The sequence below is a fragment of the Leptodactylus fuscus genome, unplaced genomic scaffold, assembly GCF_031893055.1.
Source record: "Leptodactylus fuscus isolate aLepFus1 unplaced genomic scaffold, aLepFus1.hap2 HAP2_SCAFFOLD_61, whole genome shotgun sequence".
Classification (NCBI taxonomy): Eukaryota; Metazoa; Chordata; class Amphibia; order Anura; family Leptodactylidae; genus Leptodactylus; species Leptodactylus fuscus.
This window is the reverse complement of record NW_027440642.1, coordinates 168,832-407,495: the sequence shown is the minus strand read 5'-3', so window position 1 is coordinate 407,495 and position 238,664 is coordinate 168,832. Positions and strand designations below refer to the sequence as shown.

Sequence of the window (238,664 nt, the reverse complement as noted above, 5' to 3'; positions counted from 1 at the left end):
ATGAGGAGTATACAGGGGGGTATATAATACAGTATGAGGAGTATACAGGGGGGTATATAATACAGTATGAGGAGTATACAGGGGGGTATATAATACAGTATGAGGAGTATACAGGGGGGTATATAATACAGTATGAGGAGTGTACAGGGGGGTATATAATACAGTATGAGGAGTGTACAGGGGGGTATACAATACAGTATGAGGAGTATACAGGGGGCTATACAATACAGTATGAGGAGTATACAGGGGGGTATATAATACAGTATGAGGAGTATACAGGGGGCTATACAATACAGTATGAGGAGTATACAGGGGGTATATAATACAGTATGAGGAGTATACAGGGGGGTATATAATACAGTATGAGGAGTATACAGGGGGGTATATAATACAGTATGAGGAGTATACAGGGGGTATATAATACAGTATGAGGAGTATACAGGGGGATATATAATACAGTATGAGGTGTATACAGGGGGGTATATAATACAGTATGAGGAGTATACAGGGGGGTATATAATACAGTATGAGGAGTATACAGGGGATATATAATACAGTATGAGGAGTATACAGGGGGGGGTGAAGACTTTTGCACGTCACTTGTCAGATGTGTATTGGATTACTATTGTGAGAACTTTCCGGCATTTTCCTTCCACTTCACAATTATTTGATACTTTGTATTATCACCAAAAATCTCAAGAAAATACATAGAATTTTGTGGCCGGTGGAGGGTTGTGAAGAGTTTCATTCACAAGCAGGAAGCTTTGGTACGATTGCGCTGGCCGCTCTGCGATGTTCCTTTGGACTTCCTACCAGTCTGATGTTCCGTCTGCAACTCCAGAGCCGGTTGTGAGCTTGAGAACAAACTACCCCTTTGAGAACTATCTCAAAGGGCGCTTAAGGGTTAATGTGGTGCCAGGGATTCAGGTCTAAGCAATAGGTCACATTAATGGCACAATCACTAATCCTTGTGTGCAGTGCAGCAGCCGGCCACTAGAGGGAGATGTTAGCACAATGAGATCCGATCCTCTCCAGACCTGCAAAGTCTCATTCCCTGTACAGGAGACCTGACCTTGTGGCCTGAGATGCTGCAATAGAATCCCATACCCATCCCCCTCCACCACCCCAACCCCCTTTTTTGCTGTGGTAACACCAAATGTTTTATTCTTTGGTAATGCTAATAAAGCACATTTGTATCTTTTTTTGTATAATAAATATTTCTATAGTGCCAACAGCAGCTGTACAATGTGTAGAGTTCAAGTACAGACAGAAGAGACATTACAAAGAATATGGTGATTGTCAGCAGCTCACTATCACCTCCAACTAACACAGGAACATTTCCCTGCGGACAGAAAAGGTGCAAAACCTGCCCTCACATACTGACCCCTGACAGGATAGAGATCCCAAACTCTGATGGACACTACAAGATCCCGGGACCTTCACCTGCAGCCACCTAATGTAGTGTATTTGATATTGTGTACTAAGTGTCCTGGGGCCTGTATGTAGGTGAGACCGGACAGTCACTGAGGAGGAACTCACACAGACATACGATTAGAGAACAGAGACTGGACCTTCCTGTGACAAAACACTTCTGTAATGAAAGTCATAACATGACCCAAGATATGAAGATCCTGCTACTAAGAGGAAACCTCAGAAACAAAAAAGATCGCCAGATTTGTCCATCGCAACACCACCAACATGGCCTGCAGGGCAGAGCTAGGCAGACTCCCCCTATGGCTCACCATACAGAAGAGGGCGCTAGCTTTCCAGGCACACACCCAGGGGAGCAAGCCTGACTCCTACCACCACCAAGCATGGCTAAGCCACCTGAGCAAACCAGACATTCAACAACCAAACAGCAGCCAACCACCAAACCAAAAACTCCAACAGATGATAACCAAGGCCGAAATAAAGGCGACCACAGAGGCAAACAGAGAGCGGTACATTGAAGAATGGAGAAACCAAATAAATAACTCCAAGAAACTCACCAATGTGTACCAATCCCTACAAAGGGACTACACCATGGCCACCTACCTGGAGAGAATACGCCACCCCAAGCACAGACAGACCCTGAGCCGGTACAGACTGAGCGCCCACAACCTAGAGATAGAGACGGGGCGATACAGGCAGACGTACAAGCCACGGGAGAAGAGACTGTGCCAGCACTGTGACCAGGGGGTCCTAGAAGACCAGACCCACTTCCTGCTACACTGCACCAAATACTCAGCTGTGAGGGCCGTCTACTACCAAAGACTCTCTGCCCACATCCCAGACTGGGAGAAGAGGAAACTCTACATCCTACTGGGAGAAGAAGAGGCCACTGTGGAGATCGCTGCCCAATACGTGTCCAGCTGTCACCAAACAGGAGGAAGATGAGACTCCATGGACTGTTATATTTATCCCAATACACCCGCCCCACCCACCCCCACCCCCACCTCCACCTCCCCATATAGCAGTCACCAACGAAGAGGAAGATGAGACTCCACGGACTGTTATATTTATCCCAACACACCCACCCCCACCCCCCCATATAGCGGTCACCAACGAAGAGGAAGATGAGACTCCACGGACTGTTATATTTATCCCAACACACCCACCCCACCTCCCCATATAGCAGTCACCAATGAAGAGGAAGATGAGACTCCATGGACTGTTATATTTATCCCAATACACCCGCCCCACCCCCAACCCCCCATATAGCGGTCACCAACGAAGAGGAAGATGAGACTCCATGGACTGTTATAACCCAAACCGCCCCCCCCCCCACACACCACCCACTTTACTAGCTTTGGCAATGCCAAATACCTATTCGGACGTGCCAATAAAGCTTTTTGATTTGATTTGATTTGATTAAACTCATGATGACCTTTGACTCTTTCCAGATGGGGCGAAACCAGGCCCAGGGTTTTATGGCGTTTTACAAGTAGACACCACCTGACTGATCAAAGGATCCATAAACCCAGAGAACCTTCCTGTGAACTGATAGATGTTTTTCTGAACGGTTTATTTGCATGTTCTGCTTTCCCTCCATTTTGCATCTAACACTCTATTCCTGTATACATGTGTCTGCCTTCAGATATTGTGTTATACCGCCTGATGAAGGGATCGTTATAGCATCCCGATAGCTCCCAATTTGTCATCTTTTTTTAAGTTAGCCATTAGTAAAGGTATCAACTACTGAAGACTTCTCTCAAAAAAATTTTTCATATCCACTGGCTAACACGGTGCACAGACCTTTATCCTTACAAAGAAATAGTCACTTCACACACTGGGACTGAGGCCCCTGCTCATAAGAGCTTACAATCTATGAGGTAGCAGGGGGTGATATAGGGGGTAGCAGGGGGTGATATAGGAGGTAGCAGGGGGTGATATAGGAGGGAGCAGGGGGGTGATATAGGGGGTAGCAGGGGGTGATATAGGAGGTAGCAGGGGGTGATATAGGAGGTAGTAGGGGGTGATATAGGAGGGAGCAGGGGGTGATATAGGAGGTAGCAGGGGGGTGATATAGGGGGTAGCAGGGGGTGATATAGGAGGTAGCAGGGGGTGATATAGGAGGTAGCAGGGGGTGATATAGGAGGGAGCAGGGGGGTGATATAGGGGGTAGCAGGGGGTGATATAGGAGGGAGCAGGGGGGTGATATAGGGGGTAGCAGGGGGTGATATAGGAGGTAGCAGGGGGTGATATAGGAGGTAGTAGGGGGTGATATAGGAGGGAGCAGGGGGTGATATAGGAGGTAGCAGGGGGTGATATAGGAGGTAGCAGGGAGGGGATATAGGAGGGAGCAGGGGGTGATATAGGAGGTAGCAGGGGGGGATATAGGAGGTAGCAGGGGGGGGATATAGGAGGTAGCAGGGGGTGATATAGGAGGGAGCAGGGGGGTGATATAGGGGGTAGCAGGGGGTGATATAGGAGGGAGCAGGGGGTGGTATAGGGGGTAGCAGGGGGTGATATAGGAGGGAGCAGGGGGGGATATAGGAGGTGGCGGGGGGTGATATAGGAGGTAGCGGGGGGTGATATAGGAGGTGGCGGGGGGTGATATAGGAGGTAGCAGGGGGTGATATAGGAGGTAGCAGGGGGGTGATATAGGAGGGGGGTGATATAGGGGGTAGCAGGGGGGTGGTATAGGAGGTAGCAGGGGGGTGATATAGGAGGTAGCAGGGGGGTGATATAGGTGGGGGGTGATATAGGAGGGAGCAGGGGGTGATATAGGGGGTAGCAGGGGGTGATATAGGGGGTAGCAGGGGGGTGATAGAGGAGGTAGCAGGGGGGTGATATAGGAGGTAGCAGGGGGTGATATAGGAGGTAACGGGGTGATATAGGAGGTAGCAGGGGGGTGATATAGGAGGTAGTGGGGGGTGATATAGGAGGTAGCGGGGGGTGATATAGGAGGTAGCGGGGGGTGATATAGGAGGTAGCGGGGGGTGGTATAGGAGGTAGCAGGGGGGTGATATAGGAGGTAGCAGGGGGTGATTTAGGGGGTAGCGGGGGGTGATATAGGAGGTAGCAGGGGGGTGATATAGGGGGTAGCAGGGGGGTGATATAGGAGGTAGCAGGGGGGTGATATAGGGGGTAGCAGGGGGGTGATATAGGAGGGGGGTGATATAGGAGGTAGCAGGGGGGGTGGTATAGGAGGTAGCAGGGGGGTGATATAGGAGGTAGCAGGGGGTGATTTAGGGGGTAGCAGGGGGTGATATAGGAGGTGGCGGGGGGTGACATAGGAGGTAGCAGGGGGTGATATAGGGGGTAGCAGGGGGTGATATAGGGGGTAGCAGGGGGTGATATAGGAGGTAGCAGGGGGTGATATAGGAGGTAGCAGGGGGGTGATATAGGAGGTAGCAGGGGGTGATATAGGAGGTAGCAGGGGGTGATATAGGAGGTAGCAGGGGGTGATATAGGAGGTAGCAGGGGGTGATATAGGAGTTAGCAGGGGGTGATATAGGAGGTAGCAGGGGGGTGATATAGGAGGGAGCAGGGGGTGATATAGGAGGGAGCAGGGGGTGATATAGGAGGTAGCAGGGGGTGATATAGGGGGTAGCAGGGGGTGATATAGGGGGTAGCAGGGGGGTGATATAGGAGGTAGCAGGGGGGTGATATAGGAGGTAGCGGGGGGTGATATAGGAGGTATCGTTGCTTATACAAAGGTCCAGCCATTTCTCTGGTATAGGTGACTTCCATTACACATATATAAAGCTGTAGGAGCCGTCACCAGTCGTGTCCTGTATGTGCAGATGGCTTATAACGTTACAGTCCGATATGACATCACATCCTGTGGGGTAATGAGGGAGGGTTAGATTTAGAGAAGGGGTTACATTAGGACATGTGATCGGCCGGTCTGATGCATCTTTAGTTTGCACTTGGAGCTGTAGAGATTGGGAGTTACTCTGATTGTCTGGGGTAGAGCATTCCAGAGAAGTGGTGCAGCTCGGGAGAAGTCTTGTATACGAGCGGGGGAGGTTCTGATAATAGAGGCTGATAGTCTGAGGTCAGTGAGTGAGCGGAGGATGTGTGATAATTTGAGGGAGGAGATGTAGGGAGGTGCAGCATTATGGAGAGCCTTGTGGGGGAGGGGGAGAAGGTTGTATTGTATTCTGTACTGAATAGGCAGCCAATGTAGTGACCGGCACAGTGGTCAAGGCGAGAATGAATCAGAGAGACAATAAGTGTCTGTAATCTATCTCTGGTAAGGAAAGGGCGGATTCTGGAGATGGTTTTGAGGTAGATGTGACATGAGCGTGCGAGGGATTCAATATGAGGGGTGAAGGAAAGGTCTGCGTCACACACAACCCCGAGGCAGCGGGCCTGCCCTAAATTCTTTGCTGTTACTACAAACACTGGAATTTCCACATATAATATCGCAACATAAAGTCTGCAGTGTATATGCCCCGTGTGAACATATAGCCTAACCATAGATGTGTTGGATGCCTGGGATTCATTCATAAAATGGCGTTAGGGTGACTTTTGGGCCTTTATTGTACTGATCAGTGGGAATCCCAGTAGTCGGACCTCTAGCGATCTGACACTTGTGGACTCCTATGGATAGGGGATAAGAGTCTGTAATGGCACAAGCCCTATAAATCTTCTAGTGTTGCATCTTAAAGCATTTGTAGAATCAGACAAGACTAGCGCTAGCGCCACACTACTGCAATGGTCGGGTGTGGTACTGCAACAAGCTAAGCTGAAAACACAAGAATGGTGTTTTTGCAGGAAAGCATTTATGTTCCTGTAATCCGGTACAAACATTCACATCACAGATATCACTGACCACAGATGACTTCATAATGCAGTAACTCAGTCTATCACGCTCTACGACAGGAGTGGACAGAACTACCATCATCTACATGGACAAGCTCTCCCAATACCGACCTTCTGTAGACTCCTCTCATGTGACTATTTAGCATATGATCAGTTCTGCACATTCCTCCTCTCATGTGACTATTTAGCATATGATCAGTTCTGCAGACTCCTCTTCTCATGTAACTATTTAGCATATGATCAGTTCTGCACATTCCTCCTCTCATGTAACTATTTAGCATATGATCAGTTCTGCAGATTCCTCCTCTCATGTAACTATTTAGCATATGATCAGTTCTGCAGATTCCTCTCATGTAACTATTTAGCATATGATCAGTTCTGCAGATTCCTCTCATGTAACTATTTAGCATATGATCAGTTCTGCAGATTCCTCCTCTCATGTAACTATTTAGCATATGATCAGTTCTGCAGATTCTTCTCATGTAACTATTTAGCATATGATCAGTTCTGCAGATTCCTCTCATGTAACTATTTAGCATATGATCAGTTCTGCAGATTCCTCCTCTCATGTAACTATTTAGCATATGATCAGTTCTGCAGATTCCTCCTCTCATGTAACTATTTAGCATATGATCAGTTCTGCAGATTCCTCTCATGTAACTATTTAGCATATGATCAGTTCTGCAGACTCCTCCTCTCATGTAACTATTTAGCATATGATCAGTTCTGCAGATTCCTCCTCTCATGTAACTATTTAGCATATGATCAGTTCTGCAGATTCCTCCTCTCATGTAACTATTTAGCATATGATCAGTTCTGCAGATTCCTCCTCTCATGTCAAATCAAATCAAATCAAAAATGCTTTATTGGCACGTCCGAATAGGTATTTGGCATTGCCAAAGCTAGTAAAGTGGGTGGGTGGGGGGGGTATGGGGGGGGGGGGGGTTCGGTTATAACAGTCCATGGAGTCTCATCTTCCTCTTGTTTGGTGACAGCTGGACACGTATTGGGCAGCGATCTCCACAGTGGCCTCTTCTTCTCCCAGTAGGATGTAGAGTTTCCTCTTCTCGTCTGCAGATCTGAAGTCTGGGATGTGGGCAGAGAGTCTTTGGTAGTAGACGGCCCTCACAGCTGAGTATTTGGTGCAGTGTAGCAGGAAGTGGGTCTGGTCTTCTAGGGCCCCCTGGTCACAGTGCTGGCACAGTCTCTTCTCCCGTGGCTTGTACGTCTGCCTGTATCGCCCCGTCTCTATCTCTAGGTTGTGGGCGCTCAGTCTGTATCGGCTCAGGGTCTGTCTGTGCTTGGGGTGGCGTATTCTCTCCAGGTAGGTGGCCATGGTGTAGTCCCTTTGTAGGGATTGGTACACGGTGAGTTTCTTGGAGTTATTTATTTCGTTTCTCCATTCTTCAATGTACCGCTCTCTGTTTGCCTCTGTGGTCGCCTTTATTTCGTCCTTGGTTATCATCTGTTGGTGTTTTTGGTTTGGTGGTTGGCTGCTGTTTGGTTGTTGAGTGTCTGGTTTGCTCAGGTGGCTTAGCCATGCTTGGTGGTGGTAGGAGTCGCTCCCCTGGATGTGTGCCTGGAAAGCTAGTGCCCTCTTCTGTATGGTGAGCCATAGGGGGAGTCTGCCTAGCTCTGCCCTGCAGGCTATGTTGGTGGTGTTGCGATGGACATGTAGCAGGTATTTGCAGAACTCCAGGTGGAAGTTCTCTGTTGGGCTGGAATCCCACTTTGACTGGTCTGGGTAGGTGGCTGGGCCCCAAACCTCACTGCCATAGAGAAGGATCGGGGAGATGACTGCGTCAAATATCTTCAGCCAGACCCTCATCGGTGGTTTGAGGTGGTACAGTTGTCTTCTGATGGCGTAGAAGGTTCTGCAGGCTTTTGCTTTCAGGGTTTCTATTGCTGCTTTGAAGCTTCCTGATTGGCTGAGCTCCAGCCCCAGGTAGGTGTAGCTGTTGGTTTTCTCCAGTGTGGAGCCGTTCAGTGTGAATTGTGAGGTGGTGGAGGCTTTATTGTGGCCCTTCTTCTGGAATACCATGATTTTGGTCTTCTTCTGGTTGATGGGTGTACTATTTAGCATATGATCAGTTCTGCAGACTCCTCTCATGTAACTATTTAGCATATGATCAGTTCTGCAGATTCCTCCTCTCATGTAACTATTTAGCATATGATCAGTTCTGCAGATTCCTCCTCTCATGTAACTATTTAGCATATGATCAGTTCTGCAGACTCCTCTCATGTAACTATTTAGCATATGATCAGTTCTGCAGATTCCTCCTCTCATGTAACTATTTAGCATATGATCAGTTCTGCAGACTCCTCTCATGTAACTATTTAGCATATGATCAGTTCTGCAGATTCCTCTCATGTAACTATTTAGCATATGATCAGTTCTGCAGATTCCTCTCATGTAACTATTTAGCATATGATCAGTTCTGCAGATTCCTCCTCTCATGTAACTATTTAGCATATGATCAGTTCTGCAGACTCCTCCTCTCATGTAACTATTTAGCATATGATCAGTTCTGCAGATTCCTCCTCTCATGTAACTATTTAGCATATGATCAGTTCTGCAGATTCCTCCTCTCATGTAACTATTTAGCATATGATCAGTTCTGCAGATTCCTCCTCTCATGTAACTATTTAGCATATGATCAGTTCTGCAGATTCCTCTCATGTAACTATTTAGCATATGATCAGTTCTGCAGACTCCTCTCATGTAACTATTTAGCATATGATCAGTTCTGCAGATTCCTCCTCTCATGTAACTATTTAGCATATGATCAGTTCTGCAGATTCCTCCTCTCATGTAACTATTTAGCATATGATCAGTTCTGCAGATTCCTCCTCTCATGTAACTATTTAGCATATGATCAGTTCTGCAGATTCCTCCTCTCATGTAACTATTTAGCATATGATCAGTTCTGCAGATTCCTCCTCTCATGTAACTATTTAGCATATGATCAGTTCTGCAGACTCCTCTCATGTAACTATTTAGCATATGATCAGTTCTGCAGATTCATCTCATGTAACTATTTAGCATATGATCAGTTCTGCAGATTCCTCCTCTCATGTAACTATTTAGCATATGATCAGTTCTGCAGACTCCTCCTCTCATGTAACTATTTAGCATATGATCAGTTCTGCAGACTCCTCCTCTCATGTAACTATTTAGCATATGATCAGTTCTGCAGATTCCTCCTCTCATGTAACTATTTAGCATATGATCAGTTCTGCAGACTCCTCTCATGTAACTATTTAGCATATGATCAGTTCTGCAGACTCCTCCTCTCATGTAACTATTTAGCGTATGATCAGTTCTGCAGACTCCTCTCATGTAACTATTTAGCATATGATCAGTTCTGCAGATTCCTCCTCTCATGTAACTATTTAGCATATGATCAGTTCTGCACATTCCTCCTCTCATGTAACTATTTAGCATATGATCAGTTCTGCAGACTCCTCTCATGTAACTATTTAGCATATGATCAGTTCTGCAGATTCCTCATGTAACTATTTAGCATATGATCAGTTCTGCAGATTCCTCTCATGTAACTATTTAGCATATGATCAGTTCTGCAGATTCTTCTCATGTAACTATTTAGCATATGATCAGTTCTGCAGATTCCTCTCATGTAACTATTTAGCCTATGATCAGTTCTGCAGACTCCTCCTCTCATGTAACTATTGAGCATATGATCAGTTCTGCAGATTCCTCTCATGTAACTATTTAGCATATGATCAGTTCTGCAGATTCCTCCTCTCATGTAACCATTTAGCATATGATCAGTTCTGCAGATTCCTCCTCTCATGTAACTATTTAGCATATGATCAGTTCTGCAGATTCCTCCTCTCATGTAACTATTTAGCATATGATCAGTTCTGCAGATTCCTCTCATGTAACTATTTAGCATATGATCAGTTCTGCAGACTCCTCTCATGTAACTATTTAGCATATGATCAGTTCTGCAGATTCCTCCTCTCATGTAACTATTTAGCATATGATCAGTTCTGCAGATTCCTCCTCTCAGCAGGGGGCGCATGTCTGGGGGCATCTAACACCCCAAAGCCCCTCTATTACCCCACTATCACAGCCTAACAACTACACACTATACACACTCACTACAACCTCTATCACAGTGGGGGGAAATACCTGGAAACCTTCTTTACTCCCCAAATGGAGGGACACAAACCCCAATGTAAGCTCAACAAACATTACTGAGCCCCCCTTTATATCACGTTGCCCATGACAACCACAGATGGAATAGACAATGGGAAATCCTCCAGTCCCCCCCTGAGCTGTCATTGTGGATGTGTGTGATGTGTATATATGTATATGTGTGTGTGATGTGTATATATGTATGTATATGTGTGTGTGTACTGTATATGTGTGTGTGTGATGTGGGGAGACCTTCCAAAATTCACTTTTATGGCCCTTACCATGAGCCCGTACAAATGACGTTCCCGGCCCTTAAGCTGAGCTCCAGCAGAGATTGGGGCCCCTCAGGTGACTTCAGCCTCTACCTGCAGAGATTTGTTGGCCCTTTGGGTGAGTTGAGCCTTTAAAAAGCAGTGTTTTTGGCCCTTGGCGGGAGTAGACACTCTAACCTGCAGAGTTGGGGGTATGAGGGTGGATTGACACTGTAACCTGCAGAGTTGGGTGTATCAGGGTGGATTGACACTCTAACCAGCAGAGTTGGAGGTATCAGGGTGGATTGACACTCTAACCTGCAGAGTTGGGTGTATCAGGGTGGATTGACACTGTAACCTGCAGAGTTGGGTGTATCAGGGTGGATTGACACTCTAACCAGCAGAGTTGGAGGTATCAGGGTGGATTGACACTCTAACCTGCAGAGTTGGGTGTATCAGGGTGGATTGACACTGTAACCTGCAGAGTTGGGTGTATCAGGGTGGATTGACACTGTAACCTGCAGAGTTGGGTGTATCAGGGTGGATTGACACTCTAACCTGCAGAGTTGGAGGTATCAGGGTGGATTGACACTCTAACCTGCAGAGTTGGGTGTATCAGGGTGGATTGACACTCTAACCAGCAGAGTTGGGTGTATCAGGGTGGATTGACACTCTAACCTGCAGAGTTGGGTGTATCAGGGTGGATTGACACTGTAACCAGCAGAGTTGGGTGTATCAGGGTGGATTGACACTCTAACCAGCAGAGTTGGGGGTATCAGGGTGGATTGACCCTCTAACCAGCAGAGTTGGGGGTATCAGGGTGGATTGACACTCTAACCAGCAGAGTTGGGGGTATCAGGGTGCATTGACACTCTAACCAGCAGAGTTGGGGGTATCAGGGTGGATTGACACTCTAACCAGCAGAGTTGGAGGTATCAGGGTGGATTGACACTCTAACCTGCAGAGTTGGAGGTATCAGGGTGGATTGACCCTCTAACCAGCAGAGTTGGGGGTATCAGGGTGGATTGATCCTAGTAGGATCAGAATTGTGCAGCGCTGATGGAGGAGGAGTATGAGGAGGAGGAGGAGGAGGAATTGGAGAGGGTGAGCACACACATGCAACTTCATGTCGGGGTGCTGACACTGGTGGACATGTATATGATGGGTCTATCCAGTGGCTGTTCATTTTTATGAGCGTCAGCCGGTCAGCACTGTCAGCTGACAGCCGGCTTAGCTTATCCGTAATTATGCCACCGGCAGCGCTGAAGACCCTTTCAGAAAGCACGCTGGCAGCAGGAATGGACCTCCAATGCGTACAGCGCAACTTCCAGCCACAAATCCAACTTGGAGACCCAATAAGTACAGGCCGCAGAGGGATCGGAGAGGACAGGGCTGGTGTCGGCCAGGTAATCCCGCAACATGCGCCTATACTTATCCCTCCTGGTGACACTAGGCCCCTCAGTGGCGGTACTTTGGCGAGTGGGTGCCATTAACGTGTCCCAGACCTTGGAGAGTGTGCCCCTGCCGGGTGTGGACCGGAGGACAGTTTGTGGCCTGTTGGAGGAACTCTCCTGTGTGCCGCCAATGAGAGTTGATGGAAACCTCTCCATCATATTCTGCACCAGTTGCTTGTGGCAATCACTCATGTGACTGGCCCTCTCCTCTACCGGAATAAAACTATAAACAAAATTTTTATACCGGGGGTCGAGGATTGCAAAAATCCAGTAGTCGTTGCTCTCCAGGATTTTGGCAATGCGTTTGTCAGTTGCAAAGCACTCCAACATGTATTCAGCCATGTGTGCCAGAGAGTTATTTGGCGTCACTTGGCTGCCCCCACCGGAATGCTCACTCTCCATTTCCTCCTCTTCCTCTTCCTCCATTTCGCCCCAACCGCGCTGCAGCAATGGGACGCAATGAATTTCCCCGCTACCCTCCTGTGTGACAATGAGATCTGCCACTTCGTCCTCCTCCTCCTCCCTCAATGTACGCCGTGAAGCAGACAGGAGTGTGCCATGAATAACCTGCTGGGATGGTTCTGCTCCTATCCCAGACTCCTCAGCGTCCGATGCGTTATCCCTGATGGCGATGAGGGATTCTCGCATCACACACAGGAGCGGGATTGTGACACTCACGATTGCATCATCACAACTGACCCTCATGGTTGACTCCTCAAAGACAAGCAAGATCTCGCATAAGTCTGCCATCCATGGCCACTCATGGTGCAGAAACTGCGGAAGCTGTCTCTGAGGAACCCTTGGGTTTTGGAGATGGTTCTCCATCAAGGGTCTCTGCTGCTCACACACTCTACTCAACATGTAGTACGTCGAGTGCAGGTTTTCCTAAATCATCCCAGCTATATGTTTATCCAGATTCCGCTTGAAGATTTCCATTGGGCGCTCCATCAATGGAAATCTTCAAGCGGAATCTGGATAAACATATAGCTAGGATGATTTAGGACAACCTGCACTCGCAGGGGGTTGGACCCGATGGCCCTTGAGGTCCCTTCCAACTCTACCATAAGAAATAAGAAATGAGTTCCAGCGTGTGGGGACGTCGCACATCAGCCGGTGTTCTGGCAGATGGAGGCATTGCTGGAGGCCTCGGAGGCTAGCAGCGACCACTGTGGACTTGCGAAAGTGAGCGCACAAGCGCCGCACTTTCACCAGTAGCTCGGCTACATTGGGGTATGTTTTCAAAAACCGTTGCACCACTAAATTGAACACGTGCCAGGCATGGAATGTGTCGGAGGTTGGCAAGCTCCAGAGCCGCTACCAGGTTGCGGCCATTATCACACACGACCATGCCTGGGCCCAGGTGCAGCGGCGAAAGCCATGTTGCCGTCTCATCAAGGAGGGCATCCCTCACCTCTGAGGCAGTGTGCTGTCTGTCCCCCAAGTTTATGAGCTTCAGCACGGCCTGCTGACGTCTCCCCACACCAGTGCTGTAGTGTTTCCAGCTGGTAGCTGGGGTCGATGTGATGGCGGAAGAGGTGGAGGGTGGTGGTTCAGAGCCCCTGCCAGGAATGTTGGGCGGGGAAATGAGGTAGACCACCCCAGATTGTGACCTGGTCCCAGCCTCAACTACATTCACCCAGTGTGCCATCAGTGAAATGTAGCGTCCCTGTCCGCATGCACTTGGCCACACATCGGTGGTCAGGTGGACCTTTGTGCAAATCGCGGAACTGAGGGCCCGCTGGATGTTGCGTGACATGTGCTGGTGCAAGGCGGGGACGGCACACTGGGAGAAGTAGTGACGGCTTGGGACGGCATAGCGAGGTGCCACACTTGCCATCAGGTCACGGAAGGCCTGAGTTTGGAGACGTGTGCGTTTAAGGCTTGTGCATGGGGGTGGGTAGCGCTGTATTTTTGCCTAAGCTCAAAAGTCTGGGAGATGGTGGGTTGTTTTGAGGAGGCGCATGATGGTTAGGGAGAAGGAGGTAAGGCAGGAGAAGGAGCTGAGGGAGGGAAAGGGGAGGATGAGGGAGAAGTCTCCAAAGTGGTGGAGGAAGATGTGGAGGGTTCCTGACTGCTGGTCTGGACTGCAGCGCCAGCACTGGCAACAGTGGGAGAGGCAGTGGCAGCAACACTGGACGACGATTGTCCTGCGTTTACTCTCTGCCACTGAGCCCAGTGCTTGCCTTCCAAATGACGGCGCATGGCAGTGGTTGTGAGGTTGCTCTTTTCAGAGCCCCTACTCAGTTTGCAGTTGCAGAGTGTGCAAACAGCACTATATTTGTCCGCAGCACATAACATAAAAAAATTCCACACCACCGAAGACCGTGGCCTTGATGTGGGAGTTTTTCTAGGCTGGCTACAAGAGGGAACATATTGGGCGCTGCTGGCTGTGGCCTGGCTTCGGTGAACCAGCTGTCCTCTTCCTCTGGACATGCCTCTGCCTCTAGCCACCCTCTTTGGTGCTGCACTTCCCTCCACATCTCCACTTCTCTCCCCGCTTGACATCCGCCCTGTCCAGGTCGGGTCAGTGGCCTCATCGTCCACCACCTCCTCTTCCAAATCCTCTGACGGCTCCTCCTCCTCCTCTTGCGCACCGATGACGGCAACAGGCTGCCCTGATAACTGTGTCTCGTCATCGTCATCACTGAGGGACGATTGCTGGTCAACAACAACAACAACCGGAGATAACGGATGCTCCAGTGTTTGTGCATCAGGGAAGTCATCTGTTACCTCTGGTGATTCAGGACGTGGTGGGACAGAGAGAGGGACAGTGAATGGAGCTGAAAACAGCTCCTGGGAGGTGGGAAAGGTAGGATTAGGTTGCTGGGAAGATTGGGCATGTTGTGAGGAAGGAGGAGCAGACTGTTGAATAGGAGGAGGAGCTGAGGTAGAGGCTGACGGGCTGGTGGAGAATGTGCTGGAAGCATTGTCCGCCAGCCATTGTAACACTTCTTCCTGGTGCTCGGGCTTACTTAGGTTTGCACCCTGCAGCCTACTCAATGTGGTCATCAAGCCGGGGACTGTGGGGAAGCGTAATGCTTGCTGCCGCAGAGCTGTAGGCGCAGTAGACGCTGTTGGTTGAGCGCAGCCTTGCTCCACATCTGCACTTCTACGCCCCTGTCCTTGTCCCCTTGCGCTAGCCTTGCGCATTTTGGATGTTTACTAATTCTCTTTTTTATGGTCTATACACCACAAAGAAAAGCTGTTTGACAGGTGTATCAGCAACAAGTAACTGCTGGGGATGCCTGCTATTTGGTGTGTGGACACCCCCCCCCAAAAAAAAAAGTTTGACAGTATATAGCAAGAACTCTATACTCCTCTCCCTTTAGTATATAGCAGTTGTTCTTCAGTTTTTCCCTGCCTACTACAAGCTAATCGCTATCTAGCCCTCTACAGATATGTCTCTCTCCCTATTTCTGACCGCAAAAATGGCGAATATGCCAGCGGCCGTTCTTATAAATGGGAGGTCACATGTTTTCGGCGCAGTTATTGGTGCAAAAAAAGCGCCAGGGAAGGTGGGAGGGGACACAAATTTTTACTGTGTATGCGGCCTGGTATTCGATTGGAATCGAATACTTCAAACGGCCTGATATTTGATCGAATAGCTACTCGATCGAACGGTGTTTGCTCATCTCTACTGACTGCCATTAGGTACTGAGATGAGATCCTCAGACTCTTGTGAGACCATATGCTGGTGTGGGGGCCCGGGGTTCCTCCTAATGCAGGACAATGCCAGACCTCATGTGGCCGGAGTGTGTCAGCAGTTCCTACAAGATGAAGGCATTGAAGCCAGGGCCGCCGATAGGGCAGTACTACTGGTACTGGCGTCAGGGGCCCGGCCAAATTGAAAAATGGGGGGGGCCCGGTTTTGGCCCGCCACCGTGTGCCGGCTCCCTGGCGCCCGTAGCAGTCATTGTGTATGTCCTATTTCAACTCAGATCTGCATCCAGAGGACGCAGATCTGAGTTGAAGACATACGCAGCTGAAGCAAGGAGCTGACGCAGGTCAGCTTCTCGCTTCGCCACTGCGCGCCTCTCTCCCTGACACATATGCAGCTGAAGCGAGGAGCTGACATGTGTCAGCTCCTCGCTTCGCAGCCGCCGCCGCTGCTACTGACTTGTAGACGCGATGTGATCACATTGCGTCTAAAAGCCAGTAGCCGGCGGCAGCGGTGAAGCGAGGAGCTGACACAGGTCAGCTCCTCGCTTCAGCCATCGCGTCTACAAGCCAGTAGCCGGCGGCGAAGCGAGGAGCTGACACAGGTGCGCAGAGAGCTGCGAGGGAACGAAGGAGAAGGTAAGTCAGTCAGTGTAATGTGGAATGTGAAACTGGGGGCAGAGAGAGGACGGCATGACACTGGGGGCAGAGATGGAGAGGACATGAATATGGGGGCAGAGATGGAGAGGACGACATGACAATGGGGGCAGAGATGGAGGGGACATGAATATGGGGGCAGAGATGGAGAGGACGACATGACAATGGGGGCAGAGATGGAGGGACATGAATATGGGGCAGAGATGGAGGGGACATGAATATGGGGGCAGAGATGGAGAGGACGACATGACACTGGGGGCAGAGATGGAGAGGACATGAATATGGGGGCAGAGATGGAGAGGACATGAATATGGGGGCAGAGATGGAGAGGACGACATGACAATGGGGGCAGAGATGGAGAGGACGACATGACAATGGGGGCAGAGATGGAGGGACATGAATATGGGGGCAGAGATGGAGAGGACATGAATATGGGGGCAGAGATGGAGAGGACGGCATGACAATGGGGGCAGAGATGGAGGGGACATGAATATGGGGGCAGAGATGGAGAGGACGACATGACAATGGGGGCAGAGATGGAGGGACATGAATATGGGGCAGAGATGGAGGGGACATGAATATGGGGGCAGAGATGGAGAGGACGGCATGACAATGGGGGCAGAGATGGAGGGGACATGAATATGGGGGCAGAGATGGAGGGGACATGAATATGGGGGCAGAGATGGAGGGGACATGAATATGGGGGCAGAGATGGAGAGGACGACATGACAATGGGGGCAGAGATGGAGGGGACATGAATATGGGGGCAGAGATGGAGAGGACGACATGACAATGGGGGCAGAGATGGAGGGACATGAATATGGGGCAGAGATGGAGGGGACATGAATATGGGGGCAGAGATGGAGAGGACGGCATGACAATGGGGGCAGAGATGGAGGGGACATGAATATGGGGGCAGAGATGGAGGGGACATGAATATGGGGCAGAGATGGAGGGGACATGAATATGGGGGCAGAGATGGAGAGGACGGCATGACAATGGGGGCAGAGATGGAGGGGACATGAATATGGGGGCAGAGATGGAGGGGACATGAATATGGGGGCAGAGATGGAGGGGACATGAATATGGGGGCAGAGATGGAGGGGACATGAATATGGGGGCAGAGATGGAGGGGACATGAATATGGGGGCAGAGATGGAGGGGACATGAATATGGGGACAGAGATGGAGGGGACATGAATATGGGGGCAGAGATGGAGGGCATGAATCTTGGGGTAGAGATGGAGGGGACATGAAACTGGGGGCAGAGATGGAGGGGGGGAACATGAAACTGGGGGCAGAAATGGATGGGCGGACATGAATCTGGGGGCAGAGATTGGGTGGGAGACATGAAACTGGGTGCAGATGAAGGGTGTATATGAAGCTGGGGGAGAGATAGAGGGGAGAAATATAATGTACGGGTGACTGTAGGAGGATTATACTGTGTGCGGGCACATGAAAAATTAATGAGAATGGGTGGAGTCAACATGACGGTAGGTGGGGCTAAATTTGCCACGGCTAAGTTTTTAGCTGGAGAACTACAAATCACACAAAACCTCCAAAGGTATGTGTGCTTTGTATTAATAATGATGTAAGCGGCTATGCTACTAGCATAGCAGCCTGTTTGGGGGTGGGACTTTCACTTTAAAGGAGTGTTCACATTGCGTTTTTGGCCTCCCTTGCCGGGATACGTTGGTAACCAGTCACAATCAGCTCCCCACTTATCCCTGCACGGAGAACTTCAGGCCCCCCCTTTTTTTTTAATGGCCACTTCTTCGTACAGGGATAAGTTGACTCTGACTGATTACCAACGTATCCCGGCAAGGGAGGCCAAAAACGCAATGTGAATAAGCCCTGAGGATTTATTAGGAGGCTCTTATAGATGGTGTTGGCTCTCTATAGGCGCGGTCACACGGAGCAGATTATACCTGCAAATAGAATCTGATGAAGCCTTGTAATGCTGCTAAATAAAGGGAAATGTAATACAGAATTGGTGTGATGCAAAATAAGGTAGTTTTAAAATGGCGGCAGCCGGGGGGGGGGGGGGGGGCAGACACTTAGGCTGTATGGGGCCCCAAAATTCCTGATGGCGGCCCTGATTGAAGCTACAGTGTTGGCCAAAAGTATTGGCACCCCTGCAATTCTGTCAGATAATCCTCGTGCTCTTCCAGATAATGATTGCAATCACAAATTCTTTGGTATTATCTTCATTTAATTTGTCTTCAATGGAAAACCACAAAAAGAATTGTCAAAAAGCCAATTGGATATAATTCCACAGCAAACATAAAAAAGAGGGTGGACAAAAGTATTGGCACTGTTTGAAAAATCATGTGATGCTTCTAATATGTGTAATTAACAGCACCTGTTACTTACCTTAGGCACCTAACAGGTGGTGGCAATAACTAAATCACACTTGCAGCCAGTTGAAATGGATTAAAGTTGACTCCACCTGTGTCCTTGTGTGACCACATTGAGCATGGAGAAAAGAAAGAAGACCAAAGAACTGTCTGAGGACTTGAGAAGCAAAATTGTGAGGAAGCCTGAGCAATCTCAAGGCTACAAGTCCATCTGCAAAGCCCTGAATGTTCCTGTGTCTACTGTGCGCAGTGTCAGTAAGAAGTGTAAAGCCCATGGCCCTGTGGCTAACCTCCCTAGATGTGGACGCAAAAGAAACATTGACGAGAGATTTCACCGCAAGATTGTGCGGATGGCGGATAAAGAACCGCGACTAACATCCAAACAAGTCCAAGCTGCCCTGCAGTCCGAGGGTACAACAGTGTCACCCCGTACTATCCAGCGTCAGCGTCTGAATGAGAAGGGACTGTATGGTAGGAGACCCAGGAAGACCCCACTTCTTACCCACAGACAGAAGCCAGGCTGGAGTTTGCCAAAACTTACCTAAGAAAGCCAAAACCGTTCTGGAAGAATGTTCTCTGGTCAGAGGAGACAAAAGTAGGAGAAGGCCTCAACATAGAGATTACAGGGAAAAGAGAAGAAGACGCCCCCTACAGTCAGACATGGCGGAGGTCCCTGATGGTTTGGGGTTGCTTTGCTGACTCTGGCACTGGACTGCTTGACCGTGTGCATGGCATTATGAAGTCTGAAGACGACCAACACATTGTGCAGCATCATGTAGGGCCCAGTGTGAGAAAGCGGGGTCTCCCCTCTCAGAGGTCAGGGCTCTTCCAGCAGGACAAGGACCCAAAACACACTTCAGGTCAGCACTAGAAAATGGTGGTGAGAGAAAGCCCTGGAGACTTGTAAAGTGGCAGCAATGAGTCCAGCCCTGAATCCCATAGAGCACCTGTGGGGGAGGGGGAGAGATCTCTTGGTGGCAGTTTGGAGAAGGCCCCTGTCACGGAGCAAAGGTATACGTCTTCCTCCGGATGGTCTTTTGAATCAACACGGACGCAAGAGGTCGGGAGACAACAGCAATTTATTGTAATCCACAAAGTTAGTAGCCGGCGGCGGTCACATCAACCGTAATAACAATAAGTCCACAGAAGTCACAATCCAATGATAACTTTGGTTCCTTGGTCCTGTAACTATATCCTGGCTCTCTGCAGAGCTGTGCACAGGCCGGCTAACACATACTAACTCCAGCTACATCTATATACTAAACTGTTACTTCCTATATCTGTGGGTGGGAAGGGCTGAGTCACAGATCCTTCCCCCCTCACCTATACCAAGGAGAGCAGACTCCCTGTCTACTATGGACAATGCACCATCCAACATCTTCTTGGAGACACTGATCAGATTATCTCCACCCATTGTCCTCACTGGTCCTCACTAGTTAGAGGTATTTGCATACAATGTGCTAACACACTAGACCCTAATCAGCCAACTACACACTGATGTTTACAACAGGTTAGAGAATACATTCCACATGAAATATATATTACACATGGCCTATAGTATAGACTCTAACCATCCCGTGACAACCCCTCCCCCTCTCAAAACATGTGCATGACACAATTGGCCTACACAGGTAAATTGGGGAATGCACATCAGTCTCTATAGCTCATATGTCCTCCTGCCGGGATAACCCATCTGCGTTCTGGTGTTGGTTCCCTCGGCGGTACTGAATGGTAAAGTTGTAGGTTTGAAGGGCTGGCATCTGGCAGAAAATCCGGTCGATCCATGTTGGCGTCTCTCTGAGCTTGGCTTCGGGTCACTGCTCCCACAAAGTGGCACTGTAGATTTCCAACATCGTTGCCTAACAGAACATCGGCCGGCAGCCCGCTCATCACACCAATTGTGCATCGTTTTGGTCCATAACCATAGTCGAGTTCCACGGTAGCTTTAGGAATACGTCTTTGAGTACCCCCTGCCAACTTGATAGAAATGCCAGGGCCCTCCTCTAGGGCCTCGGGTCGCACAACTCGGGGGTCCGCTACCGTTAGGAAAGCTCCCGAGTCCCGGAATCCAACAACTGTTCGGCCATCCAGTAGGACCTCCTGCAAGTGCTTCCTCTGAAGGTTTGCGGGATGTGTGGCGGAAGGCTGAATCCCATAGACCCCTGGAGGTGGAACAGATGGGTCATTCATGGAGTCATCTGGAAATGGGGCCAAACTTTCTGTCCTAGGGGTGGTTCCCAGGTAGTGAATAGGCCGGGATGCCACGGTGGCCCGTGCCCCCATGTTAGCAGGGCAACTAGCTTGCAAATGTCCAGGCCGCCCGCACCCAAAACATCTGCGCTCTAGCATTCTTCCAGTGGGTCGTTGTCTAGGGACAGGGTTGTTCATAGCTGGAGGCCGATGGGCTGGGGCAGGGGTAGAGGGGGAATTGTAATCCTGAGGCCGGACACGAAAGGTGGGTGGCTGGCTGAAGGGTGTCTGGCGGACTGTGGTAGTTTTCCGCTCCTCTGCAAACAACCTCTTCCACTGCGGCTTGATGGTCAGGCCCTCATCTGCAAGAGAAGCAGCTTGCTCCACTGTGGCTGGGTTCCGTTCCAGCACCCACTCACGGATCTCAGCGGGGCACTGGGAAAAGAACTGTTCCTTAAGTATGACTTGGAGGATCTTATCGACTGTGACAGCCTCCTCTCCTTCTAGCCAGCGCTTGCATGCTTGCTTCAACTTGTGGGCAAACATGTGGAAGGAGCTTCCCCCATTGTAAGACAAAGAGCGGAACTGAACTCGGTAGGTCTCTGGAGTGACTGCATAATACTTCTGCACCGCTCTTTTAATGGCCTCATAGTCCCGCTGATCACTAGGGTCCATGGCTCTGAGAGCTTCCGCAGCCCCATCTCGTAGGTGCCCCACCAGATACCGGACCCAATCCTTCTCTGGGACTTCCATCAGGTGGCACTGGTGTTCGAAGTCCTGAAAATATCCATCAACATCCCCAGCCGCTTCATCAAAGGTCTTGAAGTGTTTCTGGGAGACATATGGTGGTTCTCTCACTGTTGGGCTGGGGGTCGGCGTTTGATTATAATTCCTCTTAGTTATCTCAGCCATTCGCCTTTCATGCGCCATTCTTTCCTTTTCATGCGCCATTCTCTGTTCCTCCTTCTCCGTTTCCTGAGCCCTCTGTAACGCTCTACTCCTTTGCTCTGCAGTTGCTTCTAGCCCCAGCACTGCCAATTCCTCCTCATACAAAACAACCCATCTGCTCTTTTGGGTCTGTACCTGCCACTCCCGTATCTCTCCAGTCTCCTGGGGGCAGCCCTCCTCATGGTCGCTTTGCAGGGTCATCTCCTCCAGTGCCTCGATCAGTTGCTCTTTCGTTCTTCCCTGGTAACTCAGGTTTAGTTCCCGGGCCCTTACTTGTAGACTTGCCATAGTCCAGTTCCTGTATTCTGAGGTTGTGGCTCCATTAATCGCTGAGCTGCTGTAGTCCATCTCGCTGTCCGCTGTTGATCCCACTGCTGCCAACCAGTTGTCACGGAGCAAAGGTATACGTCTTCCTCCGGATGGTCTTTTGAATCAACACGGACGCAAGAGGTCGGGAGACAACAGCAATTTATTGTAATCCACAAAGTTAGTAGCCGGCGGCGGTCACATCAACCGTAATAACAATAAGTCCACAGAAGTCACAATCCAATGATAACTTTGGTTCCTTGGTCCTGTAACTATATCCTGGCTCTCTGCAGAGCTGTGCACAGGCCGGCTAACACATACTAACTCCAGCTACATCTATATACTAAACTGTTACTTCCTATATCTGTGGGTGGGAAGGGCTGAGTCACAGATCCTTCCCCCCTCACCTATACCAAGGAGAGCAGACTCCCTGTCTACTATGGACAATGCACCATCCAACATCTTCTTGGAGACACTGATCAGATTATCTCCACCCATTGTCCTCACTGGTCCTCACTAGTTAGAGGTATTTGCATACAATGTGCTAACACACTAGACCCTAATCAGCCAACTACACACTGATGTTTACAACAGGTTAGAGAATACATTCCACATGAAATATATATTACACATGGCCTATAGTATAGACTCTAACCATCCCGTGACAGCCCCCTTCACATCTCAGGGGGGACCGCGAGCAGTTTGCCAAAGAAGAATGGTCTAAGATTCCAGCAGAGCCTTGTAAGAAACTCATTGCTGGTTAGCGGAAGCGGTTGTGCGCAGTTATTGTGTCTAAAGGTTGTGCTACCAAGTATTAGGCTGAGGGCGCCAATATTTCTGTCCGCACCAGTTCTGGAGTTTTGTGTAAAATGATCAATGATGTGACTTTTTTTTCATTCTCTTTTGTATTTTTTCATTGCAAGCAAAATAAATGAAGATATTACCAAAGAGTTTGTGCTTGTAATCATTATCTGGGGGACACCGAGGATTATCTGACAGGACTGCAGGGGGCGATACTTATACTGTATATACCCTGTGTCACTTATATACTATATAAGAGTCTGTGCTGTGTAATCATTATCTGGGGACAGCGAGGATTATCTGACAGGACTGCAGGGGGCGATACTTATACTGTATATACCCTGTGTCACTTATATACTATATAAGAGTTTGTGCTGTGTAATCATTATCTGGGGGACACCGGGGATTATCTGACAGGACTGCAGGGGGCGATACTTATACTGTATATACCCTGTGTCACTTATATACTATAGAAGAGTCTGTGCTGTGTAATCATTATCTGGGGGACAGCGAGGATTATCTGACAGGACTGCAGGGGGCGATACTTATACTGTATATACCCTGTGTCACTTATATACTATATAAGAGTATGTGCTGTGTAATCATTATCTGGGGGACACCGGGGATTATCTGACAGGACTGCAGGGGGCGATACTTATACTGTATATACCCTGTGTCACTGATATACTATATAAGAGTCTGTGCTGTGTAATCATTATCTGGGGACAGCGAGGATTATCTGACAGGACTGCAGGGGGCGATACTTATATTGTATATACCCTGTGTCACTTATATACTATATAAGAGTTTGTGCTGTGTAATCATTATCTGGGGGACACCGAGGATTATCTGACAGGACTGCAGGGGGCGATACTTATACTGTATATACCCTGTGTCACTTATATACTATATAAGAGTTTGTGCTGTGTAATCATTATCTGGGGACACCGAGGATTATCTTACAGAATTGCAGAGGGCGATACTTATACTGTATATACCCTGTGTCACTTATATACTATATAAGAGTCTGTGCTGTGTAATCATTATCTGGGGACAGCGAGGATTATCTGACAGGACTGCAGGGGGTGATACTTATACTGTATATACCCTGTGTCACTTATATACTATATAAGAGTCTGTGCTGTGTAATCATTATCTGGGGACAGCGAGGATTATCTGACAGGACTGCAGAGGGGCGATACTTATACTGTATATACCCTGTGTCACTTATATACTATAGAAGAGTCTGTGCTGTGTAATCATTATCTGGGGGACAGCGAGGATTATCTGACAGGACTGCAGGGGGCGATACTTATACTGTATATACCCTGTGTCACTTATATACTATATAAGAGTATGTGCTGTGTAATCATTATCTGGGGGACACCGGGGATTATCTGACAGGACTGCAGGGGGCGATACTTATACTGTATATACCCTGTGTCACTGATATACTATATAAGAGTCTGTGCTGTGTAATCATTATCTGGGGACAGCGAGGATTATCTGACAGGACTGCAGGGGGCGATACTTATATTGTATATACCCTGTGTCACTTATATACTATATAAGAGTTTGTGCTGTGTAATCATTATCTGGGGGACACCGAGGATTATCTGACAGGACTGCAGGGGGCGATACTTATACTGTATATACCCTGTGTCACTTATATACTATATAAGAGTTTGTGCTGTGTAATCATTATCTGGGGACACCGAGGATTATCTTACAGAATTGCAGAGGGCGATACTTATACTGTATATACCCTGTGTCACTTATATACTATATAAGAGTCTGTGCTGTGTAATCATTATCTGGGGACAGCGAGGATTATCTGACAGGACTGCAGGGGGCGATACTTATACTGTATATACCCTGTGTCACTTATATACTATATAAGAGTTTGTGCTGTGTAATCATTATCTGGGGGACAGTGAGGATTATCTGACAGGACTGCAGGGGGCGATACTTATACTGTATATACCCTGTGTCACTTATATACTATATAAGAGTCTGTGCTGTGTAATCATTATCTGGGGGACAGTGAGGATTATCTGACAGGACTGCAGGGGGTGATACTTATACTGTATATACCCTGTGTCACTTATATACTATATAAGAGTCTGTGCTGTGTAATCATTATCTGGGGGACACTGAGGATTATCTGACAGGACTGCAGGGAGCGATACTTATACTGTATATACCCTGTGTCACTTATATACTATATAAGAGTTTGTGCTGTGTAATCATTATCTGGGGACAGCGAGGATTATCTGACAGGACTGCAGGGGGGCGATACTTATACTGTATATACCCTGTGTCACTTATATACTATATAAGAGTCTGTGCTGTATAATCATTATCTGGGGGACAGTGAGGATTATCTGACAGGACTGCAGGGGGCGATACTTATACTGTATATACCCTGTGTCACTTATATACTATATAAGAGTCTGTGCTGTGTAATCATTATCTGGGGACAGCGAGGATTATCTGACAGGACTGCAGGGGGGCGATACTTATACTGTATATACCCTGTGTCACTTATATACTATATAAGAGTCTGTGCTGTGTAATCATTATCTGGGGACAGCGAGGATTATCTGACAGGACTGCAGGGGGCAATACTTATACTGTATATACCCTGTGTCACTTATATACTATATAAGAGTCTGTGCTGTGTAATCATTATCTGGGGGGACAGCGAGGATTATCTGACAGGACTGCAGGGGGCGATACTTATACTGTATATACCCTGTGTAACTTATATACTATATAAGAGTCTGTGCTGTGTAATCATTATCTGGGGGGGACAGCGAGGATTATCTGACAGGACTGCAGGGGGCGATACTTATACTGTATATACCCTGTGTCACTTATATACTAAATAAGAGTCTGTGCTGTGTAATCATTATCTGGGGACAGCTAGGATTATCTGACAGGACTGCAGAGGGGCGATACTTATACTGTATATACCCTGTGTCACTTATATACTATATAAGAGTCTGTGCTGTGTAATCATTATCTGGGGACAGGGAGGATTATCTGACAGGACTGCAGGGGGCGATACTTATACTGTATATACCCTGTGTCACTTATATACTATATAAGAGTCTGTGCTGTGTAATCATTATCTGGGGACAGGGAGGATTATCTGACAGGACTGCAGGGGGCGATACTTATACTGTATATACCCTGTGTCACTTATATACTATATAAGAGTCTGTGCTGTGTAATCATTATCTGGGGACAGGGAGGATTATCTGACAGGACTGCAGGGAGCGATACTTATACTGTATATACCCTGTGTCACTTATATACTATATAAGAGTTTGTGCTGTGTAATCATTATCTGGGGGACAGCGAGGATTATCTGACAGGACTGCAGGGGGTGATACTTATACTGTATATACCCTGTGTCACTTATATACTATATAAGAGTCTGTGCTGTGTAATCATTATCTGGGGACACCGAGGATTATCTGACAGGACTGCAGGGGGTGATACTTATACTGTATATACCCTGTGTCACTTATATACTATATAAGAGTCTGTGCTGTGTAATCATTATCTGGGGACAGCGAGGATTATCTGACAGGACTGCAGGGGGCGATACTTATACTGTATATACCCTGTGTCACTTATATACTATATAAGAGTCTGTGCTCTGTAATCATTATCTGGGGACAGCTAGGATTATCTGACAGGACTGCAGAGGGGCGATACTTATACTGTATATACCCTGTGTCACTTATATACTATATAAGAGTCTGTGCTGTGTAATCATTATCTGGGGGACAGCGAGGATTATCTGACAGGACTGCAGGGGGTGATACTTATACTGTATATACCCTGTGTCACTTATATACTATATAAGAGTCTGTGCTGTGTAATCATTATCTGGGGATAGCGTGGATTATCTAACAGGACTGCAGGGGGTGATACTTATACTGTATATACCCTGTGTCACTTATATACTATATAAGAGTCTGTGCTGTGTAATCATTATCTGGGGACAGCGAGGATTATCTGACAGGACTTCGGGGGGCAATACTTATACTGTATATACCCTGTGTCACTTATATACTATATAAGAGTCTGTGCTGTGTAATCATTATCTGGGGGACAGCGAGGATTATCTGACAGGACTGTGGGGGGGCGATACTTATACTGTATATACCCTGTGTCACTTATATACTATATAAGAGTCTGTGCTGTGTAATCATTATCTGGGGGGGACAGCGAGGATTATCTGACAGGACTGCAGGGGGCGATACTTATACTGTATATACCCTGTGTCACTTATATACTATATAAGAGTCTGTGCTGTGTAATCATTATCTGGGGACACCGAGGATTATCTGACAGGACTGCAGGGGGCGATACTTATACTGTATATACCCTGTGTCACTTATATACTATATAAGAGTCTGTGCTGTGTAATCATTATCTGGGGACAGCGAGGATTATCTGACAGGACTGCAGGGGGTGATACTTATACTGTATATACCCTGTGTCACTTATATACTATATAAGAGTCTGTGCTGTGTAATCATTATCTGGGGACAGCGAGGATTATCTGACAGGACTGCAGGGGGCGATACTTATACTGTATATACCCTGTGTCACTTATATACTATATAAGAGTCTGTGCTGTGTAATCATTATCTGGGGGACACTGAGGATTATCTGACAGGACTGCAGAGGGGCGATACTTATACTGTATATACCCTATGTCACTTATATACTATATAAGAGTCTGTGCTGTGTAATCATTATCTGGAGACAGCGAGGATTATCTGACAGGACTGCAGGGGGCGATACTTATACTGTATATACCCTGTGTCACTTATATACTATATAAGAGTTTGTGCTGTGTAATCATTATCTGGGGGACTGCAGGGGGCAATACTTATACTGTATATACCCTGTGTCACTTATATACTATATAAGAGTCTGTGCTGTGTAATCATTATCTGGGGACAGGGAGGATTATCTGACAGGACTGCAGGGGGCAATACTTATACTGTATATACCCTGTGTCACTTATATACTATATAAGAGTCTGTGCTGTGTAATCATTATCTGGGGACACCGAGGATTATCTGACAGGACTGCAGGGGGCGATACTTATACTGTATATACCCTGTGTCACTTATATACTATATAAGAGTCTGTGCTGTGTAATCATTATCTGGGGGACAGCGAGGATTATCTGACAGGACTGCAGGGGGTGATACTTATACTGTATATACCCTGTGTCACTTATATACTATATAAGAGTCTGTGCTGTGTAATCATTATCTGGGGACAGCGAGGATTATCTGACAGGACTGCAGGGGGCGATACTTATACTGTATATACCCTGTGTCACTTATATACTATATAAGAGTCTGTGCTGTGTAATCATTATCTGGGGATAGCGAGGATTATCTGACAGGACTTCGGGGGGTGATACTTATACTGCATACACCCTGTGTCACTTATATACTATATAAGAGTCTGTGCTGTGTAATCATTATCTGGGGACAGCGAGGATTATCTGACAGGACTTCGGGGGGCAATACTTATACTGTATATACCCTGTGTCACTTGTATACTATATAAGAGTCTGTGCTGTGTAATCATTATCTGGGGGACAGCGAGGATTATCTGACAGGACTGTGGGGGGGCGATACTTATACTGTATATACCCTGTGTCACTTATATACTATATAAGAGTCTGTGCTGTGTAATCATTATCTGGGGGGGACAGCGAGGATTATCTGACAGGACTGCAGGGGGCGATACTTATACTGTATATACCTGTGTCACTTATATACTATATAAGAGTCTGTGCTGTGTAATCATTATCTGGGGACACCGAGGATTATCTGACAGGACTGCAGGGGGTGATACTTATACTGTATATACCCTGTGTCACTTATATACTATATAAGAGTCTGTGCTGTGTAATCATTATCTGGGGACAGCGAGGATTATCTGACAGGACTGCAGGGGGCGATACTTATACTGTATATACCCTGTGTCACTTATATACTATATAAGAGTCTGTGCTGTGTAATCATTATCTGGGGGACACCGAGGATTATCTGACAGGACTGCAGGGGGCGATACTTATACTGTATATACCCTGTGTCACTTATATACTATATAAGAGTTTGTGCTGTGTAATCATTATCTGGGGGACAGCGAGGATTATCTGACAGGACTGCAGGGGGCGATACTTATACTGTATATACCTGTGTCACTTATATACTATATAAGAGTCTGTGCTGTGTAATCATTATCTGGGGACAGGGAGGATTATCTGACAGGACTGCAGGGGGCAATACTTATACTGTATATACCCTGTGTCACTTATATACTATATAAGAGTCTGTGCTGTGTAATCATTATCTGGGGGGGACAGCGAGGATTATCTGACAGGACTGCAGGGGGCGATACTTATACTGTATATACCCTGTGTCACTTATATACTATATAAGAGTCTGTGCTGTGTAATCATTATCTGGGGACACCGAGGATTATCTGACAGGACTGCAGGGGGTGATACTTATACTGTATATACCCTGTGTCACTTATATACTATATAAGAGTTTGTGCTGTGTAATCATTATCTGGGGGACAGCGAGGATTATCTGACAGGACTGCAGGGGGCGATACTTATACTGTATCACTTATATACTATATAAGAGTCTGTGCTGTGTAATCATTAGCTGGAAGCAGCGAGGATTATCTGACAGGACTGCAGGGGGCGATACTTATACTGTATATACCCTGTGTCACTTATATACTATATAAGAGTCTGTGCTCTGTAATCATTATCTGGGGACAGCTAGGATTATCTGACAGGACTGCAGAGGGGCGATACTTATACTGTATATACCCTGTGTCACTTATATACTATATAAGAGTCTGTGCTGTGTAATCATTATCTGGGGGACAGCGAGGATTATCTGACAGGACTGCAGGGGGTGATACTTATACTGTATATACCATGTGTCACTTATATACTATATAAGAGTCTGTGCTGTGTAATCATTATCTGGGGATAGCGAGGATTATCTGACAGGACTTCGGGGGGTGATACTTATACTGTATATACCCTGTGTCACTTATATACTATATAAGAGTCTGTGCTGTGTAATCATTATCTGGGGACAGCGAGGATTATCTGACAGGACTTCGGGGGGCAATACTTATACTGTATATACCCTGTGTCACTTATATACTATATAAGAGTCTGTGCTGTGTAATCATTATCTGGGGGACAGCGAGGATTATCTGACAGGACTGTGGGGGGGCGATACTTATACTGTATATACCCTGTGTCACTTATATACTATATAAGAGTCTGTGCTGTGTAATCATTATCTGGGGGGGACAGCGAAGATTATCTGACAGGACTGCAGGGGGCGATACTTATACTGTATATACCCTGTGTCACTTATATACTATATAAGAGTCTGTGCTGTGTAATCATTATCTGGGGACAGGGAGGATTATCTGACAGGACTGCAGGGGGCGATACTTATACTGTATATACCCTGTGTCACTTATATACTATATAAGAGTCTGTGCTGTGTAATCATTATCTGGGGACACCGAGGATTATCTGACAGGACTGCAGGGGGTGATACTTATACTGTATATACCCTGTGTCACTTATATACTATATAAGAGTTTGTGCTGTGTAATCATTATCTGGGGGACAGCGAGGATTATCTGACAGGACTGCAGGGGGTGATACTTATACTGTATATACCCTGTGTCACTTATATACTATATAAGAGTCTGTGCTGTGTAATCATTATCTGGGGACAGCGAGGATTATCTGACAGGACTGCAGGGGGCGATACTTATACTGTATATACCCTGTGTCACTTATATACTATATAAGAGTCTGTGCTGTGTAATCATTATCTGGGGGACAGCGAGGATTATCTGAAAGAACTGCAGGGGGGCCAATACTTTTGACCAACACTGTATGGACTGGCCGCCCGTTCCCCGGACCTGAATCCGATGGAGCACATCTGGGACATCATGTCTCGCTCCATCCACAGACTGTCCTGGAGTTGTCAGATGCTTTAGTCCAGGTCTGGGAGGAGATCCCTCAGGAGACCATCCACAACCTCATCAGGAGCTTGGCCAGGTGTTGTAGGGAGGTCGTACAGGCCCGTGGAGACCACACACATAACTCATAGGAAATATACTCGGCACTGGTAACAAAGGGTTAACACAGCTCATCACATGGGCCACATATACACAGAGACAGCGGATACGTGACAAGTCTTTATTCCGAGCATATATACTAGCAGTATATACTCCTTGTAGGGTAAGACGTCTACATGTCAGCTCATTGTACCACTGTATATACCTCAAGCAGAAATCTTTGGTGATCTTCAGACATGACAGAGGAATCTTCTGACCTGCAGCTTCTGCTCCTTAAAAATAAAGAAATCCAATGTTATCCCGGCTCTTCCTTCTGGCGTCTCCAAGAGAAAACAAGAACAGGCAATAACCAGGTGTAATAATCTGCAGCTGATGACATGTTATATTCCAGTTATGGCTGCTTAAAGAGGCCCCCTCCCCCATTTATCCCGTATACACAAGACAAGGAATAAGTGTCTGCTCATCAGCAATATGGAGAACGCGAGACTCGAGGACATCGACCACATTCACTTCTATGAGATTGTCAGACGTCGTCACCAAAACTAGCTGTGGGGAACGGCTCAGGTAGATGCCTGTAGCAGTGCAGGAAACAGGGTCACGGACACTGGATCACACACAGGTTCAGGCTTTGTTCACATGTAACCGCTCAGGTAGATGCCTGTAGCAGTGCAGGAAACAGGGGCACGGACACTGGATCACACACAGGTTCAGGCTTTATTCACATGTAACCGCTCAGGTAGATGCTTGTAGCAGTGCAGGAAACAGGGTCACGGACACTGGATCACACACAGGTTCAGGCTTTGTTCACATGTAACCGCTCAGGTAGATGCCTGTAGCAGTGCAGGAAACAGGGACACGGACACTGGATCTCACACAGGTTCAGGCTTTATTCACATGTAACCGCTCAGGTAGATGCCTGTAGCAGTGCAGGAAACTGGGTCACGGACACTGGATCACACACAGGTTCAGGCTTTATTCACATGTAACCGCTCAGGTAGATGCCTGTAGCAGTGCAGGAAACAGGGTCACGGACACTGGATCACACACAGGTTCAGGCTTTATTCACATGTAACCGCTCAGGTAGATGCCTGTAGCAGTGCAGGAAACAGGGTCACGGACACTGGATCACACACAGGTTCAGGCTTTGTTCACATGTAACCGCTCAGGTAGATGCCTGTAGCAGTGCAGGAAACAGGGTCACGGACACTGGATCACACACAGGTTCAGGCTTTGTTCACATGTAACCGCTCAGGTAGATGCCTGTAGCAGTGCAGGAAACAGGGTCACGGACACTGGATCACACACAGGTTCAGGCTTTGTTCACATGTAACCGCTCAGGTAGATGCCTGTAGCAGTGCAGGAAACAGGGATACGGACACTGGATCTCACACAGGTTCAGGCTTTATTCACATGTAACCGCTCAGGTAGATGCCTGTAGCAGTGCAGGAAACAGGGTCATGGACACTGGATCTCACACAGGTTCAGGCTTTATTCACATGTAACCGCTCAGGTAGATGCCTGTAGCAGTGCAGGAAACAGGGTCACGGACACTGGATCACACACAGGTTCAGGCTTTGTTCACATGTAACCGCTCAGGTAGATGCCTGTAGCAGTGCAGGAAACAGGGTCACGGACACTGGATCTCACACAGGTTCAGGCTTTATTCACATGTAACCGCTCAGGTAGATGCCTGTAGCAGTGCAGGAAACAGGGACACGGACACTGGATCACACACAGGTTCAGGCTTTATTCACATGTAACCGCTCAGGTAGATGCCTGTAGCAGTGCAGGAAACAGGGACACGGACACTGGATCACACACAGGTTCAGGCTTTATTCACATGTAACCGCTCAGGTAGATGCCTGTAGCAGTGCAGGAAACAGGGACACGGACACTGGATCTCACACAGGTTCAGGCTTTATTCACATGTAACCGCTCAGGTAGATGCCTGTAGCAGTGCAGGAAACAGGGTCACGGACACTGGATCTCACACAGGTTCAGGCTTTATTCACATGTAACCGCTCAGGTAGATGCCTGTAGCAGTGCAGGAAACAGGGGCACGGACACTGGATCACACACAGGTTCAGGCTTTGTTCACATGTAACCGCTCAGGTAGATGCCTGTAGCAGTGCAGGAAACAGGGTCACGGACACTGGATCACACACAGGTTCAGTCTTTATTCACATGTAGCCGCTCAGGTAGATGCCTGTAGCAGTGCAGGAAACAGGGTCACGGACACTGGATCACACACAGGTTCAGGCTTTATTCACATGTAGCCGCTCAGGTAGATGCCTGTAGCAGTGCAGGAAACAGGGTCACGGACACTGGATCACACACAGGTTCAGGCTTTATTCACATGTAACCGCTCAGGTAGATGCCTGTAGCAGTGCAGGAAACAGGGTCACGGACACTGGATCACACACAGGTTCAGGCTTTGTTCACATGTAACCGCTCAGGTAGATGCCTGTAGCAGTGCAGGAAACAGGGTCACGGACACTGGATCACACACAGGTTCAGGCTTTGTTCACATGTAACCGCTCAGGTAGATGCCTGTAGCAGTGCAGGAAACAGGGTCACGGACACTGGATCACACACAGGTTCAGGCTTTATTCACATGTAACCGCTCAGGTAGATGCCTGTAGCAGTGCAGGAAACAGGGATACGGACACTGGATCTCACACAGGTTCAGGCTTTATTCACATGTAACCGCTCAGGTAGATGCCTGTAGCAGTGCAGGAAACAGGGTCACGGACACTGGATCACACACAGGTTCAGGCTTTATTCACATGTAACCGCTCAGGTAGATGCCTGTAGCAGTGCAGGAAACAGGGTCACGGACACTGGATCACACACAGGTTCAGGCTTTATTCACATGTAACCGCTCAGGTAGATGCCTGTAGCAGTGCAGGAAACAGGGACACGGACACTGGATCACACACAGGTTCAGGCTTTATTCACATGTAACCGCTCAGGTAGATGCCTGTAGCAGTGCAGGAAACAGGGACACGGACACTGGATCACACACAGGTTCAGGCTTTATTCACATGTAACCGCTCAGGTAGATGCCTGTAGCAGTGCAGGAAACAGGGTCACGGACACTGGATCACACACAGGTTCAGGCTTTATTCACATGTAACCGCTCAGGTAGATGCCTGTAGCAGTGCAGGAAACAGGGGCATGGACACTGGATCACACACAGGTTCAGGCTTTATTCACATGTAACCGCTCAGGTAGATGCCTGTAGCAGTGCAGGAAACAGGGGCACGGACACTGGATCTCACACAGGTTCAGGCTTTGTTCACATGTAACCGCTCAGGTAGATGCCTGTAGCAGTGCAGGAAACAGGGTCACGGACACTGGATCACACACAGGTTCAGGCTTTGTTCACATGTAACCGCTCAGGTAGATGCTTGTAGCAGTGCAGGAAACAGGGTCACGGACACTGGATCACACACAGGTTCAGGCTTTATTCACATGTAACCGCTCAGGTAGATGCCTGTAGCAGTGCAGGAAACAGGGTCACGGACACTGGATCACACACAGGTTCAGGCTTTATTCACATGTAACCGCTCAGGTAGATGCCTGTAGCAGTGCAGGAAACAGGGACACGGACACTGGATCACACACAGGTTCAGGCTTTATTCACATGTAACCGCTCAGGTAGATGCCTGTAGCAGTGCAGGAAACAGGGACACGGACACTGGATCTCACACAGGTTCAGGCTTTATTCACATGTAACCGCTCAGGTAGATGCCTGTAGCAGTGCAGGAAACAGGGGCACGGACACTGGATCACACACAGGTTCAGGCTTTATTCACATGTAACCGCTCAGGTAGATGCTTGTAGCAGTGCAGGAAACAGGGACACGGACACTGGATCACACACAGGTTCAGGCTTTATTCACATGTAACCGCTCAGGTAGATGCCTGTAGCAGTGCAGGAAACAGGGACACGGACACTGGATCTCACACAGGTTCAGGCTTTATTCACATGTAACCGCTCAGGTAGATGCCTGTAGCAGTGCAGGAAACAGGGTCACGGACACTGGATCACACACAGGTTCAGGCTTTATTCACATGTAACCGCTCAGGTAGATGCCTGTAGCAGTGCAGGAAACAGGGACACGGACACTGGATCACACACAGGTTCAGGCTTTATTCACATGTAACCGCTCAGGTAGATGCCTGTAGCAGTGCAGGAAACAGGGTCACGGACACTGGATCACACACAGGTTCAGGCTTTGTTCACATGTAACCGCTCAGGTAGATGCCTGTAGCAGTGCAGGAAACAGGGTCACGGACACTGGATCACACACAGGTTCAGGCTTTGTTCACATGTAACCGCTCAGGTAGATGCCTGTAGCAGTGCAGGAAACAGGGATACGGACACTGGATCACACACAGGTTCAGGCTTTGTTCACATGTAACCGCTCAGGTAGATGCCTGTAGCAGTGCAGGAAACAGGGACACGGACACTGGATCACACACAGGTTCAGGCTTTATTCACATGTAACCGCTCAGGTAGATGCCTGTAGCAGTGCAGGAAACAGGGTCACGGACACTGGATCACACACAGGTTCAGGCTTTATTCACATGTAACCGCTCAGGTAGATGCCTGTAGCAGTGCAGGAAACAGGGTCACGGACACTGGATCACACACAGGTTCAGGCTTTGTTCACATGTAACGGCTCAGGTAGATGCCTGTAGCAGTGCAGGAAACAGGGACACGGACACTGGATCACACACAGGTTCAGGCTTTGTTCACATGTAGCGCATACACTGCTTTGGCAAAGCCACAGGATAAACAAAACAAAACCCTTCTCGGCTGAGAAACTAAATTAACCTTAAGGAAACTTGTCCCTGACTATACAGGAGACTGGCTACCAGTCTCCCACCTTGGCAACAACAACGGGTGGCACAGTGCCTGCTCTGTAGGTCCGGTCTGGACAGGTCAGCTCTGTGTGGTGCCGCACTCCTAGTCCTCACACACAGACTATTATCAGGCCTGGATTACACAGCGGACCTCCCTGGTGTGAACCTTTACCAAACACCCTTTAGCTGCCTGGCTGGGACATACCTGTCTTCTCAGACCACACCCTTCACTCTCTCACATACCCCTCCCCCCCTCAATTCTGACCCCTTGGGCGAACTCCAGCCACCAAACAATAAGTTCGGGACAAGGCATCCCGGCTCTGTGCTCCACTGTGAACCTAAAGTTCTGTAGTGACAAGAACCACCTAGTCACCCTGGTATTCTTGGCCTTGGTCCTGCTCATACAAGCGAGGGATGAGGGGTTGGTCACTAAACAGAACTGCCTCCCAAGCAGATAGTACCTCAGGGCCTCTAATGCCCATTTTATGGCCGGACACTCCTTCTCCACTATACTGTAGATCTTTTCTGCTGGCGTGAGTTTTCTACTCAGGTAGGTGACCGGATGTTCTTCTCCATTCACCTCCTGAGACAGGACAGCTACCAGCCCTACATCTGACCATCTGGACCACAAACTCTCTCCTAAAGTTGGGCGTAATGAGGACAGGACATCCACACAAGGCCACCTTTATTGCCTGAAAAGCACTTTGGGCCTGGTCATTCCACTGCACCATAACAGACTTCTTACCCTTTAGAAGGTCCATCAGGGGAGCAAATACTGTGGCAAAGTTGGGTATAAATCGCCTGTAGTACCCAACAATGCCCAGAAATGACCTAACTTGTTTGGTGCTCAGAGGTCGAGGCCATTCCCAGATAGCGTTGACCTGGGGTTTGATTATACCACAGCCGATCACATACCCCAAATAGCGTGTCTCCTCCATCCCCAAAGCATACATTTTGGGGTTGGCAGTCAGGCCGGCTGCTCTCAGAGAATCCACTACCACTTGTACCACTTGGACAAATGACTCTCCCAGTCATTGCTGAAAATGATGATGTCATCCAGATATGCTGAGGCGTATTTTCTATGGGGTTTCAACACTATGTCCATTAGCCGTTGGAATGTAGCTGGGGCCCCAAGGAGCCCGAACGGTAACACGACATAGTGAAAGAGTCCCTCAGGGGTGATAAAGGCAGTCTTTTCTTTGGCGCTGTCAGGGGTACCTGCCAATATCCCTTAGTGAGATCAAGCGTGGAGAAGTACCGTACCCCTCCCAGCCTCTCAATAAGTTTGTCTACCCGAGGCATGGGGTAGGCGTCAAACTTAGAAACCTTGTTCAAACTTAGAAACAAAGTCCTTAAGGGCATTTAATTCAGGTCCTGATAATGGGTATATAGTCCCAAAAGGTATGGGCGCTCCAGGAAGCAATTCTATCGGGCAGTCGTAAGGGCGGTGAGGTGGTAGTTTGTCAGCTTCCTGGTTATCACAAACATCCATCAAATCCGCATATATTGTTGGTAACTGATGCTGTTCCTGGTCTTGAGCAGAGACTGGAATCGTTGGTTCGGGTTGGTCTTTTACCTCATTGTCTTTTGGGGGAAATCTCAGCTCCTTAGTTCCCCAATCGATGGAAGGATTCCGTGCCTGTAACCAAGGTAGGCCTAAGATGACTGGAAAGTGTGGAGAAGAAATGAGTAGAAATGAGAGAGTTTCACGATGCTGAGGTTCTATGTGAATCTCCAAAGATACAGTCTCCTGGTCTACAGGTCCCGAACTCGGGAGACCCGTCCACAGTCTCCATCACAATAGGTGAATGTCTCTTAGACGAGCGTATTCCATGTTTCTGGGGGAAACCAAAGTCCATGAAATTTCTGCTAGCCCCGGAATCTACCATAGCTGATGTAGAGATCCACACGGAGTTGATTAGTAGTTTAAGAGGGACAAAGTAATGTGAATCCTTGTTCTCCTTTTTAACCTGAGAGGTCACTGATGATATATAATGGACACTTTCTCCAGCTGATTGTTCCCCCTCTGAAGCTGAAGATTCCTCATTGGATGCATCAGGATCCATTACAGCGGCCACTGTTCTCCGGGGGCGATTCGCAGAGCGGCTTATGCAATTTATAAGGAAATCTCCCGACTTTCCACAGTATAAACACAGATTTTCTTTGAACCTATGTTCTCTTTGCTCGGCACTCTCCCGTTTCTGAATTGCATCAATCTGCATCGATTCCGGTTGGGATTCTCGGGACTGCTGGTCAGATGATTTTTTATAACCCAGTGGTGATGTGGTAGTATATTGACTGGTCGTGCGGTTTGCATAACCCCATTTCTCTTGTCGACGTTCTGTCAGACGAGTATCAATCTGAATGCAGTGATCAATAAATTCAGAAAAGACCGAAGGAGCTTTTGCTCGCGCTAATTCGTCTTTAATATTGCTGGAAAGTCCACTCTTGAAAAGTGCTAGCCTTGCGGAGTCAATTCCAGCTAGTGTCCACCATCCATCTCCGGAATTCCATGGCATAATCCGCAACAGAACGTCTGCCTTGCCGCAACGTTAATATGGTGGTCTCTGCTGTAACCATTCGGTTGGGGTCATCAAACATCCCTTTCATGGCGTCCATGAAGTCTTTGTAGTCATTCAGGCAGACGTCATCGGTTTCGATTAGCGGATTTGCCCAGGCAATAGCTTTGTGTGGTAACAGCATAATGACGCACAGCGCTCTTGATCTCTCAGTTGGATACTGGTTAGAATGCGCATCAGAGTACAGATTGCACTGGTGTACGAATCCTCTGAATTTATCCCGGTCACCATTGAATCTAAATGGCGGCAATCTCGGGGATGGAGCAGAGGTGGGAATCAGGCTTTGTGCATCCAGCTGTGCAATACGTCCTGTGACCGTATTCATGGATGTCTGTAATTCCTGCAGAGCTCGGCCTTGCATAGAGATTTTACTAGTGGTCACTTGATCAAAAGATTCCTATTGGTGCTTCATATCTTGGACCTCCGCATACATTGCGCCCAAGGCGGCTTCGACCTTTTTGAAGCGGACCTCCCAAGCTTCTTTCCCAACGGACTCCATTGTAGGTGTTGGAGCTGGGACTGGAACAGCAATGCAACGGACAGGGGAGCTGGGACTGGAACAGCAATGCAACGGACAGGGGAGCTGGGACTGGAACAGCAATGCAACGGACAGGGGAGCTGGGACTGGAACAGAAATGCAACGGACAGGGGAGATGGGACTGGAACAGCAATGCAACGGACAGAGGAGCTGGGACTGGAACAGCAATGCAACGGACAGGGGAGCTGGGACTGGAACAGCAATGCAACGGACAGGGGAGCTGGGACTGGAACAGCAATGCAACGGACAGGGGAGCTGGGACTGGAACAGAAATGCAACGGACAGGGGAGCTGGGACTGGAACAGAAATGCAACGGACAGGGGAGCTGGGACTGGAACAGAAATGCAACGGACAGGGGAGCTGGGACTGGAACAGAAATGCAACGGACAGGGGAGCTGGGACTGGAACAGCAATGCAACGGACAGGGGAGCTGGGACTGGAACAGCAATGCAACGGACAGGGGAGCTGGGACTGGAACAGCAATGCAACGGACAGGGGAGCTGGGACTGGAACAGCAATGCAACGGACAGGGGAGCTGGGACTGGAACAGCAATGCAACGGACAGGGGAGCTGGGACTGGAACAGAAATGCAACGGACAGGGGAGATGGGACTGGAACAGCAATGCAACGGACAGAGGAGCTGGGACTGGAACAGAAATGCAACGGACAGGGGAGCTGGGACTGGAACAGAAATGCAACGGACAGGGGAGCTGGGTCTGGAACAGCAATGCAACGGACAGGGGAGCTGGGACTGGAACAGCAATGCAACGGACAGGGGAGCTGGGACTGGAACAGCAATGCAACGGACAGGGGAGCTGGGACTGGAACAGCAATGCAACGGACAGGGGAGCTGGGACTGGAACAGCAATGCAACGGACAGGGGAGCTGGGACTGGAACAGCAATGCAACGGACAGGGGAGCTGGGACTGGAACAGCAATGCAACGGACAGGGGAGCTGGGACTGGAACAGCAATGCAACGGACAGGGGAGCTGGGACTGGAACAGCAATGCAACGGACAGGGGAGCTGGGACTGGAACAGCAATGCAACGGACAGGGGAGCTGGGACTGGAACAGAAATGCAACGGACAGGGGAGCTGGGACTGGAACAGCAATGCAACGGACAGGGGAGCTGGGACTGGAACAGCAATGCAACGGACAGGGGAGCTGGGACTGGAACAGAAATGCAACGGACAGGGGAGCTGGGACTGGAACAGAAATGCAACGGACAGGGGAGCTGGGACTGGAACAGCAATGCAATGGACAGGGGAGCTGGGACTGGAACAGCAATGCAACGGACAGGGGAGCTGGGACTGGAACAGCAATGCAACGGACAGGGGAGCTGGGACTGGAACAGCAATGCAACGGACAGGGGAGCTGGGACTGGAACAGCAATGCAACGGACAGGGGAGCTGGGACTGGAACAGCAATGCAACGGACAGGGGAGCTGGGACTGGAACAGAAATGCAACGGACAGGGGAGCTGGGACTGGAACAGAAATGCAACGGACAGGGGAGCTGGGACTGGAACAGCAATGCAATGGACAGGGGAGCTGAAGCTTCTTTGCAGTATTTTAACCCCTTCCCTGCCCTTTGTTCATTTTGACATCTGGACTACAAAACCCCTTAATGGGGAACAAATAAAAAATACATAAGTAAGGAAAGAAAGAAAACGCTATAAATCCTTCTGTAGAGACGAAGACACAACTGAAACGTGTATCTAAGGACCACGTGTGCAATAAATAATAATAAAAAGTCTGTAGAAAGAAAGATGCCAATATTTGCTAACAGAGGAAGAAGGAGAGGGAGAGGGCCAGTCACCATCCCCCTACCTCGTGTCACCATCCCCCTACCTCATGTCACCATCCCCTACCTCGTGTCACCATCCCCGTACCTCGTGTCACCATCCCCGTACCGCATATCACCATCCCCCTACCTCGTGTCACCATCCCCCTACCTCGTGTCGCCATCCCCCTACCTCGTGTCACCATCCCCCTACCTCATGTCACCATCCCCTTACCTCATGTCACCATCCCCCTACCTCATGTCACCATCCCCGTACCTCATGTCACCATCCCCGTACCTCATGTCACCATCCCCTTACCTCATGTCACCATCCCCCTACCTCATGTCACCATCCCCGTACCTCATGTCACCATCCCCCAACCTCATGTCACCATCCCCCAACCTCATGTCACCATCCCCGTACCTCATGTCGCCATCCCCCTACCTCATGTCGCCATCCCCCTACCTCATGTCACCATCCCCCTACCTCATGTCACCATCCCCCAACCTCATGTCACCATCCCCGTACCTCATGTCGCCATCCCCCTACCTCATGTCGCCATCCCCCTACCTCATGTCACCATCCCCTTACCTCATGTCACCATCCCCTTACCTCATGTCACCATCCCCCTACCTCATGTCACCATCCCCGTACCTCATGTCACCATCCCCCAACCTCATGTCACCATCCCCGTACCTCATGTCGCCATCCCCCTACCTCATGTCGCCATCCCCCTACCTCATGTCACCATCCCCTTACCTCATGTCACCATCCCCTTACCTCATGTCACCATCCCCCTACCTCATGTCACCATCCCCCTACCTCATGTCACCATCCCCCTACCTCATGTCACCATCCCCCAACCTCATGTCACCATCCCCGTACCTCATGTCGCCATCCCCCTACCTCATGTCACCATCCCCGTACCTCATGTCACCATCCCCCTACCTCATGTCACCATCCCCTTACCTCATGTCGCCATCCCCCTACCTCATGTCACCATCCCCGTACCTCATGTCACCATCCCCCTACCTCATGTCGCCATCCCCCTACCTCATGTCACCATCCCCCTACCTCATGTCACCATCCCCGTACCTCATGTCACCATCCCCCTACCTCATGTCGCCATCCCCCTACCTCATGTCACCATCCCCCTACCTCATGTCACCATCCCCCTACCTCATGTCACCATCCCCGTACCTCATGTCACCATCCCCCTACCTCATGTCACCATCCCCGTACCTCATGTCACCATCCCCCTACCTCATGTCACCATCCCCCTACCTCATGTCACCATCCCCCTACCTCATGTCACCATCCCCGTACCTCATGTCACCATCCCCGTACCTCATGTCACCATCCCCGTACCTCATGTCACCATCCCCCTACCTCATGTCACCATCCCCGTACCTCATGTCACCATCCCCGTACCTCATGTCGCCATCCCCCTACCTCATGTCGCCATCCCCGTACCTCATGTCACCATCCCCGTATGTCATGTGACCGTCGCCGGTTCCACTCATTCACTGAAGGTTAGATATAAACAAGGCTCTGGTTTTCCAAGTAGGCAGAAAGTGTAAGAGGTTCCCACCCACTTGGAGAATTAGAGATAGTTGACACATAATCCACTGTAACGTTTGAGCGCAGCGAGAATCACGTATGGCGAGAAGGATTGTGAGTTTGGTGGCAGGTCACAACTATACATGGCCTTTAGATGTCAGGACGCTTACATGTGAGGACAGAGGATTATTCTGCAGTACTCGATGCTCGGCCTCCGTACGCGGGCACCTACCTTATGTGCCAGTCTACACCTCGCTAATCCGCATGGCCATTGCTGGCTTTCATTTCTCTGTAAGGCTCCAAAGTTACATGAACTGAATCCAATAGCCATCGCCTCTCGGCCTCCGTCACCTCCCAGTGCAGGGTCATCTCCTGAAATACTGAGCTGTAGGACACCTGAGAACAGAGAGCACAACATACAGAACGGCTTCAGCTCCCAGATACAGGCCAGCGGCCACAGAGGAGGGTCAATGGATGCAGAGAGGGGTCAGTGGCCACAGAGGAGGGTCAGTGGCCACAGAGAAGGGTCAGCGGCCACAGAGAAGGGTCAATGGATGCAGAGAAGGGTCAATGGATGCAGAGAAGGGTCAATGGATGCAGAGAAGGGTCAGCGGCCGCAGAGAAGGGTCAATGGATGCAGAGAGGGGTCAGCGGCCACAGAGGAGGGTCAGTGGATGCAGAGAGGGGTCAGTGGCCACAGAGGAGGGTCAATGGATGCAGAGAAGGGTCAGCGGCCACAGAGGAGGGTCAATGGATGCAGAGAGGGGTCAGTGGCCACAGAGGAGGGTCAATGGATGCAGAGAAGGGTCAGCGGCCACAGAGGAGGGTCAATGGATGCAGAGAGGGGTCAGTGGCCACAGAGGAGGGTCAATGGATGCAGAGAAGGGTCAGCGGCCACAGAGGAGGGTCAATGGATGCAGAGAGGGGTCAGTGGCCACAGAGGAGGGTCAGTGGCCACAGAGAAGGGTCAGCGGCCACAGAGGAGGGTCAATGGATGCAGAGAAGGGTCAATGGATGCAGAGAAGGGTCAATGGATGCAGAGAAGGGTCAGCGGCCGCAGAGAAGGGTCAATGGATGCAGAGAGGGGTCAGTGGCCACAGAGGAGGGTCAATGGATGCAGAGAAGGGTCAGCGGCCACAGAGGAGGGTCAATGGATGCAGAGAGGGGTCAGTGGCCACAGAGGAGGGTCAGTGGCCACAGAGAAGGGTCAGCGGCCACAGAGGAGGGTCAATGGATGCAGAGAAGGGTCAATGGATGCAGAGAAGGGTCAATGGATGCAGAGAAGGGTCAGCGGCCGCAGAGAAGGGTCAGCGGCCACAGAGGAGGGTCAATGGATGCAGAGAAGGGTCAGCGGCCGCAGAGAAGGGTCAGCGGCCACAGAGGAGGGTCAATGGATGCAGAGAGGGGTCAGTGGCCACAGAGGAGGGTCAATGGATGCAGAGAGGGGTCAGCGGCCACAGAGGAGGGTCAATGGATGCAGAGAAGGGTCAGCGGCCACAGAGGAGGGTCAATGGATGCAGAGAGGGGTCAGCGGCCACAGAGGAGGGTCAATGGATGCAGAGAAGGGTCAGTGGCCACAGAGGAGGGTCAGCGGCCACAGAGGAGGGTCAATGGATGCAGAGAGGGGTCAGTGGCCACAGAGAAGGGTCACTGGCCACAGAGAAGGGTCACTGGCCACAGAGAAAGGTCAGCAGGCAGAGAAGGGTCAATGGATGCAGAGAAGGGTCAATGGATGCAGAGAGGGGTCAGTGGCCGCAGAGAGGGGTCAGTGGCCACAGAGAAGGGTCACTGGCCACAGAGAAAGGTCAGCAGGCAGAGAAGGGTCAGCAGGCAGGGAAGGGTCAGCGGGCACAGAAGGGTCAGCAGGCACAGAAGGGTCAGCGGGCACAGAAGCGTCAGCGACCGCAGAGAAGGGTCAGCGGGCACAGAAGGATCAGCGGGCACAGAAGGGTCAGGGGGCAGAGAAGGGTCAGCAGGCAGATAAGGGTAAGAAGGATCAGCGGGCAGAGAAGAGTTAGCGGGCACAGAAGGGTCAGCGGCCGCAGAGAAGCACTCACCTCCTTAAAGTGCAATCTGTTAAATAACCGCACACTTGTAATGTTATCTTGTCCGATTTTAGCCTGAAATGTGGAGACTCCCAGGGTTGTGGCACCTACATTTAGGGCGGAAACAAGAGCTGAGCTCCTATAGGTTCAGTTGTATCAGGTGACAAAATCGCAGCAAGTACAGCACTCACCATAATACAGCATGAGCCGCACCGCCTCCTCCCCAAACCCTCGACCTCGGGACATAGGCTCTGCAATACCAGACAGGAGATATCACTACAAGTATTAGAATGCAATGCGACTCGCAACACAGACAACCAGCAAGCCATATGTAGCCATCAGTCTGATCTCGGCAGAACAGCAAAGGTTGCAATGAATAGAATGCATTGGTGTGCAGGGCGCTGAGAGGGAGACCTCCGACCCCCTGTTTGGGTTTTCTCACTTTTATATATGGATTAGAATGGGTTAAAAAAAAATAAAAAAATCAGCATATTCCCCTCAGCGATCCCCTCCTGACTGGCCACTGGTCCTGTCTGACATACTGGTGACTACTGAACCACATAGAGAAACATATATAGAGCCTATAGGGCTAAGTGAGGCTACATAAGGGCCGAGCATGGACAGGGAGTGTTGTCATGAGGACAGGAATAAGAAAGCTGCTCAGGGACTTCTACAATCACATGTGGCCACTTCATCTGCAGCAGACCCTCTCCCCACCTTCTGGGAGTCCGATGTGCAGGTCACACTACAGAACAGATCAATCTGAACAGGCTCCAGTCATGATGTGTCCTATTTGGCGGTGCAGATTGATGAGCGCAGCGCCCGTGTCTGGCAGTGACATTTATTAAGGCCGCGCGGAGCCAATTTGGGAGGACTGGCAGCAGTCGAGACACGAGGACGGGGTGAATGGATGTGGTGCGTGCGGCGTACTATAGTGACTAGGAGGGGAGGGATCAGTATCCGGCCATAGGACTCTCCTCAATATGGTCTGTAACGCTGGACAGACGGTACAAGGACACCCATCAGGTAATGGCCAGTGGCCACTTCATCATCTGTCAGGCCGTGCACTGCAGCTAAGGTCAGATTCACACTATTTTATTCCGTTGTTCTGATCTGTCACAGGATCACTAATAGAATGACGGCGCACCCTCTCCTCACACCCGCCACCACGTCTCTGTGCCACGACCCCTACCAGCAGCTGATCTGGTGGCCCCCTCCCCAATCTGATATAGAGGACCTATTCTAAGAAATGTTCAGCCACTTTGTAATTCAGGAAAAGATCTTCAAGTTCTTAGAATCAGATTTCGCTTAAGTGCAATTCCAATTTTTAACAACTTTGTATAAATATTTTTTTTAAACTCGTTTTATTGAAAAGTGAGAAACAGAGCAAATAATACATTGGAAAAGAATGGAATGGAAGCACAAATCAGACAGACAGAAAAATTACACACAAACAGAGAGAAGCCACAACATCATCATCGCCCCCCGCCCATCGCCCGCACAGTTCAGAGCAGAATATTACAAGTCATACCGACAAAATGAAGCAGTATCATGACAGGGGGAGCCGTGAATCCAACCAGCACCAGCCACCCCTTACGGAGTGAAGGCATCAATAGCCGAGCGCATTGAAGGGGCAGAATATTGGGTCATGGGGGGAGTCACACCAAGCTCCCCAAACTTAAGAAAACTTCTGGGGGCAACCTCTCCCTTTATATATAATCTGATTAAATGGAAGAACCGCATTAACCAGCTTCCGCCACTGGGAAACGGACGGAGGTCTGGGAGCCATCCACCGCAACGTTCTCCAGCCAGGACTCGAACTCCAAGATCCAGAACAAGGTACTTCACAATATGTCTATCAATAGTCCAAGTCAGATGACGACTTAGATGCAGAGCGGGATTCAAAGCCCTTTATTAACAGAACGAGTAAACCCGATTATACAGATCGCCAGGAAGACTACTACCATTCTGCTTACTACAAACGCACAGAGAACGCACATCAATGCAAGACCGGCTACAACAACTGCCCCACAGAACAGAAGATCCAAAATACTTCCCAACTTAGAGAGACACCCTTCGCTTCTGAAAGGTACTACACAGATTGGACTAAACCAGAGACATCCACCAGGTATGACCACACCACCAGCTGGTTCTAATGCTGTTCCAGCCACCATGGACTTTGCCAGGTTCCTTGCTCAACGTGAGTTGGTCACCAAGGGACTTGTAAAGTTCACTGCTCGTGCTGAAAACTACAGAGCCTGGCGAGCTTCTTTCCAAAACGCCACCAGAGACATAGGTCTATCATGTAGTGAGGAACTGGATCTCCTGGTAAAGTGGTTGGGAAACGAAACTACAGAACATGCAAAGATAATCCGAGATATCAATATATATCGCCCAGATGTCGGACTCAAAATGGCCTGGGATAGGCTCAACGAGTGCTACGGCTCACCCGAGGTCATAGAAAGTGCCTTATACAAAAGAATCGAGGACTTTCCTAAGATAGCTAACAGAGACTATCCAAAGCTTAGAGAGTTAAGTGACTTAAGTTATCGGAGTTGCGTGTAGCAAAGGCAGGAGGAGATTTGGTGGGATTGACATTTCTTGATACTGCCAGAGGTGTTAACCCCATAGTTCAGAAGCTCCCGTATAATATACAAGAGAAGTGGGTTATACATGGTTCTCACTATAAACAGGTTCACAAAGTGCCATTTCCCCCATTTAATGTATTTGTAGATTTTGTCTCTGAACAAGCAAAAATCAGAAATGATCCAAGCTTTGATTTCATGTTGTCATGTGGTACCACCCATGTTAGTAAACCTCGTAGAGCATTGGTAGAAGTGCACAAAACTAACGTTTCCTCCACAGGTTCAGTCCGCCAAGAGTCTAGCCCACGTCTAGACATGGACCCAAGCAAACAGTGTCCCTTACACAAGAAGCCATATTCCCTACTTAAGTGTAGAACCTTCAGGGAAAAGTCACTGGAGGACCGGAAAGCCTTCCTTAAGGAGAACAACATCTGCTTCAAATGCTGCTCTTCAACTTCACATTTCGCTAGAGACTGCGAGGTCCATCCTAAGTGTTCCGAATGTGACAGCTCAGAACATAACTCAGCTCTACACCCTGGACCACCACAGCGGACTGTTCCCCAAACCCAAGAGCATAGCGGGGAGTCGAAAGGACGTTAATACAGACACTCCAGCAGTCACTTCTAAATGTACAGAGGCATGTGGAGGCCTCAGAGGAGGCAGGTCCTGCTCTAAAATCTCTCTAGTGAGAATCTACCCAGCAAGTGACCGGAACAAGGCCATCAAAGTGTACGCAATTCTGGATGATCAAAGTAATAGGTCGTTAGCCAAGTCTGCCTTCTTTGATAGCTTTAATATTGAAGGACCCAGTGCACCCTACTCTCTGAAAACATGTGCCGGTATGGTACAGACGGCTGGAAGGAGAGCAAGAGACTACGTAGTAGAGTCCATAGATGGTAAGGTGTGTCTGCCACTGCCAACTATACTGGAATGCAACCAAATTCCAGACAATAGACCCGAGATACCCAACCCTGAAGCAGCGGTGCATCAACCTCATCTGAAGCATATTGCACACCAGATTCCGAACCTTGATCCAGAGGCTCAGATAGTCTTGCTCCTTGGTAGAGAAATTCTGCAAGTCCACAAGGTTAGACAACAGGTCAACGGTCCCCACAACACTCCTTATGCCCAGAGACTGGACCTAGGATGGGTCATCGTAGGGCAGGTCTGTTTGGGAGGTCTACACAAACCCACAACAGCCAACATCATGCTTACCAATACACCCGAATGTGGACGTCCATCTCTCCTCCAACCATGCGAAAATCACTTCTTCATGAAGGAACTGCCACATAGCACTTCACCACCAGATATCATGTGTAGTCCTGCCTGTGATGACTGCATGTGGGACAGCAATCAAGATCACTTAGGGTGCACAGTTTTTTGCAAGACAAGAAAAGACGATCATATAGCAAAGTCATTTGAAGATAAACTGTTCCTTGATATAATGGATAATGGAATGGAGCAAGATGAATTCAAAGAGTTGGATTGCGCCCCTACCATTCAATCCTCAGAGGCAACGCTTACCGGACAATAGAGGACAAGCGTACAAACGATTCGTCTCCCTCAGGCACAGACTACGAAGCAAGCCAGAGATGAGAGATCATTTATTTACCTTCATGGAAAAGATATTCCAGAATGGTCACACAGAGTTAGCACCTACTCTTCTAGACTCTGAGGAACGCTGGTACCTGCCCATGTTCGGGGTCTATCACCCAAAGAAGCCTGGTAAGACCAGAGTGGTGTTTGATTCGAGCGCCAAATACAAAGGTGTCTCATTGAACGACGTCCTGCTGTCAGGCCCGGATCTGAACAAGCTCATAGGAGTACTCCTACGCTTTCACCAAGATGCCGTTGCATTTACAGCCGACATCCAACATATGTTCCATTGTTTTCTTGTCAAGAAAGAACATAGGAATTTTTTGAGATTCTTGTGGTTCGAGGATAACGACCTGTCTAAAGACATTACAGAATATCGGATGAAGGTACACATCTTCGGTAATAGCCCTTCTCCTGCTGTCGCCATCTATGGGCTGAGACGCGCAGCTCAAGAAGTCGAGGCAGATGTCAGACTCTTCGTAGAAAAGGATTTCTATGTGGACAATTGTTTGAAATCTATGCCCACAGTTGAGTCCGCGATTAGTCTTCTAAAGAGAGCCAAAGAAACGCTCGCTCTATCTAACCTGAGGTTACACAAAGTCGCTTCTAACAGAAAGTGATGGAAGCCTTTCCTTCTCAGGACCGTTCAAATGATTTAGAAGATTTGGATCTAGGTGTTGATTCCCTTCCTATGCAACGAAGCCTCAGCCTACTCTGGGACATTAAAGATGACACCTGTACCTTCCAGTTTGGTGAAGACGAGAAGCCCTTCACACGCAGAGGAGTGCTATCGACTATAAGCAGTCTATACGACCCACTGGGTTTTGCAGCTCCAGTAATCATCGAAGGCAAAGCAATGTTAAGAGACTTCACCAAAGAGGTGACGGACTGGGACACTCCTCTCCCCATACAGGAAAAAGCCAACTGGTTGGCCTGGAGGAATTCCCAGTCAGCCTTATCAAATCTTCACATTGGACGCTCCTATGTTCCAGAATCAACTGTCAAGGTTGTGAAACAAACCTTTTGTGTTTTTTCTGAGGCATCAGTCAAGGCGATTGCTGCCGTCGCCTATTTGAAGACAATAGACACTAGCGGACAATGTCATGTGCTGACGCCGCTCCATGAACACAAGATACCACGTCTGGAACTTTGTGCCGCTGTGTTAGCAGTAGAGTTGGCTGAATTGATCAGAGATGAATCTGGAGATTAAAGAAGCCGAGTTCTATACTGACAGCAAGATAGTTCTAGGATACATCTATAATGACGCTAGACGCTTCTACGTGTACGTCCACAACAGAGTGCTAAGGATCAGAAGGTCTACCTCTCCCGAACAATGGCAGTATGTGCCTACACATTTCACCCCAGCAGATCTAGCAAACAGATCCGTTGCTGCCAATCGTCTCAAAGACACGATGTGGTTTACTGGACCTACGTTCTTGTATAGACCAAAGCCCAGCACGACAAGAACCACCATGTTTGAGCTCGTAGACCCCCATGCTGATGTTGAGTTATGCCCTCAGGTATCTGTACTGAACACAGAGACTGTAGACTGCCAGCAAGGATCCCATCACTTCAGTAAGTTCTCTACTTGGAGATTCCTTACCCTTGCCATCACCTGTCTGATTCACTTTGCTTGGTCATACAAGACTACCTCATTGGCTAAAGAGAAACTCTACACAGGCTGGCACCATCGTAAACGTGTTACACAGCTCTTGATCTGGAGCGGCCTAAGAATGTAATTGTCCAAGTAGTACAAAGTCTTTCCAACGCCTTCTGAGTGGAAAAAGGAATACATTCCTACCCTACAACCTAGGAGAAAGTAGCTAACTGGCGAGTCTAACCTCCAGCCTGGCGATGTGGCGTTAATGACAGATTGTCAGATACACCGTAATGAGTGGCCCCTTGATCTCATCACCAAGACATTCAAGAGTAAAGATGGAATTATACGTAAGGTAGAGGTTAAAAGTCGGAAACAGGGTGAGACCAAATTGTTCTTGAGACCAGTGGGAGAACTTGTTCCTTTGTTTTCATCTAACGAACCTAGTAGTGACGTCGACCGACGTCAAGCGGGGAGTGTTCTGCCCTCATAGGCCAATTTATATTGTATGGTAACAGCACCATCTACTGGTCATTCACTGTAACCTCCTTCTCAGCTCCAGCCCTAGGCATTATGGGTAGTGCCCGGGTTTTTTCTACTTCCTTCCTCTTCAGCCACCATTTTACATCATCTCCCAGAATGAGGAGGTCACACTCTGCCATCTGCACCATGTGTTTGCTATCTCAAGCCTGTTTCAAGCATAGTCGGTAAGAGAGTTATACTTATGTCACTATGCCTTGTTTTACTGTGTGCTGATGCATTACATAGTTCTGTTCATAGTCTGTATTACTACCTCATGTTATACATACTTGAGATTATATATATATGCACTGTACAGATTGTACAGTGCATACATATATATATATATATATATATTGTGCCATCATTTCTTTCTATAGTTTCACCTTTCCTGTCTTTCCCATCAACTTCCAATAAAGAGGTTTATCACGTCACAAGCCTTTTTCTTAAGAAGACAGGGGGTTTAGCTACATGTCTATTACACACCTCAGTCACGTGTATGAGGACAGTATAACTTCCATGGCTCGGGGCAGGGATGTAGAGGGGTCAGCCATGAACAGGAGGAGGTCGTCGGCATAAAGCACGGTCCTCTCCTCCCGGGCGCCTACAGATACACCTTTACAAACAGGATCCTGCTGGTGAAGCCCTGGGGAACTATACAAAATGGAGATCCAAGTAATAAAACGGTCCCCAAACCCATACCTGCGTAGGGACTGCAAAAGGACAGGCCATTGGACTGAGTCGAACGCCTTAGCCGCATCCGAGGCCACTGCCCAATCCTCCAAAGAGACCGAGCCATTCTGGGTCACCACCTGGACACGCCTGAGGTTGTCAGATGTAATTTGCCTGGCATGAAACCAGTCTGGTCTGGGTGGATCAGATCTAAAACCACAGTATTAAGTCTCCTTGCCAACATCCTAGTCAGTTATTTATAATCAATATTTAATAAAGATATAGGCCTATAAGAACCACAGTGCAGTGGATCTTTATTTGGTTTGTATAAATCAATATTAACAGCAATATCTTTCATTACAGAAAAATGCTTCTTTCCCTCTCTGGTCACTCAGCAGGAATTCATTAGTGGTTTCAATGAAGGATAAGGTTACAGCAGCTGCACACAGAAGCCTATGGAGAGGGACACACACATAGACACTGCTGCTGACCCCGCTAAGTTTTCTAGGTCACCCCTGGCCTGGGTTCGAGCTTCACTGTTCATGACTCATTTATCATTTCCTCCAGAGAGACAGCATGGAGCCGGGTCTCCTCCTCGCACACGTTGTATAGCAGATTCCTCAGCCCTCTCCATAGACTTATACAGAAACCTGTAAAGCTTTTACCAGAGAATTCAGAGAGATCAGCACCGGAGAAGATGAAAAGGAGCCTGAGAAGTGGAGAAAGAGGCATTATTCTCGAATAATAATACTACTACTAAAGTGACTTTATCAGTGCTTGTACGTACAGTGCTTTCATCCATACGCCAAGACTATGGGACACCTATATTATCACATTATACGCTGCATACTGGAGACATTTCTCGTCAGATTAGTCCATGAGACTGGCCGAGGTTAGAGCATTATTCAGTCACCATAGGACGGGTTCTGCTGGTGTCACACAGTCGGCACTTGGCATCGGTGACTGGAGACTGTTATACCGCTGCTCTGCCATCCATGAAGCTCAGGACAAACCGTGATGATGCTGCTCTCTACAACCCAAGGCTGAGGACTGTATACGTATACTGTGTATATATATGCTGAGGACCATATATGTATACTGTGTATATATATATGCTGAGGACCATATACGTATACTGTGTATATATATGCTGAGGACCATATATGTATACTGTGTATATATATGCTGAGGACCATATACGTATACTGTGTATATATATGCTGAGGACCATATACGTATACTGTGTATATATATGCTGAGGACCATATATGTATACTGTGTATATATATATGCTGAGGACTGTATACGTATACTGTGTATATATATGCTGAGGACCATATACGTATACTGTGTATATATATATGCTGAGGACCATATACGTATACTGTGTATATATATATGCTGAGGACCATATACGTATACTGTGTATATATATGCTGAGGACCATATACGTATACTGTGTATATATATATGCTGAGGACCATATACGTATACTGTGTATATATATATGCTGAGGACCATATACGTATACTGTGTATATATATGCTGAGGACCATATACGTATACTGTGTATATATATGCTGAGGACCATATACGTATACTGTGTATATATATGCTGAGGACCATATACGTATACTGTGTATATATATGCTGAGGACCATATACGTATACTGTGTATATATATATATATGCTGAGGACCATATACGTATACTGTGTATATATATGCTGAGGACCATATACGTATACTGTGTATATATATATGCTGAGGACCATATACGTATACTGTGTATATATATATGCTGAGGACCATATACGTATACTGTGTATATATATATGCTGAGGACCATATACGTATACTGTGTATATATATGCTGAGGACCATATACGTATACTGTGTATATATATGCTGAGGACCATATACGTATACTGTGTATATATATGCTGAGAACCATATACATATACTGTGTATATATATGCTGAGGACCATATACGTATACTGTATATATATATAGAAGATGAATCCCTAACACCCATGGGCTACAAGGAATTCTCTGTCGCTGCCCAAAAAAGCAAGACCACCAAACATGGCCGCCACTCAGGAGGCATACTAATATGGTTCAAGGAGGAGCTCAAAGAACATGTGAAAACCATCAAACACGGTGACAACCACATGTGGATAAAAATAAGCAACTCCATCCTCAACGGCCAACACGACATCTATCTCTGTGCAGTATACATCCCCCCATCAGAGTCCACCTACCACAACCCAGACATCTATGAGGTCCTACAAAGGGAATCTGCCCAGTTCCAGTCCCAAGGCAGAGTGCTGATCTGCGGCGACCTAAACGCCAGGACTGGCACAGAGATAGACTACCTGTCCTCTGATGGAAACCTGCACATCCCGGTAGGCGAGGTCCACCACCTGGAGTCTGCACAGAGAAGAAGAAATAGCTATGACATAGTCGTCAACAAGAGCGGGAGACAACTGCTGAACCTGTGCCGGAGTCTGGGACTGTACATAATGAACGGGCGTACCAGAGGGGACACTCAGGGACGCTTCACACTAAACTCCCATGTGGGCAACAGCGTGGTGGACTATGTCATCACAGACGCAGACCCAGCAGACATAGATGCTCTCATAGTCACCCCTGAGACACACCTGTCAGACCACAATCAGATCCTGCTGTACATGAGATCCACTGACAAGCCCCTCACACAGCAGCCCCACCAGATTGGTCTCTACAACCTGCCACCATTCTTCAAATGGGCCAGTCACCGGGCCACCGAATACACCAATGCGGCTAACCGACCCGAAATCAAGGAACTGCTCACAAACTTCTATATGAGTTCCTACCAGCCAGACCAACAAGGGGTCACCCGAGCAGTGAAGGACTTCAGTAACATCCTGTACACCACGGCAGAACTAGCAGGCCTGAAACAGACAAAGCCCAAGAGACCGACTAACAAACAGTCTCACAAATGGTTTGACAGCGACTGCAAGGCTCTACGCCGTTCTCTAAGGGCAGCCTCCAACCAGAAACACAGGGACCCCAACAACAAGGAGGTGAGGGAAGCCTACAACAATCTATGCAAGCAATACAAGGGCACCCTCAGAGAGAAGAAACAGAGGGACCTCTCCCACAAAATACAGCAACTAGAGGACTCCCTCCAGGACAGCTCATTCTGGGAGACCTGGCACCACATGGGCACAAAGCCCAAGAAAAACTCTCTCCACATCCAAAATGGCAATATCTGGCTCAACTACTTCAGAGGTCTCTACAAAAACATCCCAGAAGAAGAACTAACTCCAGAACAGCAACAGATAATCACCAAACTGAGGGACATGGAGAAAGTCATCAAAGACTTCCAGAACCCTCTGGACTCACCAATCACCATAAAAGATATACAGGAAAGAATTGTCCTGCTGAAAGGCAAAAAGGCCAGTGGCCCTGACGGCATCCTACCAGAGATTATGAAATACAGCCCTCCAGCAATACACGCGGCACTGGCAAAGCTATTCACCCTCGTGCTCAATGCTGGACACTTCCCCGAAGACTGGAACAAAGGGCTCATAACCCCCATCTACAAGAATGGGGACCAATATGACCCCAACAACTACAGAGGGATCTGCGTCAGCAGCACATAGCTGGGGAAACTGTTCAACAGCATCATCAATAACAGAATCCTCACCTTCCTCACACAACACGGGGTCCTCAGCAAGAGCCAAGCAGGGTTCATGCCAAACCACCGCACCACAGACCATATCTACACCCTGCACAGCCTCATCAAGACGCACGTCCACAACACCAGAAGAGGCAAGATATTCGCCTGCTTCGTGGACTTTAAGAAGGCGTTTGATTCAGTATGGCACCCAGGGCTATGATTAAGGGACCAAGTTAGTCCCGAAACGCGTCAGCTACAGTTATACAGTTTATATTGTCCTGTCCCACTATCCTTTGTATGTTTTTTTTCTACCTTTATGGAGTGTTTGTTGTGAGTTTTTTTAAGAAAAAGTCATGAACAAAATCATTGGATTTTAAATTTACCGGACAAGTGTTGCAGATCCTTCTATTATATAAAATATATATATATTTATGTTGAGGACCATATACTTATACTGTATATATATATATGACCATAGCCACCATTCACTCCCACAATTACCTGCTATCATGATCTCTATCTCCGCTAATGAGGGGTTTTCAGGGTCCACCATGAAGAGATTGACATCTCCCACCATACACTGATCTTCTGGACATCCTCCATCCCAACGGCCGCGCTCCAGTATGATGAAGGTGCACTCTATAAAGTGACGCTGGGTTAGTTTGCGATATCTGGTTTCAGTGTAAGCATTGCCATAACCATACAGATGACCATCTAATATATATGGGGTGTCCGGACTCCTCACCGACACCAGACATCTGAAGAAACAAGGACCAGACAGTTGGATTTCTTAAGGGGATAAGCGGATTCTGATATTCTCCTCTCTCTATTAAAGGGATTGTCTATGGTTTGTCCTCAGGATGGGCCATAAGTACCTTATTGTGGGGGTGAGAACCGCGCCTGTACGGATCTGCTTCTGTCGCCCGTCCTATACGCTATATAGGGCTATATAGATGTGACTGGGGATGGGCGGAGCTCGGTGTATAGGATGCGGCTCCGTACAGATGATGTGACTGGGGATGGGCGGAGCTCGGTGTATAGGACGCGGCTCTGTACAGATGATGTGTCTGGGGATGGGCGGAGCTCGGTGTATAGGACGCGGCTCTGTACAGATGATGTGTCTGGGGATTGGCGGAGCTCGGTGTATAGGACGCGGCTCTGTACAGATGATGTGTCTGGGGATTGGCGGAGCTCGGTGTATAGGACGCGGCTCTGTACAGATGATGTGTCTGGGGATGGGCGGAGCTCGGTGTATAGGACGCGGCTCTGTACAGATGATGTGACTGGGGATGGGCGGAGCTCTGAGTATAGGACGCGGCTCTGTACAGATGATGTGACTGGGGATGGGCGGAGCTCGGTGTATAGGACGCGGCTCCGTACAGATGATGTGTCTGGGGATGGGCGGAGCTCGGTGTATAGGACGCGGCTCCGTACAGATGATGTGACTGGGGATGGGCGGAGCTCGGTGTATAGGACGCGGCTCCGTACAGATGATGTGACTGGGGATGGGCGGAGCTCGGTGTATAGGACGCGGCTCCGTACAGATGATGTGTCTGGGGATGGGTGGAGCTCGGTGTATAGGACGCGGCTCCGTACAGATGATGTGTCTGGGGATGGGCGGAGCTCGGTGTATAGGACGCGGCTCCGTACAGATGATGTGTCTGGGGATGGGCGGAGCTCGGTGTATAGGACGCGGCTCCGTACAGATGATGTGACTGGGGATGGGTGGAGCTCGGTGTATAGGACGCGGCTCCGTACAGATGATGTGTCTGGGGATGGGCGGAGCTCGGTGTATAGGACGCGGCTCTGTACAGATGATGTGACTGGGGATGGGCGGAGCTCGGTGTATAGGACGCGGCTCTGTACAGATGATGTGACTGGGGATGGGCGGAGCTCGGTGTATAGGATGCGGCTCCGTACAGATGATGTGACTGGGGATGGGCGGAGCTCGGTGTATAGGATGCGGCTCCGTACAGATGATGTGTCTGGGGATGGGCGGAGCTCGGTGTATAGGACGCGGCTCTGTACAGATGATGTGACTGGGGATGGGCGGAGCTCGGTGTATAGGACGCGGCTCTGTACAGATGATGTGACTGGGGATGGGCGGAGCTCTGAGTATAGGACGCGGCTCCGTACAGATGATGTGTCTGGGGATGGGCGGAGCTCGGTGTATAGGACGCGGCTCTGTACAGATGATGTGACTGGGGATGGGCGGAGCTCGGTGTATAGGACGTGGCTCCGTACAGATGATGTGACTGGGGATGGGTGGAGCTCGGTGTATAGGACGCGGCTCTGTACAGATGATGTGTCTGGGGATTGGCGGAGCTCGGTGTATAGGACGCGGCTCTGTACAGATGATGTGTCTGGGGATTGGCGGAGCTCGGTGAATAGGATGCGGCTCCGTACAGATGATGTGTCTGGGGATGGGTGGAGCTCGGTGTATAGGAAGCGGCTCCGTACAGATGATGTGACTGGGGATTGGCGGAGCTCGGTGTATAGGACGCGGCTCCGTACAGATGATGTGACTGGGGATTGGCGGAGCTCGGTGTATAGGACACGGCTCTGTACAGATGATGTGTCTGGGGATTGGCGGAGCTCGGTGTATAGGACGCGGCTCTGTACAGATGATGTGTCTGGGGATGGGCGGAGCTCGGTGTATAGGACGCGGCTCTGTACAGATGATGTGACTGGGGATGGGCGGAGCTCGGTGTATAGGACGCGGCTCTGTACAGATGATGTGACTGGGGATGGGCGGAGCTCGGTGTATAGGACGCGGCTCTGTACAGATGATGTGTCTGGGGATGGGCGGAGCTCGGTGTATAGGACGCGGCTCCGTACAGATGATGTGACTGGGGATGGGTGGAGCTCGGTGTATAGGAAGCGGCTCCGTACAGATGATGTGACTGGGGATGGGCGGAGCTCGGTGTATAGGACGCGGCTCCGTACAGATGATGTGTCTGGGGATGGGCGGAGCTCGGTGTATAGGACGCGGCTCCGTACAGATGATGTGTCTGGGGATGGGCGGAGCTCGGTGTATAGGACGCGGCTCCGTACAGATGATGTGTCTGGGGATGGGCGGAGCTCGGTGTATAGGACGCGGCTCCGTACAGATGATGTGTCTGGGGATGGGCGGAGCTCGGTGTATAGGACGCGGCTCCGTACAGATGATGTGACTGGGGATGGGCGGAGCTCGGTGTATAGGACGCGGCTCCGTACAGATGATGTGTCTGGGGATTGGCGGAGCTCGGTGTATAGGACGCGGCTCCGTACAGATGATGTGACTGGGGATGGGCGGAGCTCGGTGTATAGGATGCGGCTCCGTACAGATGATGTGTCTGGGGATGGGCGGAGCTCGGTGTATAGGACGCGGCTCCGTACAGATGATGTGACTGGGGATGGGTGGAGCTCGGTGTATAGGACGCGGCTCCGTACAGATGATGTGTCTGTGGATTGGCGGAGCTCGGTGTATAGGACGTGGCTCTGTACAGATGATGTGTCTGGGGATGGGCGGAGCTCGGTGTATAGGACGTGGCTCTGTACAGATGATGTGTCTGGGGATGGGCGGAGCTCGGTGTATAGGACGCGGCTCCGTACAGATGATGTGACTGGGGATGGGCGGAGCTCGGTGTATAGGACGCGGCTCTGTACAGATGATGTGACTGGGGATGGGCGGAGCTCGGTGTATAGGACGCGGCTCCGTACAGATGATGTGACTGGGGATGGGTGGAGCTCGGTGTATAGGACGCGGCTCCGTACAGATGATGTGACTGGGGATGGGCGGAGCTCGGTGTATAGGAAGCGGCTCCGTACAGATGATGTGTCTGAGGATGGGCGGAGCTCGGTGTATAGGATGCGGCTCCGTACAGATGATGTGTCTGGGGATGGGTGGAGCTCGGTGTATAGGATGCGGCTCCGTACAGATGATGTGTCTGGGGATGGGTGGAGCTCGGTGTATAGGATGCGGCTCCGTACAGATGATGTGACTGGGGATGGGTGGAGCTCGGTGTATAGGACGCGGCTCTGTACAGATGATGTGTCTGGGGATGGGCGGAGCTCGGTGTATAGGATGCGGCTCCGTACAGATGATGTGACTGGGGATGGGTGGAGCTCGGTGTATAGGACGTGGCTCCGTACAGATGATGTGTCTGGGGATTGGCGGAGCTCGGTGTATAGGACGCGGCTCCGTACAGATGATGTGACTGGGGATGGGCGGAGCTCGGTGTATAGGACGCGGCTCCGTACAGATGATGTGACTGGGGATGGGCGGAGCTCGGTGTATAGGACGCGGCTCCGTACAGATGATGTGTCTGGGGATGGGCGGAGCTCGGTGTATAGGACGCGGCTCCGTACAGATGATGTGACTGGGGATTGGCGGAGCTCGGTGTATAGGACGTGGCTCTGTACAGATGATGTGACTGGGGATGGGCGGAGCTCGGTGTATAGGACGCGGCTCCGTACAGATGATGTGACTGGGGATGGGTGGAGCTCGGTGTATAGGACGCGGCTCCGTACAGATGATGTGACTGGGGATGGGTGGAGCTCGGTGTATAGGACGCGGCTCTGTACAGATGATGTGTCTGGGGATGGGTGGAGCTCGGTGTATAGGACGCGGCTCTGTACAGATGATGTGTCTGGGGATGGGCGGAGCTCAGTGTATAGGACGCGGCTCCGTACAGATGATGTGTCTGGGGATGGGCGGAGCTCGGTGTATAGGACGCGGCTCCGTACAGATGATGTGTCTGGGGATGGGCGGAGCTCGGTGTATAGGACGCGGCTCCGTACAGATGATGTGACTGGGGATGGGCGGAGCTCGGTGTATAGGATGCGGCTCCGTACAGATGATGTGTCTGGGGATGGGCGGAGCTCGGTGTATAGGACGCGGCTCCGTACAGATGATGTGTCTGGGGATGGGCGGAGCTCGGTGTATAGGACGCGGCTCTGTACAGATGATGTGTCTGGGGATGGGCGGAGCTCGGTGTATAGGAAGCGGCTCCGTACAGATGATGTGTCTGGGGATGGGCGGAGCTCGGTGTATAGGACGTGGATCTGTACAGATGATGTGTCTGGGGATGGGCGGAGCTCGGTGTATAGGACGCGGCTCCGTACAGATGATGTGTCTGGGGATTGGCGGAGCTCGGTGTATAGGACGCGGCTCTGTACAGATGATGTGTCTGGGGATGGGTGGAGCTCGGTGTATAGGACGCGGCTCCGTACAGATGATGTGTCTGGGGATGGGCGGAGCTCGGTGTATAGGACGCGGCTCTGTACAGATGATGTGTCTGGGGATGGGCGGAGCTCAGTGTATAGGATGCGGCTCCGTACAGATGATGTGTCTGGGGATGGGCGGAGCTCTGAGTATAGGACGTGGCTCCGTACAGATGATGTGACTGGGGATGGGCGGAGCTCGGTGTATAGGACGCGGCTCCGTACAGATGATGTGTCTGGGGATGGGAGGAGCTCGGTGTATAGGACGCGGCTCTGTACAGGTGATGTGTCTGGGGATGGGTGGAGCTCGGTGTATAGGACGCGGCTCCGTACAGATGATGTGTCTGGGGATGGGCGGAGCTCGGTGTATAGGACGCGGCTCTGTACAGATGATGTGTCTGGGGATGGGCGGAGCTCGGTGTATAGGAAGCGGCTCCGTACAGATGATGTGTCTGGGGATGGGCGGAGCTCGGTGTATAGGACGTGGATCTGTACAGATGATGTGACTGGGGATGGGCGGAGCTCGGTGTATAGGACGCGGCTCTGTACAGATGATGTGTCTGGGGATGGGCGGAGCTCGGTGTATAGGAAGCGGCTCCGTACAGATGATGTGTCTGGGGATGGGCTGAGCTCGGTGTATAGGACGCGGCTCTGTACAGATGATGTGTCTGGGGATGGGTGGAGCTCGGTGTATAGGACGCGGCTCCGTACAGATGATGTGTCTGGGGATGGGCGGAGCTCGGTGTATAGGACGCGGCTCTGTACAGATGATGTGTCTGGGGATGGGCGGAGCTCAGTGTATAGGATGCGGCTCCGTACAGATGATGTGTCTGGGGATGGGCGGAGCTCTGAGTATAGGACGTGGCTCCGTACAGATGATGTGACTGGGGATGGGCGGAGCTCGGTGTATAGGACGCGGCTCCGTACAGATGATGTGTCTGGGGATGGGAGGAGCTCGGTGTATAGGACGCGGCTCTGTACAGGTGATGTGTCTGGGGATGGGTGGAGCTCGGTGTATAGGACGCGGCTCCGTACAGATGATGTGTCTGGGGATGGGCGGAGCTCGGTGTATAGGACGCGGCTCTGTACAGATGATGTGTCTGGGGATGGGCGGAGCTCGGTTGTGACTGGGGATGGGTGGAGCTCGGTGTATAGGACGCGGCTCCGTACAGATGATGTGACTGGGGATTGGCGGAGCTCGGTGTATAGGACGCGGCTCCGTACAGATGATGTGACTGGGGATTGGCGGAGCTCGGTGTATATGACGCGGCTCCGTACAGATGATGTGACTGGGGATGGGCGGAGCTCGGTGTATAGGACGTGGCTCTGTACAGATGATGTGACTGGGGATGGGCGGAGCTCGGTGTATAGGACGCGGCTCTGTACAGATGATGTGACTGGGGATGGGCGGAGCTCGGTGTATAGGACGCGGCTCCGTACAGATGATATGTCTGGGGATGGGCGGAGCTCGGTGTATAGGACGCGGCTCCGTACAGATGATGTGACTGGGGATGGGCGGAGCTCGGTGTATAGGACGCGGCTCTGTACAGATGATGTGTCTGGGGATTGGCGGAGCTCGGTGTATAGGACGCGGCTCTGTACAGATGATGTGACTGGGGATGGGCGGAGCTCGGTGTATAGGACGCGGCTCCGTACAGATGATGTGTCTGGGGATGGGCGGAGCTCGGTGTATAGGACGCGGCTCTGTACAGATGATGTGACTGGGGATGGGCGGAGCTCGGTGTATAGGACGCGGCTCCGTACAGATGATGTGTCTGGGGATTGGCGGAGCTCGGTGTATAGGACGCGGCTCCGTACAGATGATGTGTCTGGGGATTGGCGGAGCTCGGTGTATAGGACGCGGCTCCGTACAGATGATGTGTCTGGGGATGGGCGGAGCTCGGTGCATAGGACGCGGCTCCGTACAGATGATGTGTCTGGGGATGGGCGGAGCTCGGTGCATAGGAAGCGGCTCCGTACAGATGATGTGTCTGGGGATGGGTGAAGCTCGGTGCATAGGACACGGCTCTGTACAGATGATGTGACTGGGGATGGGCGGAGCTCGGTGTATAGGACGCGGCTCTGTACAGGTGATGTGTCTGGGGATGGGTGGAGCTCGGTGTATAGGACGCGGCTCCGTACAGATGATGTGTCTGGGGATGGGCGGAGCTCGGTGTATAGGACGCGGCTCTGTACAGATGATGTGTCTGGGGATTGGCGGAGCTCGGTGTATAGGACGCGGCTCCGTACAGATGATGTGTCTGGGGATGGGCGGAGCTCGGTGTATAGGACGCGGCTCTGTACAGATGATGTGTCTGGGGATTGGCGGAGCTCGGTGTATAGGACGTGGATCTGTACAGATGATGTGTCTGGGGATTGGCGGAGCTCGGTGTATAGGACGCGGCTCCGTACAGATGATGTGTCTGGGGATGGGCGGAGCTCGGTGCATAGGACGCGGCTCCGTACAGATGATGTGTCTGGGGATGGGCGGAGCTCGGTGCATAGGAAGCGGCTCCGTACAGATGATGTGTCTGGGGATGGGTGAAGCTCGGTGCATAGGACACGGCTCTGTACAGATGATGTGACTGGGGATGGGTGGAGCTCGGTGTATAGGACGCGGCTCCGTACAGATGATGTGTCTGGGGATCGGCGGAGCTCGGAGTATAGGACGCGGCTCCGTACAGATGATGTTTCTGGGGATCGGCGGAGCTCGGAGTATAGGACGCGGCTCCGTACAGATGATGTGACTGGGGATGGGTGGAGCTCGGTGTATAGGACGCGGCTCCGTACAGATGATGTGTCTGGGGATGGGCGGAGCTCGGTGTATAGGACGCGGCTCCGTACAGATGATGTGTCTGGGGATGGGCGGAGCTCGGTGTATAGGACGCGGCTCCGTACAGATGATGTGTCTGGGGATGGGCGGAGCTCGGTGTATAGGATGCGGCTCCGTACAGATGATGTGACTGGGGATGGGCGGAGCTCGGTGTATAGGATGCGGCTCTGTACAGATGATGTGTCTGGGGATGGGCGGAGCTCGGTGTATAGGACGCGGCTCCGTACAGATGATGTGTCTGGGGATGGGCGGAGCTCGGTGTATAGGACGCGGCTCCGTACAGATGATGTGTCTGGGGATGGGCGGAGCTCGGTGTATAGGACGCGGCTCCGTACAGATGATGTGTCTGGGGATGGGTGGAGCTCGGTGTATAGGACGCGGCTCCGTACAGATGACGTTTCTGGGGATGGGCGGAGCTCGGTGTATAGGATGCGGCTCCGTACAGATGATGTGACTGGGGATGGGCGGAGCTCGGTGTATAGGATGCGGCTCTGTACAGATGATGTGACTGGGGATGGGCGGAGCTCGGTGTATAGGACGCGGCTCTGTACAGATGATGTGACTGGGGATGGGCGGAGCTCGGTGTATAGGACGCGGCTCTGTACAGATGATGTGTCTGGGGATGGGCGGAGCTCGGTGTATAGGACGCGGCTCTGTACAGATGATGTGTCTGGGGATTGGCGGAGCTCGGTGTATAGGACACGGCTCTGTACAGATGATGTGACTGGGGATGGGCGGAGCTCGGTGTATAGGACGCGGCTCTGTACAGATGATGTGTCTGGGGATGGGCGGAGCTCGGTGTATAGGACGCGGCTCTGTACAGATGATGTGACTGGGGATGGGCGGAGCTCGGTGTATAGGACGCGGCTCCGTACAGATGATGTGTCTGGGGATGGGCGGAGCTCGGTGTATAGGACGCGGCTCCGTACAGATGATGTGTCTGGGAATCGGCTCTCAGCCCCCCCCCCATCTATGAAGTAACACATCGCACCCGGTGTCAGACCTGTGAGGGGTTTACAATTTAGACACGGCGTTCTCTATTCACTCTCGGCCACTATTATATGTCCAATGTGTAATAAGTGGCATCCACATAACCAACAAGAGACCGCTCATCACTCACGCCCCAAGGTCAGGGATTATATGATATGTGGGTGAGGGGTCAGCATAGGCCCCCCAATAATCACACACTCTCTCTTATCAATAATGCCCTTGTGAAGAATTTGTGGCCACAGTTGTGTTTCTTTCATATCTGTGAGGATTTTCAGCCTAGCGGTGACTCTGTCAGAGGGGGTAAGATAACACCACCCCCATTCCGGACCAGCCCCATAAATTGTATCTGAGACCCCTATCAATGGGGCAGAGTTCACATCTAGATCAGTGAGCCGTAAGGATTGTGTAACTGGGATCCACGGATCAGGTGCCGCCCCGTTCCCAGAGCACAGTTTACACTCCCCATAAAATAACAGATCCTCGCTGCACCTGACGCGTTTCTGCAGCTCATCACAGGAATATTGGATCAGTTAGTCCCGGGGATATCAGTGTGCTTTGCCCTGACGGCCATGATGTGTGACCGCAGGGAGCGTGTGCCGGGACCTCCGTATATATGGCACAAGTGCCGCTCACTCACGATGTTTCATGTGGGGGTGCGACCACTCATCGCTCCTTCTCAATGCCGGCTGTGTATAGTGGCAGCGTGCTATAGGGGCTGAGGATATAAATCTAGGTATATACACGAGTATATGTATTCCTGGAAGACATTTACCAGGAAGATTCATAGCAAGATTCAGTTTGTAAGTTGAGATTTTGGAATGAGAGAAAGGGTTTTTATAGAACAGGACAAGTATTTGCTAACTGCAAAGCCGCCGGGGTTGTCGGCCTTATTTCTTGCCCCTGCGGACTCCAGTATGTGGACAAAACCACCAGCGAGTTCTGCAGGAGGGTTAGAGGTAGAGAAGAAGCTGCCCCGGGCACAGACACAAATCACAATGGGGACCCCACAATTACACTCCAGGGGGGGACAAGGTTTTAAGGGAACCTAAAGGAGGGAACTGGAGGCAAGATAGATTGTTCTATTAGATCCTCTCTGACACTGATACAGACATAACACAGAGCCTAATATTATAGGGGAACCCTGATGGGGGATGTGATTATGTATCTAGGCTCTGTCCTAGATACTGTCTCTGTCTGTTTTTGGGGCATTGCTATCTTGAAATGGGGGATGGTGACATGTTTGGGGGGTGTTGCCTGGGTTATACTTTATGGTTTTCTGGGGGTGAATGGTCATAAAGGGATACTCTGCTCTGAAGCATTATGGGTAAGGTCTTTAAAAAGGAGAGAACATTTGTGTCCCGTATCTTTCTGGCCAACCTGTTTAACTATTGATAGTCTATTCTCAGATCTCAATATCTCATTGATGGAAGTTTAACCCCTGGGACCTCCACAGATCAGCTGCTCAACATGGCAGTGCCATTCAGTGGACTGTTCACTGCGCTTGGTATTCAGGGAAGAGGCCACAGACTCACAGCGGATTTATGAGGGTCCCATATGTCAGACCCCACCAAGATACTGATGACCTATCTTAATATCTTAAAAATAGGTCAACAAGACTTCGCTTGTGGCTATCGTGACGTACAATAAGGCGATGTAAGCGGGCGCCAGGACCTCGCACTTACTGTCGCCATCCTCTCTCCAGCTGCGTTGCATCTCATATTCCTGCTCCAGCGTCAGCGGCTCCGAGGCCGTCAGTTTCTGCAGCTCTTCTGACTTCATCCATTCATGATACCTGATTGTAGAAGAGGACACAAGAGGCGAGAAGAAGGTGGATATATGGACGGACAGCTGGGCTTCTGGTTCACAACTAACAGTTATCCCCATATTAATTCTCTTCCCACCACCATGTATTAGTATCACACTGCTAAGGTCCTAACAAATATCGAACGGTCCTGGTCATGTCCTGTAGGGGGCGCACCATGCCCCCCGCCCCTCTCCATGTCACCATGTATTAGTATCACACTGCTAAGGTCCTAACAAATATCGAACGGTTCTGGTCATGTCCTGTGGGGGGCGCACCATGCCCCCCGCCCCTCTCTCCATGTCACCATGTATTAGTATCACACTGCTAAGGTCCTAACAAATATGATTGAGCAGTTCTGGTCATGTCCTGTAGGGGGCGCACCATGCCCCCCGCCCCTCTCCATGTCACCATGTATTAGTATCACACTGCTGAGGTCCTAACAAATATGATTGAGCAGTTCTGGTCATGTCCTGTAGGGGGCGCACCATGCCCCCCGCCCCTCTCCATGTCACCATGTATTAGTATCACACTGCTAAGGACCTAACAAATATGATTGAGCAGTTCTGGTCATGTCCTGTAGGGGGCGCACCATGCCCCCCCGCCCCTCTCCATGTCACCATGTATTAGTATCACACTGCTAAGGTCCTAACAAATATGATTGAGCAGTTCTGGTCATGTCCTGTGGGGGGCGCACCATGCCCCCCGCCCCTCTCTCCATGTCACCATGTATTAGCATCACACTGCTAAGGTCCTAACAAATATGATTGAGCAGTTCTGGTCATGTCCTGTAGGGGGCGCACCATGCCCCCCCGCCCCTCTCTCCATGTCACCATGTATTAGTATCACACTGCTAAGGACCTAACAAATATGATTGAGCAGTTCTGGTCATGTCCTGTGGGGGGCGCACCATGCCCCCCGCCCCTCTCTCCATGTCACCATGTATTAGCATCACACTGCTAAGGTCCTAACAAATATGATTGAGCAGTTCTGGTCATGTCCTGTAGGGGGCGCACCATGCCCCCGCCCCTCTATCCATGTCACCATGTATTAGTATCACACTGCTAAGGTCCTAACAAATATGATTGAGCAGTTCTGGTCATGTCCTGTAGGGGGCGCACCATGCCCCCCCGCCCCTCTCTCCATGTCACCATGTATTAGTATCACACTGCTAAGGTCCTAACAAATATGATTGAGCAGTTCTGGTCATGTCCTGTGGGGGGCGCACCATGCCCCCCGCCCCTCTCCATGTCACCATGTATTAGTATCACACTGCTAAGGTCCTAACAAATATGATTGAGCAGTTCTGGTCATGTCCTGTAGGAGGCGCACCATGCCCCCCGCCCCTCTCCATGTCACCATGTATTAGTATCACACTGCTAAGGTCCTAACAAATATGATTGAGCAGTTCTGGTCATGTCCTGTAGGAGGCGCACCATGCCCCCCGCCCCTCTCCATGTCACCATGTATTAGTATCACACTGCTAAGGTCCTAACAAATATGATTGAGCAGTTCTGGTCATGTCCTGTGGGGGGCGCACCATGCCCCCCGCCCCTCTCTCCATGTCACCATGTATTAGTATCACACTGCTAAGGTCCTAACAAATATGATTGAGCAGTTCTGGTCATGTCCTGTAGGGGGCGCACCATGCCCCCCGCCCCTCTCTCCATGTCACCATGTATTAGTATCACACTGCTAAGGTCCTAACAAATATGATCGAACGGTTCTGGTCATGTCCTGTGGGGGGCGCACCATGCCCCCCGCCCCTCTCCATGTCACCATGTATTAGTATCACACTGCTAAGGTCCTAACAAATATGATTGAGCAGTTCTGGTCATGTCCTGTAGGGGGCGCACCATGCCCCCCGCCCCTCTCCATGTCACCATGTATTAGTATCACACTGCTAAGGTCCTAACAAATATGATTGAGCAGTTCTGGTCATGTCCTGTAGGGGGCGCACCATGCCCCCCGCCCCTCTCCATGTCACCATGTATTAGTATCACACTGCTAAGGTCCTAACAAATATGATTGAGCAGTTCTGGTCATGTCCTGTGGGGGGCGCACCATGCCCCCCGCCCCTCTCTCCATGTCACCATGTATTAGTATCACACTGCTAAGGTCCTAACAAATATGATTGAGCAGTTCTGGTCATGTCCTGTGGGGGGCGCACCATGCCCCCCGCCCCTCTCTCCATGTCACCATGTATTAGTATCACACTGCTAAGGTCCTAACAAATATGATTGAGCAGTTCTGGTCATGTCCTGTAGGGGGCGCACCATGCCCCCCGCCCCTCTCTCCATGTCACCATGTATTAGTATCACACTGCTAAGGTCCTAACAAATATGATTGAGCAGTTCTGGTCATGTCCTGTAGGAGGCGCACCATGCCCCCCGCCCCTCTCCATGTCACCATGTATTAGTATCACACTGCTAAGGTCCTAACAAATATGATTGAGCAGTTCTGGTCATGTCCTGTAGGGGGCGCACCATGCCCCCCGCCCCTCTCCATGTCACCATGTATTAGTATCACACTGCTAAGGTCCTAACAAATATGATTGAGCAGTTCTGGTCATGGCCTGTGGGGGGCGCACCATGCCCCCCGCCCCTCTCCATGTATTAGTATAACACTGCTAAGGTCCTAACAAATATGATTGAGCAGTTCTGGTCATGTCCTGTAGGGGGCGCACCATGCCCCCCGCCCCTCTCCATGTCACCATGTATTAGTATCACACTGCTAAGGTCCTAACAAATATGATTGAGCAGTTCTGGTCATGTCCTGTAGGGGGCGCACCATGCCCCCCGCCCCTCTCCATGTCACCATGTATTAGTATCACACTGCTAAGGTCCTAACAAATATGATTGAGCAGTTCTGGTCATGTCCTGTAGGGGGCGCACCATGCCCCCCGCCCCTCTCCATGTCACCATGTATTAGTATCACACTGCTAAGGTCCTAACAAATATGATTGAGCAGTTCTGGTCATGTCCTGTAGGGGGCGCACCATGCCCCCCCGCCCCTCTCTCCATGTCACCATGTATTAGTATCACACTGCTAAGGTCCTAACAAATATGATTGAGCAGTTCTGGTCATGTCCTGTAGGGGGCGCACCATGCCCCCCCGCCCCTCTCCATGTCACCATGTATTAGTATCACACTGCTAAGGTCCTAACAAATATGATTGAGCAGTTCTGGTCATGTCCTGTAGGGGGCGCACCATGCCCCCCGCCCCTCTCCATGTCACCATGTATTAGTATCACACTGCTAAGAACCTAACAAATATGATTGAGCAGTTCTGGTCATGTCCTGTGGGGGGCGCACCATGCCCCCCGCCCCTCTCCATGTCACCATGTATTAGTATCACACTGCTAAGGTCCTAACAAATATGATTGAGCAGTTCTGGTCATGTCCTGTAGGGGGCGCACCATGCCCCCCGCCCCTCTCCATGTCACCATGTATTAGTATCACACTGCTAAGGTCCTAACAAATATGATTGAGCAGTTCTGGTCATGTCCTGTAGGGGGCGCACCATGCCCCCCGCCCCTCTCCATGTCACCATGTATTAGTATCACACTGCTAAGGTCCTAACAAATATGATTGAGCAGTTCTGGTCATGTCCTGTAGGGGGCGCACCATGCCCCCCGCCCCTCTCCATGTCACCATGTATTAGTATCACACTGCTAAGGTCCTAACAAATATGATTGAGCAGTTCTGGTCATGTCCTGTAGGGGGCGCACCATGCCCCCCCCGCCCCTCTCCATGTCACCATGTATTAGTATCACACTGCTAAGGTCCTAACAAATATGATTGAGCAGTTCTGGTCATGTCCTGTAGGGGGCGCACCATGCCCCCCGCCCCTCTCCATGTATTAGTATAACACTGCTAAGGTCCTAACAAATATGATCGAACGGTCCTGGTCATGTCCTGTAGGGGGCGCACCATGCCCCCCGCCCCTCTCCATGTCACCATGTATTAGTATCACACTGCTAAGGTCCTAACAAATATGATTAAGCAGTTCTGGTCATGTCCTGTAGGGGGCGCACCATGCCCCCCGCCCCTCTCCATGTCACCATGTATTAGTATCACACTGCTAAGGTCCTAACAAATATGATTGAGCAGTTCTGGTCATGTCCTGTAGGGGGCGCACCATGCCCCCCGCCCCTCTCCATGTCACCATGTATTAGTAACACACTGCTAAGGTCCTAACAAATATGATTGAGCAGTTCTGGTCATGTCCTGTAGGGGGCGCACCATGCCCCCCCGCCCCTCTCCATGTCACCATGTATTAGTATCACACTGCTAAGGTCCTAACAAATATGATTGAGCAGTTCTGGTCATGTCCTGTGGGGGCGCACCATGCCCCCCGCCCCTCTCCATGTCACCATGTATTAGTATCACACTGCTAAGGTCCTAACAAATATGATTGAGCAGTTCTGGTCATGTCCTGTAGGGGGCGCACCATGCCCCCCGCCCCTCTCCATGTCACCATGTATTAGTATCACACTGCTAAGAACCTAACAAATATGATTGAGCAGTTCTGGTCATGTCCTGTGGGGGGCGCACCATGCCCCCCCGCCCCTCTCCATGTCACCATGTATTAGTATCACACTGCTAAGGTCCTAACAAATATGATTGAGCAGTTCTGGTCATGTCCTGTGGGGGGCGCACCATGCCCCCCGCCCCTCTCCATGTCACCATGTATTAGTATCACACTGCTAAGGTCCTAACAAATATGATCGAACGGTTCTGGTCATGTCCTGTAGGGGGCGCACCATGCCCCCCGCCCCTCTCCATGTCACCATGTATTAGTATCACACTGCTAAGGTCCTAACAAATATGATTGAGCAGTTCTGGTCATGTCCTGTAGGGGGCGCACCATGCCCCCCCGCCCCTCTCCATGTCACCATGTATTAGTATCACACTGCTAAGGTCCTAACAAATATGATTGAGCAGTTCTGGTCATGTCCTGTGGGGGCGCACCATGCCCCCCGCCCCTCTCCATGTCACCATGTATTAGTATCACACTGCTAAGGTCCTAACAAATATGATTGAGCAGTTCTGGTCATGTCCTGTAGGGGGCGCACCATGCCCCCCGCCCCTCTCTCCATGTCACCATGTATTAGTATCACACTGCTAAGGTCCTAACAAATATGATTGAGCAGTTCTGGTCATGTCCTGTAGGGGGCGCACCATGCCCCCCGCCCCTCTCCATGTCACCATGTATTAGTATCACACTGCTAAGGTCCTAACAAATATGATTGAGCAGTTCTGGTCATGTCCTGTGGGGGGCGCACCATGCCCCCCCGCCCCTCTCCATGTCACCATGTATTAGTATCACACTGCTAAGGTCCTAACAAATATGATTGAGCAGTTCTGGTCATGTCCTGTAGGGGGCGCACCATGCCCCCCGCCCCTCTCCATGTATTAGTATCACACTGCTAAGGTCCTAACAAATATGATTGAGCAGTTCTGGTCATGTCCTGTAGGGGGCGCACCATGCCCCCCCGCCCCTCTCCATGTCACCATGTATTAGTATCACACTGCTAAGGTCCTAACAAATATGATTGAGCAGTTCTGGTCATGTCCTGTAGGGGGCGCACCATGCCCCCCGCCCCTCTCTCCATGTCACCATGTATTAGTATCGCACTGCTAAGGTCCTAACAAATATGATTGAGCAGTTCTGGTCATGTCCTGTAGGGGGCGCACCATGCCCCCCGCCCCTCTCCATGTCACCATGTATTAGTATCACACTGCTAAGGTCCTAACAAATATGATTGAGCAGTTCTGGTCATGTCCTGTGGGGGGCGCACCATGCCCCCCGCCCCTCTCCATGTCACCATGTATTAGTATCACACTGCTAAGGTCCTAACAAATATGATTGAGCAGTTCTGGTCATGTCCTGTAGGGGGCACACCATGCCCCCCCGCCCCTCTCCATGTCACCATGTATTAGTATCACACTGCTAAGGTCCTAACAAATATGATCGAACGGTCCTGGTCATGTCCTGTAGGGGGCGCACCATGCCCCCCGCCCCTCTCCATGTCACCATGTATTAGTATAACACTGCTAAGGTCCTAACAAATATGATTGAGCAGTTCTGGTCATGTCCTGTGGGGGCGCACCATGCCCCCCCGCCCCTCTCCATGTCACCATGTATTAGTATCACACTGCTAAGGTCCTAACAAATATGATTGAGCAGTTCTGGTCATGTCCTGTAGGGGGCGCACCATGCCCCCCGCCCCTCTCCATGTCACCATGTATTAGTATCACACTGCTAAGGTCCTAACAAATATGATTGAGCAGTTCTGGTCATGTCCTGTGGGGGCGCACCATGCCCCCCCGCCCCTCTCCATGTCACCATGTATTAGTATCACACTGCTAAGGTCCTAACAAATATGATTGAGCAGTTCTGGTCATGTCCTGTAGGGGGCGCACCATGCCCCCCGCCCCTCTCTCCATGTCACCATGTATTAGTATCACACTGCTAAGGTCCTAACAAATATGATTGAGCAGTTCTGGTCATGTCCTGTAGGGGGCGCACCATGCCCCCCGCCCCTCTCCATGTATTAGTATAACACTGCTAAGGTCCTAACAAATATGATTGAGCAGTTCTGGTCATGTCCTCTAGGGGGCGCACCATGCCCCCCGCCCCTCTCCATGTCACCATGTATTAGTATCACACTGCTAAGGTCCTAACAAATATGATTGAGCAGTTCTGGTCATGTCCTGTAGGGGGCGCACCATGCCCCCCGCCCCTCTCCATGTCACCATGTATTAGTATCACACTGCTAAGGTCCTAACAAATATGATTGAGCAGTTCTGGTCATGTCCTGTAGGGGGCGCACCATGCCCCCCGCCCCTCTCCATGTCACCATGTATTAGTATCACACTGCTATTGTCCTAACAAATATGATTGAGCAGTTCTGGTCATGTCCTGTAGGGGGCGCACTATGCCCCCCGCCCCTCTCTCCATGTCACCATGTATTAGTATCACACTGCTAAGGTCCTAACAAATATGATTGAGCAGTTCTGGTCATGTCCTGTAGGGGGCGCACCATGCCCCCCGCCCCTCTCTCCATGTCACCATGTATTAGTATCACACTGCTGAGGTCCTAACAAATATGATTGAGCAGTTCTGGTCATGTCCTGTAGGGGGCGCACCATGCCCCCCGCCCCTCTCCATGTCACCATGTATTAGTATCACACTGCTAAGGTCCTAACAAATATGATTGAGCAGTTCTGGTCATGTCCTGTGGGGGGCGCACCATGCCCCCCCGCCCCTCTCCATGTCACCATGTATTAGTATCACACTGCTAAGGTCCTAACAAATATGATCGAGCAGTTCTGGTCATGTCCTGTGGGGGGCGCACCATGCCCCCTGCCCCTCTCTCCATGTCACCATGTATTAGTATCACACTGCTAAGGTCCTAACAAATATGATTGAGCAGTTCTGGTCATGTCCTGTGGGGGGCGCACCATGCCCCCCGCCCCTCTCCATGTCACCATGTATTAGTATCACACTGCTAAGGTCCTAACAAATATGATTGAGCAGTTCTGGTCATGTCCTGTAGGGGGCGCACCATGCCCCCCGCCCCTCTCCATGTCACCATGTATTAGTATCGCACTGCTAAGGTCCTAACAAATATGATTGAGCAGTTCTGGTCATGTCCTGTAGGGGGCGCACCATGCCCCCCGCCCCTCTCTCCATGTCACCATGTATTAGTATCGCACTGCTAAGGTCCTAACAAATATGATTGAGCAGTTCTGGTCATGTCCTGTAGGGGGCGCACCATGCCCCCCGCCCCTCTCCATGTCACCATGTATTAGTATCACACTGCTAAGGTCCTAACAAATATGATTGAGCAGTTCTGGTCATGTCCTGTAGGGGGCGCACCATGCCCCCCGCCCCTCTCTCCATGTCACCATGTATTAGTATCACACTGCTAAGGTCCTAACAAATATGATTGAGCAGTTCTGGTCATGTCCTGTAGGGGGCGCACCATGCCCCCCGCCCCTCTCTCCATGTCACCATGTATTAGTATCACACTGCTAAGGTCCTAACAAATATGATTGAGCAGTTCTGGTCATGTCCTGTAGGGGGCGCACCATGCCCCCCGCCCCTCTCCATGTCACCATGTATTAGTATCACACTGCTAAGGTCCTAACAAATATGATTGAGCAGTTCTGGTCATGTCCTGTAGGGGGCGCACCATGCCCCCCGCCCCTCTCTCCATGTCACCATGTATTAGTATCACACTGCTAAGGTCCTAACAAATATGATTGAGCAGTTCTGGTCATGTCCTGTGGGGGGCGCACCATGCCCCCCGCCCCTCTCCATGTCACCATGTATTAGTATCGCACTGCTAAGGTCCTAACAAATATGATTGAGCAGTTCTGGTCATGTCCTGTAGGGGGCGCACCATGCCCCCCGCCCCTCTCTCCATGTCACCATGTATTAGTATCACACTGCTAAGGTCCTAACAAATATGATCGAACGGTCCTGGTCATGTCCTGTAGGGGGCGCACCATGCTCCCCGCCCCTCTCCATGTCACCATGTATTAGTATCACACTGCTGAGGTCCTAACAAATATGATTGAGCAGTTCTGGTCATGTCCTGTGGGGGCGCACCATGCCCCCCCGCCCCTCTCCATGTCACCATGTATTAGTATCACACTGCTAAGGTCCTAACAAATATGATTGAGCAGTTCTGGTCATGTCCTGTAGGGGGCGCACCATGCCCCCCCGCCCCTCTCTCCATGTCACCATGTATTAGTATCACACTGCTAAGGTCCTAACAAATATGATTGAGCAGTTCTGGTCATGTCCTGTGGGGGCGCACCATGCCCCCCCGCCCCTCTCCATGTCACCATGTATTAGTATCACACTGCTAAGGTCCTAACAAATATGATTGAGCAGTTCTGGTCATGTCCTGTAGGGGGCGCACCATGCTCCCCGCCCCTCTCCATGTCACCATGTATTAGTATCACACTGCTAAGGTCCTAACAAATATGATTGAGCAGTTCTGGTCATGTCCTGTAGGAGGCGCACCATGCCCCCCGCCCCTCTCTCCATGTCACCATGTATTAGTATCACACTGCTGAGATCGTAACAAATATGATTGAGCAGTTCTGGTCATGTCCTGTAGGGGGCGCACCATGCCCCCCGCCCGTCTCTCCATGTCACCATGTATTAGTATCACACTGCTAAGGTCTTAACAAATATGATTGAGCAGTTCTGGTCATGTCCTGTAGGGGGCGCACCATGCCCCCCGCCCCTCTCCATGTATTAGTATAACACTGCTAAGGTCCTAACAAATATGATTGAGCAGTTCTGGTCATGTCCTGTAGGGGGCGCACCATGCCCCCCGCCCCTCTCCATGTCACCATGTATTAGTATCACACTGCTAAGGACCTAACAAATATGATTGAGCAGTTCTGGTCATGTCCTGTAGGGGGCGCACCATGCCCCCCGCCCCTCTCCATGTCACCATGTATTAGTATCACACTGCTAAGGTCCTAACAAATATGATTGAGCAGTTCTGGTCATGTCCTGTGGGGGGCGCACCATGCCCCCCGCCCCTCTCCATGTCACCATGTATTAGTATCACACTGCTAAGGTCCTAACAAATATGATTGAGCAGTTCTGGTCATGTCCTGTAGGGGGCGCACCATGCCCCCCGCCCCTCTCCATGTATTAGTATAACACTGCTAAGGTCCTAACAAATATGATTGAGCAGTTCTGGTCATGTCCTGTGGGGGCGCACCATGCCCCCCCGCCCCTCTCCATGTCACCATGTATTAGTATCACACTGCTAAGGTCCTAACAAATATGATTGAGCAGTTCTGGTCATGTCCTGTAGGGGGCGCACCATGCCCCCCGCCCCTCTCCATGTCACCATGTATTAGTATCACACTGCTATTGTCCTAACAAATATGATTGAGCAGTTCTGGTCATGTCCTGTAGGGGGCGCACCATGCCCCCCGCCCCTCTCCATGTCACCATGTATTAGTATCACACTGCTAAGGTCCTAACAAATATGATTGAGCAGTTCTGGTCATGTCCTGTAGGGGGCGCACTATGCCCCCCGCCCCTCTCTCCATGTCACCATGTATTAGTATCACACTGCTAAGGTCCTAACAAATATGATTGAGCAGTTCTGGTCATGTCCTGTAGGGGGCGCACCATGCCCCCCGCCCCTCTCCATGTCACCATGTATTAGTATCACACTGCTAAGGTCCTAACAAATATGATTGAGCAGTTCTGGTCATGTCCTGTAGGGGGCGCACCATGCCCCCCGCCCCTCTCTCCATGTCACCATGTATTAGTATCACACTGCTAAGGTCCTAACAAATATGATTGAGCAGTTCTGGTCATGTCCTGTAGGGGGCGCACCATGCCCCCCGCCCCTCTCCATGTCACCATGTATTAGTATCACACTGCTAAGGACCTAACAAATATGATTGAACGGTTCTGGTCATGTCCTGTGGGGAGCGCACCATGCCCCCCGCCCCTCTCTCCATGTCACCATGTATTAGTATCACACTGCTAAGGTCCTAACAAATATGATCGAACGGTCCTGGTCATGTCCTGTAGGGGGCGCACCATGCTCCCCGCCCCTCTCCATGTCACCATGTATTAGTATCACACTGCTGAGGTCCTAACAAATATGATTGAGCAGTTCTGGTCATGTCCTGTAGGGGGCGCACCATGCCCCCCGCCCCTCTCCATGTCACCATGTATTAGTATCACACTGCTAAGGTCCTAACAAATATGATTGAGCAGTTCTGGTCATGTCCTGTAGGGGGCACACCATGCCCCCCCGCCCCTCTCCATGTCACCATGTATTAGTATCACACTGCTAAGGTCCTAACAAATATGATCGAACGGTCCTGGTCATGTCCTGTAGGGGGCGCACCATGCCCCCCGCCCCTCTCCATGTCACCATGTATTAGTATAACACTGCTAAGGTCCTAACAAATATGATTGAGCAGTTCTGGTCATGTCCTGTGGGGGCGCACCATGCCCCCCCGCCCCTCTCCATGTCACCATGTATTAGTATCACACTGCTAAGGTCCTAACAAATATGATTGAGCAGTTCTGGTCATGTCCTGTAGGGGGCGCACCATGCCCCCCGCCCCTCTCCATGTCACCATGTATTAGTATCACACTGCTAAGGTCCTAACAAATATGATTGAGCAGTTCTGGTCATGTCCTGTGGGGGCGCACCATGCCCCCCGCCCCTCTCTCCATGTCACCATGTATTAGTATCACACTGCTAAGGTCCTAACAAATATGATTGAGCAGTTCTGGTCATGTCCTGTAGGGGGCGCACCATGCCCCCCGCCCCTCTCCATGTATTAGTATAACACTGCTAAGGTCCTAACAAATATGATTGAGCAGTTCTGGTCATGTCCTCTAGGGGGCGCACCATGCCCCCCGCCCCTCTCCATGTCACCATGTATTAGTATCACACTGCTAAGGTCCTAACAAATATGATTGAGCAGTTCTGGTCATGTCCTGTAGGGGGCGCACCATGCCCCCCGCCCCTCTCCATGTCACCATGTATTAGTATCACACTGCTAAGGTCCTAACAAATATGATTGAGCAGTTCTGGTCATGTCCTGTAGGGGGCGCACCATGCCCCCCGCCCCTCTCCATGTCACCATGTATTAGTATCACACTGCTATTGTCCTAACAAATATGATTGAGCAGTTCTGGTCATGTCCTGTAGGGGGCGCACTATGCCCCCCGCCCCTCTCTCCATGTCACCATGTATTAGTATCACACTGCTAAGGTCCTAACAAATATGATTGAGCAGTTCTGGTCATGTCCTGTAGGGGGCGCACCATGCCCCCCGCCCCTCTCTCCATGTCACCATGTATTAGTATCACACTGCTGAGGTCCTAACAAATATGATTGAGCAGTTCTGGTCATGTCCTGTAGGGGGCGCACCATGCCCCCCGCCCCTCTCTCCATGTCACCATGTATTAGTATCACACTGCTAAGGTCCTAACAAATATGATTGAGCAGTTCTGGTCATGTCCTGTAGGGGGCGCACCATGCCCCCCGCCCCTCTCCATGTCACCATGTATTAGTATCACACTGCTAAGGTCCTAACAAATATGATTGAGCAGTTCTGGTCATGTCCTGTAGGGGGCGCACCATGCCCCCCGCCCCTCTCCATGTCACCATGTATTAGTATCACACTGCTAAGGTCCTAACAAATATGATTGAGCAGTTCTGGTCATGTCCTGTGGGGGGCGCACCATGCCCCCCCGCCCCTCTCCATGTCACCATGTATTAGTATCACACTGCTAAGGTCCTAACAAATATGATCGAGCAGTTCTGGTCATGTCCTGTGGGGGGCGCACCATGCCCCCCGCCCCTCTCTCCATGTCACCATGTATTAGTATCACACTGCTAAGGTCCTAACAAATATGATTGAGCAGTTCTGGTCATGTCCTGTGGGGGGCGCACCATGCCCCCCGCCCCTCTCCATGTCACCATGTATTAGTATCACACTGCTAAGGTCCTAACAAATATGATTGAGCAGTTCTGGTCATGTCCTGTAGGGGGCGCACCATGCCCCCCGCCCCTCTCTCCATGTCACCATGTATTAGTATCGCACTGCTAAGGTCCTAACAAATATGATTGAGCAGTTCTGGTCATGTCCTGTAGGGGGCGCACCATGCCCCCCGCCCCTCTCCATGTCACCATGTATTAGTATCACACTGCTAAGGTCCTAACAAATATGATTGAGCAGTTCTGGTCATGTCCTGTAGGGGGCGCACCATGCCCCCCGCCCCTCTCTCCATGTCACCATGTATTAGTATCACACTGCTAAGGTCCTAACAAATATGATTGAGCAGTTCTGGTCATGTCCTGTAGGGGGCGCACCATGCCCCCCGCCCCTCTCTCCATGTCACCATGTATTAGTATCACACTGCTAAGGTCCTAACAAATATGATTGAGCAGTTCTGGTCATGTCCTGTAGGGGGCGCACCATGCCCCCCGCCCCTCTCCATGTCACCATGTATTAGTATCACACTGCTAAGGTCCTAACAAATATGATTGAGCAGTTCTGGTCATGTCCTGTAGGGGGCGCACCATGCCCCCCGCCCCTCTCTCCATGTCACCATGTATTAGTATCACACTGCTAAGGTCCTAACAAATATGATTGAGCAGTTCTGGTCATGTCCTGTGGGGGGCGCACCATGCCCCCCGCCCCTCTCCATGTCACCATGTATTAGTATCGCACTGCTAAGGTCCTAACAAATATGATTGAGCAGTTCTGGTCATGTCCTGTAGGGGGCGCACCATGCCCCCCGCCCCTCTCTCCATGTCACCATGTATTAGTATCACACTGCTAAGGTCCTAACAAATATGATCGAACGGTCCTGGTCATGTCCTGTAGGGGGCGCACCATGCTCCCCGCCCCTCTCCATGTCACCATGTATTAGTATCACACTGCTGAGGTCCTAACAAATATGATTGAGCAGTTCTGGTCATGTCCTGTGGGGGCGCACCATGCCCCCCGCCCCTCTCCATGTCACCATGTATTAGTATCACACTGCTAAGGTCCTAACAAATATGATTGAGCAGTTCTGGTCATGTCCTGTAGGGGGCGCACCATGCCCCCCCGCCCCTCTCTCCATGTCACCATGTATTAGTATCACACTGCTAAGGTCCTAACAAATATGATTGAGCAGTTCTGGTCATGTCCTGTGGGGGCGCACCATGCCCCCCCGCCCCTCTCCATGTCACCATGTATTAGTATCACACTGCTAAGGTCCTAACAAATATGATTGAGCAGTTCTGGTCATGTCCTGTAGGGGGCGCACCATGCTCCCCGCCCCTCTCCATGTCACCATGTATTAGTACCACACTGCTAAGGTCCTAACAAATATGATTGAGCAGTTCTGGTCATGTCCTGTGGGGGGCGCACCATGCCCCCCGCCCCTCTCCATGTCACCATGTATTAGTATCACACTGCTAAGGTCCTAACAAATATGATTGAGCAGTTCTGGTCATGTCCTGTAGGAGGCGCACCATGCCCCCCGCCCCTCTCTCCATGTCACCATGTATTAGTATCACACTGCTGAGATCGTAACAAATATGATTGAGCAGTTCTGGTCATGTCCTGTAGGGGGCGCACCATGCCCCCCGCCCGTCTCTCCATGTCACCATGTATTAGTATCACACTGCTAAGGTCTTAACAAATATGATTGAGCAGTTCTGGTCATGTCCTGTAGGGGGCGCACCATGCCCCCCGCCCCTCTCCATGTATTAGTATAACACTGCTAAGGTCCTAACAAATATGATTGAGCAGTTCTGGTCATGTCCTGTAGGGGGCGCACCATGCTCCCCGCCCCTCTCCATGTCACCATGTATTAGTATCACACTGCTAAGGACCTAACAAATATGATTGAGCAGTTCTGGTCATGTCCTGTAGGGGGCGCACCATGCCCCCCGCCCCTCTCCATGTCACCATGTATTAGTATCACACTGCTAAGGTCCTAACAAATATGATTGAGCAGTTCTGGTCATGTCCTGTGGGGGGCGCACCATGCCCCCCGCCCCTCTCCATGTCACCATGTATTAGTATCACACTGCTAAGGTCCTAACAAATATGATTGAGCAGTTCTGGTCATGTCCTGTAGGGGGCGCACCATGCCCCCCGCCCCTCTCCATGTATTAGTATAACACTGCTAAGGTCCTAACAAATATGATTGAGCAGTTCTGGTCATGTCCTGTGGGGGCGCACCATGCCCCCCCGCCCCTCTCCATGTCACCATGTATTAGTATCACACTGCTAAGGTCCTAACAAATATGATTGAGCAGTTCTGGTCATGTCCTGTAGGGGGCGCACCATGCCCCCCGCCCCTCTCCATGTCACCATGTATTAGTATCACACTGCTATTGTCCTAACAAATATGATTGAGCAGTTCTGGTCATGTCCTGTAGGGGGCGCACCATGCCCCCCGCCCCTCTCCATGTCACCATGTATTAGTATCACACTGCTAAGGTCCTAACAAATATGATTGAGCAGTTCTGGTCATGTCCTGTAGGGGGCGCACTATGCCCCCCGCCCCTCTCTCCATGTCACCATGTATTAGTATCACACTGCTAAGGTCCTAACAAATATGATTGAGCAGTTCTGGTCATGTCCTGTAGGGGGCGCACCATGCCCCCCGCCCCTCTCCATGTCACCATGTATTAGTATCACACTGCTAAGGTCCTAACAAATATGATTGAGCAGTTCTGGTCATGTCCTGTAGGGGGCGCACCATGCCCCCCGCCCCTCTCTCCATGTCACCATGTATTAGTATCACACTGCTAAGGTCCTAACAAATATGATTGAGCAGTTCTGGTCATGTCCTGTAGGGGGCGCACCATGCCCCCCGCCCCTCTCCATGTCACCATGTATTAGTATCACACTGCTAAGGACCTAACAAATATGATTGAACGGTTCTGGTCATGTCCTGTAGGGGGCGCACCATGCCCCCCGCCCCTCTCTCCATGTCACCATGTATTAGTATCACACTGCTAAGGTCCTAACAAATATGATTGAGCAGTTCTGGTCATGTCCTGTAGGGGGCGCACCATGCCCCCCGCCCCTCTCCATGTCACCATGTATTAGTATCACACTGCTGAGGTCCTAACAAATATGATTGAGCAGTTCTGGTCATGTCCTGTAGGGGGCGCACCATGCCCCCCGCCCCTCTCCATGTCACCATGTATTAGTATCACACTGCTAAGGTCCTAACAAATATGATTGAGCAGTTCTGGTCATGTCCTGTAGGGGGCGCACCATGCCCCCCGCCCCTCTCTCCATGTCACCATGTATTAGTATCACACTGCTAAGGTCCTAACAAATATGATTGAGCAGTTCTGGTCATGTCCTGTGGGGGGCGCACCATGCCCCCCGCCCCTCTCCATGTCACCATGTATTAGTATCACACTGCTAAGGTCCTAACAAATATGATTGAGCAGTTCTGGTCATGTCCTGTGGGGGGCGCACCATGCCCCCCGCCCCTCTCCATGTCACCATGTATTAGTATCACACTGCTATTGTCCTAACAAATATGATTGAGCAGTTCTGGTCATGTCCTGTAGGGGGCGCACCATGCCCCCCGCCCCTCTCCATGTCACCATGTATTAGTATCACACTGCTAAGGTCCTAACAAATATGATTGAGCAGTTCTGGTCATGTCCTGTGGGGGGCGCACCATGCCCCCCGCCCCTCTCCATGTCACCATGTATTAGTATCACACTGCTATTGTCCTAACAAATATGATTGAGCAGTTCTGGTCATGTCCTGTAGGGGGCGCACCATGCCCCCCCGCCCCTCTCTCCATGTCACCATGTATTAGTATCACACTGCTAAGGTCCTAACAAATATGATTGAGCAGTTCTGGTCATGTCCTGTAGGGGGCGCACCATGCCCCCCGCCCCTCTCCATGTCACCATGTATTAGTATCACACTGCTAAGGTCCTAACAAATATGATTGAGCAGTTCTGGTCATGTCCTGTAGGGGGCGCACCATGCCCCCCGCCCCTCTCCATGTCACCATGTATTAGTATCACACTGCTAAGGTCCTAACAAATATGATTGAGCAGTTCTGGTCATGTCCTGTAGGGGGCGCACCATGCCCCCCCGCCCCTCTCCATGTCACCATGTATTAGTATCACACTGCTAAGGTCCTAACAAATATGATTGAGCAGTTCTGGTCATGTCCTGTAGGGGGCGCACCATGCCCCCCGCCCCTCTCTCCATGTCACCATGTATTAGTATCACACTGCTAAGGTCCTAACAAATATGATTGAGCAGTTCTGGTCATGTCCTGTAGGGGGCGCACCATGCCCCCCGCCCCTCTCTCCATGTCACCATGTATTAGTATCACACTGCTAAGGTCCTAACAAATATGATTGAGCAGTTCTGGTCATGTCCTGTAGGGGGCGCACCATGCCCCCCCGCCCCTCTCTCCATGTCACCATGTATTAGCATCACACTGCTAAGGTCCTAACAAATATGATTGAGCAGTTCTGGTCATGTCCTGTAGGGGGCGCACCATGCCCCCCGCCCCTCTCCATGTCACCATGTATTAGTATCACACTGCTAAGGTCCTAACAAATATGATTGAGCAGTTCTGGTCATGTCCTGTGGGGGGCGCACCATGCCCCCCCGCCCCTCTCCATGTCACCATGTATTAGTATCACACTGCTAAGGTCCTAACAAATATGATCGAACGGTTCTGGTCATGTCCTGTGGGGGGCGCACCATGCCCCCCGCCCCTCTCTCCATGTCACCATGTATTAGTATCACACTGCTAAGGTCCTAACAAATATGAATGAGTAGTTCTGGTCATGTCCTGTGGGGGGCGCACCATGCCCCCCGCCCCTCTCCATGTCACCATGTATTAGTATCACACTGCTAAGGTCCTAACAAATATGATTAAGCAGTTCTGGTCATGTCCTGTGGGGGCGCACCATGTCCCCCGCCCGTCTCTCCATGTCACCATGTATTAGTATCACACTGCTAAGGTCCTAACAAATATGAATGAGTAGTTCTGGTCATGTCCTGTGGGGGGCGCACCATGCCCCCCGCCCCTCTCCATGTCACCATGTATTAGTATCACACTGCTAAGGTCCTAACAAATATGATTGAGCAGTTCTGGTCATGTCCTGTAGGGGGCGCACCATGCCCCCCCGCCCCTCTCCATGTCACCATGTATTAGTATCACACTGCTAAGGTCCTAACAAATATGATTGAGCAGTTCTGGTCATGTCCTGTAGGGGGCGCACCATGCCCCCCCGCCCCTCTCTCCATGTCACCATGTATTAGTATCACACTGCTAAGGTCCTAACAAATATGATTGAGCAGTTCTGGTCATGTCCTGTGGGGGCGCACCATGCCCCCCCGCCCCTCTCTCCATGTCACCATGTATTAGTATCACACTGCTAAGGTCCTAACAAATATGATTGAGCAGTTCTGGTCATGTCCTGTAGGGGGCGCACCATGCCCCCCCGCCTCTCTCCATGTCACCATGTATTAGTATTGCACTGCTGAGGTCGTAACAAATATGATTGAGCAGTTCTGGTCATGTCCTGTAGGGGGCGCACCATGCCCCCCGCCCCTCTCCATGTCACCATGTATTAGTATCACACTGCTAAGGTCCTAACAAATATGATTGAGCAGTTCTGGTCATGTCCTGTAGGGGGCGCACCATGCCCCCCCGCCCCTCTCCATGTCACCATGTATTAGTATCACACTGCTAAGGTCCTAACAAATATGATTGAGCAGTTCTGGTCATGTCCTGTAGGGGGCGCACCATGCCCCCCGCCCCTCTCCATGTATTAGTATCACACTGCTAAGGTCCTAACAAATATGATTGAGCAGTTCTGGTCATGTCCTGTGGGGGCGCACCATGCCCCCCGCCCCTCTCCATGTCACCATGTATTAGTATCACACTGCTAAGGTCCTAACAAATATGATTGAGCAGTTCTGGTCATGTCCTGTGGGGGGCGCACCATGCCCCCCCGCCCCTCTCTCCATGTCACCATGTATTAGTATCACACTGCTAAGGTCCTAACAAATATGATTGAGCAGTTCTGGTCATGTCCTGTAGGGGGCGCACCATGCCCCCCGCCCCTCTCCATGTCACCATGTATTAGTATCACACTGCTAAGGTCCTAACAAATATGATTGAGCAGTTCTGGTCATGTCCTGTGGGGGCGCACCATGCCCCCCGCCCCTCTCCATGTCACCATGTATTAGTATCACACTGCTAAGGTCCTAACAAATATGATTGAGCAGTTCTGGTCATGTCCTGTGGGGGGCGCACCATGCCCCCCCGCCCCTCTCTCCATGTCACCATGTATTAGTATCACACTGCTAAGGTCCTAACAAATATGATTGAGCAGTTCTGGTCATGTCCTGTGGGGGGCGCACCATGCCCCCCCGCCCCTCTCCATGTCACCATGTATTAGTATCACACTGCTAAGGTCCTAACAAATATGATTGAGCAGTTCTGGTCATGTCCTGTAGGGGGCGCACCATGCCCCCCGCCCCTCTCCATGTCACCATGTATTAGTATCACACTGCTAAGGTCCTAACAAATATGATTGAGCAGTTCTGGTCATGTCCTGTAGGGGGCGCACCATGCCCCCCGCCCCTCTCCATGTCACCATGTATTAGTATCACACTGCTAAGGTCCTAACAAATATGATTGAGCAGTTCTGGTCATGTCCTGTGGGGGGCGCACCATGCCCCCCCCGCCCCTCTCTCCATGTCACCATGTATTAGTATCACACTGCTAAGGTCCTAACAAATATGATTGAGCAGTTCTGGTCATGTCCTGTAGGGGGCGCACCATGCCCCCCCGCCCCTCTCCATGTCACCATGTATTAGTATCACACTGCTAAGGTCCTAACAAATATGATTGAGCAGTTCTGGTCATGTCCTGTAGGGGGCACACCATGCCCCCCGCCCCTCTCCATGTCACCATGTATTAGTATCACACTGCTAAGGTCCTAACAAATATGATTGAGCAGTTCTGGTCATGTCCTGTGGGGGGCGCACCATGCCCCCCGCCCCTCTCCATGTCACCATGTATTAGTATCACACTGCTGAGGTCCTAACAAATATGATTGAGCAGTTCTGGTCATGTCCTGTAGGGGGCGCACCATGCCCCCCGCCCCTCTCCATGTCACCATGTATTAGTATCACACTGCTAAGGTCCTAACAAATATGATTGAGCAGTTCTGGTCATGTCCTGTGGGGGCGCACCATGCCCCCCCGCCCCTCTCTCCATGTCACCATGTATTAGTATCACACTGCTAAGGTCCTAACAAATATGATTGAGCAGTTCTGGTCATGTCCTGTGGGGGCGCACCATGCCCCCCGCCCCTCTCCATGTCACCATGTATTAGTATCACACTGCTAAGGTCCTAACAAATATGATTGAGCAGTTCTGGTCATGTCCTGTAGGGGGCGCACCATGCCCCCCCCGCCCCTCTCTCCATGTCACCATGTATTAGTATCACACTGCTAAGGTCCTAACAAATATGATTGAGCAGTTCTGGTCATGTCCTGTAGGGGGCGCACCATGCCCCCCGCCCCTCTATCCATGTCACCATGTATTAGTATCACACTGCTAAGGTCCTAACAAATATGATTGAGCAGTTCTGGTCATGTCCTGTAGGGGGCGCACCATGCCCCCCGCCCCTCTCCATGTCACCATGTATTAGTATCACACTGCTGAGGTCCTAACAAATATGATTGAGCAGTTCTGGTCATGTCCTGTGGGGGGCGCACCATGCCCCCCGCCCCTCTCCATGTCACCATGTATTAGTATCACACTGCTATTGTCCTAACAAATATGATTGAGCAGTTCTGGTCATGTCCTGTGGGGGGCGCACATGCCCCCCGCCCCTCTCCATGTCACCATGTATTAGTATCACACTGCTAAGGTCCTAACAAATATGATTGAGCAGTTCTGGTCATGTCCTGAGGGGGCGCACCATGCCCCCCCGCCCCTCTCCATGTCACCATGTATTAGTATCACACTGCTAAGGTCCTAACAAATATGATTGAGCAGTTCTGGTCATGTCCTGTAGGGGGCGCACCATGCCCCCCGCCCCTCTCCATGTATTAGTATCACACTGCTAAGGTCCTAACAAATATGATTGAGCAGTTCTGGTCATGTCCTGTGGGGGCGCACCATGCCCCCCCGCCCCTCTCCATGTCACCATGTATTAGTATCACACTGCTAAGGTCCTAACAAATATGATTGAGCAGTTCTGGTCATGTCCTGTAGGGGGCGCACCATGCCCCCCGCCACTCTCCATGTCACCATGTATTAGTATCACACTGCTAAGGTCCTAACAAATATGATTGAGCAGTTCTGGTCATGTCCTGTAGGGGGCGCACCATGCCCCCCGCCCCTCTCCATGTATTAGTATAACACTGCTAAGGTCCTAACAAATATGATTGAGCAGTTCTGGTCATGTCCTGTAGGGGGCGCACCATGCCCCCCGCCCCTCTCCATGTCACCATGTATTAGTATCACACTGCTAAGGTCCTAACAAATATGATTGAGCAGTTCTGGTCATGTCCTGTAGGGGGCGCACCATGCCCCCCGCCCCTCTCCATGTCACCATGTATTAGTATCACACTGCTAAGGTCCTAACAAATATGATTGAGCAGTTCTGGTCATGTCCTGTAGGGGGCGCACCATGCCCCCCGCCCCTCTCCATGTCACCATGTATTAGTATCACACTGCTAAGGTCCTAACAAATATGATTGAGCAGTTCTGGTCATGTCCTGTAGGGGGCGCACCATGCCCCCCGCCCCTCTCTCCATGTCACCATGTATTAGTATCACACTGCTAAGGTCCTAACAAATATGATTGAGCAGTTCTGGTCATGTCCTGTGGGGGGCGCACCATGCCCCCCGCCCCTCTCTCCATGTCACCATGTATTAGTATCACACTGCTAAGGTCCTAACAAATATGATCGAGCAGTTCTGGTCATGTCCTGTGGGGGGCGCACCATGCCCCCCGCCCCTCTCCATGTCACCATGTATTAGTATCACACTGCTAAGGTCCTAACAAATATGAATGAGTAGTTCTGGTCATGTCCTGTGGGGGGCGCACCATGCCCCCCGCCCCTCTCCATGTCACCATGTATTAGTATCACACTGCTAAGGTCCTAACAAATATGATTGAGCGGTTCTGGTCATGTCCTGTAGGGGGCGCACCATGCCCCCCGCCCCTCTCTCCATGTCACCATGTATTAGTATCACACTGCTAAGGTCCTAACAAATATGATTGAGCAGTTCTGGTCATGTCCTGTAGGAGGCGCACCATGCCCCCCGCCCCTCTCCATGTCACCATGTATTAGTATCACACTGCTAAGGTCCTAACAAATATGATTGAGCAGTTCTGGTCATGTCCTGTGGGGGCGCACCATGCCCCCCCGCCCCTCTCTCCATGTCACCATGTATTAGTATCACACTGCTAAGGTCCTAACAAATATGATTGAGCAGTTCTGGTCATGTCCTGTAGGAGGCGCACCATGTCCCCCGCCCCTCTCTCCATGTCACCATGTATTAGTATCACACTGCTATTGTCCTAACAAATATGATTGAGCAGTTCTGGTCATGTCCTGTAGGGGGCGCACCATGCCCCCCCGCCCCTCTCTCCATGTCACCATGTATTAGTATCACACTGCTAAGGTCCTAACAAATATGATTGAGCAGTTCTGGTCATGTCCTGTGGGGGCGCACCATGCCCCCCCGCCCCTCTCTCCATGTCACCATGTATTAGTATCACACTGCTAAGGTCCTAACAAATATGATTGAGCAGTTCTGGTCATGTCCTGTAGGGGGCGCACCATGCCCCCCCGCCTCTCTCCATGTCACCATGTATTAGTATCGCACTGCTGAGGTCGTAACAAATATGATTGAGCAGTTCTGGTCATGTCCTGTAGGGGGCGCACCATGCCCCCCGCCCCTCTCCATGTCACCATGTATTAGTATCACACTGCTAAGGTCCTAACAAATATGATTGAGCAGTTCTGGTCATGTCCTGTGGGGGGCGCACCATGCCCCCCGCCCCTCTCCATGTATTAGTATCACACTGCTAAGGTCCTAACAAATATGATTGAGCAGTTCTGGTCATGTCCTGTAGGGGGCGCACCATGCCCCCCCGCCTCTCTCCATGTCACCATGTATTAGTATCACACTGCTAAGGTCCTAACAAATATGATTGAGCAGTTCTGGTCATGTCCTGTAGGGGGCGCACCATGCCCCCCCGCCCCTCTCTCCATGTCACCATGTATTAGTATCACACTGCTAAGGTCCTAACAAATATGATCGAACGGTCCTGGTCATGTCCTGTAGGGGGCGCACCATGCCCCCCGCCCCTCTCCATGTATTAGTATAACACTGCTAAGGTCCTAACAAATATGATTGAGCAGTTCTGGTCATGTCCTGTGGGGGCGCACCATGCCCCCCCGCCCCTCTCCATGTCACCATGTATTAGTATCACACTGCTAAGGTCCTAACAAATATGATTGAGCAGTTCTGGTCATGTCCTGTAGGGGGCGCACCATGCCCCCCGCCACTCTCCATGTCACCATGTATTAGTATCACACTGCTAAGGTCCTAACAAATATGATTGAGCAGTTCTGGTCATGTCCTGTAGGGGGCGCACCATGCCCCCCGCCCCTCTCCATGTATTAGTATAACACTGCTAAGGTCCTAACAAATATGATTGAGCAGTTCTGGTCATGTCCTGTAGGGGGCGCACCATGCCCCCCGCCCCTCTCCATGTCACCATGTATTAGTATCACACTGCTAAGGTCCTAACAAATATGATTGAGCAGTTCTGGTCATGTCCTGTAGGGGGCGCACCATGCCCCCCGCCCCTCTCCATGTCACCATGTATTAGTATCACACTGCTAAGGTCCTAACAAATATGATTGAGCAGTTCTGGTCATGTCCTGTAGGGGGCGCACCATGCCCCCCGCCCCTCTCCATGTCACCATGTATTAGTATCACACTGCTAAGGTCCTAACAAATATGATTGAGCAGTTCTGGTCATGTCCTGTAGGGGGCGCACCATGCCCCCCGCCCCTCTCTCCATGTCACCATGTATTAGTATCACACTGCTAAGGTCCTAACAAATATGATTGAGCAGTTCTGGTCATGTCCTGTGGGGGGCGCACCATGCCCCCCGCCCCTCTCTCCATGTCACCATGTATTAGTATCACACTGCTAAGGTCCTAACAAATATGATCGAGCAGTTCTGGTCATGTCCTGTGGGGGGCGCACCATGCCCCCCGCCCCTCTCCATGTCACCATGTATTAGTATCACACTGCTAAGGTCCTAACAAATATGATTGAGCGGTTCTGGTCATGTCCTGTAGGGGGCGCACCATGCCCCCCGCCCCTCTCCATGTCACCATGTATTAGTATCACACTGCTAAGGTCCTAACAAATATGATTGAGCAGTTCTGGTCATGTCCTGTGGGGGCGCACCATGCCCCCCCGCCCCTCTCTCCATGTCACCATGTATTAGTATCACACTGCTAAGGTCCTAACAAATATGATTGAGCAGTTCTGGTCATGTCCTGTAGGGGGCGCACCATGCCCCCCGCCCCTCTCCATGTCACCATGTATTAGTATCACACTGCTAAGGTCCTAACAAATATGATTGAGCAGTTCTGGTCATGTCCTGTAGGAGGCGCACCATGCCCCCCGCCCCTCTCCATGTCACCATGTATTAGTATCACACTGCTAAGGTCCTAACAAATATGATTGAGCAGTTCTGGTCATGTCCTGTGGGGGCGCACCATGCCCCCCCGCCCCTCTCTCCATGTCACCATGTATTAGTATCACACTGCTAAGGTCCTAACAAATATGATTGAGCAGTTCTGGTCATGTCCTGTAGGAGGCGCACCATGCCCCCCCGCCCCTCTCTCCATGTCACCATGTATTAGTATCACACTGCTAAGGTCCTAACAAATATGATTGAGCAGTTCTGGTCATGTCCTGTGGGGGCGCACCATGCCCCCCCGCCCCTCTCTCCATGTCACCATGTATTAGTATCACACTGCTAAGGTCCTAACAAATATGATTGAGCAGTTCTGGTCATGTCCTGTAGGGGGCGCACCATGCCCCCCCGCCTCTCTCCATGTCACCATGTATTAGTATCGCACTGCTGAGGTCGTAACAAATATGATTGAGCAGTTCTGGTCATGTCCTGTAGGGGGCGCACCATGCCCCCCGCCCCTCTCCATGTCACCATGTATTAGTATCACACTGCTAAGGTCCTAACAAATATGATTGAGCAGTTCTGGTCATGTCCTGTGGGGGGCGCACCATGCCCCCCCGCCCCTCTCTCCATGTCACCATGTATTAGTATCACACTGCTAAGGTCCTAACAAATATGATTGAGCAGTTCTGGTCATGTCCTGTGGGGGGCGCACCATGCCCCCCCGCCCCTCTCTCCATGTCACCATGTATTAGTATCACACTGCTAAGGTCCTAACAAATATGATTGAGCAGTTCTGGTCATGTCCTGTAGGGGGCGCACCATGCCCCCCCGCCCCTCTCTCCATGTCACCATGTATTAGTATCACACTGCTAAGGTCCTAACAAATATGATTGAGCAGTTCTGGTCATGTCCTGTAGGGGGCGCACCATGCCCCCCGCCCCTCTCCATGTCACCATGTATTAGTATCACACTGCTAAGGTCCTAACAAATATGATTGAGCAGTTCTGGTCATGTCCTGTAGGGGGCGCACCATGCCCCCCCGCCCCTCTCTCCATGTCACCATGTATTAGTATCACACTGCTAAGGTCCTAACAAATATGATTGAGCAGTTCTGGTCATGTCCTGTAGGGGGCGCACCATGCCCCCCCGCCCCTCTCCATGTCACCATGTATTAGTATCACACTGCTGAGGTCCTAACAAATATGATTGAGCAGTTCTGGTCATGTCCTGTGGGGGCGCACCATGCCCCCCGCCCCTCTCCATGTCACCATGTATTAGTATCACACTGCTAAGGTCCTAACAAATATGATTGAGCAGTTCTGGTCATGTCCTGTAGGGGGCGCACCATGCCCCCCCGCCCCTCTCCATGTCACCATGTATTAGTATCACACTGCTAAGGTCCTAACAAATATGATCGAACGGTTCTGGTCATGTCCTGTAGGGGGCGCACCATGCCCCCCGCCCCTCTCCATGTCACCATGTATTAGTATCACACTGCTAAGGTCCTAACAAATATGATTGAGCAGTTCTGGTCATGTCCTGTGGGGGGCGCACCATGCCCCCCGCCCCTCTCTCCATGTCACCATGTATTAGTATCACACTGCTAAGGTCCTAACAAATATGATCGAACGGTCCTGGTCATGTCCTGTGGGGGGCGCACCATGCCCCCCGTCCCTCTCTCCATGTCACCATGTATTAGTATCACACTGCTAAGGTCCTAACAAATATGATCGAACGGTCCTGGTCATGTCCTGTAGGGGGCGCACCATGCCCCCCGCCCCTCTCCATGTCACCATGTATTAGTATCACACTGCTAAGGTCCTAACAAATATGATTGAGCAGTTCTGGTCATGTCCTGTGGGGGGCGCACCATGCCCCCCGCCCCTCTCCATGTCACCATGTATTAGTATCACACTGCTAAGGTCCTAACAAATATGATTGAGCAGTTCTGGTCATGTCCTGTGGGGGGCGCACCATGCCCCCCGCCCCTCTCCATGTCACCATGTATTAGTATCACACTGCTAAGGTCCTAACAAATATGATCGAACGGTCCTGGTCATGTCCTGTAGGGGGCGCACCATGCTCCCCGCCCCTCTCCATGTCACCATGTATTAGTATCACACTGCTAAGGTCCTAACAAATATGATTGAGCAGTTCTGGTCATGTCCTGTAGGGGGCGCACCATGCCCCCCGCCCCTCTCTCCATGTCACCATGTATTAGTATCACACTGCTAAGGTCCTAACAAATATGATTGAGCAGTTCTGGTCATGTCCTGTGGGGGGCGCACCATGCCCCCCGCCCCTCTCCATGTATTAGTATAACACTGCTAAGGTCCTAACAAATATGATTGAGCAGTTCTGGTCATGTCCTGTGGGGGGCGCACCATGCCCCCCGCCCCTCTCCATGTCACCATGTATTAGTATCACACTGCTAAGGTCCTAACAAATATGATCGAACGGTTCTGGTCATGTCCTGTAGGGGGCACACCATGCCCCCCGCCCCTCTCCATGTCACCATGTATTAGTATCACACTGCTAAGGTCCTAACAAATATGATCGAACGGTCCTGGTCATGTCCTGTAGGGGGCGCACCATGCCCCCCGCCCCTCTCCATGTATTAGTATAACACTGCTAAGGTCCTAACAAATATGATTGAGCAGTTCTGGTCATGTCCTGTGGGGGGCGCACCATGCCCCCCGCCCCTCTCCATGTCACCATGTATTAGTATCACACTGCTAAGGTCCTAACAAATATGATCGAACGGTTCTGGTCATGTCCTGTGGGGGGCGCACCATGCCCCCCCGCCCCTCTCTCCATGTCACCATGTATTAGTATCACACTGCTAAGGTACTAACAAATATGATCGAACGGTTCTGGTCATGTCCTGTAGGGGGCGCACCATGCCCCCCGCCCCTCTCCATGTCACCATGTATTAGTATCACACTGCTAAGGTCCTAACAAATATGATTGAGCAGTTCTGGTCATGTCCTGTGGGGGGCGCACCATGCCCCCCCGCCCCTCTCCATGTCACCATGTATTAGTATCACACTGCTAAGGTCCTAACAAATATGATTGAGCAGTTCTGGTCATGTCCTGTGGGGGGCGCACCATGCCCCCCGCCCCTCTCTCCATGTCACCATGTATTAGTATCACACTGCTAAGGTCCTAACAAATATGATTGAGCAGTTCTGGTCATGTCCTGTAGGGGGCGCACCATGCCCCCCGCCCCTCTCCATGTCACCATGTATTAGTATCACACTGCTAAGGTCCTAACAAATATGATTGAGCAGTTCTGGTCATGTCCTGTGGGGGGCGCACCATGCCCCCACGCCCCTCTCCATGTCACCATGTATTAGTATCACACTGCTAAGGTCCTAACAAATATGATTGAGCAGTTCTGGTCATGTCCTGTGGGGGGCGCACCATGCCCCCCGCCCCTCTCTCCATGTCACCATGTATTAGTATCACACTGCTAAGGTCCTAACAAATATGATTGAGCAGTTCTGGTCATGTCCTGTAGGGGGCGCACCATGCCCCCCGCCCCTCTCCATGTCACCATGTATTAGTATCACACTGCTAAGGTCCTAACAAATATGATTGAGCAGTTCTGGTCATGTCCTGTAGGGGGCGCACCATGCCCCCCCGCCCCTCTCTCCATGTCACCATGTATTAGTATCACACTGCTAAGGTCCTAACAAATATGATTGAGCAGTTCTGGTCATGTCCTGTAGGGGGCGCACCATGCCCCCCCGCCCCTCTCCATGTCACCATGTATTAGTATCACACTGCTAAGGTCCTAACAAATATGATTGAGCAGTTCTGGTCATGTCCTGTAGGGGGCGCACCATGCCCCCCGCCCCTCTATCCATGTCACCATGTATTAGTATCACACTGCTAAGGTCCTAACAAATATGATTGAGCAGTTCTGGTCATGTCCTGTGGGGGGCGCACATGCCCCCCGCCCCTCTCCATGTCACCATGTATTAGTATCACACTGCTGAGGTCCTAACAAATATGATTGAGCAGTTCTGGTCATGTCCTGTAGGGGGCGCACCATGCCCCCCGCCCCTCTCCATGTCACCATGTATTAGTATCACACTGCTAAGGTCCTAACAAATATGATTGAGCAGTTCTGGTCATGTCCTGTAGGGGGCGCACCATGCCCCCCCGCCCCTCTCCATGTCACCATGTATTAGTATCACACTGCTAAGGTCCTAACAAATATGATTGAGCAGTTCTGGTCATGTCCTGTAGGGGGCGCACCATGCCCCCTGCCCCTCTCTCCATGTCACCATGTATTAGTATCACACTGCTAAGGTCCTAACAAATATGATTGAGCAGTTCTGGTCATGTCCTGTGGGGGGCGCACCATGCCCCCCCGCCCCTCTCTCCATGTCACCATGTATTAGTATCACACTGCTGAGGTCCTAACAAATATGATTGAGCAGTTCTGGTCATGTCCTGTGGGGGGCGCACCATGCCCCCTGCCCCTCTCTCCATGTCACCATGTATTAGTATCACACTGCTAAGGTCCTAACAAATATGATTGAGCAGTTCTGGTCATGTCCTGTAGGGGGCGCACCATGCCCCCCGCCCCTCTCCATGTCACCATGTATTAATATCACACTGCTAAGGTCCTAACAAATATGATTGAGCAGTTCTGGTCATGTCCTGTAGGGGGCGCACCATGCCCCCCGCCCCTCTCCATGTCACCATGTATTAGTATCACACTGCTAAGGACCTAACAAATATGATTGAGCAGTTCTGGTCATGTCCTGTAGGGGGCGCACCATGCCCCCCCGCCCCTCTCTCCATGTCACCATGTATTAGTATCACACTGCTAAGGTCCTAACAAATATGATTGAGCAGTTCTGGTCATGTCCTGTAGGGGGCGCACCATGCCCCCCCGCCCCTCTCCATGTCACCATGTATTAGTATCACACTGCTAAGGTCCTAACAAATATGATTGAGCAGTTCTGGTCATGTCCTGTAGGGGGCGCACCATGCCCCCCCGCCCCTCTCCATGTCACCATGTATTAGTATCACACTGCTAAGGTCCTAACAAATATGATCGAACGGTCCTGGTCATGTCCTGTAGGGGGCGCACCATGCCCCCCCGCCCCTCTCCATGTCACCATGTATTAGTATCACACTGCTAAGGTCCTAACAAATATGATTGAGCAGTTCTGGTCATGTCCTGTAGGGGGCGCACCATGCCCCCCGCCCCTCTCTCCATGTCACCATGTATTAGTATCACACTGCTAAGGTCCTAACAAATATGATTGAGCAGTTCTGGTCATGTCCTGTGGGGGGCGCACCATGCCCCCCCGCCCCTCTCTCCATGTCACCATGTATTAGTATCACACTGCTAAGGTCCTAACAAATATGATTGAGCAGTTCTGGTCATGTCCTGTAGGGGGCGCACCATGCCCCCCGCCCCTCTCCATGTCACCATGTATTAGTATCACACTGCTATTGTCCTAACAAATATGATTGAGCAGTTCTGGTCATGTCCTGTGGGGGGCGCACCATGCCCCCCCGCCCCTCTCTCCATGTCACCATGTATTAGTATCACACTGCTAAGGTCCTAACAAATATGATTGAGCAGTTCTGGTCATGTCCTGTAGGGGGCGCACCATGCCCCCCGCCCCTCTCCATGTCACCATGTATTAGTATCACACTGCTAAGGTCCTAACAAATATGATTGAGCAGTTCTGGTCATGTCCTGTAGGGGGCGCACCATGCTCCCCGCCCCTCTCCATGTCACCATGTATTAGTATCACACTGCTATTGTCCTAACAAATATGATTGAGCAGTTCTGGTCATGTCCTGTAGGGGGCGCACCATGCCCCCCCGCCCCTCTCCATGTCACCATGTATTAGTATCACACTGCTAAGGTCCTAACAAATATGATTGAGCAGTTCTGGTCATGTCCTGTAGGGGGCGCACCATGCCCCCCCGCCCCTCTCCATGTCACCATGTATTAGTATCACACTGCTAAGGTCCTAACAAATATGATTGAGCAGTTCTGGTCATGTCCTGTAGGGGGCGCACCATGCCCCCCGCCCCTCTCTCCATGTCACCATGTATTAGTATCACACTGCTAAGGTCCTAACAAATATGATTGAGCAGTTCTGGTCATGTCCTGTGGGGGGCGCACCATGCCCCCCGCCCCTCTCCATGTCACCATGTATTAGTATCACACTGCTAAGGTCCTAACAAATATGATTGAGCAGTTCTGGTCATGTCCTGTGGGGGGCGCACCATGCCCCCCCGCCCCTCTCTCCATGTCACCATGTATTAGTATCACACTGCTAAGGTCCTAACAAATATGATTGAGCAGTTCTGGTCATGTCCTGTAGGGGGCGCACCATGCCCCCCGCCCCTCTCCATGTCACCATGTATTAGTATCACACTGCTAAGGTCCTAACAAATATGATTGAGCAGTTCTGGTCATGTCCTGTAGGGGGCGCACCATGCCCCCCGCCCCTCTCTCCATGTCACCATGTATTAGTACATTAGAGCCACCTCCTTCTGCACTTTTAAGGGGCCACAATTGGATCTTTCTGACATCATTATAGCAGGATAGCGGGGGTTGTAGCTGTGTGCGCCCCCCAAAGGACATGGCTGGACCTAGAATTACGTGTAAGGGAGTCTGAAGGGTTACTGTGGGAATTCAGGTTTCTCCTTTGAAGAGGAGTCAGGAGCGGACATTCATTATATTCTCTTATAAATCTGTGTTGTCCTGTTCCTCTATAGTTCCTGCTGGGAATGGATAACTAAGCTGACTATTAGCAGATGGCGGGGTATACACTGCCCAATCCCTTCTATCTGTAACACAATGGATATACAGTGTTGGCCAAAAGTATCGCTCCCTGCAGTCCTGTCAGATAATCCTCGCTGTCCCCCAGATAATGATTACACAGCACAGACTCTTATATAGTATATAAGTGACACAGGGTATATACAGTATAAGTATCGCCCCCTGCAGTCCTGTCAGATAATCCTAGCTGTCCCCAGATAATGATTACACAGCACAAACTCTTATATAGTATATAAGTGACACAGGGTATATACAGTATAAGTATCGCCCTCTGCAGTCCTGTCAGATAATCCTCGCTGTCCCCAGATAATGATTACACAGCACAGACTCTTATATAGTATATAAGTGACACAGGGTATATACAGTATAAGTATCGCCCCCTGCAGTCCTGTCAGATAATCCTCGCTGTCCCCCAGATAATGATTACACAGCACAGACTCTTATATAGTATATAAGTGACACAGGGTATATACAGTATAAGTATCGCTCCCTGCAGTCCTGTCAGATAATCCTCGCTGTCCCCCAGATAATGATTACACAGCACAGACTCTTATATAGTATATAAGTGACACAGGGTATATACAGTATAAGTATCGCCCCCTGCAGTCCTGTCAGATAATCCTCGCTGTCCCCCAGATAATGATTACACAGCACAAACTCTTATATAGTAAATAAGTGACACAGGGTATATACAGTATAAGTATCGCCCCCTGCAGTCCTGTCAGATAATCCTCGCTGTCCCCAGATAATGATTACACAGCACAGACTCTTATATAGTATATAAGTGACACAGGGTATATACAGTATAAGTATCGCCCCCCGCAGTCCTGTCAGATAATCCTCGCTGTCCCCCAGATAATGATTACACAGCACAGACTCTTATATAGTATATAAGTGACACAGGGTATATACAGTACAAGTATCGCCCCCTGCAGTCCTGTCAGATAATCCTCGCTGTCCCCCAGATAATGATTACACAGCACAGACTCTTATATAGTATATAAGTGACACAGGGTATATACAGTATAAGTATCGCCCCCCGCAGTCCTGTCAGATAATCCTCGCTGTCCCCCAGATAATGATTACACAGCACAGACTCTTATATAGTATATAAGTGACACAGGGTATATACAGTATAAGTATCGCCCCCTGCAGTCCTGTCAGATAATCCTCGCTGTCCCCCAGATAATGATTACACAGCACAGACTCTTATATAGTATATAAGTGACACAGGGTATATACAGTATAAGTATCGCCCCCTGCAGTCCTGTCAGATAATCCTCGCTGTCCCCCAGATAATGATTACACAGCACAGACTCTTATATAGTATATAAGTGACACAGGGTATATACAGTATAAGTATCGCCCCCTGCAGTCCTGTCAGATAATCCTCACTGTCCCCCAGGTAATGATTACACAGCACAGACTCTTATATAGTATATAAGTGACACAGGGTATATACAGTATAAGTATCGCTCCCTGCAGTCCTGTCAGATAATCCTCGCTGTCCCCAGATAATGATTACACAGCACAGACTCTTATATAGTATACAGTTAGGGCCAGAAATATTTGGACAGTGACACAATTTTCGCGAGTTGGGCTCTGCATGCCACCACATTGGTTTTGAAATGAAACCTCTACAACAGAATTCAAGTGCAGATTGTAACGTTTAATTTGAAGGGTTGAACAAAAATATCTGATAGAAAATTTCTTTACAAACACTCCACATTTTAGGAGCTCAAAAGTAATTGGACAAATAAACATAACCCAAACCAAATATTTTTATTTTCAATATTTTGTTGCGAATCCTTTGGAGGCAATCACTGCCTTAAGTCTGGAACCCATGGACATCACCAAACGCTGGGTTTCCTCCTTCTTAATGCTTTGCCAGGCCTTTACAGCCGCAGCCTTCAGGTCTTGCTTGTTTGTGGGTCTTTCCGCCTTAAGGGTGCATGCACACTACGTAACGCCGGGCGTGTATGAGAGCCGTACACGCCGGCATTACGGCAGACTGCCGAACACTTCCCATTCACTTCAATGGGAGCGCTGGTAACAGCGGCGTTTACGAGCGCTCCCATTGAAGTGAATGGGAAGTGTTCGGCAGCCCTGCTGTAACGCCGGCGTGTACGGCTCTCATACACGCCCGGCGTTACGTAGTGTGCATGCACCCTAAGTCTGGATTTGAGCAAGTGAAATGCATGCTCAATTGGGGTAAGATCTGGTGAGTGACTTGGCCATTGCAGAATGTTCCACTTTTTTGCACTCATGAACTCCTGGGTAGCTTTGGCTGTATGCTTGGGGTCATTGTCCATCTGTACTATGAAGCGCCGTCCCAACAACTTGGCAGCATTTGGCTGAATCTGGGCTGAAAGTATATCCCGGTACACTTCAGAATTCATCCGGCTACTCTTGTCTGCTGTTATGTCATCAATAAACACAAGTGAGCCAGTGCCGCCATTGAAAGCCATGCATGCCCATGCCATCACGTGGCCTCCACCATGTGTTACAGAGGATGTGCTGTGCCTTGGATCATGTGCCGTTCCCTTTCTTCTCCAAACTTTTTTCTTCCCATCATTCTGGTACAGGTTGATCTTTGTCTCATCTGTCCATAAAATACTTTTCCAGAACTGAGCTGGCTTCTTGAGGTGTTTTTCTCTGGCCTGTCTATTTTTGGAATTGATGAATGGTTTGCATCTAGATGTGAACCCTTTGTATTTACTTTCATGGAGTCTTCTCTTTACTGTTGACTTAGAGACAGATACACCTACTTCACTGAGAGTGTTCTGGACTTCAGTTGATGTTGTGAACGGGTTCTTCTTGACCAAAGAAAGTATGCGGCGATCATCCACCACTGTTGTCATCCGTGGACGCCCAGGCCTTTTTGAGTTCCCAAGCTCACCAGTCAATTCCTTTTTTCTTAGAATGTACCCGACTGTTGATTTTGCTACTCCAAGCATGTCTGCTATCTCTCTGATGGATTTTTTATTTTTTTTTCAGCCTCAGGATGTTCTGCTTCACCTCAATTGAGAGTTCCTTTGACCGCATGTTGTCTGGTCACAGCAACAGCTTCCAAATGCAAAACCACACACCTGGAATCAACCCCAGACCTTTTAACTACTTCATTGATTGCAGGTTTACGAGGGAGACGCCTTCAGAGTTAATTGCAGCCCTTAGAGTCCATTGTCCAATTACTTTTGGTCCCTTGAAAAAGAGGAGGCTATGCATTACAGAGCTATGATTCCTAAACCCTTTCTCCGATTTGGATGTGGAAACTCTCATATTGCCGCTGGGAGTGTGCACTTTCAGCCCATATTATATATATAATTGTATTTCTGAACATGTTTTAGTAAACAGCTAAAATAACAAAACTTGTGTCACTGTCCAAATATTTCTGGCCCTAACTGTATAAGTGACACAGGGTATATACAGTGTAAGTATCGCCCCCTGCAGTCCTGTCAGATAATCCTCGCTGTCCCCCAGATAATGATTACACAGCACAGACTCTTATATAGTATTCCGAAGGCTTAGCGTGCCGAAACGTACGTCGGGCTGACAAACAGACACTAGGTGTTTTTGCTTTACATCACAGTGATTCTATATGGGTAAGATGGCATATTTCCTCTTGATGTAGACCTATCCTTATTGTATTATGTGTGCATTATACCTGCGGCTCTGCCTCCTTGATGACAATATGTTGTAAACATGGGTTTATCCCTGTTCCTGCTTCGGAAATACATATTATTGGTCATTTTCTGACTTTATGTGGAATTAAGGAGAGTGTTCTTTCTGCAATCAGGATATTATGACTATATACATGCTTAGTCAATACCAGGAGAGTAGTTTAGCTGCATTTGGGTAGTGTGATTATTTAATAAATTGTTTGTGGAGGTTGCATCAGGTGTAGTTCATCTTACTATATATATATACAGTCCTATGAAAAAGTTTGGGCACCCCTATTAATCTTAATCATTTTTAGTTCTAAATATTTTGGTGTTTGCTACAGCCATTTCAGTTTGATATATCTAATAACTGATGGACACAGTAATATTTCAGGATTGAAATGAGGTTTATTGTACTAACAGAAAATGTGCAATATGCATTAAACCAAAATGTGACCGGTGCAAAAATATGGGCACCTCAACAGAAAAGTGACATTAATATTTAGTAGATCCTCCTTTTGCAAAGATAACAGCCTCTAGTCGCTTCCTGTAGCTTTTAATCAGTTCCTGGATCCTGGATGAAGGGATTTTGGACCATTTCTTTCTACAAAACAATTCAAGTTCAGTTAAGTTTGATGGTCGCCGAACATGGACAGCCCGCTCTCAAATGATCTGAAAACAAAGATTGTTCAACATAGTTGTTCAGGGGAAGGATACAAAACGTTGTCTCAGAGATTTAACCTGTCAGTTTCCACTGTGAGGAACATAGTAAGGAGATGGAAGAGCACAGGGACAGTTCTTGTTAAGCCCAGAAGTGGCAGGCCAAGAAAAATATCAGAAAGGCAGAGAAGAAGAATGGTGAGAACAGTCAAGGACAATCCACAGACGCCTCCAAAGAGCTGCAGCATCATCTTGCTGCAGATGGTGTCACTGTGCATCGGTCAGCAATACAGCGCACTTTGCACAAATAGAAGCTGTATGGGAGAGTGATGAGAAAGAAGCCGTTTCTGCACGTACGCCACAAATAGAGTTGCCTGAGGTATGAAAAAGCACATTTGGACAAGGCAGCTTCATTTTGGAAGAAGGTCCTGTGGACTGATGAAACAAAGATTGAGTTGTTTGGTTATAAAAAAAAAGGCGTTATGCATGGCGTCCAAAAAGAAACAGCATTCCAAGAAAAACACATGCTACCCACTGTAAGATTTGGTGGAGGTTCCATCATGCTTTGGGGCTGTGTGGCCAATGCCGGCATCGGGAATCTTGTTAAAGTTGAGGGTCGCATGGATTCCACTCAGTATCAGCAGATTCTTGAGAATAATGTTCAAGAATCAGTGACGAAGTTGAAGTTACGCCGGGGATGGATATTTCAGCAAGACAATGATCCAAAACACCGCTCCAAATCCTCAGGCATTCATGCAGAGGAACAATTACAATGTTCTGGAATGGCCATCCCAGTCCCCAGACCTGAATATCATTGAACATCTGTGGGATGATTTGAAGCGGGCTGTCCATGCTCGGCGACCATCTAACTTAACTGAACTTGAATTGTTTGTCCAAAATACCTTCATCCAGGAACTGATTAAAAGCTACAGGAAGCGACTAGAGGCTGTTATCTTTGCAAAAGGAGGATCTACTAAATATTAATGTCACTTTTCTGTTGAGGTGCCCATACTTTTGCACCGGTCAAATTTTGGTTTAATGCATATTGCACATTTTCTGTTAGTACAATAAACCTCATTTCAATCCTGAAATATTACTGTGTCCATCAGTTATTAGATATATCAAACTGAAATGGCTGTTATAAACACCAAAATATTTAGAACTAAAAATGATTAAGATTAATAGGGGTGCCCAAACTTTTTCATAGGACTGTATATGTGCAATAGTATTTCACTAAGATTCATCTATGTGTACTGTTTTATACGGTGTTTTGCATCTGTCCAGTGTATGTGTATTTCTTTATATTGATGTATATAATTTTAACATTGTGTTAATAAAGGTATATATTTTTTATATTTGAACCTGTAGTTGGATATGTTGAGTGTCGATAACCATCTGGCCTGTTCCAGTTTTGTGTTTGTATATACAGTATAAGTATCGCCCCCTGCAGTCCTGTCAGATAATCCTCGCTGTCCCCCAGATAATGATTACACAGCACAAACTCTTATATAGTATATAAGTGACACAGGGTATATACAGTATAAGTATCGCCCCCTGCACTCCTGTCAGATAATCCTCGGTGTCCCCAGATAATGATTACACAGCACAGACTCTTCTATAGTATATAAGTGACACAGGGTATATACAGTATAAGTATCGCCCCCTGCAGTCCTGTCAGATAATCCTCGCTGTCCCCCAGATAATGATTACACAGCACAGACTCTTATATAGTATATAAGTGACACAGGGTATATACAGTATAAGTATCGCCCCCTGCAGTCCTGTCAGATAATCCTCGCTGTCCCCCAGATAATGATTACACAGCACAGACTCTTATATAGTATATAAGTGACACAGGGTATATACAGTATAAGTATCGCCCCCTGCAGTCCTGTCAGATAATCCTCGGTGTCCCCAGATAATGATTACACAGCACAAACTCTTATATAGTATATAAGTGACACAGGGTATATACAGTATAAGTATCGCCCCCTGCAGTCCTGTCAGATAATCCTCGCTGTCCCCCAGATAATGATTACACAGCACAGACTCTTCTATAGTATATCAGTGACACAGGGTATATACAGTATAAGTATCGCCCCCTGCAGTCCTGTCAGATAATCCTCGCTGTCCCCAGATAATGATTACACAGCACAGACTCTTATATAGTATATAAGTGACACAGGGTATATACAGTATAAGTATCACCCCCTGCAGTCCTGTCAGATAATCCTCGCTGTCCCCAGATAATGATTACACAGCACAGACTCTTATATAGTATATAAGTGACACAGGGTATATACACAGTATAAGTATCGCTCCCTGCAGTCCTGTCAGATAATCCCCGGTGTCCTCCAGATAATGATTACACAGCACAGACTCTTATATAGTATATACAGTCCTATGAAAAAGTTTGGGCACCCCTATTAATCTTAATCATTTTTTGTTCTAAATATTTTGGTATTTGCAGCAGCCATTTCAGTTTGATATATCTAATAACTGATGGACACAGTAATATTTCAGGATTGAAATGAGGTTTATTGTACTAACAGAAAATGTGCAATATGCATTAAACCAAAATTTGACTGGTGCAAAAGTATGGGCACCTCAACAGAAAAGTGACATTAATATTTAGTAGATCCTCCTTTTGCAAAGATAACAGCCTCTAGTCGCTTCCTGTAGCTTTTAATCAGTTCCTGGATCCTGGATAAAGGTATTTTGGACAAACAATTCAAGTTCAGTTAAGTTAGATGGTCGCCGAGCATGGACAGCCCGCTTCCAATCATCCCACAGATGTTCAATGATATTCAGGTCTGGGGACTGGGATGGCCATTCCAGAACATTGTAATTGTTCCTCTGCATGAATACCTGAGGATTTGGAGCGGTGTTTTGGATCATTGTCTTGCTGAAATATCCATCCCCGGCGTAACTTCAACTTCGTCACTGATTCCTGAACATTATTCTCAAGAATCTGCTGATACTGAGTGGAATCCATGCGACCCTCAACTTTAACAAGATTCCCGGTGCCGGCATTGGCCACACAGCCCCAAAGCATGATGGAACCTCCACCAAATTTTACAGTGGGTAGCATGTGTTTTTCTTGGAATGCTGTTTCTTTTTGGACGCCATGCATAACGCCTTTTTTTTATAACCAAACAACTCAATTTTTGTTTCCAAAATGAAGCTGCCTTGTCCAAATGTGCTTTTTCATACCTCAGGCAACTCTATTTGTGGCGTACGTGCAGAAACAGCTTCTTTCTCATCACTCTCCCATACAGCTTCTCCTTGTGCAAAGTGCGCTGTATAGTTGACCGATGCACAGTGACACCATCTGCAGCAAGATGATGCTGCAGCTCTTTGGAGGTGTCTGTGGATTGTCCTTGACTCTTCTCACCATTCTTCTTCTCTGCCTTTCTGATATTTTTCTTGGCCTGCCACTTCTGGGCTTAACAAGAACTGTCCCTGTGGTCTTCCATTTCCTTACTATGTTCCTCACAGTGGAAACTGACAGGTTAAATCTCTGAGAAAACTTTTTGTATCCTTCCCCTGAACAACTATGTTGAACAATCATTGTTTTCAGATCATTTGAGAGTTGTTTTGAGTAGCCCATGATGCCACTCTTCAGAGGAGATTCAAATAGGAGAACAACTTGCAATTGGCCACCTTAAATACCTTTTCTCATGATTGGATACACCTGGCTATGAAGTTCAAAGCTCACTAAGGTTACAAAACCAATTTTGTGCTTCAGTAAGTCAGTAAAAAGTAGTTAGGGGAATTCAAATCAATAAAATGATAAGGGTGCCCATACTTTTGCACCGGTCAAATTTTGGTTTAATGCATATTGCACATTTTCTGTTAGTACAATAAACCTCATTTCAATCCTGAAATATTACTGTGTCCATCAGTTATTAGATATATCAAACTGAAATGGCTGCTGCAAACACCAAAATATTTAGAACTAAAAATGATTAAGATTAATAGGGGTGCCCAAACTTTTTCATAGGACTGTAAGTGACACAGGGTATATACAGTATAAGTATCACCCCCTGCAGTCCTGTCAGATGATCCTCGGTGTCCCCCAGATAATGATTACACAGCACAGACTCTTATATAGTATATAAGTGACACAGGGTATATACAGTATAAGTATCGCCCCCTGCAGTCCTGTCAGATAATCCTCGCTGTCCCCAGATAATGATTACACAGCACAGACTCTTATATAGTATATAAGTGACACAGGGTATATACAGTATAAGTATCGCCCCCCGCAGTCCTGTCAGATAATCCTCGCTGTCCCCAGATAATGATTACAAGCACAAACTCTTTGGTAATATCTTCATTTATTTTGCTTGCAATAAAAAAACACAAAAGAGAATGAAAAAAAAGTCACATCATTGATCATTTTCCACAAAACTCCAGAACTGGTGCGGACAGAAGTATTGGCGCCCTCAGCCTAATACTTGGTAGCACAACCTTTAGACACAATAACTGCGCACAACCGCTTCCGCTAACCAGCAATGAGTTTCTTACAAGGCTCTGCTGGAATCTTAGACCCTTCTTCTTTGGCAAACTGCTCGCGGTCCCCCCTGAGATGTGAAGGGGGCCTTCTCCAAACTGCCCCCAAGAGATCTCTCCCCTCCCCCACAGGTGTTCTATGGGATTCAGGGCTGGACTCATTGCTGCCACTTTACAAGTCTCCAGGGCTTTCTCTCACCACCATTTTCTAGTGCTGACCTGAAGTGTGTTTTGGGTCCTTGTCCTGCTGGAAGAGCCCTGACCTCTGAGGGAGACCCAGCTTTCTCACACTGGGCCCTACATGATGCTGCACAATGTGTTGGTCGTCTTCAGACTTCATAATGCCATGCACACGGTCAAGCAGTCCAGTGCCAGAGGCAGCAAAGCAACCCCAAACCATCAGGGACCTCCGCCATGTCTGACTGTAGGGGGCGTCTTCTTCTCTTTTCCCTGTAATCTCTATGTTGAGGCCTTCTCCTACTTTTGTCTCCTCTGACCAGAGAACATTCTTCCAGAACGGTTTTGGCTTTCTCAGGTAAGTTTTGGCAAACTCCAGCCTGGCTTCTGTCTGTGGGTAAGAAGTGGGGTCTTCCTGGGTCTCCTACCATACAGTCCCTTCTCATTCAGACGCTGACGCTGGATAGTACGGGGTGACACTGTTGTACCCTCGGACTGCAGGGCAGCTTGGACTTGTTTGGATGTTAGTCGCGGTTCTTTATCCGCCATCCGCACAATCTTGCGGTGAAATCTCTGGTCAATGTTTCTTTTGCGTCCACATCTAGGGAGGTTAGCCACAGGGCCATGAGCTTTACACTTCTTGATGACACTGCGCACGGTAGACACAGGAACATTCAGGGCTTTGGAGATGGACTTGTAGCCTTGAGATTGCTCAGGCTTCCTCACAATTTTGCTTCTCAAGTCCTCAGACAGTTCTTTGGTCTTCTTTCTTTTCTCCATGCTCAATGTGGTCACACAAGGACGCAGGTGGAGTCAACTTTAATCCATTTCATCTGGCTGCAAGTGTGATTTAGTTATTGCCACCACCTGTTAGGTGCCTCAGGTAAGTAACAGGTGCTGGTAATTGCACAAATTAGGGAAGCATCACATGATTTTTCAAACAGTGCCAATACTTTTGTCCACCCTCTTTTTTATGTTTGCTGTGGAATTATATCCAATTTGGCTTTTTGACAATTCTTTTTGTGGTTTTCCACTGAAGACAAATTAAATGAAGATAATACCAAAGAATTTGTGACTACAATCATTATCTGGAAGAGCACGAGGATTATCTGACAGAACTGCAGGGGTGCCAATACTTTTGGCCAACACTGTAGACTTTGTGGTGTATGGAGGGGGGGGGGTGGGTGAGAGGACTAGCTGTACCCCGCTCCGTGTGTATGGGGGGGGGGGGGGTAGGAGGACTAGCTGTACCCCGCTCCGTGTGTATGGGAGGGGGGTAGGAGGACTAGCTGTACCCCGCTCCGTGTGTATGGAAGGGGGGGGGGGGTAGGAGGACTAGCTGTACCCCGCTCCGTGTGTGTTTGGGGGGGGGGGGGGTAGGAGGACTAGCTGTACCCCGCTCCGTGTGTATGGGGGGGGTAGGAGGACTAGCTGTACCCCGCTCCGTGTGTATGGGGGGGGGGGAGGAGGACTAGTTGTACCCCGCTCCGTGTGTATGGGGTAAATAGAAGAGAAGAAACCACACCGAGTGGATCCTCGTGTAATGCGTTCACAAAATTAGGTTAATTTAGGTTGGGACAAATGCCCCCTCACCTGAAGAAGTTCTGTGATAGCACAACACTCAAGAAGCTCATAACACCCTAATTTAAGGGTCCGGGCAGCTGCCGTAGTCGTCACTCAGACGTAGAAGCGCAGAGAAGAAAATGGACCAGCCCCCTTGTAGGTTTCGGCCAAAAAGGAAACAACGCTCACCCGATATAAATAATAATAGGTACTTCTTTATTGACACACAATGCGTTTCAGGCTAAACAGCCCTTTCTCAAGTGTATACATTTCAGCTTTATGGCCCCATGAGGTCACCTATAGACTTCTGTCCCCTTATAGCTGAGCAGTGACGGCTCCCTGTGTGATTACAGAAGACTTGGAGAATGTCCTCAGGCTGTCGACTACACGGCAGCGACAGCTATAAGGGGACAGAAGTCTATAGGTGACCTCATGGGGCCATAAAGCTGAAATGTATACACTTGAGAAAGGGCTGTTTAGCCTGAAACGCGTTGTGTGTCAATAAAGAAGTACCTATTATTATTTATATCGGGTGAGCGTTGTTTCCTTCTTGGCCGAAACCTACAAGGGGGCTGGTCCATTTTCTTCTCTCCGTGTGTATGGGGGGGGGTGTAGGAGGACTAGCTGTACCCCGCTCCGTGTGTATGGGGGGGGGGGGGGTAGGAGGACTAGCTGTACCCCGCTCCGTGTGTATGGGGGGTAGGAGGACTAGCTGTACCCCGCTCCCTGTGTATGGGGTGTAGGAGGACTAGCTGTACCCCGCTCTGTGTGTATGGGGGGGTAGGAGGACTAGCTGTACCCCGCTCAGGGTGTATGGGGGGGTAGGAGGACTAGCTGTACCCCGCTCCGTGTGTATGGGGGGTAGGAGGACTAGCTGTAACCCGCTCAGGGTGTATGGGGGGGTAGGAGGACTAGCTGTACCCCACTCCCTGTGTATGGGGGGGTAGGAAGACTAGCTGTACCCCGCTCCGTGTGTATGGGGGGGTAGGAGGACTAGCTGTACCCCGCTCCCTGTGTATGGGGGGGTAGGAGGACTAGCTGTACCCCGCTCCCTGTGTATGGGGGGGTAGGAGGACTAGCTGTACCCCGCTCAGGGTGTATGGGGGGGTAGGAGGACTAGCTGTACCCCGCTCCCTGTGTATGGGGGGGTAGGAGGACTAGCTGTACCCCGCTCCCTGTGTATGGGGGGGTAGGAGGACTAGCTGTACCCCGCTCCCTGTGTATGGGGGGGGTAGGAAGACTAGCTGTACCCCGCTCCGTGTGTATGGGGGGTAGGAGGACTAGCTGTACCCCGCTCCCTGTGTATGGGGGGGTAGGAGGACTAGCTGTACCCCGCTCCCTGTGTATGGGGGGGTAGGAGGACTAGCTGTACCCCGCTCCTTGTGTATGGGGGGGTAGGAGGACTAGCTGTACCCCGCTCCGTGTGTATGGGGGGTAGGAGGACTAGCTGTACCCCCGCTCCCTGTGTATGGGGGGGTAGGAGGACTAGCTGTACCCCGCTCCCTGTGTATGGGGGGGGGGGGGGTAGGAGGACTAGCTGTACCCCGCTCCAGGTGTATGGGGGGTAGGAGGACTAGCTGTACCCCGCTCAGGGTGTATGGGGGGTAGGAAGACTAGCTGTACCCCGCTCCGTGTGTATGGGGGGTAGGAGGACTAGCTGTACCCCGCTCAGGGTGTATGGGGGGGTAGGAAGACTAGCTGTACCCCGCTCCGTGTGTATGGGGGGTAGGAGGACTAGCTGTACCCCGCTCAGGGTGTATGGGGGGGTAGGAGGACTAGCTGTACCCCGCTCCCTGTGTATGGGGGGGGGGGGGGGGGGGTGGGAGGACTAGCTGTACCCCGCTCCAGGTGTATGGGGGGAGGGGGTAGGAGGACTAGCTGTACCCCGCTCCGTGTGTATGGGGGGGGGGGGGTAGGAGAACTAGCTGTACCCCGCTCCGTGTGTATAGGGGGTAGAAGGACTAGCTGTACCCCGCTCAGGGTGTATGGGGGGTAGGAGGACTAGCTGTACCCCGCTCCCTGTGTATGGGGGGGTAGGAGGACTAGCTGTACCCCGCTCAGGGTGTATGGGGGGTAGGAGGACTAGCTGTACCCCGCTCTGGGTGTATGGGGGGGTAGGAGGACTAGCTGTACCCCGCTCCGTGTGTATGGGGGGGGGGGGGGGGTAGGAGGACTAGCTGTACCCCGCTCCGTGTGTATGGGGGGTAGGAGGACTAGCTGTATCCCGCTCCGTGTGTATAGGGGGTAGGAGGACTAGCTGTACCCCGCTCCGTGTGTATGGGGGGGTAGGAGGACTAGCTGTACCCCGCTCAGGGTGTATGGGGGGATAGGAGGACTAGCTGTACCCCGCTCAGGGTGTATGGGGGGATAGGAGGACTAGCTGTACCCCGCTCCGTGTGTATGGGGGGTAGGAGGACTAGCTGTACCCCGCTCCGTGTGTATGGGGGGGTAGGAGGACTAGCTGTACCCCGCTCCCTGTGTATGGGGGGGGGGGGGTGGGAGGACTAGCTGTACCCCGCTCCAGGTGTATGGGGGGGGGGGGGGGTAGGAGGACTAGCTGTACCCCGCTCCGTGTGTATGGGGGGTAGGAGGACTAGCTGTACCCCGCTCAGGGTGTATGGGGGGTAGGAAGACTAGCTGTACCCCGCTCCGTGTGTATGGGGGGTAGGAGGACTAGCTGTACCCCGCTCAGGGTGTATGGGGGGGTAGGAGGACTAGCTGTACCCCGCTCCCTGTGTATGGGGGTGGGGGGGGGTGGGAGGACTAGCTGTACCCCGCTCCAGGTGTATGGGGGGAGGGGGTAGGAGGACTAGCTGTACCCCGCTCCGTGTGTATGGGGGGGGGGGGGTAGGAGAACTAGCTGTACCCCGCTCCGTGTGTATAGGGGGTAGAAGGACTAGCTGTACCCCGCTCAGGGTGTATGGGGGGTAGGAGGACTAGCTGTACCCCGCTCCCTGTGTATGGGGGGGTAGGAGGACTAGCTGTACCCCGCTCAGGGTGTATGGGGGGTAGGAGGACTAGCTGTACCCCGCTCCCTGTGTATGGGGGGGTAGGAGGACTAGCTGTACCCCGCTCCGTGTGTATGGGGGGGGGGGGGTAGGAGGACTAGCTGTACCCCGCTCCGTGTGTATGGGGGGTAGGAGGACTAGCTGTATCCCGCTCCGTGTGTATAGGGGGTAGGAGGACTAGCTGTACCCCGCTCCGTGTGTATGGGGGGTAGGAGGACTAGCTGTACCCCGCTCAGGATGTATGGGGGGATAGGAGGACTAGCTGTACCCCGCTCAGGGTGTATGGGGGGATAGGAGGACTAGCTGTACCCCGCTCCGTGTGTATGGGGGGTAGGAGGACTAAGCATGTACCCCGCTCCGTGTGTATGGGGGGGTAGGAGGACTAGCTGTACCCCGCTCCCTGTGTATGGGGGGGGGGGGGGTGGGAGGACTAGCTGTACCCCGCTCCAGGTGTATGGGGGGGGGGGGGGTAGGAGGACTAGCTGTACCCCGCTCCGTGTGTATGGGGGGGGGGGGTAGGAGGACTAGCTGTACCCCGCTCCGTGTGTATAGGGGGTAGAAGGACTAGCTGTACCCCGCTCAGGGTGTATGGGGGGTAGGAGGACTAGCTGTACCCCGCTCCCTGTGTATGGGGGGGTAGGAGGACTAGCTGTATCCCGCTCCCTGTGTATGGGGGGGTAGGAGGACTAGCTGTACCCCGCTCCCTGTGTATGGGGGGGTAGGAGGACTAGCTGTACCCCGCTCAGGGTGTATGGGGGGTAGGAGGACTAGCTGTACCCCGCTCCCTGTGTATGGGGGGGTAGGAGGACTAGCTGTACCCCGCTCCCTGTGTATGGGGGGGTAGGAGGACTAGCTGTACCCCGCTCCCTGTGTATGGGGGGGTAGGAGGACTAGCTGTACCCCGCTCCGTGTGTATGGGGGGGGGGGGGGTAGGAGGACTAGCTGTACCCCGCTCCGTGTGTATGGGGGGTAGGAGGACTAGCTGTATCCCGCTCCGTGTGTATAGGGGGTAGGAGGACTAGCTGTACCCCGCTCCGTGTGTATGGGGGGTAGGAGGACTAGCTGTACCCCGCTCAGGGTGTATGGGGGGGTAGGAGGACTAGCTGTACCCCGCTCAGGGTGTATGGGGGGATAGGAGGACTAGCTGTACCCCGCTCAGGGTGTATGGGGGGATAGGAGGACTAGCTGTACCCCGCTCCGTGTGTATGGGGGGTAGGAGGACTAGCTGTACCCCGCTCCGTGTGTATGGGGGGGTAGGAGGACTAGCTGTACCCCGCTCCCTGTGTATGAAGGGGTAGGAGGACTAGCTGTACCCCGCTCAGGGTGTATGGGGGGATAGGAGGACTAGCTGTACCCCGCTCCCTGTGTATGGGGGGGTAGGAGGACTAGCTGTACCCCGCTCCGTGTGTATGGGGGGGTAGGAGGACTAGCTGTACCCCGCTCCCTGTGTATGGGGGGGTAGGAGGACTAGCTGTACCCCGCTCCCTGTGTATGGGGGGGTAGGAGGACTAGCTGTACCCCGCTCTGGGTGTATGGGGGGGTAGGAGGACTAGCTGTACCCCGCTCCCTGTGTATGGGGGGTAGGAGGACTAGCTGTACCCCGCTCCCTGTGTATGGGGGGGTAGGAGGACTAGCTGTACCCCGCTCAGGGTGTATGGGGGGGTAGGAGGACTAGCTGTACCCCGCTCTGGGTGTATGGGGGGTAGGAGGACTAGCTGTACCCCGCTCAGGGTGTATGGGGGGGTAGGAGGACTAGCTGTACCCCGCTCAGGGTGTATGGGGGGTAGGAGAACTAGCTGTACCCCGCTCCGTGTGTATGGGGGGTAGGAGGACTAGCTGTACCCCGCTCCCTGTGTATGGGGGGGTAGGAGGACTAGCTGTACCCCGCTCAGGGTGTATGGGGGGGTAGGAGGACTAGCTGTACCCCGCTCCGTGTGTATGGGGGGTAGGAGGACTAGCTGTACCCCGCTCCGTGTGTATGGGGGGTAGGAGGACTAGCTGTACCCCTCTCAGGGTGTATGGGGGGGGTAGGAGGACTAGCTGTACCCCGCTCCCTGTGTATGGGGGGGTAGGAGGACTAGCTGTACCCCTCTCAGGGTGTATGGGGGGGGTAGGAGGACTAGCTGTACCCCGCTCTGGGTGTATGGGGGGGGGGGTAGGAGGACTAGCTGTACCCCGCTCCCTGTGTATGGGGGGGGTAGGAGGTCTAGCTGTACCCCGCTCCCTGTGTATGGGGGGTAGGAGGACTAGCTGTACCCCGCTCCGTGTGTATGGGGGGTAGGAGGACTAGCTGTACCCCGCTCCCTGTGTATGGGGGGGTAGGAGGACTAGCTGTACCCCGCTCCCTGTGTATGGGGGGGTAGGAGGTCTAGCTGTACCCCGCTCCCTGTGTATGGGGGGTAGGAGGACTAGCTGTACCCCGCTCCCTGTGTATGGGGGGTAGGAGGACTAGCTGTACCCCACTCCGTGTGTATGGGGGGTAGGAGGACTAGCTGTACCCCGCTCCCTGTGTATGGGGGGGGGTAGGAGGACTAGCTGTACCCCGCTCCGTGTGTATAGGGGGGTAGGAGGACTAGCTGTACCCCGCTCAGGGTGTATGGGGGGGGTAGGAGGACTAGCTGTACCCCGCTCCGGGTGTATGGGGGGGTAGGAGGACTAGCTGTACCCCGCTCCGGGTGTATGGGGGGTAGGAGGACTAGCTGTACCCCGCTCCGTGTGTATGGGGGGGTAGGAGGACTAGCTGTACCCCGCTCCGGGTGTATGGGGGGTAGGAGGACTAGCTGTACCCCGCTCCCTGTGTATGGGGGGGTAGGAGGACTAGCTGTACCCCGCTCCCTGTGTATGGGGGGGTAGGAGGTCTAGCTGTACCCCGCTCCCTGTGTATGGGGGGTAGGAGGACTAGCTGTACCCCGCTCCCTGTGTATGGGGGGTAGGAGGACTAGCTGTACCCCACTCCGTGTGTATGGGGGGTAGGAGGACTAGCTGTACCCCGCTCCCTGTGTATGGGGGGGGGTAGGAGGACTAGCTGTACCACGCTCCGTGTGTATAGGGGGGTAGGAGGACTAGCTGTACCCCGCTCAGGGTGTATGGGGGGGTAGGAGGACTAGCTGTACCCCGCTCCGGGTGTATGGGGGGGTAGGAGGACTAGCTGTACCCCGCTCCGGGTGTATGGGGGGTAGGAGGACTAGCTGTACCCTGCTCCGTGTGTATGGGGGGGTAGGAGGACTAGCTGTACCCCGCTCCCTGTGTATGGGGGGGTAGGAGGACTAGCTGTACCCCGCTCCGGGTGTATGGGGGGGTAGGAGGACTAGCTGTACCCCGCTCTGGGTGTATGGGGGGTAGGAGGACTAGCTGTACCCCGCTCTGGGTGTATGGGGGGGGGGGGTAGGAGGACTAGCTGTACCCCGCTCCGGGTGTATGGGGGGTAGGAGGACTAGCTGTACCCCGCTCCCTGTGTATGGGGGGGTAGGAGGACTAGCTGTACCCCGCTCCCTGTGTATGGGGGGGTAGGAGGACTAGCTGTACCCCGCTCCGTGTGTATGGGGGGGTAGGAGGACTAGCTGTACCCCGCTCCCTGTGTATGGGGGGATAGGAGGACTAGCTGTACCCCGCTCAGGGTGTATGGGGGGGTAGGAGGACTAGCTGTACCCCGCTCTGGGTGTATGGGGGGTAGGAGGACTAGCTGTACCCCGCTCTGGGTGTATGGGGGGGGGGGTAGGAGGACTAGCTGTACCCCGCTCCCTGTGTATGGGGGGGGTAGGAGGACTAGCTGTACCCCGCTCCGTGTGTATGGGGGGGTAGGAGGACTAGCTGTACCCCGCTCAGGGTGTATGGGGGGGGTAGGAGGACTAGCTGTACCCCGCTCCCTGTGTATGGGGGGTAGGAGGACTAGCTGTACCCCGCTCCGTGTGTATAGGGGGTAGGAGGACTAGCTGTACCCCGCTCTGGGTGTATGGGGGGGTAGGAGGACTAGCTGTACCCCGCTCCGGGTGTATGGGGGGGTAGGAGGACTAGCTGTACCCCGCTCCCTGTGTATGGGGGGTAGGAGGTCTAGCTGTACCCCGCTCTGGGTGTATGGGGGGGGGGGGGTAGGAGGACTAGCTGTACCCCGCTCTGGGTGTATGGGGGGGGGGGGTAGGAGGACTAGCTGTACCCCGCTCAGGGTGTATGGGGGGGGGGTAGGAGGACTAGCTGTACCCCGCTCTGGGTGTATGGGGGGGGGGTAGGAGGACTAGCTGTACCCTGCACCGTGTGTATGGGGGGTAGGAGGACTAGCTGTACCCCGCTCTGGGTGTATGGGGGGGGGGGGGGGGTAGGAGGACTAGCTGTAACCCGCTCAGGGTGTATGGGGGGGTAGGAGGACTAGCTGTACCCCGCTCCCTGTGTATGGGGGGGTAGGAGGACTAGCTGTACCCCGCTCCCTGTGTATGGGGGGGGTAGGAGGACTAGCTGTACCCCGCTCAGGGTGTATGGGGGGGTAGGAGGACTAGCTGTACCCCGCTCCCTGTGTATGGGGGGGTAGGAGGACTAGCTGTACCCCGCTCCCTGTGTATGGGGGGGTAGGAGGACTAGCTGTACCCCGCTCAGGGTGTATGGGGGGGTAGGAGGACTAGCTGTACCCCGCTCCCTGTGTATGGGGGGGTAGGAGGACTAGCTGTACCCCGCTCAGGGTGTATGGGGGGGTAGGAGGACTAGCTGTACCCCGCTCTGGGTGTATGGGGGGGTAGGAGGACTAGCTGTACCCCGCTCCGTGTGTATGGGGGGTAGGAGGACTAGCTGTACCCCGCTCCCTGTGTATGGGGGGGTAGGAGGACTAGCTGTACCCCGCTCAGGGTGTATGGGGGGGTAGGAGGACTAGCTGTACCCCGCTCCCTGTGTATGGGGGGGTAGGAGGACTAGCTGTACCCCGCTCCGTGTGTATGGGGGGTAGGAGGACTAGCTGTACCCCGCTCTGGGTGTATGGGGGGGGGGGGGGGGTAGGAGGACTAGCTGTAACCCGCTCAGGGTGTATGGGGGGGTAGGAGGACTAGCTGTACCCCGCTCAGGGTGTATGGGGGGGTAGGAGGACTAGCTGTACCCCGCTCAGGGTGTATGGGGGGGTAGGAGGACTAGCTGTACCCCGCTCCCTGTGTATGGGGGGGTAGGAGGACTAGCTGTACCCCGCTCCCTGTGTATGGGGGGGTAGGAGGACTAGCTGTACCCCGCTCTGGGTGTATGGGGGGGTAGGAGGACTAGCTGTACCCCGCTCAGGGTGTATGGGGGGGTAGGAGGACTAGCTGTACCCCGCTCTGGGTGTATGGGGGGGTAGGAGGACTAGCTGTACCCCGCTCTGGGTGTATGGGGGGGTAGGAGGACTAGCTGTACCCCGCTCCCTGTGTATGGGGGGGTAGGAGGACTAGCTGTACCCCGCTCCGTGTGTATGGGGGGGTAGGAGGACTAGCTGTACCCCGCTCCCTGTGTATGGGGGGGTAGGAGGACTAGCTGTACCCCGCTCTGGGTGTATGGGGGGGTAGGAGGACTAGCTGTACCCCGCTCCCTGTGTATGGGGGGTAGGAGGACTAGCTGTACCCCGCTCCCTGTGTATGGGGGGGTAGGAGGACTAGCTGTACCCCGCTCCCTGTGTATGGGGGGGTAGGAGGACTAGCTGTACCCCGCTCCGGGTGTATGGGGGGTAGGAGGTCTAGCTGTACCCCGCTCCCTGTGTATGGGGGGGTAGGAGGACTAGCTGTACCCCGCTCCCTGTGTATGGGGGGGTAGGAGGACTAGCTGTATCCCGCTCCCTGTGTATGGGGGGGTAGGAGGACTAGCTGTACCCCGCTCCGTGTGTATGGGGGGGTAGGAGGACTAGCTGTACCCCGCTCCGTGTGTATGGGGGGGTAGGAGGACTAGCTGTACCCCGCTCCGTGTGTATGGGGGGGTAGGAGGACTAGCTGTACCCCGCTCCCTGTGTATGGGGGGGTAGGAGGACTAGCTGTACCCCGCTCCGGGTGTATGGGGGGTAGGAGGACTAGCTGTACCCCGCTCCCTGTGTATGGGGGGGTAGGAGGACTAGCTGTACCCCGCTCCCTGTGTATGGGGGGGTAGGAGGCTAGCTGTACCCCGCTCAGGGTGTATGGGGGGGTAGGAGGACTAGCTGTACCCCACTCCCTGTGTATGGGGGGGTAGGAGGACTAGCTGTACCCCGCTCTGGGTGTATGGGGGGGTAGGAGGACTAGCTGTACCCCGCTCTCTGTGTATGGGGGGGTAGGAGGACTAGCTGTACCCCGCTCCCTGTGTATGGGGGGGTAGGAGGACTAGCTGTACCCCGCTCAGGGTGTATGGGGGGGTAGGAGGACTAGCTGTACCCCGCTCCCTGTGTATGGGGGGGTAGGAGGTCTAGCTGTACCCCGCTCCCTCTGTATGGGGGGTAGGAGGACTAGCTGTACCCCGCTCCCTGTGTATGGGGGGGTAGGAGGACTAGCTGTACCCCGCTCCCTGTGTATGGGGGGGTAGGAGGACTAGCTGTACCCCGCTCCCTGTGTATGGGGGGTAGGAGGACTAGCTGTACCCCGCTCTGGGTGTATGGGGGGGTAGGAGGACTAGCTGTACCCCGCTCCCTGTGTATGGGGGGTAGGAGGACTAGCTGTACCCCACTCCCTGTGTATGGGGGGTAGGAGGACTAGCTGTACCCCGCTCTGGGTGTATGGGGGGGTAGGAGGACTAGCTGTACCCCGCTCCCTGTGTATGGGGGGTAGGAGGACTAGCTGTACCCCGCTCCCTGTGTATGGGGGGTAGGAGGACTAGCTGTACCCCGCTCCCTGTGTATGGGGGGGTAGGAGGACTAGCTGTACCCCGCTCCCTGTGTATGGGGGGGTAGGAGGACTAGCTGTACCCCGCTCTGGGTGTATGGGGGGGTAGGAGGACTAGCTGTACCCCGCTCCCTGTGTATGGGGGGGTAGGAGGACTAGCTGTACCCCGCTCCCTGTGTATGGGGGGGTAGGAGGACTAGCTGTACCCCGCTCCCTGTGTATGGGGGGGTAGGAGGACTAGCTGTACCCCGCTCCCTGTGTATGGGGGGGTAGGAGGACTAGCTGTACCCCGCTCCCTGTGTATGGGGGGTAGGAGGACTAGCTGTACCCCGCTCCCTGTGTATGGGGGGGTAGGAGGACTAGCTGTACCCCGCTCCCTGTGTATGGGGGGTAGGAGGACTAGCTGTACCCCGCTCCCTGTGTATGGGGGGGTAGGAGGACTAGCTGTACCCCGCTCCCTGTGTATGGGGGGTAGGAGGACTAGCTGTACCCCGCTCCCTGTGTATGGGGGGGTAGGAGGACTAGCTGTACCCCGCTCCCTGTGTATGGGGGGTAGGAGGACTAGCTGTACCCCGCTCCCTGTGTATGGGGGGGTAGGAGGACTAGCTGTACCCCGCTCCCTGTGTATGGGGGGTAGGAGGACTAGCTGTCCGCCAACTTGCCTGAGTGACCAACCTGGACTAAGATGAGATAACTGCACCGTGTGAACGCCCCCTTACCACCCCCACAGCCCTAGCTGCTATACAGGGGTATTTCCGCGTACCTGGGCACGTGGTGGGGCTCGTAGGGCACCAGCAGCACTTTGTGTCCCCTCAGCACTGTGTCCTCATTCACACGCATGGCTCTGAAAAACACAAGAACAATGAGAAGTCAGTCACTGCGGTCCGATGACGTCACGCACACATGACGTACACAGCTCACCTGCTCCGTCACCATCTCTTCGTCTAGCCCCGCCTACTCCAGCACTTCCCCACCCGGCACACGAGCCGGAAGCAGCTGGGCGGTGACGTGGCTGCTTCTCATTGGGTAATTGCGCACGTGACCACTTGGAGGCCACGCATGTGATCTATACACCCGGAACATCAGCGAGAGCAGTGGTAACCATGGGCAACGGGGTGCGGGAGGACGGGGGGCCCCTCGGGTGTCTGATCCTGGGGGGCCTCATCTATTAGTGGAGCCGGGCTGAGGCTACTGAGGAGTCAGGGCAAGGCATGCTGGGCTGTGTAGTCCTCAGCAGCTGGAGAGACCGAGCCCCTCTCATTAGTAGCCCCATAGTCTCATATAGGGGTGGGGGGCTGGATTATATCTCCTACCTATACCGTATCTATATATTATATCTCCACCGTATACCGTATCTATATATTATATCTCCTACCTATACCGTATCTATGTATTATATCTCCACCGTACACCGTATCTATCTGTATCTATATATTATATCTCCTACCTATACCGTATCTATATATTATATCTCCTACCTATACCGTATCTATGTATTATATCCCCACCGTATACCGTATCTATATATTATATCCCCACCGTATACCGTATCTATATATTATATCCCCACCGTATACCGTATCTATATATTATATCCCCACCGTATACCGTATCTATATATTATATCCCCACCATATACCGTATCTATATATTATATCTCCTACCTATACCGTATCTATATATTATATCCCCACTGTATACCGTATCTATATATTATATCCCCACCATATACCGTATCTATATATTATATCCCCACCGTATACCGTATCTATATATTATATCTCCTACCTATACCGTATCTATGTATTATATCTCCACCGTATACCGTATCTATATATTATATCTCCTACCTATACCGTATCTATATATTATATCCCCACCGTATACCGTATCTATATATTATATCTCCTACCTATACCGTATCTATGTATTATATCTCCACCGTACACCGTATCTATCTGTATCTATATATTATATCTCCTACCTATACCGTATCTATATATTATATCTCCTACCTATACCGTATCTATGTATTATATCCCCACCGTATACCGTATCTATATATTATATCTCCTACCTATACCGTATCTATATATTATATCCCCACCGTATACCGTATCTATATATTATATCCCCACCGTATACCGTATCTATATATTATATCCCCACCATATACCGTATCTATATATTATATCTCCTACCTATACCGTATCTATATATTATATCCCCACCGTATACCGTATCTATATATTATATCCCCACTGTATACCGTATCTATATATTATATCCCCACCATATACCGTATCTATATATTATATCCCCACTGTATACCATATCTATATATTATATCTCCTACCTATACCGTATCTATATATTATATCTCCACTGTATACCGTATCTATATATTATATCTCCTACCTATACCGTATCTATGTATTATATCTCCACCGTATACCGTATCTATATATTATATCCCCACCGTATACCGTATCTATGTATTATATCTCCTACCTATACCGTATCTATGTATTATATCCCCACTGTATACCGTATCTATATATTATATCTCCTACCTATACCGTATCTATATATTATATCCCCACTGTATACCGTATCTATATATTATATCTCCTACCTATACCGTATCTATATATTATATCTCCTACCTATACCGTATCTATATATTATATCTCCACTGTATACCGTATCTATGTATTATATCTCCACCGTATACCGTATCTATATATTATATCTCCACTGTATATCGTATCTATGTATTATATCTCCACTGTATATCGTATCTATGTATTATATCTCCACCGTATACCGTATCTATATATTATATCCCCACCGTATACCGTATCTATATATTATATCCCCACCGTATATCGTATCTATATATTATATCCCCACCATATACCGTATCTATATATTATATCTCCTACCTATGCCGTATCTATATATTATATCTCCTACCTATACCGTATCTATATATTATATCTCCACCATATACCGTATCTATATATTATATCTCCTACCTATACCGTATCTATATATTATATCTCCTACCTATACCGTATCTATATATTATATCCCCACCATATACCGTATCTATATATTATATCTCCTACCTATACCGTATCTATATATTATATCTCCTACCTATACCGTATCTATATATTATATCTCCACCATATACCGTATCTATATATTATATCTCCTACCTATACCGTATCTATATATTATATCTCCACCATATACCGTATCTATATATTATATCTCCTACCTATGCCGTATCTATATATTATATCCCCACCATATACCGTATCTATATATTATATCTCCTACCTATACCGTATCTATATATTATATCCCCACTGTATACCGTATCTATATATTATATCTCCACCGTATACCGTATCTATATATTATATCCCCACTGTATACCGTATCTATCTGTATCTATATATTATATCCCCACTGTATACCGTATCTATATATTATATCCCCACTGTATACCGTATCTATCTGTATCTATATATTATATCCCCACTGTATACCGTATCTATATATTATATCTCCACCGTATACCGTATCTATATATTATATCCCCACCGTATACCGTATCTATCTGTATCTATATATTATATCTCCTACCTATACCGTATCTATATATTATATCTCCACCGTATACCGTATCTATATATTATATCTCCTACCTATACCGTGTCTATATATTATATCCCCACTGTATACCGTATCTATATATTATATCTCCTACCTATACCGTATCTATATATTATATCCCCACTGTATACCGTATCTATCTGTATCTATATATTATATCCCCACTGTATACCGTATCTATATATTATATCTCCTACCTATACCGTATCTATGTATTATATCTCCACCGTATACCGTATCTATCTGTATCTATATATTATATCTCCTACCTATACCGTATCTATATATTATATCTCCTACCTATACCGTATCTATATATTATATCCCCACCGTATACCGTATCTATATATTATATCCCCACCGTATACCGTATCTATATATTATATCTCCTACCTATACCGTATCTATATATTATATCCCCACTGTATACCGTATCTATCTGTATCTATATATTATATCTCCTACCTATACCGTATCTATATATTATATCTCCACCATATACCGTATCTATATATTATATCCCCACTGTATACCGTATCTATATATTATATCTCCTACCTGTACCGTATCTATATATTATATCCCCACCGTATACCGTATCTATATATTATATCCCCACTGTATACCGTATCTATATATTATATACCCACTGTATACCGTATCTATATATTATATCTCCTACCGTATACCGTATCTATATATTATATCTCCTACCTATACCGTATCAATATATTATATCTCCTACCTATACCGTATCTATATATTATATCTCCACCGTATACCGTATCTATATATTATATCTCCTACCTATACCGTATCTATATATTATATCTCCACTGTATACCGTATCTATATATTATATCTCCACCATATACTGTATCTATATATTATATCTCCTACCTATACCGTATCTATATATTATATCTCCACCATATACCGTATCTATATATTATATCCCCACCGTATACCGTATCTATATATTATATCCCCACCGTATACCGTATCTATCTGTATCTATATATTATATCTCCTACCTATACCGTATCTATATATTATATCCCCACCGTATACCGTATCTATATATTATATCCCCACTGTATACCGTATCTATATATTATATCTCCACTGTATACCGTATCTATATATTATATCTCCTACCTATACCGTATCTATATATTATATCTCCTACCTATACCGTATCTATATATTATATCTCCACTGTATACCGTATCTATATATTATATCTCCACCATATACTGTATCTATATATTATATCTCCTACCTATACCGTATCTATATATTATATCTCCACCATATACCGTATCTATATATTATATCTCCACCGTATACCGTATCTATATATTATATCTCCTACCTATACCGTATCTATATATTATATCTCCTACCTATACCGTATCTATATATTATATCTCCTACCTATACCGTATCTATATATTATATCTCCACCGTATACCGTATCTATATATTATATCTCCACCATATACCGTATCTATATATTATATCTCCACCGTATACCGTATCTATATATTATATCTCCACCATATACTGTATCTATATATTATATCTCCTACCTATACTGTATCTATATATTATATCTCCTACCTATACCGTATCTATATATTATATCTCCACCGTATACCGTATCTATATATTATATCTCCACCGTATACCGTATCTATATATTATATCTCCACCATATACCGTATCTATATATTATATCTCCTACCTATACCGTATCTATATATTATATCTCCACTGTATACCGTATCTATATATTATATCTCCACTGTATACCGTATCTATATATTATATCTCCACCATATACTGTATCTATATATTATATCTCCTACCTATACCGTATCTATATATTATATCTCCACCATATACCGTATCTATATATTATATCTCCACTGTATACCGTATCTATATATTATATCTCCACCGTATACCGTATCTATCTGTATCTATATATATCTCCTACCTATACCGTATCTATATATTATATCTCCACTGTATACCGTATCTATATATTATATCTCCACCGTATACCGTATCTATATATTATATCTCCATTGTATACCGTATCTATCTGTATCTATATATTATATCTCCTACCTATACCGTATCTATATATTATATCTCCTACCGTATACCGTATCTATATATTATATCTCCACCATATACCGTATCTATATATTATATCTCCACCATATACCGTATCTATATATTATATCCCCACTGTATACCGTATCTATATATTATATCCCCACCATATACCATATTTATATATCTTCACCGTATACCGTATCTATCTGTATCTATATATTATATCTCCACCATATACCGTATCTATATATTATATCTCCACCGTATTTATATAGCGTCACCGTATACCGTATCTATCTGTATCTATATATTATATCTCCTACCTATACCGTATCTATATATTATATCTCCACCATATACCGTATATATATATATATTATATCTCCACCGTATTTATATAGCGTCACCGTATACCGTATCTATGTGTAGCTATATATTATATCTCCTACCTATACCGTATCTATATAGCTTCACCGTATACCGTATCTATATATTATATCCCCACTGTATATCATATCTATCTGTATCTATATATTATATCTCCTACCTATACCGTATCTATATATTATATCCCCACCATATACCATATTTATATATCTTCACCGTATACCGTATCTCTCTGTATCTATATATTATATCCCCACCGTATACTGTATTTATATATCTCCACCGTATACCGTATCTATGTGTAGCTATATATTATATCTCCACCATATACCGTATCTATCTGTATTTATATATTATATTCTCATTCTCTACCGTATCTATATATTATATCCCCACCGTATACTGTATTTATATATCTTCACCGTATGACGTATCTCTCTGTATCTATATATTATATCTCCTACCTATACTGTATCTATATATTACTAGCTTCTGCCCAGCAACTTTGTCTGTGTGTTGTTGATGATCCCGTCAGCTCTGCTTGAGGAGAACTCTGTGACTTTTAGCTCCTTCATAGATCTCGCTGTTTTAAAATTTCTTTTTCTCTATTAGCGGTATATAAGCAGAGTATGCCTGTGTATAGGGGCTATTAGTGGTATATAAGCAGAGTGTGCCTGTGTATAGGGGCTATTAGCGGTATATAAGCAGAGTGTGCCTGTGTATAGGGGCTATTAGTGGTATATAAGCAGAGTATGCCTGTGTATAGGGGCTATTAGCGGTATATAGGCAGAGTATCCCTGTGTATAGGGGCTATTAGTGGTATATAAGCAGAGTATGCCTGTGTATAGGGGCTATTAGCGGTATATAAGCAGAGTGTGCCTGTGTATAGGGGCTATTAGTGGTATATAAGCAGAGTATGCCTGTGTATAGGGGCTATTAGTGGTATATAAGCAGAGTATGCCTGTGTATAGGGGCTATTAGCGGTATATAAGCGGAGTATGCCTGTGTATAGGGGCTATTAGCGGTATATAAGCAGAGTATGCCTGTGTATAGGGGCTATTAGCGGTATATAAGCAGAGTATGCCTGTGTATAGGGGCTATTAGCGGTATATAAGCAGAGTATGCCTGTGTATAGGGGCTATTAGTGGTATATAAGCAGAGTATGCCTGTGTATAGGGGCTATTAGCGGTATATAAGCAGAGTATGCCTGTGTATAGGGGCTATTAGCGGTATATAAGCAGAGTATGCCTGTGTATAGGGGCTATTAGTGGTATATAAGCAGAGTGTGCCTGTGTATAGGGACTATTAGCGGTATATAAGCAGAGTATCCCTGTGTATAGGGGCTATTACTGGTATATAAGCAGAGTATGCCTGTGTATAGGGGCTATTAGTGGTATATAAGCAGAGTGTGCCTGTGTATAGGGGCTATTAGTGGTATATAAGCAGAGTATACCTGTGTATAGGGGCTATTAGCGGTATATAAGCAGAGTATGCCTGTGTATAGGGGCTATTAGCGGTATATAAGCAGAGTATGCCTGTGTATAGGGGCTATTAGTGGTATATAAGCAGAGTATGCCTGTGTATAGGGGCTATTAGTGGTATATAAGCAGAGTATGCCTGTGTATAGGGCTATTAGTGGTATATAAGCAGAGTATGCCTGTGTATAGGGCTATTAGTGGTATATAAGCAGAGTATGCCTGTGTATAGGGGCTATTAGTGGTATATAAGCAGAGTATGCCTGTGTATAGGGCTATTAGTGGTATATAAGCAGAGTATGCCTGTGTATAGGGGCTATTAGTGGTATATAAGCAGAGTATGCCTGTGTATAGGGGCTATTAGCGGTATATAAGCAGAGTATGCCTGTGTATAGGGGCTATTAGCGGTATATAAGCAGAGTATGCCTGTGTATAGGGGCTATTAGCGGTATATAAGCAGAGTATGCCTGTGTATAGGGGCTATTAGCGGTATATAAGCAGAGTATGCCTGTGTATAGGGGCTATTAGCGGTATATAAGCAGAGTATGCCTGTGTATAGGGCTATTAGCGGTATATAAGCAGAGTATGCCTGTGTATAGGGGCTATTAGCGGTATATAAGCAGAGTGTGCCTGTGTATAGGGGCTATTACTGGTATATAAGCAGAGTGTGCCTGTGTATAGGGGCTATTAGTGGTATATAAGCAGAGTATGCCTGTGTATAGGGGCTATTAGCGGTATATAAGCAGAGTGTGCCTGTGTATAGGGGCTATTACTGGTATATAAGCAGAGTGTGCCTGTGTATAGGGGCTATTAGTGGTATATAAGCAGAGTGTGCCTGTGTATAGGGGCTATTAGCGGTATATAAGCAGAGTATGCCTGTGTATAGGGGCTATTAGTGGTATATGTGCAGAGTATGCCTGTGTATAGGGGCTATTAGTGGTATATAAGCAGAGTATGCCTGTGTATAGGGGCTATTAGCGGTATATAAGCAGAGTATGCCTGTGTATAGGGGCTATTAGTGGTATATAAGCAGAGTATGCCTGTGTATAGGGGCTATTAGCGGTATATAAGCAGAGTATGCCTGTGTATAGGGGCTATTAGCGGTATATAAGCAGAGTATACAGGTGTATAGGGGCTATTAGTGGTATATAAGCAGAGTATGCCTGTGTATAGGGGCTATTAGTGGTATATAAGCAGAGTATACAGGTGTATAGGGGCTATTAGCGGTATATAAGCAGAGTATGCCTGTGTATAGGGGCTATTAGCGGTATATAAGCAGAGTATGCCTGTGTATAGGGGCTATTAGCGGTATATAAGCAGAGTGTGCCTGTGTATAGGGGCTATTACTGGTATATAAGCAGAGTGTGCCTGTGTATAGGGGCTATTAGTGGTATATAAGCAGAGTGTGCCTGTGTATAGGGGCTATTAGTGGTATATAAGCAGAGTATACAGGTGTATAGGGGCTATTAGTGGTATATAAGCAGAGTATGCCTGTGTATAGGGGCTATTAGCGGTATATAAGCAGAGTATGCCTGTGTATAGGGGCTATTACTGGTATATAAGCAGAGTGTGCCTGTGTATAGGGGCTATTAGTGGTATATAAGCAGAGTATGCCTGTGTATAGGGGCTATTAGCGGTATATAAGCAGAGTATGCCTGTGTATAGGGGCTATTAGTGGTATATAAGCAGAGTATGCCTGTGTATAGGGCTATTAGCGGTATATAAGCAGAGTATGCCTGTGTATAGGGGCTATTAGTGGTATATGTGCAGAGTATGCCTGTGTATAGGGGCTATTAGTGGTATATAAGCAGAGTATGCCTGTGTATAGGGGCTATTAGCGGTATATAAGCAGAGTATGCCTGTGTATAGGGGCTATTAGTGGTATATAAGCAGAGTATGCCTGTGTATAGGGGCTATTAGCGGTATATAAGCAGAGTATGCCTGTGTATAGGGGCTATTAGCGGTATATAAGCAGAGTATACAGGTGTATAGGGGCTATTAGTGGTATATAAGCAGAGTATGCCTGTGTATAGGGGCTATTAGTGGTATATAAGCAGAGTATACAGGTGTATAGGGGCTATTAGCGGTATATAAGCAGAGTATGCCTGTGTATAGGGGCTATTAGCGGTATATAAGCAGAGTATGCCTGTGTATAGGGGCTATTAGCGGTATATAAGCAGAGTATGCCTGTGTATAGGGGCTATTAGTGGTATATAAGCAGAGTATGCCTGTGTATAGGGGCTATTAGCGGTATATAAGCAGAGTATGCCTGTGTATAGGGGCTATTAGCGGTATATAAGCAGAGTGTGCCTGTGTATAGGGGCTATTAGCGGTATATAAGCAGAGTATGCCTGTGTATAGGGGCTATTAGTGGTATATAAGCAGAGTATGCCTGTGTATAGGGGCTATTAGCGGTATATAAGCAGAGTATGCCTGTGTATAGGGGCTATTAGCGGTATATAAGCAGAGTATGCCTGTGTATAGGGGCTATTAGCGGTATATAAGCAGAGTATGCCTGTGTATAGGGGCCATTAGCGGTATATAAGCAGAGTATGCCTGTGTATAGGGCTATTAGCGGTATATAAGCAGAGTATGCCTGTGTATAGGGGCTATTAGCGGTATATAAGCAGAGTATGCCTGTGTATAGGGGCTATTAGTGGTATATAGGCAGAGTATGCCTGTGTATAGGGGCTATTAGTGGTATATACACAGAGTATCCCTGTGTATAGGGGCTATTAGCGGTATATAGGCAGAGTATGCCTGTGTATAGGGGCTATTAGCGGTATATAAGCAGAGTATGCCTGTGTATAGGGGCCATTAGCGGTATATAAGCAGAGTATGCCTGTGTATAGGGCTATTAGCGGTATATAAGCAGAGTATGCCTGTGTATAGGGGCTATTAGCGGTATATAAGCAGAGTATGCCTGTGTATAGGGGCTATTAGTGGTATATAGGCAGAGTATGCCTGTGTATAGGGGCTATTAGTGGTATATACACAGAGTATCCCTGTGTATAGGGGCTATTAGCGGTATATAGGCAGAGTATGCCTGTGTATAGGGGCTATTAGCGGTATATAAGCAGAGTGTGCCTGTGTATAGGGACTATTAGCGGTATATAAGCAGAGTATGCCTGTGTATAGGGCTATTAGCGGTATATAAGCAGAGTATGCCTGTGTATAGGGGCTATTAGTGGTATATGTGCAGAGTGTGCCTGTGTATAGGGGCTATTAGCGGTATATAAGCAGAGTGTGCCTGTGTATAGGGACTATTAGCGGTATATAAGCAGAGTATGCCTGTGTATAGGGACTATTAGCGGTATATAAGCAGAGTGTGCCTGTGTATAGGGACTATTAGCGGTATATAAGCAGAGTATGCCTGTGTATAGGGCTATTAGTGGTATATAAGCAGAGTATCCCTGTGTATAGGGGCTATTAGCGGTATATAAGCAGAGTATGCCTGTGTATAGGGGCTATTAGTGGTATATAAGCAGAGTATGCCTGTGTATAAGGGCTATTAGCGGTATATAAGCAGAGTATCCCTGTGTATAGGGGCTATTAGCGGTATATAAGCAGAGTATGCCTGTGTATAGGGGCTATTAGCGGTATATAAGCAGAGTATGCCTGTGTATAGGGGCTATTAGCGGTATATAAGCAGAGTATGCCTGTGTATAGGGGCTATTAGTGGTATATAAGCAGAGTATGCCTGTGTATAGGGGCTATTAGTGGTATATAAGCAGAGTATACAGGTGTATAGGGACTATTAGCGGTATATAAGCAGAGTGTGCCTGTGTATAGGAGCTATTAGCGGTATATAAGCAGAGTATGCCTGTGTATAGGGGCTATTAGCGGTATATAAGCAGAGTATGCCTGTGTATAGGGGCTATTAGTGGTATATAAGCAGAGTATACAGGTGTATAGGGGCTATTAGTGGTATATAAGCAGAGTATGCCTGTGTATAGGGGCTATTAGCGGTATATAAGCAGAGTATGCCTGTGTATAGGGGCTATTAGTGGTATATAAGCAGAGTGTGCCTGTGTATAGGGGCTATTAGCGGTATATAAGCAGAGTGTGCCTGTGTATAGGGGCTATTAGCGGTATATAAGCAGAGTATGCCTGTGTATAGGGGCTATTAGTGGTATATAAGCAGAGTATGCCTGTGTATAGGGGCTATTAGCGGTATATAAGCAGAGTATGCCTGTGTATAGGGGCTATTAGTGGTATATAAGCAGAGTATGCCTGTGTATAGGGGCTATTAGCGGTATATAAGCAGAGTATGCCTGTGTATAGGGGCTATTAGCGGTATATAAGCAGAGTATGCCTGTGTATAGGGGCTATTAGTGGTATATAAGCAGAGTATGCCTGTGTATAGGGGCTATTACTGGTATATAAGCAGAGTATGCCTGTGTATAGGGGCTATTAGTGGTATATAAGCAGAGTGTGCCTGTGTATAGGGGCTATTAGTGGTATATAAGCAGAGTATGCCTGTGTATAGGGCTATTAGCGGTATATAAGCAGAGTATGCCTGTGTATAGGGGCTATTAGTGGTATATAAGCAGAGTATGCCTGTGTATAGGGGCTATTAGCGGTATATAAGCAGAGTGTGCCTGTGTATAGGGGCTATTAGCGGTATATAAGCAGAGTGTGCCTGTGTATAGGGGCTATTAGCGGTATATAAGCAGAGTATGCCTGTGTATAGGGCTATTAGCGGTATATAAGCAGAGTATGCCTGTGTATAGGGGCTATTAGTGGTATATAAGCAGAGTATGCCTGTGTATAGGGGCTATTAGCGGTATATAAGCAGAGTATGCCTGTGTATAGGGGCTATTAGTGGTATATAAGCAGAGTATGCCTGTGTATAGGGGCTATTAGCGGTATATAAGCAGAGTGTGCCTGTGTATAGGGACTATTAGCGGTATATAAGCAGAGTATGCCTGTGTATAGGGGCTATTAGCGGTATATAAGCAGAGTATGCCTGTGTATAGGGGCTATTAGTGGTATATAAGCAGAGTATGCCTGTGTATAGGGGCTATTAGTGGTATATAAGCAGAGTATGCCTGTGTATAGGGGCTATTAGTGGTATATAAGCAGAGTATGCCTGTGTATAGGGGCTATTAGTGGTATATAAGCAGAGTATGCCTGTGTATAGGGCTATTAGTGGTATATAAGCAGAGTATGCCTGTGTATAGGGGCTATTAGTGGTATATAAGCAGAGTATGCCTGTGTATAGGGCTATTAGCGGTATATAAGCAGAGTATGCCTGTGTATAGGGGCTATTAGTGGTATATAAGCAGAATGTGTCTGTGTATAGGGGCTATTAGTGGTATATAGGCAGAGTATACAGGTGTATAGGGGCTATTAGTGGTATATAAGCAGAGTATGCCTGTGTATAGGGGCTATTAGCGGTATATAAGCAGAGTATGCCTGTGTATAGGGGCTATTAGCGGTATATAAGCAGAGTATGCCTGTGTATAGGGGCTATTAGTGGTATATAAGCAGAGTATGCCTGTGTATAGGGGCTATTAGTGGTATATAAGCAGAGTATGCCTGTGTATAGGGGCTATTAGCAGTATATAGGCAGAGTATACAGGTGTATAGGGGCTATTAGCGGTATATAAGCAGAGTATGCCTGTGTATAGGGGCTATTAGCAGTATATAGGCAGAGTATACAGGTGTATAGGGGCTATTAGCGGTATATAAGCAGAGTATACAGGTGTATAGGGGCTATGTAAATGCCGGTGACTGTATATAGCCACAGCTCAGAGGTGCCTCCAGGTGATGAATACGTCCGGAGCAATGTTCCATAATCAGAAAGCAGTCATGGCATTGTTATGATAACACAACGAACGGAATGCGAGAGGTAATAATAGCAACAAGGAGATGACTGTGTGTTATTCCTGCCCGGCGGTCACAGCGCTCAGACTGGGCGGAACGGATCTGAAGCCATTACTAGCACCGAAACGATGGCGGATCTCCACTACACTGCTGCAGAGATCCCTTAAAGGTCATAGATATGTGATGGGTGGGAGTCTGACACCTGGGACCCGGCTGATCAGCTGGCTGAACACCGCAGGGAATCCTACAAACCCTATAGGACCGCAGGGAATCCTACAAACCCTATAGGACATATAGGGTTTGTAGGATTCCCTGCGGTCCTATAGGGTTTGTAGGATTCTCTGTGGCCATATAGGGTTTGTAGGATTCTCTGTGGCCTTATAGGGGTTTGTAGGGTTTTCTGCAGCCCTATAGGGTTTGTAGGGTTTTCTGCGGTCCTATAGGGTTTGTAGGGTTTCCTGCGGTCCTATAGGGTTTGTAGGATTCTCTGCGGTCCTATAGGGTTTGTAGGGTTCTCTCCGACCTTATAGGGTTTGTAGGATTCTCTGCGGTCCTATAAGGTTTGTAGGATTCTCTGTGGTCCTATAGGTTTGTAGGATTCCCTGTGGTCCTATAGGTTTGTAGGATTCCCTGTGGTCCTATAGGGTTTGTAGGGTTCTCTGTGGTCCTATAGGGTTTGTAGGGTTCTCTGCGGTCCTATAGGGTTTCTAGGATTCTCTGCGGTCCTATAGGGTTTGAAGGATTCCCTGCGGTCCTATAGGGTTTGTAGGATTCTCTGTGGCCATATAGGGTTTGTAGGATTCTCTGCGGCCATATAGGGTTTCTAGGATTCCCTGTTGTCCTATAGGGTTTGTTTTGTAGGGTTCTCTGTGGTCCTATAGGGTTTGTAGGATTCTCTGTGGCCATATAGGGTTTGTAGGATTCCCTGCGGTCCTATAGGGTTTGTAGGATTCCCTGCGGTCCTATAGGGTTTGTAGGGTTCTCTGCGGTCCTATAGGGTTTCTAGGATTCCCTGCAGCCCTATAGGGTTTGTAGGGTTCCCTGCGGTCCTATAGGGTTTGTAGGGTTCCCTGCGGTCCTATAGGGTTTGTAGGGTTCCCTGCGGTCCTATAGGGTTTGTAGGGTTCCCTGCGGTCCTATAGGGTTTGTAGGGTTCCCTGCGGTCCTATAGGGTTTCTAGGATTCCCTGCAGCCCTATAGGGTTTCTAGGATTCCGTGTGGTCCTATAGGGTTTGTAGGGTTCCCTGCGGTCCTATAGGGTTTGGAGGATTCTCTGCCGTCATATAGGGTTTCTAGGATTCCCTGTGGTCCTATAGGGTTTCTAGGATTCCCTGCAGTCCTATAGGGTTTGTAGGATTCTCTGCGGCCATATAGGGTTTGTAGGATTCCCTGTGGTCCTATAGGGTTTGTAGGGTTCTCTCCGGCCTTATAGGGTTTGTAGGATTCTCTGCGGTCCTATAAGGTTTGTAGGATTCTCTGTGGTCCTATAGGTTTGTAGGATTCCCTGTGGTCCTATAGGTTTGTAGGATTCCCTGTGGTCCTATAGGGTTTGTAGGGTTCTCTGCGGTCCTATAGGGTTTCTAGGATTCTCTGTGGTCCTATAGGGTTTGAAGGATTCCCTGCGGTCCTATAGGGTTTGTAGGATTCTCTGTGGCCATATAGGGTTTGTAGGATTCCCTGCGGTCCTATAGGGTTTGTAGGATTCCCTGCGGTCCTATAGGGTTTGTAGGGTTCTCTGCGGTCCTATAGGGTTTCTAGGATTCCCTGCAGCCCTATAGGGTTTGTAGGGTTCCCTGCGGTCCTATAGGGTTTGTAGGGTTCCCTGCGGTCCTATAGGGTTTGTAGGGTTCCCTGCGGTCCTATAGGGTTTGTAGGGTTCCCTGCGGTCCTATAGGGTTTGTAGGGTTCCCTGCGGTCCTATAGGGTTTCTAGGATTCCCTGCAGCCCTATAGGGTTTCTAGGATTCCGTGTGGTCCTCTAGGGTTTGTAGGGTTCCCTGCGGTCCTATAGGGTTTGGAGGATTCTCTGCCGTCATATAGGGTTTCTAGGATTCCCTGTGGTCCTATAGGGTTTCTAGGATTCCCTGCAGTCCTATAGGGTTTGTAGGATTCTCTGCGGCCATATAGGGTTTGTAGGATTCCCTGTGGTCCTATAGGGTTTGTAGGGTTTTCTGCAGCCCTATAGGGTTTGTAGGATTCTCTGCCGTCCTATAGGGTTTGTAGGGTTCTCTCCGGCCTTATAGGGTTTGTAGGATTCTCTGCGGTCCTATAAGGTTTGTAGGATTCTCTGTGGTCCTATAGGTTTGTAGGATTCCCTGTGGTCCTATAGGTTTGTAGGATTCCCTGTGGTCCTATAGGGTTTGTAGGGTTCTCTGCGGTCCTATAGGGTTTCTAGGATTCTCTGTGGTCCTATAGGGTTTGTCGGATTCCCTGCGGTCCTATAGGGTTTGAAGGATTCCCTGCGGTCCTATAGGGTTTGTAGGATTCTCTGTGGCCATATAGGGTTTGTAGGATTCTCTGCGGCCATATAGGTTTTCTAGGATTCCCTGTTGTCCTATAGGGTTTGTTTTGTAGGGTTCTCTGTGGTCCTATAGGGTTTGTAGGATTCTCTGTGGCCATATAGGGTTTGTAGGATTCCCTGCGGTCCTATAGGGTTTGTAGGATTCCCTGCGGTCCTATAGGGTTTGTAGGGTTCCCTGCGGTCCTATAGGGTTTGTAGGGTTCCCTGCGGTCCTATAGGGTTTGTAGGATTCCCTGCGGTCCTATAGGGTTTGTAGGGTTCTCTGCGGTCCTATAGGGTTTCTAGGATTCCCTGCGGCCCTATAGGGTTTGTAGGGTTCCCTGCGGTCCTATAGCGTTTGTAGGGTTCCCTGCGGTCCTATAGGGTTTCTTGGATTCCTTGCGGCCCTTTGGCGTTTCTAGGGTTCCCTGCGGTCCTATAGGGTTTGTAGGATTCCCTGCAGTCCTATAGGGTTTCTAGGATTCCGTGCGGTCCTATAGGGTTTGTAGGGTTCCCTGCGGTCCTATAGGGTTTGTAGGGTTCCCTGCGGTCCTATAGGGTTTGTAGGGTTCCCTGCGGTCCTATAGGGTTTGTAGGGTTCTGTGCTGATAGAAGGATTCTGTAAGGTCTTTCTTTCTTTCGTATGGTCATAGTTGTGTGATGGGATAGTGCGCTGCCATGTCATTGTGAAGGTGGAATAGTCTTTTCATGGAATTGACGCCAATTCTTTCCATTTTTTTGCAGGTTCCCCTGCCCCTCCTCCCTTCCTTCATCCCTACCCCTCCCCAGCCATGGCCGGTGACATCACTGACACAGGGGAGCTCTATTCTCCATTTGTAAGTATTATACGGTGAGAGCGGGATTCCCAGGGACTTTGTCTGCATGTCTGTGTATTAGCTTGTAGGATTTACTGTCCGGCCATATATTATAGTATATTCTGTGAGCGGTCACCGCCAGGACTGGCCTCAGGGGCCCCTACAATAGGGGATCCGTTAAAGGGGGATCACTTGTAAGGGTATGTTCACATACAGACTTCAAGCGATCCTAGACTCAAATTCCTCTCCAAAAACCGTCCTTATGGAGCCCAAGTCTTGGCGCTTTTACATATACGAAGTGCGAGCTCTGCAGCCAAGGAAAGATCAAGCAGGACACGAAGCGTCTTGTTGCTTCCCAATTAAGTCAGTGGGCGGGAGAGTTCAGGCAGAATTTGGAGCGGATTTTGAGGGGGAATCTTCCTTCCATTGTTCTGAAAGGGCGACAGCAGAGCTTGTAGAAAGAATTGTCCTGCCCGATCCCCCTCAAGCCCCTCTGCTGGGTAGACCCCTTGTTCCTCAGACTAATCCATCTTGGGTGACACGTGGCCCTCTCTAAATTCCGTCATGTGCACGAGCTGTCCAAATAACAGGCCGGCGCCCATAAGAGAGTGAAATTAGTCATCTTGGGAGCAATGATGTAAATGGCTCCCACTTGTGCCCCTTGGGGTATATCAGGAGGACCCCGCCAATATAGGAAGAAACGGAATGAGCAATAGATGTGTCGGCCGTCCATAGTCAGGCCCCCATTATAGGAGTGTAGGGGTCGGAGGGCTACACCATGTATATGTGACCATCGCCATCATCTATACCTTGGACGGTCCTATATATGGATGGAGCGTATAGTATATGTAGTTAACCCTATAGAGCCCAATCCCAGGAATAGTGTAACTTGTGAAAGCGAACTTGGCCAAGCCTGACTGCTCCATTGGATGTGAGAGACACCTACTGAATTGGCTTTACGTGTCAGTGAGGAGATAATTCTAAAGTGCGCCCCCTGCTGGGACCCCCAGACCGATTAGGAAACCTAGCAGTCAGTATTCCATTTCCCTGCAGCGCCACCACTGGGGACATAAAGCATTGCACGCTGTCCAGTCCTGTGTGTAATAGAGCGTAGGCCGATAGGCTCTGTGTGTGACTGCCCTCCAAGATCCTGATCAGAGCCCCCCTCCCCCGTAGGATGGATGACCATTGGTTGTGTTACAGCTGCCCCGTGTGTGGCGACCGATGCCCGAGTACCAGTCGCTTTGTATATCCGCAGGACACAGCTTTCTGGTTTTACACAACTTATTCACTGCAGGGACACAATTTTTTTTGCTCTTCCTCAATGAAACCAGTTTTCTTCTAGACTTTTGCTTGCTCAGCTCCTTGGATACGGCTGGAGGTTGCGTAAAGTGGCTGACGGAGGCAAGAAGAGCCCCGCTGACCCTGCAATCCCTGGGACAGATGTCGCATACTAATGTGCAGCCTTCTGTAGGGAGACCCTAATACTCTATTAAAGGGGCATTCCTGCCCATAGATCCACTGCATTGTCCCCTAAACATATCTGGTGAGGTGGAGGGTGATTACTCATAAATGGCTGCCCTGCCACCCCATTGCCTGCTGTATCTCACCATGTATATATAATGGTAGTCTTACCTGAATGTGCAGAGGGACTTTGGGGGTCCTTATTTGTGGGCTAACCTGTCCTCTTCCTTTCCATATTGCAGGTCGGACTAGTTTACATGTTCAACTTAATAGTTGGCACCGGAGCCCTGACAATGCCTAAAGCCTTTGCCCACGCTGGCTGGCTGGTGAGTCTTGTGCTCATCATCTTCTTGGCGTTCATGAGGTGAGTACATAGCACCCCGCTACCTTGCCATGACCTAGGGCTCCACCACACAGCGCCTGGACCAGACCTAGGGCTCAGTAATAACTTCTGTCTGTGCTCAGCACTAGGGGGCGCTCTGGAGCTGACTGCAGACTGCTGAGCCCCCCTAGTGCTACATTTAAAGGGATTTTTTTTATAACCTCTCTAGCATATTCTATCCACTACTAGTCAGATGCCTAAAGCTTCGCCTTGACTACACTTCAGCTTACACCAATCTATTCATTGGTTCACATAAAGACTCTAAGAAAAACATTTGCTTCTTAAAGGGGTTGGCCACTTTCAGACCAACATTGAGAGACACATCTTATTGCTTGTATAGTAAAAAGTTGTACAATTCTCCTATATACCTTATATATCAATTCCTCACCGTTTTCTAGAACTCTGTTGTCATTCGTTTTTTACTTCTAATGGATATGTCATGGGGTGGACGGTCCCTGGATATACGCTCTTTGGTCATGTGATGGACACACAAGTGCACAATATCGGGCAGATGTCTTATTACTGTGCTGCGACTTTAGCTGTGCACCTGTGTGTCTATCACATGACCGTGGATCCTCCATCACATGACCGTGGACCCTTCATCACATGACCGTGGACCCTTCATCACATGACCGTGGACCCTTCATCACATGACCGTGGACCCTTCATCACATGACCGTGGACCCTTCATCACATGACCGTGGACCCTCCATCACATGACCGTGGACCCTCCATCACATGACCGTGGACCCTCCATCACATGACCGTGGACCCTCCATCACATGACCGTGGACCCTTCATCACATGACCGTGGACCCTTCATCACATGACCGTGGACCCTCCATCACATGACCTTGGATCCTCCATCACATGACCGTGGACCCTTCATCACATGACCGTGGACCCTCCATCACATGACCGTGGACCCTTCATCACATGACCGTGGACCCTTCATCACATGACCGTGGACCCTCCATCACATGACCGTGGACCCTCCATCACATGACTGTGGACCTTACATCACATGACCATGGACTGATTTTTATCCACTGGAAGTAAACAATGCATGACAGTGAACAGAGATGTAGACAACGGAGAGGAATCGATCCAGAGAGGACGTAGCCGAGTTACAGAACCTTTTATTATAGAAACAATAAGATTTGTCTCCGTCTTAGTCTGAAGCTGGACAATCCCTTTAACCCTCTAACAGTCACATTAAAACTGCATGATTTTTTTGGCTTTGTGGCTCAGTAACTATTCCTGGCACTCTGGTGGCTTATTTGCATTTTAACCCTTTAGTGACCGATCCCATTCTAGCCTTACACCAGTATTATTTCCAAACCCTACATTCCCCCGTTCATCACTTTTTACATTATTACAATGCAGCTTTACGATATCTTGCATTTTTAATCAGTTTTTATGCCTTTTGCATGTGAGAGGTGGGATATTTGGGGAGGGGGTCGTCCCACTATAATTATCATATTCATTTAGATAAAAAGGGTGTGCCATTTAGATTTCTGGATATTCACTAGAGATGAGCGAGTACTATTCGAATAGGAATGAATGGGAGCAGCCGGCGTGCAGGGGGTTAAGCGGCAGGACGCCGGCCCCGGCTGCGTGTCGGCTGCGTCCATTCATTCCTATGGGAGCATGCTAGTCCAAACTCCAAGTGGATCACATAGACGTAAAATGTGATGAAAAGATATTTTTATTCTTCAAACAATGAGAATGAGTTTTACAACCTTTCCAGAGTGTTTAGTCGTCTCCTCCATTGGTCTGTATTGGGCCCTAACCTGCCACTTCTCTTCCAGTTATATGACCACTACCTTTGTTGTTGAAGCTATGGCGGCCGCCAATGCCCAGCTGCGCTGGAAGAGATGGGAGAAGGAGGTGGTGAGTGCGGTCTCCATTCATCTATGGACTGTATAGAGGAGGGGGCAGTAGAGAGCCGCTATGGCTGCTGCAGGCTTGTCCTAGTAGCGGCCTCCTTCACATTTTATAACTTGTGATGAGCAGGGATTCTTCTGGTTTGTGTACGCAGCGTCTATGCAAATTTATGTACAATTAGGTTGTGTTACAGACTACAAACACTTTGTGTAGTCTGATCCCGCCCCCTGGTTTGTGCTCCACCCACCTCTTCCAGACTGATGTGGTCAGGTTAGGCGGTGTTCACACACATCAGCTGTGCTTACTCATTGAAAGCCATGTTAGGGTATAACATTGGGGATGGAGGGGAGATTACAGACTAAGCTCTTGCCATGTCATCCCGTCTGACTCCCCCGTACACATGCACACTTGCTTTGGCTGAGTGAGCACTTGATCATAACGGGGAGAGGAGACAAAGCCCCTTCCAGACACTCGGGCACGGGCCCGTACAATCTCACCTCTCGCTGATGGTCACAAACGGCTTTTTTCTTGTAGAAATTATTTTGCTCATGTGACCAGGAATATTTCTGTATCCCGGGGCCTTCTGGGTCTCTGCAACAAATCTGGAGTGTGCAGACCTGGCCATAGGTGATATCTGCCATGTGGAGGACTACAAGCACCAGCACGGCAGAACCTGACCAGAACAATTCACTTTAAAGCCGTCTCCTCTGTTTATTTAACCATTTACTGATTTATTTTATTTTTTTAATACAAAAAACCCGCGAGTATATAGAGTTTCTAATTCTGTTCTAAAATGTATGTGCTGTATATACTCGAGTATAAGCCGAGTTTTTCAGCACAGTTTTTGTGCTGAAAAGGCCCCCCCTCAGCTTATGCTCAAGTCAAGCAAAAATATATATATATTTTTTTTTTTGACCAGCCGGAATAGTAATGTATAGAATCTCCCATGGAATAGTGAAAAAAAAAAAAAGCTTTAAAAAATATAATAAAAAAATAAAATTAAAGATGTAAATCCCTCCTTTCCCTAGAATACATATAGAAGTAGAAAATTACTGTGAGACAGAAACACATGAGGTGACCCTGTGTCTGAGCGTGCCCGGTCTACTGAATATAGGGGGTCTGCAGTGCTCCTGTTCCATTGGGAAGGGGTTAATAGGAGCACTGCAGATCCCCTATAGTCAGCCAGGCTGAATTCCAAGTGGGGGAAGAAAAACCCAGTCCTCAATCTCAGGGAAGGGGCAGACAGACAACCAAAACACCCCCTCCCCTTCCTCAGCACCCAAAAACTCCCACCATTTTAATTTTTGAAATTTCCCAGCAGCTGCTGCATTTCCCCCCTCGGCTTATGCTCGAGTCAATAAGTTTTCCCAGTTTTTTTGTGGTAAAATTAGGGGCCTGGGCTAATATTCGGGTGGGCTTATACTCGAGTATATTCGGTGTATGCCAATGTGTATATACGAGGGGGTACCCAGAAGTTTCCAGAAAAGTTTTAGAAGCGTATTTATTTTTTGTACAAAGTTCCTTCAGTCTCCTTCAGCGGCAATACATTTGTCAAATCTTGTCTGCCATTGTTCAAAACATTTTTTTAAACTCCTCTACTTGGATGTGTGCAAGCGCCTCCGTCGTTTTCGTCTTCACCTCCTTCACATCGGCAAAATGCTTTCCCTGGAGGTTCCTCTTCATTCGTGGGAATAAAAAAACGTCACTGGGAGCCATATTGGATGAATAGGGTGGGTGGGGCGAGACAGCCATGCCGTTTCTTGCCATGAAAGTGGTCACCGAGATGGCGGTGTGGGCTGGGGCATTGTCGTGGTGGAAAAACCAATCACCAGACTGCCACATTTTGGGCCTTTTTCGCCGCACACTGTTGCGCAACCTCTTGAGAACCCCCAAGTAGAAAATCTGGTTGACGGTCTGACCTGTTGGAACGAATTCCAAGTGCACAATCCCTTTTGCATCGAAATAACAAGTGACCATTGTCTTCACATTGGACTTCACTTGACGAACCTTTTTGGCGCGGGGCGAGGATGACGTCTTCCAGGGGCTTGATTGTTGTTTGGTTTCCGGGTCGTAAGCATAGCACCAAGACTCATCTCCCATAACAATTTTAGAAAAAAGCTCTGGGTGGGTTTCGGCCTGTTCTTTCATGGCACGGCATGTTTCGATGCGACGCTATTTCTGTTGATCAGTCAAGAGCCGCGGTACAAACTTTGCAGCGATCCGTGACATGCCCAAATCCTCCGATAAAATGCGCTGAATCGAGCGCCAACTCACTCCAGACAACTCTTCGAGTTCCTCAATGGTTCGTCGTCGATCTTCACGCACGAGCTCATTGATTTTTTTTGGACATTTTCGTCCGTTCGGGAAGTTGACGGACGTCCAGAACGCGGTTGATCATCAATTGACATTTCACCGTTTTTAAAGTGGGTTAACCACGAGTAACACATAGCGTGACACATAGCGTCACCCTTGTAAGCGGTCTTCAACATTTGAACGGTTTTCGATGCCTTTTTCCCGAGCAGAAAGCAAAACTTCACCGCCGCGCGCTGCTCCTAAAACGTCTCCTTGAAGAGAAACGACGGCTGGACAAAACCGCTCTTACAAGAACATTCACTGCGGGTAGACGAAACCTTCCGCATCAACACCGCTTGGCACACTGACTCAGACGGCGCGGTTAAACAAATAACTAGCTGTAGAATTGTGTACTACGAAAACTGCGCGCGCAGCAGCCTCATTCTGGAAACTTTTGGGTCCCCCTTGTAATGTATATAGTATATATGTCTGTGTATATAATGTATATATAATGTATAGGCCGATGTTTTATTGTCTTCTATTTACAGACTTTCTTTCCTATCTCTTCCAGAGTCTCCTGAGACGTTGCGGTTGGAACATGTGCGGTAACTTTATTGGGGTTTACACCTTAGGGTTCTTGTGCCATCATAGGAATCCCAAGTGGTCACAAGACCGAATGTGGGGAAGAAGGTGCTAGCTGGTCATTAAGGGGTTAATGTATCTGCCATCTACACGGGGGGGGGGGGGGGGGGGGGGTCCTTTACTTCCTTCCAGTTGCTTTGTGCTCGTCCAGGACATGGACGGTGATAACCCAGGTCTGTCCGCTTATTGACAAATTGTCTGATTTTCAGGAAGCCGAATCCTCTGAAAACTCTGATAATGAATCTCCTGATGGCTGCGAAAATTCAGAGATCCGCCCCATCCTGTCCGTGCGTGAGTATCTGCTTGGCGAATGCCACCGCCATCTCCCTTCTTATACAGTCTTGGGTTTTTGCAATGTTTTTCACATTTTCATTTATTTATTCAGAACGTCGTGGTTTGTCTGATCCATATGAAATAGTGGAGCGGGTGGAGATGGGCCAGATGGCGTCCATGTTCTTTAATAAAGGTATGGAGTGCGCTATTATTATTACTACGGTATATTCTACTATATATTATTTGGCCTCCTTAGTGCCCGGTGTCACCGGCTGCTGCCTGAAGATGGATGAATCTGTGAGGACTATCGTGAGGTTCTCATCTTTCTAATGAACCCAAGCTCATCCTCATAGCCCCAACCGATCCTGAGCTACGGGGTCTAAATTGTCCTCCAGCCTCAGAGAGCGGCTGCTGAAGGAGAAGAAAGGAGCAGAGGCCGTGATAGACCGTCATTGTCTGTGCACAGCCTGACTGTGCCCCGGGGGAGGGGAGCGTGGACTTCTTGCATGTTATTCCCTCTCCTAGCAGAGAGCATACGAGGATATTCTTATGTGATACCCTCCTGAACCTAAGGGGGGCACTAATGTCAGTACCCACAGTGTAATGTTCCTTCATGCCCCACTACAGTATAATGCCACGTTAGTCACTACCCGCACAGTATAATACCATATTAGTGCCCCCTGTACAGTATAATGCCTTGTTAGGGCCCCTGCACAGTATAATGCCACATTATTGCCCCCCGCACAGTATAATGCCACATTATTGCCCCCCACACGGTATAATTCCACATTAGTGCCCCTTGCACGGTATAATGCCATATTAGTGCCCCCTGCACAGTATAATGCCTTGTTAGGGCCCTCCACAGTATAATGCCACATTATTGCCCCCCGCACAGTATAATGCCACATTATTGCCCCCCGCACAGTATAATTCCACGTTACTTCCCCCCGCACAGTATAATGCCACATTATTGCCCCCCGCACAGTATAATGCCACATTATTGCCCCCCGCACAGTATAATGCCACGTAGTGCCTCTGCACAGTATAATGCCACGTTACTTCCCCCCGCACAGTATAATGCCACATTATTGCCCCCCGCACAGTATGCCGGATGCCATTATAGTCTATGGACTCTGCGGGGAAACGCATGGGTGTGAACCTGAGCAAGGACCGGCCTTGGATTGAGGTCGTAGTCGCCGGTCCTATTTTGAGGGTCCGTGTGCCATTACATGCCAGGCTCCACCACTACTTCAGGATATGGAGGAAGTGGCAGATTTTTGGTACAAACAACCAATTCCCTTCAACCCCTTTAGTAGTCAGGAATCCTTCATGTGAAGACCATGAGACGGGCGATCAGTGTGCTCAGTAATAGACGTTCGGGAAACAATGGAGGTCTCGGGTCCACTGGTCACTAAATCCACATAAATGTCCCCAAAATCCATGAAATGTGGGAATGTGATATTAGTCCGGTCTGGCTTATAAGAGAGGACGGAACAAAAAGGAAAACCAAAGAAGAGAAGTGGCCCAATAGTCACCCCACCAGGAGAGGTCCCTAGGTGGTGCAAAGCATTTCATCTGCCCCATAAGATTCTCCATACTTGGTGGTCGCCCATAACTGCCCAGGTGTCCGTCAGGAGGGGCCTGTGGGGCACCTGGGGAGAGCGGAGAGGTGACACTGTCATGGGGGATCTCACAAGTCTAGAACATGGTACCCGGGCCCCGCATCCCCACTCATTGCCAGCTCTGACACCAGGAGTAAAGCCAGGAAGACGTGGCACCATGTGGTGAGGATTGGGAATATGTCAGGGACGCCTGGTGTCACATTCCCTGGATCTAGGAAGCCTCGGTCTGAGAGGTAGTGCCAGGTCATATCATTGAGAGTAACCTGGTGGGGGGAAGTCTTGGCCATAAGGGATAATCCCCCAATAAACCAAACTGGTCTCCCAAATGAGAGGCGAGAAAGAGTCTTCTGTAGGTCAGGTCTCTGCAGCGCCACGAATGACACGAGGTCTTAGGCGGTACCAAGATCACAAGCGGTAGGTCTGGGTTGTCAGGATCCGGTATAGCGCCTCCATCGGGACGGCTGCCCAGCTCTGCCATTCATCTTCAGCCTGCAGGGGGCGCACATCCTGATGTAAAGTTTTCTTAGGTACTTCATATGACTGGAGGCAGCAATGTCGGAACGCTTACACCTTTGTCTCTTCCAGTTGGCGTAAACCTGTTTTATCTTTGCATCATTGTCTACCTGTATGGAGACCTGGCCATATATGCAACGGCGGTACCGCTGTCTCTTGTTCAGGTCACATGGTAAGTAGCTATGCGTGTGTGGGGTTTGGCACAACTTGGGGTACAAGTCTGTACAGCAGCTTTTAGGAGGACCCTTCCTCTCTCCTGACACCCCTGTCTTACCAAACAATTGTATGCCCCAAACAGTTATAGATTCTTAGAGTCTTATGCGGGTCCTCTGTTATTCCTCCTGGAAATCTGTCATACAGGTATATACTAAAATAGAGTTGTCTGCAGTCCGGGGAGGCCGCAGCCTGTCTGTTGTTGCCGGGGGAGGCCGCAGCCCGTCCGTTGTTGCCGCCGGGGGAGGCCGCAGCCTGTCTGTTGTTGCCGCCGGGGGAGGCCGCAGCCTGTCTGTTGTTGCCGCCGGGGGAGGCCGCAGCCCGTCTGTTGTTGCTGCCGGGGGAGGCCGCAGCCTGTCTGTTGTTGCCGCCGGGGGAGGCCGCAGCCTGTCTGTTGTTGCTGGGGGATGCCGCAGCCCGTCTGTTGTTGCCGGGGGAGGCCGCAGTCTGTCTGTTGTTGCCGCCGGGGGAGGCCGCAGCCCGTCTGTTGTTGCCGGGGGAGGCCGCAGTCTGTCTGTTGTTGCCGCCGGGGGAGGCCGCAGCCTGTCTGTTGTTGCTGGGGGATGCCGCAGCCCGTCTGTTGTTGCCGGGGGAGGCCGCAGTCTGTCTGTTGTTGCCGCCGGGGGAGGCCGCAGCCCGTCTGTTGTTGCCGCCGGGGGAGGCCGCAGCCTGTCTGTTGTTGCCGCCGGGGGAGGCCGCAGCCTGTCTGTTGTTGCCGCCGGGGGAGGCCGCAGCCTGTCTGTTGTTGCCGCCGGGGGAGGCCGCAGCCTGTCTGTTGTTGCCGCCGGGGGAGGCCGCAGCCTGTCTGTTGTTGCCGCCGGCGGAGGCCGCAGCCCGTCTGTTGTTGCTGGGGGATGCCGCAGCCCGTCTGTTGTTGCCGCCGGGGGAGGCCGCAGCCCGTCTGTTGTTGCCGCCGGGGGAGGCCGCAGCCCGTCTGTTGTTGCCACCGGGGGAGGCCGCAGCCCGTCTGTTGTTGCCGCCTGGGGAGGCTGCAGCCTGTCTGTTGTTGCTGGGGGATGCCGCAGCCTGTCTGTTGTTGCCGCCTGGGGAGGCCGCAGCCTGTCTGTTGTTGCCGCCGGGGGAGGCCGCAGCCCGTCTGTTGTTGCCGGGTTAGGGTTAACCTTTTAGTAGATCCAGCTCCTGGTGATTTCTGTTTCGTGTACTTTTGCGCTGCTCGGAGTAAGTGAGCGCATAAATCCTCTTAGTAGCTGCTAATCTCTCCAGAAACCTCCGTCTGAGAAGCTTTTTAGGTTCTTTTTTATCCATCAGAGATTTCCCACGTGCTGCTCCGTAGCGGCGTCCTGACTCCATAGATTAAAGCCGCTGCTCTGGTGGTCATGGAGCCCCTCCTGTCATGGCCGCCTTGGTGTGTGACTGGCCTGTGCTGAGCGTTGTCGGCCGTCGTGCACACTATCAGATTGTCTTCCTTTCTGTCCTGTAGTTTTACTGGGAATGAATCGTGTGGAACTCAAGCTGGAGAGAAAAATGACACGGACCCCTGTTGGGGACACATCCGAAGGATTGACGCGTACCGCATCTACCTGGTGGGTTATTCTCCTGACTATAGTCAATGGTTGTCCAGCTTCTCCAGAAACAAAGCCCCAAGTAAGAATCCTTTAGATTTTAGGGTCCCAGCGGGCAGGAAAGCTCCAGGCACTGGTCCCATAAAGCGGTGAGAGGGGCTTCAATGACCTATCTATATATAGTTCCTGTGTCTGACTCCCGGGCACCGCCACTGACCAGCTGTTTCATCACTTCAGTCCAGTCACATGACCATGCTGCAGTCCCCTTCAGGTGGATAGGGTGAAGATGCAATACCAAGAACAGCCTCTGCATAATGTATGGCACTGTGCGAGTCTGAGCGGCCTCTGCAGAGAGCTGATGGGGGGGGGGGGATCATCCGGGTGTCGGACATGGTTTGGATGTGAGCATGTTAGTCCTGGAGTGAGTCCCCAGTGTATTGCTGCAGGCTGACGGCCGCCTTCTCTTTCTTTTCTAGGCTGTATTCACACTGTGCCTTGGGCCTTTCACTTTCTTCAATGTGCAGAAGACCAAATATCTCCAGATTCTGACGTCACTAATGAGATGGATCGGTGAGTGGCAGAAATGAAGCGTCGCCTGCAGCCGGTGACCTTATTATATTCTCATCTCAGCCGCCATAGAAATCAATCATATCTGCACCGACACGGCAGCCATGGATTCTGTGCAGTGGTGTGAACGCTGGGTCTATAGGGCGACATGGGGTGGTGACGTGGTCTGTCATCAGGTGTGAGCAGTATAGGGCGACATGGGGTGGTGATGGGGTCTGTCATCAGGATTGAGCAGTATAGGGTGACATGGGGTGGTGATGGGGTCTGTCATCAGGTGTGAGCAGTATAGGGCGACATGGGGTGGTGATGGGGTCTGTCATCAGGATTGAGCAGTATAGGGTGACATGAGTTGTGAGCAGTATAGGATGACGGGGTGGTGACGTGGTCTATCATCAGGTGTTAGTGTTATAGGGCGACATGGTGTGATGATGGGGTCTGTCATCAGGATTGAGCAGTATAGGGTGACATGGGGTGATGATGGGGTCTATCATGAGGTGTGAGCGGTATAGGGTGACATGGGGTGTGAGCAGTATAGGATGACGGGGTGGTGACGTGGTCTATCATCAGGTGTTAGCGGTATAGGGTGACACGGGGTGGTAACGTGGTCTATCATGAGGTGTGAGCGGTATAGGGTGACATGGGGTGGTGACGTGGTCTATCATCAGGTGTATAGGGTGACATTGGGAGGTGATTGGCCCTACAGATAATAAAGTTACAGTGTGAAAGGGTTTGTCCGGCCCAAAATCCATTTTTGCTACTGATGAAGTAATACGCCAGTCATTGGTATGTGATTATGGGGGTTCGATCCACAGACCCCCAGAGATCAGCTGTTTAGGCACCAGAATCTATAGCAGTGGATAGGGAGCGAGTGCAGATAATAGGAGCAGTGTAGCGGCCCCATGCCCTGTATGGCTGCGGCCCCATGCCCTGTATGGCTGTGGCCCTGTATGGCTGTTACTTACATGGCAGAACCTGTAGCCCTCCATGTCCACTGCAGTAGCCTTCAGCGCCCAGTCATCACTGCCACCACCGCTGGTCTGTGGAGGGTCCAGGTGATCACATACCAATGTCTTGTGGATAGAACATCAGGGCTCCGTGTAGGAGGGCGTGGACATACCACGGACACGATACAGGGCCTGAGAGTGTCTGTGGCTGATTATTGCTCTTTAGCCATAAGGCAGCCTTACACATTCATTACCTGCGGTTCAGCTGACTGCTATTTAGCCAAACCCCCCCCCCCCACACACACACACATGCACACGCATGCACACTTGGCTTGACCATGTGTATATGGTTTCTAGAGAGAGAGGAGAGAAAGCCACAACCAGAAAGTATTAGCCATTGAAATTAAAAATGCCCTGTCTTTGCAATGCCTTGCAGTGTAAGAAAACCCTATAGAAGTGACCTACACCCTGCGGCCCTATAGAAGTGACCTACACCCTGCGGCTCTATAGATGTGACCTACACCCTACGGCTCTATAGATGTGACCTACACCCTACGGCCCTATAGATGTCTCCTACACCCTACGGCCCTATAGATGTGACCTACACCCTGCGGCCCTATAGATGTGACCTACACCCTGCGGCCCTATAGATGTGACCTACACGCCCTATAGATGTGACCTACACCCTACAGCCCTATAGATGTGACCTACACGCCCTATAGATGTGACCTACACCCTGCGGCCCTATAGATGTGACCTACACCCTGCGGCCCTATAGATGTGACCTACACCCTGCGGCCCTATAGATGTGACCTACACGCCCTATAGATGTGACCTACACCCTACAGCCCTATAGATGTGACCTACACGCCCTATAGATGTGACCTACACCCTACAGCCCTATAGATGTGACCTACACCCTACAGCCCTATAGATGTGACCTACACGCCCTATAGATGTGACCTACACCGTACGGCCCTATAGATGTGACCTACACCCTGCGGCCCTATAGATGTGACCTACACCCTGCGGCCCTATAGATGTGACCTACACGCCCTATAGATGTGACCTACACCGTACGGCCTTATAGATGTGACCTACACCCTGCGGCCCTATAGATGTGACCTACACGCCCTATAGATGTGACCTACACCGTACGGCCCTATAGATGTGACCTACACCCTGCGGCCCTGTAGGTGTGACCTGTGACCTATACACCAAGCTTACGGTGTGCACAGAGCCCGAGTGTGAGTTCTCATGTGTCCTTCAGTGTCTAGTGAATATGGCTGAGCTGTAATACCACACCCAGCCTGCTGACAGGAGGGGGCGCTGTCTCCTCACATAATCTCACCCGCTTGGTATCTACATGTGTAGTTTGGTAACTTCTGCTGATCTGAAGTTATTGATAGATTTTGTCCGCTTTGTGGAAAGCCTGATCCCTCTGAGCGGCCGCAGGCGGAAAGAGATTAAAATCCATAAACCAGATCACGTCTAAATGTCACGTCACCGCCAGCCACACGCTAAGCACACGTAACCCTTTGTGGCCCAGGCCGTCCTCGCTTCCTCCAGTGATTTATGGAGCGGCTAATGAGTTTTCGCAGCTTTACTGCCACTTTGTTCTCATCGGAGTCGGTCTCATAAATCGTGAAGACAACCGTTTAACCCTTGAGTGCCCGGCGTGCCGCTAGTCCTATTTCAGGGGGTGGGCGCCGCGCCATTCACATGACTTAACCCCTCTTGTATTTTACTGCAGCTTTCATCATCATGATCGTGATGGCGCTCATCCGTATTGGCGAAGGTAAAGGAGAAGGAAAACCCCCTCTGGCCAATGCTTCGGGGATCCGGAATCTCTTTGGGGTGTGTGTGTACTCGTTCATGTGCCAGCACTCTCTGCCCTCACTGCTCACCCCCGTGTCCAGGAAGAGACACCTGACAGGCCTGGTCCTCCTGGACTACGTGCTGGTCCTGTCCTTCTACAGCCTGCTGTGCTTCACCGCCATCTTCTGCTTCTCCTCGGCCAGTCTCATGGACATGTACACCCTCAACTTCAGCGGCTGCAGCCCCTTTGTTCCCGCCGTCATCGGCTACTTCCTTGGGCTTTTCCCAGTCTTCACCATTAGCACCAATTTCCCCATCATTGCCGTGACCTTACGAAACAACTGGAAGACTCTTTTTCATCGGGACGGTGGCACGTACCCGTGGCTGGTGGACCGTGTGGTGTTTCCCCTCATTACACTGGTGCCGCCGATCATTGTGGCGTTCTGTACAAACCACCTGGAGATCCTGGTGAGCGTCACTGGCGCCTACGCAGGGAATGGCATCCAGTATGTGATCCCGGCCTTTCTGGTGTTCTGCAGCCGCAAAGACTCCGCCCTGGTCTATGGAGCCGACAGTCGCAACAAACACCGCTCTCCCTTTCGACAAGTGGGCTGGGTCTGGTTTGTTCTGCTCTGGGCCTTCTCCTGCTTCATATATGTCACCGCCAACATAATCTTGACTGATGTCAACCTGTGAGCGCTACAAGCCTGACCGCCGTGTGCCGGACACATGAGCGGCCCTGGTGGCTTCTGGGGCTGGGCCCTGTGCTCACTGGATAAATCATGTCATTGTATATAGAGGGAGTCGGCCGATGATTCTGCCCCACCAAATGACCCCCATGACTTGGTAGGGTACTTAGAAGCAGGTAGTGATGTCATCAGGTGCCCCTGCCTATGACCTCATGGAGCCCTGTGACATCAGACATGGCAGGTGCCCCCTGGGTTATATCACATGCTATGCAGCACATGTGGGAGACATCTGTTATATAGGCTGAGGCTGGCAAGTGCCCGCTAGTGATGACCCCGCCTTCATGCCACTTGCCACCTCATTTGCATAATGGGTAAAGTTGACTTTTTTGACACTGTGGCCAGAAAGGTGTTGGCTGCTGCTGCCCTTGACGTTATTTGGTAGGGCGGAGTCATCGGACGCACTCCCTTTAACAGTGCCTTGTCTTCTTTCTGGCATATAAAGGGTTCACTGTCAGGAAGGCATTGCCTATAGCGCACTTAAAGGGAATGTGGGCACAGCTCGTGCCTTGGGGTGTATATGAGGACCTATAATAAAATGAGAGATTGGAGACCCTGTCTGTGTATTTGGTGAAGGGCTGGGCCCCTCGCTCGCCCCCCCACCCCCGCTGATTACAGATGCTGGTGGCGCTGATTAGATTCCTGGCCGCCCCTCCCCCATCTCCTCTCTCTCCAGAAGGGGGTGGGGGTGATTTATGAGCCCATTACTGCCGGGGATCGGCTCTGCCTGTTGTCTATGGAATATATATATACTGTGCCCTCATATATACTGTACAGGCTTAAAGGGAAAGTCCCGTCGCCTATGAAACGCGTCCTGCGCTGTAATATTTGCGTGTTCTAGGGGTCTGTTCACACATCACATTATAACTAAACAGTAAGGCATCGCCTGAGATCTTTGTGCACATACAGGGCCATTGTCATCAGTATGTGATGGGTGGGGGGCTTGGACGTTGGACCCCCCAGTGATCACATCATGATGACTAAGGAGCTGCTGCGTTCCGGTGAGTAATCTCTTTAATGGTCCACACACTGTGTAGGCACACTAAGACACGCCCCCAACCTCCTCCCTCATTTACATACACAGAAAATATCCATTTCCATGAAAACTTTCCTGAATAACAGAGAATTTCCTGTACGAGGTCTGGCCGTCAGGTTTATGACCAATTTACAGCCAACACTCCCTTTAAGGCTGCCTAGCCCCATAATGGGACTGAGCTGTGCTAAGCAAGTATGGCCACTAGATGGCGCTGTGTTTGTAGCGGGTACACTGGGGAAGGGGGGGTGCCAGGTGTCACCCCTTGTCTATCACCTTCCAGTGCTCGGAGCAGGAGACCTCAGCAATAGGAAATCCCCAGAAATCCCCTTTAAAGTTGAATCTACATTTCTATTACACGGTTTTCTTGGTGGGAGGGGTCCAAGACATAGCACGGCTGCCAAACACAGAGCCCTACATTGCAGAGTGGCTGCACTTGGTATTGCAGTCCTCGGGGGGGAGGGGGCTGAGCCCGCTCTCCAATCTGCCTAAGGATCCGCTTTCACTTCCTCCCTTATAAACACCCCTCTGTTTCCCTAGCTAGCCTGCGGACCTCTAGCCCTACCTACATAGCTAACTCCAGAGAACGCCAGCAGAAGAGAATCAGCCACGCATGCGCAAGAGAACGCCAGCAGAAGAGAAGCAGCCACGCATGCGCAAGAGAACGCCAGCAGAAGAGAAGCAGCCACGCATGCGCAAGAGAACGCCAGCAGAAGAGAAGCAGCCACGCATGCGCGAGAGAGCGCCAGCAGAAGAGAAGCAGCCACGCATGCGCGAGAGAGCGCCAGCAGAAGAGAAGCAGCCACGCATGCGCGAGAGAGCGCCAGCAGAAGAGAAGCAGCCACGCATGCGCGAGAGAACGCCAGCAGAAGAGAAGCAGCCACGCATGCGCGAGAGAGCGCCAGCAGAAGAGAAGCAGCCACGCATGCGCGAGAGCGCCAGCAGAAGAGAAGCAGCCACGCATGCGCGAGAGAACGCCAGCAGAAGAGAAGCAGCCACGCATGCGCGAGAGAGCGCCAGCAGAAGAGAAGCAGCCACGCATGCGCGAGAGAGCGCCAGCAGAAGAGAAGCAGCCACGCATGCGCGAGAGAGCGCCAGCAGAAGAGAAGCAGCCACGCATGCGCGAGAGAGCGCCAGCAGAAGAGAAGCAGCCACGCATGCGCGAGAGAGCGCCAGCAGAAGAGAAGCAGCCACGCATGCGCGAGAGAGCGCCAGCAGAAGAGAAGCAGCCACGCATGCGCGAGAGAGCGCCAGCAGAAGAGAAGCAGCCACGCATGCGCGAGAGAGCGCCAGCAGAAGAGAAGCAGCCACGCATGCGCGAGAGAGCGCCAGCAGAAGAGAAGCAGCCACGCATGCGCGAGAGCGCGCCAGCAGAAGAGAAGCAGCCACGCATGCGCGAGAGCGCGCCAGCAGAAGAGAAGCAGCCACGCATGCGCGAGAGAGCGCCAGCAGAAGAGAAGCAGCCACGCATGCGCGAGAGAGCGCCAGCAGAAGAGAAGCAGCCACGCATGCGCGAGAGAACGCCAGCAGAAGAGAAGCAGCCACGCATGCGCGAGAGAGCGCCAGCAGAAGAGAAGCAGCCACGCATGCGCGAGAGAGCGCCAGCAGAAGAGAAGCAGCCACGCATGCGCGAGAGAGCGCCAGCAGAAGAGAAGCAGCCACGCATGCGCGAGAGAGCGCCAGCAGAAGAGAAGCATAAAAAGCAGTTACGCTAGGAAATCCGTGGGCCCCATAGACTATAACGGGGTCACTAGTCCTATTTATACATTTAGATGTTCAGCTTTTGGCCTGTCTCCCCTCCCCCCCCATACACATGCACACTCGGCTGGAGAGCAGTCCATCCACCTTATCTCCCCTAAGGACACAAGGACTTGCCATGTCCTAATTCTTATTTTATCTTCCTGTTGGGGGAGAGTGGAGACCCCCGCCCGACCCATTACAGGTGACATCAGGGTAGTGGTGGTCCAGGTCCAGTGGCCTCCCTGCGGCAGTGATGGGCTGCATTATTCTGAGCACATCCTGCGCCGGCCGTGTTACTTGTTTCCGAGGTTCTTAGTGCGGCACAGATGGCCAGAACGGCTAAGGCATTAGAGGAGATTAAGCTTGGCGCACACTCGCCTCACCTGGCATTGACCTGGCACACACTTTTAGAAGAGTTGTCGCTTTGCCAGTGTTGAGTGACAGGGCGCCCGCTGTTATAACTGTGTGACATCCCGCGGACCTGCTGTCACCCTATCGGAGGAGGAAAACCGACCGAAAATGTGTTAAATGAATGACTTACACTCGCGAAGATCTTATTCTGGGATGGCAGGCAGGTTACTGGGCAGATATGTCCGACATACTAGTCAGTGTGGTACAGTGTATATATACATATATAGAGCATCAGTAACACAGTATACGTGTGTGTGTATGTATATATAGAACATCAGTAACATAGTATAAGTGTGTGTATATGTATAGAGAGAGAGAACATTAGTAACATAGTATATGTGTGTGTATATGTGTATGTGTATATCCAGAACATCAGTAACATAGTATACGTGTGTATATAGAGAGAGAGAGAGAGAGAGAGAAAAAACATCGGTAACAGAGTATATGTGTGTGTATGTATGTGTATATGTATAGAGAGAGAATTAGTAACATAGTATACGTGTGTGTATGTATATATAGAACATCAGTAACACAGTATACGTGTGTGTATATATATATATATATATTTATTCAGGCAGAGGTAACAGCAGCTTCCTGGCAGGAGTTAGAGTAAATTTGTCAGGCCAAGGCGGCTCCAAGTGAGGTGGAGAAGGAACAATGAGGCCGTGCACCAACAATGCCCCATTCTTGTACCCGTGTACCCCACAATACATGTGTAGTTGTGTCAGTAAGTTCCCCCCATTCTGCCAGTTCGGGCCCATACCACAAATGCAGAGGAAAAAAGCGTTCACTCCAGCTTGTCCAAAACAGAATAAAATTTAACTTTTACGTTTGAGTGCTGGAGTGAAGGTGTTTTTTTTCTCTGCATCTTGTACCCGGTTAAACACCCCGGGAGATACTGCGTGCACTCAGCTGCTGCTTCTATATGGTTCTATTGGAGGATGTATTAATATAGAAATGTAATAATATAATATAGTAGCAGAAACACCGTTTAGTTTTTTCCATACCACAAATACTCAATGGGACTGAGGTCTGGGAATTTGAAGGTCAAGTCATCACCTTGTCTTGTTCCTCAATCCTCTCCTGACCACTCTATGGCTATATATAGGTGTCCTATAGAGTCCGCCATATACACTGGCATCCTTAGGGTTTATTCCCACCGAGATTTAAACAGCAAATTTTAAGGTCTTTTCTGCCTCGAAAAAATACTTTATGTTGAGGCAGAAAACAAGAGAACTGGGATCAGATTATGGTCAGAACATGCTGGAGAATCTAATGGAGAAGCAACAGGATCAGGAAGTGACGAAAACCAAAGGTGGATTTACAAAATAATCAAAATTCTGATTTTTAGGAGCAAAACTGTAACATGAGAGGAATCTGCAGAACTGATCATATACTAAATAGTTACATGAGAGGAGGAATCTGCAGAACTGATCATATGCTAAATAGTTACATGAGAGGAATCTGCAGAACTGATCATATGCTAAATAGTTACATGAGAGGAATCTGCAGAACTGATCATATGCTAAATAGTTACATGAGAGGAATCTGCAGAACTGATCATATGCTAAATAGTTACATGAGAGGAATCTGCAGAACTGATCATATGCTAAATAGTTACATGAGAGGAATCTGCAGAACTGATCATATGCTAAATAGTTACATGAGAGGAATCTGCAGAACTGATCATATACTAAATAGTTACATGAGAGGAAGAATCTGCAGAACTGATCATATGCTAAATAGTTACATGAGAGGAGGAATCTGCAGAACTGATCATATGCTAAATAGTTACATGAGAGGAATCTGCAGAACTGATCATATGCTAAATAGTTACATGAGAGGAATAACTGATCATATGCTAAATAGTTACATGAGAAGAGGAATCTGAAGAACTGATCATATGCTAAATAGTTACATGAGAAGAGGAATCTGCAGAACTGATCATATGCTAAATAGTTACATGAAAGGAATCTGCAGAACTGATCATATGCTAAATAGTTACATGAGAGGAATCTGCAGAACTGATCATATGCTAAATAGTTACATGAGAGGAGAAGTCTGCAGAACTGATCATATGCTAAATAGTTACATGAGAAGAGGAATCTGCAGAACTGATCATATGCTAAATAGTTACATGAGAAGAGGAATCTGCAGAACTGATCATATGCTAAATAGTTACATGAGAGGAGGAGTCTGCAGAGCTGATCATATGCTAAATAGTTACATGAGAGGAGGAGTCTGCAGAACTGATCATATGCTAAATAGTTACATGCAAGGAATCTGCAGAACTGATCATATGCTAAATAGTTACATGAGAGGAATCTGCAGAACTGATCATATGCTAAATAGTTACATGAAAGGAATCTGCAGAACTGATCATATACTAAATAGTTACATGAGAAGATTCTGCAGAACTGATCATATGCTAAATAGTTACATGAGAGGAATCTGCAGAACTGATCATATGCTAAATAGTTACATGAGAGGAGGAGTCTGCAGAACTGATCATATGCTAAATAGTTACATGAGAGGAAGAATCTGCAGAACTGATCATATGCTAAATAGTTACATGAGAGGAGGAATCTGCAGAACTGATCATATGCTAAATAGTTACATGAGAGGAGGAATCTGCAGAACTGATCATATGCTAAATAGTTACATGAGAGGAATCTGCAGAACTGATCATATGCTAAATAGTTACATGAGAGGACTCTGCAGAACTGATCATATGCTAAATAGTTACATGAGAGGAATCTGCAGAACTGATCATATGCTAAATAGTTACATGAGAAGAGGAGTCTGCAGAACTGATCATATGCTAAATAGTTACATGAGAGGAGGAATCTGCAGAACTGATCATATGCTAAATAGTTACATGAGAGGAGTCTGCAGAACTGATCATATGCTGATATAGTTACATGAGAGGAGTCTGCAGAACTGATCATATGCTAAATAGTTACATGAGAGGAGGAGTCTGCAGAACTGATCATATGCTAAATAGTTACATGAGAGGAGGAATCTGCAGAACTGATCATATGCTAAATAGTTACATGAGAGGAGTCTGCAGAACTGATCATATACTAAATAGTTACATGAGAGGAGTCTGCAGAACTGATCATATGCTAAATAGTTACATGAGAGGAGGAATCTGCAGAACTGATCATATGCTAAATAGTTACATGAGAAGAGGAGTCTGCAGAACTGATCATATGCTAAATAGTTACATGAGAGGAGGAATCTGCAGAACTGATCATATGCTAAATAGTTACATGAGAGGAATCTGCAGAACTGATCATACGCTAAATAGTTACATGAGAGGAATCTGCAGAACTGATCATATGCTAAATAGTTACATGAGAGGAATCTGCAGAACTGATCATATGCTAAATAGTTACATGAGAGGAATCTGCAGAACTGATCATATGCTAAATAGTTACATGAGAGGAATCTGCAGAACTGATCATATGCTAAATAGTTACATGAGAGGAATCTGCAGAACTGATCATATGCTAAATAGTTACATGAGAGGAATCTGCAGAACTGATCATATGCTAAATAGTTACATGAGAGGAATCTGCAGAACTGATCATATGCTAAATAGTTACATGAGAGGAATCTGCAGAACTGATCATATACTAAATAGTTACATGAGAGGAAGAATCTGCAGAACTGATCATATGCTAAATAGTTACATGAGAGGAGGAATCTGCAGAACTGATCATATGCTAAATAGTTACATGAGAGGAATCTGCAGAACTGATCATATGCTAAATAGTTACATGAGAGGAATCTGCAGAACTGATCATATGCTAAATAGTTACATGAGAGGAATCTGCAGAACTGATCATATACTAAATAGTTACATGAGAGGAAGAATCTGCAGAACTGATCATATGCTAAATAGTTACATGAGAGGAGGAATCTGCAGAACTGATCATATGCTAAATAGTTACATGAGAGGAGGAATCTGCAGAACTGATCATATGCTAAATAGTTACATGAGAGGAATCTGCAGAACTGATCATATGCTAAATAGTTACATGAGAGGACTCTGCAGAACTGATCATATGCTAAATAGTTACATGAGAGGAATCTGCAGAACTGATCATATGCTAAATAGTTACATGAGAAGAGGAGTCTGCAGAACTGATCATATGCTAAATAGTTACATGAGAGGAGGAATCTGCAGAACTGATCATATGCTAAATAGTTACATGAGAGGAGTCTGCAGAACTGATCATATGCTAAATAGTTACATGAGAGGAGTCTGCAGAACTGATCATATGCTAAATAGTTACATGAGAGGAGGAGTCTGCAGAACTGATCATATGCTAAATAGTTACATGAGAGGAGGAATCTGCAGAACTGATCATATGCTAAATAGTTACATGAGAGGAGTCTGCAGAACTGATCATATACTAAATAGTTACATGAGAGGAGTCTGCAGAACTGATCATATGCTAAATAGTTACATGAGAGGAGGAATCTGCAGAACTGATCATATGCTAAATAGTTACATGAGAAGAGGAGTCTGCAGAACTGATCATATGCTAAATAGTTACATGAGAGGAGGAATCTGCAGAACTGATCATACGCTAAATAGTTACATGAGAGGAATCTGCAGAACTGATCATACGCTAAATAGTTACATGAGAGGAATCTGCAGAACTGATCATATGCTAAATAGTTACATGAGAGGAATCTGCAGAACTGATCATATGCTAAATAGTTACATGAGAGGAATCTGCAGAACTGATCATATGCTAAATAGTTACATGAGAAGAGGAGTCTGCAGAACTGATCATATGCTAAATAGTTACATGAGAGGAGGAATCTGCAGAACTGATCATATGCTAAATAGTTACATGAGAGGAGTCTGCAGAACTGATCATATGCTAAATAGTTACATGAGAGGAGTCTGCAGAACTGATCATATGCTAAATAGTTACATGAGAGGAGGAGTCTGCAGAACTGATCATATGCTAAATAGTTACATGAGAGGAGGAATCTGCAGAACTGATCATATGCTAAATAGTTACATGAGAGGAGTCTGCAAAACTGATCATATACTAAATAGTTACATGAGAGGAGTCTGCAGAACTGATCATATGCTAAATAGTTACATGAGAGGAGGAGTCTGCAGAACTGATCATATGCTAAATAGTTACATGAGAGGAGGAATCTGCAGAACTGATCATATGCTAAATAGTTACATGAGAAGAGGAGTCTGCAGAACTGATCATATGCTAAATAGTTACATGAGAGGAGGAGTCTGCAGAACTGATCATATGCTAAATAGTTACATGAGAGGAGGAATCTGCAGAACTGATCATATGCTAAATAGTTACATGAGAGGAGTCTGCAGAACTGATCATATACTAAATAGTTACATGAGAGGAGGAGTCTGCAGAACTGATCATATGCTAAATAGTTACATGAGAGGAGGAATCTGCAGAACTGATCATATGCTAAATAGTTACATGAGAGGAGGAATCTGCAGCACTGATCATATACTAAATAGTTACATGAGAGGAGTCTGCAGAACTGATCATATGCTAAATAGTTACATGAGAGGAGGAATCTGCAGAACTGATCATATGCTAAATAGTTACATGAGAGGAGGAATCTGCAGAACTGATCATATGCTAAATAGTTACATGAGAGGAATCTGCAGAACTGATCATATGCTAAAGAGTTACATGAGAGGAATCTGCAGAACTGATCATATGCTAAATAGTTACATGAGAGGAATCTGCAGAACTGATCATATGCTAAAGAGTTACATGAGAGGAATCTGCAGAACTGATCATATGCTAAATAGTTACATGAGAGGAGGAATCTGCAGAACTGAATATATGCTAAATAGTTACATGAGAGGAATCTGCAGAACTGATCATATGCTAAATAGTTACATGAGAGGAATCTGCAGAACTGATCATATGCTAAATAGTTACATGAGAAGAGGAATCTGCAAAACTGATCATATGCTAAATAGTTACATGAGAGGAGGAGTCTGCAGAACTGATCATATGCTAAATAGTTACATGAGAAGAGGAATCTGCAGAACTGATCATATGCTAAATATTTACATGAGAGGAGGAGTCTGCAGAGCTGATCATATGCTAAATAGTTACATGAGAGGAGGAGTCTGCAGAACTGATCATATGCTAAATAGTTACATGAGAGGAATCTGCAGAACTGATCATATGCTAAATAGTTACATGAAAGGAATCTGCAGAACTGATCATATACTAAATAGTTACATGAGAAGATTCTGCAGAACTGATCATATGCTAAATAGTTACATGAGAGGAATCTGCAGAACTGATCATATGCTAAATAGTTACATGAGAGGAATCTGCAGAACTGATCATATGCTAAATAGTTACATGAGAGGAATCTGCAGAACTGATCATATGCTAAATAGTTACATGAGAGGAATAATCTGCAGAACTGAACATATGCTAAATAGTTACATGAGAGGAGGAGTCTGCAGAACTGATCATATGCTAAATAGTTACATGAGAGGAGGAGTCTGCAGAACTGATCATATACTAAATAGTTACATGAGAGGAGGAGTCTGCAGAACTGATCATATGCTAAATAGTTACATGAAAGGAATCTGCAGAACTGAACATATGCTAAATAGTTACATGAGAGGAATCTGCAGAACTGATCATATGCTAAATAGTTACATGAGAGGAATCTGCAGAACTGATCATATGCTAAATAGTTACATGAGAGGAATCTGCAGAACTGATCATATGCTAAATAGTTGCATGAGAGGAATCTGCAGAACTGATCATATGCTAAATAGTTACATGAGAGGAGTCTGCAGAACTGATCATATACTAAATAGTTACATGAGAGGAGTCTGCAGAACTGATCATATGCTAAATAGTTACATGAGAGGAGGAGTCTGCAGAACTGATCATATGCTAAATAGTTACATGAGAGGAGGAATCTGCAGAACTGATCATATGCTAAATAGTTACATGAGAGGAATCTGCAGAACTGATCATATGCTAAATAGTTACATGAGAGGAGGAGTCTGCAGAACTGATCATATGCTAAATAGTTACATGAGAGGAGGAATCTGCAGAACTGATCATATGCTAAATAGTTACATGAGAGGAGGAATCTGCAGAACTGATCATATACTAAATAGTTACATGAGAGGAGTCTGCAGAACTGATCATATGCTAAATAGTTACATGAGAGGAGGAATCTGCAGAACTGATCATATGCTAAATAGTTACATGAGAGGAGGAGTCTGCAGAACTGATCATATGCTAAATAGTTACATGAGAGGAATCTGCAGAACTGATCATATGCTAAATAGTTACATGAGAGGAGGAGTCTGCAGAACTGATCATATGCTAAATAGTTACATGAGAGGAGGAATCTGCAGAACTGATCATATGCTAAATAGTTACATGAGAAGAGGAGTCTGCAGAACTGATCATATGCTAAATAGTTACATGAGAGGAGTCTGCAGAACTGATCATATGCTAAATAGTTACATGAGAGGAGGAATCTGCAGAACTGAATATATGCTAAATAGTTACATGAGAGGAATCTGCAGAACTGATCATATGCTAAATAGTTACATGAGAGGAATCTGCAGAACTGATCATATGCTAAATAGTTACATGAGAGGAGAAGTCTGCAGAACTGATCATATGCTAAATAGTTACATGAGAAGAGGAATCTGAAGAACTGATCATATGCTAAATAGTTACATGAGAAGAGGAATCTGCAGAACTGATCATATGCTAAATAGTTACATGAAAGGAATCTGCAGAACTGATCATATGCTAAATAGTTACATGAGAGGAATCTGCAGAACTGATCATATGCTAAATAGTTACATGAGAGGAGAAGTCTGCAGAACTGATCATATGCTAAATAGTTACATGAGAAGAGGAATCTGCAGAACTGATCATATGCTAAATAGTTACATGAGAAGAGGAATCTGCAGAACTGATCATATGCTAAATAGTTACATGAGAGGAGGAGTCTGCAGAGCTGATCATATGCTAAATAGTTACATGAGAGGAGGAGTCTGCAGAACTGATCATATGCTAAATAGTTACATGCAAGGAATCTGCAGAACTGATCATATGCTAAATAGTTACATGAGAGGAATCTGCAGAACTGATCATATGCTAAATAGTTACATGAAAGGAATCTGCAGAACTGATCATATACTAAATAGTTACATGAGAAGATTCTGCAGAACTGATCATATGCTAAATAGTTACATGAGAGGAATCTGCAGAACTGATCATATGCTAAATAGTTACATGAGAGGAGGAGTCTGCAGAACTGATCATATGCTAAATAGTTACATGAGAGGAGGAGTCTGCAGAACTGATCATATGCTAAATAGTTACATGAGAGGAGTCTGCAGAACTGATCATATGCTAAATAGTTACATGAGAAGAGGAATCTGCAGAACTGATCATATGCTAAATAGTTACATGAGAGGAGGAATCTGCAGAACTGATCATATGCTAAATAGTTACTTGAGAGGAATCTGCAGAACTGATCATATACTAAATAGTTACATGAGAAGATTCTGCAGAACTGATCATATGCTAAATAGTTACATGAGAGGAGGAATCTGCAGAACTGATCATATGCTAAATAGTTACATGAGAAGAATCTGTAGAACTGATCATATGCTAAATAGTTACATGAGAGGAATCTGCAGAACTGATCATATGCTAAATAGTTACATGAGAGGAATCTGCAGAACTGATCATATGCTAAATAGTTACATGAGAGGAGGAATCTGCAGAACTGATCATATGCTAAATAGTTACATGAGAGGAGTCTGCAGAACTGATCATATGCTAAATAGTTACATGAGAGGAATCTGCAGAACTGATCATATGCTAAATAGTTACATGAGAGGAGTCTGCAGAACTGATCATATGCTAAATAGTTACATGAGAAGAGGAGTCTGCAGAACTGATCATATGCTAAATAGTTAGATGAGAGGAGGAATCTGCAGAACTGATCATATGCTAAATAGTTACATGAGAAGAATCTGCAGAACTGATCATATGCTAAATAGTTACATGAGAGGAGGAATCTGCAGAACTGATCATATGCTAAATAGTTACATGAGAAGAATCTGTAGAACTGATCATATGCTAAATAGTTACATGAGAGGAATCTGCAGAACTGATCATATGCTAAATAGATACATGAGAGGAGTCTGCAGAACTGATCATATGCTAAATAGTTACATGAGAGGAGAAGTCTGCAGAACTGATCATATGCTAAATAGTTACATGAGAGGAGTCTGCAGAACTGATCATATTCTAAATAGTTACATGAGAGGAGTCTGCAGAACTGATCATATGCTAAATAGTTACATGAGAGGAATCTGCAGAACTGATCATATGCTAAATAGTTAAATGAGAGGAATCTGCAGAACTGATCATATGCTAAATAGTTACATGAGAAGAGGAATCTGCAGAACTGATCATATGCTAAATAGTTACATGAGAGGAGGAATCTGCAGAACTGATCATATGCTAAATAGTTACATGAGAGGAGGAGTCTGCAGAACTGATCATATGCTAAATAGTTACATGAGAGGAATCTGCAGAACTGATCATATGCTAAATAGTTACATGAGAGGAATCTGCAGAACTGATCATATGCTAAATAGTTACATGAGAGGAGGAATCTGCAGAACTGATCATATGCTAAATAGTTACATGAGAGGAGGAGTCTGCAGAACTGATCATATGCTAAATAGTTACATGAGAGGAATCTGCGGAACTGATCATATGCTAAATAGTTACATGAGAGGAGGAATCTGCAGAACTGATCATATGCTAAATAGTTACATGAGAGGAGTCTGCAGAACTGATCATATGCTAAATAGTTACATGAGAGGAGGAGTCTGCAGAACTGATCATATGCTAAATAGTTACATGAGGAATCTGCAGAACTGATCATATGCTAAATAGTTACATGAGAGGAATCTGCAGAACTGATCACATGCTAAATAGTTACATGAGAGGAATCTGCAGAACTGATCATATGCTAAATAGTTACATGAGAGGAATCTGCAGAATTGATCATATGCTAAATAGTTACATGAGAGGAGGAATCTGCAGAACTGATCATATGCTAAATAGTTACATGAGAGGAGGAATCTGCAGAACTGATCATATGCTAAATAGTTACATGAGAGGAGTCTGCAGAACTGATCATATGCTAAATAGTTACATGAGAGGAGGAATCTGCAGAACTGATCATATGCTAAATAGTTACATGAGAGGAATCTGCAGAACTGATCATATGCTAAATAGTTACATGAGAGGAATCTGCAGAATTGATCATATGCTAAATAGTTACATGAGAGGAGGAATCTGCAGAACTGATCATATGCTAAATAGTTACATGAGAGGAGGAATCTGCAGAACTGATCATATGCTAAATAGTTACATGAGAGGAGGAGTCTGCAGAGCTGATCATATGCTAAATAGTTACATGAGAGGAGGAATCTGCAGAACTGATCATATGCTAAATAGTTACATGAGAAGAATCTGCAGAACTGATCATATGCTAAATAGTTACATGAGAGGAATCTGCAGAACTGATCATATGCTAAATAGTTACATGAGAAGAGGAATCTGCAGAACTGATCATATGCGAAATAGTTACATGAGAAGAATCTGCAGAACTGATCATATGCTAAATAGTTACATGAGAAGAGGAATCTGCAGAACTGATCATATGCTAAATAGTTACATGAAAGGAATCTGCAGAACTGATCATATGCTAAATAGTTACATGAGAGGAATCTGCAGAACTGATCAAATGCTAAATAGTTACATGAGAGGAATCTGCAGAACTGATCATATGCTAAATAGTTACATGAGAGGAATCTGCAGAACTGATCATATGCTAAATAGTTACATGAGAGGAATCTGCAGAACTGATCATATGCTAAATAGTTACATGAGAGGAGGAGTCTGCAGAACTGATCGTATGCTAAATAGTTACATGAGAGGAATCTGCAGAACTGATCACATGCTAAATAGTTACATGAGAGGAATCTGCAGAACTGATCATATGCTAAATAGTTACATGAGAGGAATCTGCAGAACTGATCATATGCTAAATAGTTACATGAGAGGAGGAATCTGCAGAACTGATCATATGCTAAATAGTTACATGAGAGGAGTCTGCAGAACTGATCATATGCTAAATAGTTACATGAGAGGAGGAATCTGCAGAACTGATCATATGCTAAATAGTTACATGAGAGGAGGAATCTGCAGAACTGATCATATGCTAAATAGTTACATGAGAAGAATCTGCAGAACTGATCATATGCTAAATAGTTACATGAGAGGAATCTGCAGAACTGATCATATGCTAAATAGTTACATGAGAGGAATCTGCAGAACTGATCATATGCTAAATAGTTACATGTGAGGAATCTGCAGAACTGATCATATGCTAAATAGTTACATGAGAGGAATCTGCAGAACTGATCATATGCTAAATAGTTACATGAGAGGAATCTGCAGAACTGATCATATGTTAAATAGTTACATGAGAGGAGTCTGCAGAACTGATCATATGCTAAATAGTTACATGAGAGGAGGAGTCTGCAGAACTGATCATATGCTAAATAGTTACATGAGAGGAATCTGCAGAACTGATCATATGCTAAATAGTTACATGAGAGGAGGAGTCTGCAGAACTGATCATATGCTAAATAGTTACATGAGAGGAGGAGTCTGCAGAACTGATCATGTGCTAAATAGTTACATGAGAGGAGGAATCTGCAGAACTGATCATATGCTAAATAGTTACATGAGAAGAATCTGTAGAACTGATCATATGCTAAATAGTTACATGAGAGGAGGAGTCTGCAGAACTGATCATATGCTAAATAGTTACATGAGAAGAATCTGTAGAACTGATCATATGCTAAATAGTTACATGAGAGGAATCTGCAGAACTGATCATATGCTAAATAGTTACATGAGAGGAGGAATCTGCAGAACTAATGATATGCTAAATAGTTACATGAGAGGAGGAATCTGCAGAACTGATCATATGCTAAATAGTTACATGAGAGGAGGAATCTGCAGAACTGATCATATGCTAAATAGTTACATGAGAAGAATCTGCAGAACTGATCATATGCTAAATAGTTACATGAGAGGAATCTGCAGAACTGATCATATGCTAAATAGTTACATGAGAGGAATCTGCAGAACTGATCATATGCTAAATAGTTACATGTGAGGAATCTGCAGAACTGATCATATGCTAAATAGTTACATGAGAGGAATCTGCAGAACTGATCATATGCTAAATAGTTACATGAGAGGAATCTGCAGAACTGATCATATGTTAAATAGTTACATGAGAGGAGTCTGCAGAACTGATCATATGCTAAATAGTTACATGAGAGGAGGAGTCTGCAGAACTGATCATATGCTAAATAGTTACATGAGAGAAATCTGCAGAACTGATCATATGCTAAATAGTTACATGAGAGGAATCTGCAGAACTGATCATATGCTAAATAGTTACATGAGAGGAGGAGTCTGCAGAACTGATCATATGCTAAATAGTTACATGAGAGGAGGAGTCTGCAGAACTGATCATATGCTAAATAGTTACATGAGAGAAATCTGCAGAACTGATCATATGCTAAATAGTTACATGAGAGGAATCTGCAGAACTGATCATATGCTAAATAGTTACATGAGAAGAATCTGTAGAACTGATCATATGCTAAATAGTTACATGAGAGGAGGAGTCTGCAGAACTGATCATGTGCTAAATAGTTACATGAGAGGAATCTGCAGAACTGATCATATGCTAAATAGTTACATGAGAAGAATCTGTAGAACTGATCATATGCTAAATAGTTACATGAGAGGAATCTGCAGAACTGATCATATGCTAAATAGTTACATGAGAGGAGGAATCTGCAGAACTAATGATATGCTAAATAGTTACATGAGAAGAGGAATCTACAGAACTGATCATATGCTAAATAGTTACATGAGAGGAATCTGCAGAACTGATCATATGCTAAATAGTTACATGAGAGGAGGAGTCTGCAGAACTGATCATATGCTAAATAGTTACATGAGAGGAGGAGTCTGCAGAACTGATCATATGCTAAATAGTTACATGAGAGGAATCTGCAGAACTGATCATATGCTAAATAGTTACATGAGAGGAGGAATCTTCAGAACTGATCATATGCTAAATAGTTACATGAGAAGAATCTGCAGAACTGATCATATGCTAAATAGTTACATGAGAGGAATCTGCAGAACTGATCATATGCTAAATAGTTACAAGTCACTTTTCTGTAAGAGATAACCAAGATGATTGTCTATAAGATGATGGGAGTCTCACGTTGCAAGCCGCAAGGTCAGAATGTTGCTACCGGTTTGCTCCAAGTATTTGGAGTGGGGAAAGACACCTTACACCACCATCTTATACTGGGCAACCCTCATCCCAAGTCTTGGACCAGACATCGCAGTGGAATCTACAACTGCCATTAGGAAGCTCCTGGAGTTACAAATTACCACAATAAGGTTATATTGGGCTTTGTTGCACCGCGGCCTCCTGAGTCGTTCCTTCCTTACCATCAGGGCCCTTCTGAACACCACCACATGGCTCAGGGTAAGATGGGACTCCTTTCTAACTGGAAGTTCCACGGGGAACAACTCCCACCACTATCACCACCACACAGACCCTCTGGGCTGAAGGAGTTTGGGGATGGCGGGGGTTAATGTGGGTGCAGATTTTTATTTTAGTTTTCTTTAAGGGGATACTCATTACTTTTTGAAAAGCTTTTGTCCTGAGAGAAGTTTTTATAGGTGACAGTGTCCTGAGACCCCACTGATCGCTCACTCGGGGCTGTAGACTTTCTAGCACTGCGCCGCTCCTCGTTTCAAGGATTTCTCATAGTCAAGAAGTTTCGTTTGGTGACATTTCGGCAGCTTTGGCAGCTTTGCTCTCCTATATTGTCCTCCTAGAGAGTTTACCCCTTTGTTTCAGTCATTAGTGGGGGGTCTCGGTATCCGGACCACCACCAGTAATGTCATAAGTTATTGAATGTACTAGGCACCTTGGAAAGTGGCGACATCTGGTGCGACTCCTGCTCTGCGGTATCTGCAGATTATCGTTACCATCCTGAACCGCGTCTAATTGGGTTACGGCGCTTTGTACTTAAGATGCCAGTCTGTCTCCTATTTGTGCCGGCACATGTGGGCGCAGCGGGCGACGCTCAGCAGGGCGCTGATCACATCCTGAGAATGCCGCATTCCACCGGCCCCATTTCTCTTCATATGTGTCTCCGTGACAGGGAATCTCAGACAGGTTCCTGCTGCTTTCCCAGTCCCACATTCAATCTCTGTCAAACGGCGTCTCACAACTATTTCCATCCCTCGCTCCATCTCTGTCACCATCTGTCCGGCTTCACCTTCCCCTCAGTTTATTCCTGCCTGCTGGAGCGTGGAATACAGATCGCTGGAGCTCGCACATTGCTGCGCCATTCAGTGCTCGCATTCCCGAACACCCCGTATCCTCCTGAGGAGGCCTCCGTCTGCCATGACGCGCTGTCACCGCGGTAGCGGCTTTTAATTACTCTCTGATTATTATCTACTGATTAACGCCTACAGACGGCCAATCAGGGCTGAGACCCCAACGGGCTAATGGAAGGGGCGAAATCTCAATAACGTATCGGCCTCTCCATCTAGGTAGAGAAATCTCAGGTCAATGTCACGGATCCCAGTGATCTCAAGCGCTGCAAATGGTTAAGAAAACCACATAAAACCTGTGTGAATACATCCCTATAGTGGCAGACGAGAGCCGAAGAACAAGATAGGGGCCGTTCACACTCAGCACTTTGTAATGGAGTTTCAGGTGAATTTCGCTCCAAATCTGCTCTAAATTCCAGCCAGAATCTCCCGTTGTTTTTGAGGTTCCCCCTCTCGATTCCATCACAGAACTGCATTAACCCCTGATAGCCCCTGAGGCCAGGACTAAAACCCGCTCCAAGTCCTCTGTGTGAACAGGCCTGAAGGTTCCAGTTTTACCCCCAGAATGCAAAGATTTAGGGTTAATCTGTAATGCTGGCAAATGGCGCCCAATATGTAACGAAATTCCTTCAGTGTCCCAGTGCAAAGCCCATATAGCATCATATTGTGTGTATATATATATCCTACTACTATTATACATGTGACAGTATATATATATATATATATATATATATATATATATACCATCCTACTACTATTATATCTAGTGTTATACTGTATATCCTACCATATTATACATGTGACAGTATATATATATATCCTATCCTACCATATTATACATGTGACAGTATATATATATATCCTATCCTACTACTATTATACATGTGACAGTATATATATATATATATATATATATATATATATATATATATATGTATATCCTATCCTACTACTATTATATCTAGTGTTATACTGTATATCCTACTACTATTATACATGTGACAGTATATATATATATATATATATATATACCATCCTACTACTATTATACATGTGACAGTATATATATATATCCTATCCTACTAATATTATACATGTGACAGTATATATATATATATATACCATCCTACCATATTATACATGTGACAGTATATATATATATCCTATATATATCCTATCCTACTACTATTATACATGTGACAGTATATATATATATATATATATATATATATATATATATATGTATATCCTATCCTACTACTATTATATCTAGTGTTATACTGTATATCCTACTAATATTATACATGTGACAGTACAATCACACAGAAACCACTGAGTGGATTTGGATGAGATTTGCCCCATAGATACTCTGTAACCTAGAGTAACACATCGGCTACTTTGTATCCCGGTACATGACATGGCTTCACTACTGTTCTGGATTTATGGTCACATACTATATTACATGTCCCATAGATACTCTGTAACCTGGAGTAACACATCGGCTACTTTGTATCCCGGTACATGACATGGCTTCACTACTGTTCTGGATTTATGGTCACATACTATATTACATGTCCCATAGATACTCTGTAACCTGGAGTAACACATCGGCTACTTTGTATCCCGGTACATGACATGGCTTCACTACTGTTCTGGATTTATGGTCACATACTATATTACATGTCCCATAGATACTCTGTAACCTGGAGTAACACATCGGCTACTTTGTATCCCAGTAAATGACATGGCTTCACTACTGTTCTGGATTTATGGTCACATACTATATCACATGTCCCATAGATACTCTATAACCTGGAGTAACATTGGCTACTTTGTATCCTGGTACATGACATGGCTTCACTACTGTTCTGGATTTATGGTCACATACTATATTACATGTCCCATAGATATTCTGTAACCTGGAGTAACACATCGGCTACTTTGTATCTCGGTAAATGACATGGCTTCACTACTGTTCTGGATTTATGGTCACATACTATATTACATGTCCCATAGATACTCTGTAACCTGGAGTAACACATCGGCTACTTTGTATCCCGGTAAATGACATGGCTTCACTACTGTTCTGGATTTATGGTCACATACTATATTACATGTCCCATAGATACTCTGTAACCTGGAGTAACACATCGGCTACTTTGTATCCCGGTACATGACATGGCTTCACTACTGTTCTGGATTTATGGTCACATACTATATTACATGTCCCATAGATACTCTGTAACCTGGAGTAACACATCGGCTACTTTGTATCCCAGTAAATGACATGGCTTCACTACTGTTCTGGATTTATGGTCACATACTATATCACATGTCCCATAGATACTCTATAACCTGGAGTAACATTGGCTACTTTGTATCCCGGTAAATGACATGGCTTCACTACTGTTCTGGATTTATGGTCACATACTATATTACATGTCCCATAGATACTCTGTAACCTGCAGTAACACATCGGCTACTTTGTATCTCGGTAAATGACATGGCTTCACTACTGTTCTGGATTTATGGTCACATACTATATTACATGTCCCATAGATACTCTGTAACCTGGAGTAACACATCGGCTACTTTGTATCCCGGTAAATGACATGGCTTCACTACTGTTCTGGATTTATGGTCACATACTATATTACATGTCCCATAGATACTCTGTAACCTGGAGTAACACATCGGCTACTTTGTATCCCGGTAAATGACATGGCTTCACTACTGTTCTGGATTTATGGTCACATACTATATTACATGTCCCATAGATTCTCTGTAACCTGGAGTAACACATCGGCTACTTTGTATCCCGGTAAATGACATGGCTTCACTACTGTTCTGGATTTATGGTCACATACTATATTACACTGCTCCTGCAGCCGCTTATCTCAGGTCCCAGGTCTGTTATCTCTCTATGTAACACACAGATAACACTGAATCCATTGTGTACAAGCATCTGCATATTATCTGATCTGCTCCAGTGCTGACACACTGGAGGGGGAAACACCTTTACTCCACATTGGCAGTTTGCTAATATTAAACATGGCGGGAAAAAGAAAATCTAATTTGTCACAAACAACGAGATCTATGAAGGAGCCAGAAGTCACAGAGTTCTCCTCAAGCGGAGCTGACGGGATCATCGACGCCAACAACACGCTCATTATATGGCGTCCCAGCGAGCTGCTGAGATGCCGGAACAATCACAGGCACGGTGCGAGGAACAAGATCAGCAGCCGGACAGCCTGAGAGCTGCCGAAACGCCGGAGCAGGCGAACCATCGACGGCAGCAATTTACTGACTATAGGCGGATCATCGGCAACAACAACACGCAGACGAAGTTGCAGGAACAGGCTAGTATATATATATATATATATGTATATATGTGACAATTATGTATATAAGTGTCTGTGAAGAACAATGGACGTGCGACCAGCTCCATAACTACGATGGGTCCACGTGCTCCGGTATCACAGGGGAGATATCTAACCCTGCGCTCCAAAGTTCTGCTGGAAAGAGGCAAAAAAAGGCAATTAAAAATTATGTAATTGATGCATTTTTACATCACTTATTTCTCTTTTGAAAAATTGTGTGTGCTCCACATTTATCAAAGGTGACTATGAAAAAAGCCCCGAAAATTGTCACAATCTCACTCCAGTAAAGGTGAGGCATGTACCTGACCCCACACCGACACCTGACCCCACACCGACACCTGACCCCACACCAACACCTGACCCCACACCAACACCTGACCCCACACCAACACCTGACCCCACACCAACACCCGACACCACACTCACACCCGACCCCACACTGATACCTGACCCCACACCGACACCTGACCCCACACTGATACCTGACCCCACACCAACACCTGACCCCACACCAACACCCGACACCACACTCACACCCGACCCCACACTGATACCTGACCCCACACCGACACCTGACCCCACACTGATACCTGACCCCACACCAACACCTGACCCCACACCAACACCTGACCCCACACCAACACCTGACCCCACACCGACACCTGACCCCACACCAACACCTGACCCCACACCAACACCCGACACCACACTCACACCCGACCCCACACTGATACCTGACCCCACACCGACACCTGACCCCACACTGATACCTGACCCCACACCAACACCTGACCCCACACCAACACCTGACCCCACACCGACACCTGACCCCACACCAACACCCGAAACCACACTCACACCCGACCCCACACTGATACCTGACCCCACACCGACACCTGACCCCACACTGATACCTGACCCCACACCAACACCTGACCCCACACCAACACCTGACCCCACACCAACACCTGACCCCACACCGACACCTGACCCCACACCGACACCTGACCCCACACTGATACCTGACCCCACACCAACACCTGACCCCACACCAACACCCGACACCACACTCACACCCGACCCCACACTGATACCTGACCCCACACCAACACCTGACCCCACACCAACACCTGACCCCACACCAACACCTGACCCCACACCAACACCTGACACCACACTCACACCCGACCCCACACTGATACCTGACCCCACACCGACACCTGACCCCACACTGATACCTGACCCCACACCAACACCTGACCCCACACCAACACCTGACCTCACACCAACACCCGACCCCACACTGATACCTGACCCCACACTCATACCCGACCCACACCGATACCCGACCCCACACCCATACCTGACCCACACCGACACCTGACCCCCCACCCATACCTGACCCCACACTGATACCTGACCCCACACCAACACCCGACACCACACTCACACCCGACCCCACACTCATACCCGACCCCACACCAACACCTGACCCCACACCGATACCCGACCGCCTACCCATACCTGACTCCACACCAACACCCGACCCCACACCGATACCTGACCCCACACCATACCTGAGCCCACACCGACACCTGACCCCACACTGATACCTGACCCCACACCGACACCTGACCCCACACCGACACCTGACCCCACACCGACACCTGACCCCACACCGACACCTGACCCCACACCGACACCTGACCCCACACCAACACCTGACCCCGCACCGACACCTGACCCCACACCGATTCCTGACCCCACACTGATACCTGACCCCACACCAACACCTGACCCCACACCAACACCCGACCCCACACCAACACCTGACCCCACACCAACACCTGACCCCACACCGACACCTGACCCCACACCAACACCCGACCCCACACCAACACCTGACCCCACACCAACACCCGACCCCACACCAACACCTGACCCCACACCAACACCTGACCCCACACCGACACCTGACCCCACACTGATACCTGACCCCACACCTACACCTGACCCCACACCAACACCCGACACCACACTCACACCCGACCCCACACCAACACCTGACCCCACACCAACACCTGACCCCACACCAACACCCGACACCACACTCACACCCGACCCCACACTGATACCTGACCCCACACCGACACCTGACCCCACACTGATACCTGACCCCACACCAACACCTGACCCCACACCAACACCCGACCCCACACCAACACCTGACCCCACACCGACACCTGACCCCACACCAACACCCGACACCACACTCACACCCGACCCCACACTGATACCTGACCCCACACCGACACCTGACCCCACACTGATACCTGACCCCACACCGACACCTGACCCCACACCAACACCCGACACCACACTCACACCCGACCCCACACTGATACCTGACCCCACACCGACACCTGACCCCACACTGATACCTGACCCCACACCAACACCTGACCCCACACCAACACCTGACCCCACACCGACACCTGACCCCACACCAACACCCGACACCACACTCACACCCGACCCCACACTGATACCTGACCCCACACCGACACCTGACCCCACACTGATACCTGACCCCACACCAACACCTGACCCCACACCAACACCCGACACCACACTCACACCCGACCCCACACTGATACCTGACCCCACACCGATACCTGAGCCCACACCGACACCTGACCCCACACTGATACCTGACCCCACACCAACACCTGACCCCACACCAACACCTGATCCCACACCGACACCTGACTCCACACCGACACCTGACCCCACACCAACACCTGACCCCACACCAACACCCGACACCACACTCACACCCGACCCCACACTGATACCTGACCCCACACCGATACCTGAGCCCACACCGACACCTGACCCCACACTGATACCTGACCCCACACCAACACCTGACCCCACACCAACACCTGATCCCACACCGACACCTGACCCCACACCGACACCTGACCCCACACCAACACCTGACCCCACACCAACACCCGACACCACACTCACACCCGACCCCACACTGATACCTGACCCCACACTGATACCTGACCCCACACCAACACCCGACACCACACCAACACCCGACACCACACTCACACCCGACCCCACACCAACACCTGACCCCACACTCATACCCGACCCACACCGATACCCGACCCCACACCCATACCTGACCCCACACTGATACCTGACCCCACACCAACACCTGACCCCACACCAACACCTGACCCCACACCAACACCCGACACCACACTCACACCCGACCCCACACCAACACCTGACCCCACACTCATACCCGACCCACACCGATACCCGACCCCACACCCATACCTGACCCCACACTGATACCTGACCCCACACCAACACCTGACCCCACACTGATACCTGACCCCACACCAACACCCGACACCACACTCACACCCGACCCCACACTCATACCCGACCCCACACCAACACCTGACCCCACACCGATACCCGACCGCCTACCCATACCTGACTCCACACCAACACCCGACCCCACACCGATACCTGAGCCCACACCGATACCTGAGCCCACACCGACACCTGACCCCACACTGATACCTGACCCCACACCGACACCTGACCCCACACCGACACCTGACCCCACACCGACACCTGACCCCACACCGACACCTGACCCCACACTGATTCCTGACCCCACACTGATACCTGACCCCACACCAACACCTGACCCCACACCTACACCTGACCCCACACTGATACCTGTCCCCACACGACACCTGACCCCACACCTTGCCGGTCAGGTAATGGAGGGGGTGTAAGCGGAAGGCCGGTCAGGTAATGGTGGGGGTGTAAGCGGATGGCCGGTCAGGTAATGGAGGGGGTGTAAGCGGATGGCCGGTCAGGTAATGGAGGGGGTGTAAGCCGATGGCCGGTCAGGTAATGGAGGGGGTGTAAGCGGATGGCCGGTCAGGTAATGGAGGGGGTGTAAGCGGATGGCCGGTCAGGTAACGGAGGGGGTGTAAGCCGATGGCCGGTCAGGTAATGGAGGGGGTGTAAGCGGATGGCCGGTCAGGTAATGGAGGGGGTGTAAGCGGATGGCCGGTCAGGTAACGGAGGGGGTGTAAGCGGATGGCCGGTCAGGTAATGGAGGGGGTGTAAGCGGAAGGCCGGTCAGGTAATGGTGGGGGTGTAAGCGGATGGCCGATCAGGTAATGGAGGGGGTGTAAGCGGATGGCCAGTCAGGTAATGGAGGGGGTGTAAGCGGATGGCCGGTCAGGTAATGGAGGGGGTGTAAGCCGATGGCCGGTCAGGTAATGGAGGGGGTGTAAGCCGATGGCCGGTCAGGTAATGGAGGGGGTGTAAGCCGATGGCTGGTCAGGTAACGGAGGGGGTGTAAGCCGATGGCTGGTCAGGTAATGGAGGGGGTGTAAGCGGATGGCCGCTCAGGTAATGGAGGGGGACCACGCAGCATTGTATAACATTGTATGGTGGTATTATTTGGCACGTGAAGGGCAGCATTGTATAACACTGTATGGTGGTATTTGGGATGTGAAGGGCAGCATTGTATAACATTGTATGGTGGTATTATTTGGCACGTGAAGGGCAGCATTGTATAACATTGTATGATGGTATTTGGGATGTGAAGGGCAGCATTGTATAACACTGTATGGTGGTATTATTTGGCACGTGAAGGGCAGCATTGTATAACATTGTATGATGGTATTTGGGATGTGAAGGGCAGCATTGTATAACATTGTATGGTGGTATTTGGGATGTGAAGGGCAGCATTGTATAACATTGTATGGTGGTATTTGGGATGTGAAGGGCAGCATTGTATAACATTGTATGGTGGTATTATTTGGGATGTGAAGGGCAGCATTGTATAACACTGTATGGTGGTATTATTTGGCACGTGAAGGGCAGCATTGTATAACATTGTATGATGGTATTTGGGATGTGAAGGGCAGCATTGTATAACATTGTATGGTGGTATTTGGGATGTGAAGGGCAGCATTGTATAACACTGTATGGTGGTATTATTTGGCACGTGAAGGGCAGCATTGTATAACATTGTATGATGGTATTTGGGATGTGAAGGGCAGCATTGTATAACATTGTATGGTGGTATTTGGGATGTGAAGGGCAGCATTGTATAACACTGTATGGTGGTATTATTTGGCACGTGAAGGGCAGCATTGTATAACATTGTATGGTGGTATTTGGGATGTGAAGGGCAGCATTGTATAACACTGTATGGTGGTATTTGGGACGTGAAGGGCAGCATTGTATAACATTGTATGATGGTATTTGGGATGTGAAGGGCAGCATTGTATAACACTGTATGGTGGTATTTGGGATGTGAAGGGCAGCATTGTATAACACTGTATGGTGGTATTTGGGATGTGAAGGGCAGCATTGTATAACACTGTATGGTGGTATTATTTGGGATGTGAAGGGCAGCATTGTATAACACTGTATGGTGGTATTACTTGGGATGTGAAGGGCAGCATTGTATAACATTGTATGGTGGTATTATTTGGGATGTGAAGGGCAGCATTGTATAACATTGTATGATGGTATTTGGGATGTGAAGGGCAGCATTGTATAACATTGTATGGTGGTATTATTTGGGATGTGAAGGGCAGCATTGTATAACATTGTATGATGGTATTTGGGATGTGAAGGGCAGCATTGTATAACACTGTATGGTGGTATTTGGGACGTGAAGGGCAGCATTGTATAACACTGTATGGTGGTATTTGGGACGTGAAGGGCAGCATTGTATAACATTGTATGATGGTATTTGGCACGTGAAGGGCAGCATTATATAACATTGTATGGTGGTATTATTTGGGATGTGAAGGGCAGCATTGTATAACACTGTATGGTGATATTATTTGGGACGTGAAGGGCAGCATTGTATAACACTGTATGGTGGTATTTGGGACGTGAAGGGCAGCATTGTATAACATTGTATGATGGTATTTGGCACGTGAAGGGCAGCATTATATAACATTGTATGGTGGTATTATTTGGGACGTGAAGGGCAGCATTGTATAACATTGTATGATGGTATTTGGCACGTGAAGGGCAGCATTGTATAACATTGTATGGTGGTATTATTTGGGATGTGAAGGGCAGCATTGTATAACACTGTATGGTGGTATTATTTGGGATGTGAAGGGCAGCATTGTATAACATTGTATGGTGGTATTTGGGATGTGAAGGGCAGCATTGTATAACATTGTATGGTGGTATTTGGGATGTGAAGGGCAGCATTGTATAACACTGTATGATGGTATTTGGGATGTGAAGGGCAGCATTGTATAACATTGTATGGTGGTATTATTTGGGATGTGAAGGGCAGCATTGTATAACATTGTATGGTGGTATTTGGGATGTGAAGGGCAGCATTGTATAACATTGTATGGTGGTATTTGGGATGTGAAGGGCAGCATTGTATAACATTGTATGGTGGTATTTGGGATGTGAAGGGCAGCATTGTATAACACTGTATGGTGGTATTATTTGGGATGTGAAGGGCAGCATTGTATAACATTGTATGGTGGTATTTGGGATGTGAAGGGCAGCATTGTATAACATTGTATGATGGTATTATTTGGGATGTGAAGGGCAGCATTGTATAACATTGTATGGTGGTATTTGGGATGTGAAGGGCAGCATTGTATAACATTGTATGGTGGTATTATTTGGCACGTGAAGGGAAGCATTGTATAACATTGTATGGTGGTATTTGGCATGTGAAGGGCAGCATTGTATAACATTGTATGGTGGTATTATTTGGCACGTGAAGGGCAGCATTGTATAACACTGTATGGTGGTATTTGGGATGTGAAGGGCAGCATTGTATAACATTGTATGGTGGTATTATTTGGGATGTGAAGGGCAGCATTGTATAACACTGTATGGTGGTATTATTTGGGATGTGAAGGGCAGCATTGTATAACACTGTATGGTGGTATTATTTGGGATGTGAAGGGCAGCATTGTATAACACTGTATGGTGGTATTATTTGGGATGTGAAGGGCAGCATTGTATAACATTGTATGGTGGTATTATTTGGGATGTGAAGGGCAGCATTGTATAACATTGTATGGTGGTATTATTTGGCACGTGAAGGGAAGCATTGTATAACATTGTATGGTGATATTATTTGGCATGTGAAGGGCAGCATTGTATAACACTGTATGGTGGTATTTGGCATGTGAAGGGCAGCATTGTATAACACTGTATGATGGTATTTGGGATGTGAAGGGCAGCATTGTATAACACTGTATGGTGGTATTATTTGGGATGTGAAGGGCAGCATTGTATAACATTGTATGATGGTATTTGGCATGTGAAGGGCAGCATTGTATAACACTGTATGGTGGTATTATTTGGCATGTGAAGGGCAGCATTATATAACATTGTATGGTGGTATTATTTGGGACGTGAAGGGCAGCATTGTATAACATTGTATGGTGGTATTATTTGGCATGTGAAGGGCAGCATTGTATAACACTGTATGATGGTATTTGGGATGTGAAGGGCAGCATTGTATAACACTGTATGGTGGTATTATTTGGGATGTGAAGGGCAGCATTGTATAACACTGTATGGTGGTATTATTTGGGATGTGAAGGGCAGCATTGTATAACATTGTATGGTGGTATTATTTGGGACGTGAAGGGCAGCATTGTGTAACATTGTATGGTGGTATTATTTGGGATGTGAAGGGCAGCATTGTATAACACTGTATGGTGGTATTATTTGGGATGTGAAGGGCAGCATTGTATAACACTGTATGGTGGTATTTGGCATGTGAAGGGCAGCATTGTATAACATTGTATGGTGGTATTATTTGGGATGTGAAGGGCAGCATTGTATAACACTGTATGGTGGTATTATTTGGGATGTGAAGGGCAGCATTGTATAACATTGTATGGTGGTATTATTTGGGATGTGAAGGGCAGCATTGTATAACATTGTATGGTGGTATTATTTGGCATGTGAAGGGCAGCATTGTATAACATTGTATGGTGGTATTTGGGATGTGAAAGGCAGCATTGTATAACACTGTATGGTGATATTATTTGGCATGTGAAGAGCAGCATTGTATAACATTGTATGGTGGTATTATTTGGGATGTGAAGGGCAGCATTGTATAACACTGTATGATGGTATTTGGCATGTGAAGGGCAGCATTGTATAACACTGTATGGTGGTATTATTTGGGATGTGAAGGGCAGCATTGTATAACATTGTATGGTGGTATTATTTGGGATGTGAAGGGCAGCATTGTATAACACTGTATGGTGGTATTTGGGATGTGAAGGGCAGCATTGTATAACACTGTATGGTGATATTATTTGGGATGTGAAGGGCAGCATTGTGTAACACTGTATGGTGGTATTTGGGATGTGAAGGGCAGCATTGTATAACACTGTATGGTGATATTATTTGGGATGTGAAGGGCAGCATTGTATAACATTGTATGGTGGTATTATTTGGGATGTGAAGGGCAGCATTGTATAACATTGTATGGTGGTATTATTTGGGACATGAAGGGCAGCATTGTATAACACTGTATGGTGGTATTTGGGATGTGAAGGGCAGCATTGTATAACACTGTATGGTGGTATTATTTGGGATGTGAAGGGCAGCATTGTATAACATTGTATGGTGGTATTTGGGATGTGAAGGGCAGCATTGTATAACATTGTATGGTGGTATTTGGGATGTGAAGGGCAGCATTGTATAACATTGTATGGTGGTATTATTTGGGATGTGAAGGGCAGCATTGTATAACATTGTATGGTGGTATTTGGGATGTGAAGGGCAGCATTGTATAACATTGTATGGTGGTATTATTTGGGATGTGAAGGGCAGCATTGTATAACATTGTATGGTGGTATTTGGCATGTGAAGGGCAGCATTGTATAACATTGTATGGTGGTATTATTTGGGATGTGAAGGGCAGCATTGTATAACATTGTATGGTGGTATTTGGCATGTGAAGGGCAGCATTGTATAACACTGTATGGTGGTATTTGGGATGTGAAGGGCAGCATTGTATAACATTGTATGGTGGTATTTGGGATGTGAAGGGCAGCATTGTATAACATTGTATGGTGGTATTATTTGGGATGTGAAGGGCAGCATTGTATAACATTGTATGGTGGTATTATTTGGCACGTGAAGGGAAGCATTGTATAACATTGTATGGTGGTATTTGGCATGTGAAGGGCAGCATTGTATAACATTGTATGGTGGTATTATTTGGCACGTGAAGGGCAGCATTGTATAACACTGTATGGTGGTATTTGGGATGTGAAGGGCAGCATTGTATAACATTGTATGGTGGTATTATTTGGCATGTGAAGGGCAGCATTGTATAACACTGTATGATGGTATTTGGGATGTGAAGGGCAGCATTGTATAACATTGTATGGTGATATTATTTGGCATGTGAAGGGCAGCATTGTATAACATTGTATGGTGGTATTTGGGATGTGAAGGGCAGCATTGTATAACACTGTATGGTGATATTATTTGGGATGTGAAGGGCAGCATTGTATAACATTGTATGGTGGTATTATTTGGGACGTGAAGGGCAGCATTGTATAACATTGTATGGTGGTATTATTTGGGATGTGAAGGGCAGCATTGTATAACACTGTATGATGGTATTTGGGATGTGAAGGGCAGCATTGTATAACATTGTATGGTGGTATTATTTGGCATGTGAAGGGCAGCATTGTATAACACTGTATGGTGGTATTATTTGGCATGTGAAGGGCAGCATTGTATAACACTGTATGGTGGTATTATTTGGGATGTGAAGGGCAGCATTGTATAACACTGTATGGTGGTATTATTTGGGATGTGAAGGGCAGCATTGTATAACACTGTATGGTGGTATTATTTGGGATGTGAAGGGCAGCATTGTATAACATTGTATGGTGGTATTATTTGGGATGTGAAGGGCAGCATTGTATAACATTGTATGGTGGTATTATTTGGCATGTGAAGGGCAGCATTGTATAACATTGTATGATGGTATTTGGCATGTGAAGGGCAGCATTGTATAACATTGTATGGTGGTATTATTTGGCATGTGAAGGGCAGCATTATATAACATTGTATGGTGGTATTATTTGGGACGTGAAGGGCAGCATTGTATAACATTGTATGGTGGTATTATTTGGCATGTGAAGGGCAGCATTGTATAACACTGTATGATGGTATTTGGGATGTGAAGGGCAGCATTGTATAACATTGTATGGTGATATTATTTGGCATGTGAAGGGCAGCATTGTATAACATTGTATGGTGGTATTTGGGATGTGAAGGGCAGCATTGTATAACACTGTATGGTGATATTATTTGGGATGTGAAGGGCAGCATTGTATAACACTGTATGATGGTATTTGGGATGTGAAGGGCAGCATTGTATAACACTGTATGGTGGTATTTGGGATGTGAAGGGCAGCATTGTATAACATTGTATGGTGGTATTTGGGATGTGAAGGGCAGCATTGTATAACACTGTATGGTGATATTATTTGGGATGTGAAGGGCAGCATTGTATAACATTGTATGATGGTATTATTTGGGATGTGAAGTGCAGCATTGTATAACACTGTATGATGGTATTATTTGGGATGTGAAGGGCAGCATTGTATAACATTGTATGGTGGTATTATTTGGGATGTGAAGAGCAGCATTGTATAACATTGTATGGTGGTATTTGGGATGTGAAGGGCAGCATTGTATAACACTGTATGGTGGTATTATTTGGGATGTGAAGGGCAGCATTGTATAACATTGTATGGTGGTATTTGGGATGTGAAGGGCAGCATTGTATAACATTGTATGGTGGTATTATTTGGCACGTGAAGGGCAGCATTGTATAACACTGTATGATGGTATTTGGGACGTGAAGGGCAGCATTGTATAACATTGTATGGTGGTATTATTTGGGACGTGAAGGGCAGCATTGTATAACATTGTATGGTGGTATTATTTGGGATGTGAAGGGCAGCATTGTATAACATTGTATGGTGGTATTATTTGGGATGTGAAGGGCAGCATTGTATAACATTGTATGGTGGTATTTGGGACGTGAAGGGCAGCATTGTATAACATTGTATGGTGGTATTTGGGATGTGAAGGGCAGCATTGTATAACATTGTATGGTGGTATTATTTGGGACGTGAAGGGCAGCATTGTATAACATTGTATGGTGGTATTATTTGGCATGTGAAGGGCAGCATTGTATAACACTGTATGGTGGTATTTGGGACGTGAAGGGCAGCATTGTATAACACTGTATGGTGGTATTTGGGATGTGAAGGGCAGCATTGTATAACATTGTATGGTGGTATTTGGGACGTGAAGGGCAGCATTGTATAACATTGTATGGTGGTATTTGGGACGTGAACGGCAGCATTGTGTAACATTGTATGGTGGTATTATTTGGGACGTGAAGGGCAGCATTGTATAACACTGTATGGTGGTATTATTTGGGATGTGAAGGGCAGCATTGTATAACACTGTATGGTGGTATTATTTGGGATGTGAAGGGCAGCATTGTATAACACTGTATGGTGGTATTATTTGGCATGTGAAGGGCAGCATTGTATAACATTGTATGGTGGTATTATTTGGGACGTGAACGGCAGCATTGTGTAACATTGTATGGTGGTATTATTTGGCATGTGAAGGGCAGCATTGTATAACAATGTATGATGGTATTTGGGATGTGAAGGGCAGCATTGTATAACACTGTATGGTGGTATTATTTGGCACGTGAAGGGCAGCATTATATAACACTGTATGGTGGTATTTGGGACGTGAACGGCAGCATTGTATAACACTGTATGGTGGTATTATTTGGGATGTGAAGGGCAGCATTGTATAACACTGTATGGTGGTATTATTTGGGATGTGAAGGGCAGCATTGTATAACACTGTATGGTGGTATTTGGGATGTGAAGGGCAGCATTGTATAACACTGTATGGTGGTATTATTTGGGATGTGAAGGGCAGCATTGTATAACACTGTATGATGGTATTTGGGACGTGAAGGGCAGCATTGTATAACATTGTATGGTGGTATTATTTGGGATGTGAAGGGCAGCATTGTATAACATTGTATGGTGGTATTATTTGGGATGTGAAGGGCAGCATTGTATAACACTGTATGGTATTATTTGGGATGTGAAGGGCAGCATTGTATAACATTGTATGGTGGTATTTGGGATGTGAAGGGCAGCATTGTATAACATTGTATGATGGTATTTGGCATGTGAAGGGCAGCATTGTATAACATTGTATGGTGGTATTATTTGGCATGTGAAGGGCAGCATTATATAACATTGTATGGTGGTATTTGGGATGTGAAGGGCAGCATTGTATAACACTGTATGGTGGTATTATTTGGGATGTGAAGGGCAGCATTGTATAACACTGTATGGTGGTATTATTTGGGATGTGTAGGGCAGCATTGTATAACACTGTATGATGGTATTTGGGATGTGAAGGGCAGCATTGTATAACATTGTATGGTGGTATTATTTGGGATGTGAAGGGCAGCATTGTATAACACTGTATGGTGGTATTTGGGATGTGAAGGGCAGCATTGTATAACATTGTATGGTGGTATTATTTGGGATGTGAAAGGCAGCATTGTATAACATTGTATGGTGGTATTATTTGGGATGTGAAGGGCAGCATTGTATAACATTGTATGGTGGTATTATTTGGGATGTGAAAGGCAGCATTGTATAACATTGTATGGTGGTATTATTTGGGATGTGAAGGGCAGCATTGTATAACACTGTATGGTGGTATTATTTGGGATGTGAAGGGCAGCATTGTATAACATTGTATGGTGGTATTATTTGGCATGTGAAGGGCAGCATTATATAACATTGTATGGTGGTATTTGGGATGTGAAGGGCAGCATTGTATAACACTGTATGGTGGTATTATTGCGGATGTGAAGGGCAGCATTGTATAACACTGTATGGTGGTATTATTTAGGATGTGAAGGGCAGCATTGTATAACACTGTATGATGGTATTTGGGATGTGAAGGGCAGCATTGTATAACACTGTATGGTGGTATTATTTGGGATGTGAAGGGCAGCATTGTATAACATTGTATGGTGGTATTATTTGGGATGTGAAGGGCAGCATTGTATAACACTGTATGGTGGTATTTGGGATGTGAAGGGCAGCATTGTATAACATTGTATGGTGGTATTATTTGGGATGTGAAAGGCAGCATTGTATAACATTGTATGGTGGTATTATTTGGGATGTGAAGGGCAGCATTGTATAACATTGTATGGTGGTATTATTTGGGATGTGAAAGGCAGCATTGTATAACATTGTATGGTGGTATTATTTGGGATGTGAAGGGCAGCATTGTATAACATTGTATGGTGGTATTATTTGGGACGTGAAGGGCAGCATTGTATAACATTGTATGGTGGTATTATTTGGGATGTGAAGGGCAGCATTGTATAACAATGTATGGTGGTATTTGGGATGTGAAGGGCAGCATTGTATAACACTGTATGGTGGTATTATTTGGGACGTGAAGGGCAGCATTGTATAACATTGTATGGTGGTATTATTTGGGATGTGAAGGGCAGCATTGTATAACACTGTATGATGGTATTTGGGATGTGAAGGGCAGCATTGTATAACACTGTATGGTGGTATTATTTGGGATGTGAAGGGCAGCATTGTATAACACTGTATGGTGGTATTATTTGGGATGTGAAGGGCAGCATTGTATAACATTGTATGGTGGTATTATTTGGGATGTGAAGGGCAGCATTGTATAACATTGTATGGTGGTATTATTTGGCATGTGAAGGGCAGCATTGTATAACATTGTATGATGGTATTTGGCATGTGAAGGGCAGCATTGTATAACATTGTATGGTGGTATTATTTGGCATGTGAAGGACAGCATTATATAACATTGTATGGTGGTATTATTTGGGACGTGAAGGGCAGCATTGTATAACATTGTATGGTGGTATTATTTGGCATGTGAAGGGCAGCATTGTATAACACTGTATGATGGTATTTGGGATGTGAAGGGCAGCATTGTATAACATTGTATGGTGATATTATTTGGCATGTGAAGGGCAGCATTGTATAACATTGTATGGTGGTATTTGGGATGTGAAGGGCAGCATTGTATAACACTGTATGGTGATATTATTTGGGATGTGAAGGGCAGCATTGTATAACATTGTATGGTGGTATTATTTGGGACGTGAAGGGCAGCATTGTATAACATTGTATGGTGGTATTATTTGGGATGTGAAGGGCAGCATTGTATAACACTGTATGATGGTATTTGGGATGTGAAGGGCAGCATTGTATAACATTGTATGGTGGTATTATTTGGCATGTGAAGGGCAGCATTGTATAACACTGTATGGTGGTATTATTTGGCATGTGAAGGGCAGCATTGTATAACACTGTATGGTGGTATTATTTGGGATGTGAAGGGCAGCATTGTATAACACTGTATGGTGGTATTATTTGGGATGTGAAGGGCAGCATTGTATAACACTGTATGGTGGTATTATTTGGGATGTGAAGGGCAGCATTGTATAACATTGTATGGTGGTATTATTTGGGATGTGAAGGGCAGCATTGTATAACATTGTATGGTGGTATTATTTGGCATGTGAAGGGCAGCATTGTATAACATTGTATGATGGTATTTGGCATGTGAAGGGCAGCATTGTATAACATTGTATGGTGGTATTATTTGGCATGTGAAGGGCAGCATTGTATAACACTGTATGATGGTATTTGGGATGTGAAGGGCAGCATTGTATAACATTGTATGGTGATATTATTTGGCATGTGAAGGGCAGCATTGTATAACATTGTATGGTGGTATTTGGGATGTGAAGGGCAGCATTGTATAACACTGTATGGTGGTATTTGGGATGTGAAGGGCAGCATTGTATAACATTGTATGGTGGTATTTGGGATGTGAAGGGCAGCATTGTATAACACTGTATGGTGATATTATTTGGGATGTGAAGGGCAGCATTGTATAACATTGTATGATGGTATTATTTGGGATGTGAAGTGCAGCATTGTATAACACTGTATGATGGTATTATTTGGGATGTGAAGGGCAGCATTGTATAACATTGTATGGTGGTATTATTTGGGATGTGAAGAGCAGCATTGTATAACATTGTATGGTGGTATTTGGGATGTGAAGGGCAGCATTGTATAACACTGTATGGTGGTATTATTTGGGATGTGAAGGGCAGCATTGTATAACATTGTATGGTGGTATTTGGGATGTGAAGGGCAGCATTGTATAACATTGTATGGTGGTATTATTTGGCACGTGAAGGGCAGCATTGTATAACACTGTATGATGGTATTTGGGACGTGAAGGGCAGCATTGTATAACATTGTATGGTGGTATTATTTGGGACGTGAAGGGCAGCATTGTATAACATTGTATGGTGGTATTATTTGGGATGTGAAGGGCAGCATTGTATAACATTGTATGGTGGTATTATTTGGGATGTGAAGGGCAGCATTGTATAACATTGTATGGTGGTATTTGGGACGTGAAGGGCAGCATTGTATAACATTGTATGGTGGTATTTGGGATGTGAAGGGCAGCATTGTATAACATTGTATGGTGGTATTATTTGGGACGTGAAGGGCAGCATTGTATAACATTGTATGGTGGTATTATTTGGCATGTGAAGGGCAGCATTGTATAACACTGTATGGTGGTATTTGGGACGTGAAGGGCAGCATTGTATAACACTGTATGGTGGTATTTGGGATGTGAAGGGCAGCATTGTATAACATTGTATGGTGGTATTTGGGACGTGAAGGGCAGCATTGTATAACATTGTATGGTGGTATTTGGGACGTGAACGGCAGCATTGTGTAACATTGTATGGTGGTATTATTTGGGACGTGAAGGGCAGCATTGTATAACACTGTATGGTGGTATTATTTGGGATGTGAAGGGCAGCATTGTATAACACTGTATGGTGGTATTATTTGGGATGTGAAGGGCAGCATTGTATAACACTGTATGGTGGTATTTGGGATGTGAAGGGCAGCATTGTATAACACTGTATGGTGGTATTATTTGGCATGTGAAGGGCAGCATTGTATAACATTGTATGGTGGTATTATTTGGGACGTGAACGGCAGCATTGTGTAACATTGTATGGTGGTATTATTTGGCATGTGAAGGGCAGCATTGTATAACAATGTATGATGGTATTTGGGATGTGAAGGGCAGCATTGTATAACACTGTATGGTGGTATTATTTGGCACGTGAAGGGCAGCATTATATAACACTGTATGGTGGTATTTGGGACGTGAACGGCAGCATTGTATAACACTGTATGGTGGTATTATTTGGGATGTGAAGGGCAGCATTGTATAACACTGTATGGTGGTATTATTTGGGATGTGAAGGGCAGCATTGTATAACACTGTATGGTGGTATTTGGGATGTGAAGGGCAGCATTGTATAACATTGTATGGTGGTATTATTTGGGATGTGAAGGGCAGCATTGTATAACACTGTATGGTATTATTTGGGATGTGAAGGGCAGCATTGTATAACATTGTATGGTGGTATTTGGGATGTGAAGGGCAGCATTGTATAACATTGTATGATGGTATTTGGCATGTGAAGGGCAGCATTGTATAACATTGTATGGTGGTATTATTTGGCATGTGAAGGGCAGCATTATATAACATTGTATGGTGGTATTTGGGATGTGAAGGGCAGCATTGTATAACACTGTATGGTGGTATTATTTGGGATGTGAAGGGCAGCATTGTATAACACTGTATGGTGGTATTATTTGGGATGTGTAGGGCAGCATTGTATAACACTGTATGATGGTATTTGGGATGTGAAGGGCAGCATTGTATAACATTGTATGGTGGTATTATTTGGGATGTGAAGGGCAGCATTGTATAACACTGTATGGTGGTATTTGGGATGTGAAGGGCAGCATTGTATAACATTGTATGGTGGTATTATTTGGGATGTGAAAGGCAGCATTGTATAACATTGTATGGTGGTATTATTTGGGATGTGAAGGGCAGCATTGTATAACATTGTATGGTGGTATTATTTGGGATGTGAAGGGCAGCATTGTATAACACTGTATGGTGGTATTATTTGGGATGTGAAGGGCAGCATTGTATAACATTGTATGGTGGTATTATTTGGCATGTGAAGGGCAGCATTGTATAACACTGTATGGTGGTATTATTGCGGATGTGAAGGGCAGCATTGTATAACACTGTATGGTGGTATTATTTAGGATGTGAAGGGCAGCATTGTATAACACTGTATGATGGTATTTGGGATGTGAAGGGCAGCATTGTATAACACTGTATGGTGGTATTATTGCGGATGTGAAGGGCAGCATTGTATAACACTGTATGGTGGTATTATTTAGGATGTGAAGGGCAGCATTGTATAACACTGTATGATGGTATTTGGGATGTGAAGGGCAGCATTGTATAACACTGTATGGTGGTATTATTTGGGATGTGAAGGGCAGCATTGTATAACATTGTATGGTGGTATTATTTGGGATGTGAAGGGCAGCATTGTATAACACTGTATGGTGGTATTTGGGATGTGAAGGGCAGCATTGTATAACATTGTATGGTGGTATTATTTGGGATGTGAAAGGCAGCATTGTATAACATTGTATGGTGGTATTATTTGGGATGTGAAGGGCAGCATTGTATAACATTGTATGGTGGTATTATTTGGGATGTGAAAGGCAGCATTGTATAACATTGTATGGTGGTATTATTTGGGATGTGAAGGGCAGCATTGTATAACATTGTATGGTGGTATTATTTGGGACGTGAAGGGCAGCATTGTATAACATTGTATGGTGGTATTATTTGGCATGTGAAGGGCAGCATTGTATAACACTGTATGATGGTATTTGGGATGTGAAGGGCAGCATTGTATAACACTGTATGGTGGTATTATTTGGGATGTGAAGGGCAGCATTGTATAACATTGTATGGTGGTATTATTTGGGATGTGAAGGGCAGCATTGTATAACACTGTATGGTGGTATTTGGGATGTGAAGGGCAGCATTGTATAACATTGTATGGTGGTATTATTTGGGATGTGAAAGGCAGCATTGTATAACATTGTATGGTGGTATTATTTGGGATGTGAAGGGCAGCATTGTATAACATTGTATGGTGGTATTATTTGGGATGTGAAAGGCAGCATTGTATAACATTGTATGGTGGTATTATTTGGGATGTGAAGGGCAGCATTGTATAACATTGTATGGTGGTATTATTTGGGATGTGAAGGGCAGCATTGTATAACATTGTATGGTGGTATTTGGGATGTGAAGGGCAGCATTGTATAACACTGTATGGTGGTATTATTTGGGATGTGAAGGGCAGCATTGTATAACATTGTATGGTGATATTATTTGGCATGTGAAGGGCAGCATTGTATAACATTGTATGATGGTATTTGGGATGTGAAGGGCAGCATTGTATAACATTGTATGGTGGTATTATTTGGGACGTGAAGGGCAGCATTGTATAACACTGTATGGTGGTATTATTTGGGATGTGAAGGGCAGCATTGTATAACACTGTATGGTGGTATTATTTGGGATGTGAAGGGCAGCATTGTATAACATTGTATGGTGGTATTATTTGGGATGTGAAGGGCAGCATTGTATAACATTGTATGGTGGTATTATTTGGCATGTGAAGGGCAGCATTGTATAACATTGTATGATGGTATTTGGCATGTGAAGGGCAGCATTGTATAACATTGTATGGTGGTATTATTTGGCATGTGAAGGGCAGCATTATATAACATTGTATGGTGGTATTATTTGGGACGTGAAGGGCAGCATTGTATAACATTGTATGGTGGTATTATTTGGCATGTGAAGGGCAGCATTGTATAACACTGTATGATGGTATTTGGGATGTGAAGGGCAGCATTGTATAACATTGTATGGTGATATTATTTGGCATGTGAAGGGCAGCATTGTATAACATTGTATGGTGGTATTTGGGATGTGAAGGGCAGCATTGTATAACACTGTATGGTGATATTATTTGGGATGTGAAGGGCAGCATTGTATAACACTGTATGATGGTATTTGGGATGTGAAGGGCAGCATTGTATAACACTGTATGGTGGTATTTGGGATGTGAAGGGCAGCATTGTATAACATTGTATGGTGGTATTTGGGATGTGAAGGGCAGCATTGTATAACACTGTATGGTGATATTATTTGGGATGTGAAGGGCAGCATTGTATAACATTGTATGATGGTATTATTTGGGATGTGAAGTGCAGCATTGTATAACACTGTATGATGGTATTATTTGGGATGTGAAGGGCAGCATTGTATAACATTGTATGGTGGTATTATTTGGGATGTGAAGAGCAGCATTGTATAACATTGTATGGTGGTATTTGGGATGTGAAGGGCAGCATTGTATAACACTGTATGGTGGTATTATTTGGGATGTGAAGGGCAGCATTGTATAACATTGTATGGTGGTATTTGGGATGTGAAGGGCAGCATTGTATAACATTGTATGGTGGTATTATTTGGCACGTGAAGGGCAGCATTGTATAACACTGTATGATGGTATTTGGGACGTGAAGGGCAGCATTGTATAACATTGTATGGTGGTATTATTTGGGACGTGAAGGGCAGCATTGTATAACATTGTATGGTGGTATTATTTGGGATGTGAAGGGCAGCATTGTATAACATTGTATGGTGGTATTATTTGGGATGTGAAGGGCAGCATTGTATAACATTGTATGGTGGTATTTGGGACGTGAAGGGCAGCATTGTATAACATTGTATGGTGGTATTTGGGATGTGAAGGGCAGCATTGTATAACATTGTATGGTGGTATTATTTGGGACGTGAAGGGCAGCATTGTATAACATTGTATGGTGGTATTATTTGGCATGTGAAGGGCAGCATTGTATAACACTGTATGGTGGTATTTGGGACGTGAAGGGCAGCATTGTATAACACTGTATGGTGGTATTTGGGATGTGAAGGGCAGCATTGTATAACATTGTATGGTGGTATTTGGGACGTGAAGGGCAGCATTGTATAACATTGTATGGTGGTATTTGGGACGTGAACGGCAGCATTGTGTAACATTGTATGGTGGTATTATTTGGGACGTGAAGGGCAGCATTGTATAACACTGTATGGTGGTATTATTTGGGATGTGAAGGGCAGCATTGTATAACACTGTATGGTGGTATTATTTGGGATGTGAAGGGCAGCATTGTATAACACTGTATGGTGGTATTTGGGATGTGAAGGGCAGCATTGTATAACACTGTATGGTGGTATTATTTGGCATGTGAAGGGCAGCATTGTATAACATTGTATGGTGGTATTATTTGGGACGTGAACGGCAGCATTGTGTAACATTGTATGGTGGTATTATTTGGCATGTGAAGGGCAGCATTGTATAACAATGTATGATGGTATTTGGGATGTGAAGGGCAGCATTGTATAACACTGTATGGTGGTATTATTTGGCACGTGAAGGGCAGCATTATATAACACTGTATGGTGGTATTTGGGACGTGAACGGCAGCATTGTATAACACTGTATGGTGGTATTATTTGGGATGTGAAGGGCAGCATTGTATAACACTGTATGGTGGTATTATTTGGGATGTGAAGGGCAGCATTGTATAACACTGTATGGTGGTATTTGGGATGTGAAGGGCAGCATTGTATAACACTGTATGGTGGTATTATTTGGGATGTGAAGGGCAGCATTGTATAACACTGTATGATGGTATTTGGGACGTGAAGGGCAGCATTGTATAACATTGTATGGTGGTATTATTTGGGATGTGAAGGGCAGCATTGTATAACATTGTATGGTGGTATTATTTGGGATGTGAAGGGCAGCATTGTATAACACTGTATGGTATTATTTGGGATGTGAAGGGCAGCATTGTATAACATTGTATGGTGGTATTTGGGATGTGAAGGGCAGCATTGTATAACATTGTATGATGGTATTTGGCATGTGAAGGGCAGCATTGTATAACATTGTATGGTGGTATTATTTGGCATGTGAAGGGCAGCATTATATAACATTGTATGGTGGTATTTGGGATGTGAAGGGCAGCATTGTATAACACTGTATGGTGGTATTATTTGGGATGTGAAGGGCAGCATTGTATAACACTGTATGGTGGTATTATTTGGGATGTGTAGGGCAGCATTGTATAACACTGTATGATGGTATTTGGGATGTGAAGGGCAGCATTGTATAACATTGTATGGTGGTATTTGGGATGTGAAGGGCAGCATTGTATAACATTGTATGGTGGTATTATTTGGGATGTGAAAGGCAGCATTGTATAACATTGTATGGTGGTATTATTTGGGATGTGAAGGGCAGCATTGTATAACATTGTATGGTGGTATTATTTGGGATGTGAAAGGCAGCATTGTATAACATTGTATGGTGGTATTATTTGGGATGTGAAGGGCAGCATTGTATAACACTGTATGGTGGTATTATTTGGGATGTGAAGGGCAGCATTGTATAACATTGTATGGTGGTATTATTTGGCATGTGAAGGGCAGCATTATATAACATTGTATGGTGGTATTTGGGATGTGAAGGGCAGCATTGTATAACACTGTATGGTGGTATTATTGCGGATGTGAAGGGCAGCATTGTATAACACTGTATGGTGGTATTATTTAGGATGTGAAGGGCAGCATTGTATAACACTGTATGATGGTATTTGGGATGTGAAGGGCAGCATTGTATAACACTGTATGGTGGTATTATTTGGGATGTGAAGGGCAGCATTGTATAACATTGTATGGTGGTATTATTTGGGATGTGAAGGGCAGCATTGTATAACACTGTATGGTGGTATTTGGGATGTGAAGGGCAGCATTGTATAACATTGTATGGTGGTATTATTTGGGATGTGAAAGGCAGCATTGTATAACATTGTATGGTGGTATTATTTGGGATGTGAAAGGCAGCATTGTATAACATTGTATGGTGGTATTATTTGGGATGTGAAGGGCAGCATTGTATAACATTGTATGGTGGTATTATTTGGGACGTGAAGGGCAGCATTGTATAACATTGTATGGTGGTATTATTTGGCATGTGAAGGGCAGCATTGTATAACACTGTATGATGGTATTTGGGATGTGAAGGGCAGCATTGTATAACACTGTATGGTGGTATTATTTGGGATGTGAAGGGCAGCATTGTATAACATTGTATGGTGGTATTATTTGGGATGTGAAGGGCAGCATTGTATAACACTGTATGGTGGTATTTGGGATGTGAAGGGCAGCATTGTATAACATTGTATGGTGGTATTATTTGGGATGTGAAAGGCAGCATTGTATAACATTGTATGGTGGTATTATTTGGGATGTGAAGGGCAGCATTGTATAACATTGTATGGTGGTATTATTTGGGATGTGAAAGGCAGCATTGTATAACATTGTATGGTGGTATTATTTGGGATGTGAAGGGCAGCATTGTATAACATTGTATGGTGGTATTATTTGGGATGTGAAGGGCAGCATTGTATAACATTGTATGGTGGTATTTGGGATGTGAAGGGCAGCATTGTATAACACTGTATGGTGGTATTATTTGGGATGTGAAGGGCAGCATTGTATAACATTGTATGGTGATATTATTTGGCATGTGAAGGGCAGCATTGTATAACATTGTATGATGGTATTTGGGATGTGAAGGGCAGCATTGTATAACATTGTATGGTAATATTATTTGGCATGTGAAGGGCAGCATTGTATAACACTGTATGGTGGTATTATTTGGGACGTGAAGGGCAGCATTGTATAACATTGTATGGTGGTATTTGGGATGTGAAGGGCAGCATTGTATAACACTGTATGGTGGTATTATTTGGGATGTGAAGGGCAGCATTGTATAACACTGTATGGTGGTATTATTTGGGATGTGAAGGGCAGCATTGTATAACACTGTATGGTGGTATTTGGGACGTGAAGGGCAGCATTGTATAACATTGTATGGTGGTATTATTTGGCATGTGAAGGGCAGCATTGTATAACACTGTATGATGGTATTTGGGATGTGAAGGGCAGCATTGTATAACATTGTATGGTGGTATTATTTGGGATGTGAAGGGCAGCATTGTATAACATTGTATGGTGGTATTATTTGGGATGTGAAGGGCAGCATTGTATAACACTGTATGGTGGTATTTGGGATGTGAAGGGCAGCATTGTATAACATTGTATGGTGGTATTATTTGGGATGTGAAAGGCAGCATTGTATAACATTGTATGGTGGTATTATTTGGGATGTGAAGGGCAGCATTGTATAACATTGTATGGTGGTATTATTTGGGATGTGAAAGGCAGCATTGTATAACATTGTATGGTGGTATTATTTGGGATGTGAAGGGCAGCATTGTATAACACTGTATGGTGGTATTATTTGGGATGTGAAGGGCAGCATTGTATAACATTGTATGGTGGTATTTGGGATGTGAAGGGCAGCATTGTATAACATTGTATGGTGGTATTTGGGATGTGAAGGGCAGCATTGTATAACACTGTATGGTGGTATTATTTGGGATGTGAAGGGCAGCATTGTATAACATTGTATGGTGGTATTTGGGATGTGAAGGGCAGCATTGTATAACATTGTATGGTGGTATTTGGGATGTGAAGGGCAGCATTGTATAACACTGTATGGTGGTATTATTTGGGATGTGAAGGGCAGCATTGTATAACATTGTATGGTGGTATTATTTGGCACGTGAAGGGAAGCATTGTATAACATTGTATGATGGTATTTGGGATGTGAAGGGCAGCATTGTATAACACTGTATGGTGATATTATTTGGCATGTGAAGGGCAGCATTGTATAACATTGTATGATGGTATTTGGGATGTGAAGGGCAGCATTGTATAACATTGTATGGTGATATTATTTGGCATGTGAAGGGCAGCATTGTATAACATTGTATGATGGTATTTGGCATGTGAAGGGCAGCATTGTATAACATTGTATGGTGGTATTATTTGGCATGTGAAGGGCAGCATTGTATAACACTGTATGGTGGTATTATTTGGGACGTGAAGGGCAGCATTGTATAACATTGTATGGTGGTATTATTTGGGATGTGAAGGGCAGCATTGTATAACACTGTATGATGGTATTTGGGATGTGAAGGGCAGCATTGTATAACACTGTATGGTGGTATTATTTGGGATGTGAAGGGCAGCATTGTATAACACTGTATGGTGGTATTATTTGGGATGTGAAGGGCAGCATTGTATAACATTGTATGGTGGTATTATTTGGGATGTGAAGGGCAGCATTGTATAACATTGTATGGTGGTATTATTTGGCATGTGAAGGGCAGCATTGTATAACATTGTATGGTGGTATTATTTGGCATGTGAAGGGCAGCATTATATAACATTGTATGGTGGTATTATTTGGGACGTGAAGGGCAGCATTGTATAACATTGTATGGTGGTATTATTTGGCATGTGAAGGGCAGCATTGTATAACATTGTATGGTGGTATTATTTGGGATGTGAAGGGCAGCATTGTATAACACTGTATGATGGTATTTGGGATGTGAAGGGCAGCATTGTATAACATTGTATGGTGATATTATTTGGCATGTGAAGGGCAGCATTGTATAACACTGTATGGTGGTATTATTTGGGATGTGAAGGGCAGCATTGTATAACATTGTATGGTGGTATTTGGGATGTGAAGGGCAGCATTGTATAACACTGTATGGTGGTATTATTTGGGATGTGAAGGGCAGCATTGTATAACATTGTATGGTGGTATTATTTGGGATGTGAAGGGCAGCATTGTATAACACTGTATGGTGATATTATTTGGGATGTGAAGGGCAGCATTGTATAACATTGTATGATGGTATTATTTGGGATGTGAAGTGCAGCATTGTATAACACTGTATGATGGTATTATTTGGGATGTGAAGGGCAGCATTGTATAACATTGTATGGTGGTATTATTTGGCACGTGAAGGGCAGCATTGTATAACACTGTATGATGGTATTTGGGACGTGAAGGGCAGCATTGTATAACATTGTATGGTGGTATTATTTGGGATGTGAAGGGCAGCATTGTATAACATTGTATGGTGGTATTTGGGACGTGAACGGCAGCATTGTATAACATTGTATGGTGGTATTATTTGGGATGTGAAGGGCAGCATTGTATAACACTGTATGATGGTATTTGGGACGTGAAGGGCAGCATTGTATAACATTGTATGGTGGTATTATTTGGGACGTGAAGGGCAGCATTGTATAACATTGTATGGTGGTATTATTTGGGACGTGAACGGCAGCATTGTATAACATTGTATGGTGGTATTATTTGGGATGTGAAGGGCAGCATTGTATAACATTGTATGGTGGTATTTGGGACGTGAAGGGCAGCATTGTATAACATTGTATGGTGGTATTTGGGATGTGAAGGGCAGCATTGTATAACATTGTATGGTGGTATTATTTGGGACGTGAAGGGCAGCATTGTATAACATTGTATGGTGGTATTATTTGGCATGTGAAGGGCAGCATTGTATAACACTGTATGGTGGTATTTGGGACGTGAAGGGCAGCATTGTATAACACTGTATGGTGGTATTTGGGATGTGAAGGGCAGCATTGTATAACATTGTATGGTGGTATTATTTGGGACGTGAACGGCAGCATTGTGTAACATTGTATGGTGGTATTATTTGGGACGTGAAGGGCAGCATTGTATAACACTGTATGGTGGTATTATTTGGGATGTGAAGGGCAGCATTGTATAACACTGTATGGTGGTATTATTTGGGATGTGAAGGGCAGCATTGTATAACACTGTATGGTGGTATTATTTGGGATGTGAAGGGCAGCATTGTATAACACTGTATGGTGGTATTATTTGGCATGTGAAGGGCAGCATTGTATAACATTGTATGGTGGTATTATTTGGGACGTGAACGGCAGCATTGTGTAACATTGTATGGTGGTATTATTTGGCATGTGAAGGGCAGCATTGTATAACAATGTATGATGGTATTTGGGATGTGAAGGGCAGCATTGTATAACACTGTATGGTGGTATTATTTGGCACGTGAAGGGCAGCATTATATAACACTGTATGGTGGTATTTGGGACGTGAACGGCAGCATTGTATAACACTGTATGGTGGTATTATTTGGGATGTGAAGGGCAGCATTGTATAACACTGTATGGTGGTATTATTTGGGATGTGAAGGGCAGCATTGTATAACACTGTATGGTGGTATTTGGGATGTGAAGGGCAGCATTGTATAACACTGTATGGTGGTATTATTTGGGATGTGAAGGGCAGCATTGTATAACACTGTATGATGGTATTTGGGACGTGAAGGGCAGCATTGTATAACATTGTATGGTGGTATTATTTGGGATGTGAAGGGCAGCATTGTATAACATTGTATGGTGGTATTATTTGGGATGTGAAGGGCAGCATTGTATAACACTGTATGGTATTATTTGGGATGTGAAGGGCAGCATTGTATAACATTGTATGGTGGTATTATTTGGGACGTGAACGGCAGCATTGTGTAACATTGTATGGTGGTATTATTTGGCATGTGAAGGGCAGCATTGTGTAACGGTATTATTTGGGACGTGAAGGGCAGCATTGTATAACACTGTATGGTGGTATTTGGGATGTGAAGGGCAGCATTGTATAACATTGTATGGTGGTATTATTTGGGATGTGAAGGGCAGCATTGTGTAACGGTATTATTTGGGACATGAGGGGCAGCATTATGCAGGATCTATGTGCCAGTATAGAGCAGACTATTCTATGGATCCTCCTTTTGGGAGGCTTTCTAGTGACTATGTATGACTAGATTATTTTGGTTCTATATAGTGGTATGACAGTAATATATAGGCTGTTTTTAAGAGAAAATCTGAAACAAGGGGAGCGGGGCTATTCTGTCAGGGATCCATAAGTAGTTATAAAGCTTGGTGCCTAAAATGGTCTAAAAGTTGCTCCGCCCTATCTGAAGACCTCTGTATTATTGGATTGGATTGGTGGTCAGGGTCTTTTTGAGGATTTGTCCAGTTTCTATAAAATTCAGCTCCAGTATTTTCCAATGGGCGGCTTTCTAAGGAGGAGGGAACCATTTCTACTGCAAGGAATGACTTGCTGGGCAGTGCAGGGACTCTCGTGTTGCTCCAGGAGTCTCTGCACTAGTCCTCACCTTTGTCACCAAATCCGGTCTCATCTCCAGATCCTGAGCACCAGTATAGAATCCAGAGTCCATTAAATTATGGCTTACAGGAAAGAAGAAGAGATGAGTGGGATCTTTTTTTTTTTAAAATTTTTCATATGGCTGGGATGTTATGTTTTTTTTTCTTTTCGTTTTTGGATTGTGCTGGATTCTGTTTTTTTTTTTTTTTAATAAAATGATCAGAGAGGTTTGTCTGGGGGAGTCTGATTACAATATATACAGTATATATATAACACCCGGGTCCCTCCAGATAGATGTAAGAGGCAGAGACTTGTCCACAGTTTTTTGTCCTTGCTAGTGGCTGCCCCGATTGGATGATACCTGGCTCTTCCCGGCACCGCTGATGGTTACCGGGATAATAACCTTTCCATTTGCTAGCACTAAGACTCCACATCGTAATGGCTGCATTAGACAGCACTCACTAATAAGGCACAAAAAATATTTATAAAAATACAGAGAGCTAAGAATTTTTTTACTGAAATTAAAACTCCCTATTTGACCATTTTATTAAAAAAACAAAATCGAATGAATCTGATCCAGGCAATCCAGCATAACCTGAAAGACAAAAAACAAAAACATAATAAAACTGCAGCATGAAAACTATTCTGTCTCATCACCAGAATGAGCGAGTGCAGGGACTCCTTAAGCTACATAAGAGTCCCTGCTATTACATTATAAAGGTAATCCACTGAGGACAGGAGTAACCTGAGTGCAATAATATCCATTCAGCGACTTGTATACTGTCTTAGTACCTTGGATAGCGGGCTAGTACACAGCTCCTAATGGCCGTCTGATTTCCTCTGCCATCAATAGATCACAAATATAAGAAATGATGACGTCACTAATAGGATCCATGAAAGTCTGAGCGGACTTGATCTCTTCTCTGCTGAATATTGTAATACACAGTGGATCTGGATGGCAGTAATATCATTCCCTGTTCGGCCTCCTCCCTGCAGATACGTTTAATAATAGATATATAGATATAGGGGATTACGTGGCGGTAAATAACTGTCAGTGATGTCACTAATCCGGAGCTTGTGATTTATGGAATATCATCTCACTTCTGTCTATTGTCTGCCATCCCACAGAGAGACATATAATGTTATCTTATCCTGCAGGTATATATAATGTTATCTTATCCTGTGGGTATATATAATGTTATCTTATCCTGCGGGTATATATAATGTTATCTTATCCTGCAGGTATATATAATGTTATCTTATCCTGTGGGTATATATAATGTTATCTTATCCTGCGGGTATATATAATGTTATCTTATCCTGCGGGTATATATAATGTTATCTCATCCTGCGGGTATATATAATGTTATCTTATCCTGCGGGTATATATAATGCTATCTCATCCTGCGGGTATATATAATGTTATCTTATCTTGTGGGTATATATAATGTTATCTTATCCTGCGGGTATATATAATGTTATCTCATCCTGCGGGTATATATAATGTTATCTTATCCTGCGGGTATATATAATGCTATCTCATCCTGCGGGTATATATAATGTTATCTTATCTTGTGGGTATATATAATGCTATCTCATCCTGCGGGTATATATAATGTTATCTTATCTTGTGGGTATATATAATGTTATCTTATCTTGTGGGTATATATAATGTTATCTCATCCTGTGGGTATATATAATGTTATCTTATCCTGTGGGTATATATAATGTTATCTCATCCTGCGGGTATATATAATGTTATCTTATCCTGCGGGTATATATAATGTTATCTTATCTTGTGGGTATATATAATGTTATCTTATCCTGCGGGTATATATAATGTTATCTTATCCTGCGGGTATATATAATGTTATCTTATCCTGCGGGTATATATAATGTTATATTATCCTGCGGGTATATACAGTCCTATGAAAAAGTTTGGGCACCCCTATTAATCTTAATCATTTTTAGTTCTAAATATTTTGGTGTTTGCAGCAGCCATTTCAGTTTGATATATCTAATAACTGATGGACACAGTAATATTTCAGGATTGAAATGAGGTTTATTGTACTAACAGAAAATGTGCAATATGCATTAAACCAAAATTTGACCGGTGCGAAAGTATGGGCACCCTTATCATTTTATTGATTTGAATTCCCCTAACTACTTTTTACTAACTTACTGAAGCACAAAATTGGTTTTGTAACCTCAGTGAGCTTTGAACTTCATAGCCAGATGTATCCAATCATAAGAAAAGGTATTTAAGGTGGCCAATTGCAAGTTGTTCTCCTATTTGAATCTCCTCTGAAGAGTGGCATCATGGGCTACTCAAAACAACTCTCAAATGATCTGAAAACAAAGATTGTTCAACATAGTTGTTCAGGGGAAGGATACAAAACGTTGTCTCAGAGATTTAACCTGTCAGTTTCCACTGTGAGGAACATAGTAAGGAGATGGAAGACCACAGGGACAGTTCTTGTTAAGCCCAGAAGTGGCAGGCCAAGAAAAATATCAGAAAGGCAGAGAAGAAGAATGGTGAGAAGAGTCAAGGACAATCCACAGACACCTCCAAAGAGCTGCAGCATCATCTTGCTGCAGATGGTGTCACTGTGCATCGGTAACTATACAGCGCACTTTGCACAAATAGAAGCTGTATGGGAGAGTGATGAGAAAGAAGCCGTTTCTGCACGTACGCCACAAATAGAGTTGCCTGAGGGATGAAAAAGCACATTTGGACAAGGCAGCTTCATTTTGGAAACAAAAATTGAGTTGTTTGGTTATAAAAAAAGGCGTTATGCATGGCGTCCAAAAAGAAACCGCATTCCAAGAAAAACACATGCTACCCACTGTAAAATTTGGTGGAGGTTCCATCATGCTTTGGGGCTGTGTGGCCAATGCCGGCATCGGGAATCTTGGTAAAGTTGAGGGTCGCATGGATTCCACTCAGTATCAGCAGATTCTTGAGAATAATGTTCAAGAATCAGTGACGAAGTTGAAGTTACGCCGGGGATGGATATTTCAGCAAGACAATGATCCAAAACACCGCTCCAAATCCTCAGGCATTCATGCAGAGGAACAATTACAATGTTCTGGAATGGCCATCCCAGTCCCCAGACCTGAATATCATTGGACATCTGTGGGATGATTGGAAGCGGGCTGTCCATGCTCGGCGACCATCTAACTTAACTGAACTTGAATTGTTTGTCCAAAATACCTTTATCCAGGATCCAGGAACTGATTAAAAGCTACAGGAAGCGACTAGAGGCTGTTATCTTTGCAAAAGGAGGATCTACTAAATATTAATGTCACTTTTCTGTTGAGGTGCCCATACTTTTGCACCGGTCAAATTTTGGTTTAATGCATATTGCACATTTTCTGTTAGTACAATAAACCTCATTTCAATCCTGAAATATTACTGTGTCCATCAGTTATTAGATATATCAAACTGAAATGGCTGTTGCAAACACCAAAATATTTAGAACTAAAAATGATTAAGATTAATAGGGGTGCCCAAACTTTTTCATAGGACTGTATAATGTTATCTCATCCTGCGGGTATATATAATGTTATCTTATCCTGCGGGTATATATAATGCTATCTCATCCTGCGGGTATATATAATGTTATCTTATCTTGTGGGTATATATAATGCTATCTTATCCTGCGGGTATATATAATGCTATCTTATCCTGCAGGTATATATAATGTTATCTCATCCTGCGGGTATATATAATGTTATCTCATCCTGCGGGTATATATAATGTTAACTTATCCTGCGGGTATATATAATGTTATCTTATCCTGCAGGTATATATAATGTTATCTCATCCTGCGGGTATATATAATGTTATCTTGTCCTGCGGGTATATATAATGTTATCTCATCCTGCGGGTATATATAATGTTATCTTATCCTGTGGGTATATATAATGTTATCTTATCCTGCGGGTATATATAATGTTATCTCATCCTGCGGGTATATATAATGCTATCTCATCCTGCGGGTATATATAATGTTATCTTATCCTGTGGGTATATATAATGTTATCTTATCCTGCGGGTATATATAATGCTATCTCATCCTGCGGGTATATATAATGTTATCTTATCCTGCGGGTATATATAATGTTATCTCAGCCTGCGGGTATATATAATGTTATCTTATCCTGCGGGTATATATAATGTTATCTCATCCTGCGGGTATATATAATGTTATCTTATCCTGTGGGTATATATAATGTTATCTTATCCTGCGGGTATATATAATGCTATCTCATCCTGCGGGTATATATAATGTTATCTTATCCTGCGGGTATATATAATGTTATCTCAGCCTGCGGGTATATATAATGTTATCTTATCTTGTGGGTATATATAATGCTATCTTATCCTGCGGGTATATATAATGTTATCTTATCCTGCGGGTATATATAATGTTCTCTCATCCTGCGGGTATATATGTTACCTCAGCCTGCGGGTATATATAATGTTATCTTATCTTGTGGGTATATATAATGCTATCTCATCCTGCGGGTATATATAATGTTATCTTATCCTGCGGGTATATATAATGTTATCTCATCCTGTGAGTATATATAATGTTATCTTATCCTGCGGGTATATATAATGTTACCTCAGCCTGCGGGTATATATAATGTTATCTTATCCTGCGGGTATATATAATGCTATCTCAGCCTGCGGGTATATATAATGTTATCTTATCTTGTGGGTATATATAATGCTATCTCATCCTGCGGGTATATATAATGTTATCTTATCCTGCGGGTATATATAATGTTATCTCATCCTGTGAGTATATATAATGTTATCTTATCCTGCGGGTATATATAATGTTACCTCAGCCTGCGGGTATATATAATGTTATCTTATCCTGCGGGTATATATAATGCTATCTCAGCCTGCGGGTATATATAATGTTATCTTATCCTGCGGGTATATATAATGTTATCTTATCCTGCGGGTATATATAATGTTCTCTCATCCTGCGGGTATATATAATGTTACCTCAGCCTGCGGGTATATATAATGTTATCTTATCTTGTGGGTATATATAATGCTATCTCATCCTGCGGGTATATATAATGTTACCTCAGCCTGCGGGTATATATAATGTTATCTTATCCTGCGGGTATATATAATGCTATCTCATCCTGCGGGTATATATAATGTTATCTCATCCTGCGGGTATATATAATGGTATCTCATCCTGCGGGTATATATAATGTTATCTCATCCTGCGGGTATATAATGTTATCTTATCTTGCGGGTATATATAATGTTATCTTATCCTGCGGGTATATATAATGTTATCTCATCCTGCGGGTATATATAATGTTATCTCATCCTGCGGGTATATATAATGCTATCTTATCCTGCGGGTATATAATGTTATCTTATCTTGCGGGTATATATAATGTTATCTCATCCTGCAGGTATATATAATGTTATCTCATCCTGCGGGTATATATAATGCTATCTTATCCTGCGGGTATATATAATGTTATCTTATCCTGCGGGTATATATAATGTTATCTCATCCTGCGGGTATATATAATGGTATCTCATCCTGCGGGTATATATAATGTTATCTCATCCTGCGGGTATATAATGTTATCTTATCTTGCGGGTATATATAATGTTATCTTATCCTGCGGGTATATATAATGCTATCTCATCCTGCGGGTATATATAATGTTACCTCAGCCTGCGGGTATATATAATGTTATCTTATCCTGCGGGTATATATAATGTTATCTCATCCTGCGGGTATATATAATGCTATCTTATCCTGCGGGTATATATAATGTTATCTCAGCCTGTGGGTATATATAATGTTATCTCATCCTGTGGGTATATATAATGTTATCTTATCTTGCGGGTATATATAATGTTATCTTATCTTGCGGGTATATATAATGTTATCTCAGCCTGCGGGTATATATAATGTTATCTTATCCTGCGGATATATATAATGTTATATTATCTTGCGGGTATATATAATGTTATCTTATCCTGCGGGTATATATAATGTTATCTCATCCTGCAGGTATATATAATGTTATCTTATCCTGCGGGTATATATAATGTTATCTTATCCTGCGGGTATATATAATGTTATCTTATCTTGCGGGTATATATAATGTTATCTTATCTTGCGGGTATATATAATGTTATCTTATCCTGCGGGTATATATAATGTTATCTTATCCTGCGGGTATATATAATGTTATCTTATCTTGCGGGTATATATAATGTTATCTTATCCTGCGGGTATATATAATGTTATCTCATCTTGCGGGTATATATAATGTTATTTTATCCTGCGGGTATATATAATGCTATCTCATCCTGCGGGTATATATAATGTTATCTCATCCTGCGGGTATATATAATGTTATCTTATCTTGCGGGTATATATAATGTTATCTTATCCTGCGGGTATATATAATGTTATCTCATCCTGCGGGTATATATAATGTTATCTTATCCTGCGGGTATATATAATGTTATCTTATCCTGTGGGTATATATAATGCTATCTCATCCTGCGGGTATATATAATGTTATCTCATCCTGCGGGTATATATAATGTTATCTCAGCCTGCGGGTATATATAATGCTATCTTATCCTGCGGGTATATATAATGTTATCTCAGCCTGTGGGTATATATAATGTTATCTTATCTTGTGGGTATATATAATGTTATCTTATCCTGCGGGTATATATAATGCTATCTCATCCTGCGGGTATATATAATGGTATCTCATCCTGCAGGTATATATAATGTTATCTCATCCTGCGGGTATATATAATGCTATCTTATCCTGCGGGTATATATAATGTTATCTTATCCTGCGGGTATATATAATGTTATCTCATCCTGCGGGTATATATAATGGTATCTCATCCTGCGGGTATATATAATGTTATCTCATCCTGCGGGTATATAATGTTATCTTATCTTGCGGGTATATATAATGTTATCTTATCTTGTGGGTATATATAATGCTATCTTATCCTGCGGGTATATATAATGTTATCTTATCCTGCGGGTATATATAATGTTATCTCATCCTGCGGGTATATATAATGTTATCTCATCCTGCGGGTATATAATGTTATCTTATCTTGCGGGTATATATAATGTTATCTTATCTTGCGGGTATATATAATGTTATCTTATCTGGCGGGTATATATAATGTTATCTTATCTTGCGGGTATATATAATGTTATCTCATCCTGCGGGTATATATAATGCTATCTTATCCTGCGGGTATATATAATGTTATCTTATCTTGCGGGTATATATAATGTTATCTTATCCTGCGGGTATATATAATGTTATCTTATCCTGCGGATATATATAATGTTATCTCATCCTGCGAGTATATATAATGTTATCTTATCCTACGGGTATATATAATGTTATCTTATCCTGCGGGTATATATAATGTTATCTTATCTTGCGGGTATATATAATGTTATCTTATCTTGCGGGTATATATAATGTTATCTTGCTGCCATCGCGCTCTACATGCTTCGCCATCACTGTCCGAGCACAATGATCTGACGGCTTTTATCGGCCACTTTGTAGGTTTTGCAGATTTCTGTTATTTTCCATCAATCGATAAATCTGAGGATAAATGACCTTCCCTTTAATCCTCCGCTCCCTTCCCTTTAATCCCCCGCTCCGGATCTCGGCCCTCTTCTCTGTATAGTTGTCGGCCTTCAGTCCATCACTCATCTCCTTGGCTGACACGCTCCGCCGCTCCGGTGTGACATCTAGGCTGGTCCGGGAACTTCGGCCAACACTCCCCTCCCCCCCCCCCCACCTCTGCTGAATGGAGAGAGTGTCAGCTCAGCCGTACGAGACCCGACCTGAGGAATGGCGCCCAAATCGCATCTTTACGGTTCACCCTCAAGGTCAGTGCAGACACAATGGTGGCCATTAAATGATTTAGTAGCCCAGGGCGGCCGCTGTCAGGAGGCGTTAATGTGACATGGCGACCATTTATCATTGCAGATATCAATAACCAGCGGGCGCCGTACAGAACATTCCCACCATCATTCCCGCACACACATGATTCATACAGAACATTCCCACCATCATTCCCGCACACACGTGATTCATACAGGACATTCCCGCCATCATTCCCGCACACACGTGATTCATACAGGACATTCCCGCCATCATTCCCGCACACACATGATTCATACAGAACATTCCCACCATCATTCCCGCACACACATGATTCATACAGAACATTCCCACCATCATTCCCGCACACACGTGATTCATACAGGACATTCCCGCCATCATTCCCGCACACACGTGATTCATACAGGACGTTCCCATCATCATTCCCGCACACACGTGATTCATACAGGACATTCCCGCTATTATTCCCGCACACACGTGATTCATACAGGACGTTCCCACCATCATTCCCGCACACACGTGATTCATACAGAACATTCCCACCATCATTCCCGCACACACATGATTCATACAGAACATTCCCACCATCATTCCCGCACACACGTGATTCATACAGAACATTCCCACCATCATTCCCGCACACACGTGATTCATACAGAACATTCCCACCATCATTCCCGCACACACGTGATTCATACAGAACATTCCCACCATCATTCCCGCACACACATGATTCATACAGAACATTCCCACCATCATTCCCGCACACACATGATTCATACAGAACATTCCCACCATCATTCCCGCACACACGTGATTCATACAGAACATTCCCACCATCATTCCCGCACACACATGATTCATACAGAACATTCCCGCCATCATTCCCGCACACACGTGATTCATACAGGACGTCCCCACCATCATTCCCGCACACACGTGATTCATACAGAACATTCCCACCATCATTCCCGCACACACATGATTCATACAGAACATTCCCACCATCATTCCCGCACACACGTGATTCATACAGAACATTCCCACCATCATTCCCGCACACACGTGATTCATACAGAACATTCCCACCATCATTCCCGCACACACGTGATTCATACAGAACATTCCCACCATCATTCCCGCACACACGTGATTCATACAGAACATTCCCACCATCATTCCCGCACACACGTGATTCATACAGAACATTCCCACCATCATTCCCGCACACACGTGATTCATACAGAACATTCCCACCATCATTCCCGCACACACATGATTCATACAGAACATTCCCACCATCATTCCCGCACACACGTGATTCATACAGGACGTTCCCACCATCATTCCAGCACACACGTGATTCATACAGGACGTTCCCACCATCATTCCCGCACACACGTGATTCGTACAGGACGTTCCCACCATCATTCCCGCACACACGTGATTCGTACAGGACGTTCCCACCATCATTCCCGCACACACGTGATTCATACAGAACATTCCCACCATCATTCCCGCACACACGTGATTCATACAGAACATTCCCACCATCATTCCCGCACACACGTGATTCATACAGAACATTCCCACCATCATTCCCGCACACACGTGATTCATACAGGACGTTCCCACCATCATTCCCGCACACACATGATTCATACAGGACGTTCCCACCATCATTCCCGCACACACGTGATCTGTACAGGACGTCCCCACCATCATTCCCGCACACACGTGATTCATACAGAACATTCCCACCATCATTCCCGCACACACATGATTCATACAGAACATTCCCACCATCATTCCCGCACACACGTGATTCATACAGAACATTCCCACCATCATTCCCGCACACACGTGATTCATACAGGACGTTCCCACCATCATTCCCGCACACACGTGATTCATACAGGACGTCCCCACCATCATTCCCGCACACACATGATTCATACAGGACGTTCCCACCATCATTCCCACACACACATGATTCATACAGAACGTTCCCACCATCATTCCCGCACACACGTGATTCATACAGGACGTCCCCACCATCATTCCCGCACACACATGATTCATACAGAACGTTCCCACCATCATTCCCGCACACACGTGATTCATACAGGACGTCCCCACCATCATTCCCGCACACACATGATTCATACAGGACGTTCCCACCATCATTCCCACACACACATGATTCATACAGGACATTCCCGCCATCATTCCCGCACACACGTGATTCATACAGGACGTTCCCATCATCATTCCCGCACACACGTGATTCATACAGGACGTTCCCACCATCATTCCCGCACACACGTGATTCATACAGGACGTTCCCACCATCATTCCCGCACACACGTGATTCATACAGGACGTCCCCACCATCATTCCCGCACACACGTGTTTCATACAGGACGTTCCCACCATCATTCCCGCACACATGATTCATACAGGACGTCCCCACCATCATTCCCGCACACACGTGATTCATACAGGACGTTCCCACCATCATTCCCGCACACACGTGATTCATACAGGACGTTCCCACCATCATTCCCGCACACACGTGATTCATACAGGACGTTCCCACCATCATTCCCGCACACACGTGATTCATACAGGACGTCCCCACCATCATTCCCGCACACACGTGATTCATACAGGACGTTCCCACCATCATTCCCGCACACACGTGATTCATACAGGACGTTCCCACCATCATTCCCGCACACACGTGATTCATACAGGACGTTCCCACCATCATTCCTGCACACACGTGATTCATACAGGACATTCCCGCCATCATTCCCGCACACACGTGATTCGTACAGGACATACCCGAACACACGTGATTCATACAGGACATTCCCGCACACACGTGATCTGTACAGGACATTCCCGCTATTATTCCCGCACACACGTGATTCGTACAGGACGTTCCCACTATTATTCCCGCACACGCGTGATTCGCACAGGACGTTCCCGCCATCATTCCCGCACACACCTGATTCGTACAGGACGTTCCCGCTATTATTCCCGCACACACGTGATTCGTACAGGACATACCCGCTATTATTCCCGCACACACGTGATCTGTACAGGACATTCCCGCTATTATTCCTGCACACATGTGATTCGTACAGGACATTCCCGCTATTATTCCCGCACACACGTGATTCGTACAGGACATTCCCGCTATTATTCCCGCACACACGTGATCTGTACAGGACATTCCCGCTATTATTCCCGCATACACGTGATTTGCACAGGACATTCCCGCTATTATTCCCGCACACACGTGATCTGTACAGGACATTCCCGCTATTATTCCCGCACACACGTGATCTGTACAGGACGTTCCCACTATTATTCCCGCACACACGTGATACGTACAGGACGTTCCCGCTATTATTCCCGCACACATGTGATTCGTACAGGACATTCCCGCTATTATTCCCGCACACACGTGATTCGTACAGGACGTTCCCGCTATTATTCCCGCATACACGTGATTCGTACAGGACATTCCCGCTATTATTCCCGCACACACGTGATTCGTACAGGACATTCCCGCTATTATTCCCGCACACACGTGATTCGTACAGGACATTCCTGCTATTATTCCCGCACACACGTGATCCCTACAGGACATTCCCGCTATTATTCCCGCACACACGTGATTCATACAGGACATTCCCGCTATTATTCCTGCACACATGTGATTCGTACAGGACATTCCCGCTATTATTCCCGCACACACGTGATTCGTACAGGACGTTCCCGCTATTATTCCCGCACACACGTGATCTGTACAGGACATTCCTGCTATTATTCCCGCACACACGTGATTCGTACAGGACGTTCCCACTATTATTCCCGCACACGCGTGATTCGCACAGGACGTTCCCGCCATCATTCCCGCACACATCTGATTCGTACAGGACGTTCCCGCTATTATTCCCGCACACACGTGATTCATACAGGACGTCCCCACCATCATTCCCGCACACACGTGATTCATACAGGACGTCCCCACCATCATTCCCGCACACACATGATTCATACAGGACGTTCCCACCATCATTCCCGCACACACGTGATTCATACAGGACGTCCCCACCATCATTCCCGCACACACATGATTCATACAGGACGTTCCCACCATCATTCCCGCACACACATGATTCATACAGGACATTCCCGCCATCATTCCCGCACACACGTGATTCATACAGGACGTTCCCATCATTCCCGCACACACGTGATTCATACAGGACATTCCCGCTATTATTCCCGCACACACGTGATTCATACAGGACGTTCCCACCATCATTCCCGCACACACGTGATTCATACAGGACGTCCCCACCATCATTCCCGCACACACGTGATTCATACAGGACGTTCCCACCATCATTCCCGCACACATGATTCATACAGGACGTCCCCACCATCATTCCCGCACACACGTGATTCATACAGGACGTTCCCACCATCATTCCCGCACACACGTGATTCATACAGGACGTTCCCACCATCATTCCCGCACACACGTGATTCATACAGGACGTTCCCACCATCATTCCCGCACACACGTGATTCATACAGGACGTCCCCACCATCATTCCCGCACACACGTGATTCATACAGGACGTTCCCACCATCATTCCCGCACACACGTGATTCATACAGGACGTTCCCACCATCATTCCTGCACACACGTGATTCATACAGGACATTCCCGCCATCATTCCCGCACACACGTGATTCGTACAGGACATACCCGAACACACGTGATTCATACAGGACATTCCCGCACACATGTGATTCGTACAGGACATTCCCGCTATTATTCCCGCACACACGTGATTCGTACAGGACGTTCCCACTATTATTCCCGCACACGCGTGATTCGCACAGGACGTTCCCGCCATCATTCCCGCACACACCTGATTCGTACAGGACGTTCCCGCTATTATTCCCGCACACACGTGATTCGTACAGGACATTCCCGCTATTATTCCTGCACACATGTGATTCGTACAGGACATTCCCGCTATTATTCCCGCACACACGTGATTCGTACAGGACATTCCCGCTATTATTCCCGCACACACGTGATCTGTACAGGACATTCCCGCTATTATTCCCGCATACACGTGATTTGCACAGGACATTCCCGCTATTATTCCCGCACACACGTGATTCATACAGGACATTCCCGCTATTATTCCCGCACACACGTGATCTGTACAGGACGTTCCCACTATTATTCCCGCACACACGTGATACGTACAGGACGTTCCCGCTTTTATTCCCGCACACATGTGATTCGTACAGGACATTCCCGCTATTATTCCCGCACACACGTGATTCGTACAGGACATTCCCGCTATTATTCCCGCACACACGTGATTCGTACAGGACATTCCTGCTATTATTCCCGCACACACGTGATCCCTACAGGACGTTCCCGCTATTATTCCCGCACACACGTGATTCATACAGGACATTCCCGCTATTATTCCTGCACACATGTGATTCGTACAGGACATTCCCGCTATTATTCCAGCACACACGTGATTCGTACAGGACATTCCCGCTATTATTCCCGCACACACGTGATCTGTACAGGACATTCCTGCTATTATTCCCGCACACACGTGATTCGTACAGGACGTTCCCACTATTATTCCCGCACACGCGTGATTCGCACAGGACGTTCCCGCCATCATTCCCGCACACACCTGATTCGTACAGGACGTTCCCGCTATTATTCCCGCACACACGTGATTCGTACAGGACATTCCCGCTATTATTCCCGCACACACGTGATCTGTACAGGACATTCCCGCTATTATTCCTGCACACACGTGATTTGCACAGGACATTCCCGCTATTATTCCCGCACACACGTGATTTGCACAGGACATTCCCGCTATTATTCCCGCACACACGTGATTCATACAGGACATTCCCGCTATTATTCCCGCACACACGTGATCTGTACAGGACGTTCCCACTATTATTCCCGCACACACGTGATTCGTACAGGACGTTCCCGCTATTATTCCCGCACACATGTGATTCGTACAGGACATTCCCGCTATTATTCCCGCACACACGTGATTCGTACAGGACGTTCCCGCTATTATTCCCGCAAACACGTGATCTGTACAGGACATTCCCGCTATTATTCCTGCACACATGTGATTCGTACAGGACATTCCCGCTATTATTCCCGCACACACGTGATTCGTACAGGACGTTCCCGCTATTATTCCCGCACACACGTGATCTGTACAGGACATTCCTGCTATTATTCCCGCACACATGTGATTCGTACAGGACATTCCCGCTATTATTCCCGCACACACGTGATTCGCACAGGACGTTTCCGCTATTATTCCCGCATACACGTGATTCGTACAGGACATTCTCGCTATTATTCCCGCACACACGTGATTTGCACAGGACATTCCCGCTATTATTCCCGCACACACGTGATTCGTACAGGACATTCCCGCTATTATTCCCGCACACACGTGATTCGTACAGGACATTCCCGCTATTATTCCCGCACACACGTGATCTGTACAGGACATTCCCGCTATTATTCCCGCACACACGTGATTCGTACAGGACATTCCCGCTATTATTCCCGCACACACGTGATCCCTACAGGACGTTCCCGCTATTATTCCCGCACACACGTGATTCGTACAGGACATTCCCGCTATTATTCCTGCACACATGTGATTCGCACAGGACGTACCTGCTATTATTCCCGCACACACATGATCTGTACAGGACATTCCTGCTATTATTCCTGCACACACGTGATTTGCACAGGACATTCCCGCACACACGTGATTCATACAGGACATTCCCGCTATTATTCCCGCACACACGTGATTCATACAGGACATTCCTGCTATTATTCCCGCACACACGTGATTCGTACAGGACATTCCCGCTATTATTCCCGCACACACGTGATTCGCACAGGACGTTTCCGCTATTATTCCCGCACACACGTGATCTGTACAGGACATTCCCGCTATTATTCCTGCACACACGTGATTTGCACAGGACATTCCCGCTATTATTCCCCCACACACGTGATTCATACAGGACATTCCCGCTATTATTCCCGCACACACGTGATTCATACAGGACATTCCCGCTATTATTCCCGCACACACGTGATTCATACAGGACATTCCCGCACACGTGATTCATACAGGACATTCCCGCTATTATTCCCGCACACACGTGATTCGCACAGGACATTCCCGCTATTATTCCTGCACACACATGATTTGCACAGGACATTCCCGCTATTATTCCCGCACACACGTGATTTGCACAGGACATTCCCGCTATTATTCCCGCACCCACGTGATTCGTACAGGACATTCCCGCTATTATTCCCGCATACACGTGATTCGTACTGGACATTCCCGCTATTATTCCCGCACCCACGTGATTCATACAGGACATTCCCGCTATTATTCCCGCACACACGTGATCTGTACAGGATGTTCCCACTATTATTCCCGCACACACGTGATCTGTACAGGACATTCCCGCTATTATTCCCGCACACACGTGATTCGTACAGGACGTTCCCGCTATTATTCACGCACACACGTGATTCGTACAGGACATTCCCGCTATTATTCCCGCACACACGTGATTTGCACAGGACGTTCCCGCTATTATTCCCGCACACACGTGATTCATACAGGACATTCCCGCTATTATTCCCGCATACACGTGATCTGTACAGGACGTTCCCACTATTATTCCCGCACACACGTGATTCGTACAGGACGTTCCCTCTCTTATTCCCGCACACACGTGATCTGTACAGGACATTCCCGCTATTATTCCCGCACACACGTGATTCGCACAGGACATTCCCGCTATTATTCACGCACACACGTGATTCGTACAGGACATTCCCGCTATTATTCCCGCATACACGTGATTCGTACAGGACATTCCCGCTATTATTCCCGCACACACGTGATTCATACAGGACGTTCCCACTATTATTCCCGCACACACGTGATTCGTACAGGACATTCCCGCTATTATTCCTGCACACACGTGATTCGCACAGGACATTCCCGCTATTATTCCCGCACACACGTGATTCGTACAGGACATTCCCGCTATTATTCCCGCACACACGTGATTCATACAGGACATTCCCGCTATTATTCCCGCACACACGTGATTCATACAGGACATTCCCGCTATTATTCCCGCACACACGTGATTCGTACAGGACATTCCCGCTATTATTCCCGCACACACGTGATTCGTACAGGACATTCCCGCTATTATACCCGCACACACGTGATTCGCACAGGACGTTCCCGCTATTATTCCCGCACACACGTGATTCATACAGGACGTTCCCACAGACATGATTCGCGCTGCTTGTCTATACAAGTAGATTATATTTCGATTATAGTGTTAACCCCTTCCTCACTTCCACCATATGTTTACGGCTTTGTCGAGAGGTTCTTCCGGCGGGGGATGGCGCGGAGGCGATGACGCCTAAAGGAAGTGTCGCCAGTCTTCTCTTTATTCTCTGATTGTAGATTTTTTGATGATGATTATAGGGGCGGCCATCTTGTCTCGCCTCTAGTAACAGCGTTTGGTGATAGTCGTGGCTATAGGCAACAATAAGAGCCGGCGCACAGGTCAGTAGTGATGGAATGATAAGTGTTATCTATAGCGGTGTTATCTTCTATTGTAATCCTATCTGTGATATAAATGAAGTGACTGCTGGGAATATACAGTGTCAGTGTCAGTGAATTATCAGGCTTAGTGGCCAGAGTGAAGATTGCAGGTAATAGTACGTTTTTTATCACATAGCTAGGGATATGGAAAATGGAAAAACAAACCTAAAAAAACGTAAAAATATGTTTAATATAGAAATTTGGTTTAGAAATTGGGCCGTTTTGGTGAAACATTCCCTTTCCTTAAAGATAGTTTGGGTTCCAAAGCTGGGCTGAGGATTTGCCTTTAAGGAGTGCAGCCTTGTAGAACATTGAAGGATCTTTGGTTTCTTCTCTGGCCGTGATCATGATAAGACGTGAAATAAATAACTGGCAGTAAAAGAGAGTGTGAACTGCGGCTTACATGGAGCCCAGAGAGCGTTACCCAACAATGGTCTTATTGCTGCTATGGCAAGGTGGTGGGGGTCTGCGGGGCCTACTGGGAGCCTCACTGGATCCATCCCACCCACCCACCAGGGTCTCTGTCCCTCCTGGGTCTGTGGGGCCTCACTGGATCCATCCCACCCACTCACCAGGGTCTCTGTCCCTCCTGGATCTGCGGGGCCTACTGGGGGCCTCACTGGATCATCCCACCCACCCACCAGGGTCTCTGTCCCTCCTGGGTCTGCGGGGCCTACTGGGGGCCTCACTGGATCCATCCCACCCACCCACCAGGGTCTCTGTCCCTCCTGGGTCTGCGGGGCCTACTGGGGGCCTCACTGGATCCATCCCACCCACTCACCAGGGTCTCTGTCCCTCCTGGGTCTGCGGGGCCTACTGGGGACCTCACTGGATCATCCCACCCACCCACCAGGGTCTCTGTCCCTCCTGGGTCTGCGGGGCCTACTGGGGGCCTCACTGGATCCATCCCACCCACTCACCAGGGTCTCTGTCCCTCCTGGGTCTGCGGGGCCTACTGGGGACCTCACTGGATCATCCCACCCACCCACCAGGGTCTCTGTCCCTCCTGGGTCTGCGGGGCCTACTGGGGGCCTCACTGGATCCATCCCACCCACCCACCAGGGTCTCTGTCCCTCCTGGGTCTGCGGGGCCTACTGGGGGCCTCACTGGATCCATCCCACCCACTCACCAGGGTCTCTGTCCCTCCTGGGTCTGCAGGGCCTACTGGGGGCTTCACTGGATCCATCCCACCCACCCACCCGGGTCTCTGTCCCTCCTGGGTCTGCGGGGCCTACTGGGGGCCTCACTGGATCCATCCCATCCACCCACTCACCAGGGTCTCTGTCCCTCCTGGGTCTGCGGGGCCTACTGGGGGCCTCATTGGATCCATCCCACCCACTCACCAGGGTCTCTGTCCCTCCTGGGTCTGCGGGGCCTACTGGGGGCCTCACTGGATCCATCCCACCCACCCACCAGGGTCTCTGTCCCTCCTGGGTCTGTGGGGCCTACTGGGGGCCTCACTGGATCCATCCCACCCACTCACCAGGGTCCCTGTCCCTCCTGGGTCTGCGGGGCCTACTGGGGGCCTCACTGGATCCATCCCACCCACTCACCAGGGTCTCTGTCCCTCCTGGGTATGCGGGGCCTACTGGGGGCCTCACTGGATCCATCCCACCCACCCACCAGGGTCTCTGTCCCTCCTGGGTCTGCGGGGCCTACTGGGGGCCTCACTGGATCCATCCCACCCACTCACCAGGGTCTCTGTCCCTCCTGGGTCTGCGGGGCCTACTGGGGGCTTCACTGGATCCATCCCACCCACCCACTCACCAGGGTCTCTGTCCCTCCTGGGTCTGCGGGGCCTACTGGGGGCCTCATTGGATCCATCCCACCCACTCACCAGGGTCTCTGTCCCTCCTGGGTCTGCGGGGCCTACTGGGGGCCTCACTGGATCCATCCCACCCACTCACCAGGGTCCCTGTCCCTCCTGGGTCTGCGGGGCCTACTGGGGGCCTCACTGGATCCATCCCACCCACTCACCAGGGTCTCTGTCCCTCCTGGGTCTGCGGGGCCTACTGGGGGCCTCACTGAATCCATCCCACCCACTCACCAGGGTCTCTGTCCCTCCTGGGTCTGCGGGGCCTACTGGGGGCCTCACTGGATCCATCCCACCCACTCACCAGGGTCTCTGTCCCTCCTGGGTCTGCGGGGCCTACTGGGGGCCTCACTGGATCCATCCCACCCACCCACCAGGGTCTCTGTCCCTCCTGGGTCTGCGGGGCCTACTGGGGGCCTCACTGGATCCATCCCACCCACTCACCAGGGTCCCTGTCCCTCCTGGGTCTGCGAGGCCTACTGGGGGCCTCACTGAATCCATCCCACCCACTCACCAGGGTCTCTGTCCCTCCTGGGTCTGCGGGGCCTACTGGGGGCCTCACTGAATCCATCCCACCCACTCACCAGGGTCCCTGTCCCTCCTGGGTCTGCGGGGCCTACTGGGGGCCTCACTGGATCCATCCCACTCACCAGGGTCTCTGTCCCTCCTGGGTCTGCGGGGCCTACTGGGGGCCTCACTGAATCCATCCCACCCACTCACCAGGGTCTCTGTCCCTCCTGGGTCTGCGAGGCCTACTGGGGGCCTCACTGGATCCATCCCACTCACCAGGGTCTCTGTCCCTCCTGGGTCTGCGGGGCCTACTGGGGGCCTCACTGGATCCATCCCACCCACTCACCAGGGTCTCTGTCCCTCCTGGGTCTGCGGGGCTTACTGGGGGCTTCACTGGATCCATCCCACCCACTCACCAGGGTCTCTGTCCCTCCTGGGTCTGCGGGGCCTACTGGGGGCCTCACTGGATCCATCCCACCCACCCACCAGGGTCTCTGTCCCTCCTGGGTCTGTAATATTCGTTTTCTGTAGAACATTCCATAACATTCTGTCTTTTCGGAGAGTAGACGCGGCGGCGGTGAGTGCAGATCAGCAGACGTTCCTTCCTGTGCACAGGAATAAGACATCTGTTCAGACTGCGCAGCTTCTCTCCATCACTGGCTGACCCTCACCTGCCTGCAGCCTATTACTGGCGTATGAAATATGGCGCCGAGCGCTGCTGCAGTGAATGGAGAAAAGCTCAAGACATTGTCCTTAAATCATCCGCACTCACCCGCAGGGTCAAAGTCAATCACTCGGTGGCCATGAAAGATTCACCAGCTGATGGGACGTCACAGCAAGAAATGTCTGAGCTACGACAGTGAGGAAGGAATTCTCCAGAAGCCAGATGTCACAAGAGAGATATACGGTAATACATATAGGAGAGGGGGGGTATATACTGCACTATATACAGGAGAGAGGGGGTATACGGTAACACATAGAGGAGAGAGGGGGTATACGGTAACACATATAGGAGAGAGGTTATATACGGTAACACATATAGGAGAGAGGGGGTATATACTGCACTATATACAGGAGAGAAGGGGTATACGGTAATACATATAGGAGAGAGGGTATATACGGTAACACATATAGGAGAGAAGGGGTACGGTAACACATATAGGAGAGAGGGGGTATACGGTAACACATATAGGAGAGAGGGGATATACGGTAATACATATAGGAGAGAGGGTATATACGGTAACACATATAGGAGAGAGGGAGTATACGGTAATACATATAGGAGAGAGGGGGTATGCGGTAATACATATAGGAGAGAGGGGATATACGATAACATACAGGAGAGAGGGGGTATACGGTAACATACAGGAGAGAGGGGGTATACGGTAATACACATAGGAGAGAGGGGATATACAGTAACACATATAGGAGAGAGGGGGTATACGGTAATACATATAGGAGAGAAGGGGTATACGGTAATACATATAGGAGAGAGGGGGTATGCGGTAATACATATAGGAGAGAGGGGGTATGCGGTAATACATATAGGAGAGAGGGGGTATACGGTAACACATATAGGAGAGAGGGGATATACGATAACATACAGGAGAGAGGGGGTATACGGTAACATACAGGAGAGAGGGGATATACAGTAACACATATAGGAGAGAGGGGGTATACGGTAATACATATAGGAGAGAAGGGGTATACGGTAACACATATAGGAGAGAGGGGGTATGCGGTAATACATATAGGAGAGAGGGGGTATACGGTAACACATATAGGAGAGAGGGGATATACAATAACATACAGGAGAGAGGGGGTATACGGTAACATACAGGAGAGAGGGGGTATACGGTAATACATATAGGAGAGAGGGGATATACAGTAACACATATAGGAGAGAGGGGGTATACGGTAATACATATAGGAGAGAGGGGATATACTGCACTATATACAGGAGAGAGGGTATATACGGTAACACATATAGGAGAGAGGGGGTATGCGGTAACACATATAGGAGAGAGGGAGTATACGGTAACACATATAGGAGAGAGGGGGTATACGGTAATACATATAGCAGAGAGGGGGTATACAGTAACACATATAGGAGAGAGGGGGTATACGGTAATACATATAGGAGAGAGGGGATATACTGCACTATATACAGGAGAGAGGGTATATACGGTAATACATATAGGAGAGAGGGGGTATATGGTAACATACAGAAGAGAGGGGGTATACGGTAACACATATAGGAGAGAGGGGGTATACGGTAATACATAGAGGAGTGAGGGGATATACAGTAACACATATAGGAGAGAAGGGGTATACGGTAATACATATAGGAGAGAGGGGGTATACGGTAATACATATAGGAGAGAGGGAGTATACGGTAACACATATAGGAGAGAGGGAGTATACGGTAACACATATAGGAGAGAGGGGGTATACGGTAATACATATAGGAGAGAGGGGGTATACGGTAATACATATAGCAGAGAGGGGGTATACGGTAATACATATAGGAGAGAGGGGGTATACGGTAACATACAGGAGAGAGGGGGTATACGGTAACACATATAGGAGAGGGGGTATACAGTAACACATATAGGAGAGAGGGGGTATACGGTAATACATAGAGGAGTGAGGGGATATACGGTAACATACAGGAGAGAGGGGGTATACGGTAACACATATAGGAGAGAGGGTATATACGGTAACACATAGAGGAGTGAGGGGATATACGGTAATACATATAGGAGAGAGGGGGTATACGGTAACATACAGGAGAGAGGGGGTATACAGTAACACATATAGGAGAGAGGGGGTATACGGTAATACATAGAGGAGTGAGGGGATATACAGTAACACATATAGGAGAGAGGAGGAATACGGTAACACATATAGGAGAGAGGGGATATACGGTAATACATATAGCAGAGAGGGGGTAACAGTAACACATATAGGAGAGAGGGGGTATACGGTAATACATAGAGGAGAGAGGGGGTATACGGTAATACATATAGGAGAGAGGGGATATACTGCACTATATACAGGAGAGAGGGGGTATACGGTAACATACAGGAGAGAGGGGGTATACGGTAACACATATAGGAGAGGGGGTATACAGTAACACATATAGGAGAGAGGGGGTATACGGTAATACATAGAGGAGTGAGGGGATATACGGTAACACATATAGGAGAGAGGGGATATACGATAACACATAGGAGAGAGGGGATATATGGTAACACATATAGGAGAGAGGGGGTATGCGGTAATACATACAGGAGAGAGGGGGTATACGGTAACACATATAGGAGAGAGGGGATATACGGTAACACATATAGGAGAGAGGGGGTATGCGGTAACACATATAGGAGAGAGGGGATATACGGTAACACAAAGTCAATCACTCGGTGGCCATAAAAGATTCACCAGCTGATGGGACGTCACAGCAAGAAGTGTCTGATCTACGACAGTGAGGAAGGAATTCTCCAGAAGCCAGATGTCACAAGAGAGATGTACGGTAATACATTTAGGAGAGAGGGTATATACTGCACTATATACAGGAGAGGGGGAGTATAAGGTAACACATAGAGGAGAGAGGGTATATACGGTAATACATATAGGAGAGGGGATATACGGTAACACATATATGAGAGAGGGTATATACGGTAACACATATAGGAGAAAGGGGGTATACGATAACACATATAGGAGAGAGGGGATATACGGTAATACATACAGGAGAGAGGGTATATATGGTAACACATATAGGTGGGAGGTGATATACGGTATGTACAGTATTACACGGAAGTGAGAGGTGATGTACGGCATCACACATATGGGAGAGGTGATGTACGGCATCACACATATGGGAGAGGTGATGTACGGTATTACACGGAGGTGAGAGGTGATGTACGGCATCACACATATGGGAGAGGTGATATACGGCATCACACATATGGGAGAGGTGATATACGGCATCACACATATGGGAGAGGTGATATACGGTATCACACATATGGGAGAGGTGATATACGGTATCACACATATGGGAGAGGTGATGTACGGCATTACACATATGGGAGAGGTGATGTACGGCATCACACATATGGGAGAGGTGATGTACGGTATTACACGGAGGTGAGAGGTGATATACAGCATCACACATATGGGAGAGGTGATATACGGCATCACACATATGGGAGAGGTGATATACGGTATCACACATATGGGAGAGGTGATGTACGGCATCACACATATGGGAGAGGTGATGTACGGCATCACACATATGGGAGAGGTGATGTACGGTATCACACATATGGGAGAGGTGATGTACGGCATCACACATATGGGAGAGGTGATATACGGTATCACACATATGGGAGAGGTGATATACGGTATCACACATATGGCAGAGGTGATGTACGGCATCACACATATGGGAGAGGTGATATACGGCATCACACATATGGCAGAGGTGATGTACGGCATAACACATATGGGACAGGTGATATACGGCATCACACATATGGGAGAGGTGATATACGGCATCACACATATGGGAGAGGTGATGTACGACATCACACATATGGGAGAGGTGATATACGGCATCACACATATGGGAGAGGTGATGTACGGCATCACACATATGGGAGAGGTGATATACGGTATCACAAATATGAGAGAGGTGATATACGGTATCACACATATGGCAGAGGTGATATACGGTATCACACATATGGGAGAGGTGATATACGGCATCACACATATGGGAGAGGTGATGTACGGCATCACACATATGGGAGAGGTGATGTACGGCATCACACATATGGGAGAGGTGATGTACGGCATCACACATATGGGAGAGGTGATATACGGTATCACACATATGGGAGAGGTATGTACGGTATTACACGGAGGTGATATACAGCATCACACATATGGGAGAGGTGATGTACGGTATTACACGGAGGTGAGAGGTGATGTACGGCATCACATATATGGGAGAGGTGATGTACGGCATCACACATATGGGAGAGGTGATATACGGCATCACACATATGGGAGAGGTGATGTACGGCATCACACATATGGGAGAGGTGATATACGGTATCACACATATGGGAGAGGTATGTACGGTATTACACGGAGGTGATATACAGCATCACACATATGGGAGAGGTGATGTACGGCATCACACATATGGGAGAGGTGATATACGGTATCACACATATGGGAGAGGTGATATACGGTATCACACATATGGGAGAGGTGATATAAGGCATCACACATATGGGAGAGGTGATGTACGGCATCACACATATGGGAGAGGTGATATAAGGTATCACACATATGGGAGAGGTGATATAAGGCATCACACATATGGGAGAGGTGATATACGGCATCACACATATGGGAGAGGTGATATAAGGTATCACACATATGGGAGAGGTGATATACGGCATCACACATATGGGAGAGGTGATATACGGTATCACACATATGGGAGAGGTGATATCAGGCATCACACATATGGGAGAGGTGATGTACGGTATCACACATATGGGAGAGGTGATATACGGCATCACACATATGGGAGAGGTGATATAAGGTATCACACATATGGGAGAGGTGATATACGGCATCACACATATGGGAGAGGTGATATACAGTATCACACATATGGGAGAGGTGATATACGGTATCACACATATGGGAGAGGTGATATCAGGCATCACACATATGGGAGAGGTGATGTACGGTATCACACATATGGGAGAGGTGATGTACGGCATCACACATATGGGAGAGGTGATATACGGTATCACACATATGGGAGAGGTGATATATGGCATCACACATATGGGAGAGGTGATGTACGGTATCACACATATGGGAGAGGTGATATACGGCATCACACATATGGGAGAGGTGATATACGGCATCACACATATGGGAGAGGTGATATACGGTATCACACATATGGGAGAGGTGATATACGGTATCACACATATGGGAGAGGTGATATAAGGCATCACACATATGGGAGAGGTGACATACGGTATCACACATATGGGAGAGGTGATGTACGGCATCACACATATGGGAGAGGTGATATACGGCATCACACATATGGGAGAGGTGATGTACGGTATCACACATATGGCAGAGGTGATATACGGCATCACACATATGGGAGAGGTGATATACGGTATCACACGGAGGTGAGAGGTGATGTACGGCATCACACATATTGGAGAGGTGATATACGGCATCACACATATGGGAGAGGTGATGTACGGCATCACACATACGGGAGAGGTGATATACGGCATCACACATATGGGAGAAGTGATATACGGCATCACACATATGGGAGAGGTGATATAAGGTATCACACATATAGGAGAGGTGATATAAGGTATCTCACATATGGGAGAGGTGATATACGGCATCACACATATGGGAGAGGTGATATACGGTATCACACATATGGGAGAGGTGATGTACGGTATCACACATATGGGAGAGGTGATGTACGGCATCACACATATGGGAGAGGTGATGTACGGCATCACACATTAGGGAGAGGTGATGTACGGTATCACAAATATGGGAGAGGTGATATACGGCATCACACATATGGCAGAGGTGATATACGGCATCACACATATGGGAGAGGTGATGTACGGTATCACACATATGGGAGAGGTGATGTACGGTATCACACATATGGGAGAGGTGATGTACGGCATCACACATTAGGGAGAGGTGATGTACGGTATCACAAATATGGGAGAGGTGATATACGGCATCACACATATGGCAGAGGTGATATACGGCATCACACATATGGGAGAGGTGATGTACGGTATCACACATATGGGAGAGGTGATGTACGGTATCACACATATGGGAGAGGTGATGTACGGCATCACACATTAGGGAGAGGTGATGTACGGTATCACAAATATGGGAGAGGTGATGTACGGCATCACACATATGGGAGAGGTGATGTACGGTATCACACATATGGGAGAGGTGATGTACGGTATCACACATATGGCAGAGGTGATGTACGGCATCACACATATGGGAGAGGTGATATACGGCATCACACATATGGCAGAGGTGATGTACGGCATCACACATATGGGAGAGGTGATATACGGCATCACACATATGGGAGAGGTGATATACGGCATCACACATATGGGAGAGGTGATGTACGACATCACACATATGGGAGAGGTGATGTACGGCATCACACATATGGGAGAGGTGATATACGGCATCACACATATGGCAGAGGTGATATACGGCATCACACATATGGGAGAGGTGATATACGGTATCACACATATGGGAGAGGTGATATACGGTATCACACATATGGGAGAGGTGATATACGGCATCACACATATGGGAGAGGTGATGTACGGCATCACACATATGGGAGAGGTGATATACGGTATCACACATATGGGAGAGGTGATGTACGGTTTTACACATATGGGAGAGGTGATATACGGTATCACACATATGGGAGAGGTGATGTACGGTTTTACACATATGGGAGAAGTGATATACGGCAACACACATATGGGAGAGGTGATATACGGCATCACACATATGGGAGAGGTGATATAAGGTATCACACATATGGGAGAGGTGATGTACGGCATCACACATATGGGAGAGGTGATATAAGGTATCACACATATGGGAGAGGTGATATACGGTATCACACATATGGGAGAGGTGATGTACGGCATCACACATATGGGAGAGGTGATGTACGGCATCACACATATGGGAGAGGTGATATACGGCATCACACATATGCGAGAGGTGATATAAGGTATCACACATATGGGAGAGGTGATATACGGCATCACACATATGGGAGAGGTGATATACGGTATCACACATATGGGAGAGGTGATATACGGTATCACACATATGGGAGAGGAGATATACGGCATCACACATATGGGAGAGGTGATATACGGTATCACACATATGGGAGAGGTGATGTACGGCATCACACATATGGGAGAGGTGATATACGGTATCACACATATGGGAGAGGTGATATACGGCATCACACATATGGGAGAGGTGATGTACGGCATCACACATATGGCAGAGGTGATGTACGGCATCACACATATGGGAGAGGTGATATACGGCATCACACATATGCGAGAGGTGATATAAGGTATCACACATATGGGAGAGGTGATATACGGCATCACACATATGGGAGAGGTGATATACGGTATCACACATATGGGAGAGGTGATATACGGTATCACACATATGGGAGAGGAGATATACGGCATCACACATATGGGAGAGGTGATATACGGTATCACACATATGGGAGAGGTGATGTACGGCATCACACATATGGGAGAGGTGATATACGGTATCACACATATGGGAGAGGTGATGTACGGTATTACACGGAGGTGAGAGGTGATGTACGGCATCACACATATGGGAGAGGTGATATACGGCATCACACATATGGGAGAGGTGATATACGGCATCACACATATGGGAGAGGTGATATATGGCATCACACATATGGGAGAGGTGATGTACGGCATCACACATATGGGAGAGGTGATATATGGCATCACACATATGGGAGAGGTGATATACGGCATCACACATATGGGAGAGGTGATATACGGCATCACACATATGGGAGAGGTGATGTACGGCATCACACATATGGGAGAGGTGATATACGGTATCACACATATGGGAGAGGTGATGTACGGTATTACACGGAGGTGAGAGGTGATGTACGGCATCACACATATGGGAGAGGTGATATACGGCATCACACATATGGGAGAGGTGATGTACGGCTTCACACATATGGGAGAGGTGATATACGGCATCACACATATGGGAGAGGTGATATATGGCATCACACATATGGGAGAGGTGATGTACGGTATTACACGGAGGTGAGAGGTGATATACGGCATCACACATATGGGAGAGGTGATGTACGGTATCACACATATGGGAGAGGTGATAAACGGCATCACACATATGGGAGAGGTGATATACGGCATCACACATATGGGAGAGGTGATAAACGGCATCACACATATGGAAGAGGTGATATATGGCATCACACATATGGGAGAGGTGATATACGGCATCACACATATGGCAGAGGTGATATACGGCATCACACATATGGGAGAGATGATGTACGGTATCACACATATGGGAGAGGTGATGTACGGTATCACACATATGGGAGAGGTGATGTACGGTATCACACATATGGAAGAGGTGATGTACGGTATCACACATATGGGAGAGGTGATATACGGCATCACACATATGGGAGAGGTGATATACGGCATCACACATATGGGAGAGGTTATATACGGTATCACACATATGGCAGAGGTGATGTACGGCATCACACATATGGGAGAGGTGATATACGGCATCACACATATGGCAGAGGTGATGTACGGCATCACACATATGGGAGAGGTGATATACGGCATCACACATATGGGAGAGGTGATATACGGCATCACACATATGGGAGAGGTGATGTACGGCATCACACATATGGGAGAGGTGATGTACGGTATCACACATATGGGAGAGGTGATGTACGGTATCACACATATGGGAGAGGTGATATACGGTATCACACATATGGGAGAGGTGATGTACGGCATCACACATATGGGAGAGGTGATATACGGCATCACACATATGGCAGAGGTGATGTACGGTATCACACATATGGGAGAGGTGATGTACGGTATCACAAATATGGGAGAGGTGATGTACGGTATCACACATATAGGAGAGGTGATGTACGGTATCACACATATGGGAGAGGTGATATACGGCATCACACATATGGGAGAGGTGATATACGGCATCACACATATGGGAGAGGTTATATACGGTATCACACATATGGCAGAGGTGATGTACGGCATCACACATATGGGAGAGGTGATATACGGCATCACACATATGGCAGAGGTGATGTACGGCATCACACATATGGGAGAGGTGATATACGGCATCACACATATGGGAGAGGTGATATACGGCATCACACATATGGGAGAGGTGATGTACGACATCACACATATGGGAGAGGTGATGTACGGCATCACACATATGGGAGAGGTGATATACGGCATCACACATATGGCAGAGGTGATATACGGCATCACACATATGGGAGAGGTGATATACGGTATCACACATATGGGAGAGGTGATATATGGTATCACACATATGGGAGAGGTGATGTACGGCATCACACATATGGGAGAGGTGATGTACGGCATCACACATATGGGAGAGGTGATGTACGGCATCACACATATGGGAGAGGTGATATACGGTATCACAAATATGAGAGAGGTGATATACGGTATCACACATATGGCAGAGGTGATATACGGTATCACACATATGGGAGAGGTGATATACGGTATCACAAATATGGGAGAGGTGATGTACGGTATCACACATATGGGAGAGGTGATATACGGCATCACACATATGGGAGAGGTGATGTACGGCATCACACATATGGGAGAGGTGATATACGGTATCACACATATGGGAGAGGTGATGTACGGTTTTACACATATGGGAGAGGTGATATACGGTATCATACATATGGGAGAGGTGATGTACGGTTTTACACATATGGGAGAGGTGATATACGGCAACACACATATGGGAGAGGTGATATACGGCATCACACATATGGGAGAGGTGATATAAGGTATCACACATATGGGAGAGGTGATGTACGGTATTACACGGAGGTGAGAGGTGATGTAAGGTATTACACATATGGGAGAGGTGATATACGGCATCACACATATGGGAGAGGTGATATACGGTATCACACATATGGGAGAGGTGATATACGGCATCACACATATGGGAGAGGTGATGTACGGCATGACATATATGGCAGAGGTGATGTACGGCAGCACACATATGGGAGAGGTGATATACGGCATCACACATATGGGAGAGGTGATATAAGGTATCACACATATGGGATAGGTGATATACGGCATCACACATATGGGAGAGGTGATATACGGTATCACACATATGGGAGAGGTGATATACGGTATCACACATATGGGAGAGGTGATATACGGCATCACACATATGGGAGAGGTGATATACGGTATCACACATATGGGAGAGGTGATGTACGGTATTACACGGAGGTGAGAGGTGATGTACGGCATCACACATATGGGAGAGGTGATATAAGGCATCACACATATGGGAGAGGTGATATACGGCATCACACATATGGGAGAGGTGATATACGGCATCACACATATGGGAGAGGTGATGTACGGCATCACACATATGGGAGAGGTGATGTACGGCATCACACATATGGGAGAGGTGATATATGGCATCACACATATGGGAGAGGTGATATACGGCATCACACTTATGGGAGAGGTGATATACGGCATCACACATATGGGAGAGGTGATGTACGGCATCACACATATGGGAGAGGTGATATACGGTATCACACATATGGGAGATGTGATGTACGGTATTACACGGAGGTGAGAGGTGATGTACGGCATCACACATATGGGAGAGGTGATATACGGCATCACACATATGGGAGAGGTGATGTACGGCTTCACACATATGGGAGAGGTGATATACGGCATCACACATATGGGAGAGGTGATGTACGGCATCACACATATGGGAGAGGTGATAAACGGCATCACACATATGGGAGAGGTGATATACGGCATCACACATATGGGAGAGGTGATAAACGGCATCACACATATGGGAGAGGTGATATATGGCATCACACATATGGGAGAGGTGATGTACGGTATTACACGGAGGTGAGAGGTGATATACGGCATCACACATATGGGAGAGGTGATATACGGCATCACACATATGGGAGAGGTGATGTACGGTATCACACATATGGGAGAGGTAATGTACAGTATCACACATATGGGAGAGGTGATATACGGTATCACACATATGGGAGAGGTGATGTACGGCATCACACATATGGGAGAGGTGATATACGGCATCACACATATGGCAGAGGTGATGTACGGTATCACACATATGGGAGAGGTGATGTACGGTATCACAAATATGGGAGAGGTGATGTACGGTATCACACATATGGGAGAGGTGATGTACGGCATCACACATATGGGAGAGGTGATATACGGTATCACAAATATGAGAGAGGTGATATACGGTATCACACATATGGCAGAGGTGATATACGGTATCACACATATGGGAGAGGTGATGTACGGCATCACACATATGGGAGAGGTGATATACGGCATCACACATATGGCAGAGGTGATATACGGCATCACACATATGGGAGAGGTGATATACGGTATCACACATATGGGAGAGGTGATATACGGTATCACACATATGGGAGAGGTGATGTACGACATCACACATATGGGAGAGGTGATGTACGGCATCACACATATGGCAGAGGTGATATACGGCATCACACATATGGGAGAGGTGATATACGGTATCACACATATGGGAGAGGTGATATACGGTATCACACATATGGGAGAGGTGATGTACGGCATCACACATATGGGAGAGGTGATATACGGTATCACAAATATGAGAGAGGTGATATACGGTATCACACATATGGCAGAGGTGATATACGGTATCACAAATATGGGAGAGGTGATGTACGGTATCACACATATGGGAGAGGTGATGTACGGCATCACACATATGGGAGAGGTGATATACGGTATCACACATATGGGAGAGGTGATGTACGGTTTTACACATATGGGAGAGGTGATATACGGTATCACACATATGGGAGAGGTGATGTACGGCATCACACATATGGGAGAGGTGATATACAGCATCACACATATGGGAGAGGTGATGTACGGCATCACACATATGGGAGAGGTGATGTACGGCATCACACATATGGGAGAGGTGATGTACGGCATCACACATATGGGAGAGGTGATGTACGGTTTTACACATATGGGAGAGGTGATATACGGCATCACACATATGGGAGAGGTGATGTACGGTTTTACACATATGGGAGAGGTGATATACGGCATCACACGTATGGGAGAGGTGATATACGGCATCACACATATGGGAGAGGTGATATACGGCATCACACATATGGGAGAGGTGATGTACGGCATGACACATATGGGAGAGGTGATATACGGCATCACACATATGGGAGAGGTGATATACGGTATCACACATATGGGAGAGGTGATATAAGGCATCACACATATGGGAGAGGTGATGTACGGCATCACACATATGGGAGAGGTGATGTACGGTATCACACATATGTGAGAGGTGATATACGGTATCACACATATGGGAGAGGTGATATACGGTATCACACATATGGGAGAGGTGATGTACGGCATCACACATATGGGAGAGGTGATATACGGTATCACACATATGGGAGAGGTGATGTACGGTATTACACGGAGGTGAGAGGTGATGTACGGCATCACACATATGGGAGAGGTGATATACGGCATCACACATATGGGAGAGGTGATATACGGCATCACACATATGGGAGAGGTGATATACGGCATCACACATATGGGAGAGGTGATATACGGCATCACACATATGGGAGAGGTGATATACGGCATCACACATATGGGAGAGGTGATATACGGCATCACACATATGGGAGAGGTGATATACGGCATCACACATATGGGAGAGGTGATGTACGGCATCACACATATGGGAGAGGTGATATACGGTATCACACATATGGGAGAGGTGATGTACGGTATTACACGGAGGTGAGAGGTGATGTACGGCATCACACATATGGGAGAGGTGATGTACGGTATTACACGGAGGTGAGAGGTGATATACGGCATCTCACATATGGGAGAGGTGATATACGGCATCACACATATGGGAGAGGTGATATAAGGTATCACACATATGGGAGAGGTGATGTACGGCATCACACATATGGGAGAGGTGATATACGGCATCACACATATGGGAGAAGTGATGTACGGCATCAGATATATGGGAGAGGTGATATACGGCATCACACATATGGGAGAGGTGATGTACGGCATCACACATATGGGAGAGGTGATATATGGCATCACACATATGGGAGAGGTGATATACGGCATCACACATATGGGAGAGGTGATGTACGGCATCACACATATGGGAGAGGTGATGTACGGCATCACACATATGGGAGAGGTGATATATGGTATCACACATATGGGAGAGGTGATATACGGTATTACACGGAGGTGAGAGGTGATATACGGCATCACACATATGGGAGAGGTGATATACGGCATCACACATATGGGAGAGGTGATGTACGGTATTACACGGAGGTGAGAGGTGATATACGGCATCACACATATGGGAGAGGTGATATACGGCATCACACATATGGGAGAGGTGATGTACGGCATCACACATATGGGAGAGGTGATATACGGCATCACACATATGGGAGAGGTGATGTACGGCATCACACATATGGGAGAGGTGATAAATGGCATCACACATATGGGAGAGTTGATATACGGCATCACACATATGGGAGAGGTGATATAAGGCATCACACATATGGGAGAGGTGATGTACGGCATCACACATATGGGAGAGGTGATGTACGGCATCACACATATGGGAGAGGTGATGTACGGCATCACACATATGGGAGAGGTGATATACGGCATCACACATATGGGAGAGGTGATGTACGGCATCACACATATGGGAGAGGTGATGTACGGCATCACACATATGAGAGAGGTGATATACGGCATCACACATATGGGAGAGGTGATGTACGGCATCACACATATGGGAGAGGTGATATACGGCATCACACATATGGGAGAGGTGATGTAAGGCATCACACATATGGGAGAGGTGATATATGGGATTACACATATGGGAGAGGTGATATACGGCATCACACATATGGGAGAGGTGATGTACGGTATCACACATATGGGAGAGGTGATATATGGGATTACACATATGGGAGAGGTGATATACGGCATCACACATATGGGAGAGGTGATGTACGGTATCACACATATGGGAGAGGTGATATACGGTATCACACATATGGGAGAGGTGATGTACGGCATCACACATATGGGAGAGGTGATATACGGCATCACACATATGGGAGAGGTGATATACGGTATCACACATATGGGAGAGGTGATATAAGGCATCACACATATGGGAGAGGTGATATACGGCATCACACATATGGGAGAGGTGATATACGGTATCACACATATGGGAGAGGTGATATAAGGCATCACACATATGGGAGAGGTGATATAAGGCATCACACATATGGGAGAGGTGATGTACGGTATCACACATATGGGAGAGGTGATATACGGGATTACACATATGGGAGAGGTGATATACGGCATCACACATATGGGAGAGGTGATATATGGCATCACACATATGGGAGAGGTGATATACAGTATCACACATATGGGAGAGGTGATATACGGCATCACACATATGGGAGAGGTGATATAAGGCATCACACATATGGGAGAGGTGATGTACGGTATCACACATATGGGAGAGGTGATATACGGGATTACACATATGGGAGAGGTGATATACGGCATCACACATATGGGAGAGGTGATGTACGGTATCACACATATGGGAGAGGTGATATACGGTATCACACATATGGGAGAGGTGATGTACGGCATCACACATATGGGAGAGGTGATATACGGCATCACACATATGGGAGAGGTGATATACGGCATCACACATATGGGAGAGGTGATATACGGCATCACACATATGGGAGAGGTGATATACGGCATCACACATATGGGAGAGGTGATATACGGCATCACACATATGGGAGAGGTGATATACGGCATCACACATATGGGAGAGGTGATGTACGGCATCACACATATGGGAGAGGTGATATACGGTATCACACATATGGGAGAGGTGATGTACGGTATTACGCGGAGGTGAGAGGTGATGTACGGCATCACACATATGGGAGAGGTGATGTACGGTATTACATGGAGGTGAGAGGTGATATACGGCATCTCACATATGGGAGAGGTGATATACGGCATCACACATATGGGAGAGGTGATATAAGGTATCACACATATGGGAGAGGTGATGTACGGCATCACACATATGGGAGAGGTGATATACGGTATCACACATATGGGAGAGGTGATGTACGGTATTACACAGAGGTGAGAGGTGATGTACGGCATCACACATATGGGAGAGGTGATATACGGCATCACACATATGGGAGAAGTGATGTACGGCATCAGATATATGGGAGAGGTGATATACGGCATCACACATATGGGAGAGGTGATATACGGCATCACACATATGGGAGAGGTGATATACGGCATCACACATATGGGAGAGGTGATGTACGGCATCACACATATGGGAGAGGTGATATACGGCATCACACATATGGGAGAGGTGATATACGGCATCACACATATGGGAGAGGTGATGTACGGCATCACACATATGGGAGAGGTGATGTACGGCATCACACATATGGGAGAGGTGATATATGGTATCACACATATGGGAGAGGTGATATACGGTATTACACGGAGGTGAGAGGTGATATACGGCATCACACATATGGGAGAGGTGATATACGGCATCACACATATGGGAGAGGTGATGTACGGTATTACACGGAGGTGAGAGGTGATATACGGCATCACACATATGGGAGAGGTGATATACGGCATCACACATATGGGAGAGTTGATATACGGCATCACACATATGGGAGAGGTGATGTACGGCATCACACATATGGGAGAGGTGATATACGGCATCACACATATGGGAGAGGTGATGTACGGCATCACACATATGGGAGAGGTGATAAACGGCATCACACATATGGGAGAGTTGATATACGGCATCACACATATGGGAGAGGTGATATAAGGCATCACACATATGGGAGAGGTGATGTACGGCATCACACATATGGGAGAGGTGATGTACGGCATCACACATATGGGAGAGGTGATGTACGGCATCACACATATGGGAGAGGTGATATACGGCATCACACATATGGGAGAGGTGATGTACGGCATCACACATATGGGAGAGGTGATGTACGGCATCACACATATGGGAGAGGTGATATACGGCATCACACATATGGGAGAGGTGATGTACGGCATCACACATATGGGAGAGGTGATATACGGCATCACACATATGGGAGAGGTGATGTACGGCATCACACATATGGGAGAGGTGATATACGGCATCACACATATGGGAGAGGTGATATAAGGCATCACACATATGGGAGAGGTGATGTACGGTATCACACATATGGGAGAGGTGATATACGGCATCACACATATGGGAGAGGTGATGTACGGTATCACACATATGGGAGAGGTGATATACGGGATTACACATATGGGAGAGGTGATATACGGCATCACACATATGGGAGAGGTGATGTACGGTATCACACATATGGGAGAGGTGATATACGGTATCACACATATGGGAGAGGTGATGTACGGCATCACACATATGGGAGAGGTGATATACGGCATCACACATATGGGAGAGGTGATATACGGTATCACACATATGGGAGAGGTGATATAAGGCATCACACATATGGGAGAGGTGATATATGGCATCACACATATGGGAGAGGTGATATACGGTATCACACATATGGGAGAGGTGATATAAGGCATCACACATATGGGAGAGGTGATATAAGGCATCACACATATGGGAGAGGTGATGTACGGTATCACACATATGGGAGAGGTGATATACGGGATTACACATATGGGAGAGGTGATATACGGCATCACACATATGGGAGAGGTGATATATGGCATCACACATATGGGAGAGGTGATATACAGTATCACACATATGGGAGAGGTGATATACGGCATCACACATATGGGAGAGGTGATATAAGGCATCACACATATGGGAGAGGTGATGTACGGTATCACACATATGGGAGAGGTGATATACGGGATTACACATATGGGAGAGGTGATATACGGCATCACACATATGGGAGAGGTGATGTACGGTATCACACATATGGGAGAGGTGATATACGGTATCACACATATGGGAGAGGTGATGTACGGCATCACACATATGGGAGAGGTGATATACGGCATCACACATATGGGAGAGGTGATGTACGGCATGACACATATGGGAGAGGTGATATACGGCATCACACATATGGGAGAGGTGATATACGGTATCACACATATGGGAGAGGTGATATAAGGCATCACACATATGGGAGAGGTGATGTACGGCATCACACATATGGGAGAGGTGATGTACGGTATCACACATATGTGAGAGGTGATGTACGGTATCACACATATGGGAGAGGTGATATAAGGCATCACACATATGGGAGAGGTGATGTACGGCATCACACATATGGGAGAGGTGATGTACGGTATCACACATATGTGAGAGGTGATATACGGTATCACACATATGGGAGAGGTGATATACGGTATCACACATATGGGAGAGGTGATGTACGGCATCACACATATGGGAGAGGTGATGTACGGTATCACACATATGGGAGAGGTGATGTACGGTATTACACGGAGGTGAGAGGTGATGTACGGCATCACACATATGGGAGAGGTGATATACGGCATCACACATATGGGAGAGGTGATATACGGCATCACACATATGGGAGAGGTGATATACGGCATCACACATATGGGAGAGGTGATATACGGCATCACACATATGGGAGAGGTGATATACGGCATCACACATATGGGAGAGGTGATATACGGCATCACACATATGGGAGAGGTGATATACGGCATCACACATATGGGAGAGGTGATATACGGCATCACACATATGGGAGAGGTGATATACGGTATCACACATATGGGAGAGGTGATGTACGGTATTACACGGAGGTGAGAGGTGATGTACGGCATCACACATATGGGAGAGGTGATGTACGGTATTACACGGAGGTGAGAGGTGATATACGGCATCTCACATATGGGAGAGGTGATGTACGGCATCACACATATGGGAGAGGTGATATAAGGTATCACACATATGGGAGAGGTGATGTACGGCATCACACATATGGGAGAGGTGATATACGGTATCACACATATGGGAGAGGTGATGTACGGTATTACACAGAGGTGAGAGGTGATGTACGGCATCACACATATGGGAGAGGTGATATACGGCATCACACATGTGGGAGAAGTGATGTACGGCATCAGATATATGGGAGAGGTGATATACGGCATCACACATATGGGAGAGGTGATGTACGGCATCACACATATGGGAGAGGTGATATACGGCATCACACATATGGGAGAGGTGATATACGGCATCACACATATGGGAGAGGTGATGTACGGCATCACACATATGGGAGAGGTGATGTACGGCATCACACATATGGGAGAGGTGATATATGGTATCACACATATGGGAGAGGTGATATACGGTATTACACGGAGGTGAGAGGTGATATACGGCATCACACATATGGGAGAGGTGATATACGGCATCACACATATGGGAGAGGTGATGTACGGTATTACACGGAGGTGAGAGGTGATATACGGCATCACACATATGGGAGAGGTGATGTACGGCATCACACATATGGGAGAGGTGATGTACGGCATCACACATATGGGAGAGGTGATGTACGGCATCACACATATGGGAGAGGTGATATACGGCATCACACATATGGGAGAGGTGATGTACGGCATCACACATATGGGAGAGGTGATGTACGGCATCACACATATGGGAGAGGTGATATACGGCATCACACATATGGGAGAGGTGATGTACGGCATCACACATATGGGAGAGGTGATGTACGGCATCACACATATGGGAGAGGTGATGTACGGCATCACACATATGGGAGAGGTGATATACGGCATCACACATATGGGAGAGGTGATATAAGGCATCACACATATGGGAGAGGTGATGTACGGTATCACACATATGGGAGAGGTGATATACGGCATCACACATATGGGAGAGGTGATGTACGGTATCACACATATGGGAGAGGTGATATACGGGATTACACATATGGGAGAGGTGATATACGGCATCACACATATGGGAGAGGTGATGTACGGTATCACACATATGGGAGAGGTGATATACGGTATCACACATATGGGAGAGGTGATGTACGGCATCACACATATGGGAGAGGTGATATACGGCATCACACATATGGGAGAGGTGATATACGGCATCACACATATGGGAGAGGTGATGTACGGTATCACACATATGGGAGAGGTGATATACGGGATTACACATATGGGAGAGGTGATATACGGCATCACACATATGGGAGAGGTGATATATGGCATCACACATATGGGAGAGGTGATATACAGTATCACACATATGGGAGAGGTGATATACGGCATCACACATATGGGAGAGGTGATATAAGGCATCACACATATGGGAGAGGTGATATACGGCATCACACATATGGGAGAGGTGATATACGGCATCACACATATGGGAGAGGTGATATAAGGCATCACACATATGGGAGAGGTGATCTACGGTATCACACATATGGGAGAGGTGATGTACGGTTTCACACATATGGGAGAGGTGATATACGGGATTACACATATGGGAGAGGTGATATACGGCATCACACATATGGGAGAGGTGATGTACGGTATCACACATATGGGAGAGGTGATATACGGTATCACACATATGGGAGAGGTGATGTACGGCATCACACATATGGGAGAGGTGATATACGGCATCACACATATGGGAGAGGTGATATACGGCATCACACATATGGGAGAGGTGATATAAGGGATTACACATATGGGAGAGGTGATATACGGCATCACACATATGGGAGAGGTGATATATGGCATCACACATATGGGAGAGGTGATATACAGTATCACACATATGGGAGAGGTGATATACGGCATCACACATATGGGAGAGGTGATGTACGGCATCACACATATGGGAGAGGTGATATACGGCATCACACATATGGGAGAGGTGATGTACGGCATCACACATATGGGAGAGGTGATGTACGGCATCACACATATGGGAGAGGTGATATACTGCATCACACATATGGGAGAGGTGATGTACGGCATCACACATATGGGAGAGGTGATATACGGCATCACACATATGGGAGAGGTGATGTACGGCATCACACATATGGGAGAGGTGATATACGGCATCACACATATGGGAGAGGTGATATAAGGCATCACACATATGGGAGAGGTGATGTACGGTATCACACATATGGGAGAGGTGATATACGGGATTACACATATGGGAGAGGTGATATACGGCATCACACATATGGGAGAGGTGATATACGGTATCACACATATGGGAGAGGTGATATACGGCATCACACATATGGGAGAGGTGATATACGGTATCACACATATGGGAGAGGTGATATACGGCATCACACATATGGGAGAGGTGATATACGGCATCACACATATGGGAGAGGTGATATACGGCATCACACATATGGGAGAGGTGATGTACGGTATCACACATATGGGAGAGGTGATATACGGTTTCACACATATGGGAGAGGTGATATACGGTATCACACATATGGGAGAGGTGATATACGGCATCACACATAT

The 238,664-nt window shown here is 47.7% G+C and overlaps 2 protein-coding genes across 4 annotated transcripts; one reads left to right on the top strand and one right to left on the bottom strand.

Annotated features, from left to right (window-relative positions):
- Window positions 1–31,349: 31,349 nt before the first annotated feature.
- Window positions 31,350–118,498, bottom strand: NAT9 (N-acetyltransferase 9). 3 transcript variants are annotated; one of them, XM_075261910.1, is made up of 8 exons: window positions 118,437–118,498; window positions 118,279–118,359; window positions 65,929–66,038; window positions 55,720–55,857; window positions 44,777–44,836; window positions 44,598–44,692; window positions 42,773–42,936; window positions 31,397–31,481 (listed from the first exon to the last, which is right to left on the bottom strand). In XM_075261910.1, exons 2-7 carry the CDS (start codon window positions 118,353–118,355, stop codon window positions 42,796–42,798), a joined length of 621 nt encoding a protein of 206 aa, XP_075118011.1. In that variant the 5' UTR covers window positions 118,356–118,359; window positions 118,437–118,498; the 3' UTR covers window positions 31,397–31,481; window positions 42,773–42,795. The 3 variants fall into 3 exon arrangements, with proteins under 3 accessions (XP_075118012.1, XP_075118011.1, XP_075118013.1); XM_075261912.1 differs by lacking the exon at window positions 55,720–55,857; XM_075261911.1 differs by lacking the exons at window positions 44,598–44,692; window positions 44,777–44,836 and having other exon boundaries at window positions 31,350–31,481.
- A 67-nt stretch (window positions 118,499–118,565) lies between these two features.
- Window positions 118,566–149,760, top strand: SLC38A12 (solute carrier family 38 member 12). The gene is made up of 10 exons (XM_075261905.1): window positions 118,566–118,612; window positions 134,264–134,355; window positions 136,041–136,162; window positions 137,992–138,070; window positions 141,211–141,292; window positions 141,387–141,467; window positions 143,482–143,581; window positions 145,064–145,166; window positions 145,622–145,715; window positions 148,410–149,760. Exons 2-10 carry the CDS (start codon window positions 134,311–134,313, stop codon window positions 149,168–149,170), a joined length of 1,467 nt encoding a protein of 488 aa, XP_075118006.1. The 5' UTR covers window positions 118,566–118,612; window positions 134,264–134,310; the 3' UTR covers window positions 149,171–149,760.
- The last annotated feature ends 88,904 nt before the right edge of the window (window positions 149,761–238,664 follow it).

Coding starts and splice junctions, on each gene's coding strand:
- SLC38A12 (XM_075261905.1), top strand. CDS start 134,311: ATGGCCGGTGACATCACTGACACAGGGGAGCTCTATTCTCCATTT. Junction 136,163..137,991: donor ATCTTCTTGGCGTTCATGAG/GTGAGTACATAG, acceptor CTTCTCTTCCAG/TTATATGACCACTACCTTTG. Junction 141,293..141,386: donor CCGCCCCATCCTGTCCGTGC/GTGAGTATCTGC, acceptor TTATTTATTCAG/AACGTCGTGGTTTGTCTGAT.
- NAT9 (XM_075261910.1), bottom strand. CDS start 118,355: ATGCGTGTGAATGAGGACACAGTGCTGAGGGGACACAAAGTGCTGCTG. Junction 55,858..65,928: donor CTGGAGAGAGGATGGCGACA/GTAAGTGCGAGG, acceptor GTCACTTTATAG/AGTGCACCTTCATCATACTG. Junction 44,693..44,776: donor GCGGCTCATGCTGTATTATG/GTGAGTGCTGTA, acceptor CCCTAAATGTAG/GTGCCACAACCCTGGGAGTC.